Source organism: Sus scrofa, chromosome X (genome assembly GCF_054392235.1).
Source record: "Sus scrofa isolate SSC_HxYL_T2T_F1_AM1 chromosome X, Sscrofa_HxYL_maternal_Yorkshire_Landrace_v2.0, whole genome shotgun sequence".
Taxonomy (NCBI): domain Eukaryota; kingdom Metazoa; phylum Chordata; class Mammalia; order Artiodactyla; family Suidae; genus Sus; species Sus scrofa.
The window spans coordinates 71802766-72083634 of record NC_139401.1 but is presented as its reverse complement, the minus strand read 5'-3'; the positions used below and the strand labels follow the sequence as shown (position 1 = coordinate 72083634).

The 280869-nt window shown below is 39.8% G+C and overlaps 3 protein-coding genes, 1 long non-coding RNA gene and 2 pseudogenes across 14 annotated transcripts; 2 read left to right on the top strand and 4 right to left on the bottom strand.

Moving 5' to 3' along the window:
* Positions 1 to 34690: 34690 nt before the first annotated feature.
* Positions 34691 to 46629, bottom strand: LOC100517923 (large ribosomal subunit protein P1 pseudogene; annotated as a pseudogene).
* Positions 46630 to 51833: 5204 nt separating this feature from the next.
* On the top strand, positions 51834 to 52147 carry LOC100517742 (cytochrome c pseudogene; annotated as a pseudogene).
* A 12310-nt stretch (positions 52148 to 64457) lies between these two features.
* Positions 64458 to 201608, bottom strand: ATP7A (ATPase copper transporting alpha). 2 transcript variants are annotated; one of them, XM_003135200.5, is made up of 23 exons: positions 201344 to 201608; positions 150041 to 150181; positions 122422 to 122911; positions 120847 to 121572; positions 116798 to 117004; positions 112116 to 112279; positions 101765 to 101926; positions 98529 to 98605; positions 98122 to 98347; positions 96573 to 96806; positions 94291 to 94382; positions 91854 to 91981; positions 90065 to 90219; positions 89721 to 89855; positions 87236 to 87430; positions 84842 to 85024; positions 81413 to 81629; positions 74895 to 75041; positions 73535 to 73677; positions 71081 to 71284; positions 70456 to 70573; positions 68435 to 68537; positions 64458 to 68068 (listed from the first exon to the last, which is right to left on the bottom strand). In XM_003135200.5, exons 2-23 carry the CDS (start codon positions 150158 to 150160, stop codon positions 67792 to 67794), a joined length of 4503 nt encoding a protein of 1500 aa, XP_003135248.1. In that variant the 5' UTR covers positions 150161 to 150181; positions 201344 to 201608; the 3' UTR covers positions 64458 to 67791. The 2 variants fall into 2 exon arrangements, with proteins under 2 accessions (XP_003135248.1, XP_013846391.1); XM_013990937.3 differs by lacking the exon at positions 150041 to 150181.
* Positions 201609 to 205486: 3878 nt separating this feature from the next.
* Positions 205487 to 212084, bottom strand: COX7B (cytochrome c oxidase subunit 7B). The gene is made up of 3 exons (XM_003135201.4): positions 211962 to 212084; positions 209720 to 209844; positions 205487 to 205688 (listed from the first exon to the last, which is right to left on the bottom strand). The coding sequence occupies exons 1-3, from the start codon at positions 211999 to 212001 to the stop codon at positions 205611 to 205613; spliced, it is 243 nt and encodes an 80-aa protein (XP_003135249.1). The 5' UTR covers positions 212002 to 212084; the 3' UTR covers positions 205487 to 205610.
* Positions 212085 to 216087: 4003 nt separating this feature from the next.
* On the top strand, positions 216088 to 280313 carry MAGT1 (magnesium transporter 1). 10 transcript variants are annotated; one of them, XR_014835624.1, is made up of 10 exons: positions 216088 to 216218; positions 238527 to 238696; positions 244315 to 244432; positions 257650 to 257790; positions 258411 to 258551; positions 259288 to 259377; positions 260193 to 260256; positions 270843 to 270917; positions 274382 to 274766; positions 276888 to 280313. XR_014835624.1 is itself a non-coding variant. In XM_003135205.7 (10 exons), the coding sequence occupies exons 1-10, from the start codon at positions 216117 to 216119 to the stop codon at positions 278467 to 278469; spliced, it is 1008 nt and encodes a 335-aa protein (XP_003135253.5). In that variant the 5' UTR covers positions 216088 to 216116; the 3' UTR covers positions 278470 to 280313. The 10 variants fall into 10 exon arrangements, 4 of the variants coding, with proteins under 4 accessions (XP_003135253.5, XP_084864581.1, XP_084864580.1 ...); XR_014835623.1 differs by having other exon boundaries at positions 274382 to 275093; positions 277020 to 280313; XR_014835622.1 differs by having other exon boundaries at positions 274382 to 275093; positions 276753 to 280313.
* Positions 249400 to 253283, bottom strand: LOC146394669 (uncharacterized). The gene is made up of 2 exons (XR_014835657.1): positions 251286 to 253283; positions 249400 to 250976 (listed from the first exon to the last, which is right to left on the bottom strand). It is a non-coding gene; the product is annotated as an uncharacterized LOC146394669 (long non-coding RNA).
* Positions 280314 to 280869: the final 556 nt, after the last annotated feature.

Here is a 280869-nt window from a genome sequence, read left to right as displayed (position 1 = left end):
AGAGAGTGGGGGCTGTTTAATTTAGAATCTCCTCTAAGCAAGGAGAAAAGATTTGACAATTCATATGTAGGAATCCCCAAATAAGGTCGGAGCCAATTAATGTCTCCTAACAATTTTTGTAAATCATTTAATGTAGAAATTTGATCTCTTCTCAATTCTACCTTTTGAGGGTGAACAGTGGTACGTTCAACCACAGTTCCCAAATATTGATACGGACTTTTCATTTGAATCTTTTCAGGAGCAATAACCAATCCTGCTCCTTTTAGACAGGTTTGTAAACATTGGAAAACCTCAGTCAGCTGCTCCTGAGAGGGTGCAGCACAAAGTATATCATCCATATAGTGAACAATATAGCATTTAGGAAATTGTCTTCCGACTGGCTCAACAACTGAAGCCACATAATACTGACACAAGGTAGGGCTGTTTAACATACCTTGAGGAAGGACCTTCCATTGATAACGCTTTCTAGGGGCTATATTGTTTACCACTGGGACTGAAAAAGCAAATTTTTCCTTATCTTCTGGGTGTAAAGGAATTGTGAAAAAGCAGTCTTTTAGGTCCAAGATAATTAACAACCAGTTAGCTGGTATCATACTAGGAGATGGGAGGCCTGGTTGAAGGGCACCCATAGGCTGAATTACAGCATTTACTCCTCTTAAGTCTGTTAACAATCTCCATTTTCCTGATTTTTTCTGTATAACAAACACTGGTGAATTCCAGGGACTAAAGGATTCTTCTATATGGCCCTTCTCTGATTGTTCTTGGACCAGATCACTTAAAACCTTTAATTTTTCTGAAGAAAGAGGCCACTGCTCAACCCAAACTGGTTTTTCTGTAGTCCATTTCAGTCGAATAGGTTCAGGAGAAACATAATTATTTTTACAAGCAGTGGCCGCTAATGAAAAGGCCGATATCCCAAACCAGATTTGTCCATTTTAATCTCAGATTCAATAGGTTCCACTCTCCCCTGATGATGTCTTCCTAATCCCAATCCGGGAATGTAACCCTGTTTCTGCAACATTTTTTGGCTTTGATGACTATATTGATCTACTGGTGGTAAGTAAATTTCTGCATGCCACTGTTGTAATAAATCACTCCCCCATAGATTGATAGGGAGTTGAGCAACATAAGATTTCAATCTAGCTGGCTGCCCATCTGGTCCTTCACAATTAAGCCATTGGGCACTCTTTTTGAGACCCTCTGCTTTTCCTAACCCAGTGACTTCAATATCAGCTGGCTGAAGAGGCCAGGTGTCTGGCCAATGTAAATGGCTAATGATTGAAACATCAGCACCAGTATCAATCAATCCTCTAAAAGACTTCCCATTTATGATAACTTGACAAGTGGGTCGTTCCTCTAGGACTTTTTCTGATAAAAACACTCCTGCCCCTCCTGTGGTATTGAATCTCTTCTGTCTAAAATTATTCCTGTCTTTTTTCTTCTGGACTCTAGGTAAAATTAAGATTTGAGCAATCCGATCCCCTTTTTTAATTTTCCAAGGAATCGCAGTGGAAACCATCACTTGTACTTTATTATCCCCGTTACTATCCAATATCCTGGTATGAACTCGAATTCCTTGTTCTGTTAGCTCTGCCCTTCCTATTATCAATCCTATTGTATCTGATGGTAATGGATTTTCCAATTTGGTTGTAATAGAAGTAGGAGTTTCGCTAGGAAGGAGAATTAAATCCTGTAAACTAGGGAGATCTACTGTGATGTCGAACTCTGGTGCAGAGCATAGTTCCAGGGAGTCTGGCTCTTGTTCTGAATGGGGAATGCTTCCTTGGTTGATGGGGCTGGAAGCTTGCCCCGAGGGTAGTTTCCCAACAAGGGGGTTCCATCTTTATGAAAGATGGACCGGCACTGGTTAGCCCAGTGATTTCCTTTATTACATCTTGGACATAGTCGGGGCTGTTTATTATTGTTACTAGAAGGTGCTGAAGCTCCGTGAAAGAAAGGTTGGGCTCGTGGAAGAGCGCGACATTGTTTTTTAATATGTCCTGTCTTACCACAATTAAAACATTTTTCTGAAAATTTGTCTTTAACTTTTAAATTAGCCATTGCTTGGGCTAGCATTGAGGATTTAAAGGACTCCGTCCCCACTCCCTGACATGCTTTAATATATTCAGCTACGTTAGCTTTTCCTTTTAAAAATCCTATGGCCTTTTTGCAATCAGTGTTTGCGTTTTCATATGCTAACAATTGAAAAATAGTATCAGACACCTCAGAGTTAGTAACTTGCCGTTTTAATGCCTCTTGTAAACAAGCTAGAAATTCAGTATAAGGTTCCTTAGGGCCTTGTAGGATCTTTTGAAAAGAAATATTTATTTGACCCGTAGATTCAATTTTATCCCATGCCGTTAAGCAACATTGTCTAATCTGTTCAATAGCCAAATCATTCATTCTTAATTGATCTTGAAGATTACTCCAAGGACCAATCCCTAACAATTGTTCCATTGTAATTGGAAGATTTCGAACCTGATTACGATTAGCAGTAATTTGGGCATGATCTTGCCACCAAGACTTAAATTGTAAATATTCACTAGGTGATAGCACAGCACGGGTTAAGCTATGCCAATCAGCAGGAATCATACGATTTCCTTTAGCTACTCCCTGCACGATTCCTTTTGTAAAGGGAGAATTAACACCATAGTTTTGAACGGCCTGTTTTAATTCTTTAAGAATTTTAAAAGGAAAGGGCTCATGAATGAACTCATAAACTCCATCAGGGTTGGCGGGATCAATGCCTGGAGCCACTGTCTCCCTGACAGTTACTGGAAAGGCTAAGTGTATGGCATCCAAATCGCCTTCCCTTTGAGCCTGTAAAATTCCCTGTTGAATGGATGATAGGTGGTGTTCAGGGATAGCGCTCACTTTCTTTACAACCCTGGAAGTAGAGGCTTGACGAGTCCGCGTCACCTTACTCCTAATAGGAGGCGATTGAGGAATATCAGAATCAACAATTGGAGCCGAAGGCTCAGGAGCCAGATATTCTCTATGATAATTTTGTTCAGGGACAGCATATTTAGATTCTTCCAACAAAGGTGTAAACTCCCCTTCTTCCTCTAAGTCCTCTGTGGTCTCTGGAAGTTCCAAAACTGATTTAATTAAGTTCCAAGTACTCCAAATGGACTCAGGAATTCGAATGCCCTCATCCTGCAATATCCTAAGTTCCATTCCTACCATTTCCCATATCTTTAAATATAATGTTTCTGATGTAAAAAGCCAATCACAATGTCTCTCAATAGTCTGAAAAAGTTTCAAAAGCTTACTTTCACTTGTTTTTGCACCCCCCTTTTTAAGGAGTTGTCCAAACACACAAATGTAAGGATTATAGTTTCCCATTTTACCCCGTAAATACCTGAGAGAGGGAACTTATCTGCAGGATTTCTTTAGCTTGGCCACACAAAATTCCTCCCTTCTTCTCAGGGCTCCACAGCACTTCCAGAGAATAAAATTTCTGCTGTAGTCGTGGTCCTTCGTTCCTCGTGCCTGCCTGTTTGTGAGCCTGCCCCACGTTGGGCGCCACTTGCCGGGGCCAGCTCAGCAGGATGGGGAAGAACGGGTGCTGTGGAACTTAAGGAAAAATAGTTAACATAAAACAAGACACAGAGACATTTATCTTAAGTAAAGGTGGGAGCCGGGGGACTCAAGGTCTCAGGGACCAAGAGCACTGCCTCAAGAAACCACACTGCTTTTATTGTGAGATTAAGTGAGGAGTGGCTATGGGTGGATGATACAGGGTTTGTTTAGAAAGCCACTTAGGTGGTAAAGGGTTAAGCTCTTACTCTGACCTCTAGGCACATAACAGTTCTTAAGCTTAAGTCACTTATGCCTTTAGGTCTTTGCTCTTAAACTTAAGTCATTTACCAGCACTGTGACTGTTTCTCCAAGAAGGAAGATGGGATAAAGTAAGACAAGAAGATGGGATAAAGTAAAGAAGGACAAGATGGAGTTTTCAAGGAAACATGTCTTGCAACAGTTAACGAATCCGACTAGGAACCATGAGGTTGCGGGTTCGGTCCCTGCCCTTGCTCAGTGGGTAAACGATCCGGCGTTGCCGTGAGCTGTGGTGGAGGTTGCAGACGCGGCTCGGATCCTGCGTTGCCGTACCTCTGGCATAGGCCGGTGGCTACAGCTCCGATTCAACCCCTAGCCTGGGAACCTCCATATGCCGCGGGATCGGCCCAAGAAATAGCAACAACAACAACAACAACAACAACAAAAAAGACAAAAAGACAAAAGACAAAAAAAAAAAATAAAAAAAAGAACTTCCATATGACCCCACAATCCCACTCCTGGGCATCTATCCGGACAAAACTCTACCTAAAAGAGGCACATGCACCCGCATGTTCATTGCAGCACTATTCACAATAGCCAGGACATGGAAACAACCCAAATGTCCATCAACAGAGGATGGGATTCAGAAGATGTGGTATATATACACAATGGAATACTACTCACCCATAAAAAAGAATGACATAATGCCATTTGCAGCAACATGGATGGAACTAGAGACTCTCATACTGAGTGAAATGAGCCAGAAAGACAAAGACAAATACCATATGATATCACTTATAACTGGAATCTAATATCCAGCACAAATGAACATCTCCACAGAAAAGAAAATCATGGACTTGGAAAACAGACTTGTGGCTGCCTGATGGGAGAGGGAGGGAGTGGGAGGGATTGGGAGCTTGGGCTTATCAGACACAACTTAGAATAGATTTACAAGGAGATCCTGCTGAGTAGCATTGAGAACTATGTCTAGATACTCATATTGCAACAGAACAAAGGGGGGGGGGGAATGTATACATGTAAGGATAACTTGATCCCTTTGCTGTACAGTGGGAAAAAATATAATAAATAAATAAATAAATAAATAATTTTAAAAAAAGAATCAAATACATACAGAAAATTAATACAAAGTAGAATCCTGGCGATAAGAATGGACTTTAGTTTTTATTTTTTTAATTTTATTTTATTTTTTGCCTTTTTTTTTTTTTTAGGGCTGCACCCCCAACATATTGAAGGTTCTCAGGCTAGGGGTATAATCGGAGCTGCAGTTGCCAGCCTACACCACAGGCGCAGCAACGCCAGATCTGAATGGCGTCTGTGACCTACACCAGAGCTCACATCAATTCTGGAAACTTAACCCACTGAGCGAGGCCAGGGATTGAACCCACAACCTCATAGTTCCTAGTTGGATTTGTTTCTGCTGTGCCACAATGGGCACTGCTGGGCTTTATTTCTTTTTTTAATTACTCAATGAATTTATTGCATTTATACTTGTACAATGTTCATCACAATCCAATTTTACAGGATTTCCATCCCACAACCCCAGCACATCCCCCCACCCCACGAACTGTCTCCTCTGGAGACCATAAGTTTTTCAATGTCTGTGAGTCAGCATCTGTTCTGCAAAGAAGTTCAGTCTGTCCTTTTTTCAGATTCCACATGCCAGTGAAAGCATTTCATGTTGGTGTCTCATTGTCTGACTGACTTCACTTAGTCTGATAACTTCTAGGTCCATCCATGTTGCTAAAAATGCTGGTATTTCGTTCCTTTTAATGGCTGAGTCATATTCCATTGTGTGCATGTACCACATCTTCTTGATCCACTCCTCTGTCCATGGACATTTAGGTTGTTTCCATGCCTTGGCTATTGTAAATAGTGCTGCAATGAACATCAGAGTACATGTGTCTTTGCAAGTCGTGGCTTTCTCTGGATAGATGCCCAGGAGTGGGATTGCTGGATCAAATGGTAGTTCTATGTTTAGTTTTCTGAGGAATCTCCATGCTGTTTTCCACAGTGGTTGCACCCATTTACAATCCCACCAACAGTGTACTAGTGTTCCTTTTTCTCCACACCCTCTCCAGCACTTATTGTTTGTAGACTTTTGGATGATGGCCATTCTGGCTGGTGTAAGGTGGTACCTCATCGTGGTTTTGATTTGCATTTCTCTAATGATGAGTAATGTTGAACATCTTTTCATGTGTTTTGTGGCCATCTGCATGTCTTCTTTGGAGAACTGTCTGTTTAGATCTTCTGCCCATTTTTTGATGGGGTTGTTTGTTTTTTTGGTATGGAGCTGCAGAAGGTGTTTATAAATTTTGGAGATGAATCCCGTGTCAGTTGATTCACTTGCAAAGATTTTCCTTCATTCTGTGGGTTGTCTTTTTGTGTTGTTTAGGGTTTCCTTTGCTGTGCAGAAACTTTGAAGTTTGATTAGATCCCAATTGTTTATTTTTGTTTTTACTGTCATCATTCTAAGAGGTGGATCTGAGAAGACGTTGCTGTGGTTTATGTCAGCGAGTGTTTGGCCCAGTTTTCCTCCAAGAGTAAAGTGTCTGGTCTTCTGTCGAGGTCGTTAACCCATTTTGAGTATTTCTTTGTTTTTTTTTGGTTTTTTTTGTTTTGTTTTGTTTTTTGCCTTTTCTTGAGCTGCTCCCAGGGCATATGGAGGTTCCCAGGCTAGGGGTCTAATCAGTGCTGTAGCCACCGGCCTATGCCAGAGCCACAACAATGCAGGATCTGAGCCACATCTGCAACCCACACCACAGCTCACAGCAACAATGGATCAATAACCCACTGAGCAAGGCCAGGGATGGAAACCACAACCTCATGGCTCCTAGTCAGATTCGTTAACCACTGCGCCACGATAGGAACTCCGAGTTTATTTTTGTGTATGGTGTTAGGGAGTGTTCTCATTTCATTCTTTGACATGTGGCTGTCCAGTTTTCCCAGCACCATTTATTGACCATGCTGTCTTTTCTCCATTGTATAGTCTTGCCACCTTTGGCATAGATGGGTTGGCTGTAGGTGTGTGGGTTGAATTCTGGGCTTTCTATCCAGTTCCACTGATCCATATTTTGGTCTTTGCACCAGTACCACATGGTTTTGATGACTGTTGCTTTGTGGTATAGTCTGAAGTCCGGGAGCCTGATTCCTCCAGCTCCATTTTTCTTTCTCAGGATGTCTTTGGCTTTTCTGGGTCTTTTGTGCTTCCAAACAAACTTTAAAATATTTTGTTCGAGTTCTGTGAAAAATGTCCTTGGTAATTTGCTAGGGATTGCATTGACTCTGTAGATTGCCTTGGGTAGTATAGTCCTTTTGATAATTTTTTTTTTTTCCCACTGTACAGCAAGGGGGTCAGGTTATCCTTACATGTATACGTTACAATTACATTTTTCCCCCAGCCTTTCTTCTGTTGCAACATGAGTATCTAGACAAAGTTCTCAATGCTATTCAGCAGGATCTCCTTGTAAATATATTCTAAGTTGTGTCTGATAAGCCCAAGCTTTTGATAATATTGACTCTTCCAGTCCAAGAGCATGGTATGTCTTTCCATCTGTTTGTGTCATCTTTGATTTCTTTCATCAGTGTCTTATAGTTTTCAGAGTACAGGTCTTTTGTCTCTTTAGGTAGGTTTACTCCTAGGTATTTTGTTCTTTTGGATTCAATTGTAAACGATATTGCTTCCCTAATTTCTCCCTCTGATCTTTCATTGTTAGTATATAGAAATGCCATTGATTTTTGTGTATTAATTTTGTATCCTGCTAAATAATGTTGAGACTACCAGGTGGCTATACTATAGAAAGAGATAAAAGTTCAATCTCTTTCTCACATAGTATGATAGGTTAAACTTTACATGGAATGCAGATTTAATTAATTTACCATTTGAGCCAACAGTTCTATTTCTGCAAATTTATTCACAAGAAGGGCTTTATGGGTAATGTATGTACACTTTCTCAGTGTTTGCAATAGCAAAGGACAGGAAAAAAATTTAAGTTTCTCTCAATAGGGAATAAGATTTTAAAAATTATAGTCAAAATTGAATGTTGTACTACATGAAGTTGTAAGAAAAATGAGGGACCTCTTTAAGCACTAATATATTTTCAGGATATACTTAGGTGAAGAAAGCAAGATGCAGAATAGTGTATAGTAATATGTACCTTTTGTATATGTAAGGGGAGAAATGAAAATTCATATTTTTGCTAGTGTCTACACAAAGAAACACTGAAAGGATATATAAGAAACTAATAAAATGGTTATCTATGTGGTAGCAAAGAGTGTGGTGGATGAGGACAGGAATGGGTATGGGAGTTTTAAATGCAGCCTTGTTTTTGTTCTCATTTTGGAGATATGTTAATATATTACCTATTCTAAACAAACAAATAAATACAAATTTAAAAGAAAAAAAATCATGATGGAGGAAACAAGGTCATCCATCAACTACATCAGAAAAGCTCAATATTTTCATTTACTCAAAGGCCAAGGCCAGAGCTAAATCTTGCTACCTATACACTCAATACCAGCATACCACCTGTGAACCTCTGGAAAAGAAAATCAAGAAAACTAGTATGTCTCTGGGCTGCAAATTTGCTGGAGAATCTAGATATCATGAAACCACAGTAGGAGTTCCCATCGTGGCTCAGCAGAGACGAATCTGACTGGCATCCATGAGGACACAGGTTCAATCCCTTGCCTTGCTCAGTGGGTTAAGGATCCCACGTTGCCATGAGCTGTGGTGTAGGTCGCAGATGTGGCTGTGGCTGTGGCTGTAGTCAGTGGCTACAACTCCGATTCGACCCCTAGTCTGGGAAGCTCCATATCCCGTGGGTTTGGCCCTTAAAAAAAAAAACGCAGTGGAAGTCACAGAGAAGGTGATGTGTTTGGCATTCTGTATGGTAGTGAGACTTCTTCCTGTCCCTCTTCTGAGTCATCACATGTGATTTCACAGCAGTCACGTTAGGCCACATAGGAAAGTGGCAGAGATGATCATTAGCAATGAGATGACAGCATGCAAGGAATTTTTACTGAATCATTTAGCAACATGTTCATGCACAAAGACAGCTGTATGAATAGAGAGAATTAATAAGTATATTCAAATGGCTTCAGGCTGGGCTAAGTGGCTACCTTGCTCAGATTTCCCTCAAGCATTGAACCTACCAAGTACTTAAACGTTACCATTTAAGGCAATGCTTGGGTAAAAGTTTGGAAAGCCTTGGCTGAATAGGGAGTTAGAGGGTTATCATATCAAGCAATTACTACACAGTAACACCTCACAGTGAATTAGCCAGTCATCTAAGGTTCTGAAAAATGAGAATAAGAAATTACATTTTCATTCTGAAAAAAAAAAAAAAAATGCTAAAAAGAATGGTGCAATGAACACTACCAGAAGAGGGCAGGCTTGAATAAGCCTCAATAATTTGGGTTGAGAAGGGGAAAAAAAAACAGGAGAGCTTAGGAAATATCAGGGTAGACAGGGAAATGGATGAGCCATGACAAAACCCCAGTCTAGTTCTATGGAGCTTGCCAAACATAGATGTCTGAGCCCCACTGAGCTTTACTAGATTATATAGTAAATGAAACTCCATATGATACAGAAATGTAATGCAAATGAAAGAGGAGCTATAAAATTTTATCAAGCACCTCAGGTGAATCCAATGCACAATAAGTTTTGAGAATTGCCGTTTTCTACAAAAGGTCAAACCTGAGACATGCCTAAGGCACCAGTGACAGTACAGTACCCAAATAGCTCATGATCAAAGACTGGAATTAAAGCAAGTGAGAAAAGAGAGAGGGCAAAGGAAACATTTTAAGAAAAGTTTGAAGCAAGGCAAATTTGAGCAGATATTGGCCTAGTCATAAAATGAAGCAACAAACTCTCAAGTTACAGCGTGTTCTCCTATTATAGTTACAAACTGAAGGATAATGTTCACATATGCATAGCATTAAAATAATGATCAGTCATACAATGATCATCAACTATATTTCCCTCACTATTGGCCATGTTATCATTAAACACAAAACAATGCATTATACATACAGAGATAATTTACTTTCACCAATGAAGGTGAACAGCATCACAGATAATTCGAGCTACCAAATAATTCAAAAGTAATACCAGTTTGCCTGTAGAATATATTTTAAAATGTGCTCAGATTTAACAAGAAAAAATATATATCAAAGTTTAGATAATAACATAACAAATGATTACTTTCATAAAGAAAGGTTATTTGCTTTATAACAAGTATGGTCAGAGTAGGATTCTGTTTACAGTAATTCAGCTTACAAGCAGCATTTTTTTTTTTTTAGTCTCTTTAGGGCCACACCCACAGTACATGGAATTTACCAGGTTAGGGGTCAAATTGGAGCTGTAGCTGCAGCCTACACCACAGCCACAGCAACACCAGATCTGAGCCCCAGCTTTGACCTATATCACAGCTTGCGACAACGCCAGATCCTTAATCCACTGAGCAAGGCCAGGGATCGAACTCGTGTCCTCATGGATCCTAGTCAGTTTTATATTACACTGAGCTACCACAGGAACTCCCTAGGCAGCACTTTAAATCTGTTGTTAAATTTGTTCTAATTATTTGGGAGGCAAGAGGTGAGTAGTGACACCTTCGAGAGGTGAGAAGGGGACACGAGGGAGCTTTGGGGTGCTAACAATGTTTTCTTTGCTAATTGACTGCTCATTACTTGAGTATGTTCAGTTTATGAAATGTCATCAGGCTTATACACTTTTCTGTATATATACTTCAATCAAACAGGAAAAAAATAGACAATGGGAAATAAACAATGCTAGCACATTACCTCTAAGCAGATACTGTTTCTCATTTTCCTGTAAGTCCAGAACCATATAACCTTGATGACTCATCAATCTACAGAGAACTGTAAACTACACATGGAGAAAGATTTAGATGTGGATGTGAAGGATTGAACAAATGTGAATTAAATTTTTGTGATTACTTGACAAAAAACAACAACAATAAGACAAAGTTTTGGCTATATGTATCCTCAGAGATTTTCTAGAAGAAAATCATATTGTCTGCAAACAACGACTGTTTTGTCTCTTAAATTTACATATTTTTCTTTCTCTTTCTTATTGACTGCGACCTCCAGGAAAGTGTTGACAAGAAACAGTGCTATTGAACAAGAGCTATTGCCTTTTTTTTTTTTTTTTTTGTCTTTTTTTGGTATTTCTTTGGGCCACTCCTGCGGCATATGGAGATTCCCAGGCTAGGGGTCGAATCGGAGCTGTAGCTGCTGGTCTACACCAGGGCCACAGTAACGCGGGATCCAAGCCATGTCTGCAACCTACACCACAGCTCACTGCAATGCCAGATGCTTAACCCACTGAGCAAGGGCAGGGACCGAACCTGCAACCTCATGGTTCCTAGTTGGATTTGTTAACCGCTGCGCCACGACGGGAACTCTGAGCTATTGCTTTTGTTTCAGACTTTATCAATACTTTCACCTGTGACATCGAAGCTCTTAAATTTTTTTGACCATGTCTTGTGGTAAAAAAGAAAAAAAAAATTCTACAATCCAGTACACACACACACACACACACACATAAATTTTCAAGAAACAATGCTCACCTTTTCTATATGCAACACACTAACAGTTTATGTCCTAGTATATGTTTTTTAACCATTTTTAATTTACAACATTGCGTTAGCTTCAGCGATATAGCAAAGTGATCCAGTTTTATATATATATTCTTTTTCAGATTGTTTTCCATTCTAGGTTATTACAAGACATTGTGTTCTAGTTTATGTTTCCATGCTGAATGCATTTAGTGACAACTGAGGAGATTTGAATATGACTGGATTTTAGATGATATTAAGGAATTATTGCTATTCTTTGTTAGGTGTAGTAATGACATTGTGGATAACAAACATTTAAGTTTTTAAAGGTGGGGGGTGACATACTAATTTAAAATACTTCAAATGTTTAACATGACAGAATATTAACCATTGTTAAATCTAGATAACGGACACACCTATTACATGGCTTTTTAAAAAGCTGGCAATATTGAAAACTGAGGAGGATCCAGAGTAATTGAAATTCTCATATATCGATGGTAGGAATACCAAATGGCACAGCCACTCTGGAAAACACTTTGGTGGTTTCTCATACAAGTAAGCATACACTTAACCATATGACCCAACAGTCTCACCCCTAGGTATATACTCAAGATAAATGAGACTACACATCCACATAAAGACTTGCACATGAATGTTCATAGCAAATATATTCATAAGAGCCAGGAACTAGAAATATACTAAATGTCTGTGAACTGGTAAGTAGATTTTAAAAAGTAGGGTACAATGGATTTCCCTGGTGGCTCAGTAGGTTAAGGTTCCGGTGTTGTCACTGCTGTGGCTCAAGTCGATGCTGTGGTGCAGGTTCAGTCCCTGGCCAGGGAACTTCTACACCCTGAGGGTTCAGGCAAAAAGACAAAACAAAGTAGGTAAAAAAAAAGGTATAAACCAGGGAGTCCCCCCTTGTGAATCAGCAGGTTCAGGACCCAATGTTGTCTCTGTGAGGATGCAGGTTTAATCCCTGGCCTCGCTCAGTGGGTTAAGGATCCAGAGTTGCCACAAACTGAGGCATAGGTTGCAGATGTTCTGATCATGCATTGCTGTGGCTGTGGCATAGGCTGGCATTTGCAGCTCCAATTAGACCCCTGGCCTGGGAACTTCCAAATGCCACAAGTGTAGCTATAAAAGGGGAAAAAAGGAATAAACCATTATTAAATGCAACAGCATGGGTGACTCTCTAATGCATTATGTTATATTCAAAATGCTATATACTTACTATCCAATTACCAGGGCAAGGAGTAGAATGAAGCAAGGTTGGAGCTCGGGGTTGTGTAGCTTCAGAGTCAGAACCTGAGCATGGGTGGCTCTTTTCATTTTGCTCCACAGGAACATCATTTGCTTCACCCTAGTCCTGACTGTGATGATTCCATGTATATGACATTCTGGAAAAGGCCAGGAAAAAAAGAATAAAATACAGATGAGTACTTGCCTGGGAACTTCCATATGCCTCAAGGGCAGCTTTAAAAAAAGAAAATAATATACTCATGGAAAAATACATGAAAAAGGGTAAATTTTAGTCCACCTCATTTTTTCTTTTTTTATCTTTTTAGGGCCACACCAGCAGCATATGGAAGTTCCCAGGCTAGGGATCAAATTGGAGCTACAGCTGCCAGCCGATGCCACAGCCACAGCAATGTTAGACCAGAGCTGTGTCTGTGACTACACCACAGCTCTCGGCAATGCCAGATCCTTAACCCACTGAACGAGGCCACAGATCAAACCCACGTCCTCATGGATGCTAGTCAGGTTCGTTTCCATTGTGCCAAAACAGGAACTCTCTCTATTTTTCTGGATGTTAGGTATTTTTCATAATAAAAACATCAAAATGCCAGTTGCTTCCAAGCATATTTATTTCCCAACCCATTGTTTCAAAAACACTGTACTAAATTATGCATTTCTGTAGTGTTTGAATATTTTACAATAAGCATATAGAAAACATAAAAAGAAACAGGTGAAGTGTTTTCACAAAGATGTTCATCATAGCTCTATTTATAATAGACAAATAAAGTAAATGCTTAAGATTAAAGAGATTAAATAAATTATGGTATAGCCATGTTGAGGCAGGAGATAAATGGGTCCCAGGCTGAGCAACTGGAATCTGTACCCTGTGGACAGATACTTCAAGATAAAGATTATGGCAGGAGCAAGGATGAGCTGTGCTCTGCTTGGATAAAAGATAAGAAGAACATATATTTTCCATTCTTGAGGTCAAGGAGACCTCCAGAACTACACATGCCCAGAAAATTTTCTCAGGGATCAGAGAAGGGAGTGGCACCAGACCATAGCACATCCTGTCAATTTCTTTTGAACTAAAATCCATCATGGCTAAAAGATGTGCATATACACACTGAGGAGGGACCTGAGTCAGGCCAAATATGGACTCAAGGAGTTCCCGTCCTGGCGCAGTGGTTAACGAATCCGACTAGAAACCATGAGGTTGCGGGTTCGGTCCCTGCCCCTGCTCAGTGGGTTAACGATCCGGCGTTGCCGTGAGCTGTGGTGGAGGTTGCAGACGTGGCTCGGATCCCGTGTTGCTGTGGCTCTGGCGTAGGCCGGTGGCTACAGCTCCGATTCGACCCCTAGCCTGGGAACCTCCATATGCCGCGGGAGCGGCCCAAGAAACAGCAAAAAGACAAAAACAAAACAAAACAAAACAAAACAAAACAAAACAAATATGGACTCAAGGCCAGACAAAGCAAGATGATTGGCCAGTGGAAGCCCAGAGAGACTGACCCCATACAAATGATTTAAACCACCACCAAAGTACATGATTCTCTCTCTTTCTCTCTGTCTCTCTTTGACACCCCCACCAGAGTCCATCTGTGCGTTCTCTGCACGTAGCTTCTCTCTTAATAAATACTTTATTTACCTTACTATTCTCTTTGCTGAATTTTTTCTCCAAAGGGACAAGTACTGGGGACCTACATCAAGCCTGCTGGCTCTTGTGGTCCAGTAGTTAGGGTTCAGCACTCTCACACCACAGCCACCTGAGAACAATGTGATGGAAACTTATACCAATGAAAATTATTTTTACATAGCAATTGTACAATACAAGGAAATGCTTATAATACAAAATTAAGTGTAAAAAGAAGCATGCATGATTATATGGTTTTAACTAGTTAAAATTTGTGCACAGGAAAAGAGCAGAAGGAAATAAATCAAAATGTTAAGTGCAACTGTTTGAGTATTTCCATTATTAATTATTTTTATTATTTTGATTATTTTCCAAATTTTCTACAGTTAGCAAATGTTTTTAATTGTCAGAGACAGTGCATAAGGCAAAATATGTTGGAAAAGACCAAAACAGAAGTAACATTCCCAAGTGAGGGGAAAAGAGCATCAGTTTTATAAACTATGCTTCTGACAGTCCACTATGCCAGGTCAGTTCTTTCTAGATAAGAAATTAAAATCATGCCTCTGTTCAGTAACTGAAAGCATACTTGGAGTTCAAAAACTTGTAAATTTTTTTTTATTCAATGAATTTATCACATCTGTAGTTGTATAATGATCATAACAATCAGATTTCACAGGATTTCCATCCCACTACCCAAGCACATCCTCCCACCCCCCAAACTGTGTCCTCCGGAGACCATAAGTTTTTCAATGTCTGTGAGTCAGCATCTGTTCTGCAAAGAAGTTCATCGTGTCCATTTTTCAGATTCCACATGTCAGTGAAAGCATTTGATGTTGGTGTCTCATTGTATGGCTGACTTCACTTAGCATGATAATTTCTAGGTCCATCCATGTTGCTAAAAATGCTGGTATTTCGTTCCTTTTAATGGCTGAGTCATATTCCATTGTGTGCATGTACCACATCTTCTTGATCCACTCCTCTGTCCATGGACATTTAGGTTGTTTCCATGCCTTGGCTATTGCAAAGAGTGCTGCAATGAACATCGGAGTACATGTGTCTTTGCGAGTCATGGTTTTCTCTAGATAGATGCCCAGGAGTGGGATTGCTGGATCAAATGGTAGTTCTATGTTTAGTTTTCTGAGGAATCTCCATGCTGTTTTCCACAGTGGTTGCACCAATTTACAATCCCACCAACAAAAAACTTGTAAATTTTAACGAGACTTGCATCTCATATGAAGGAGCCAGACTGGCAAGGATAATTTTCCACATCAGGAGACAATTAGTGAGACAGACATCATGCTAAATGTTTTACACATTGTATGTATTAATTTGCTAGGGCTACCATAAGAAAATATTACAGACTGTATGGCTTAAACAACAGAGATTTATTGCCTCAGAGTTGTAGTGGCTAGAAGTTTGAGATCAAGGTTTCTTCTGAGGCCTTTCTCCTTGGCTTGTAGGCCACTGTCTTCTCACTGTGTTCTCACAAGGTCTTTCCTCTGTGCACATGCATTCTGAGGTACTGGGGGTTAGGATTTCAATGCATGAATTTTGAAGGAACACATTTCAGCCTATTACACATGTATTATCTGATTTATCCAGTAATATTATGAGGTACATTCATTCCCCATTTTACAAATGCAGAGGTGCCTAGAAAGAAGTCTAAATATAAATGCAGTCAATTAACTTGAAAAAGTTTCAAACCAAACTATTTATAAAAATCTATTTTTTCAAAAGTTTCACTTTTAATTAAAATATAAAAAGATGGAGACAACAAAAGCAGTATTGACTTTTATTTGAGAATAAAGTGATTTGGCTTTTTCAATTTATCTGCTAAGACAAATACTATTTCATTCCTTTGCAATCTTTGCTCTCACCCTGACTGAGCCATATGTGACCCTCTGCCCTGTGGGGATTTCTGCCTCCCTTCTACTCCTTCTCTTGTTGCTAAAACCCATAAGTCACAGCAGGAGAGCTAGGTTCCAAGAAGCATTCCAGCTATATCCAAGTCACTGTCATAGAATTCTCTCCCTCTCTCATCTGAAATAAAGAATCTAGAGAGATTTGTTGTATTCCAGTTTGGCCAAACTCCAGACTCTGAAAAAGAATCACACAAATTTTTCCTTACCAGTAGGAAGTCAGCAGAAATTGACTATATTACAGCTTCCTTCAACTGATGGTTCAGAACCAATGCTTTTGTAATTTAAATCCATTCATTTACTTTGAAAACATTCAGTAATCAGATTTGTAGAATATATCTGGGAAAAATGCAACTTTATTATGAAAATTAAAATGGGAGTTCCCTCTTAGGAAAAATTATTTTGAACAAACCTGTATTATTACTAATCTTTTATAAAATATTATCATTATGTGAATAAAACAAATAGTTTGAAAATGGAGCACTTTTGAAAAGCTTTGTAGTACCTGTAATACAGTTTTCAAATTAGTTGTCAATAGTACACATTTGGTACAAAGGTGTGTATTTTAGTCCAAAATTTAAAATAAAGTGTATTTTTAATAAAATTTTTTTAAAAATGGGAGTTCCCGTCATGGCTCAGTGGTTAACGAATCCGATTAGGAACCATGAGGTTGCGGGTTCGATCCCTGGCCTTGCTCAGTGGGTTAAGGATCTGGTGTTGCTGTGAGCTGTGGTGTAGGTTGCAGACGCAGCTCAGATCCCGAGTTGCTGTGGCTGTGGCATAGGCCGGCGGCTACAGCTCCAATTAGACCCCTAGCCTGGGAACCTCCATATGCTGCGGGAATGGCCCCAGAAAAGGCAAAAAGACAAAAAAAAGAAAAAAAGAAAATTAAAATGGTCACCCATTGGAGTTCCCATCATGGCTCAGTGGTTAATGAATTAGACTAGTATTCATGAGGACATGGGTTCAATACCTGGCTGTTCTCAGTGGGTTAAAGATCCAGCATTCCCCAAGACAAGGATGTCCTCTCCAACCACTACAATTAAACATAGTTTTAGAAGTCCTAGTCATGGCAATCAGAGAAGAAAAACAAATAAAAGGAATCCAAATTGGAAAGGAAGAAGCAAAAACATCACTATTTGCAGATGACATGATATTATACCTAGAAAATCCAAAAGACGCTACCAGAAAACTGTTAGAGCTCATCAATGAATTTGGCAAAGTCACAGGATAAAAAATTAACACACAGAAATGGACTGCATTTCTATATACTAACAATGAAAGATCAGAAAGAGAAATTAGGGAAACAATCTCATTTACCATCTCATCAAAAAGAGTAAAATACTTAGGGAGTTCCCGTTGTGGCACAGTGGTTAACAAATCCGACTAAGAACCATGAGGTTGTAGGTTCGATCCCTGGCCTTGCTCAGTGGGTTAAGGATCCAGCATTGACAGGAGCTGTGGTGTAGGTCACAGACATGGCTTGGATCCCACATTGCTGTGGCTCTGGTGTAGGCCGACAGCTGCAGCTCCAATTGTTCCCCTAGCCTGGGAACCTCCATATGCTGTGGGTGCAGCCCTAGAAAAGACAAAAAGACTAAAAAAAAAAAAAAAGAATAAAGTACCTAGGAGTAAACCTACCTAAAGAGACAAAAGACCTGTACTCTGAAAACTATAAGACACTGATGAAAGAAATCAAAGATGACACAAACAGATGGAAAGACATACCATGCTCTTGGACTGGAAGAGTTAATATTACCAAAAGGACTATACTACCCAAGGCAATCTACAGAGTCAATGCAATCCCTAGCAAATTACCAAGGACATTTTTCACAGAACTCGAACAAAATATTTTAAAGTTTGTTTGGAAGCACAAAAGACCCAGAAAAGCCAAAGACATCCTGAGAAAGAAAAATGGAGCTGGAGGAATCAGGCTCCCGGACTTCAGACTATACCACAAAGCAACAGTCATCAAAACCATGTGGTACTGGCACAAAGACAGAAATATGGATCAGTGGAACAGGATAGAAAGCCCAGAATTCAACCCACACACCTACAGCCAACTCATCTATGCCAAAGGTGGTAAGACTATACAATGGAGAAAAGACAGCATGGTCAATAAATGGTGCTGGGAAAACTGGACAGCCACATGTCAAAGAATGAAATGAGAACACTCCCCAACACCATACATAAAAATAAACTCCAAATGGATTAAAGACCTAGACAGAAGACCAGACACTCTAAAACTCTTGGAGGAAAACTGGGCCAAACACTCGCTGACATAAACCACAGCAACGTCTTCTCAGATCCACCTCTTAGAATGATGACAGTAAAAACAAAAATAAACAAATGGAACTTAATCAAACGTCAAAGTTTCTACACAGCAAAGGAAACCCTAAACAAAATGAAAAGACAACTCACAGAATGAAGGAAAATCTTTGCAAGTGAATCAACTGACACGGGATTCATCTCCAAAATTTATAAACACCTCCTACCACTCAATACCAAAAAAACAAACAACCCCATCAAAAAATGGGCAGAAGATCTGAACAGACAGTTCTCCAAAGAAGACATGCAGATGGCCACAAAACACATGAAAAGATATTTAACATCACTCATCATTAGAGAAATGCAAATCAAAACCACGATGAGGTACCACCTTACACTGGCCAGAATGGCTATCATCCAAAAGTCTACAAACAATAAGTGCTGGAGAGGGTGTGGAGAAAAAGGAACACTAGTACACTGTTGGTGGGATTGTAAATGGGTGCAACCACTGTGGAAAACAGCATGGAGATTCCTCAGAAAACTAAACGTAGAACTACCATTTGATCCAGCAATCCCACTCCTGGGCATCTATCCAGAGAAAGCCATGACTTGAAAAGACACAAGCACTCCAGTGTTCATTGCAGCACTCTTTGCAATAGCCAAGGCATGGAAACAGCCTAAATGTCCATGGACAGAGGAGTGGATCAAGAAGATGTGGTACATGCACACAATGGAATATGACTCAGCCATTAAAAGGAACGAAATACCAGCATTTTTAGCAACATGGATGGACCTAGAAGTTATCAGACTAAGTGAAGTCAGTCAGACAATGAGACACCAACATGAAATGCTTTCACTGGCATGTGGAATCTGAAAAAAGGACACGATGAACTTCTTTGCAAAATAGATACTGACTCAGACTTTGAAAAACTTATGGTTTCCAAATGAGACAGGTTGCAGGGTCGGGGGATGAGCTTGGGGTTTGGGATGGAAATGCTATAATTTGGATGTGATGATTGTTGTACAGCTATAAATGTAATAAAATTCATTGAGTAATAAAAAAAAAGAAAAGGATCCAGCGTTCCCCTGAGCTGTGGTGACGGTGGGAGACAAAGCTTGTATCTTGATTTTCTGTGGCTATGGTATAAATTGGCAGCTCTAGCTCCAATTCGACCCCCAGTCTGGGAACTTCCATATGCCTCAGCTGAGGCCATAAAAAGACAAAAGACCAAAAAAATTATGGTCACCCGTATGTAAGCAGTTAAGTTAATCATTTGTCTGACTGAGGCAGCACCCAAACAGTAAACAAGCAAGTGTTTTTTACATTTGTTGTGGGCACTCATTGAAGTATAGCCAAGTGGACAGAATCTGTTCACTTTAGCAACTAAGAGGTTCACCACCAGGTTTCCAACCATACTAGTTTTGTCATCCCTTAGGTACCCACTTCTCAGCAAATAAGCCTTAAAGTTTAATCTGAAAATATTTTTGTTTATGTTGGAAATATACAGGCACTAGTCTCCATTCAGACTTGTGACAATGCTCCAAATCAGGGTAGAATTTAATGACAGCCTCACTGTACAATTCCCTCCTTCTTTAAACTAGAAATCATCTAAAGGTGTCTTCCCTTTACCCATGGCTTTCCTATCACACCCCTTTCCTTTATTTTCAAGCACATTTTTTTTTTTTTTGCTGTTTAAGGCCACACCCACAGCATATGGAGGTTCCCAGGCTAGGGTTCAAATCGGATCTACAGCTGCTGGCCTACACCACAGCCACAGCAGTCCAGGATTCTTAATCCACTGAGCGAGGCCAGGGATCAAGCCGGCAACCTCACAGTTCCTAGTCAGATTGTTTCCACTGGGCCGTGACGGGAACTCCGAAACACTTTTGAAATTCCCTGTTTTCCACCAACCTTCCCTAACCTCCTACCACTTCTTCATTTCCTCCTTATACTCCCATCATTTTACAGTAACCTGTTTATAAACAATGTTAATTTTACAATTATTTATTTCACATATTTGTAATTGTTTAATATCTGGAACTGCTTGATTAACTCTATCACCATTGCTTATTCTGAGGAATTTCCATATTTGCCTGGGTACAAAACCTACTGAAATTGAAGCGAGGCCATCTGCCTAAACTGTGGAGGTCACTGTGCACCACAGGTGACAATAAATGCCTGTGGATGGCACTGGACATGGGCATTGCACCTGGAGCTCCACAGACCTGACATTTTTCCAGTTCAATAAATATATAAATGTATACTGTTATTTATGAGACTTGCATAGCATTCCATTTTATGGACATATCATTTATTCTATCAGTGTCCTATCAGTAAACATTATTATGGTTTCCCAGTTTCCACCATTACATATAATGCTTCAATAAGTAGTTTTGATTATCTATAAGAATTTTCCCAGTTATTTCCTATAAATTTCTGGCAGTCAAAATGCTAGGTCAAAGAGTATGGGTACTGAAAAATATTTAATGGGAAATATATATATACATACATTGATCAAAATTCAGACCATACAAAAGGATATGAAATGAAAAATGTCTTTTACTCTATACCTTCAAAGTCCCTCTTTTTTTCATATAAATGATAGCATAACATGTACATGGCTTCACTCTTCGTTCAAAATGTCTTAGATTTGCATGTCTTATTTTTCTTTCATTTTCCATACTAAAAATAAATAATGAACTTTGAAGACATTATGCTAAGTGAAATAAACCAGACACAAAATGACAAATATTATATGATTCTATTTTCATGAAGTACTGAAGTAGGAGGTTGATGGGCCCCTGGGCTGAGAACAGTTGGGACTTGTTAGGCTGAGGCCTTGCTTCTCTGAAACCTCAAGGAGAAAGTTAATGGCAGGAGCCAAGCTCTGCTGAAATAAAAAAAAAAAATAAGATGACCACTTCAATCAGTCCTGGGATCAAGGAGATCTCCCCAATTAAACATGCACAGTAAGACTCCCAGGGGTAAAAAAGGCAGGGGTTGCCAGGCCATAATAAGTCCTGATACCTTCCCAGCAAACATTGCTTTGGAATCCATCTTTGCCAAAAGATGTGCATATATATTGGGGAGGGCCCTGGTTCTGGTCATGTGTGAGAAATAAAACAAGATAATTTGACAAAGGAAAACAAAGACTGAAGAATATCCTATATAAGTGATTTAAATCACCTCTCCGGTGTGCTCCTCACTCAGGGGACGCTCACATATGCACTCCTCTTTAGGATGTGTACTTCTTTGCTTCTGACTTAAATAAATAAACTATTCCTCTGTGTGCTCTCCTACATGTTGTACTGTGTCTCTAACAATAAGTTTTGTACCTGTTTTTACAGTCTTTGCCTCCTTGAGACATTCTTTCTTTCAATAGGGAGCAAGAATCAGGACAATTTTGCTTGCAGCCTCTAGCTAGTCTAGTGGCTAGGATCACTGGTTTTTTCATGCAAGCTGCCCAGGTTCAATTCCTGAAAAGAGAACTGAGATCTCACTTCAAGCCATCACTCACTGCTGTCTCTCTGAATTTAGTACCTAGAGTAGTCAGAATCACAGGATGGAAATTAAAACAGTGGTGGAGTTCCCATTGTGGTGCAGCGGAAACAAATCTAACTAGTATCCATGAGGTTGCAGGTTCGATCCCTGGCCTCACTCAGTGGGTTAAGGATCCGGCGTTGCCATGAGCTGTGGTGTAGGTCACAGATGGGGCTCGGATCTGGTGTTGCTATGGCTGTGGCATAGGCCAGCAGCTATAGCTCTAATTTGACCACTAGCCTGGGAACACCCATATGCTGTGGGTGAAGCCCTAAAAAGCAATAAAATAAAATAAAATAAAATAAAATAAAATAAAATAAAATAAAATAAAATAAAATAAAATAAAATAAAATAAAATAAAATAAAATAATTTAAATGGGAGTTCCCTTCATGACACAGCAGAAACAAAACCAACTAGAATCCATGAGGATTCAGTTTCAATCCCTGGTCTCGCTCAGTGGGTCAGGAATCCAGCATTACTGTGAGGTGTAGTGTAGGTTGCAGACAAGGCTTGGATCCAACGTTGCTGTGGCTGTGGTGTAGGCCAGTGGTACAGCTCCTATTCGTCCCCTAGCCTGGGAAATTCCATATGCTGTGAGTGTGGCCCTAAAAAGCAAAAAATAAAAATAAAAAATAAATTAAAAAATAAAAAAATTAAATGGTATATTTTATGTTTTGTATATTTTATCACAATAAAATAAAATAAAAAGAACTAGAAGCATATCTCCATCTTTGTAGAAAAGTTAATTGCAAGGGGTCATAATTTTTCATTTTCAAAAAGTTAAATTACCCAACATTTTATATATATATAAAACATATATATATGTTTGTGTGTGTAAATGAAATTATTTGTATAAGATGGACAGTATTAAGTTCAGTCTTTCACATTTGAGAGGAAAGTCAGAAAAGAGGCTGTATCAGAAATCCACAAACTTGTTCTCTTGGGAATCCACAAAGCTGGGTTAATGGTATAGCCTCATTTTTTTCAAAGACTGTATTATCTGAATGTATCCAAACACTCTCCTACTGAAGGACATTTGTTTCTAATATTCTGCTACCAAAAAATGATACTGTAATAAATAATACCCTTATATAAATGTTACAGCAGGAAAGAGGGAGTGGATCTGTAGAATAAGTTCTTACTTCTTCTGAGTCAAAGCATTTGGGTTTAAATTATGAACATGTATTGCAAATCACCCTCCAAAGAAGTTCAACCAATTTACACTGTAAATCAACAATGTATGAGTGTTCATTTCCTCAGCAACACAATATATTATCACACTTCTTAAAAATATTTGTGCACCAGCAAGGTTAAAATATTATCTCATTGTATTTTTAATTTTTTTATTTATTTTTTTATAATTTTTTTTATTTTCTCATTGTACAGCAAGGGGGTCAGGTTATCCTTACATGTATACATTACAATTACATTTTTCCCCCACCCTTTCTTCTGTTGCAACATGAGTATCTAGACAAAGTTCTCAATGCTATTCAGCAGGATCGCCTTGTAAATCTATTCTAAGTTGTGTCTGATAAGCCCAAGCTCCCAATCCCTCCCACTCCCTCCCCCTCCCATCAGGCAGCCACAAGTCTCTTCTCCAAGTCCATGATTTTCTTTTCTGAGGAGATGTTCATTTGTGCTGGATATTAGATTCCAGTTGTGAGTGATATCATATGGTATTTGTCTTTGTCTTTCTGACTCATTTCACTCAGTATGAGAGTCTCTAGTTCCATCCATGTTGCTGCAAATGGCATTATGTCATTCTCTTTTATGGCTGAGTAGTATTCCATTGTGTATATATACCACCTCTTCCGAATCCAATCATCTGTCGATGGACATTTGGGTTGTTTCCATGTCCTGGCTATTGTGAATAGTGCTGCAATGAACATGCGGGTGCATGTGCCTCTTTTAGGTAGAGTTTTGTCCGGATAGATGCCCAAGAGTGGGATTGCGGGGTCATATGGAAGTTCTATGTATAGATTTCTAAGGTATCTCCAAACTGTTCTCCATAGTGGCTGTACCAGTTTACATTCCCACCAACAGTGCAGGAGGGTTCCCTTTTCTCCACAGCCCCTCCAGCACTTGTGATTTGTGGATTTATTAATGATGGCCATTCTGACTGGTGTGAGGTGGTGTCTCATGGTGGTTTTGATTTGCATTTCTCTTATAATCAGCGATGTTGAGCATTTTTTCATGTGTTTGTTGGCCATCTGTATATCTTCTTTGGAGAAATGTCTATTCAGGTCTTTTGCCCATTTTTCCATTGATTTTTTTGCTGTTGGGTTGTATAAGTTGTTTATATATTCTAGAGATTAAGCCCTTGTCAGTTGCATCATTTGAAACTATTTTCTCCCATTCTGTAAGTTGTCTTTTTGTTTTCTTTTGGGTTTCCTTGACTGTGCAAAAGCTTTTCAGTTTGATGAGGTCCCATGGGTTTATTTTTGCTCTAATTTCTATTGCTTTGGGAGACTGACCTGAGGAAATATTCATGATGTTGATGTCAGAGAGTGTTTTGCCTGTGTTTTCTCCTAGGAGTTTGATGGTGTCCTGTCATATATTTAAGTCTTTCAGCCATTTGGAGTTTATTTTTGTGCATGGTGTGAGGGTATGTTCTAGTTTCATTGCTTTGCATGCAGCTGTCAAGGTTTCTCAGGAATGCTTGCTGAATAGACTTTATTTTTCCCATTTGATGTTCTTGCCTCCCTTGTCAAAGTTTAATTGACCATAGGTGTCAGGGTTTATTTCCGGATTCTCTATTCTGTTCCATTGGTCTGTGTGTCTGTTGTGGTACCAGTACCACACTGTTTTGATGACTGTGGCTTTGTAATATTTCTTGAAGTCTGGGAGGGTGATGCCTCCTGCTTGGTTTTTGTTTCTCAGGATTGCTTTGGCGATTCTGGGTCTTTTGTGGTTCCATATAAATGTTTGGATTGTTTGTTCTAGTTCTGTGAAAAATATCATGGGTAATTTGGTAGGGATTGCATTGAATCTGTAGATGGCTTTGGGTAGTATGGCCATTTTTACAATATTGATTTTCCCAATCCAGGAACATGGAATATCTTTCCATTTCTTTACATCTTCTTTGATTTCTTTGATTAAAGTTTTATAGTTCTCGGCATATAGGTCCTTTACCTCTTTGGTCAGGTGTATTCCGAGGTATTTGATTTTGTGAGGTACAATTTTAAAAGGTATCGTGTCTTTGTATTCCTTTTCTAATATTTCATTGCTGGTATACAGAAATGCAACTGACTTCTGAATGTTAATATTATATCCTGCTACTTTGCTGAATTTATTAATCAGTTCAAGTGGTCCTGGGGTTGAGTCCTTAGGGTTTTCTATGTATAGTATCATGTCATCTGCATACAGTGACAGTTTGATCTCTTCTCTTCCTATATGGATGCCTTTTATTTCTTTTGTTTGTCTAATTGCTGTGGCTAGGACTTCCAAAACTATGTTGAAGAGCAGTGGTGAGAGTGGGCATCCCTGTCTTGTTCCAGATTTGAGTGAGAAGGCTTTCAGTTTTTCCCCATTGAGTATTATATTTGCTGTGGGTTTCTCATAAATGGCTTTGATTATATTCAGAAATGTTCCCTCTATACCCACTTTGGCGAGGGTCTTGATCTTGAAGGGATTTTGGACTTTATCAAATGCTTTTTCTGCATCCATTGAGATGATCATATGATTTTTGACTTTTTTTTTGTTAATGTGGTGTATGATGCTGATTGATTTGCGTATGTTGAACCACCCTTGTGAACCTGGGATGAACCCAACCTGGTCATGGTGTATAATTTTCTTGATATGTTGTTGGATTCGGTTGGCTAAGATTTTGTTGAGAATTTTTGCATCTATATTCATCAAAGATATTGGCCAATAGTTTTCTATTTTGGTGGTATCTCTGTCTGGTTTTGGAATTAGGGTGATGGTGGCATCATAGAATGTCTTTGGGAGTATTCCTTCTTCTTCAACCTTTTGAAAGAGTTTAAGGAGGATGGGCACCAATTCCTCTTTATATGTTTGATAAAATTCACCTGTGAAGCCATCTGGTCCTGGACTTTTATTTGTAGGGAGTGATTTTATGACCTCTTCAATTTCGTTTGTAGTGATGGGTCTGTTCAGTTGGTCTGTTTCTACTTGATTCAGTTTTGGCAGGCTGTAAGATTCTAGAAAATTGTCCATTTCTTCCAGATTGTCAAACTTGTTGCCATACAGTTGTTCATAGTATTCTCTTATGGTTTTTTGTATTTCTGCTGTATCCGTTGTGATTTCTCCTTTTTCATTTCTAATTTTGGTGATTTGGGTTCTTTCTCTCCTCTTTTTAGTGAGTCTGGCCAGGGGTTTGTCAATTTTGTTCACCTTTTCAAAGAACCAGCTCTTGGTTTTATTAATTTTCTCTATTGTTTTTTGAGTCTCTATTTTATTCATTTCTTCCTTGATCTTTATAATTTCCTTCCTTCTGCTGACTTTAGGACTTTCTTGTTCTTCTTTTTCTAATTCATTTAGGTGGAGGGTTAAGTTGTCAATTTGGGATCTTTCTTCTTTTTTGAGAAAGGCCTGTATTGCTATAAATTTCCCTCTGAGCACTGCTTTCGCAGCATCCCATAGATTTTGAGCGGTTGTGTCTTCATTATCATTTGTTTCAAGGTAGTTTTTAATTTCCTTCTTGATTTCCTCATTGACCCATTGGTTTTTTAGTAGCATGTTGTTGAGTCTCCATGGAGTAGGTTTTTTCTCTCTGCTTTTCCCATGGTTGGTTTCTAATTTCATGGCGTTGTGGTCAGAGAAGATACTTGAGATAATTTCTATGCTCCTAAATTTATTGAGATTTGCTTTGTGTCCCAATATGTGGTCGATTCTTGAGAATGTTCCATGAGCATTTGAGAAGAATGTGTATTCTGATTTTTTTGGATGTAGTGTCCTGAAGATATCAATGAAGTCTAACTTTTCCATTGTTTCCTTTAGGATCTCTGTTGCTTTATTGGTTTTCTGTCTAGAGGATCTGTCCATTGATATGAGGGGGGTATTTAGGTCTCCTACTATGATTGTATTCTCATCAATATCTCCCTTTATGTCTGTTAATATTTGTTGTATGTATCTGGGTGCTCCTGTATTTAGGACATATATGTTGACGATAGCAACATCCTCTCCTTGGATGGATCCCTTAATCATTAAGTAGTGTCCTTCTTTGTCTTTCTTTATGTCTTTTGTTTTAAAGTCTATTTTGTCTGATATGAGTGTTGCAACTCCTGCTTTTCTGTCATGTCTATTGGCATGAAATATTTTTCCCCACCCTATCACTTTCAATCTATATGTATCTTTTGTCCTAAGGTGAGTTTCTTGTAGGCAGCATATTGAAGGTTTTTGCCTTTTTAGCCACTCAGCCACTCTGTGTCTTTTGATTGGGGCATTCAGTCCATTGACATTTAAGGTGAGAATTGATAGATGATTATTTATTGCCATTTGAACCTTGTGTTCCATTTGATTCTGTGGTTCTCCATTCTTCCTTTCTTTCTTTCTTTTTTTTTTTTTTTTTGTTTATTTTTTTTTGTTTGTTTTTGTTTGGATGGTCTCCTGTTATTATCTGCTTGAGTGTTGTTGTTTTGTTTTTGTTTTTTTTTTCATTTTTTTCAAATGCAATATTTGGTTTTGGCTTGTGGTTGCCCTGTTTTTTAAGTATGCTAACCCCTTCCCATAATTGTGTGTTTTAGCCTGATGGTCCTGTAAGTTCAAACACTTCATTACTATGTTAAAATTAAGAAGAGAAACATACAAACAAACAAACAAAAAGGGTTATTTACTTCCTAACATCCCTTGCCCACATTTTATGGTTTTGATGACTCTTTTTTATTTTTTTCTTTTTAATTTTATTTTGTTTGAAGCATGTTCATGATTAAATCTGTATGCTGGCTTATTTGAGTGACTGCTCTCTGATTGCAGTTTCTTCAGTCCTAGTTCTTCCTCTTCTTCTTCCTTTTTTTTTCTTTTCTTTTTTCTTCCCTTTCCTTCCTTTCTTTTTGGTTTAGAGAAGCCCTTTCAATATTTCCTTTAACCTGGGTTTTGTGTTGCTGTATTCTTTAAGTTTTTGTTTGTTGGGAAAAATTTTTATTTCCCCTTCTATTTTAAATGATATTCTTGCTGGATAGAGTATTCTAGGTTGCATATTGTTTCCTTTGAGCACTTTAAATATCTCTTGCCATTCCCTCCTGGCCTGTAGTGTTTCTGTAGAGAAATCAGCTGATAACCTTATGGGGGTTCCCTTGTAGGTAACATTCTGTTTTTCTCTTGCTGCCTTTAGGATCCTCTCTTTATCACTAACTTTTGCCATTTTTATTATGATGTGTCTTGGTGTGGGTCTGTTTGGGTTCAGTTTGTTTGGGGCCCTCTGTGCTTCTTGTATCTTGAACCCAGTATCCTTTAGATTTGGGAAGTTTCCAGCGATAATTTCTTCAAATATATTTTCCATTCCCTTATCTTTTTCTACTCCTTCTGGAATTCCTATTATGCGTAGATTGGCCTGCTTTATATTATCCCATAGGTCTCTTATATTGCTTTCCTGTTTTTTGATTCGGTTTTCTGTCTGTTGACTGGATCGAGTGATTCCCATTATTCTGTCTTCCATATCACTGATTCGTTCTTCTGCATTATTCATTCTGGTTTTTACTGCCCCTAGTTCAGTTTGCATCTCTGCAAATGAATGTTCTAGTTTTTCTTGGCTCCTCCTTATATTTTCTAGTTCCTTTCTGAGGGTATCTGCATTACTGTTCCTATCTTCTCTTCATTCCTTTAGTATTTTCACTATTTCTCTTTTGAACTCCAGGTCTGTCAGACTGCAGAGATCTGTTTCATTGTTGACTGTTTTAGGTGAGTTCTCCTGTTGGTTTGACTGGGGGTGGTTTCTCAGCTTCTTCATCTTGCTTGTTGTTTTCTTTCTCCTGAGGGAGTTGTACTCTCTGTTATCGGGCAGTGTTTGCCTTGTCACTGCCATGGAATATTTCCTGAGGGCTGGCGTTGTTGGTCAATCTTTTTTGAGGCAGTGTGGCTTTTCTGGAGTGTTGATGGGGCTAACAGTGTTTCTTTGAAGCAAAGGAGGACTTCCTGAGGGCAGACAGGACTGGGAGGTCCACACCACGATGGTAGCAGATTTCACATGGTCATGCAGAGCTTGCTCTGGTGTTTTTAGGCTGTGGGGTTCTTGCAGGGGGTTGGCGGTGTTGGGCAGCTGTTCCTCAGGAATGCAGCACCCCCTGGGTGCTGGTGCAGATATATGGGTCACTGAGAACCTAAGAGTCTCTTCCCTAGGGCAGCCCAACTCAGAAGGACGGCCTACGAATGTAGGCGGATCTTTCCACAGTCTGGCCAAGCTTGTTATAGCTTTTCTGGGCTGCAGCGGCTCCTCCAGGGGGCTGGTGGTGCTGAGCAGCTATTTTGCGGGAGTGGGGCACCGCTTGAGGGCTTGGGCGGGTAGCAGGGCCACTGGAAACCCAGGAGGCTCCTCCCCAGGGCAGCCCAACTCAGAAAGACCGTCTGACATCTTTTCCTGGCTCGGCCAAGCTTGTTGCAGCTTTTCTGGGCTGCAGGGGGTCCTGCCTGGAGCTGGCAGTCCTATGCAGCTGATCCACTAGGTCTCGGAACCCCCTTGGGGCTTGGGTGGGTAGCAGGGCCACTGGAAATCCAAGAGGCTCCTCCCCAGGGCAGCCCGACTCAGAAAAACCGTCCGAGAATTAGGCGGATCTATTCACGGCCTGGCTAGGCTTGTTCTAGCTTTTCTGGGCTGCAGGCCTTTTCTCGGGGGCTGGTGGTGTTTGGTGCTGCTCTGCGGAAGTGTAGCCCCTCCAAAGGGAAAGCAGGCCTGTGCAGGGACAGACCCTGCGGTGGTAGGCTTCAGGCAATTGTTGAGGCCAGCCCTCCTGGATGGCAGGCAGCCCCAGGTCCATGAGAGCATAGGGCGTGGCGGGGGTGGGGGGAGGGGATGCACTGGGAAGCACAGCTTTCAGCTAGCTAGCGGGCCTGTAAGCTTGCTGTGGCATGGGGGGTATTCTATGGGGACCCACCCCTTCTTCTCTCCCCTCCCCAGCACAGGCACAGACCAGGCTCTTCTCCCAGGTTCCCTCTGATGCGGCTTTCCACTTCCCCGCCCCTAGAGTATTGCTCCCTTTCTCTGGGACAGCTTTGTTTTCTAGACTCCCAGGCAGTCTCTGCCCCTCAAATGGTTTCTAGACCTCCCAAGCAGTTTCCGCTCCACCCCGCCCCCCCCCCCAGCCCGTTCTGGGGGACTAACCTCTGGAGCCGAGGTCTCGGTGCCCAGCCCCCACCCAGGCGTCCCCCATCCCTTTCCCAGGGACTAACCTCTGGAGCCAAAGTCTCGGTGCCCAGCCCCCACCCAGGCATCCCCCGACCCTTTCTCGGGGACTAACCTTCAGAGGCGAGGTCTCAGTGCCCAGCGCCCACCCAGGCGTCTCAATTTTTGGTGACTGTGCCCGTAGTTCAGATGGTCCGTTGGGTTCTTGCTCGTCTTTTCCATACTCCAACTTACTGCTACACTCTTCTCTGCATCTGGAGATTCCTCCGGTTCGTTTGATCTTTCCCCCGTGTAGGTGACTTTCCAGTGTGTGGGATCCCTTTCTCCTCCGCAGTTCCCTTTCGGGAGCGCCCGTCCCGCTTGGATTCACCTTCTCTCACTCTCCTCTTTTCTCCCGTTCTGCCCAGTAATGTCATGAACTTCTTGCCATTATTGGAGTTTAGGTTCCTCTGCCAGCGATTGGTTGCTGTTCTGTGCGAGTCATTTATTCTGTAGATGTGCTTTTTTTGTTGTGTTTGTGGGAGAGGGCAAGCGTGTCCCCCTACTCCTCTGCCATCTTGTCCTCTCTCTCATTGTATTTTTAACTTGTACTTCTCTTATGAATAAAATGGAAGGGTAGGTGTAATGTTAAGGCTTTTATTATTGTCAAACTGCCTTCTAGAAAGGGAAGGTTTATCACTAACACCTCCTAGAGGAATGCATAAGAATAACAGTTTTATCAAATACTCACCACCAATTGGTAATTATTCTTTTCATCTTTACCAATCTGTTTAGAAGGGAAAAAAAAGGAATTTTTTCTTTCTTTTTTGTTTTTGTTTTTTGTTTTTTTAGTGCCAAACCTGCAGCATATGGACGTTCCCAGGCTAGTGGTTGAATCGGAACTGCATCTGCTGCCCTAAACCACAGCCACAGCAAGTCAGGATCTGAATCATATCTATGACCTACACCACAGCTCATGGCAATACCAGATCCTTAACCCACTGAGCAAGGCCAGGGATCAAACCCCCATCCTCATGGATACCCACTGAGACACAACGAGAACTCCTCATTATTAAATTTAATTTATAGTTAAAAGAGTTGTACATCTTTTAGCATGTTTATTAACCAATTGTATTTCTGGTTTTGTCACTAGTCTTTTCACACCTTCTGCCCAATTTTTCTACTACGGTACTTGTATTTTTCTTTCTAATTAAAAAACATATTTATTTACTGTCTGCCTCCAATCCAGAGACAGCAGAGTTATATCTTTCAGAAAGTACATTGTGTGTGGATGAATGGTGAGCATATAATTGTCTTCCTAGCAACTAATGAGTAATGTTTCTTCCTTCTCTTCAGCTCCTGTTTTTCAATGAGCACATACTGATCTATCAGGAAGAGGTGGTAGAACAATGTACTTTCCATTACGCTTTCTCGGCATCCCATTTTCAATCATTTTCCCCCTTAGCATTGTGAAGTGAGTGAGTGTGGGTGGGTGGTGGGGTGTATTTTGTCCTTTGTAAAAGGAGGCAGGGAGATGGTCTTGCACTGGCTGGTGGCCTCTGTTCTAATCACACATATGGAACCACAACCAGTGTACTCCTTGTTGAAACAAAAAAGGCTTAAGGATTTGTCTTCTGAGATTTCATCCTGGTGTAGCTAAGCTTCTCAAGCTATATGAATTTAACAAAGGCAGCAAAAGCTAGGTCAAGTGGTAATCCTTCATTTTTGCATCTTGTTTGAACAAACACACTTATTGAACACAGTGCAGAGCTGGGGAAGATACCAAGATAATTTAATATTGTCCATGCCTTTAAAGGAGCTCACAGTCTGTCAAAGGTTGGGTAGTACTTATGCCTTCTCTGAGATTTACTGGCATAAATACATAGAAGACCCAGAAGAACTTACCAAGATTTCAGAGAAATTTTTCACTGTTCTCCAGGTCAGAGTAGCTTCTTGGTTGGTTCATTCAACAAATACTTATTGAGAAAAATCATACACACTAGAGGAGGGGCAATAAAGGAGGGGCAACTACCTCCTCTGTTTTAAGAAGACAAAGGGATGTAATAATGGGGGTAGATTTCTATGTGTCATAGCAGAAAAAAAAGTTGAGAGAATGCCCATTTGATATATATTATGTGAAACAAGAAGTAAGGTCATCTGCCCAGAGCAACCTGTTGTTGGGGGAAATAGCAGGATTAGAGATTGAGAAAAGTAAAAAAGGTTTGTAGGGTATTAAAGCATGAGTTGACCAAAGAAATGGGGTAAGATTGCTGAGAAAAGTTAAAGGCCAATTGAGATTAGAGACCAAGAATTTATATTTGTGCCGTATTGCCCCAGGGAGAGACTTTCCCAGCAGTATCTAGCTATTACCGTGAAGTCACTGCAATAGCAGCAGGGCCCGTGAAAAGAACCAGGTCACCACATAATGTCCAAGGGCTCAAGCCCTTGCTTCTCTTTCATTGGTTTTGTTATGTTTTGTATATATCTTAATATATTCTCACGTTCTGATAATAGAAGCAATATTTGCTAACGTGGAAGATTAATCTATGGAGACACTAGTTTATGCTTTCTGGTTTTCAAGGACAGTTAAAGGATTTTAAGGTTAATTTTTCCCTTCTCTCTTGTGGAAGGACAGCTAAGCCTTTGTATATGAAAGTCTTGGCTCTTTGTGTTTCAAGAGCCATCCTTGAAGAAAACCCTCCAAGAATTGAGTCTCAAAAATAAGGAGTACTAAGTAAATCACTTTGTCCCTTTGTCTGTTGTGGCATTCATCTTTTTATTGTTGGTTGATAAGAGGTCCTTATTTATTAAATGTTTTAGTCATACATTGCACATGTTTTTCCTTATTCATTTTTGTCTTTTAATTTGGTTTTATGATGGGTTGTAATTTTGACATATAGAAATTTTATATTTTATGTCTTTTCTCTTAGGATTTCTCTCTTTTTCTTTTTTCTTTCTTTTTTTTTTTCTTTTGTGTCTTTTTAGGGCCATACCTGCAGCATATGGAAGTTCCCAAGTTAGGGGTCGAGTCAAAGCCACAGCTGCCAGCCACAGACACAGCCACAGCCATAGCCATGCCAGATCTGAACCAAGTCTGTGTCCTACACCGCAGCTCACGGCAATGCCAGATCCTCAACCCATTGAGCAGGGCCAGGGATTGAACCTGCATCCTCATGGATTCTAGTTGGATTCATTACCACTGAGCCACAAAAGGAACTCCTCTTTTAGGGTTTCTGATTTGTGTTATGCTAGCCAACCCCCTCCAAGAAAACTTAGATATCTGGCTATATTTTCTGCTAATACTTTTATTTGTTTTACATTTAAATCTTTAGTTAATTTTTATAGTTACTTCTGAAAATGTTTCAAGCATTTTTAAATAGCTTTAATAAGGTGCTTTCCTGGACTTATTTTCATCTGAAAGTCACAAAAAACATAGACAAAAATCCAGCAACTATGCAACACAATGTTGCAGTATGTGCAAAACAAAAGAAATAATCTCATTTTTTGGCCACACCCACAGCATATGGAAGTTCCCAGGCCAAGGATCAAACCCATGCCACAGCAGCAACCTGAACCGCTGCAGTGACAAAGCCAGATCCTTAGCCTACTGAGCCACAAGAGAACTCCTCATATATATTTTTAAATGTCAGTATAGGAACATTTTTCTACATTGAATTTTAATGAGATTTCCACCATAAATTGACTTTAAGCACTTAGATTAATGAACAAAATGTTCTGTTAAGAAGTCTCATCTTGGAGTTCCCGTAGTGGCCCAGTGGTTAATGAATCCGACTAGGAACCATGAGGTTTCGGGTTCGGTCCCTGCCCTTGCTCAGTGGATTAAGGATCTGGCGTTGCTGTGAGCTGTGGTGTAGGTTGCAGACACGGCTCAGATCCGGCTTTGCTGTGGCTATGGTGATTCGACCCCTAGCCTGGGAACCTCCATATGCCACAGGTGCGACCCTAAAAAGACAAAAGAAAAAAAGTTTCATCTGTATCAGAACTAAAACCCAAGTCTCATCTGTATCAGAACTAAAATCCAGTAGAGTGGTAGCCCTCTACTGGATTCTTTCAAAGTTCCTTACAGCTTTTAGGGCTAAGGATTCTACTGGATTCTTTCAAAGTTCCTTACAGCTTTTAGGGCTAAGGCTGTTCACTCGCACTTGTTCAATTTATAACTTAAGTTCCTGTAGTAATTCAGCACATAACTTGGATTCATTGTATACTTACAAATCTTTAAACAGAACTGCTTGGAAACAAAAGTTGAAACTAAACATAGAGGGAAAAAAGTTGAACTAAACATAGAGGGAAAAATATTTAGCTTCAGGAGGCAAAATTTTACTGAGCTAGGTGAATACAAACGTAAAAAATAATATGATGTTTGCACTTTTTTTCTTAAGAGCTCAGCTTTTTATTATTAAATGTGTTATAGAAGTTTAGTCATAAAGACCAAAGCCCATATCATCATCAGACTCCTCAGATTCTTCTTTCTTCTACTTTCTTCTCCTCAGCTGGGGCAGCAGGGGTGGCTGGGGCAGGACCTCCTGCTGGTACAGCACCAGCTGCTGGGACAGGTCCACCAGCCCCCAAATTGCAGATGAGGCTCCTGATGTTGACATTGGCCAGAGCTTTTGCAAACAAACCTGGCCAGAATGGCTCAACATTTACACCTGCTGCTTTTGAGGGCATTGATTTTATCCTCTGTGACCATCACCTCATAGTCATGCAGGATGAGGGCAGAGTAGATGCAGGCAAGCTCTGAGGAGGCCGTGGTGCGAACAAATACTAGGTGGGGGCTGCCGGGCACGGTGCTAGTCTCCGGATGATGTGGGGGCCTCACCCCAACGCAGCCTTAGCTTTCTCGGAAGGACTGAGCACCTTAGTGGCAGCTGAGGGGAAAAAAAAATGATGTTTGCACTTTTTAAGAAGTTGTTATGCCACTCAAATATTTATGCACAATGTCTGAGAGTTCAGTATGTAGTTATGCACATAAAGAGGACTTATACACCTACATTTTAAAATCTTGAATCAATTTAGAATTAATATGTGTGTGAAGTATTCATTTACTTATAATTTCTAATTATTTTACTTAACATCTCACATAAAAGCATTTTTCATGTTATGGTACACTTTTCAGAAACATACTTTTTATGAATATAAAATATTCCATCATATAGAACACGGAGGAGTTCCCGTTATAGCTCAATGGGTTAAGAACCTGACTATGGAGTTCCCGTTGTGGCTCAGTGGTTAACGAAACCGACTAGGAACCAAGAGGTTGTGGGTTCGATCCCTGGCCTTGCTCAGTGGGTTAAGGATCCGGCGTTGCCATGAGCTGTAGTGTAGGTCGCAAATGCAGCTCAGATCCCACGTTGCTGTGGCTCTAGCATAGGCCGGCAGCTACAGCTCCGATTAGACCCCTAGCCTGGGAAGCTCCATGTGCCATGGGAGCGGCCCAAGAAATGGTAAAAAGACAAAAAAAAAAAAAAAAAAAAAAAAAGAACCTGACTAGCATCCATGAGGATGCAGATTCAATCCCTGGCCTTGTTCAGTGGGTTAAGGGTTAAGGATCTGGCATTGCCACAAGCTGCAGTGTAGGTCGTAGATGCAGCTCAGATCTGGCATTGCTGTGACCATGGCGTAGGCCAGTAGCTGCAGGTCCAATTTGATCCCTAGCTTGGGAAATTCTATATGCCAAGGGTGCAGCCCTAAAATAAAATAAATAAAATTAAAAAGCCATCATACAGATGAACCATAATTCACTCACTATGATTCTCTAAAGGTAGACATTTGAATCTTTTTCAACACTGAAGAGTACTACTGGAGTTCCCTAGTGACTTAGCAGTTAAGGATCCAGCATTGTCACCTCTGTGGCTCAGATCATTGTTGTGGTTTGGGTTTGATCCATGGCCTGGGAACATCTGCATGTCCTGGGCATGGCCAAAAAAAGGGGGAAGGGAAAAAAAAGAGATAAAATTTTTATCCTCTATTTCCATATAAATTAAAAAATTTTTTTGTTCTAGTTCTGTGAAAAATGCCATTGGTAGTCTGATAGGGATTGCACTGAATCTATAGATTGTCTTCGGTAATACAGTCATTTTGACAATGTTGATTCTCCTGATCTAAGAATATAGTATATATTTCCATCTGTTTGTGTCGTCTTCACTTTCCTTCAACAGTGTCTTATAGTTTTCAGAGTACAGGTCTTTTGTCAATTTAGGTAGGTTTATTCTTAGGCATTTTATTCTTTTTGACATGATGGTACAATGGGATGGTTTCCCTAATTTCTCTTTCTGATTTTTCATTGTTAGTGTATAGGAATGCAAGAGATTTCCATATATTAATTTTGTATCCTGGAACTTTGCCAGATTCATTGGTGAGCTCTAACCGTTTTCTGGTATCATCTTTAGGATTTTCTATGTATAGTACCATGTCATCTACAAACAGTGCCAGTTTTACTTCTTTTCCAATTTGAATTCCTTGTATTCTTCTCCTTTGATTGCCCTGGCTAGGATTTGCAAAACTACTTTGAACAACAGTGGTGAAAGTGGACATCCTTATCTTCTTCCTGATCTTAGCGGAAATGGTTTCAGGTTTTCACTGTTGAGAATAATGTTAGCTGTGTGTTTGTCATATATGGCCGTTATTATGTTGAGGAAGATTCCATACATGCGCACTTTCTGGAGTGTTTTTTTAATCAAAAATAGTTATTGAATTTTGTCAGAAGCCTTTTCTACATCGATTGAGATGGTTATATGGTTTTTATTCTTCAGTTCGTTGATGTGGTATATCACACTGATTGATTTGTGACTTGTGAATGTTGAAGAATCCTTGCATCCCTGGGATAAATCCCACTTGATCATGTTGTATGCTTTTAATATATTGTTGGATTCAGTTTGGTACTATTTTTTGAGGACTTTTGCATCTGTGTTCATCTGTGATATTGACCAGTAATTTTCTTTTTATGTGGTATTCTTGTCTGGTTTTGGCATCGGTGTGATGGTAGCCTCATAGAATGAGCTTACGAGTGTTCCTTCCTCTGCAATTTTTTGGAAGAGTTTCAGAAGAATAAATGTTACCTCTTCTCTGAATGTTTATAGAATTCACCTGTGAAGCCATCTGGTCCTGGACTTTTGTTTTTTGGAAGTTTTTAAATCACAGTTTCAATTTCAGTACTTGCGAATAGACATTCATATTTTTTATCTCTTCCTGGTTCAGTCTTGGTAGGTTGTACCTTTGTAAGAGTTTGTCAGTTTCCTCTAGGTTTTCGACATTATTGGCATATAGTTGCTTCTAGTAGTCTCTTATGATCCTTTGTATCTCTGTGGTGTCATTTGAAATTTCCCCTTTTTCATTTCTAATTTTATTGATTTGAGACCTGTCCCTTTTTTCTTGATGGTCTAAGGGTTTATCAATTTTGTTGATTGTTTCAAAAATGGGCTTTTAGTTTTACTGATATTTATTGTTTCTTTCATCTCTATTTCATTTTCTCCTCTGATCTGTATGATTTCTTACCTTCTACCAACTTTGGGTTTTGTTTGTTCTTTTTCTAGTTGTTTTAGGTGTAAGTTTGGGTTGTTTATTTGAAAATTTTCGTAGTTCCCGTTGTGGCTCAGTGGTTAACGAATCCAACTAGGAACCATGAGGTTGCAGGTTTGATCCCTGGCCTTGCTCAGTGGGTTAAGGATCCGGCGTTGCCGTTAGCTGTGGTGTAGGTTGCAGATGCGGCTCAGATCCTGTGTTGCTGTGGCTCTGGCACAGGCCGACAGCTGCTGCTCAGATTAGACCCCTAGCCTGGGAACCTCCATGTGCTACAGGAGCAGCCCTAGAAAAAGGCAAAAAGACAAAAAAAAATAATCTTGTTTCCTAAGATTCTATTCAATGGTAACTTAAATGACAATTGGAAAAAGCTATACTTGATTTTTAAAATACATGTTTTTAAAAATCTGAGCTCAGAGTTCCCATTGTGGCTCAGTGGGAACAAATCTGACTAGTATCCATGAGGATCCCTGGCCTCACTCAGTGGGTTAAGGATCCAGCATTGCTGTGAGCTGTGGTGTAGATTGCAGACCTTGTGTTGGACCTGGTGTTGCTGTAGCTGTGGTGTAGGCCAGCAACTGTAGCTCCGATTTGGCCCTCTAGCCTGGGAACTTCCAAATGCCATGGGTGTGGCTGTAAAAAGCAAAAAATTAAAATTAAAATTAAAAAAACTTAAAAATTAAAATCTGAGCTCAAGGCAAAAAAGAAAAAAAAAAAGGAAAACAGGAACAGGAAAGCTGTGTCCATTTGCCCCACTAAATGGATCAAATTGATTTCTGGCAAATGTTTCATCACAAAACATGACGAAGGCCAGAGCTATTGTCAGGCCTATTAGGACGCTATTATGCATTTTTACAAATAATAAGAAAGCTATAGAAGAGTTCCTGCTGTAACACCATGGGTTAAGAATCTGACTGCCGGAGTTCCCACTGTGGTACAGCGGAAATGAATCCGACTAGTATCCATGAGGACATAGGTTTAATTCCTGCCCTCAATCAGTGGGTTAAGGACCTGGCAGACGTGGCTAGGATCCTGCGTTGCTGTGACTGTGGCTGTGGCCAGCAGCTGCATCTCTGACTCAACCCCTAGCCTGGGAACTTCCATATGCCACTGGTACGGCCCTAAAAAGCAAAAAATAAAATAAAATATAAAAAAAGAATCTGACTGCTAGTGACTCGGGTTGCTATGGAGGTTCAGGTTTGATCCCTGGCCTGGCACAGTAGGTTAAATGATTCAAGCGTTGCCACAGCTGTGACATAGGTTGAAGCTGCAGCTGGGATTCAACCCCTGGCTGGGGAACTTCCATATGCCATGGGTGTGGCCATAAAAAATTTTTTTAAAGAAAACAATAGAAAGAATTTGGAAATGTTCTATCTGTGTGCCCCATCTCTGTCTCAGTCTAAGAAAAACTAAAAAATAATAAAAAATAAAAAAATAAAAGAGTACCATAAAAAAGTATGTAAGGAATGTCTTTGTGCACAAATCTTCCTGTGTTCTGATTATTTCCTTAAAATGGATTCTTAAAGGTAAATAACTGGATAGAAGTGTATGATGTATATGTAGAATTATCCTCCAAAAGTATTTTACAAACTCCACCAGTCTTACCAGCAATGTTTGAGAGTGCCCATTTCCTTATACATATAGAGAGTTTGAAGGGTGAGGACCATTCACATTCAGTGTACTAAAAACAAACAGAAGTTAAATCTTGGCTCATCACCCCTTTCTTGCCCTTTCTATATTCTCTCCTCCACATCATGTGCCCAGAGTCTTGTGTGCTGCTTCCTGACCATCCAGGGTCTCTCACTGAGCTGCCCCACCCAAACCAGCCTTCCCTAAAAAAGTTGACACTCTAGACCTTTTGCTCCCTACCCCATCCCCACACCTAAATTCAAAGTTCAGTATCCTGAATCCTATCCTCTCAGCCTGCCCTGGCCAGCAGATTGATCTTATATATTAATTACCAATAATGAATTAAAATACAATAAAGAATAAACATGTTAGGCCAAAAAATGGTGCACAAAAGATATCCACAGCAAATCCCTGAAATTGGTGTAAGTTGCCCTATTCAGAAGAGTCTTTGCAGATATCTATTGAATAAAGCATTTTATTTATTTTTTTAATATTTTTGGGGGGCTGCACCTGAAGCATATGTAACTTCCCAGGCTAGAGGTTAAATCAGAGCTGCCATCTGCTAGCCTATGCCACAGCCACGGCACCACAAGATTCAAGCCAAGTCTGCGACCTACACCACATCTCAGAGCAACGCTGGATCCTTAATGCACTGATAGAGGCCAGGGATCGAACCTGCACCCTCATGGATACTAGTCAGGTTCTTCAACCCTGAGCCACAACAGGAACTCCCTAAAGCATTTTAAAATGAAGAGAAAATCCTTCATTTTCCGAGTGGTCCTTAAATGCCATTACAAGTGTCCCTGTAAGAGAGAGGCAAATGAAGATCAGACATACAGAAAAAGAGATGACCATGTGAAGAGGCAGGCAGAGATTTGAGCCATACAGTCACAAGCTTAGAAACAGTGTCCAGCGACCACCAGAAACCAGAAAAGGCAAAAAACAGATTCTCCCTTAGAGCTTCCAGAGGGATCATGGCCTTGCCCACACCTTGATTTTGGATTTCTGACCTTCAGAGATGTGAGAGAAAAAAACAGTCACCATCTTTGTAGTAAGTTGTTACACCAGTCACAGGAAACGAATATAAAATTTCACCCTGTTCTCTCAGTTAACATTAACATAGTTAATAAAGTTAAGGCTTCACATCAGGACAAGACTACGGTAGGGGGAAATATAGCATGGTTCATTAAATAATCACCAGATGGCAATGTTGTACAGGAGATAGCAAGGAAAACAGTTCTGCTACTTTTGGTTCTCTCCCCACTTTCCTTTCCTCACTCCAACTCACTGACCCCACTCTTCTTCCTATGCCCTAACAAGCCACAGGCTTGTGCCTTGGACATCCACAGGTAGTTTAGATTATAGAGATTAGGTGGGCATGTCAGAAGATGGTAAGCAATGAAATGAAATCTGTCTTTTAGTACTCTACAAAGCTTGAAGTGCCATCACAGCTGAGCTGTAACTCTGAAAAAAACCTAGGTCTCCCTTTAGGGAAGACCTTTAGCAAATAGAGTGAACAAAGCTGGTAGCCTCTATATTTCTAGCTGTTCCTCTTCAGTAAGCCCATCCCCAGACATCCATTGCTCTTTCTGCCCCAGGTATTCCAATCATGAGGAAAGTGAATTTCTTAGCTAACATCTATGGGCTACGCATCCTCATAAGACCACCTATTCATTATTTCATGTGGCATGTAAAATAGCCTAGAAAAAGCTGTTATAATTACCCTGATTTTACAGAATGGAAACTGAGGTTCAGAGAGGTCAGGTAATAGGGTTACAGTTCCTAAGAGGTTGAGACAAGCTTCAAATCTTGGTCATCTCTTTTTTTTATTTTAATGATTTTTATTTTTTCCATTATAATTGGTTTACAGTGTTCTGTCAATTTCTACTATATAACAAAGTGACCCAGTCACACATATATATGCATTTTTTTCTCACATTATCATAAGTGACTAGATATAGTCCCCTGTGCTATATACATGGGATCTCATTGCTTATCCACTCCAAATGCATTAGTTTTCATCAATTAACCCCAGACTCCCAGTCCATCCCACTCCCCCCCCACAACCCTTGGCAACCACAAGTCTGTTCTCCAAGTCCATGCATTTCTTTTCTCTGGAAAGGTTCATCTGATATTGATATTGGTCATCTGATATTAATTGCCATACCTTAGCACTGCTCGGCTTTTGGCCATCTTTCTCTTCTCTAAGTAATAGCATTTACTGTCTGTATCACTTATTTAATTAGCATTTTAATTATCTGTTACACAATTATTTTTGTCTTTTTAGGGCTGCACTTGTAGTGAATGGAACTTCCCAGACTAGGGGAGAAATCAGAGCTGCAGCTGCCAGCCTATGCCACAGTCACAGCAACACCAGATCTGCACTGCATCTGTGACCTACACTGCAGCTTGCAGCAATACCAGATCATTAACCCACTGAGCGAGGCCAGGGATTGAACTTACATCTTGTATACTAGTTGGGCTCTTAACCCGCTGAGCCACAACAAGAACTGTTATACAAATATATGCTATTTCCTAATTAGATTGCAAAATCCATTAAGCTAAGGACTACATCTTAAGCTGTGTTTGCAGTCTGCGCAGCCCCTATGGCAGTGAGTCACAAAGTTGTAGCTTTTTGCTAAATGTTTAACATCGCTTACCTGGGTGAACACTTCCTCTAGTTAGAACTCCTATCTGTTTCACTTTATTTAATGATCTTCAACTTAGAAAGATTCCATTTAGAACACTATCTGGAAACTACAAAATTGTTAGGACTGGACTTAGAGCCACCATATTCCACAATAGCTTTATCCCATTTCCTCCTAAATGTTTTAGGATGCAATAGGCCACTTATATCAGGCTTATATTACTCTTGGAGGTACCATACAAAAATCAAAGATTTTGTCTTGGACTACAAAAATGATTGTAATAAGTGGCATTTTTGGGTCACTCACAATGTTACCTTCTTAATCTGCAAACAAACCCTTAGAGCAGTCTATGAACAGGCACATCTACAAACCTGTTTTTATAGTTCCCAAATTATAGATCCTCTACAAAGTTCTCATTTTTGCACTGTGTATCTACAAAATTTCTTAGGCTAATTCTAACTCAGGTTGTTTACTGTTAAACACATATGCAGTTTCCAGAGTTGCTTTTTTTTAACTTCAACAATTCAAATGAATGTTATTTTAGACATAATAATTAAATATACCTCTTTTTATGGGATTCTATGCACCATTCTATATTTTCATACTTAGAAATATATCGGAGTTCCCGTCGTGGCACAGTGGTTAACGAATCCAACTAGGAACCATGAGGTTGCAGGTTCGGTCCCTGCCCTTGCCCAGTGGGTTAACGATCTGGCGTTGCCGTGAGCTGTGGTGTAGGTTGCAGACGCGGCTCGGGTCCCCCATTGCTGTGGCTCTGGTGTAGGCCGGTGGCTACAGCTCTGATTGGACCCCTAGCCTGGGAACCTCCATATGCCGCGGGAGTGGCCCAAGAAATAGCAAAAAAAAAAAAGAAAGAAAGAAATATATCCTTACGATATTACCATTTATCTCAAAAGCATATCTTATGTTGGAGTTCCTGTCGTGGCTCAGTGGTTAACGAATCTGACTAGGAACCATGAGGTTGCAGTTTCGATCCCTGGCCTTGCTTAGTGGATTAAGGATCCGGCATTGCCGTGAGCTGTGGTGTAGGTTGCAGATGTGGCTACAGCTCTGATTTGACTCCTAGCCTGGGAACCTCCATATGCCGCGGGAACAGCCCAAGAAATGGCAAAAAGACAAAAAAAAAAAAAAAAAAAAAAAAAAAAAAAAAAAAAAAAAGCATACCTTATGTCTATTTTGCACTCATAATTTATTTGGATTTCATTGTGCCTATATATTACTCTTGGAGTTTTTTCCCAGTTTTGCTGAGATATAACTGGTAAGTTTAAGGTACAATGTGTTGATTTGATACACTTACATATTGCAAAATAATTGCCACCATAGTATTCTTTGAGTTTATAAAAAAGCAATACAGTATTGACCTACCTTCATATGTATTGGTAGAATGATTAAGATGCATGGGTTTAAAGGGTTACCCATAATAAAGTTATCAAGGGAGATCACAGGTATGAAAGTGCTTTGGAAATAGTAATCAAAAACACACATAAAATTATAGTATTCTTTTTAAAAACAGGGTCCTAAACAAGTACTTTTTTTTTTTCCTTTTTAGGGCTGCACCCATGGTATATGGAGGTTCCTAGGCTAGGGGTCATTTCAGAGCTACAGCTGCTGACCTACACCACAGCCACAGAAAAGCAAGATCTGAGCCACATCTTCAACCTACACCACAGCTCACAGCCATTCCGTATCCTTAACCCACTGAGCGAGGTCAGGGATTGAACCAGCAACATCATGGTTCCCAGTCAGAATCATTTCCGCTGCGCCACTATGGGAACTCCAACATACTTTATTTTTTTAAGATTTTTTTATTATAGTTGATTTTCAATGTTCTGTCAATTTCTGAGGTACAGCAAAGTGACTCAGTCAAATATCAGTATACTTTTTCAAATATATGTATATACTTTTTCTCACATTATCCTCCATAAGTTTCCATTATGAGTGGCTAAATATAGTTCCCTGTGCTATACAGCAGGATCTCATTGCTTATCCATTCTCTAAATGCAATAGTTTGCATCCACTAACCCCAAACTTTCAGTCCATCCCACTCCCTCCCCCACCCTTGGCAACCACAAGTCTGTTCCCCAAGTCCATGAGTTGTTTCTGTTCTGTAGAAAGGTTCATTTGTACCACATATTATATTCCAAATATAAGTGATATCATATGGTATTTGTCTTTTTCTGACTACCTTCACTCAGGATGAGAGTCTCTAGTTCCATCCATGTTGCTGCAAATAGCATGATTTTGTTCCTTCTTATGGCTGAGTAGTATTCCATTGTGTATATACACCACATCTTCTTAATCCATTCATCAGTCCATGGACATTTATGTGGCTTCCATGTCTTGGCTGTTGTGAATACTGTTGCAATGAACATAGGGGCGCATGTATCTTTTTAAATGTAAGTTTTGTCCTGATAAATGCCCATGAGTGGTACTGCCAGGTCATATGGTAGTTCTATAGTTTTCTGAGGCACCTCCATCTATTTTCCACAGTGGTTGTACCAATTTAAATTCCCACCAACAGTGTAGGAGGGTACTGTTTTCTCCACATCCTCTCCAGCATTTGTTATTTGTTGACTTGTTAATGATGGCCATTCTGACTGGTGTGAGAACCACATTGTAGTTCTGATTTGCATTTCTCTAATAATTAGAGACGTTGACCATTTTTTCGTGTATCTGTTGGCCATTTGTATACCTTCTTTGGAAAAATGTCTGTGAAGGTCTTCTGCCCATTTTTCAATTGGGTTGTTTGGGTTTTTTGCTATTGAGTTGTATAGGTTGTTTGTATATTTTGGAGATTAAGCCCTTGTCAATTGTGTCTAGTATTGTTACTCTTATTCTTTTTTTTATTTTTATAATTTTTTTATTTTGCCACTGTACAGCAAGGAGGTCAGGTTATCCTTACATGTATACATTACAATTACATTTTTCCCCCACCCTTTGTTCTATTGCAACATGAGTATCTAGACAAAGTTCTCAATGCTATTCAGCAGGATCTCCTTGTAAATCTATTCTAAGTTGTGTCTGATAAGCCCAAGCTCCTGATCCCTCCCACTCTACTGTTATTCTTTTGAGAAATATCGGCTTCAGGAACCCGGGACAAAGGCTTGCACAGGAGACCCCATGGGGCTGCCAGGGAAGCCAGTCCTGAGAGGTCACACGGCGCCAGTGCCTGCGGGTGCCCACTGCCGACACCACTGCCAAGTTTGCAGATGGAAACAGAGGGGAAATCAGAGTCAAGCTGCACAATGATTTCAATAGAATAAGAAAATGGGTTAAAATTACCAAGAAGTTTAGGAGATGGGATTAAGATGGCAGAATAGAAGGACTAGAGCTCAGCTTCTCTCCTAAAAACAACAAAATTACAACCAAATGCTAAGCAATCTTCAACCAAATGGACTGGAAACTTTCAAAAAGATATCCTACTCCAGAAGACAAAGAGGAGGCCACATCAAGAGGTAGGAGGGGTGATTCTGTGATATAAGCAACCCCATACCTCCTGGGTGGGAAGCCCCACAGACTGGAAAGTAACTGCATCACAGAGACTCACCTACAGGAGTGAGAATTCTGAGCCCCACATCAAGACCCCATGCCTGGGGATCCGGTATGGGATAAAGAGCCCCCAGAGCAAATGGCATTAAAGGCCAGTGGGGCTTGCATGCAGGAGCTCCACGGGACTGGGGGAAATGGAGATCCCATTCTTCATTTTTTTCTTTTTTTTTTTAATGGTTATTTCCCCAATACAATTTTTTTTCTACTCTACAGCATGGTCACCCAGTTACACACACATGTACACATTCTATTTTCTCACATTATCATGTTCCATCATAAGTGACTAGACATTAGTTCCCAGTGCTACACAGCAGGATCTCATTGTTAATCCATTACAAAGGCAATAGTTTGTATCTATTAACCCCAAGCTCCCCAACCACCCCACTCCCTCCCCCTCCCCCTTGGCAACAAGTCTATTCTCCACTTCCATGATTTTCTTTTCTGCGGAAAGTTTCATTTCTGTCTTATATTAGATTCCAGATAGAAGTGATATGATATATGTATTCTCTTTCTGACTTACTTCACTCAGTATGAGAGTCTCTAGTTCCATCCATGTTACTGCAAATGGCACAGAGACCCCATTCTTAAAAGGCGCACACAGACTTTCACATGCACTGGGTCCCAGGACAATGCAAAGTCTCCATAGGAATCTGGGTCAGAACTGACTGAAGTTCTTGAAGAACCTCCTGAGAAAACAAGGGATAAATGTGGCTTTTTGTGGGGGAAGGACATTGGAGGTGAAGCTCTTGGGAATATTCATCAGTGTGCCTTTCTCTGGAGGTGGCTATTTTGGGAAAATCCAGCCCCACCCATCAGCGCTGAGAAGCCCCAGGCCAAACAACAAATCAGGTGGGATCACAGCCATACCCATCAGTAAACAGGCTACCTAAAGTCCCCCCAGGCACACAGCCACCTCTAATCTCACAGAGAGACAAAGCCCCACCCATCAGAGGGATAGGAATCAGATCTACCTACCTGTGGGCAGGCATCAGTCCCTCCCATCAGGAAGACTACAGCAAGCCCTGGACCAACTTCAGCCACAGGGGGGCCGACACCAGAAGCAAGAGAGACTACAACTCTATTATCTGTAAAAGGGTCACCATACCAAAAACCTGAAAAATTGAAAAGACATAGAACTATAACTCAGATGAGGGAGAAAGGAAAAACCCCAGAAAATCAGCTAAGCAATGAGGAGATTCTCAGCCTCCAGGAAAAAGACTTTAGACTGTTGATGCTGAAGATGATGCAAGACATTGGAAATAAACTGGAGGGAAAGATGGATAATTTACAGGAAACACTGAGCAAAGAGATACAAGATATAAAACTTAAACAAGAACAGATGCAAAATACAATAACTGAAATAAAAAATTCACTAGAAGCAGCCAACGGCAGAATACAGGAGGCAGAAGAATGAATAAGCGAGGTGGAGGACAGACCAGTGGAAATTATTTTTTTTTTTTTTATTTTATTTTCCCACTGTACAGCAAGGGGGTCAGGTTATCCTTACATGTATACATTACAATTACAGTTTTTCCCCCACCATTTCTTCTGTTGCAACATGAGTATCTAGACATAGTTCTCAATGCTATTCAGCGGGATCTCCTTGTAAATCTATTGATATAGAACAGAGAAAAGAAAAAAGATTGAAAACAAATGAAGAGAGTCTCAGAGAAATCTGGGACAATGTTAAATGCATCAACGTCCATATTATGGGGTGCCAGAAGGAGAAGAGAGAGAGAAGGGGACAGAAAAAATATTCCAAGAGATAATAGCCAAAAACTTCCCTAATGTGGGAAAGGAACCACTCACTCAAATCCAGGAAGCACAACAAGTACCATATAAAATAAACCCAAGGAGGAACACCCCGAAACTCATTTAATCAAACTGACCAAAATTAAAGACAAAGAGAACATATTGAAAGTAGCTAGGGAAAAGAAACAAATAACATACAAGGGGACACTGATAAGGTTATCAGCAGATTTTTCAGCAGAAACTCTGCAGGCCAGAAGGGAGTGGCATGATATACTTAACATGATGAAAGGAAAAAACCTCCAACCAAGATTCCTTTATCCAGCAAGGCTCTCCTTCACATTCAAGGAGAAATCAAAACCTTCCCAGATAAGCAAAAGGTGAGAGAATTCAGCAACACTAAACCAGCCTTACAACAAATACTAAAGGAACTTCTCTAGGCAGAAAAGACAAGACAGCAACAGGAAACAAAAATTCCACAAATGACAAGGCTCACCAGTAAAGGTATATATACAGTAAAGATACAAAATCATCCATGCACAATTATACCATCAAAATCAGAAATCATGAGAAGAGGTGGATACAAATGCAAGACACTGGAGATGAACTTGCAATTAAGAGAACAACTTAAAACAATCTCATATACATATAGACACTTATATCAAAACTTCAGAATAACTGCAAACCAAAAATCTACAATTGATACATAAACAAGGAATCTCTGGAGAAGAAATATATCTCATAGTTAATAAGTGCATAATCCACCATGAAGGGGGTCATTCAACATCATTATTGGAAAGCTGAAGTCTTCTTAGATCTGATTCTGATTTCCTCTCCATCAAAGAATTTATGATAATTATAATTAAATAATGCAACTGTACAATTAAATAATACAGTTCTACAATTGTATTATTAATAACCATTTCTCTCCATGGTACAATGTAAGGTCTATAATGTCTTGTTTATCACATCACCTAGAATGGTGTAATGCCTATACTGAAGAATCAATAAGATGTAACAAATTGTGAGGACATATTTATACAGTTACACTGTTTTTTAACCAATTTATGCATTTTATATTTTACTTATTTTCAGAGGGTATAATATTTTTATTAGTCTTACCAGTTAAGTTATTCTTTTTATTATGCTATATAAAATATTTAATGGTATATAAGGCTTTCTTCTTTATAAATTTTAGTTGCATAATATACACAATTTTAATATAAAGCTAATTGTTAAAGAAAAATTGAAATGTAATAGATAATACTAAATAGTAAGGATGAAAGCCATACGAAATGGGATAAAGAATAGAATAAATTTCCTATTTGTCTCAGCATATTTTCCATTCCACTTCTCCAGAGGGAGTCACATAATCTGTTTCTTAAGATCCCTGATATAAAAATCTGTGTGAGGAGTTCCCATCGTGGCGCAGTGGTTAATGAATCCGACTGGGAACCATGAGGTTGCAGGTTCGGTCCCTGCCCTTGCTCAGTGGGTTAACGATCCGGCGTTGCCATGAGCTGTGGTGTAGGTTGCAGACATGGCTCGGATCCTGCGTTGCTGTGGCTCTGGCGGAGGCCAGTGGCTACAGCTCCGATTCAACCCCTAGCCTGGGAACCTCCATATGCCGCGGGAGCAGCCCAAAGAAATAGCAAAAAAAAAGACAAAAAAAAAAAAAATCTGTGTGAATGTAATTGTGCTTAAATGCATGTATTTTATTCTGTAAAAAAAAATAAAAATAAAATTTCAAAAAAAAGAAAAAGAAGAATAGGTGAGTGGTTGCTAGAAGATAGGAATGAAGGGAAGATATGACAAAGGGATAAGAGGGATAACAAGCAATGATCCTACTGTATAGTACAGGGAACTATATCCACTCTCTTGGGATAGACCATAATGGAAGATAATATAAGAAAGGGAATGCATATGTATGTATGACTGGGTCACTTTGCTGTACAGCAGAAACTGACACAACAATGTAAATCAACTATACTTTAATAAAGAATTTTAAAAACAAATTTGGACTCTACAATTTATTTCATTTTATTTTATTGGCTGCAACTGTGGCATGTGGAAATTCCCAGGCCAGGGATCAAACACATGGCACAGCAGTGACAATGCCAGATCCTTAACCCACTGCACCACCAGGGAACTCCTCAGCTGACTTTAAACTAGGGACATTATCCCGGATTATCTTTGTGGGCCCATTGTAATCACATGAGTCCTTAGAGGCTGGAAAACCTTTCCACCCTCCAGAGGAAAAGAGATAGGTGTCATAAGAGGCAGGAGAGGAGTTCATGCTGTGGTGCAACAGGATCAGAGGCATCTCCATAGCACCAGGACTCAGGTTTGATCCCCGGCCCAGCACGGTGGGTTAAAGGATCCTGCGTTGCAGCAACTGTGGCATAGGTCAAATCTGTGGCTCAGATCTGATCCCTGGCCCGGAACTCAATATGCCATGGGGAGGCCAAAAATGAAAGAGAGAGAAAGAGAAAAAGAGAAAGAAAGAGGGAAGGAGGGAGGGAAGGAAGGAAGAGGCAGGAGAGTTTTTAAGCATAAGTGGGGCTTGACAAACATTGCAGGCTTTGAAGATGGAGAAAGGGAGACATGATCCAAGGAATATGGCCGATCTTTAGAAGCTAGAGTGACCATCAACTGACAAGCAGCAAGGAAATGAGACCTTAGACCTACAACAAAAAGGAATTGAGGAATTCCCATTGGCTCAGTGGAAACGAACCCACCTAGTATCCTTGAGGATGCAGGTTCAATCCCTGGCTTTGCTCAGTGGGTTAAGGATCTGGCGTTGCTGTGAGTTGTGCTGTAGGTCACAGACGCAGCTCAGATCCCGCGTTGCTGTGGTTGTGGTATTGGCTGGCAGCTGCAGCTCCGATTCGACCCCTAGCCTGGGAACTTCCACATGCTGTGGGTGCAGCCCTAAAATGCAAAAAAAAAAAAAAAAAAAAAAAGGAATTTAATTCTGACAATAACTAAAATAAGCAAGGGAATGGATTCTCCCCTACAGCCTCTAAAAGGAAAGGCAGCCCTGTGGACACTTTGAGCTTAGCCTGGGAGATCTGTGTTGGACTTCTGACCTACTTATCTGTGAGATAATAAACTGCGTTGACTTAAGCCAAGCAATTATAGTGATTTATTACAGCAACCGTAGAAAACAATATAGTTGGCATGAATCTTGACCTCAAGAAGGCATCTGATAAGTCCTGTGGCCAAGCTAGTGAGATATTTGGTATAGGATAGGGGATTCAAATGCACAAACATTTCATTAAGTTACATAGCAGTCTCAGTCTGGAAAAGGTCTTTAGTGGCTTCATTGTCAGGTCCTTCTTAAATCAACATTTAAAAAAAAAAATTGAGGGCAATGCCCATGGCACACAGAAGTTCCCAGGCCAGGGGTCAAACCCACACCACAGCAGTGACCCAAGGCACTGCAGTGACAATACAGGATCCTTAACTGCTAGGTCATCAGGGAACTCCACAATATTTTTCTCAGGAAGTTTGAAGGCTGAAAGTTTGCTCATCAATTTGCTGATGACACAAGACTGGAAAATACGGTAAATAAAATTCAAGATTCAAAAACAGTCAAACTGAAATTATGCAATTGAATTCAAATAAATTCATTAACCACTGAGCCAACTCCCCAGAGCTGCTTTTCTAATGCAAAATGCTACAGCTACCTAAGCCAATGAATTTCAGAGGGTAAAGTTCTTTGGGTAGAATGACTGCTTTCAGAGAGTTAAAAATTAGTTACTGTTCAGGAGTAGAACGCTGGTTACCAGGGGTGGGGAGGTGGAGGGAATGGTGCCTGTTAGTCAAAGGGTCCAGAATTGCTCTTATGTAGGATAAATTTAGAGATCTAATGCACAGCATGATGACTATAGTTAATACTATATTAAATACTGAAAATATGCTGAATGGATTTCAGGTGCTCTCATTACATACACACACCAATGGTAACTGTGAGGAGAAGGTATGTTAATTAGCTGGACTGCAGTAATCATCACACTGTGTAAATGTATATCAAATCATCATGTCATATATCTTACTTACAACTCTTATTTTAAAAAATTTTTACAAGAAAGCAAAATCAGGAGTTCCCTTCATGGATCAGTAGTTAACGAACCTGACTAGGATTCATGGGGATGTGGGTTTGATCCCTGGCCTCACTCAGTGTGTTAAGGATCTGGAGTTGCCCTGAGTTGTGGTTTAGGTTGAAGACGTGACTAGGATCCCGGCATTGCTGTGGCTGTGGTGTAGGTGGGCAGCTGCAGCTCCGATATGACCCTAGCCTGGGAACTTCCATATGCCATGGGTGCGGTCCTAAAAAGAAAAAACAAACAAACAAACAAAAAAAAAGTAAAATCAGAGAGCGGGATGTCCAGCTTGCGAGTGGCCACTTGTCTGTTGTGCTCAGCAAAAGAACGATTTTAAAATGGATGATGTTGAGAAGGGTAAGAAGATTTTTATTCAGAAGTGTGCCCAGTGCCATACTGTAGAAAAGGGAGGCAAGCACAAGACTGGTCCAAACCTCCATGGTCTGTTCGGGCAGAAGACAGGTCAGGCTCCTGGATTCACTTACACTGATGCCAACAAGAACAAAGGTATCACCTGGGGAGAGAAGCTGATGGAGTACCTGGAGAAACACAAGAAGTACATCCCTGGAACAAAAATGATCTTCGCTGGCATTAAGAAGGCAGGAGAAAGGGAAGACTTGGTAGCTTATCTCAAAAATCTACTAATGAGTAAAAGTTGACCACCACCTTATTTATTACAAGACCAAAATGTTTCATGACTTTTATATGTGTACCATATTTAAATTTATCTCATACACTGGAATTCAGATCATGTATGGCTGATGGAATGTTTCTGTTAGAGGGCTGTGATTTAAATAAGACTTGTTGGTGGCTAAATGAATTCGGTCAGCTTTTTGAATTTTAGTAGTAATTCCAGTTCAACAAGTACTATCACTGTTTTCCCCTTCTACAGAGATGATTAAATTTGAATATGGAGTGTTAAGTTTTCAGGAAGATGGTGAATACCTTCTCAGAACCTATAGGAGATTGGTTTTATATTTAGATTTCTGTAACTGGTTATATTAATGTAATGTAAATACTGAGAAGATCCCTTCACTATCTCATAGAATAGAGCAAGGTTCACCTTTGCTTCAAATTGTGTTCACTAGCCTGTTAAGGCATGAGCTGAAGATAAACTGACAATGCCCACTTTATCTTTTTGGTCTTAACTATGCCAATTTCGTTAAAATTATCATATCTCAAATACTGCCTTTTACTTATTGAAAGGCATTTTAGTGAGGTTTATGTACAGCATCAAGTAAAGAATATCTAGCATTTCTCACATTTTATAGATGATCTTTAAGATCAGGTGCTTTTAAAATTGAGCGTGTCAAGATATGTTAGCAAACTTTGCTTGGAATTCAGGAGTTTCTTTTAAATTGGTATTTAAAAACACAACTGTAGAACTACTGGATATGTGTGATTGATAATGGTGCTTTTGTCAACTCATGGAAGGTGTAAAGTACAGGAGCTATACCATCAGCACAGATGTGTAAATTATCTGATCATAACGCTTAAGAATTAAAAACAAAATCAGATTAAAAAAAGATATTGCATTTGGAGTGTATAAGCAATGAGATCCTGCTGTATAGCATAAGGAACTCTATCTAGTCACTTGTGATGGAACATGATGGAGGATAATGTGAGAAAAAGAATGTATGTGTATGCGTGTGTGTGTGTGTGTGTGTGTGTGTGTGTGTGTGTGTGTGTGTGTGACTGGGTCACTTTGTTGTACAGCAGAAAATTGACAGAATGCTGTAAACCAACTATAATGGAAAAAATAAAAATTATTTAAAAAAAGAAAGCAGGAGTTCCCGTCGTGGCGCAGTGGTTAACGAATCCAACTAGGAACCATGAGGTTGCAGGTTCGGTCCCTGCCCTTGCTCAGTGGGTTAAGAATCTGGCGTTGCCGTGAGCTGTGGTGTAGGTTGCAGACGCGGCTCAGATCCCGCGTTGCTGTGGCTCTGGTGTAGGCCTGTGGATACAGTTCCAATTCGACCCCTAGCCTGGGAACCTCCATATGCCACGGGAGTGGCCCAAGAAATAGCAAATAGACAAAAAAAAAAAAAAAAGAAAGCAAAATCAGTTTTTCATTTTTATTTCCATCATCACTCAGCCATTTCTGTTTAGCTTTATATATACCCATAGGAAAAAAACTGCAAGGATATGTACCACAATGTAACTATGGTTATCTCTAAGTGGCAAATTAAGAGTGGCTTCATTTGAAAAAAATAAAAAACGCATGAAAAAATGCTCAACATCACTAATCATTAGAGAAATGCAAATCAAAACTACAATGAGTTACCACCTTGCACCAGTCAGAATGGCCATCTTTAACAAGTCAACAAATAACAAAGGCTGGAGAGGATGTGGAGAAAACGGCACCCTCCTACACTGTTGGTGGAAATGTAAATTGGTACAACCACTATGGAAAACAGTAAAGAGGTACCCCAGAAAACTAAATATAGAACTACTATATGACCCAGCAATCTTACTCTTGGGCATAAAATCAGGCAAAACATTCATTCAAAAAGATACATGCACTCGTATGTTAATTGCAGCACTATTCTCAATAGCCAAGACATGGAAACAACCTAAAAGTCCATGGACAGACTAATGGATTAAGAAGATGTGGTATAAGTCAGAACAGCCCTCATTAGTAAGTCCACAAATAACAAGTGCTGGAGGGGCTGTGGAGAAAAGGGAACCCTCCTGCACTGTTGGTGGGAATGTAAACTGGTACAGCCACTATGGAGAACAGTTTGGAGATACCTTAGAAATCTATACATAGAACTTCCATATGACCCCGCAATCCCACTCTTGGGCATATATCTGGACAAGACTCTACTTTAAAAAGACACATGCACCGGCATGTTCGTTGCAGCACTATTCACAATAGCCAGGACATGGAAACAACCCAAATGTCCATCAACAGATGGTTGGATTAGGAAGATGTGGTATATATACACAATGGAATACTACTCATCCATAAAAAATAATGACATCATGCCATTTGCAGCAACATGGATGAAACTAGAGACTCTCATACTGAGTGAAATGAGTCAGAAAGACAAAGACAAATACCATATGATATCACTTGTAACTGGAATCTTTTTTTTTTTTTTTGTCTTTTGTCTTTTTGTCTTTTGTTGTTGTTGTTGTTGCTATTTCTTGGGCCGCTCCCGCGGCATATGGAGGTTCCCAGGCTAGGGGTTGAATCGGAGCTGTAGCCACCGGCCTACACCAGAGCCACAGCAACGCAGGATCCGAGCCGCGTCTGCAACCTACACCACAGCTCACGGCAACGCCGGATCATTAACCCACTGAGCAAGGGCAGGGACCGAACCCGCAACCTCATGGTTCCTAGTCGGATTCGTTAACCACTGCGCCACGACGGGAACTCCTGTAACTGGAATCTAATATCCAGCACAAATGAACATTTACACAGAAAAGAAAATCATGGACTTGGAGAATAGACTTGTGGCTGCCTGATATGAGAGGGAGGGAATGAGAGGGATTGGGAGATTGGGGTTATCAGATACAACTTGGAATGGATTTACATGGAGATCCTGCTGAGTAGCATCAAGAACTATGTCTAGATAGTTATATTGCAACAGAACAAAGGGTGGGAAAAAATGTATACATGTAAGGACAACTTGATCCCCATGCTGTACAGTGGGAAAAAAAAAACTGGTAGAACTACAGGAAGAAATAGACTCATTCACAAATTTACTCAGAAGTTTCAACATTCCTCTCTGTTTCGTTGGAATTTTTAAAAACTATTTCATGGACAAAAGAGAAATGAAATTATCTTTTAGAAATTATCTGTATGTTTACATAAATAAAATTTGATGTTTATATTATGAAAAAAAAAGAAGAGTGGTATATATACACAATGGAATACTACTCGGCCAAAAAAAAGAACAAAATAATGCCATTTGTAGAAACACGGATGGATCTAGAGACTCTCATACTAAGTGAAGTTAGTCAGAAAGAGAAAGACAAATACCAAATGATATCACACATCTGGAATCTAATATATGGCACAAATGAACCTATCTATAAAACAGAAACAGACTCACAGATATGGAAAACAGACTTGTGCTTGCCAAGGGGGAGGTGGGAAGAAGTGGGATGGGTGGGGAGTTTGTGGTTAGTAGATGATAACTGTTAACATTTGGAATGGATAAGCTGTGGAGTCCCCACAGTACAGCACAGGGAACTATGTCCAATCTTTTGGGGAAGGACATGATGGAAGATATTATGAAAAAAAAAAGAATGTACATATATGTATGACTGGGTCATTTTGCTGTACAACAGAAATTTAAAGAACACTTTTTTTTTTTTTTTTTTTGTATTTTGTCTTTTTGTCTTTTGTTGTTGTTGTTGTTGTTATTTCTTGGGCCGCTCCCGCGGCATATGGAGGTTCCCAGGCTAGGGGTTGAATCGGAGCTGTAGCCACCGGCCTACACCAGAGCCACAGCAACGCAGGATCCGAGCCGCGTCTGCAACCTACACCACAGCTCACGGCAACGCCGGATCGTTAACCCACTGAGCAAGGGCAGGGACCGAACCCGCAACCTCATGGTTCCTAGTCGGATTCGTTAACCACTGCGCCACGACAGGAACTCCTAAAGAACACTTTAAGTCAACTATACTTTAATAAATTTTTTTTAAAAAGCATCTATGTGCTTACTTAAATGTTATATACAAATATTGAAATCTTCGAATGGTATGATCCTTGAAATCTTTGTTCTCCCAGTTATTAGCTTCTTTATTTACACCAACTTTCACAAGCTTTACCTACAGCTGAAAAACTACTGCCCACAAGCTGTTTTGGAGCCCACAGTGCTTGTACAAGACATGACTACACCCACAGGCTGTAAGAGCTGCTTATGAATGGCAACAGTCTGAGCCCTGTGGAATAGGAGTGAGCAGCAGCCTTGGGTGAACATATCCTTTAGCATTATTGCTATTTATATCCACCAGACCCTGAGTTTTTTCCTTTTTCTTTTTGGCTGCACTTATAGCATGTGGAAGTTCCCAAGCCAGGGATCGAACCCACACCACAGCAGAGACATGAACCACAGCAGAGACAATGCCAGATCCTTAACCCACTGCACCATCAGGGAACTCCTCTTCTAAAAAGTTTTATATCAGTTCATTTTAGTTGAGCACTGTTGATTTAAAATATTATATTATTTTCAGGTGTACAGTAAGGTGATTCAGTATTTTTTCAGATTAAACCCCATTACGGGTTATTAAGAGATAATAGCTATAATTTCCATGCTATACAATATATCCTAGTCGCTTATCTACTTTATACATAATAATTTGTATCTTCTAATCCTAGACCTTAATTTGTCCCTACTCCTTCTCCTTTCCCCTTTGGTAACAACAAGGTTGTTTTCTCTTTTCTTAAGATTTTTATTTTTTTATTATAGTTAACTTACAATGTTCTGTCAATTTCTGCTGTACAGCAAATTGATGCAGGCATGCATGTATATATGTATACACACACACACACACACACACACACACACACACTCATTCTTTTTCTCACATCCCCCATCATGTTCCAGCACAAGTTACTAGATATAGTTCCCTGTGTTATACAGCATGATGTCATTGCTTATCCACACCAAATGCAATAGTTGCACCTACTAACACCCAAACTCCCAGTACATCCCATCCCCTTCCCCTCCCCCTTGGCAACCACAATCTCTTCTCCAAGTTCATGAGTTTGTTTCCTTTCTGTAGATAGGTTCATTTGTGCCATATATTAGATTCCAGATATGTTATATCATATCGTATTTGTCTTTCTCTTTCTTACTTCACTTAGTATGAAAGTCTATAATTCCATTCTTGTTGCTTCAAATGGCATTATTTTGTTCATTTTTATGGCTGAGTAGTATTCCATTGTGCATATATACATCTTCTTAATCCATTCATCTGTCCACAGACATTTAGGTCATTTTCATGTATTGGTTATTGCAAATAGTGCTGCAATGAACATATGGGTGCATGTATCTTTTTCAATGAAAGTTTTGTTTGGATATATGCCCAAGAGTGGGATTGCTGCAACCCAGATGGGATCACAGCCCCACCCCTCAGTAAACAGGCTACCTAAAGACCCCTCAGGCACACAGCTGCCTCTAATCCCATCCAGACACAAAGCCCAACACACCAGAGGGATTACAATTGTCTCCACCTACCAGGGGGCAGGCATCAGTCCCTCCCATCAGGAAGCCTACACCAAGCCCCCATACTGACTTCAGCCACAGGGGGGCAGACATCAGAAGTAAGAGAGGCTACAACTCTATTATCTGTAAGAAGGTCACCACACCAAAAACCTATAAAAATGAAAAGACAGAGAACTATAACTCAGATGAGGGAGAAAGACAAAACCCCAGAATATCAGCTAAGTGATCAGGAGATTCTTGGCCTCCAGGAAAGAGATTTTAGACCATTGATGCTGAAGATGATGCAAGACATTGGAAATAAACTGGAGGCAAAGATGCATAACTTACAGGAAACACTGACCAAAGAGATACAAGATATAAAACTTAAACAAGAAGAGATGCAAAATACAATAACTGAAATAAAAAATTCACTAGAAGCAGCCAATGGCAGAATACAGGAGGCAGAAGAACGAATAAGCAAGGTGGAGGACAGATTAGTGGAAATTACGGATGCAGAACAGAAAAGAGAAAAAAGATTGAAAACAAATGAAGAGAGTCTCAGAGAACTCTGGGACAACGTTAAACGCACCAACATCCGTATTATAGGGGTGCCAGAAGGAGAAGAGAGAGAGAAGGAGACAGAAAAACTATTCCAAGAGATAATAGCCAAAAACTTCCCTAACATGGGAAAGGAACCACTCACTCAAATCCAGGAAGCACAATGAGTACCATATAAAATAAACCCAAGGAGGAATACACTGAGACACATATTAATCAAACTGACCAAAATTAAAGACAAAGAGAAAATCTTGAAAGCAGCTAGGGAAAAGAAACAAATCACATGCGAGGGAACCCCGATAAGGTTATCGGCATATTTTTCAACAGAAACCCTGCAAGCCAGAATGGAGTGGCATGATATAGTTAACGTGATGAAAGGAAAAACCTCCAACCAAGATTACTCTACCCAGCAAGGCTCTCATTCAGATTTGAAGGAGAAACCAAGAGTGGGATTGCTGGATCATATGGTAGTTCTACCGAGTTTTCTGAGGTACCTGCATACTGTTTTCCATAGTGGTTGTACCAATCACATTCCCATCAGCAGTGTAGGAGGGTACCGTTTCTCCACATCCTCTCCAGCATTTGTTATTTGTTGACTTGTCAATGATGGCCATTCTGACTGGTGCAAGATGGTACCTCATTGTAGTTTTGATTTGCATTTCTCTAATGATTAGTGATGTTAAGCATTTTTTCATGCATCTGTTGGCCATCTACATATCTTCTTTAGAGAAGATATTCAGGTCTTCTGCCCAGTTTTCAACTGGATTGTTGGTTTTTTTGCTGTTGAGTTGTAGAAGTTGTTCATATATTTTACAGATTAAGCCCTTTTCAGTTTCATCATTTGAAACTATTTTCTCCCATTCTGTAGGTTGTCTTTTGGGTTTTTTTAAATGGTTTCCTTTGCTGTGCAAAAGCCTGTAAGTTTAAGTCCCATTGGTTTATTTTTGTTTTTATTTCTGTGGCCTTGGGATACTGACCTAAGAAAATATTTGTACAGATGTTGTCAGAGAATTTTTGCCTATGTTCTCTTCTAGAAGTTTGATGGTGTCTTGTCTATGTTCAAGTCTTTAAGCCATTTTGAGTTGGTATGAGGTTGCGTTCTGGTTTCATTGATGTACATGCAGCTGTCCAGTTTTCCCAGCACCACTTGCTGAAGAGACTGTCTTTTTCCCATTTTATATTCTTGCCTCTTTTGTGGAAGAAGAATTGACCATAAGTGTCTGGGTCACAAGGTTGTTTTCTATCTGTGAGTCTGTGTCTGCTTTGCATTCATATATATATATATATATATATATTTTTTTTTTTTTTTTGGTCATGCCCATGGCAATCAGAGGTCCCTGGGCAAGGGATCAAATCTAAGCCACAGATATAACCTGAGCATGGGATTCTTTAACCCACTGTGCCCAGCCAAGGATCAAACCCACTCCTCTGTAGCGACCTGAGGTGCTGCAGTTGGATTCTTAATCCACTGTGCCATGGTGGGAACTCCTATCCAATCCTCTGTTGAACATTTTAGTTGCCTCCATGTCTTGGCTATTGTAAAAATAGTGATGCTATGAACATTGATGATCATGGATCTTTTCAAATTATGGTTTTCTCCAAATATATGCAAGGAGAGGGATTGATGGATCATACTATAGTTTTTAGTTTTTTAAGAAATCTCCATACTGTTCTCCATAGGGTTTGCAGCAGCTTACGTTTCCCACCAAAAGGAGTGTTCCCTTTTCTCCACACTCTCCAGCATTTATTATTTGTAGACTTTTTTTTTTTTTTTTTTTTTTGTCTTTTAAGGGATGCACCCTTTGCATATGGAAGTTCCCAGGCTAGGGGTTTAATCAGAGCTGCAGCTGCATGCCTATGCCACAGCCACAGCCACACGGAATCTGAGCCATGTCTGTGACCTACAATACAACTCAGAGTGATGCCAGATCCTTAACCCACTAAGCAAGGCCAGGGATTGAACCTGCATCCTCACGGATACTGGTCAGGTTCCTTACCACCGAGCCACATCAGGATTTCCCTATTTGTAGACTTTTTGATGATGGCCATTCTGACTGGTGTGAGATGATACCTCATTGTAGTCTTGATTTGCATTTCTCTAATAATTAGTGATATTTAACATATTTTCACATGCTTTTTGGCCATCCATATGTCTTCTTTGGAGAAATGTCTATTCAGGTCTTCTGCCCATTTTTCAATTGGGTTGTCTAGGTTTTTTTGGTATACAGTTGTATGAGATGTTTTTAATTTGGGGAGATTAATTCTTTGTTGTTTTGTTTGCAAAGATTTTCTCCCATTCTTTAGGTGACAACTTTATTTTAAATTGCAGGTCCCCTCCCCAATACCCACTTATCTCCCCTTCTCTGTTTTTTTCATAGTGATCATTATGACCAAATATGTTAAATATTTTGTTTGCCATCTGTTTTCTCACATCAGAATCTAAGTTCCCTGGGGGAAGTTTTTGCTTGTGGTTTCTGGTCTTTATGTTTTATTCATCATTGTCACCATCAGCATTTACAACAGTGCCTCATCCACAGCAACAGTCAATAAATATTTGTTGAATGTATGAATGCATGGATGAATGAATGAGTAAAGAAACTTTTATTTAAACAGGTGTCTGGGCAAAATTTAAATTTAAGTTTATTGGAGGAAGAGTTTATTGGAGAAAGAGGAAAAAAGGTGAGTAGCTATTAAGTGTGAGTCCTTGATAGATTCATACTCATTTCCAACTCATTCCAAAGAAGATTGAAAATAAACATTTTTAAGGCAGTGCTTTTCATATTTTAATGTACATACAAATCACCTGTGGATCCTGTTAAAATGCAGATTCTGATTCAGCAGGTCTGGGATGGTCCAGATAGTTGCCATTTCTCATAAGCTCCTAGGTGATGCTGATGCTTGTTTTCTGGGGACCACACTTTGAGTAAAGCCTAGTTTTAAGGTATTACTGAAGCCTGGTCTCAGACAATATAGCCAAAATATACTCAGCCAGTAAACTATTACTGCCAGTGGCTCAACCTAATAAAGAACAGAGTAATTAATTTTGAACTCAGGCAGCTAGTTCACTGTGACTCTTTGAAACAAGAACTTTGCCTAACTTTGCCATGGTCCTAAATGTAAGGACTATGCCTCAATATGGGAGTGTCATTTTAGCTGAACTGGCACAAACGTGAAAAGTAACAATTACAGAGGAAGTGGTAAGGCTAACATTGCTAAATTTAAGGACACAAAGGACTGTGATTGGTATAAGGATTATTTGAGGGCAAACAGGCTGCTATTTTGGTGTTCCTTAAATCATACCATATAGAGCATTCCTATAGGCAAAAGCAGCTCTCGTCAAAATAGAAAATTAAAACAACTCAGGCAGCTCCAGACCAATAGCTGACCTACATACCCAAGTGGCTGTGGTGAGTCTGTCCTTCTATCCCTATGCTTAGCCCAAAGAAATAACAATAGCAACCATGCATCACTCTGTTTTTGTTTTAGAAATATTACCTCCATTACCACTGTCTCACAATTCTTCAAGGTATTATCCTCATTTTGTACTTGGAGAAACTAAGCTTTGATCGGGTTAAGCAACTTGCCCATGGACACTGTAGTGGCCCCTCAATGATGCTCATGTCCTAATTCCCAGAACCAGTGAATATGTTACTTTACATGGCAAACAGGACTTTGCAGGTATGATTAAGTTAAGGATCTTGAAATGGTGAAGTTACTCGGAATTATCTGAGTGGACTCAATGTAATCATATGGGTCATTATAAGAGGAAGGCAGAAGAGTCACAGGTAAAAGTAGAAAATGTGATGATAGAAACAGAGGTTGGAGTGATATGAAAAAGAGGCCATAAGCCAAGGAATGTAGGCAGCATCTAGAAGCTGAAATTGGCAAGGAACTAGATTCCCCCTAGAGCCTACAGAAGGAATACAGCCCTGCTGACAATCCCAATTTCAGCCCTGAGACACATTTCAAACTTCTGATCTCCAGCACTGTAAGATAATAAATTCATTCTAAGATGCAGTTTGTTGTAATCTGTTACAGCAGCAATGGGGAACTAAGAAAGTTACCTAGCTAATACATGGCAGAGCTGGGATTTTGCAAATAGGTCTGGTGGGCTCCAAAATCAATGCTCTTTCCATCACTATGGAGATGTGGTGCTTTTAAAGAAATGGTGGATGCAAAAGTGAAAGGTAAAAAACTGCAAGGAAGCAGAAGAGCTTAGGAGAGCTGATCCTGGGTTGTACTTGCCCCAAAATAACTTATTCCACATGGCCTGTTTTTTTTTTTTTTTTTTTTTTTTTTGCTTTTTAGGGCCACACTCATGGCATATGGAGGTTCCTTGGCTAGGGGTCGAATCGGAGCTACAGCTGCTGGCCTATACCACAGCCACAGCAACATGGGATCCGAGCTGCATCTGCAACCTATACCACAGCTCACGGCAACACTGGATCCTTAACCCACTGAGCGAGGCCAGGGATCAAACCTGCAACCTCATGGTTCCTAGTTGGATTCACTTCCGCTACGCCACGATGGGAACTCCCATGTGGCCTGTTTTTCATTTCAATAAAGTTATTTGGATTTAAAAATATTCTTTGCAAGATCTAAGGTCACTGGCACTTTAGGATGGACTAAATTAATCTCAATTTTTTTCTTACTGGTGATAATAACTGGAAAGAGATTGAAATTTTGACTGGGTGAGGGTGAAGCAAATAATATTGAAGTAATGGCAGCACTTCAGTTTACAGACAGGACTGGGGGCTGGGGGAAGGGTGCTGACAATGAAAAGCTGGGGGTCATTTGAGGCCAATAGGTACAATATGCCAAAGATGACTCAGCCTATTTCTCATCTTTCCAGAGGGAAAACTGCCTGTACGGATATTTTCAGATTTCTTAAACTGTACACGATCCTATTTATGCTAGCAATTTGATTTAAACCTTGTCCTCAAGCGCCTTGCCTTTCATGCCTTACTCATAATTCATTTCCACAACTAGTGGTCACATTTATGAAAAGGAAGCTTTTAAACAAGTAGGGCTGGCTGGTCCTAGCCAAATTTGTTAAAGAGGCAGCTCTCTCATCCGTTTTTGAAACTTAGCAGGGCCTTTAAAGCCTTAACCCGGCAAGCATTCTCCAACAGGAAGGTTTTCAGGTATCTTGTTTTGTTTTGGTTTTGTCTTGAAGGTTTTGAAACCTCACCTGAGATGTTGCTATCACTGCTCATCCTTCTCCTGACGTTAGTCAAGGCGCAAATGGAAAAGGGAGGCTGGCCAGCTAAGTGGCTACCTCAGTGATTTTACTCTTATGTTTCCATTTCTAATCCTATCTCATCACCCTGAATAATCCCAAAAACTGGGGAGGGAAATAAAAGTTAGTTTTTCCTTATAAATTAGTTTAACACTCTTTCCTTAATTTGAAGAAGTATTTGGTATGGGAATTTATTTTGCGTGGGATCCTAATACACACCATATATATAGGGCTCCCTAAATGTAAAAAAAGATCTAGTCTTCATTTAGCTCATTTAGGGTAGACAATTTATAAACAATGTATTATAGACTATAAAGGAAAGGAGGACAATTACATTCCTTTCTTTGTTTCTCATCCTCACTAAGAGGTACAGCAAGTGTTGTGAAGTCTGAAGGAAAATTGATTTCTTCCCTCCTACACTTAGTGAATGTGTGGTGCTGTCTCCAATCCTGCTCCATCATTAATTAAAAAAAAAAAAAACAACCTAAAAACACAGGGTAGTTTGGAACTGCTGGTAGAGGAGTTGGGTAATTTAACAAAAGACACTGACAAAAAAAACAAACCCTTTTTTTTAAAAACAATACTATAATTATAAAGTTGAAGGCACATCCTTGGCAGAAATATGATCAATTACATGCTTATGGAAAAACAAACTAGTGAATATCTTGACTACAATAGGTGATTATTGCACAACATTGTCCACTGCTGTTTTGGGTATCAAACAATGTTTAACAATGGTTAAACATTTAACTAAAAGCATAAGGTTGAGACGCCTGGTTTTGGCTACAAAAGGCATTTATTATTAATGCCATTACAGAAGCTCTTTTAATTGAAGATTTCATGCTTTTGTGCTTTATCTGGTTACCCACACTGGATAAAACACTCAGAAGGACTACAGGAAGTTAGTGTAAAAATAGCTAATAATTTTGCATGAATCTATATTTTTATATTTTGTAAAATAATATTTTCTAAATATAGAAAAGAAACAAAAAATCTAAAAGGAGTGATTCCAGGAATGTTTTTATTCTTATTAAAATAACCAGTAACCAGATGCCTCACCCAAAGAAAATAACAAAATAGAGTAAAATAAATAGTAAGAAAAATAATTTTAAAGCAAAATTCACAAGTAATGGAAAAAAAATTTCTAAGAACATACATTCTTGATTTTTAAGCTGTGTACATAAAAGATACGCACACTTAAATTTTTGGAAACATCTTGTTTACAATGCTATTTTAAGCATTCTGAACAAGGAATACATCCAATAAAATAATACTTTCGCAGTTAAAGCACAATATAAAATTATTTGTTCACAAGGCATCAAATCTAACACTCTAAAATGTTGATACTAAACTAGGAAAAATAACATTTCTATGTTCACAACTGACAACCATACTTCTTCAGACAACAACGCTAAAGAGCTGTATTTTAATCTTTGAAATTTAAAAGGCATCTTTGGATATTTAAGATAAAAGGTACCCTTTAGCTGAGTCTGAACCAGCACTGGATAGCAAAACATCCTTGTTCTCTTCAGACTGAGGGTATGGTTGCTGAGTGACAAAAGAACAACAAATAAAGAACTTCAAATATTCTATTATCAAATTCAAATATAAATCCATTTTCCTTCTATATGGTAATATGTGCATATATTTATGATATGAATAAATATAGACACATACATACACATTTAGAAAATTTGTTCTCACTAGTAACTACTTAAAGGTAGGTACTAACTGGAAGCAGTTCTTGAGCTCCTCCATATGTCACCTCTCTCTCGTGAATACAACTGCTCTATGAAGCTAATGGGAGTTCAGAATTACAAGAGACTTGTGGTAGAGAAATCAAAGATGGCTGCACATATTTTAAGCAGAACTCTTTCTAAACAGCATCTTTTCTGTTCTGGTAGTAAGGGCTGAAATTATATCCTTGGCTTTTCCCAGATTTTACAGGCTGCTCTTTTCATTGCCCTGTGACATGTAGGTCCCTTGGCATGTGGGGCAACTTAACACACACATAGTAATAAAAGGAGTAACTGGCTGTGTTCAAATGCTTCAGAGAGACAGGAAGAGTGAGAGTGAGGGGGAGGGGGAGAGATAGGAAGGGAGGGAGAGAAAAAGGTGCTTCTTTTTCCAAAGTTTCTATTATACATTTGTCATATTAGCTATTTCTTCTTGAAGAAATAAGCTGTGGTGTATGATGGGCAACTGGAATTAAAATAAAAAACAAATATTAAAATTCAAATTGAAAGCACTGGTCTAAAAACCAGCCTAGATATACAAAGTCATTCATATTTCCTTAAAATAGGTTTGCTTTTCTAGATTAATAGCACCTTCAGCAAGTTTCAGTTCTCTCTTTTAGACAGTTGAGATAAAAACGAGATCTTTTCCAAATCTGAAAAGTCAGCATGGAATTATGTTGTAAACGTTTTTTTAGTGTGTGTGAAAGGAAAAGAGAAGAGTTCCCATCGTGGATCAGTGGTAACAAACCCGACTTGTATCCATTAGGACCTGGGTTCGAGCCCTAGCTTCACTCAGTGGGTTAAGGATCCATCATTGCTAGCCTGAAAACTTTTATATGCTGTACATACAGCCCTAAAAAGACACAAAAAGAAAAAAAGCAAAAGAGAAAAAGGAAGTAGGAGAGGAACCCATCTCCCACTACCACCTGATTTCAGACTCTGCTCTGTAAAAAACAATTTTTAGTATTTATTACTGACCTCATGGGGAAATAAGAACTAACATTTACTGAGTACAAATCCTATGTGCTAGGCATTGTGCTAGCAGCTTTACATATGGCAACAGGAACAATTACTAGACATTTATTTATGAGTTTTCTTCATTTCCATAATCTACTTCTGAAATCCATCTTGCAGTTAACAAGGAAATTTAAATAGTGATTCAAATACCAGATCTCTGACCAATGTATTAACTCCCAAAAACTCACAGCAGAACTTTTAAATTTAGATGGCAATGAGAACAAGCCTATGAATTTGACAACCATACTAAATAGTAAGTGCAAATGTTTTAAACTAGAGAAAAGCACAAAATTGGCTAAAAAGTATGGCAACATGCAGAAATTCTCATTTCTGTATTATATATTTTTTTGGACATGTCTATGGCATGTAGAAGTTCCTGGGCCAGGGATCAAACCTGCTCCATGGCAGCTACCCAAGCCACAGCAGTGACAATGCCAGATCCTTAACCTGCTGAGCCATCAGGGAACTGCTATATTACAATTTATTGTAATTTTTGGTAAAAGCAGCTTTGTGCAACAGCATTATTTTAAAGTAATTTTAAGATTATCTAGAACACTAAAAGAAAATCTATTAAATTATAAATATTAGTTAATGTCTTGCATTCTCTCCTTGAAAAAGGACAAATTTAGTGAATCCAGGTAATTTTATATAACCTGTATATGCTAAAGATGGTAGTGTCAATCTGTGAAAAAAATCAGTTGTAAAAGAGGCTCAAAATCTTAAGTTTCTGGACTGAGGCTGTTGGACAAAACTAAGAACAATACAGAGCTGAACTCAGCAGGAGTGAACTAAAAGCTTACACAGAGCTAAGTAGTCATTGAAGAATCTGATGTATTTTTTACAATAATGGAAAGATGGGAAGCAGGGAACTCTATGGGCCTTTAAGGTTTTTTGACCTATAGGATAAAGAAACAAACAAGATACTGGAAAAGTTGTCAGTTATCTTTGTCAATAAGAATCCACCTACCCTTAGCTCACTCGAAAGAAGATAACAAAACTCACTGGGACATCTAATAAAGCAACTGCAAAGACAAAGATGCAGGGAGAATAAGGGGCGGGGGGGGAGGGAGAAAGCCTGTAATAAACAAGGCACATCTATTTTTAAACAGTTTCTACTATTTTTCCATCTTTCCTTCTAGATGCTTTATACAGTGCTTTGAAAGCCACTGCTCTCCAATCTGGCAGGGAGGAGAGCTCAAAAAATCTCCTCAAGATTATGTACCCAAATCTTCAGATTTTTAGTTATCCTTTCTTTGAAATTTTTTTGGTCAAATAAAAAATTATCTATCACTTCAGCAGCAATTTGGCAATCTTCCATTGTAGGACTTGTAAACCGTATTGGTCTACGTTATCTGTTGCTAGTGAAAACAAAAGACTCTGGAAAATAATTTTCAGTGAAGCTAGGTTCCAAGGTGATATCCTGAAAAAGATATTTTTGCCATTAGACAAATGCAACTCAAATAGATTCCCTAACATAAGAGCATGAGACCAACATAAAATCCTGCAATCTATTAAAAAGCTAATGTAACCATGAATGCTGTGTCAGTGCAGAACATCATCACCTAGCAGCACTCTCTGTGGCTTGTTACAATGCACTATCATCATCTTCCCTGCAGTCTCCCACCAGGAGTGAGTGCTTATCAGGCTCACTGGTACCAACACTGTTTATGGATCGTTTATCAGACAGTAGTGAGTTTATGGAGGCTCTGCTGTAATTAACAATCCGGTCCAGCAAACCCAGTTTAGGAGAATTTCTTGAGGTATCATCTATTCCAACATGAACACTTATTTCTGAAGGAGTTTTCTGTCCCATCTGGCTTCGGGCATGCAGTTCATAATTCTCATAAGTTGGTTTCCTGTAACTGGAAAGATGCAAAAGTATACTAGTTTGAAATAACCAAATGTGAACTAGGCACTCATTACATTCAAAAATGAAGAGATTTTGCCTGGTATGAAATGCATAAAAGTGGTCTCTGCTAGAAAAGCAGCTTAAAAGGAGTTGCACAAGGTCATATGATCAGAAATCCTACTTCTCAGAGCCAGTGTACTAGTTTTTACCCCATTCAGTGCTTATGGTTGCTAGGTACAGACTACAAAAGACGATAATTACATAGCTTGACACTTATTATTAAAAACAGTTTATGTGTATTGATCAATACAAAAAAACCTGGCAAGAATATGGATAAAAGGAATACAAAAGAGAAGTGTAAGCAAGCCTTCATACTTACAGTTTAAGGAAGAGAGAAGAAAGTACTACTGAAACAGATGAAGCAGCCATTGCAGCAGATCCCATCCAGGGCTGCAAAACCAAACCAATGGGCAAAAAAACTCCTAGGAAACAAGTCTGGATTAGTTAGAGCAGACAGACAGTACTAGATGGATTACCAATGTGTTCCTAATATATACATACAAATCATTTCCTTGTTTGAGATTTATTTAGCAATTTATCCTCCTGTAGGTAGAGATTTATGCTGTTGTCAATTTTTCACTTAATGGAGTGTTGCTATGAACATTCTTGTACATGTCTCCCTATGAACGTGTTTGAGAACCTCTCCAAGGTACATACCTAGAGGTGAAACAGCTAGGTTATAACACATGTAGACCTTCAACTTCAGGTAGATAGGCCTCAGTTGTCCTCCAAAGTGGCTATACCAGATCATAATCCCCCCAATAGTGTATGAGAGTTCATGTTCTACAAACTCATCCACCCTTGGCTTGGACAGACATTTAAAAATTTGTTCATACGATGAGGATGAGACAGACTTACTGTAATTTTAATTTTTTATGTGCTTACCTGTATTTTTCTACTTTTTCTACAGTGATCATATATTACTTGTATAATTTTAAAAAATAACTTGCTCCATGAATCAATTTCTCCGGGCTCTGACTATTCTTTTACTCTTTGTCCTCTCAGCATCTGTGTGTCCCTGTTGGAGACACACAGATCCTCTTGATAAACAGCTTTGTAATTGTTCTCATGTCATTTCATGTCCTCCTTTGGTTTTCAAACCAGAGAGAACAAGAAGAAAGTGGTAACTTTTTCTTATGTAATTACTAATGCCTTCCAAGACCCTAAGTAACAGGGATGATCAGATGCTTATCAAACAATTCTAACCTGCTTTTTCTTGGTTAAATTCCTTTGTTCAATCTCTCTCTCTCTCTCTCATCTGGTTCCAAACTTAAAAAAAAAAAAAACTGCTGGCTATTAGAAGGCTAAGAAAATTCTCTATGCTATAATTACAAATGTAACAAAACTGTTGCAAGACATGTTTCCTTGAAAACTCCATCTTGTCCTTCTTTACTTTATCCCATCTTCTTGTCTTATTTTATCCCATCTTCCTTCTTTGGAAAAACAAGTCACAGTGCTGGTAAATGACTTAAGTTTAAGAGCAAAGACCTAAAGGCATAAGTGACTTAAGCTTAAGAACTGTTATGTGCCTAGAGGTCAGAGTAAGAGCTTAACCCTTTACCACCTAAGTGGCTTTCTAAACAAACCCTGTATCATCCACCCATAGCCACTCCTCACTTAATCTCACAATAAAAGCAGTGTGGTTTCTTGAGGCAGTGCTCTTGGTCCCTGAGATCTGGAGTTCCCCGGTGCTCTTGGTCCCTGAGACCTTGAGTCCCCCGGCTCCCACCTTTACTTAAGATAAATGTCTCTGTGTCTTGTTTTATGTTAACTATTTTTCCTTAAGTTCCACAGCACCCGTTCTTCAGCCCCATCCTGCTGAGCTGGCCCCGGCACAAAACCAAAAGGGATACAGAGTAAAAAAAAGACCAGAAAGAAATGTACTAAAATATCAAAAGTAGTTGTGCTTGGGTGGTGGTATTAAAGGTAAATTTATTCTCTTCAGCAAAAAATAAGTGAAAAGGTATATAGTACATATGTGTGTATGAGTATATAGAGAAAGAGAAGAAGCAATGTTGCAAAATACTATTAACTGGTGAATTTAGGTGAAGGGTATACAGGTTTCTATTGTATCATTTTTTCTTGTTTATGTAGGTTTGAAATTTTTGAAAATACATAGTTGGAGGAAAAATAAGGTAAAATAAAATAAACCTGCAGACTGCTTATATGTTCCAGGCCATAATGAACATGCTGAAAATTAAAATTATTGATTTTAATATTATATCTCACCATACCAGGGCTACATAAAAAACTGACAAAACTAATAAGACAAAAACTTCCAATATGATAGGACTCTTATGACCTCAGAAAAAAAAGCAATACAAGTCAACTATTACATACCAGCAGCTATGGGAATTCCAATCAGATTATAAATTAGAGCAAAGACAAAATTTATCCGAATCCTCTTGACTGTCTTCCTTGATAAGTCAATACTTGCCACTACGTCCAGAAGATCATTCTGAGAATAGAAATATTTGTGGTATTAGTGAGGGACTCTAACATAACTAGTAACTTGTATTTGATACCATATATACTGAAGACAATGTGTACTTTAGGGTAATATGTGAATTAACTACAAATTTCAGATATTGCTAAAAATTGGACTCAATCTTGCAAGATGTTTTTCAGGAAATTTTTCTCAGGGTTCTGAAAACACTTCTAGGGTTGTATGCTGGTACAGGAACTAAATCCCACTAAAATAACCTCAGCAAGTATTTGTTGATGATAATCTTAAAAGTATATTCCTGAGTCTTATTCTTCACTTTAGAAGCTTGCTTTGCTGAATTGAAAAAGTTTGGAAGCAATAAGTAAGACTTTTCATATTATTACCATCTTGAATTCTCCTTGTCTCAATGACTGGGAGCATGGGAATTAGAAGGACAGAATAGCTGTGTTCAATATATGATACTATGCCTGACCATAAGAGCATTCTCACACTCCTCAAAGGTCAGGCTACAGGACTTACCCTTATCAAAACCACATCAGCTGCTTCAATGGCTACATCAGTGCCTGTGCCAATGGCAATTCCAACATTAGCCATTGCCAGAGCTGGGGAGTCATTGATTCCGTCTCCTACCATTGCTACCCGTTTCCCCTCCTCTTGAAGTTGCTTCACCTTAGCAACTTTGTGGGAAGGTAGAACTTCAGCAAACACCTTAGTAATGCCAACCTGTTTTAGGGAAAATAAATTCCACTCATTTCAAGAAATACTACTGAGTACCTGAAATATAACTCAGCAATAATGAGCATATCATTTTCTACCCACCCAGATGCCCAAATTTTAAAATACTAACATTCAGTGATAGTAAAGGATATGGGGAAATTAGCTCCCTTATACACTGCTGGTGGGTGTGTAAATTGGTACTGTCATTTTGGAGGGCATTTGGCAGTAGCTATCAAACTGCACACATCAATTGGTTCAGTAGTTCTACTTCTAGCTATATTGTTGCCATACTTGCAAATGCATAAAAAGATGTATGCCCAAGGATGTCTATTACTGCTTTATTTATAACAATGAAATTTTCAAAACCATATAAATGCCCATTATTAGAGTAGTAATTAAGTAAATTATGATATATCCATACCATGGAATTCAATGTAACAATGTAGAAAGAATGAAATAACTTTATATGTTCAAACTTGGACAAAAGTTCCAAAACATATATATTGTTATCTAAAAAAAAAAGCAAATTGCGTGAGTTCCCTTCCTGGCTCAGTGGTGACCAATCCGACTAGTATACATGAGGATGTGGGTTCGATCCCTGGCCTCTCTCAGTGGGTTGAGGATCCATCATTGCAGTGAGGTGTGGAGTAGGTTGCAGATGTGGCTCAGATCTCGAGTTGCTGTGACTGTGGTGTAGGCCAGCAGCTGTAGCTCTAACTTGACCCCTAGCCTGGGAACTTCCATATGCCACACCTGTGGCCCTAAAAGGCAAAAAAAAAAAAAAGAAAACTGGAAGTTCCCTTGCAGCACAGCAGTTTAAGGATCCAGTGTCGCTGCAGCAGTGATGCAGGTAGTAACTGTGGCTTGGGTTCAGTCCTTGGCCTGGGAACTTCCACATGCCACAGGAGCAGCCAAAAAAAAGAAAGAAAAGAAAAAGAAAAAGAAAAAGAAAAAAATTTAAGGCATTCTCGGGGCTCATCAGTAATGAACCCAACTAGTATCCATGAGGATGTGGGTTCAATCCCTAGCCTCGCTCAGTGGGTTAAGGATCCAGCATTGCTGTGAGCTGCTGTTTATGTTGCAGAAGTGGCTCAGGTCCTGCGTTGCTATGGCTGTGGTGTAGGCCTGCAGCTCAAACTCTGATTTGACCCCTAGCCTGGGAACTTCCATATGCCATGGATGTAGCTCTAAAAAGAAAAAAAAAATGATCCAATTTATCTTGAAAATACCAGAATTGGGGAGTTCCCACTGTAGTGAATCCAACTAGTATCCATGAGGATGCAGGTTTGATCGCTGGCCTCGCTCAGTGGATTGAGGATCCGGTGTTGCTGCAAGCTGCAGTGTAGGTCACAGATGCAACTTGGATCCCATGTTGCTGCTGCTGTGGCGTAGGCAGGTAGCTACAATGCTGATTCAACCCCAAGCCCAGGAATTTCCATATGCTGTGGGTGCTGTGGATGTGGCCCTAAAAAGCAAAAAAAGGAAAGACAGAAAGAAGGAAGGGAGGGAAGGAAGGAGGAAAATACCAGAACTGTACATCTGTATATGAACATATATGCATATGAAAAATTGTAGGGGGTAGGGCTGCACAGGGAGCATGGGTAAAGAGTGACTTAGGCTTTTTACTTTACAGCCTTCTGTATTTTTTATACAAGACTGTATTTATATATTACTTGTGTTATTTAATAGAAGAGGGGATAAGGCATTCCAAAGTAGAAAAGACTAATGGGAGAAGTTTTAGAGATAAGGCAAATGTAGAGGTCAGTTGTAGAAAAATGCTATGTCAAAGTGGTACCTTAAGAAGATGGCTCCATCAGTGGTATCCAGGATGGACTAGAGAGGGATGTCCATGGAGCTACTGCTGTATTTTAGGCATGAAAATATCAGAGCCTGGTTTAGGCTGGCAGCACTGGTGAAGACTATGGGTAACATTTCAAACTATGTACAGTCACACTCAAGCATCTCATGAAAGCAAATTGCTTTTTGCCTATAACAGTTACAGGCAAAACTCTAGGCAGAAGTTCCTTGGTGGCTCAGTGGGTTAAGGATCTGACGTTTTCACTGCTCGGGTTGCTGCTGTGTCGAGGTTCAATCCCTGGCCCAGGAACTTCCAAATGCAATGGATGTGGCCAAAAAACAAAAAAAAAAAAAACTATAGGTAATATGAACTTTTAGCACCTGAAGGCAAGAAAGAAAATGTACATAAAGAATTAGAAGTTACCACCTACTCCCATCCCAACTAAATAAACCCATTACCTGAGAAGCAATAGATCTAGCTGTTTTACTGTTGTCTCCAGTCATCAGAACTACTTCTAAGCCCATAGATTTCAGAATATGAACAGCCAATTCTGCTTCAGGCTTCACTGTATCAGCAATAGCTATCAAGCCACACAGTTCATCTAATATAGGAGCACCAGAGAACAGAATTTAGAATATGGTGAATGCAGAATAATATTCTGACAACATTTCAGAAAGAAATTAATTTTGTTAAATAAAGTTTTTCAGGGCTTGGCTTAACTCAAAATAGACCACACAGACCTTATACCACAAACCCTCCATACTTGGTTATGAAAATTTCATAGAATGAGGTAGGGGTTACTAATGAAGGTAATGATAGGAAAATGAAAAGAGACTTTACTGGATACGGAAAGATTGATTTTCCTTCTTTAGAGAAGTATTGGCCAATAGCCCCAAACACTTTAGCTAACTGAAAGGCAAATGAAACTGAAAACTAACATTTTTTTTCAAGATGAAGGAGTGAACGGAAACTAAACTGGCAATTTATATTGGAGAAAAAAATTACTGCAAGTAGTTATTTTATTTTAAAAACAGAAGTAAAAACAAAAGTAAATGGTATTTTCTGCTTCTTTCTGGGCCATATAGTAAGATACTATCTTCATACTAGGCAAGGATTAAATCTCACAGCTAGAAACTTACCCTAAAGAAATAAGTTAACAAAAGAAAACACCTAAAACCTCAGAGATGTGGTATTATTTACAATAATAAAATACTAGGAATGGGTTAAATTTCCAACAGGAGAATGATTAAGTTAATTATAGCATATAAGTTTGATAAATTGGGCCACATTGAAATAAGACTGGAAAATATTTATTATTAAATAAAATAAGGCAAAATAAAACAGTATGTATACAAAGATTTTACATTTTTATTCAAATTTATTGAGGAAAAATTTATACACAATAAAACACACTCACTTAAAAATAGTTTATGTACTAATACTGTAAATCAGTGTGTGATGTGTATGTATATATATATATATATCCAGAAATGGAATATATGCAATTAAAAGTGACACTGTGTTAGGATGATGAGATTATGAGCATTATTTTACTTTGCTATAATCTTAATATTATGTTATTTTTAGGTTTAAAAAATCCTTGATTAGCTTTTTAAAAATAGGCTACAGAGGAAAATAACAAACCTGGACAAATGCAAAGGAATTTTAAATTAGTTAACAATTATGTATTGCTAACATTTCTACTTTGCATTCAGACTGCCTCTGAATAACCTTCATAGTTCAGACAGCTCTCAAAAATGCACATAAAACAATAACTGAGATCACATTGAGTCATAGTGTTCTTAAGGAAAACCTTACCATCAACCACCACTAATACAGCAGTCCGACCTTTTCTCTCATGTTCAGTCATGGAATCATCTATATCGTTATTAATGACAAGACCATTTCTAATCATCCACTCCCGGTTACCAATGAGAACTTTGTACTGCTGAGCATTAAGACCATCTGAAAAAAAGTACAGAAATAACACTTAGTGAGCTTGTTTAATATTTATAACAATGCTGCAAGGGACATTCTTCCTGTCTAAACTTGCACAGTCACTACATTGATTGTGGGGTTTTTTTGGTAGAAATCAGCCTACAACAATGATTTCCAAATGTTCAAGAAACATACTCTGCTCTTCCATGCCTCTGGGTCCTTGCACATGTTGCTGCCTCCACCTGGAATGTCCTCACCTCTCCTCTCCAAATACAACTCCATCATATTCTTCTAGAGCCAGTTCAAATGTTACTTTCTTGGTGACGCTTTCCATCTGACCTTTCCCTATCATCTTTCCACAGCAATTGAATTAAATTCAAAATATTTCTTGTGCATCATTACAACCATGAGTAGTTGGATAAGAACACAGAATCACATAGATGTCTCATCTTAAATGTGTGACCACTAACTTTAAGTGGACCCTTAGTGCTGTCTGGCAATTCTACATTTCCCTAGTCCATTCATTCTCCATTCCTTCTAGAGGTTATTGTATACCTTCTCTTCTCTCATTCTCTTACCAGATGATGACTCTACTTCCTACTTCAGGAAGAAAAGAAAAGCAATCAGAAGAGAACTTCCACAAGCTTGCATTGCCACATCTACCCAACTACCTGGGCCTGTGTATCAACTGATCTAGCTTCCCTTCTGGTATTATAAATGGCCCCTAGTCCTATTTAAACACAACTTCTCCATTTGTGCACTAGATTCCCCCTCTTTTGTCTATTTGAGAACATCTCTCAACAATTCTCCCCTGTCTCTCATGCATAACCATATTTTATATTTCTGCTATACATAGTCCTATCTTTAAAAAAAGAAAATGAAACAACCCTCTCTTGATCTCATTTACCACTCTAGCTACTGACTCATTTCTCTGGTTCTGTTTATAGCAAAAATTTTTTTTTGTTATTTCCCCAACACAATTTTTTTCCACTGTACAGCATGGGAACCCAGTTATACATACATGTATACATACTTTTTTCTCCCATTATCATGCTCCATCTTAAGTATCTAGACATAGTTCTCAGTGCTACACAGCAGAATCTCATTGCTAATCCATTCCAAAAGCAATAGTTTGCATCCGTTAAGCAAAATTTCTTAAAAGTATTGTCTCTGTTGGCTGCCTCTAATTCATATCCTCCCATTCTCTCACTCCACTCCAATAAAACCCACTCCAATAAAATTTTTGTCTCTGTTATTCCAAGGAATTGTTCATAGAGTACACCAGTGAACTTTAATAAATCCAATGGCTAACTCTTAATCCTCATATTACTTGTTATATTAGCAGCATTTAACACAGTTGATCCCTCCTTGAAATACTTTCTTCACTTGGCTGATCATCACATTCATATGAGTTACCTCCTCACTCACCACTTCTTCTCAGTCTTCTTTGCTCTTCCTTCCTCATATTCCTGACCTCCTAATTAGTAGTACTGCAGGACTTAATCCTTAAACCTCTTCCCCTTCCCCCATGTACTCTCACTCCTTGGTGATCTTATCCAGTCTTATGGCTTGAAATACCATCTACATGTCAGTGCTATTCAACAGAACTTTCTGTGATGTTGGGTATGTTCTACCTCGTCTCTGTTTAATACAGTCACCACTAACAACATGAAGCTATTGAGCACTGAAATGTGGCTAGTATCATCAAAAGGTTGAATTTTAAAATGAATTAAATTTTAATTAATTAAAAAATTTTAACCTATTAACAGTGATTGTTTTTATTTGTTCTTTTTTTTAATTACTTAATGAATTTTATTACATTTATAGACGTACAACAATTTTCACAACCAAATTTTACAGAATTCTATCCCAAACCCTCAGTTAATTAACTTAAATTTAAAATAGTCACATGTGAAAAAAAAAAAAAAAAAAAAAAAAAGAAAGGAGTTCCCGTCGTGGCGCAGTGGTTAACGAATCCGACTAGGAACCATGAGGTTGCGGGTTCGGTCCCTGCCCTTGCTCAGTGGGTTAACGATCCGGCGTTGCCGTGAGCTGTGGTGTAGGTTGCAGACGCGGCTCGGATCCCGCGTTGCTGTGGCTCTGGCGTAGGCCAGTGGCTACAGCTCCGATTGGACCCCTAGCCTGGGAACCTCCATATGCCGCGGGAGCGGCCCAAGAAATAGCAACAATAACAACAACAACAACCAAAAAGACAAAAAAAAAAAAAAAAAAAAAAAAAAAAAAAAAAAAATAAAATAGTCACATGTGGACTTCCTGTCTTGGCACAGCGGAAAGGAATTTGACTAGGAACCATGAGGTTATGGGTTCGATCCCTGGCCTCACTCAGTGGGTTAAAGATCTGGCGTTGCCATGAGCTGTGGTGTAGGTCACAGACTCGGCTAGGATCCAGCATTGCTGTGGCTGTGGTGTCGGCCAGCGGCTGTAGCTCCAATTAGACCCCTAGCCTGGGAACCTCCATATACGGCGGGGGCGGCCCTAAAAAGCAAAAAAATAAAAATAAAAAAATAAAATAAAATAAAACAAAATAGTCACATGTAACCAGTAGCTACAATATTGGACAGTACAGATCATTAAGTGGATGACTCCCAAGTCTGTATCTCCAACCCAGTTTGATTCCTTTGAAGTTTAGGCCTGTGCAGCCAGCTGCCTACTGGATATTTCCATTTATACAACATCTCCACTTGAATATCTAACAGGCAATCAAACCTAACATGGCAAAAAGTGAACTCCTGATCAGTTTTACTCAATACTGCCCCTCTTGTGATCTTCCCCATCTTGTTTAAATGGTACCTCCATCCTTCTAGGCTGCTTAGGCCACAAAGTTTGGCCTAATTCTTAACTCCTGTTTCTCTCATACCCCAATTCCAATCTGTGAGAAAATCCGACCACTTCTTATGAACTCTGTTGTTATTACCATATTGGTCCAAGCCACCATTATCTTTCACCTACAATATGACAAGACCCCATCAACTCATTTCCCTGCCTCTGCCCTTGCCCTAACCCCCTTGCAACAGTATATTTTTTTTAACCAAAGCAGCTGGAGTAATACTTTTTAAATGTTAGGTTCTTTCACTCCTATACTCAAAACTCTCCAATGAAGGAGTTCCCACTGTGGAACAGTGGGTTAAGAATCCAACTGCAGCAGCTCAGGTCGCTGCAGAGGTGTGGGTTTAATCCCTGGCCCAGAACAGATGCAGCTCAGATTCAATCACTGGCAATGGGAACTCCATATGCTGCAGGTGGCAGCCATTAAAAAAAAAAAAAAAAAAAAAAAAAAAAAACCAAAAAACCCTCTCCAATGGCTTTCCATTTTAGGGTAAAACCCAAAGTCCTTTCAATGTCCTTACATGATTTAGTCCTATAGTACCTCTCTACCTCTCTGACCTCATCTCTTATCCTTTTCCTTCTCATTTATTCTCTTCTAGATACACTATTCTCCTAACTGTTCCTCAAACTAGTCAAGCACACTCCGACTCAAGGCTTTTGTACTTAACATTCCTCCTGTGTGGAAGGCTCTTGTCACAGATATTTACATAGCTTTCTCCCTTCCCCTCCTCAGGTTCTTGCTCAAACATCACCTTCTCAATGAGACCTACCCTGATCAGCCCATATAAAACAGGACCTGCTACTCCCAACATTCCCTATTATCTCTTGCCCTTCATTTTTCTTCATAGCACTAGTTTCAACAGACAGACTATATTTTCTTATTTATTCTCTCACTATCTTGCGTTCTTTCATCAGGAATATAAATTCCATGAGACAGGGAAGTCATCTATTCTGCCCATTACTGATTCTTTAGTGTTTTGACCAATGCTTAATAAAAGCTGTGATGTGAATGAAATTACTATGTATCAGTATGCTTGATACTAGGAGTTCAAAGACAAATAATAAAGATATCAGCTAAGTAGAAATCAGACAGGTAAATAAAGAATTATCACGCAATGTACCTAGTACATTAAGGACCGCTATGACTAAAAGAGCAAATATCTCTGCCTATATAGGTCAGTCAGTGAAGGTTTCAATGAAGAGAGATGTGAGCTGAGTCTTCAAAGATGAGAAAATAGTAAATGAAATTATCTATTAAGTGTGAAATGACATGATGTAAGGAGAAACTCTAAGGAATTCCATATGAGATGGAACACAAAGTACATGGGTTGCAGTGGAAAAAGACAAGATGAATCATTCCAGGAGACAGGAGACATAGTATGGGAAAAAGATCTTGAACAAAGTCCAGAGAGAATGGACTTTGTCCTGTAGGAGATGGAGAGCCTGTAAAGTCAGGATTCTTAATAAATTTCTGTGGAGAGGCTTTAGGATATATACAAACCGCAAACACAGAAATTTTCTGAGGGGCGGGCATAGCTTTTATCACATTCCTCCAAAGATCCATGACTCAAAAATAGGTTATAAACCACTGCAATAAAAGGTACTAGTAAAAAAAATGATATAATCAGACTTCCATGTTAGCAAAATAAATTAATCACCCCACAAATGGCTGGGGAGGTGGGTACACTTAGGTGTGTATATCATGTTTTTAGTCAAATGGACAGACCAACAATAAACTGCAACTTTAGCTGCAGACATGGATTTTAGAGGAGCAGTAGAAACATACAGGTGGTAGAATAAGCAATAAGCATGAGTGAGATTGTACAGAGAGAGTATGCAAAATGAGAAAAATATAAAGAACAAAACTCTGAAGACACCAACATTTAAAAGCAGGCACAAATGAACCTTTCCATAAAAAAGAAAAGAATAGACCTGTGGTTGCCTGGGGGAGGGGGAAGGAGTGGGAGGGATTGGGAGCTTGGGGTTAAGGGATGCAAACTATTGCTTTTGGAATGGATTTACAATGAGATCCTGCTGTGTAGCACTGAGAACTATGTCTAGATACTTATGATGCAGCACAACAATGGGAGAAAAAATTATGTATACATGTATGTGTAACTGGGTCCCCATGCTGTACAATGGGGGAAAAAAAGTGTTGGAAATAACAATAAAAAATAAAGTAAAAAAAAAAAAAGGTAACACTGCTCAAATGTCATATTGTAGAGAAAAATCAACTGAAAACAAGCATGCAAAAGTATTTTGTAACTTTTCGACTATAAAATAAAGGGATTTTTATTACCACTATAAAATTTTTTTAAATAAATAAATAAAAGGAGAAAAGAAGAATCAGAGGAAGATTAGAAGGAACAGTCACAGGAGTTTCTGTCGTGGCTCAGTGGTAATGAACCCAATTAGTATCCATGAGGATGCAGTTTGATTCCTGTCCTTGCTCAGTGGGTTAAAGGATCCAGCGTTACTGTGAGTTGCAGTGTAGGTTGCAGATACAGCTCGGATCTGGCATTGCTGAAGCTGTGGCAATAGGCCAGCAGCTGTGGCTCTGATTAGACCCCTAGCCTGGGAACTTCCATATGCCATGGGTGTGGCCCTAAAAAGACGAAAAAAAAAAAGAGGAAGGAAAGGAAGGAACAGCCATGTAGGTGAAAGGGGAATCTCGAGAAAGCAGAAGCATGGAATCAAGAGAGAAAAAAATTTTAGGAGAGAAGAAACAAATGGTCAACATTGTCAAATGCCTTAGTGAGGTCATACAGCAATGAAGGCTGAAAAGTGACCACTGATTAGGGGAATAAATGAGCTCATCAGTGGACTTAGAATAATTTCACCAGTATGGATGAGACAGAAGTCAGATTGTACAGTGAAGAAGTGAATTCAGCAAGCCTGGACTACTCTTTCTAGAAGCTTGGATATTAAGGAAAAGAAAGATAAGACAAAATCTAGATGCGAAAACAGAGACTTTGATGGAGGAATGTTTATATGTTTAGGAAAAGGAGCTACTACAGAAAGTTAGAAAATAAGGAAGCAAGGAGACATTACGGAGCATGAAGTTCCTGAGGAATCAAGAGAAGGTGGGATCTAGTACAAAGATAAGGGGATTCATTAGGCAAGAAGAAGGATACTTCTTCCCCTGAAAAAGGGAAACATTCCAGGCAGAAAACCTGAAAGAACACATCAGAGAACCTTAAATTTCTGTGTGAAAAATAAGCCAGATAATGTGCTTAGGGAACTAGGGGAAAGGCCATAGGATACAAAAGGTTTGGAGCAGCTGTGGTGAGAAATAAAAGAAAGATAGCTGAACTAAGATGGAATATCAACTAAAGCTAGACTTCATCAACCTCTACTGTAATCAAGGAGCACAGTGGGAAAATGTTCTTGAGTAATTTGAGTGAAATAATTATAAGTCCTATGGTAAAATTGATTTGAGAGAATGAAACCATGATGCTGTTCTTTGTTTCTTATATAACAGTTTGGATTATAAAGTTAGGTATCTGTTCATAACTGTCCCATAATTGGTACTACAAAGAAAATTAGCTTACTTGAGAGGTGAGCATCAATAATCATGGAAGACGAAGTTGATGACTGTTCATTACTTGCATCTATTTGAAGCAGGGATGAATTTTTAATATTATTTTCCTCTATTTTCCAGTTATTCTTACGTAGCAAGCCTTCAATATTGGTGACTTTACAGCTAATACCACAGCCTGGCACAACCTGGAAATCTATGCAGGTACCCAAGGTTTCAGTGTCCAGTTCCTAACAAATAGAAACAGAAGGATTTCCTCTGCTGTTCTAATAATCCAAGGTCATCATTAGCAAGAAAAAGATTAATGCTGGTTAATTCTCAATGTTTAGACACATGCTATATGCCTAGTTAATTCTAAATGTTTAGAATTGTCACTTATCACTGCCTATTTGACAGTGGATTTTCATAAGGATGAAGGAATAGACCATTGAGTATAATGTTCAAAGTCACAGGAGAACCTCAGAATCCTTTTTTTTAAATCCCACTCTGTAAGCTTTAAATTAGATTTAGGGAAATAAAATGTGGAAGGTCTATCAGTATTATCTGTCCCTTCCAGTAGAGAATTACAATTTAAATACGTATGCATGTATTTATTTATTCTTTTTGGCTGCACCCATGGCATATGGAAGTTCCCGGGCCAGGCATCAAACCTGTGCCACAGTAGTGACCTGAACCACTGCAGTGACACCAGATCCTTAACCTGTTGCATCACAAGGGAACACCACAAGTTAAATATTTAATTCTATTGTCAAGTCAGATTTTTCTATTCAGTACAGGGAAAAAGGTAACAAAGAACAGGGCCTTTAGTTACCAGAGGGCCTCTCTAATATGTTTCTGTGTCCTAAGTAGGCCAAAGAGTTCTGGTGGCCATCATTATTTGCTGGCTCTTTATATCTTCATCCTTTCTGTTACTTAATTTGGGTGTAAAAAAAGCCAGGTCAGTAATAACTAAAGGTTAAAAAGGAAAGAACAGGAGTTCCCGTCGTGGCTCAGTGGGAAAGAATCTGACTAGCATCCATGAGGACACAGGTTCAATCCCTGGCTTCGTTCAGTGGGTTAAAGGATCTGGCATTGCTGTGAGCTGTGGTGTAGGTCACAGACCCGGATCAGATCCCATGCTGCTGTGGCTGTGGTGTAGGCTGGCAGCTGTAGCTCTGATTCAATCCCTAGCCTGGGAACTTCCATATGTCTCGGGTGTGGCCATAAAAATACAAAAAAAAAAATTTAAAAGGAAAGAAGAAATAAAGAAATGGCAACACCAATGGTAGAAATTGCCACATTTTAACTGTGAAATTATGTGAGATAATTTACAAACAACTTGTGCAAATCAATAAGAAAAAGGTAATCTTGAGAAAAAAATAGGCCAAGGAGTTCCCATTGTGGCTCAGTGGTTAATGAATCCGACTAGGAACCATGAGATTGTGGGTTCCACCCCTGGCCTTGTTCAGTGGGTTAAGGATTTGGCATTGCCATGAGCTGTGGTGTAGGTCACAGATGCGGCTTGGATCCCGCATTGCTGTGGCTCCGGCATAGGCCAGCGGCTATAGCTCCAATTCGACCCCTAGTCTGGGAACCTCCAAATGCCGCGGGAGTGGCCCTAGAAAAGACAAAAAAAAAAAGAAAAAGAAAATAGGCAAGTACACAAACATATAGGGTATAGAAAAAAATCAAATGGCCAATACACATGCAAAAAGGTGCTCAACATTATTCAGAATTAAGAAAATGCAAAGTAAACCATCAATGAATAAATATATTTTACTTAGCGAATTGGAAAAAATAAAGCATTGGCAAGAATGTGGGGAAATAGGCATTCAAATTCTGGTGAAAGTTGCAAGTTCCCTCATGAGTCAATAGGTCAAGAATCCAGCATTGTCACTGCTGTGGCTCTGGTTACAGCAGTGGTACAAGTTGGATCTCTGGCTTGGTAACTTGCATGCCCCAGGTGTAGCCAAAAAAAAATTTATGGTAAAGGTATAAACTGGTACACCCTTTCATGTGGATATTGGTAATATTTGTCATTGGTGATACTCATCACAATTTAGCTGCATGTATCCTTTGATCTAGCAATTGCACTGATAATCATTTAACATAGAGATAAACTTGCAAAAGCTGACAGTGTACATTGTACACTGTAACTGTACACTGAAAGAGTCAAAAACCCCAATTATACAATAGAATATAATATAGTCATTATAAAACAATGAGGCTGATCTTTACATCTTGATATGGAAAAATCACTTAAACAAATTTTATAAGGTACCAAAGATTGGTCATTGTATGACCTTTCTGTAAAGTTTAAAAAATAATAAATGGTTAACATATGCACAATTTTATGAATATACTAAAAATTATTGAACTGCATTCTTTTACAAGAGTGAACTTTACAGTATGTGAATTTTATCTCAATAAAGCTGTTATTTAAAAAGATTGTTGGAGTTCCCGTCGTGGCGCAGTGGTTAACGAATCCGACTAGGAACCATGAGGTTAAGGGTTCGATCCCTGGCCTTGCTCAGTGGGTTAAGGATCCGGTGTTGCCGTGAGCTGTGGTGTAGGTTGCAGACGCAGCTCAGATCCTGCGTTGCTGTGGCTGTGGCGTAGGCCGGTGGCTACAGCTCCGATTCAACTCCTAGCCTGGGAACCTCCATATGCCATGGGAGTGGCCCAAGAAATGGCAAAAAGACCAAAAAAAAAAAAAAAAAAAAAAGAATCCCACTGCAGGAGTTCCTGTCGTGGCTCAGTGGAAATGAACGTGACTAGGATCCATGAGGATGCAGGTTGGATCCCTAGCCTCACTCAGTGGGTTAAGGATCCGGCATTGCTGTGAGCGGTGGTGTAGGTCGCAGACTTGGCTCAGATTCTGCATTGCTGTGGTTGTGGTGTAGGTGGGCAACTGTAGCTCCAACTCTAGGAACTTTCAAATGCCGCAGGTGCAGCCCTAAAAAGCCAAAAAAAAAAAAAAAAAAAAAAAAAGAATACCACTGCAACGGCTCAGGTTGCTGTGGAGCAGAGGGTTTGATCCCCAGCCTGGAACAGTGGGTTAAAGGATTCAGCGTTGCCACAGCTGTGGCTAGGCTGCAACTGTACCTTGGATTCAGTCCCTGTCTAGAGAATTTCCATATGCCCCAGATGTGGCCAATAAAAAAAGATTGTGAACAAGTTAACACAAACTTTGGAAAGAGGAATTACGGAAGGGGGCAGGGAATGAGGCTTTACTTTTTTATTACATAACTCTGAACTATCTGAATTTTCCTACCATAAATATGTATTACTTCTATTTAAATTTTTAGTTGACAGGTTGATTACAGTTAATTTCTCTTGTCATCTTTACACTTTTCTGTATGAAGAAATTAAGACAACATACCAAAAAAATGAGAAAACACAAACCTCTCTAGCTCCATACCAACTATATGTGTAAATCATATAAACAAGGGAAAAATTGTACCTGCTTGCAATATTTGGTTATGGCTGCTCCTAGAGGGTGTTCACTGTTACTTTCAGCAGTTCCCACAATGGCCAGGATCTTACTGCGTGATATTCTGTTACTTTCCACTAGAACTTTTACTTGATTCACTACTGGGGTTCCATGGGTAATGGTTCCAGTCTTATCAAATACCACTACCTTTACCTGTAAGAAATTAAAATACAATGTACCTATATGATTTGATAATTCTTAACATCAGCTTTCCAGAAATGAGAAATAGGTTTACTTTAATATACATTACTACTTTGCTTCTTAATAAACTGACCTTTGATTTAATTGGAATTTGAGAGAATAAACTATCTTTGGGAGAATAAAAGGAAGGGAGAATAAGGGAAGAAATACCCTTAGTTATGCCTAATAGCCCTCTGTTGCAAATGTTCAACATACTGTAGATATATGCTAACTAACTAAAACTAATTGCCAAGGGTTGGCTGTTAATGGGTAATTAAGAGGTTCCTCTAGTCCCTATAGGGAAGGAAAAAGGCTTTCAATAGTAATGAATTATAGACCTATAGGGGAAATCTGGGCAGCAGTCAGATGGTAGAAGAGAAAGGTAAGTAATTAAGTTGAAGTGTGCACTAGGTAAGACCTTCCGGGTTGCTTTGACTTTATTGTATCTAAATGAGAAGCTTGGTCTGAGAAAAAACAGCTCATGGAAACAATGAGTGCAACTCACCCCAGACTGGAAAAAGGAAGAGTCTAGAATTAGAGAATATAGTCACCTCACAGTAAACTCAGAAAACAAACCTTGAGAAATGAATATCTTGAGGAATTGAGATGAAAAGAGGTCTGACAACTAAAAACAAAGCATGATTATGGACAAGAGAAAAAATAGCTATAAAGGATATTAGGGACTTAGGAAACTAGAATATAGCCAATAGATTAGATAATAATACTCTATCACTATCAATTTCTTGGTTTTCATCTTTGTACAGTGGTTATATATGAGATCGCCCTGGTTCTTAGGAAAGGAGCCTCATATATCTGCAGTGAAGAGTATATGGGAGGTCTCTGTGCTACTCTTGCAACTTTTATTTAAGTTTGAAATTATATTGAACTTTAAAATTACTATAAAAATTAGTAGCCTGTATTTACTGGCTACATGAGGTTCCAAATCTGTCCTAAGCTGTGTTCTCTGTTTACTACGTGCATCTGTATATAGTTTATATTCTTATAATAAGAATATACTAGAAGGAATATGGTTTTAGTTGAAGTCAAATAGCCTTATTTGAGACTATAATGGAAATTTTAATATGAGACAGATAAAGGATATTAGGACAAGATTATACTCCTGAAGTCACAGTTACAAATTGTCAGCTGGTGGCAGCAAAGGCAGAGAAACTGCAATGCAACTACAGAGCACTATCTAAGGTTGAAGAGCACAAACATGGAGTCACACACAAATAGGTTAGAAGCCTGATAGGCTTGGGCAAATTTTCCTGAGCAAATACTTATTGTGTCTTGCCCTAAAGAATGGTCTAATATGAGCTGGGATAGGACCCCAGGTTTTCCACATCAAAGTCTACTCTAAAGAAAGTTGGTCTTGGGGGAGGAGGGGCAGAGAGAAGGACTGGCAGTTTGGGATTGGCTATGCACACTGTGGTATATGGAATGGTTGGCCAACAGGAACCTGCTGTATAGCATAGGGAAATCTGCTCAATGCTCTGATATCTATATGGGAATGGATATGTGTATATGTATGGCTGAATCATTTTGCTGTATAGCAGAAATTACCACAACATTGTAAACCAACTATACTTCAATAAAATTAAATTTTTATAAATTCTAGCTGCCTTCACTCCTGTCACATATCCCAAACTGAACTTAGAATTTAAGTCAGCCTTCATAATTGCCTATATTAATATTGATTGTATACATAACAATTGTATATATTTTCATAATTGTATATGGCATCTTTATGATTTTATTTAACAAGCTTATGATTCTCATTCACACTTTCCTGAGTTTTAACTCCATTTTTTCTCTACCCAATATCCTGTGATAATCTATATGGGAAAAGAATCTGAAAAAGAATGGATGTGTGTACATGTATAACTGAATCACTTTGTTGTACAGTAGAAATGACCACAACATTGTAAATCAACTATACTTCAATAAAACTTTTAGAAATGATAACAAATGAGAGTTGGTCTGGAGTAGTTTTAAAGATCTTAGATAACAAAGACCAACCCAGGGCAGAACGAAAATGACAGCTTTCCTATCTCAACTCTCAGGAGTAGTGCCAGAAGAGGTTCAATTTATGGACCATGTGGAAATAATTTAAGACTTTGTTTTTCAATAGAGGTGTAATTGCTGGTTTAGATGAGACAACTCTCAGTTCTGGGAGTATCTTACCTTATGAGCCATCTCCAGTGGCTCACCACCTTTGATTAGTATGCCATTTTGAGCACCTACTCCTGTACCCACCATCACAGCAGTTGGAGTGGCCAGTCCCAGTGAACATGGGCATGCAATGCACAGAACTGTGATAGAGGCTTGGAAAGCAAAGCGTATTATTGTTTCTGTTTGGGAGATACTTCTGTTGTAGCCCTTGAGAAGAAAGGCATGAATTTTGATTATTGATTTGTAGCTATATAATACAAAATAAGCAAAGTTCAACTCTATTTAATTAAAACCACAATTGTGGAGTCACACATAATCCTACCTAGCTACCAATATATGTTTTAATTACTAATGAGAACAGGAGTTTTTCCTTTTATGAATAAATTGTTGACATAACTGGTAAACAAGTCACAGTCCTAAAATCAAGATTTCAATGTTGCTGATTCCAAAATTTTTCTGATTTTGGAATAAATATAAGGAACATAAAAGTCAGCTTCCTCTCCCTCATTTTGAGAATAAGTATTTTATTAGGGACTTTCAAAAACAGCTGCAAACATGGGACCTAATTCACAACAAATTTGATCCTGAACAAAAAGAATTCTTTATTTCTGTATACTAAGACCATAAATCTATTTTTCACACTAAATAAAGACAATGGAAAAATTGCCCAGTTTGCAAAGGTTGCTTAATCACAATAAATTTCAATACAACTCTTTTGACAAAATGATGTGAACCAAGTATATCTGGTAGTACAGCTCTTAGTGACATTGAATATTTGCTTGTGTGGGTAAATATGACTGAAAGTATTAGGGGAAATCCCATAAGAACCCCTGAACTCAGGAGAAGAATTCCTGAAGGACACACATTTCAAAATACTTCCCAGCAATCCTATTATTCAATGAAGGCACAGCCAATGGGAATTAATTAGAAACTTTTTTATATTGTACTAATGACCCCATCACGGAGTAGATACATAATTGTTATGATTCTACCTTTCTTTAGTTGAAGGACAAACAGCATGAAACAGTGTACAACATGGTATTTTTAAAAGAAACACAACAACGTAAGACTTTCTTAGTAATAATGGTTTTTTAGCGCTGTGTTCTTACTAAGTTCTCCAACACTTAAACTAAGTGATCACCTAGAGTTATACACACACACACACACACACACACACACACACACAGAGTTTTCAGGGATTTTCATAGACATCTAAACTTATACTTTTATATATGTCATAAGTGTATGTTTTCATCTACACTAATTCCAATCCTAAAATTTAGGTACTGTTATCACTATATTACAGATGACAAAACTGAGGATAAGAGAAATTAAGTGGCTTAAAGGTCATATCGCTAATATGAGGCACAGTCTAGGACTACACTTTATGACACCATACTTAGGAGACTATCATAGAACTAGAGAGAAGCAGACAATAACATTATATTTATAAATCATTCAATAAATAGAGCTGAGATCCCAATGTTTTCCTCAATATATGTATAGTCGTTTGCCAAAGCAAAGTCATACTAGGATTGAAACTAAAAATGTGAAGGTTCAGTACAGGCATAGCTTGGATTTATTGTCAGTTCCAGACCACTGAAATAAAGTGAGTCACATGAATTTTTTGGTTTCCTAGTAAATGTAGAAGTTATGTTTATACTATACTCGAGTCTATTAAGTGTGCAATAGCATTGTATCTTTAAAAAAAAAACATGTACAGGAGTTCCCACTGTGGGGCAATGGAATTGTGGCCACGCAAGGATGCAGGTTCAACCCCCTACCTGATACAGTGGGTTAAGATCCAGCTTTGCCTCAGCTGCATCATGGGTCGCCAACTATGGCTCAGATCTGATCCCCGGCCTAGTAACTCCATATGCTACAAGGCGGCTTTAAAAAGAAAAAAAAAATGTACATACTTTAATTTAAAAATATGGCATTGATAGACTTGCTCAACACAGGGTTGCTACAAACCTTCAATTTGTAGAAAACACAATATCTGCAAAGCGTAATAAAATGCAATAAAACAAGGCAGAAGTTCCCATCATAGCTCAGTGGTTAACGAATCCGACTAGGAACCATAAGGTTGCGGGTTTGATCCCTAGCCTTGCTCAGTGGGTTAAGGATCCAGTGTTGCCGTGAGCTGTGGTGTAGGTCACAGACTCGGCTTGGATCCCGCGTTGCTGTGGCTCTGGCATAGGTCAGTGGCTACAACTCTGATTAAACCCCTAGCCTGGGAACCTCCATATGCCGCAGAAGTGGTCCTAGAAAAGGCAAAAAGACAAAACAAAAAAAAAATCACAAGGCATAATGAAAAAAATATTTACAAAATGAAATCTTTTATATTTACAGAAATGCAAATGTTATTCTTATTATCCTCTCACTCCAGTCTGTTAAAGATACCAGTAATTATTAAAGTTCTTTTCTAATTAATTACTTAGTGCAAAAATTCACAAACTGTTTTTTATATGATAAAGAGGTGTTATAAGTCACTCACAGGAAAGTAGGTTTCCATGATTTCAAAATTCGCAAATCCAATTATAATCCAAACCAAAAGGGTAGCAATGGAAATAATAACGATAAAAGGAACAAAGTAGCCACTGAGTTTGTCTGCAAACTGCTGGATAGGAGCCTAGAATTTAAAAACAGTAATAATGATGCATCAAAGTCTTCTTTTGATAATGAATACAGAGTATAGTTGGTATTGAACACGAATATTTTAATAAACTCCATATTAATACAACTAAAATTAATCAAAGGAAATATAAAAACTAGATCAAGATTTATGCTGAGAGGGCTTTAAAGAAAATATTTTCTGTTTTTCCTAGGGAGTTAAGTTACCTTTGATGTTTGTGCCTCCTCCACAAGTTTGACAATTTGAGAAAGAGTTGTGTCTGCTCCAACATGAGTTGCGCGTATAAGGAGTGACCCATTCTGGTTAATAGAACCTGCAATAACAGTGCTGCCAGATTTCTTAGCCACAGGCATTGCCTCCCCTATATAAGGAGTAAAGATAGATTTAAGGAGCATAAATAAATGCTATCTTGAAATGTACCATTATTTGTTAATTGTCAAAAAATATCTAGAAAGGAAATTCTTATTTCACAAAATAGAATCTGGACAAATGCCTACGTGAAAGTTGCCCTCTCTTTTTCCTTATGTAGTTTCTGGGCCAAACCCAGGAATACATATTTTAAACTGGAAAAATCTAATGTCGTAGCACTTATTGGCAGGTACTTTTGGAGCTCCACTCTAGTCTTAGATCACTGGTTCTCAATCTGTTCCCAAGGAGCATTTAAGAATGTAGGAGAGAGTTCTTGTTTGTAATAACTACTGATGGGGCATGGGGTGCTGCTATTCCAATTTAGAGGGTCGAGGTCAGGGATATTAAATGTGCCATAACATATAGGACAGTTCCCTAGAACTAAGAACTGTCCCATCCAAACTAGCAACAGCAGGAGTTCCCATCGTGGCTCAGTGGAAACGAATCTGACTAGTATCCATGAGGACCCAGGTTCAATCCCCTGACCTTGCTCAGTGGATTAAGGATCTGGCATTGCTGTGAGCTGTGGCATAGGCTGGCAGCTACAGCTCCAATTTGACCCCTAGCCTGGGAACCTCCATATGCTGCAGGTGCAGCCCTAAAAAGACCAAAAACAAACAAACAAACTAGCAACAGCATACCTACTGAGAAACAGAGAATCCTAAATTATTTCCATAGAGTTTATAAGCTGAGCCTCTTCTGGCACTATCTTCTTTTTTTTTCTTTTTCTTCTTTTTGCCTTTTCTAGGGCCGCTCCCACGGCATTTGGAGGTTCCCAAGCTAGGGGTGGAATCAAAGCTGCAGCCACCAGCCTAAGCCAGAGCCACAGCAACGAGGGATCCGAGCCGAGTCTGTGACCTACACCACAGCTCACGGCAACGCCAGATCCTTAACCCACTGAGCAAGGCCAGGGATCGAACCCGAACCTCATGGTTCCTAGTTGGATTCGTTAACCACTGCGCCACGATGGGAACTCCGGCACTATCTTAAATGAGACAGGAAAGGCATCATTTTGGTTCTGCTATGGATTTGCCTCAGTTATAATAAGATCTCTAAAACTACTCAAGACCAACTGTCTTTAGAGTAGTTTCTGATGTGAAAAACCTGGAGTCCTATCCCAGCCCAGACTAGACCAGTCGTTAGAACATGAAGATACCTAGACATAGATATTTGCTCAGGAAAAATTGCAAAAATCTATTGGGCTCTACAGAGGAATGAGACAACTTACTCTGGTTATATATTCTAGTAATTAACAATCCTCAGTAAAAAAAGCATTCAGCAGCATGATTAAAGTAAATCTGTAGAAGCTGGCTGAATACCATTCTAAAAAGAACTCATTCTCTTTGCTCATTATTTACTCACTCCACAGTTTCTACAAAAAGCTCTTCAATTTCCATGCAAATTTTTTTTTGGATGTGCCTCCGACATGTGGAAGTTTCCAGGCCAGGGATCAAACCTGAGCCACAGTGGTAACAGTGCCAGATCCTTAACCCACCTAGCCACCAGGAAACTCTCATGCTTATTTTTAATTAACACTTTAGATTCACTTCACTTTTATATCATGATCCTCTCTCTGAAAGAACATACCTGTGATGAGGGACTCATCTACCATAGAATGTCCTTCAATAACACGCCCATCCACTGGAAACTTGCCTCCTGGAACCACTTTAATGATGTCTCCACGTTGTACAAGTTCCACATCCACTTGTTCTTCACTGGATATAAGTTAAAATAAAAAGCATCATGACAATATGTGTCTCCCCCTGACCTTTCCATGCAAGTTTTTTAGTTTATATCATGTTTGTGGCCCCATAATTGCTACCAATGGAAGTTAATACCAACATTTAGATAGGAACTACAATGTTAATCCTTTTCAGTGTTGGGGAATAACTCAGTACCTAGCACAAAGTGGCACTCTAAATATTTGTAGAATAGTCATTGAACAAATAAATGAAAGCTTTAGAAATTTAGAAAAATTATTTAAGTAATTTATTGTGTAAATTTGCCTAAAACATTTTATAAGGAAAGAAATTAGAAATGCTAAAGAATGAAATCTAATCAATCTGTTAGCTCTATCTTCTAGTTTACAGATAATATAGACATTATAGAACAAGTTAAATGATTCCAGAAGGAAGTAGAGACAAATTCAGACTATGGGATATTCTACAGGACAACCGATAGATGTTTTCTTTAATAAGTCAATTGTATGGATAGGGAGGAGTGGGTAAGAAGGAGTGAAAGAGAACCAGCTGGAGGAGCTATTCTAGGTTAAAACAAACATGTCAGGAAAAAGACAAATACTGTATGATATTCACTTATATGTGGAATCTAAAAAATACAACAGGAGTTCCCATTGTGGCACAGCAGAAATGAATCCAACTAGTAACCACTGAGGATGCAGGTTCGATCCCTGGCCCTGCTCAGTAGGTTAAAGGCTGGCATTGCCATGAGTTGTGGTGTAGGTCACAGATACAGCTCAGATTCAGCGTTGCTGTGGCTGTGGCGGAGGCTGGCAGTTGTAGCTCTGATTTGACCCTTAGCCTGGGAACCTCCATATGCCGTGGGTATGGCCCTAAAAAGAAAAAAGAATACAACAAACTAGTGAATATAACAAAAAACAGATTCACAGATACAGAAAATAATCTAGTGGTTACTAGTGGGGAAAGGGACAATATAAGGGTAGAGGATTAAGAGGTACAAACTACCATGTATAAGCTACAAGGATATATTATATAACATAGGAATTAAGCCAATTATTTATAATAACTATAAATGGAGTATAACCTTTAAAATTGTGAATCACTATTGTACACCTGTAACTTACATAATATTGTACTTCAAATATAACTCCATAAAATAGTCAAAAACCAAATATGTCAGTCAAATGCAATGATTCATGGACCTTGACTGAATTTCATTTCAAACAAAGAAACTTAAAACATTTTGGCAACAACAGGAGAAATGTGAATATGGACTGCGTATTAGCTTTATTAAAGAATTACTGTTCATTTTGTTAGATGCAAAATGGTATTATACACAAATATGCCCTTTTTTAGAGAAACTACAGGAACACTGGCAGTAATACTAGATGACTGGGATTTACTTTATTTATTTATTTATTTATTGTCTTTTTGCAATTTCTTGGGCTGCTCCCGCAGCATATGGAGGTTCCCAGGCTAGGGGTCTAATCGGAGCTGTAGCCACAGGCCTACACCAGAGCCACGGCAACACGTGATCCGAGCCGCATCTGCGACCTACACCACAGCTCACCGCAACGCCGGGTCCTTAACCCACTGAGCAAGGCCAGGGACCGAACCTGAAACCTCATGGTTCCTAGTCGGATTTGTTAACCACTGAGCCATGACGGGAGCTCCAGGGATTTACTTTAAAATACTACTGCAACAACAGAAAGAAAGCTAAAATGTACAGATGAAGTAAAGTGTAGCAAAAAGTGAACAGTTGTTAAATCTGGGAGATAGGAATTCCCGCTGTGGCACAGTGGGTTAATGATCCAGCTTATCTGTGTGGTGGTACTGGTATGATCCTTGGCCTGGTGGGTTAAAGATCTGGTATTGCTGTGGCTGTGGCATAGGTCGCAGCTGTGGCTCAGATTTAATCCCTGCCTCAGGAACTTCCATATGCTGCAAGGGTGGTTGAAAAAGAAAAAAAAAAACTGGGGAGATAGATCATGTGGATTATACCAATCTCTCTACTTCTGTGTATATTTTTCATGAGAATTTAAAAAAGAGGAGGAGGGGAATTCCGGTCGTGGCACTGTGGAAACGAATCCGACTAGGAACCATGAGGTTGCAGGTTCGACCCTGGCATCGCTCAGTAGGTTAAGGATCCAGTGTTGCTGTGAGCTGTGGTGTAGGTCGCAGACTTGACTCGGATCCTCTGTGGCTGCAGCTGTGGCTGTGACCGGCAGCTGTACCTCCAATTCGACCCCTAGCCTGGGAACCTCCATATGCCATAGGTATGGCCTAAAAAAAACAACAGGAAGAGGAATAATGAAGATAAATACCTCAGGAGGATATTATCAGAGTCGAGAGTTACAATTGTTGCTTCTGTAGCTTGTAGTGATATTAGTTTGGCAAGAGCCTCTGAAGTTTTGCCCTATAAATTAAAACACATATGTTAACAATACTAAGAAAGAAAAAGTCTTATGTAAAATAAAGACACAATCTTTAAAATTTACCTAACAGCTTTTAATTAGCTCAAATGAGAAAATGTTAATTAGTTCAAATGAGAAAATGTTTAACTTTGACAATATGAAGTACATACAATATAAAATGTATTATTAAGTATGATTTATAAATAAATAGTGTAAATTAATAAGAAAACATCAGCTGAATAGCATTGAGAACTTTGTCTAGATACTCATGTTGCAACAGAAGAAAGGGTGGAGGAAAAATGTAATTGTAATGTATACATGTAAGGATAACCTGACCCCCTTGCTGTACAGCGGGAAAATAAAAAAAAATTATAGGAGTTCCCGTCGTGGCGCAGTGGTTATCGAATCCAACTAGGAACCATGGGGTTGAGGGTTCAATCCCTGGTCTTGCTCAGTGGGTTAACGATCCGGCGTTGCCGTGAGCTGTGGTGTAGGTTGCAGACGCGGCTCGGATCCCGCGTTGCTGTGGCTCTGGCGTAGGCTGGTGGCTACAGCTCCGATTCGACCCCTAGCCTGGGAACCTCCATATGCCGCGGGAGCGGCCCAAAGAAATAGCAAAAAGACAATAAATAAATAAATAAATAAATAAATAAAATTATTTTTAAAAATAAAAATAAAAAAATTATAAAAAAAATTTAAAAAGTCAGAAGCAGAAAAAAAAAAAAAAAGAAAACATCAGAACCCATGGGCAAAGGACATAAATCGGCAATTCATTTAAGAAGAGATATAATACCTGATGTGTGGAAAAATGCTAATCCCTACTACTAATGGAAGAAATGCAAACAAAACCAACTCTATGATACTCTATGCCCACTAATTTAGCAAGAATTTAGATAGGACCTGGTGCCCTTGAAGGCAAAAATTGTTAAGATTAGTGGCATGAGCCATAGAAAGATTTATGCCCTTTAATCATATCCTTTGTAACTTATTCTAAGATTCTAATAGAAATAACTATTAAATATGAATATGTTTAATGCAGGATTAGCTAAAATTAAACACTGAAAACAATTTGAGAACAAAACCAGTATGGTTTAGTAAATCACAGCACAATGATTTGAGAGAATTTTGTTCAGAAATACAGAATAATTGTCTAGACTGCAAAAATGGGGGGAAAACTTTCTAGTATTAAGGGCACAAAGTTGTATGTATGTATGTATGTATACTGTGTTTGCCACTCTGTAAAATATAAAGGTATGTGGAATACGATTAGAAAGCGATTTCCAGGAGTTCCCTTCGTGGCTCAGTGGTTAACAAATCCAACTAGGTTTTGGGTTCGATCCCTGGCTTTGCTCAGGGGGTTAAGGATCAGGTGTTGCTGTGAGCTGTGGTATAGGTTGCAGATGTGGCTCGGATCTGGCGTTGCTGTGGCTCTGGTGTAGGCTGGCAGCAACAGCTCCAATTAGACCCCTAGCCTGGGAACCGCCATATGCCATGGATGAGGCCCTAAAAGGACAAAAGACAAAAAAAAAAAAAAAAAAAAAAAAGAAGAAGAAAGTGATTTCCATTACAGCATGGGATTTTGGGTAAACTATTTCCATCATTATTTTATTTTATTTTATTTTATTTTATTTTATTTTTGTCTTTTTGCTATTTCTTGGGCCGCTGCCGCGGCATATGGAGGTTCCCAGGCTAGGGGTCCAATCGGAGCTGTAGCCACTGGCCTACACCAGAGCCACAGCAACGCAGGATCCGAGCCGCGTCTGCAACCTACACCACAGCTCACGGCAACGCCGGATCGTTAACCCACTGAGCAAGGGCAGGGACCGAACCCGCAACCTCATGGTTCCTAGTCGGATTTGTTAACCACTGCGCCACGACGGGAACTCCTCCATCATTATTTTAAATCTTGTGGTTATATCAATTTTTCCATTAAAATGTGAGATAAGTAAAATAACTACTTCTCAGATAACTCTCTCTTAAACATGGACATACGGTACTATTTACAGCATTAATTCCACAAATTTAGTAAATCTGCAAAGGAATATTTAATCTAAAATACTGCCAAAACAATATACTTCTTTCAGTACATGGTTAACTACATAAATCAATGTATATTTCTAATAATTGGTCTAGAAAATACTATAGTCATTTATCCACCCAAGATTTTAACACATCACCCTTTCTTACATTACCTTTGCTATATGTTCCAGCCACCGGCCTAGTGCAATAAACACAAATAACATAGGAGGCGTGTCAAAGAAAGTAACAGGGTTCACTTTGGCTCTCTCATACATTGCAACCAGAAGAATAACCAAAGAGTAAGCAAATGCAATTGTGGTTGCCAGCACAATCAATACATCCATATTTGCAGTTTTATGCTTCAGTGCTTTGTAGGCCTGAATGTAGAAGTGCCAGCCTCCAAAAAACTATAATATAGAAACAGTAATTAGTGCTTTTCTAAAAAAGCTGAAATTCACATATATACCTCACTAAGATAGAGCATTAATGTTAATTTCCTTTGGCTTTTATCTAATCCATAAACACTAAGAAGAGATTTTAAGCTGAAATAATAGTGTGTATTTTAGCAGATACATGTCTATAGGCTTCAAATTGCTGTACAAGCACTTGGCAGCCATCCTCTATGATCCAATGGATATTCCATAATAAAAAAAAAAAGTCAAATTGTTCTTGGATTTTTCTTTTTGAAGCTAGCCAAAGCAAGAACTAGGAAAAGAATTATATTCTTTTGATAATGATTTTTTTCTTTATATTAGCTTCCACCTCCCTCTTTGCAAAATTCGACCTAAATGGTCTATTATAAGCTACTGGATCTGTTCACTGTTTTCATTGGGAAGTATAAGTGAAAAGTTTATTTTTTCAATAAATAGAGAAACATGCTAAGATTTTTTAAAATTATTACTGCTTTTAATAGGTATAAGAAGAAGGAATAGATCTATTAGATGGAAGTATTCCACAGTAAAAGTTTACCTCAAAAGAGGAGCTGAGGAGTTTCCGTTGTGGCTCAGTGGTAACGAACCCAACTAGTATCCATAAGGATGCAGCTTCAATCCCTGGCCCAGCTCATTAGGTTAAGAATCCGGCATTGCTGTGAGCTGTGGTGTATAGGTCACAGATGCAACTCAGAACCCACGTTGCTGCGGCTGTGGCTGTGGCTGTGGCTGGCAGCTGCACCTCCAATTCAACCCCCGGCCTGAGAACGTCCATGTGCCGTGGATGTGGCCCTAAAAAAAAAAAAAAAAGAAAGAAAAAAAAAAGAGGAGCTGAAAACATACGTAGAATAATAAACTTAAGTGCCATGGAGAAATAATTAAAATAAATAACATAATTATTATGGTTTTTATTTTATATAATAAATCAATAAATACATTAAAATAAAATATAATAAATATAAGTACAATGCATTTAATATAAAATATAAAGAAATTAAATAATATATTTATTATAACTTTAAAGTTACATACAATAGCAGATATGAATACCAAATTCATATCTGAATATGAATTGAACTCATTCTCTGCTTTATCATTAAACAACATCTTTAGGAGTTAAAATGGAATTTATTATCCACTTTATCAGTTTAAGATTATTTTTTATAAAGCATTCAGCACAAAATGACTATACATCTGGCTAATATTTATTCTATGACTGAAAATAGCCTCACATGTCACGTTTTAGCTATTTTCTATTATTAACACATATATTTGCTAACATTCTACTTGCCTGTACAGGTATACACAATAAAAAAGATAGCAAATTCATAATGGACAATCCTGGCAGGATCTGACGCTCCAGGAACATAGAAGAATGACTGTTGATCATTTCTTCTTGGCTCATGTTCTGATTAGGGTGAAGAGTTGCAAGGTGGTGGTCCATAACCATCATATATATCATCAGCCCCATTACAGGAATACAGAAAAACAGGCTCACAAGAAAGGCCCGTCGCCATCTTATACAGAAAAGAAAAATCATTTGAGTAAGTAGCTAATGCTTAAAGACTCTAAGTAATATAGAGAAATATAACTTATAGCCGAATGGATGATACTGAAAAAACTGACATGCTAACAGGATGTTAAATTTGTAATGAAGAATCAAAATCTGTTTTTCACTGACACTATAAAAGTACTTACTGTCTGATTTCTCGTTTATGGTCTAGGTGACTTGCTGACCGATCCTTCTTGACCAAAGAAGCTTCAAAACCTAAGCTCTAAGGAAATTCATGAGAAAACAATTATTTCACTGAATGTATAAATATTATGTACAGAAATTAAGCTGTGGCACTGTCATTAAGAACAATTCAGGGAGTTTCTGTCATGGCTCAGTGGCAATGAACTGAACCAGTATCCATGAGGACGCAGGTTTGATCCCTGGCCTTACTTAATGGGTTAAGGATCTGGCATTGCCATGAACTGTGGTGTAGGTTGCAGACATGGCTTGGATCCTGTGTTGCTGTGGCTGTGGCTTGGGCTGGCAGCTGTAGCTTCGATTTGACCCCTGGTGATTTGACCCCTGGCCTGGGAACTTCCATATGTTTTTTTTCTTCCATAAAAGAACAATTCAACTCAATTACTGAGTGCAAGTCACTCTGTGGAATACAAAGATGATTTGCTTCCTTCTCTTAATTACTTTTGTTTCTAATTTTTCACCAAAGAAATGAAAATTTCCTCAACTCTAGTTAATGTCTGTTCTACTGTTCTCAAACTATTGATTTAACTCAAGTACACTTGTCCTGAGTAGAGGTTCTTATTATATCAAGAAATAAACTAAAGCCTCCAATAAGTTATTTTGGAAAAAAACAGAATCTATTTCTTGGTCAGGCTGACAGAGTGTTTGATGCCCTAATAAAGACAGAATTCAGGAGTTCCTATCATGGTGCAGCAGAAATGAATCCGACTAGGAACCATGAGGTTGCAGGTTCTATCCCTTCCCTTGCTCAGTGGGTTAAGGATCCGGCATTGCCACGAGCTGTGGTGTAGGTTCCAGATGTGGCTCAGATCTGGCATTGCTGTGGCTCTGGTGTAGGCCGGCAGCCACAGCTCCGATTAGACCTCTAGCCTGGAAACCTCCATACGCCGCAGGTGCAGCCCTCAAAAGACAAAAGACAAAAGACAAAAAAAAAAAAAAGAATTCAGCAGGAAAATCATAAATCTTACTCTTAGATAAGCACCTCCTAGTATTGATAGATATTACTCACTTTATTTTTAAGTTTAGCTTTGTCATCTATCTATCCATTTATTTATCCATCCTTTGCCTGAAGAAGCACAGAAAATGGAATAGGCCACAAAAGCTAGCACTATACTAAATATATTATTCAAGGTTTTACATACGCACTCTTTACTATTGTTCTGCCAGGAAAAAGAACATTAACAAAAATCTTCCTCAATAAAAAAAAGTATTGAAAGAAAATTACCACCTAAGACTCTTATGAGCACAGATAGTAACATACACTACATTTTGAACTGTTAGGGAAAATGCTGCCATCTTACTTTTGTTGGCAATAAAGCACAGTGAAAAGAGCAAGCATGAACACTGGATTCAGAAACATTAGGCTTGAATCCCAGCTATGACACTAGCTATGTGACTTTGGACAACTAACTTAACATCTCACAACCTGAGTCTCCTCACCTCCAAAACAAAGATGATAGCACTGTGGTGAGAATTAAATCAAGAGCTGAAGCTTTGCAATTTTGCTAACTGGCACATAGTTGATACTCGATAATGCTAGCTTCACAAAGATGTTGATGGTATTATTATCTACATTAACAGGATCTTATCTGAAAGATTAATATGCTTTTCAGATCATTAGAACACCAATGCTATACCATATTAGCACTTTTAAAGCACTCTCACATGTAATACCACTTAAGATTACAGGATGAATTTGTCACAAAGAAAAAAGGTTTGGTCACCTAATTTCCCAAAACCACAGCCCAGACTTATGGGGCCACCAGAGATGACTGTGGTATTCAAGACGTACTGGAATTCTCGCTCCTCAGTCCCCTAACTTCACCCCTTACCCCAGGTTGACTTTAGCTCCTCCCTTTTCCCATTTAGGCCCATCTCAGTGGGCAGGACCAGGCCAAATTAAGAGGAGAGTGTGGCCTTGGCCCCAGCTGGGATGGCCTTGTTACAGTGGAGCTAAGGAGATCAGAAGGACTAACTGGTACATTTAGCTAAGGAGCCATCTCTTTCTTCCTTCTTGAAGCTGTTTCTCCAAAACATCAAATCTAGAACTATTTCCCCAAATTACAATAACCTAGAGACAGTTCTGACTCCCATGTGAACCCCTAAAGCAGTTTAACTCGTCACTGCTAAGTGTGTGTTGTTAACTGTGAGACAGGATTTCCTTTATACAGTGTGAATCTGCCTAACTCTGACCCAGAAACCAACCACTTAAACAGAAATTCAGAAGATATTAATGAAAATGAATATTGAAAGTGGGCATGTCTCTTGCTTAGAATTAATTTTAAATCTAAAATTGTTTAAAGAACAATAGACCCAAGTGTAAATATTCAGAAAGAGCTCCCCAGAAGAATGGAGGAAGAATTTTTATTATAATGTTTCCCATCTCCACACCATATAAAAGACAGGAGTGTTTCTGATGCTTTTTTCCTTCCATGGTGCCTTTTTTTAAGAAATGCTCTTCTGTCAGGTTTAAACATTTTGAAGTGTCCCATTGACAAGAACATATTGTAAAACAAAAATCTAAAGAGTAATATATGGTATGTTTGTGTTCCCGTTGTAATAAGTTGATTATAAGAATTTATGAGGGCTAATTAATTTATGAGGGCTAAATTACACTGTCACTTTTAAAACTCGAGTGTTTGACATAACTTCTAAGACCCATGTAATTTTCTGTGTCCCTCTTGAATTTTTAAACTTAATTAACAGTTAGTGAATATGAAAGTACTTCTGAATTAAAATAAATCTACATGCCTGGAAAAAGAAAAAGAAAAACGTCTAGTCCTTTAAATTTCTTACTTTAACTTAAAAAGATATCATTTGCTTTGACCTAACAAGCAATACAGTATCTAACAAGATGCTTCACTTTCATAATGATTAACATGAATTCTATTCATACAAAACTGTACTTTATTTACATTTTCTAAATAAATATTTTATATGATTTCTCATTCTATCTTAAGTCTGCTCCTGATTAATAGTGAAAATGCGACTTTGTCTAACTCTTCCTAACAAGGTCAAAGGCAGATATATTTACATTAAATTTTAAGATAGATGTTGTCTACAGAGTAAACAAAGGAATCATATATTTTCCACTATCTTTATCTGATACAAAACATAAGTGATTCAAGGGAATACTTACTGGATAGGTAAGAACAGAGAAATGCACAGTTTTGGCACTTACTTCAATTACATGAATAATATCTCTGGGACCAATAATTTCTGGATCATATTTAATATGTGCCTTGTTGGTTGCCAGGGCTACAGAGCAGTAGAAGATTCCTCTGTGTTTTGTGAGAGTAGACTCTATTTTATGTACACAGGAGGCACACGTCATTCCTCTCACCTGTTAAAGACAAAGGCTTGTTACTGAGAAATATACTTTTTTTCTCCATCAAATGAGTTATTACTTTAAACTACAAAAGCTCTTATAACACAGGAATAACATACAAGATTTTATCTGAATTATTAATATACTTTATACTTTAGATGTGATCATTAGATCACTGTTTTTATATCACAGTGAGCAAAGATATGGTCCCAGCTGCCAACAGATAAAACAGAAGAGAATCTCATTAAAAGTCTTCCTCTTCCTGTTACCACTCAGTATTAGAGGATTTGATACCTATCATTGTTTCTTGCATTCAGTGCAGATAAATATTGTGTCTTATATGTGAAATCTAAAAAATAAAATGAATGGCATTCCCCTTATGGCTCAGAGGTTAAGAATCCAACTAGTATCCATGAGGATGCGGGTTTGATCCCTGACATTGCTCAGTGGGTTAAGGATCCAGTATTTGCCATGAGCTGTGGTGTAGGTTGCAGACACGGCTCAGATCCTACGTTCCTGTGGCTGTGGCATACCAGCAGCTGTAGCTCCGATTCCACCCCTCGCCCAGGAACTTCCATATGTTGAAGATGTGGCCCTAAAAAAATAAATAAATAAAAAATAAAACAAACAAATGAATACAGTAAATAGAAACCGACTCACAGAAAACAAACTAGTGATTACCAATGGGAAGAAGAGGAGTTCCCGTCGTGGCGCAGTAGTTAACGAATTCGACTAGGAACCATGAGGTTGCCAGTTCGATCCCTGGCCTCGCTCAGTGGGTCAAGGATCCGGCATTGCCGTGAGCTGTGGTATAGGTCACAGATGTGGCTCGGATCCTAAGTTGCAGTGGCTGTGGTGTAGGCCAGCGGCTACAGCTCTGATTGGACCCCTAACCTGTGAACTTCCATATGCCGTGGGTGTGGCCCTAGAAAAGACAAAAAATAACAAATAAAAAACCAATGGGAAGAAGAAATGAGAGGAGCAAGATAGAGGTGGGGATTAAAAAGTACAAACTACTTCTCCAGAAATAAACCCAGATACCTACAATCAATTAATCTTCATAGAGTCAAGAAGAACAGAGGCAAGAATATAAAATGGGAAAAAGTGTCCAGCAAGTGGTGCTGGGAAAACTGGACAGCTGCATGTGAATCAATGAAACTAGAACACACTCTCACACCATGCATAAAAATAAACTAAAAATGGCTTAAAGACTTAAATGTAAGACAAGATACCATAAAACTTCTAGAAAAGAACATAGGAAAACATTCTCTGACATCAACCATACAAATGCTTTCTTAGGTCTGACTCCCAAGGCAATAGAAATAAAAACAAAAATAAACCAATGGGGCCTAATCAAACTTACAGGCTTTTGCACAGCAAAGGAAACCATAAAAAAATGAAAAGACAACCCACAGAATGGGAGAAAATAGTTGCAAATGATGCAACCAACAGGCCTTAATCCCCGAAATATATAAACAGCTCATACAACTCAACAAGAAAAAAACAAACAACCCAATCAAAAAATGAGCAGAAGACCTAAACAGACATTTCTCCGAAGAAGACATATGGGTGGCCAGTAGGCACATGAGAAAATGCTCAATATCACTATTGGAGAAATGCAAATCAAAACTACAACAAAGTACCACCTCACACTGGTCAGAATGGCCATCATTAATAAGTCTTTAAATAACAAATACTAGAGAGGATGTGGAGAAAAAGGAACCTTCCTACACTGTTGGTGGGAATGTAAATTGGTACAACCACTATGGAAAACAGTATGGAGGTTCCTCAGAAAACTAAATATAGAACTACTACATGATCTAGCAATCCCACTCCTGGGCACATACCTGGAAAAAACAATTCAAAAAGATACATGCACTCCTATGTTCACTGTAGCACTATTCACAATAGCCAAAACATGGAAAAAACCTAAATGACCATGGACAGATGAATGGATTAAGAAGATGTGGCATAAGGAGTTCCCGTCGTGGTTCAGTGGCTGGCGAATCCGACTAGGAATCATGAGGTTTTGGGTTTGATCCCTGGCCTTGCTCAGTGGGTTAAGTATCCGGCGTTGCTGTGAGCTGTAGTGTGGGTTGCAGACGCAGCTTGGACGCTGCGTTGCTGTGGCTGTGGCTGGTGGCTACAGCTGACTAGACCCCTAGCCTGGGAACCTCCATATGCTGTGGGTGCAGCCCTAGAAAAGACGAAAAGACAAAAAAAAAATGTGGCACATACACACGATGGAATACTACTCAGCCATACAAAGAACAAAATAATGCCATTTGCAGCAATATGGATGCAACTAGTGATTCTCATACTTAGTGAAGTAAGTAAGAAAGAGAAAAACAAATATCATATGATATCACTTGTACCTGGAATCTAAAATATGGCACAGAAGTTCCTGTTGTGCATGGATGGACCTAGAAATTATCACGCTAAGCGATGTCAGTCAGACAATGAGACACCAACATCAAATACTATCACTTACATGTGGAATCTGAAAAAAGGACAGAATGAACTTCTTTGCAGAACAGATACTGACTCACAGACTTTGAAAAACTTATGGTTTCCAAATGAGACAGGTTGGGGGGTGGGGGGATGCACTGAGGCTTTGCGATGAAAATGCTATAAAATTTGGTTGTGATGATTGTTGTACAACTATAAATGTAATAAAATTCATTGAGTAATAAAAAAATTAAAAATAAGAAAAAGAAGTTCCTGTTGTGGCTGAGTGGTAATGAACCCAACTAGTATCCATGAGGATGTGGCTTTGATCCCTGGCCTTTTCAATAAATGGTGCTGAAGGAATTCCTGTTGTGGCTCAGTAGATTATGAACCTGACTAGTATCCATGATGTACGTTCGATCCCTGGCCTCGCCCAGTGGGTTAAGGATCCAGCATTGCCATGAGCTGTGGTATAGGTTGCAGACATAACTTGGATCTGGCATTGCTGTGGCTGTGGTGTAGGCCTGTAGCTGCAGCTCTGATCTGACCCCTAGGCTGGGAACTCCCATATGCCATGGGTGCAGCCCTAAAAAGCAAAAATAAAATAAAATATGGCACAAATGAACCTATCTATGGAACAGAAATAGACTCACAGACATGGAAAATAGACTTGTGGTTGCCAAGTGGAAGGAGGGGAAGAAGTGGGATGGGTGGGGAGTTTGGGGTTATTAGATGAAAACTACTACATTTAGAATAGATGGGCAATGAGGTCCTACTGTAACAGCACAGGGAACTATATCCAATCTCTTATAACAGAACATGATAGAAGATAATATGAGAAAAGGTATATATGTGTGTGTGTGTGTGTGTGACTGGGTGACTGCTGTACAGCAGAAATTAACACAACACTGAATCAACTATACTTTAAAAAGTTTAAGACAAAAAAGTACAAACTATGTACAAAATAATCTACAAGTATATATTGCGTGGCATAGAATATATAGCCAATATTTTGTAGTAACTTTTTTTTACTTTTTGCCATTTCTTGGGCTGCTCCCGCAGCATGTGGAGGTTCCCAGGCTAGGGGTCTAATCAGAGCTGTAGCCACCAGCCTACGCCACAGCCACAGCAACTCGGGATCCAAGCCGAGTCTGCAACCTACACCACAGCTTATGGCAACGCCAGATCCTTAACCCACTGAGCAAGGCCAGGGATGGAACCCGCAACCTCATGGCTCCTAGTCAGATTTGTTAACCACTGAGCCACAACAGGAACTCCAATTTTGTACTAACTTTAAATGGAGTATATTCTATAAGAATTTCAAATCACTATTGTACACCTGAAACACATAATATTATAAATCAATTATACATCAATTAAAAAAACTGATTATGGGAGTTCCCGTCGTGGCGCAATGGTTAACGAGTCCGACTAGGAACCATTAGGTTGCGGGTTCAATCCCTGGCCTTGCTCAGTGGGTTAAGGATCCCGTGTTGCTGTGAGCTGTGGTGTAGGTCGCAGGCGAGGCTCTGATCCCGAGTTGCTGTGGCTCTGGTGTAGGCCGGTGGCTACAGCTCTGATTAGACCCCTAGCCTGGGAACCTCCATATGCCGTGGGAGCGGCCCCAGAAAAGGAAAAAAAAAAAAAAGAAAAAAAACTGATTATGGAGTTCCTGTTGTGGTGCAGTGGAAATGAGTCCGACTAGTATCCATGAGATTGTGGGTTCTATCCCTGGCCTCGCCCAGTGGGTTAAGGATCCAGCATTGCTGTGAGCTGTGGTGTAAGCCGGCAGCTACAGCTTCAATTCAATCCCTAGCCTGGGAACCTCCATATGCCACACATGTGGCCCTAAAAAGCAAAAAAACAAACAAACAAAAACTGATTATGCCAATCCCTGAGGTATATGGAATGACTGGCCAACTGTATGCAACCTGCTGTACAGTACAGAAAACTCTTCCTAATATCCTGTGATAATCTATGTGGGAAAAGAATCTGAAAGTGAATGGATATATACATGTATAACTGAATCTCTTTGTTGTACAGCAGAAATTACCACAACACTGTAAATCAACTATACTTCAGTAAAACTTTTAAAAAGGAAAAAAACAAAAGAAAACAAAAACAGGAGTTCTCCTTGTGGTTCAGAGGGTTAAGGACGCAGTGTTGTCTCTGTGAAGATACAGCGACCTGGCCTCACTCAGTGGGTTACAGATCTAGCATTGCTGCAAGCTGTGGTGTAAGTCACAGATGCGGCTTGGATCTGGTGTTGCCATGGTTGCGGTATAGGCGGCAGCTGCAGCTCTGATTTGTGGGAACCTCCATACGCTGTAGGTGTGGCTGTAAAAAGAAAAAACAAACAAAACAGAAAACTAATTTAAAACAAAATTTGGAAATTAAACAAAAGCTTGCAGCAATGTAGGAAGCATTTATTCAAGAAAATTAGACGAATCCAAATAAAACAGCAAGATATTTGGCTTTATAATTTGACTTATTCCCATCCCCTCTCCTCTAGCTCTGTGGTAGCTATGAAGACCAACAGGCCATAACCATGGTGAAAAATAGCATCAGGGAAGCCACCAGAGAGGACAGAAAAGGAGTGGAATGCCTTCAGAGCCTCATTCCCAGAGAAATGTCATTATTTGACCTGTCTGATGGTTTTCTATAATATTCCACTTGCAAAGATGTGTTTGTCCTAACTGGAGCTCAGTGAATACAAAAAGCCTTTTCCCCAGGAGAATTTGTCACAAACAACTGTAGGAAATTATTTAACCTTGTGGCTGCCTGAGCCAATGGATAACAGGTGGGGCAAAGAATAGGCTAATAAAAAAGCCTAAAAAGGAAAACTAGGAAGTGAAATATCAGTAAGAGCCTCAACATAATCCTAGGAATCTAAAAGGCCATGCATATGCAATAGGATTGTGCACACGTCCAGGGCTGTGTGCATATTCAGAAAATAACTGAAAAGGCCAAAACCTCTCACCTCAGGCTGACCTTTAGGCTCTGTAGAAGCAGAAATTGAAGGGTAAGGCAAAAGTGACAACTGCGTGGCTGAGTGTTCAAGGCATGCCCTAACATTTACAGAGAGCTCTTTAGCAAAGACTGGGAAACTTACGGGTTCAAGATATTTAAGGAAATCACTGTCCAATCATTAGCTGACCACCAAGCTAACCAAGCAAGAGTTCAGTGGCCACACACAACAAAGAACTTTACAAAATTAGTTCAAAAGTCACTAAACAAACAATAACAATGACAAACAGCAACAAAAAAACAAACCCCAAGGAGTTCCTGCTGAGGTGCAGTGGGTTAAGAATCAGACTGCAGCCGCTCAGGTCACTGCAGCGGTGTGGATTTGATCCCCAGCTGGTGCAGTGGGTTAAAGGATCCATTAGCGTTGCCATGAGCTGTGGTGTAGGTTGCAGACATGGCTCAGATCTGGCATTGCTGTGGCTGTGGCGTAGGCCAGCAGCTGTAGCTCCGATTCAACCCCTAGCCTGGGAACTTCCATATGCCGAGGGTGCAGTCCTAAAAAGATGAAAAAAAAAAAAAAAGTATCCAGAATTGCCATATGGGTGTAGCCATAAAATTTAAAAAATCTCTGAGGCGAGGGAAGAATCTTATTTACAGAGTTAGCACATCACACTTTCAACAAAAAACTGTCAGACATGCAATAAAATAAGAAAGTATGTTCCATACACAGGGAAAAAAAAGTAATCAATAGAAATGTTACTAAGGAAGCCCAAACATTGGATTTACTAGAAAAAGATGTTAAATCAGCTGTTTTAAATATATGCAATGAATTAAAAGAAACCATGTCTAAAGAATTAAAGGAAAGTATGAGGCCAATATCTCACCAAACAGAGAGTATCAGTAAAGAGAGAGGGATTATTAGAAAGGCCCAATGGAAAGTCTGGAGTTGAGAAGTACTAAACTGGAATGAAATCAGTGCCTAGAGGAAAACTTATAAATGCCAATATTTAAAAATAAGAAAGGAGTTCCTCTCATGGCCCAGCAGTTAGCAATCCTGACTAGGTTCCATGAGGATGCGGGTTCAATCCCTGGCCTCGATCAGTGGGTTAAGGATCCAGCATTGCCGTGAGCTATGGTGTAGGCCAGCGGCTACAGCCCCGATTTGACCCCTAGCCTGGGAACTTCCATATGTTGTGGGTGCAGCCCTAAAAAGACCAAAAAAAAAAGACCAAAAAATAAAAAATAAAAAAATTTAAAACAATAAAAATAAAAAAGATCTTGGAATTGCCTGGTGGCTCAGTGGATTAGGGATCTCACATTGTTACTGCTACGGTTCAGATGGCTGCTGTGGACTTGAGTTCGATCCCTAGCCCTGGAACTTCCACATGCCACAAGCGTGACCAAAAAATAAATAAAATTTAAAAATAAGATCTCAAATAACCTATGCTTCTACCTCAAAACACTAGAAAAAGTGAAATTAAATTCAAGATTAGAGTGAAAATAAACAAGAGAGAAAATAGAGAAAATCAGAAGTTGAATACTTGAAAAGATTAACAAAATTGACAAACTTTTGGCTAGAATGATGAAGAAAAGAAAAAAGATTTAAATGATTGAGTTCAAGAATGAGGAATGACTACTAATAGGTATGGGGTTTGTTTTTGGGGTGATGTAAGTGTTTTGAAATTAGATAATGGAGATCAGTTGTACAACCCTGAGAACATACTAAAAATCACTGAATAGTACATATTAGAAGAGATGTTTTTTATGGTATGCAAATTATATTTCAATAAAGCTATTACTTTCTAGAAGTATTTAAAAAGTAAAAACCAACCCATTCTTCTTAATAACTGCTCAGTATCCCACAGTATGGATATATCATTATCTATCCAGTTTCTAATAATTGACATTTAGTTATTTAGTTTGTTTCCTATCTTTTGCTACTATAAAAATACTATAATGAACATCTTTGTACACATATCATTTCATACAAATGCAAATATATCTGTTGGATAATTTCCTACTAGTGGAACTTCTGAGGCAAAGACTACTTACTACAATTTTACTTTTGATAGATATTGCCGAATTCTTCTGTTGAGAGCTTCTATCAACAGACATTCCACTGACGATATACAAGAGATCAGTGTTAACAAAACTGCTTATCTTTACCAACCTAATAGGTGAAAAATGGCATTTCAGGGCAGTTGTAATTTGCTTTACTCTTATTTTAACTGAGATTGAATATTTTTCATATATTTTTTGGCCATGTCCCTGGCCTGTAGAAGTTTCCAGGCCAGGGATCAAACCAAGTCACTGCAGTAGCAATGCCAGATCCTCAACCTCCTGTGCCATAAGAGAACTCCCTCATATGCTTAAAAAAGTACTGTTTTGGCTTTTTTAACTGTCAGTTCATATCAGCTTTTCTATGAACTATCACTTTATAACCTTTACTATTTTTCCTTGGGGTTGCTGGCTCCTATTGATTCACAACAGTTTATATATTTAGAAAATTAACTTTCATCTATGATATTAATTATAATTATTTTACTCGCTTTATGACTTTTTATGATGTTTTTCTTCCAAGAAAAAATTTTTATGTACCCAAATTTATAAATCTTGTCTTTTATGGGTTTTGTATGATATTTAGAAATTCTCTTCCTACTCTTATTTGTAAATGATAGATTAGATGTTATCCTTGGGAAAAGCTGGGTAGAGACTACGTGAAAATTCTCTACACTATTTTTCCAACTTCTTTGTGAGTTTAAAATTATTTCCACAATGCACTGATGTATGATAAAATATGTTAATTGTAGAATCTAGACAGTGTGTATAAGAGTGTTCAACTGGGAGTTCCCATTGGGCTCAGCAGTAATGAACCCAACTAGTATCCATGAAGATGTGGGTTCAAACCCTGGCCTCACTCAGCGGGTTAAGGATCTGGCATTGCCGTGAGCTGCGGAGTAGGTTGCAGACTTGGCTTGGATCTGGCATGGCTGTGGCTGTGGCTGTGGCCGGCAGCTAAAGCTCTGATTCTACCCCTAGCCTGGGACTTCCAGGTACCACAGGTGCAGCCCTAAAAAGAAAAAAAAAGAATGTTCAACTGTACAATTTTTTTTGTTTTTTTCTGATGTGTAAAACTTTTATAATAAACTAAAATGAAAAATTTTTTCAAATATTTCTTCTGGTAGCTTCATGATTTCATTTTTTATATTCAAATTTTTGTCTGAGCTCAAATTTATTTTGACACAGGATTAAATTTTTTGTCTTTTTTTGTCTTTTTTTTTTTTTTTTTTTTTTTTTTTTGTCTTTTCTAGGGCCGCACCCATGGCATATGGAGGTTCCCAGGCTAGGGGTCGAATCAGAGCTGCAGCTTCTGGCCTAAACCAGAGCCACAGAAATGCCAGATCCAAGCTGCGTCTGTGACCTACACCACAGCTCACAGCAACACCAGATCCTTAACCCACTGACAAAGGCCAGGGATCGAACCCACAACTTCATGTTGCCTAGTTGAATTCATTAACCACTGAGCCATGACAGGAACTCCTAAATTTCTTAATTATTTAGATTATATAAATAAAACGATTTGCTGGATTGGAGAAAATAACCATTTTATTTATTTCAGTTATATTTTGAAAATGACCATTTTAAACCAATTTGCCTTACATCTGGTTTTATGACTTTATAAAATTTAAGTCTTTAATGCATCTAGAATTTATTCTTTTACATGCTACTATGTAGGAATCATAATATATGTTTTTTTTTTTTTGTTTTTAGGGCCACACCTGCAGCACATGGAAGTTTCCAGGCTAGGGATCAAACTGGAGTGGCAGCTGCCAACCTACAATACAGCCACAGCAATACAGGATCCAAGCCACGTGTGTGACCTACACTACAGTTCACCACAACACCAGATCCTTAACACAATGATCCTCATGGATGCTAGTCAGATTCATTTCCACTGAGCCATGACAGGAACTCCACATACTTTTTTTTTTTTTTTGTCTTTTTGCCTTTGCTAGGGCCGCTCCCTCTGCATATGGAGGTTCCCAGGCTAGGGGTCTAATCGTAGCTGTAGCCACTGGCCTACACCAGAGCCACAGCAACGTAGGATCTGAGCCACATCTGCAACCTATACCACAGCTCACGGCAACGCTGGATCCTTAACCCACTGAGCAAGGCCAGGGATCGAACCCGCAACCTCATGATTCCTAGTCAGATTCGTTAACCACTGAGCCATGACGGGAACTCCTCCGCATACTATACTTTAAAAGCTGATTTTTATTTATTCATTTAAACTGAATTCCTGTTTTTCGATTTACAATAGAAGTATGATGATCTTTTAAATTCCATGCTCGAAGGCCACCATTGTCATATATTGTCCTTCCATTTTTCAAGTTCCTTAATTTTCATTTTATGTCTTATTTTCCAAACATTTAATTATATATGGAATTCTACTCTGAATTCTCACCAAGTTTTTTCCTTCAGGGAGTTCCTATTGTGGCGCAGTGGAAACAAATCCTAGTGTCCATGAGGACAGGTTCGATCCCTGGACTCGCTCAGTGGGTTAAAGGATCCACTGTTGCCGTAAGCTGTGGAGTAGGTCACACACACAGCTCGGATCTGGCATTGCTGTGGATGTGGCTGGCAGCTGCAGCTCTGATTGGATCCCTAGCCTGGAAACTTACATATGCCACAGGTGTGGCCCTAAAAAGCAAAAAAAAAAAAAAAAAAAAAAAAAAAAAAAAAAGGTTTTCCTGGAAATTTCATTAATTACACAAAAATTCTTACTTACAACAAGTTCCAAAACACCGTCTCCTTCATCAGTATTTTCCATCACAGTGGTTCCAAATCCAAGCTCTCGGATTAACTCTGCTATCATCAAGGGTTGTATAACAGCAGGGTTATATCTTACTTCCGCCTTACCAGCCATCAGAGCGACAAGTACAGAATATATTCCTAGTATCATTGATAAGAAAAACAATTCAGATAACATTCCTCATAAAAAGAGTAATCTTATAATAGTTTTTTTTATTTAACTGAAAGAATTAAGTAAATCTGGAGAAATTTATTTAATTTTTATACAGTCTTGAACCAAACCCAAATAAAACTATTTGAAAAAGAAGGCTTCATTTTATTTTATTCTTTTTTGTCTTTTTAGGGCCACACCCACGGCATATGGAGGTTCCCAGGCTAGGGATCCAATCAGAGCTACAGCTGCCAGCCTTTCACCAGAGAGGAAGCAGTGCCAGATTGGAGCCAGATTGGAGCCGTGTCTGCGACCTATAGCATAGCTCACGGCAATGCTGGATCCCCAACCAACTGAGCAAGGCCAGAGATGGAACCTGAAACCTCATGGTTCCTAGTCAGATTTGTTTCCACTGTGCCACGACGGGAACTCCTAAGAAGGCTTCATTTTAAAAAACTTTTTATTATGAAAATTTTCAAATACACATAAACAAGAAAACAACGAAATAACCTTTTTAAATCTAATTCTTATTTTATATTGGAGTATAGTTGATTTACAATGTTGTGTTAGTTTCAGGTATACAGCAAAGTGATTCAGTTACATATACACTGATATATATGTCTACCTGATGTACCCATCTCTCAGCTTTAGCAATTATCAATAATACTTGTTTGATCTTGTTTCATCTATATTCCTACCCACTCACTCCCTGCACTCTACCGATTATTTTGAACCAGACACCATATCCTTTCATATGTAAATATTTATTAAATACATATCTCTAAAAGGTAAAGATTCTTTTCTTTTAAAAAATAACCATAATACCATTGTCAAATTCCTCAAATATCCAGGTAATATTCAGATTTCCACAATTGTCTTACAACAGTTTAACACTGTTTGAATTGGGATCCAAATAAGGCCCGTGAATTGCAATTTTATTGTGTAAATATAAAGCATTTTTAGAAACTTAGAGCCCTAGAGAAAGGAACTGATGCACTTAGTAAATCACTGCAGTTGTAGCAAAGAAAACAAGAATGTACCAACATACACATTATAATATTATCAAATAATAGTCATTTCTTTCTCAAGTTTTACTGACACATTAATCTAAAATGCTCTTGTTCCTAGGGGAAAAATGTGACACACAACTTAACAAAGGAGTTCATTTTATGGCAGTCATGCTGTTCTCTGGTGTAAGCATCTTGTTAACAACCATCTACTTCTCTGGGCCAGCGACTGCTGTCATTGCCAGGAAGAAAATTAATTCTGCACAGCAAAAATGGCAGTGCTTTCTAGCAATCTGTGGCACTTGGTGGCTACCTGAGAGGGAATTGGGATCTATAGTCCGTAAGTCAGCTCTGGGGTTTGATCAAAAGAAAAAATATAAAAACATTAATTTAATAATAGTTTTTAATAAGAAAACAAAGTACCTAATATAATCTAAGCTTTTTTTTTTTTTTTTTTTTGTCTTTTGTTGTTGTTGTTGTTGCTATTTCTTGGGCCGCACCCGCGGCATATGGAGGGTCCCAGGCTAGGGGTTGAATCGGAGCTGTAGCCACCGGCCTACGCCAGAGCCACAGCAACGCGGGATCCGAGCCGCGTCTGCAACCTACACCACAGCTCACGGCAACGCCGGATCGTTAACCCACTGAGCAAGGGCAGGGACCGAACCCGCAACCTCATGGTTCCTAGTCGGATTCGCTAACCACTGCGCCACGACGGGAACTCCTAATCTAAGCTTTTTATATAGAGTGGTTATACTCTGGGCTTTGTGGGTACCAAATAATTCAGATGACTGCATCATGGGAAAGTCTCAGTAATGAGGGAAGGGTATAGAGCAACTAGGAAAAATCTTTTTGCTTCAGCTAAATGTAATCTATTGCCAAAGAGAAATAGAAAATCTGGTTTGTTGGGGGAGGGGAAAATTGGAAAGGTTGGAATAACATATACACACTACTGTATAAAACAGATGATTACGAGAACCTACTGTAGAGCACAGGAAAATCTACTCTATAGTTTATAATAACCTGTATGGAAGAAAAAAAAGAATGGATATATTTATATGTACGACTGATTCACTTTGCTGTACACATGAAACTAATACAACATTGTAAGTCAACTATACTCCGACAAAATTAAATTTAAAAAAAGAAACAGGGAGTTCCCGTGGTGGCTCAGCAGGCTACAAACCTGACTAGTATACATGAGGATGTGGGTTCAATCCCTGACCTTGCTCAGTGGGTTAAGGACCCAGCGTTGCCACAAGCTGTTAATGAAGGTTGCAAACATGGCTCAGATCCCGTGTGCTGTAGCTGTGGCATAGACCGGCAGCTGCAGGTCTGATTCCACCCCTAGCCTGGGAACTTCCATATGCCACACGTGTGGCACCCCCTCCAAAAAAGAAACAAAAAAGAGGGAAAAATTTGGCTTCTCAAGTTTCAAAAAATGTTTCATACTTATATAAATTACAGATAATTTTTAAAATTCTTCAAACCATAGTCAGAACTCTTTCTATTCATTTTTAGAAATATAATGCAGACAAAACTGAGGGAACACCAGTGACTCCAACAAGGCTAATGGTATTCCTAATGAGGTTAAGAGGTGGTAAAGGGGTAGTATAAAGTAATTGGAAGAATCAGCCTAATGGGTTAAAAAAAAAAAGATTGGTAATTGTAATTTGTAATAGATGTTGCTTGTCTCATGAGAAAGGCTATTTGTGAAATACCCAAAAATAGTTGGTTCTAAAATTAAACAGTCCCATTTCGGAGTTCCCGTCATGGCTCAGTGGTTAACAAATCCTACTAGGAACCATGAGGTTGCGGATTCGATCCCTGGACTCACTCAATGGGTTAAGGATCCAGTGTTGCCATGAGCTGTGGTGTAGGTCGCAGACGTGGCTCGGATCCTGTGTGGCTGTGGTTGTGGTGTGGGCTGGCAGCTGTAACTCCAATTAGACCTCTAGCCTGGAAACTTCCATATGCCTCAGGTGTGGCCCTAGAAAAGACAAAAAAAAAAAAAAAATTAAACAGTCCCATTGCAAACTTCTTTTTGCAGAGTTCCCATGGTGGCGCAGTGGTTAACGAATCCCACTAGGAACCATAGAGTTGCAGGTTTGATCCCTGGCCTTGCTCAGTGGGCCAAGGATCCGGCGTTGCCGTGACCTGTGGTATAGGTCACAGATGTGGCTCAGATCCCGTGTTGCTGTGGCTGTGGTGTAGGCTGGTGGCTACAGCTATGATTAGATCCCTAGCCTGGGAACCTCCATATGCCATGGGAGTGGCCCTAGAAAAGGCAAAAAGCCAAAAAAAAAAAAAAAAAAAAGCTTCTTTTTGCTTTAATTTTCTTGCAACCTCCCTCCTGTCCCTTTTTAATCACTCAAGTAAAGTGTAATATAAGCTTTGGCCTTAACTGCATTCTAGTTAGATTATAACAGAGGCTGAAATGACAGAATGCAGACGAGATAACATTGAACTGAACATAGCTCTAATATGTAACACACATCGTGTTACAATGTTCTGGCCTTTATGTATAAGATGACTGTACTGGTCACAGGCCTTCATTGTTATCTACATACTTTGAACTGATTCCCCAATAGTGAGGGTAAGATTATACTAATAGTATTTATTTGGCCCTTGTGACTAACAGCATGTCTCATTAAGATAACTGGGGCTAGGGCTACCTAAGCACCAAATCTATGACTTCAGACTCATTAAACATAATCACTTATCTCTAAGGTTAACAAATCAACTATGCCATACTGCAAAGTCCATTAATGTGAGTGCCAAATTATAAGTTAAAATATCTGAGTATTACTGAATAAAAAATATATACTGCAAGAGGTCCCTTGCAGCACAGCAGGTTAAGGATCTGGTATCATCAAAGCAGTGGCTCAGGTCACTGCTACGGCACAAGTTCAATCCCCGGCCTGGGAACTTCCACACGCCATGGGTGTGGCTGGGAAAAAGACAGAAAAAAAAACATATATATATATATATATATTGATTTTGATTTCCTAACCTAAAATGAAAAGTGCTAACTTTTGAACATTTTTACTACAGGCAAAGATCAGTGATCGATCTGTTGTAAGAGAGTAATTTTAAACAAACTTGGTTTTGGTCCAGTGCTTGGTCTGGGTATGGAAATACTGAAACTTATGGGTTCTACTATTAATTTTAAAAGCATAGCTTTATCAAAAAGTTCATACTTCTTAAAATCCATTGCATCCAAGGTCCATAAATAATCTTATGTACTTCCTCTTGCTATCTGACTACAAATTTCATTGATATTAAACTGTGATCATGAGGTAAACAAGACAGGAACTACATCTAAGGGAACAAAACAATTAAAAAAACTGGCTGTCAGGAAGTGAAGGTTGTCCTGCACATCACTGATAGTCTTCATGAGGCCTTGGCAAGAACCATAAACATGGTTATAAAACACATAAGAGGACAAAAAGGACAGAGTCCTCAAATCAGTACATAAAATAACAGGCTTTAAGAGTGTCTTACCTTCTTCTCGTCTCAAATTCCGTTCAATATTTGCTACACAGGAAGCACAGGTCATCCCAGTGACCTGTATGTAACACTTAGATGAAGTCTTTGTCTCCTCCTTGTCATGAACTGGTGTCATCATTTTGGAATTAAATTCATTAGTTGAGGTCAAAAGTGGCATTTCCGATGAGGACTGAGCTATTACTACCAATGGCTCATTTGTATCTGGTGGACAGGGAAAGATTCTTTTCATTTGAGGTATTCTCCAGCTGCATCCTTGTCATTCATCACAATCTACACTACCAGGCACTATCAATCCATTCATTTAAAACCAGCACGGACTTAGAGCCCTGAGCAATGTTATTTTTACACTTGCCACGACGTGACTTTCAAGTTCAATACTGCCCATTCCAATTGTTGGGAAAATCTGAATTAACTGAATAAACAAAACTTTACATCAAGATCTTCCAGCCATTATCTCCACCCCAAACCCCATGTAGTTTATTAATAATTAGCTCTTATTTTTTTCTAATGAATTTATCATTATGTTAGCAATTTGCATACCGGCATTAAAGCAATTTGTGATATAGTAAGTGAAACAAATTTACAAAACAGCACTACAGTGTAATATAATTTTAAAAATTGTTGGAGTCAGAGTTCTCATTGTGGCACAGTGGAAACAAATCTGACTAGGAACCATGAGGTTGTGGGTTTGATCCCTGCCATGGGTTAAGGATCTGGCATTGTCGTGAGCTCTGGTGTAGCTCGCAGACAAGACTCAAATCCCAAGTTGCTGTGGCTGTGGTGTAGGCCGGCATCTGCAGCTCCAATTTGACCCCTAACCTGGGAACCTCCAAATGCCAAGGATGCAGCCTTAAAAAGACAAAAAAAATTTTAAAAAAATTGTTAGAGTGCATATATGACAACATGTGTAAAAAAGCCAGGAAGCATACATACCAAACTATTCTTTTTTTCCCTTTTTAGGGCTGCAACCGCAGCACATGAAAGTTCCCCGACTAGGGGTCCAATCGGAGCTACAGATGAAGGCCTACACCACAGCCACAGCAACACGGGATCTGAGCCGCATCTGCAACCTACACCACAGCCCACAGCAAAGCCGGATACCCAACCCACTGGGTGAGGCCAGGGATCGAACCTGCAACCTCATGTCTCCTAGTCGGATTTGTTAACCACTGAGCCATGACGACACGAACTCTTATTTTTATTTTATAAATGAGTTCATTTGTGTCATTTCTTTTTAGATTCCACATACAAGTAATAACATATGACATGTGTCTTTTTCTGACTTAGATAATCTCTATGTCCATCCATGTTGCTACAAATAGTTTTATTTCATTCTTAATATGGCTGAGTAATATTCCATATCTGTGTGTGATCTCTGCATGTGTATGTATGTGTGTGTGTGTGTGTCCCCCCCCTTTTTTTTTGGCCATGCCTATGGAATATGGAAGTTACCAGGCCAGGGATTGGACCCATGCCACAGCAGCAACCTAAGCCACAGCAGTAACAACACCAAATCCCTAATTTCCTGAGCCATCATGGGACTCCTGCATAACATTTTTAAAGTACAGAATCTTGGTTTTGGAGTTCCCTCATAGTGTAATGAGTTAAGGATCCAGCGTTGTCACAGCTGTGACTCTGGTTGCTACTGTGGCATGGGTTCAATCCTTGACCTGGGAAATTCCACATACCATGATCATGGCCAAAAAAAAAAAAAAAAAAAGAATCTTGGTCTTCTGAGATTTTCTTTATTAAAGTGAGACTTTCAGGTAGGAATAGAAAATGGTGTAGCCATTTTGGAAAACAGTTTGGTAGTTACTGAAAAAGTTAAACATATCCATCATAGGACCTAGAAATTACATGCCTAGGTATATACCCAGAATTAAAAACAAAACTTGTAAAAAAATGTTCATCTCACCCATTATTCATAATAGCCAAGGAGTGGAAACAGCTCAAATATCCATCAACTGATGAATGGAGAAACAAAATGAGGTACATACATACAATAGACTACTACTATGCAGCAATAAAAAGGAATAAGTACTGACATACATCACAAACCTCGATGAACATTTATTACCTTGAAAATATCATGCTAAGTATAAGACATTAGATACAAAAGGACAAATATTCTGGCTCCACTTAGAGTTGCCAAATTCATAAAAACAGAAAATTGAATAGTAGATAACAGGGCCTGGGAGACGGGGGTGGGGGATAGGAAATGGGGAGTGACTGCTAACCAGTATGGGGTTTCTTTGGGTGGGGGGGTGTGATAAAAAATGTTCTAAAATTACATAGTGGTAATGGCTGCAAAACTCTGTAAATATATACATCAGAATTATGTACTTTAAAAGGGCGAAATTTATGGTATGTGAACTACACCTTGACTTTAAGAAATGAGAATTCTATAATTTCTACCATTTGTCATGAAAACAAAAATTTAGAATGTTTACATCGCTGAATCCTTTTCCACCGACACTTACCACCATAATAATTTCAGCATGTTTTTTATATGCTTATAAGTTTTAGTGAGCTTGAAAAGAGAATAATTGCTATTTGATATTCTTCATTCTGATCAGACAATGACATTGTCTAGAAATTAATTCTGGATATTGAAATTAATTCTAGAAATTAATTAATTCTAGAAATTAATTCTAGACACTGTCTAGAAATTAATTCTTCAACTTTTCACTTGCTATTTTCAGCAAAAAATTTCACTTAGGGAATTTCTAGTTTAATTTAAGGCTAGATTCAATTCTAGTTCACAACAAGTTAACATGGGCAAATTTCACTGGATATGCATTTTTGGATTCAGTTCAAGGTAAGAGCTGCCAAGAAGCAGGAAGACTTTGGGACAGTTCTAGATCAGGTTATTGAATGCCTGAATTAAAAAACAAGGTTAAAATTCTATTATTTAATTCTATTTTTTTCTTTTTAAAATAACATTTGCTTCTCCCATTTTATGTACACATACAAACATACATACATCCTTGTCACAAAAAAAAAAAAAAACTTAAAATACATAGGAAAGCACAATGAAAACAAATTATCACCTTTATCCTACCACTCACAAATAACTACTGTTTGGAGTTCCCATTGTGGCTTAGTGGTAACAAACCTGACTAGTATCCATGAAGATGAGGATTTGATCCCTGGCCCTGCTCAGTGGGTTAAGGATCCGGTGTTGCCATGAGCTGCAGTGTAGGTCACAGACACGTCTTGGATATGGTGCTGCTATGGATGTGGCGTAGGCCAGCAGCTACAGCTCTGATTCAACCCCTAGTATGGGAACTTTCATATGCCATATGTGCGGCCCTAAAAAGAAAAAAAAAACAAAAAAAGAAGTAACTACTGCTAAAATTTAGTTCACATACTACCAGAAATCTTACTCATTCATATACATAAATAGCATATACATGGTATAAATCCTTATACATGTGTTTAATATTGATCATACTAAGTATATAGCTTTTTAGCTTGATTTTTTTTTCATTTAACAAAATACCTCAATTTCCTGTTGCATTAAGTATCTTTAATACCATAATTTTTATGGCTTCAAAGCATTTCATCATGCTTTAACATTTCTAGTTTTTAATATTTTAAATAATTATGCAAAAATCTTTATGCCTCTTTGTATATACTGCTGACTACTTCCATATGCCTTAATTTCAAAAAGTGGAATTGCAGTGCCTATTACTCATTTTTCATTAATAAAAACCAAAAGAATTAGCATAGTGTAGATAAAAAAATATTAGAGAGGGAGTTCCCATCATGGTGCAGTGGAAACGAATCCAACTAGGAACCATGAGGTTGTGGGTTTGATCCCTGGCCTCGCTCAGTGGGTTAAGGATTCAGCATTGCCATGAGCTGTGGTGTAGATCACATATGAGGCTCAGATATGGTGTTACTGTGGCTGTGGCAGAGGCTGGCAGCTGTAGCTCCAATACAACCCCTAGCCTGGGAACCTCCATATGCCATGGGTATGGCCCTAAAAAAGAAAAATAAAAAAAGACTATTAGAGAAGTCAAAGAAAAAATGATAATTACCTGACAAGGAAGCATCAAATCCCAAGTCTTCTATTGCTTCTCTCAAGGTTTCTGGAGAGGTTAGTAAAGGATCATACTCAACAGTCCCTTTGCCATTTGCAAGGGATATCCGTATGTATTTTACACCAGGCTTTTTTGATATGACGCCCTCAATAGACTGCACACAAGAGTTACAAGTCATGCCATCTATGTTTATTACTGCTTCTTGAGTCAGAGGCTGGCTCACTATGTTCAAAGGACTCTTTTGAAGAGATGAGCTGGAGGGAGAGTTTGAGGTACACTCAATGTCACTTGTACTAGTAACTCTATATTGCCCTGGTGATATGTCCTCTATTGCTTTTCTCAGAGTTTCTGGAGTGACTAAACTTGCATTGTACTTTACTATGGCAGTTCTATTCTCTAAAGAAACTACTATGCTGCTTACATACTGGAGTGTAGATAAAGCACTTTCAATATTTGACACACATGATTTACAATGCATGCCATCTATGATGAAAATGACTGTTGAATTATTGGTATATGATGTACTCCTTTGTGGTGATCCTTCCAAGGATTTGACTGGTGTATTCTTTAGACGTTCTATATCAATAGCTCCCAACTTGAGGTACTTAGGCTGTTTTTTGATGAATACTGGAAAGCCCACAGCTTCAATCTGCTTTTTTATTTCCTCTACTGTGATAAGATGAGGTTGATAAATGATAGTAGCTTCTTGGTTGTCCAGAGAAACTAGATAAAAAGAAAAATAATTATTTAATTCAGTTACTCCTGGACCACTTCAGAAAACATTCTGTAGACCAAATCAATACCTCACATAGTTTTTTTTCTCTCATTGTGTAATTATCCTTTCTTAAGATAATTCTGTTCTTTTCAAAAAAATGCTATTGCCACAGACTGGAAAAAAGTAAAAGTTGTGACCTCTATATCTAAGATCTCTAAGTTTCTACATGCATGAATAGAAATATATTAAAGGTAAAGAGGACAAGAGGACCCCAGGCATGTTGTGTTAAGAACCCTAAACTCAAAAAAATAAAATAAATAAAAGGAAAAAAGGAGTTCCCGTTGTGGCGCAGCAGAAACGAATCCAACTAGTATCCATGAGGATGCAGGTTCGATCCCTGGCCTTGCTCAGTGGGTCAGCGATCCAGCGTTGCCTTGAGTTGTGGTATAGGTCACAGGCTCGGCTTGGATCTGGCGTTGCTGTGGCTGTGGTATAGGCCGGCAGCTGTAGCTCCAATTGGACCCCTAGCCTAGGAACTTCCATATGCCATGGGTGTGGCCCCCCCAAAACAAAAAATAAATAAAAAATAAAATAAAAAAATAGAACCCTAAACTCCATGACTTGCTACCCTGGCTGCTTTTTCTGCTAGTTCAAGATTCATGTAACTTTTAATTATAATCATTAACTTTACAGACATTAATCCTGGGAATACACTGTACCTCAGACTTCAATGAAGCAATAACATTTTAGTCCCAGGGATTCAAAATTCATGCTTAAGAAAAATGCAAAAGTTAAAACGTCAAACCAGAAAACTAATCCTTACAAAACAATTAAACAAATAACATCAGACATACTACCTTTAATTCGTTGAACACCTTGCAGTTTTCCAATTTTTCCTTCAATGGTGCTAGTACATGAGTGGCAGGTCATCCCTTCCACCTTCATCTTAAGCATGACTTCACCTGCTTGAGCCATACTGTAATCTTCATAAGTTCCTGACTTTTTCTCCAGAGTTCCAGTATCTAAACTGAGATCTGGAACCAGCTCTATTATCTGATTGGCATTCACTACAGAAGGGATTATTGTCACCACTGCAGTTCTCTGCTGAGGGGAAATTTTAATGTCTGTCACACCTTTGGTCTTGAGCAATGTGCCCTGGATATGGTCCCACGGTGGAGCCAGTGAAGCAGCAACCGTCAGAAACACAGTCTCAGTTAAAATAGGGAGAGGCTTAGGATTGTGGAGAATAGCATCAAAGCCCATGTCATCAATAGCATCCTGTAGGGTCTTTGGAGTATGTAGTTTAGGGTCATAAATAATAGTTGCATTTTTTTCTTCCAGTGAAACCTTGTGGGAGGAAATTTCAGAAGTCAGTTTAATTAAACTACATAACTTGGAACTTAGAAGTAGCAATCATCACACCACCTTCAAGAATGAAACAAATAATTCAATCAAAAGAGTTTCTGTGTTGGTTTTAACCTTTATTATTCTCTTTAGAAAGAAACACAAAATGTCTTGTGTACCTACAGTAATGGTAAAGCTCTATGTAGCTGTATGTGACTCAGGTACTGATCAGGAAATTGAAACATGCATTGACAAACACACCCTAGAATTCCACAAAAGGCAACAAACTACTCTTTCCTACCTTCTCCTTTCACAAATTATTCTAAAATTTCACACTCTACCAATTCAAAAAGTAATAGAGAAAACAGGATCAGCTACAGAAAAGGTGATATGAAGTTCAAACTTACTTTTTTTTTTTTTTTTTTTTTTTTTTTTTTTTTTTTTTTTTGCTTTTTAGGGCCACACCTGCAGCATATGGATATGGAAGTTCCCAGGGTAAGGGCCCAATAGGAGCTACAGCTGCTGGCTGGCCACAGCCATAGCCACAGCCACAGCAACACAGGATCCAAGCCGTGTCTGCCACCTACGCCACAGCTCACAGCAATGCTGGATCCTTAACCCACTGAGTAAGGCCAGGGATCAAACCCGCAACCTCATGGTTCCTAGTCGGATTCGTTCTGCTGCACCACGACGGGAACTCCTTAAGTTTAGGAACTCCTTAAGTTTAAACTTTTAAAATGTTCAATTAAGATAACTTTGTTGACAAGAAAAGGTATAAACATTCTAGGTTATGAATGAAGGCGGTATTCATAAGGATTTTGTAGCAAATATTCCTATATCCTTCTAAGTCACTCAAGTTAATACAGTCTAATATATTACATCTTTCTTTTGCCTGTTTTGACTATAAAAACAATGATTTTTTTTTCTTCTTGGCTTTTTAGGGCCACACCTATGACATATAGGAGTTCCCAGGCTAAGGGTCAAATCAGAGTTATAGCTGCTGGCCTATGCCACTGGCATAGCAATGCCAGATCTGAGCTGCGTCTGTGACCTACACTGCAGCTCGCAGTAATGCCATATCCTTAACCCACTGAGCAGGGCCAGGGCTCAAACCTGTATCCTCACGGGTACTAGTCAGGTTCGTTTCTACTAAACCACAACAGAAACTCCCAATGATTGTATTCTTAAAGCTTAGCAACTGTATATAATTTAACTACTACCAGGACATCTTAACCTGCTTCTGTTGGCTAACATGTTACCTAGATTTATGATGAAGTCATTCACACAAACACACACACACACACACACACACACACACACACACACAAAACTAAGTTGGGAGTCAGATTTGAGTTCCAGTATCCATTCTCCACTTACCAGTCAACCACACTCTGAATGTTTTACCATCTGAAAAATGGAGAAATTTACCCTATTATCTTCCAGGGTTGTTATAAGGATCATATGAGTAAATAGAAAAGCAGTTCTTTGCAACAGTGAATCATATAAAAGTAAACATTTAACATCTAATATTTATCAAGGACCTATTATATGTGCCAGGAACTGGGATTCTCAGGATACCAAACTAATCACGACACAGTCACAGGGAAGAATACTACAATAGAGGATAGAGAAAATGAATACCATTCAACACTAGGAATGTGTGTCCAAAAAGGCTTCTTAGGGAAGGTAACACTTGAATGTTAAAGGAAAAACAGAAATAAGCAAGGATATATGAGGCAGGGAATTCCTGACAATGGGAAACATTAAAGTAGAGAAAAATGATGGGCTGGAGAATTAAGCACCTGCTTCATCACGGAGCCTCTTTATGTCAATAATGGTCAGTAGTTTATCCTAGAGGTAACAGAGAGCCATGGAAGCTCAGCAGGGGAATGACATGTTTATGTTTGCATTGAGAGAAGAATCATTTTGGGGGTACTAAGGAGTAGGTGGGTTATGGGACTGTGCTGTCCTGGCTGTGGAGGTAGCTAAATGAATCAATACATGTGTTAAAATTCACCCAAACTTAAAAACAAACTAACACCTCATATAACTTTACACCAAAGGAAGTCAATTTTACTCTACAATTTTTAAAAACAAAAAATGAAAAGATTAAAAGTTCATTTCCTCAGAGTTCCCACTGTGGCTCAGCAGGTTTTCAAACCCAACTAGTATCCATGAGGATGTGGGTTCAATCTGTGGCCTCACTCAGTGGGTTAAGGATCTGGTGTTGCCATGAGCTGTGGCATAGGCCAGCAGCCGCCGCTCCGATTCTAACCCTAGCCTGGGAACTTCCATATTGTACGGGTGCAGCCCTGAAAAGCCAAAAAAAAAAAAAAAAAAAAATCAGTTCCTCAGTTGTATTAGCCACATTTCAAGAGTTTGACGGCCAATGCGGCTGCCATATGGGACAGAGTAGATACAGAACATTTCCATCATTACAGAATGTTCCATTGGACAGAACTGCTCTATGTACTACAACACTTTTTCTGGTAAAGTGTCAAACTTTTTTAAAAGGGAAGGGAAATTTTTTCCCTTTAGGTTTAAATACACTGCATCTGGTATCTCTTAAATAAGACCTGGTTTTGAGCTAATTTCCCTCTCCTCCAAAAAAATTTTCAATTTACCAATATATCCAATTTCGAGAAACTGTTCTTTTTTTTTTTTTTTTTTTTTTGGTCTTTTTGCCTTTTTAGGGCTGCGCCCACTGCATATGGAGTTCCCAGACTAGGGGTCCAATTGGAGCTACACCTGCTGGCCTAAACTACAGCCACAGCAACATGGGATCTGAGCCGCATTTGCAACCTACACCACAGCTCATGGCAATCCCGGATCCTTAACCCACTGAGCAAGGCCAGGGATCAAACCCACAACCTCATGGTTACTATAGTCAGGTTCATTAACCACTGTGCCACTGCGGGAACTCCCGAGAAACTGTTCTTAAAACTGATTTTTGGGAGTTGCCATTGTGGCGCAGCAGAAATGAACCGACTAGTATCTATGAGGATGTGGGTTTGATCCCTGGCCTCACTCAGTGGGTTAAGGATCTGGCATTGCCATGAGCAGAGGGGTAAGCTGCAGACGTGGCTTAGATTCCACATTGTGGTAACTGTGGTATAGGGTGGCAGCCGTAGCTCTGATTTGACCCCTTGCCTGGGAACTTCCATATGCTGCAGATGCAGCCCTAAAAAGTAAAAAAAAAAAAAAAAAAAAAAAAAAAAAAAAAAAAAAAAACCTGATTTTCAAGGTAAAAATCACTTTGTCACTAGATGGTTTGCTACACTTTCTACTGCTTTAGCCTGTCTTCTGTTTATAAAAGACATAAGGAAATAAGGAAACTATGTATGTAAAATACTATACAAAAAAAAGTATTATCCTATGTTGTTTTCATGCTGCATACCAGAAAGTACTTCCTTATTTAGTAACTTCTATTTGTGTGTTTTAAAGCTGGGCCAACCCCACCTAGCACAAAAATGTTCCCCTTTGGAATAACAGCACTCAACTTTTCCTCTGAATATTAGAGACCAAAGAGACTTCTCAAGCCCAAGGTCTCAAAAGAAAAACAGGCAGCACCTTTATTTTTTTTAAGAGGAAATTCACTTAGTGATTATCACAATACTGTTCTGTATGCCAAATCCTTGGGCAAGAAATATTTAACAGATATTTACTGAGTACCTATTATGTGCCTGGCACTGTGCTAGTTGCTAGAGATACAATGGTTAGCAAAAACAGGTACAGACTCCATAGAGCCAGAAATTGCTGGTAGCAGTCTGATTCTGGGTCTGTGCACTCTTCTTTCACATGATCCCCATCAATGTAAACCACCTTCACCTATTCCCCATGTAACTAAAGTTTCAACAGCTTGTTTTTTCTTCTCAGAATTTTTCATTAGGAATCAATGTTCCCACTCCTGGGCATCTATCCAGAGAAAACCACGACTCGCAAAGACACATGTACTCCGATGTTCATTGCAGCATCACTTACAATAGCCAAGACATGGAAACAACCTAAATGTCCATCGACAGAGGAGAGGATCAAGAAGATGTGGTACTTATACACAATGGAATATTACTCGGCCATTAAAAGGAACGAAATGCCAGCATTTTTAGCAACATGGATGGACCTAGAAATTATCATGCTAAGTGAAGTCAGCCATACAATGAGACACCAACATCAAATGCTTTCACTGACATGTGGAATCTGAAAAAAGGACAGACTGAATTTCTTTGCAGAACAGATGCTGACTCACAGACTTTGAAAAACGTATGGTCTCCAGAGGAGACAGTTTGGGGGGTGGGGGGATGTGCTTGGGTTGTAGGACGGAAATCCTGTGAAATTGTATTGTGATGATCATTTTACAGCTACAGATGTGATAAATTCATTGAATAATAAAAAAATAAAAAATAAAAAAAATTTAAAAAGGAATCAATGTTGTTTCCAGAGCAATTATTCTTCTATTATATCAAGAGTGCCTCTGAAAATAAGCATCTAATAGTCTACCAAATTATGAATGTGACCACTATGAAGGACTCAAGATAGAGGGACTATTTACTATACTTAAATGAAAGTAGGAGAGGAAGAGAAGAAAAGAAATCACATGTATTCTGTGGCCTCAATAGCACTAACAGAGGTGTAGAGAAAAAAATAAATAAAATAAAATAATAAAAAATATAAAAATTTAAAAAAGAGGTGTAGAGGGTGTTGATTGTTCATAGGGATTCTAAAGATCCATTATTTTAATGCATATGGAGTTGTTTACTGAAATGTACAAAACATGAAATTCAAGAACAATGTAATTTATCTGCATGTAATTTCTGTATAATTTGCATAAATATACAAAGGCTGCATCGTCTATTCTCAAACAAGAACCCTGAACAAATCACCCTAATCAAAGGGCTTCAGTTTCTTGAGAGACTGGACTACACAGTCCTTTTGACTTAGAGAACTTTCTATAAGAGCTAAAACTGTGTTACCACCACTTCTTGGGTTTGTCATTAGTACTTTTTTTTATATTCATTCTCATCTGAGAATAAAACGTGATCCAATTTCTTACCAGAAGGCTAGAAAATTGAACAAATTGCCCAAGAAACCCAATATGAAAATGAAAGAGCTAGGATTCAAATGTAGGTCCTGGTAACTCCAAAGTCCATGCTCTTTTCATCTATCAATGATAAGGCAGGAGCTTCAATTTCCTTGAAAAACTAAAATTCCATGCCTGTGTTTAGAGCCATGTGAGGCTTATAAATAAAAACACCTGAAAATGGGGAAGGATCAAGATGGCAGAGGAATAAGATGGCACACTCACCTTCAAACACATCCAAAAAAAACAAAAAAACAAAAACTACGTATAGAATGATTAACACAGAACATCTGCTGAAGGATGGCAGAAGACCTTAAACCTCCAAAAAGGGCAAGAAACCCTCCACATAACTCGGTAGAACAAAAGAAGAAAAGAGAGAGAGAAAAGGAATGAGGAAAGGACTAGCCCTCCTGAGAGGGAGCTGTTAAAGTAAAAAGGAACCCACAACCTAGGAAGCTACCTAACCGACAGGGAGATCAGCTGAGACAGAGAGACCTCAAAGTCGCCAAGAAAAGCTCAGCAGCTGGACTAAGGAGGGCAAAGCAAAGTGAGAGCTGCACAGATTATCTGCACCACTGCCCTGGACACCACAGCCTGAGATGCTTGAGTGGGGGCTGGGTGCTGAGATTCAGGCTCCGGAGGTCAATTCTGGGGAGAGGACTAGGGTTGGCTGTGTGGGGACAGCCTAAGGGGTAAGGAGCGGTGTGCCACAGGCTGGGCAACAGAACAACACAGCTGAGGGAACCTGGGAGGAGGTCTAGGCCTGCAGAAGCAAGCAGCCATTGTTGGGGAAGGCAAGAGCAGGAGGGGTAAACCACCATAGAAATCTCTCTCCCTTTGCACACTTGGACTCTAAGAGGGCGGGGTGCCTCTGGCACAGGTTACAGGTGGCAAGAGGCCACTTGCTTGGCTACAGGAGACTGGGCACCTCTTGTGCAGGCTATGGGGTGGCCAGGCACCTCTTGTGTGGTCTGGGGGCGCTAAGTGAAATGTGGTGCCTCTTGCATGACCTACAGGCAGTGAGGACAAACCACAGCAGTCATGTCAGAAACCAGAGGGAGGCATGGCCCACTTGGGGTCTGTGAACAGTCTCCACCTGTGGCCCCAGTCACCTCAGAAGTCAGCAAAAAAGAGGGCACTGCAACTGAGCACCACCCATTGTTACTCTCACTCCCATGGGAACACATCCGCCTTGCTGCTACCACTGCCAAATGCTCCAGGCAGCACCTACACATGCCTGGTCACTGTTACTTCCCAGGACGCTGCAACTACAAACAGCCTGTGCAGCACCTCCTGCGTGGGCTAAATGGGATGAGGTGCCTCATGCAAGGGTCTACAGGTGGTGGGGGCAAACCACTGCAGTTATCTCTGAATCCAGAAGTGGGCGTAGCTGCCACCACTAGGGATCCATGAACAGGAACCCTTGCAGCCCCAATCACCTCAGAAGGAACCGCAGAGGAAGGCGTTGTGAATGACCACCACCCATTGTTGCTCTCACTCCCCTGGGAACTCACACACCCAGCCACTGCCACTGCCAAATGCACCAGGCACCATCAAAATCTGCCTGAGGCTCATTACCACTTCCCACAGCCCTGCAACTAGGAGTAGCCTGCATAACCTTCCTGCACTTCCTTGCTACTATCAAGAGCCCAGCAACCAGGCAATGACTACTAGCCCTGCCCACTGCCTCCTCCCTGGAAACACACTCAGGGACATAACAGCCTGCTCACACTGAAGAAAGAGACAGCAAATATCCAAACTCCCATGCCAAAAATAAATAGTAACCCCCCACAAAATACAAAGGGGGCACTCTTGCATTAGAAATAGCCATCCAAGACCACAGTAACTGGTTTCCCTAAACTCACAGAAAATGAAAAATATAAGTGAAATGAAGCAGCTCAGGAACCATTCCCAGTAAAAAGAACAGAAGAATTCACCTGAAGCAGCAAACAATGAAATAGACCTCTGCAGACTAATAGACACAAAGTTCAAAAGGGAGATGGTAAAAATACTGAAGGAATTAAGGGTGAATATGAAGGAATTAAGAGCGGATATAAACAGTACAGCAGATTACTTTAGAAAGGAGCCAGAAAATATGAGGAGGAGACAAGAAAAATTACAAAATTCATTTGCAGAGACACAAACTGAACTAAAGGCACTAAAGAGCAGAATGAATAATTCAGAGGAACGAATTAGTGACTTGGAAGATTGAATAATGGAAATCACCCAATCAGGACAGCAGACAGAAAACCAAATGAAAAAACATGAAAGCAATATAAGAGATCTATGGGCTAATGTAAAGCAGGCCAATGTACACATAATAGGGATTCCAGAAGGGGAAGAAAAAGAAAAGGGGATTGAATATATATTTGAAGAAATTATGGCTGAAAACTTTCCAAATCTAAAGGAAACAGATATCAAGATACAGGAAGCACAGAGAGCCCCAAACAAGTTGAACCCAAACAGGCCCACACCAAGACATATTATAATAAAAATGGCAAATGTACAAGATAAAGAGAGGATTCTAAAGGCAGCAAGAGAAAAACAAAGTGTTAATTATAAGGGAACCCCCATAAGGATATCAGCTTATGTCTCCACAGAAATACTACAGGCCAAAAGGGAGTGGAAAGATATACTCAAAGTTCTGAAAGGGAAAAACTGGCAGCCTAGAATACTCTACCCAGAAAGAATATCATTTAAAATAGGAGGAAAAATAAAGAATTTCACCAACAAAGAAAAGCTAAAAGAGTACAGCAATACTGAACCCATTCTAAAAGAAATACTGAAAGGGCTCCTCTAAATAAAAAAGAAGTAAGAAGAAATAGGATGGAGGAAATCACAATTGGAAAGCAATCACTTAAATAAACCGGTATAGAGATGTAAAAGGAAAAAAAAACCAGGAGGTTGCAGGTTCGATCCCGGGCCTTGCTCAGTGGGTTAAGGATCTGGCGTTGCTGTTAGCTGTGGTGTAGGTTGCAGACGCAGCTCAGACCCCGCATTGCTGTGGCTCTGGCGTAGGACAGTGGCTACAGCTCCGATTAGACCCCCAGCCTAGGAACCTCCATATGCCACGGGAGCAGCCCTCAAAAGGCAAAAAGACAAAAAGACAAAAAAAAAGACTAAGACTATAGCCCAAAATCAATACAAAAATTCAAAAGCCAAATGTTTTAAATGAAAAGGATGCAGGGATTTTTTTTAGTTTAAGTTGTAACTTTGTTTTTCTGCAAACTGAGTATTTTGTAAGAACTTTTATTGCTAATATAATTTCATTTTGCTTCAAAAATTATACAACCAATGCATAATTATTCACTAATACAAAGAAAGAAAATAGTGAAATTCCCTCTTCACATCATCTGTCCACTGCTAGTTTTTACCTTGGATTTGACATTTCTTTATTCCTTGCAATAAAGTTCAGGTAAATCAGAAAATTAGGCCTTTTTAAATAACTGATTCTACATCTTCATGGATGGATAATTGTTATGTAAGTATTTATATAAAGCAAATGTCTATGTTACTCTAATATAGCATTTGAAAAAATAAATTTACCATAGCAAAAGTTAGGAGGGGAAAAAAAGTTCCAACTAGGAATAAAAATATTGATTTCTATATTCTGATAAGAAACAATATTTAAGATATATTTGCTAAGTGAAGGGAGGTATAAAACAACATGTATGGTATGCTTCCAGTTATATAAAACACACACATGCACATATATATGTATGTGATATTTAACACGCAGGTGGGGGGCATTAGGGGCACCCACCCCTGGGGTAGATGAAAATCTTCACAGTTGGTTCTCCATATCCTCAGTTCCATGGATTCAACCAACCACAGATCATGTAGTACCACAGTACATATTTATTGGAAAAAAAAAAATCCATGTATAAGTGGACCTGCACGGTTCAAACCCATGTTGTTCAAGGGTCAACTGTATACATAAATGGATACAGATATACTCATGTAAATTATTTTATATTCAAAGTCTATTTCTGGAAGAATCCATAAATAGAAACTGATAACTAGTTTTTTTTGAAGAGGGGGATTTTTTTGTGTTACTTTTCCAATAATAATTTTTTTTAAAAACAGTTAATTTTAAGAGAAGCAAGGAATGTATTGATCCACAGGATGAATTCAGCAACTGCTAGCATCTAGGTGGTCATTTTTTTAAAAGATAGTCTGCATTATGCGCTGAAGCCCTCATCTGAGGAAAGGGAAATAGAATTCAAAAAAAAGTATAAGTTTCAAGGACAAAGTAATTTAATAAAGGCATTAACATTTAGAGTTACTCAATACTTTTATTTAATTAAATTTGTTTTTACATTTCCACCTCCAAAAAGGCCAGATAATCCCAGAGAAAGACCTTCACATTATCCGTCCATTTTATTTTTCCCCTGAACAGAACACTGGGGTGATTAAATAAAGCTTCAGGTTAATCCCTTTAAAGTCTACAGCCTTGACACCAGCAGAACGAGAGTATTACACTCATTTATAAACCTCACAATTTAAGACACAATTCTCAGAATTTTAAATACATACATTCAGCTTTTGCTGAAGCTGCAAAGAGATAAAATCATATTCATTCTACTTATTCCAAAATTGGGGACTTCCTGACTATTCACTCTCCCTGAATTCTGTTAAAGCTCTAATCTGTTTCACTGTAATATTTGCAGTAAAGCAACCCCACCCAATTTAACATCAAAATTGCCTTACTTCATAGCAGAGTTGTATCCCAAACACCACAAGAGCTCCTGGATTTAGTCAAAACAACGTCTTCTTCAAATATGGTTTCTAAATTGACTGCACATTAGCCTTTTTTTTTTTCATGTCATATCTGTACAATACGTCTTAACTGTAATCTCAGAAACTATGATCCAGAAATTTTAAACCTCAACATTCTTTAAAAAGTAACCAGTATTGGAGTTCCCGTCGTGGCGCAGTGGTTAACGAATCCGACTAGGAACCATGAGGTTGCGGGTTCGGTCCCTGCCCTTGCTCAATGGGTTAGCAATCCGGCGTTGCCGTGAGCTGTGGTGTAGGTTGCAGACGTGGCTCGGATCCCGCGTTGCTGTGGCTCTGGCGTGGGCCGGTGGCTACAGCTCCGATTTAACCCCTAGCCTGGGAACCTCCATATGCCGCGGGAGCGGCCCAAGAAATAGCAACAACAACAACAAAAGACAAAAAAAAAAAAAAAAAAAAAAAAAAAAAGTAACCAGTATTTATGGGAGTTCCTATCGTGGCTCAGCGGAAACAAATCCACCTAGGAACCATGAGGTTGTGGGTTCGATCCCTGGCCTCACTAAGTGGGTTAAGGATCCGGTGTTGCCATGAGATGTGATGTAGGTCTCAGGTCTCTGGCGTTGTGTGGCTCTGGCATAAGCCGGCAACAACGGCGCCAATTGACCCCTAGCCTGGGAACCTCCATATGCCGCAGGTGTGGCCCTAAAAAAAAAAGTAACCAATATTTATGTATTAACATGTTGAGCTGCATTTTGACTATAAATTATGTTTGGACAAGGACAAATTTTATATATGGTGCCTAAAAAGAGGTGAATCCCTCTTTTGTGGCCTCTGAAACATAAACATTTTGAGGGCCTTCTTTAATAAAAATAACACAAGTATAAATAACAAAATTCTGCACAAATGTAAATATTCTAACTGGGTAACAAAATCACAAGTTACAAATTTTTAAAAGCTACCAAATGCCATAAAATCCATTAAAATAATGTTTTTATTGGAGTTCCCGTCATAGAGCAGCAGAAACGAATCTGATTAGGAACCTGGCCTCACTCAGTGGGTTAAGGATCTGGCATTGCATGAACTGTGGTGTAGGTCAAGATGCACCTCAGATCCTGAGTTGTTGTGGCTGTGGTGTAGGCCGGCGGCTATAGCTCTGATTCAACCCCTAGCCTGGGAACCTCCATATGCCGCAGCTGCGGCCCTAAAAAGAAAAGAAGAAAAAACATTTTTATTAATAACACTTGATACACCTGAATAATGTCTTCTTTTTCTACCTTTTTGGCTATATAAGTACTCTGATTGCTGCCTCATTTAACGATGATTTTGTAAAATCATTTTCTATATAGAAAAAAAAAAACCACTACTTCAGTCTTTCCTGTAGGTCAAAATATTTTTTATTAATGATAGTTTAGAAAAGTTGTTTTCAATGTCACAACTAGATATTCATATATTTTTAGTGCTATTGTCAAATTTGGGAAAACTATTCAGATTCTTTTATATACAAGTTACAAGATGTCAGGGCATTTCAGAAAAGTTAACTTGTACAGTGACTAGTCTTAAATACTCTTTGAATTGCTAACACTCATTTACCACTTTTACACTGGGCTATACACCTTTATGTCATCACAGTGGGTGAGTTAACACCATGAGTGGTAAGGGTATTACTAGAAGCCATTCTTACACCAGAATTTGCAGCAAAAATTTCACTATACACAGAAGTGACTAAGAACCACATATAGTCAAGTATCTTACTATCCCCCCAAACCAAGCATACCGCCAATTCAACCTCCCATTAGCCAGATCCCCAAAATGCCCATGGCACGCACATCCAATACTGCCAACACAAAGGGAAGTCTAGCAGCAGAGGAGTCGAAGTGGAAATAGAAAAAGGACTTAAAGGGTTGTGGGTAAAATATTTTACTTTTGCAAAAACACATAACCATGTGAACACACTGCTAAGATTCCTCCTTCCCGGGTCTCAGACGGGGTCAGCGCAAGTGAGGGGTTCTGAAACTTAAGCTTCATTATCTGCACCATCAATTTGTCTCTAGACCTAGAAGACAACCTTAGTAAAATATTTTTTTTTCTTTTTGCCTTTTCTAGGGCCACTCCCGTGGCATATGGAGGTTCCCAGGCTAGGGGTCTAATCAGAGCTGTAGCCGCCAGCCTATGCCAGAGCCACAGCAATGCAGGATCCGAGCCGCATCTGCGACCTACACCACAGCTCACAATAATGCCAGATCCTTAACCCACCGAGCAAGGCCAGGGATCAAACCCGCAACCTTGTGGTTCCTGGTCAGATTCGTTAACCACTGAGCCATGATGGGAACTCCCAGTAAAAATTTTTTTTTCCAGTAAAATATTTTTTAAAGGAAGGAAAAAAGAAGAAAGATCACTAGTATACACTATATCACATGGGCTTTTGACTGAAGAAGGAGAGACAGAGCTGGAAAAGGCAGAAAAAGAGTGTTTACTTTTATTTTCAGCAAACTAATTATGAATGTGCCCTGGAAAGCAAAGCCCTAAGTATCTGTCACTGGGAGCCGTATAAATCAGCTGATAACACAAAGTGCTTTCATATTACATTTCTGCTTTTACTGTACAACTTAATCCAATTTAATTGCATTCTTCTGACCTTATTAAATAGGCTTTATTAAGCAGAGGTGAATTCTGGGAAGATGCAGTAGAAATAGCAGTCTTACATATGAGTGGGGTGCAACAGGCCTTGGGGGAAAATTCATACAAGAATATATTTGCAAATGTCAAAGCAGAATCTAGTCCTTTAGTTATGCATAGATATGTTGGCAAAGAATAATATAAAATAGTTTGTCAGAGACTTGAGAGTTATGGAAAATGCATTAGTCATCACTAGACAGTAAGTACCTAAGTCACTTGGGAAAAAATTATATGAACTAGTTTCTAGAACGTTAAAACAGTTTTACTGAAATTAGCATAGACACTTAATTAGTAAGATTTAGCTTCCATCCTGGCCCCCAGCACCAGCCGCCTTACATCAAGTGAGGGAGGTTTAATTGACTTCATTTGAGGATAAATCAAGTGCAGGTGTCATGCTTATTCACTGAAGTTAAATGACTTACTTTTAAAGCTTTGGCACTGAAGGTTGCAGAGCTACTTCTGTCATCCTCTTTTCTAACTAGCAATCTGTGGATATCCATCTGATTTTTTGATAGTTAGGATTAGTGAAAAAAATCACAAAATGTTTTTATAAATTTGAGTATTTTGAATATAAACACATTTGAGAAAACTGGCAGTATAGTAAAGAAAAGTTACCTGTCACCTCTCAGCTTTTCCAACCTGGCTCTCTCTCCAAAGCAAATTAAAGGCAGCAGTGTCCTTGGGGAGGGGAGGAAGCAATAAGGAAGCCTCTATGACTAGAGTTATGCCAAGGTACATGGTTAATACAAAGGGAAATCCTACTTTTGGAGCATGGGAAAATGGAAAATTCATAACTAAGCATTCACATGGATAGGTAGAGGACAGAAAACTTAGCAGAAGGCGTATTACACAATGTAAATAGTGTACAGTTTAGTTAACAAATGAGAAACACTGATTGCCTCCCATACAAATAGTAAAATGGATACAAAGTGTACTATGTCCTCTTCAGCCAAGATGAATATGAAACTCAGACATGGAAAAAATCAGCTGCAGATTTTCAGATTAGAAAAGAATTGCCTGCATATTGAAACCACACTTCACATGACTCTGGAATTAAGAATATTTCGTAGCAAACTTCATAAATAATTACTATGTGCCAATTAACCAATTTTTGGCAATAAAAACAAGTCAAACTGAAGCCGATTTGCTAAAGATCTTATGAAAAGTCAAAATCACAGACAAGAATACTGTAGCTATTGTATAGCACAAGAAAATCCACTCAATAATCTATAATTACCAGAGTTCCCTCTGCAGTGCAATGAATTAATGATCTGGCTTGTCTCTACAGAGGCCCTGGTTAGATTCTCCCCCACCTGGCACAGTGGGTTCAAGATCCAGTGTCCTGTAGCTGTGGTGTAGGTTGCTCTGGCTCAGATTCAATCACGGGCCTGGGAACTTCAACATGCCGTGGGGGCAGCCAAAAAAGAAAATAAATACATAAATAAAAAAATTTTTTAAAAATCTTTAAAAAATAATAATCCATAATAAACTATATGGGAAAAGAATCTGAAAAAGAATAGATATGTGTGTATGTATAATTGATTCACTTTGCTGTATACCTGAAAGTAACACGATGCTGTAACTCAACTGTACTCCAATATAAAATAAAAATTAAATTAAAAAAAGAATATCGTAGGGACAAGAAAGCATGAATCCTGTACTTCACTGAAAAGCTAAAACCCATTTTTAAATCTCTGAATAATAAATGGGTAAAAATTAATGTTTACATTAAGAATATTTTTTTTTAATTTAAGAACTTCAGCTTCCATAAGTATTTGATCTGGAGATATACAAAATGTTCTAGTTCCAATTTAATGATTCATGTACTAAAATAAATATACTGAACTTATTACTAGAAAGAATCCATCAGACCCCAAATTTTAAATCTTGCACTAAATCTGATGTGCAGTTGGACAAAGCTCCCTTTAGAATATTAAAATCTACTCTGGGCAGCATGTCTACAATGTATCTTTTGCATGTGAATCTGAACTAGTCATAGGAAACCCATTTTAGGATTGAGGCAAACTGATCAAATTCCAAAGTTACATTAATTTTCCACCATCAGCATAATGAATATTGTACAAAATCCAAATTACAGAAAACTTTTGGTAAACAGAACCACCACCAATATAAAGTTGTTTAATGATGCTGAAAACTTAAATAATATATTAAAATAATAAGTACATTATACGAATGAGGACACAACTCAGTTAAAATGACACCTTGACTCTGGCAGTGAAAATAACACACTGAAGAGTCAGAAATTCACAGTATAATATTTAAGAAAAGCATCCATAAGAACAGTACAGAGGTTCCTTCAAAAACTAAATATACCCAGACAATTACGGTCAATTAATCCTTGACAAAGGAGGCAAGAACATAAAATGGGGGAAAGACAGTCTTTTCAGCAAGTATTGCTGGAAAACCTGGACAGCTGCATACAAATCAATGACACTAGAACACACCCTCACACCACGCATAAAAATAAACTCAAAATGGCTTAAAGACAACTATAAGGAGTTCCCGTCGTGGCGCAGTGGTTGACGAATCCGACTAGGAACCATGAGGTTGCGGGTACGGTCCCTGCCCTCGCTCAGTGGGTTAACGATCCGGCGTTGCCATGAGCTGTGGTGTAGGTTGCAGACGCGGCTCGGATCCCACGTTGCTGTGGCTCTGGCGTGGGCCGGTGGCTACAGCTCCGATTCAACCCCTAGCCTGGGAACCTCCATATGCCACGGGAGCGGCCCAAGAAATAGCAACAACAACAACAACAACAAAAAGACCAAAAGACAAAAAAAAAAAAAAAAAAAAAAGACAACTATAAGACATCATCAAACTCCTGGAAGAGAACATAGGCAAAATATTCTCTGACATCAACCTTACAGATGTTTTCTCAGGTCAGTCTCCCAAAGCAACAGAAATAAAAGCAAAAATAAACCAATGGGACCTAGTCACACTGACAAACTTTTGCACAGCAAAGGAAACCATTAAAAAAAACAAAAAGACAACTTACAGAATGGGAGAAAACAGTTTCAAATGATGCAACTGACAAGGGCTTAAACTCCAAAATATACAAGCAACTTATACAACTCAACTGGAAAAAAGCCAACAATCCAATTGAAAAATGGGCAAAAGACCTGAATAGACATTTCTCCAAGGAAGAGATACAGATAGCTAACAAGCACATAAAAAAATGCTCAACATCCTTGATTATTAGAGAAATGCAAATCAAAGCTACCACGAGATACCACCTCACCAGTCAGAATGTCCAACATTAATGAGTCCACAAATAACAAATGCTGGAGAGGGTGTGGAGAAAAGGGAACCCTCTTGCACTGTTGGTGGGAATGTAAGCTGGTACAACCACTATGGAGAACAGTATGGAGGTACCTTAGAAAACTATACATAGAACTACCACATGACCCAGCAATCCCACTCTTGGGCATATATCCGGACAAAACTTTCCTTGAGGAGTTCCTGTTGTGGCTCAGTGGTTAATGAATACGACTAGGAACAATGAGGTTGTGCGTTTGATTCCTGACCTCACTCAGTGGGTTAAGGATCCGGCATTGCCACGAGATGTGGCATAGGTCGCAGACATGGCTTGGATCCTTTGTTGCTTTGGCTCCAGCATAGGCCTGTGGCTACAGCTCTGATTCGACCCCTAGCCTGGGAACCTCCATGTGCCGAGGGTGCAGCCCTAGAAAAGACAAAAAGACAAAAACAAAACAAACAACAACAAAAAAAACTTTCCTTGGAGTTCCCATCATGGCTCAGTGGAACCATGAGGTTGCAGGTTTGATCCCTGGCCTTGCTCAGTGGGTTAAGGATCCGGCGTTGCCGTGAACTGTGGTGTAGGTCCCAGATGCGGCTCGGAGCCCATGTTGCTGTGGCTGTGGCGTAGGCCAGCAGCTGTAGCTCCGATTGGACCCCTAGCCTGGAAACCTCCATATGCTGCAGGTGCGGCTCTAGAAAAAGGCAAAAAGACCAAAAACAAACAAACAAACAAACAAAAAAAAACCACAACTTTCCTTGAAAAAGACATATTCACCCACATATTCATTGCAGCACTATTCACAATAGCCAAGACATGGAAACAACCCAAATGTCCATCGACAGATGATTGGATTAGGAAGATGTGGTATATATACACAATGGAATCCTACTCAGCCATAAAAAAGAACAAAATCATGCCATTTTCAGCAACATGGATGTAACTAGAGACTCTCATACCAAGTGAAGTAAGTCAGAAAGACAAGAACCATATGATAGCGCTTATATTTGGAATCTAATATATGGCACAAATGAACCTTTCTACAGAAAATAAAATCATGGACTTGAAGAATAGACTTGTGGTTGCCAAGGAGGAGGGGGAACAGGACAGAGTGGGATGGATGGGGTGCTTGGGGTTAACAGATGCAGACTACTGCCTTAGGAATGGATTAGCAATGATATCCCGCTGTGTAGCACTGGGAGCTATGTCTGTTCACTTATGATGGAGCATGATAATGTGAGAAGAAAGAATGTATACACATATGTGTAACTGGGTCACCATGCTGTACAGTGGAAAATTGACAGAACACTGTAAACCAGATATAATGGAAAAAAATTAAAATCATTATATATAAAAAAACAAAAAATTTTAATTAAAAAAAACTAAATATAGAACTACCATATAATCCAGCAATCCCACTCCTGGGCATATATCTGAAAAAAAAAGCATAATTTGAAAAGATACATGCACCCCAATGTTCACTGCAGCACTATTTACAACGGCCAAGACACGGAAGCAACCTATATATGTCCATCAACAGAGGACAGGATCAAGAAGATTTGGTAAAGGAGTTTCCACTGTAGCTCAGCTAAAAATAATCTGACTAGTATTCATGAGGACACAGGTTTAATCCCTGGCCTCGCTCAGTGGGTTAAGGATCCAGTGTTACTGTGAGCGTGGGGTAGGTAGCAGATGAGTCTTGGATCCCATGTTGCTGTGGCTGAGGAGTAGGCTGTCAGCTACAGCTCCAATCGGACCCCTAGCCTGGAAACCTCCATATGCCACTAGTGCGGCCATAAAAAGAAAAAAAAAATTGGTAGATATATACAATGTAATATTACCCAGCCAGAAAAAAGAATGAAATAATGCCATTGGCAGTAACATGGATAAACCTAGAAACTATCATACTAAGTGAAGTAAGTCAGAGAAAGACAAATATCATGAGATCACAAATACGTGGAATCTAATAAAAAATGATATAAAAGATCTTACAAAACAGAAACAGACTCAAAGACTTTGAAACCAAATTTATGGTTACCAAAGGGGAAACAGGTAGGGGGATAAATCAGAGGGTTGGGATTGACATATGCGCACTACTATATATAAAATGGACAGGTAACAAGGACCTACTGTATAGCACAAGGTAACCTGCTCAATACTGTGTAATAACATACATGGGAAAATAATTTGAAAAGAAATGGATATATGTATATTTGTATCTGATTGACTTTGCTGTACACCTGAGAGTAACACAAGTTTGAAAGTCAACTATACTCCAACAAAATTTATTTAAAAGTAAAGAAAAAGCAGGAGTTCCTGTCGTAGCTCAGCGGAAATGAATCTGACTAAGAATCATGAGGTTGCGGGTTCGATCCCTGGCCTCGCTCGGTGGGTTAAGGATCCAACATTGCCATGATCTGTGGTGTAGGTTGCAGACTCGGCTCAGATCTGGCATTGCTGTGGCTGTGGCATAGGCCAGTGGCTACAGCTCTGATTAGACCCCAGCCTAGGAACCTCCATATGTGTGGGTGCGGCCCTAAAAAGACAAAATAAAATAAAATTGTAATGGAGGGAGTAAGCATCATGGCTCAGCGGTAATGAACCTGACTGGTATCCATGGCGATGCAGGTTCAATCTCTGACCTTGCTAAGTGGGTTAAGGATCCACCATTGCCGTGAGCTGTGGTGTAGGCCAGCAGCTGTAGCTCTGATTGGACCCCTAGCCTGGGAACTTCCATAGACCGTGAGTGTGGCCCTAAAAAAGATAAAATTGTAATGGAGCTTCTAGTCAGAAAAACAAATAAAAGACATGTACTAGAAAAAAAGGAAATAAAACTGTATTTATGACCTGATAACATAAATACTTATGTAGAATATCACAAGGAGTCTACAAAAAAAAGCTAATAGACTTAATAAATCAGTTTAGCAAAATTCAGGATACAAAGTAAACATAAAAATGAACTACATTTCTCTATGTTTTTAATGAACAACTGAAGTTGAAATTTTAAAAACAGTACAATTTAGACATCATCTGGGAGGTGCGGTCAACATGGAGGAGGAGTAGGATATGGTCCTTCTCTCACAAACATCAAAAAAACCTGCATGTAGATAAACTGGCACAGAACATCTACTGAATGCTGGCAGAAGACCTTTGACCTCCAAAAAGGTCAAGAAACCCTCCACATAACTGGGTAGAACAAAGGGGGGAAAAGAAGAGAGAAAAGAGAAAAAAAGAAATCAGGATGGGACCAGCACTCCTGAGAGGGAGTTGTTAAAGAAAAAAGGAATCCACACCCTAGGAGGCCACCTAGTTGACAGGGAGATCAGTTGGGATGGAGAGAAAGCCTCAAAGCCTTGGAGAAAAGCACAGCAGCCGGTCACAAGAGGACAAAAAAGAGAGAGAGAGCTGTACAGACCATAAGTACCACTACATGGGAAACAACAGCCTGAGACACTCAGGTAGGGGCTAGGCACTAAGACTCAGGCTTCAGAGAATAAGAAAAGTATAGGCCAAATAAAGAAGCACAGGAACCATTCCCAGTTAAAAGAACAGGAGAATTCCCCCGAAGGATCAAACAACAAAACAGACCTCTGCAGTCTAACAGAGTTCAAAAAGGAGGCAATATTTATATCTGACTTATAACAGGAGTTCCCATCGCAGCACAGGGGCAGCAGAACCAAATCTGACTAGGAACCATGAGGATGTGGGTTTGATCCCCGGCCTCGCTCAGTAGGTTAAGGTTCTGGCAGTTCGAATCTGATGTTGCTGTGGCTGTGATGTACGGCTGTAGCTCTGATTGGACCCCTAGCCTGGGAACCTCCATATGCCGTGGGTGTGGCCCTAAAAAGAAAAAAAAAATGTAGGTAATGAAAATACTGAAGGAGTTAAGAATGGATATCGGAGTTCCCGTCGTGGCGCAGTGGTTAACGAATCTGACTAGGAACCATGAGGTTGTGGGTTCGATCCCTGCCCTTGCTCAGTGGGTTAACGATCCGGCGTTGCCATGAGCTGTGGTGTAGGTTGCAGACGCGGCTCGGATCCCGCGTTGCTGTGGCTCTGGCGTAGGCTGGCAGCTACAGCTCCGATTAGACCCCTAGCCTGGGAAACTCCATATGCCGTGGGAGCGGCCCAAGAAATAGCAAAAAGACAAAAAAAAAAAAAAAAAAAGAATGGATATCAACAATAACATAGATTACTTTAAAAAGGAATCAGAAACTATAAGGGGGAGCGAAAAATGTTAGAAAATTCATTTGCAGAGATGAAAGCTGAGTTAAGTCATTGAACATCAGAATGAATAATGCAGAGGAATGAATAAGTGATTTGCACTCAGCTTTGTGCACGAGTGTTTAATTCAACTCAACATGGAAAGGGCTTTTCCAGTTCCATCTGATAGTACCCTAGGAAAGTCTGACAAACTGAATGACCTATAGATATGGGCCCATGACAACTGTTATTTATAAACCAGTGAGTTGTATATGTTGATATGTGATTTATAAATAAGCTTAGAAAATGAAGCTATGAGATCTCTGGTTAGGTCTGTCTGTATGTTTATGTGTGCATTCTCTTTGTCTTTATCTTTGCATGGTATTATAAAAATTAATTTGTAAGTGAGCTCTACTTAATTGGCTTAAAAATATTAAGTGCTCACATAAATTCTCAAAAATACAGAAAGTAAATGGCCAGAATCAATTCCAAGTTCATGTGATCCAGAATCCAGAAAGTGATGGAAGGCTTACAGATGGTCAAGATTGGCTAGATTTAGATTAGAGTTAAGAAAATTTTACTGTCAAAAGCAAGCTGCTACAAGACTTGAATTTGGTTACTCTCTGTTAAGAGAACAGATTTCTTGGAATGCTACTTTTAATAAGAGATTGCGTGAGGTCTTTGACTTTAAGTGATCTGTGATTGCTTTTGAGATCTCTAGTAACTTTGGTGAAGGAATATATATTGTCTCACAGTGACCTATGATATATGACCAAGTATTTCAAAACTTTGACAAACTTCCCAGACATCAATTTTTTTTTTTTGTCTTTTGTCTTTTTGTTGTTGTTGTTGTTTTTGTTGTTGTTGTTGCTATTTCTTGAGCCGCTCCTTCGGCATATGGAGGTTCCCAGGCTAGGGATCGAATCGGAGCTGTAGCCACTGGCCTACACCAGAGCCACAGCAACGCGGGATCCGAGCCGCGTCTTCGACCTACACCACAGCTCACGGCAACGCCGGATCGTTAACCCACTGAGCAAGGGCAGGGACCGAACCCGCGACCTCATGGTTCCTAGTCGGATTCGTTAACCACTGCGCCACGACGGGAACTCCCCAGATATCAATTTTTAATTAAAGTTTTTTGACTTCCAGCTAACTCTGGGATGCTCCAGGGAAACCCCAAAGCATCTCAGAATACTAAATTAATCAGCATTATTTGGTACATTAAAATACATGGAGAGCATTTTCACAGGAGCCACAAACCTACTTAGATTATACTGTGGATAAATATTATTAATATAGACACTCTACAAATTTTATTACATTTCTAAAATTTGGATATATCCTAGTATATGAGGTTATCAGTCATAATTCTGGTTATTGTAACCAAATTTCTTTATATTGATTACATTTTTTAAATGACTTATTTTTTCCATTATAGCTGATTTAAAGTGTTCTGTCAATTTTCTACTGTATAGCAAAATGACCCAGTCACACATACATATATACATTATCCTTCATCATGCTCCATGAGTAGATATAGTTCCCAGTGCTATACAGCAGGAGTATACTGATTATATTTTAATATGTTTAACCATGCCTTTTACGTCTTTCTGTCATTGTTGTACTCTGATGCTTTTGCAAAAGTGCTTCATTTTCAAGAAGGTTTACAAGTACAGGTCTTAGATAAATTTCAAATAATACCGCTGAATTAGGTTAAAATCCTAATGGAAAATCTGATGGCTTCATAAAGCAGGTAACAATGGATTAGTTACTGAATGAACTGGTAAATACTGTTCATAAAGTCTATGGTTTATTTCATCAGGGATATTAACTGGTTTTGATTTGTGTTTTCCAGACATAGGGAAGACCTTCCCCTCAAGCTACCTATGACTTAGAGAAATTTAGCAAATTACACCTCTGTGGATTAAATTGAAATAATTTTCTTTTCTCTCTTCCTGGTCCCTCCAGAAATCAGAAACTTTTGGGTTCTGAGCAGACTTATATGGTGCTCAGAAAGGAACAGGAAAGACTGCCTCCAGGTATGTGCAGGAATCTTGATATTTTGGGGACTTCTAGAAAAAAAAAATCCAAGGCAGAATCTGGTGGCAAGCCTTTGGCATGGCTTTCCTGGCCTTGAGAGATCTTTCAGAAAGTTAGTCTGAGACTCCTGAGGAATTATACCACAGCCAATGTGAAGGAGCAGACTTATTTTGTAGTCAATGGAGCAGACTTATTTTGGAAACAAATTAGACTTGATTTGTCTGCGTTCAACGGAGATGAGGCTATTTTAGAGAAAAAGATTATGTTTCAATAGATGTGAAATTCTAGTTCTGTTAACTGTATATTGTATTTATGAAAGATATTGTGTTAGCCATAATTTTGCCTTGATGTTCAGAAAAAAAAGAAAATTATCTAGTGGAATTATGACATAATAACTACTCATGATATACCACTGCTTGCTTTGGGTCTACTGTTAAAGCACACATATAATGCTTGTATGACAATTGAGTTTAAGTGATAAAATGTATGACCTATAAAGCATTTCCTCATTAACATACCTTCGAGTTTGTTCATGATACCTGACCAGTTTTTCCCCAATGTGGACTAACTAGGAAAATATGAAAGAGGTCTAGCACCAAGGGACATGATCTACACCTGAGCAAGCAGCTGAATCACTCTGGCATGAGGGATAGATATTTTGATCACCAATGTTTTCTATTGAAGGATCTACAATTGAAAGGGGAAATGATGGGAAAAAATCTGCACTTACTGAGGTATGAGAAAGTCACTGGCTTATTATACGTGGCATTATCTTAAACTTTACTAACCAAATTGGCCTGCTTTGTGGCCTTTCAGACATGCATTGCACATCTGCTCTGGCTGTTACATATTTCAGACACATTCCTATATTCCTAAGAACTGGAGTTTTCTGAGCTGTGTCAGAATTAGGATGCTAGCAGCCATTCTCAAAGCAATGTCTGCTGGCAACTGTTAGCTGCAACCTGAAGGTTTCAAGGTATCCTCTGATAACTATTCTATTTTTAGATAATGAAATTGCTTTAGGTCAACTATCAACAAAAAGAGTTAACACGTGTAGTGGGCACTAGCTTCTGTTATGTATATATTAATGCTGCATCCAAAGTTAAAAGCTTCTTAGGTAGAATAAGAAAACTGACTGTAGCAAGTCTTCCCAAAGTGCCAGTTCCAGACTAAGTTTCAGTCTTATTTTCCTGAATTCCTCAGGGAATGAGATCTATTTTGTCTATTAAAGTTCCAGTTGTCTCTCCTTCTCCTAACTAGGTCTGTTGTACCAAAATGGCAGATCAAGGGATTGAGATCTTAATCATATAGGCCTTGGAACTCAGGAGTGTTTCTAATTTGGTATCCATTCACCAAACTGAGGCAGGACTATGCCCCTTTTCATCAGGAAGTAGCCAGAGTGGTCACTGCCCAGTTCCCTAAAAAGACTTGGGGAAGATAAAACAGAAAAGAGAATTTAAAACCAAATACCCCTAAAACTGAGTTCCTGTGCGATTTTATGATTAACATCTCTATCCAAAATAAGCATTCCCTTTCTTGTCTAACATCTGTTCTCCTCAAGATTGAGGAGTATCAAAGAAAAGGGGGGAATGGAACCAAGCAGGGCCCTGTGGGGCTCCTGGGCACAAGCCTTTCTGTGTCCCCCACTTCTTATTCTTAGGGAAGAAGTTTCAGCCTCCATGACATTCCCAGAGTTCCAAAGTGCAGGTCAAAGAGTTGCTAATCAGGGAAGGGAACTGATGCAGAGACAAGGGAGGAGCAGTCAAGAAACAATAGTGCAGCCTTTGGGCAGAGTCCTGGTTCCTTTTCAAGGAATGTACATAACAATATCTTTGAGCTTTTATGCAAAACTAAAACCCCCAACAAATGAAAACCAGAGAGGAGGACCACCAGAGCCAGACCTGGGGCCACTAAACATGAACTTTGAAGAAGAATGAAAGCTTGCATCTACCCTGATCCTTATCTGTGGCCCTATTCTCTACCCTGAAACTATAAAACTACTTTTTTTCTTTTCAGGGCCTCACCTGTGGCATATGGAAACTCCCAGGCTAGGGGTCAAATCAGAGCTGCAGCTGCCAGTCTTCACCACAGCCACAGCAACGCCAGATCCAAGCCACATCTGTGACCTATACTGCAGCTTGAAACAATGCTGGATCCTTCAACCCATTGAGTGAGGCCAGGGGTCGAACCTGCATCCTCATGGCTACTAGCTGGATTCTTAATTCCCTGAGCCACAATGGAAACTCCTATAAAACCACTTCTTAATCCCTCCCAAGGAAAGACACAGTCTTTAGGGCATTAGCCTGCTGCTCCATTGCCTGCAAAACAATAAAGCTATTTTTTTCTCCTTTGCAAAAAAAAAAATCAATGTCCATTCATGATAAAAACTCTTACTTAAGTAGGTACAGAGGGAACATATCTCAACATAATAAATGCCATTTATGACAAACCCACAGCCAACATTATACTCAACAGAGAAAAGCTGAAAGCCTTTCTGCTAAAATCTGGAATAGACAAGGATGCCCACTCTCACCACTTTTATTCAACATGGTATTAGAAGTCCTAGCCACAGCAATCAGACAAACAAAAGAAATAAAAGGTATCCAAATTGGAAGGGAAGAGGTAAAATATCACATATGCTGATGACATGATACTACATACAGAAAGACTCCACACAAAAACTACTAGATCTGATCACCAAATTCAGCAAAGTAGCAAGATAAAAGATTAACATTCAGAGTTTGAATTGTGGCTTAGTAGGTGAAGAACCCGATATAGTGTCTGTGAGGACAGAGTTTCAACCCCAGGCCTCACTCAGTGGGTTAAGGATATGGCATTTCCACAAGCTGTGGTGTAGGTAGCAGGTGAAGCTCAGATCTAAAGTTGCTGTGGCTGTGGCACAGGCCAGCACCTGCAGCTCCAGTTTCACCCCCAGCCCTGGGAACTCCCACATGCCACAGGTGCCGCAGCAGGATACAAGATTAACATTCAAAAATCAGTTGCATTTCTGTATACTAACAATGAAATATTAGAAAAAGAATTTAAAAAATACCTTTAAAAGTCACACCCCCCAAAATTAAATACCTAGGAATAAACTTGACCAAGGAGGTGAAAGACTTATACACTCAGAACTATACATCTTTAATCAAGGAAGTTAAAGAGGATTCAAAGAAATGGAAAGATATTCCATGCTCCTGGATTGGAAGAATATTGTTAAAATGGCCATACTACCAAAGCAATGTACAGATTCAATGCAATCCCTATCAAACTACCTATGATATTTTTCACAGCACTAGAACAAATAACCCAAAAATTTATATGGAACCATAAAAGACTAAGAATTGCCAAAGCAATCCTGGGGGGGGGGGGACAAGCAGGAGGCATAACTCTCCCAGATTTCATACAATATTATAAACCTACAGTAATCAAGATGGTGTGGTACAGACATACGGATCAGCAGTAGTACAGAATAGAGAGCCCAGAAAAAAACCCAGACACCTATCAACAATTAATTCTCAACAAAGGAAGTAAGAATATTTTTTAAAATGGGAAAAAGGGAGTTCCCATCATGGTGCAGTGGTTAATGAATCCGACTAGGAACCATGAGGTTTTGGGTTCCATCCCTGGCCTTGTTCAGTGGGTTAAGGATCTAGCATTGCCGTGAGCTGTGGTGTAGGTTGCAGACGCAGCTCGGATCCCGTGTTGCTGTGGCTGTGGCATAGGCCAGCGGCTACAGCTCCGATTGGACCCCTAGCCTGGGAACCTCCACATGCCATAGGAACGGCCCTAGAAAAGGCAAAAAAACCAAAAAAAAAAAAAAAAAAGGGAAAAAGTCTCTTCAGCAAGTGGTACTGGGAAAACTGGACAGCTGCATGCAAATCAATCGATCTAGAACAAACTCTCACGCCATGTACAATAATAAACTCAAAATGGCTTAAAGACTAAAATGTAAGACAGGAAACCATAAAACTCCTAGAAGAGAACATAAGCAAAACAGTCTCTGATATAAACTGTTACAAATGTTGTCTTAGGTCAGACTCCCAAAGCAATAGAAATAAAAAGAAAAAGAAACCAATGAGACCTAATCAAACTTAGAAGCTTTTGCCCAGCAAACCATTAAAAAAAAAAAGACACAACCCACAGAATAAGAGAAAATAGTTGCAAACGATGCAGCTAACAAGGGCTTAATCTCCAAAATATACAAACAGCTCATATAACTCAACAACAACAAAAAACCAAACAACCCAATTGAAAAATGGGCAGAAGACCTGGATAGACATGTCTCCAAAGAAGACATACAGATGGCCAACAGGCACATGAAAAAGTGCTCAACATCACTAATTATTAGAGAAATACAAATGAAAACTACAATAAGGTACCACCTCACACCAGTCAGAATGACCACCATTAACAAGTCTACAAATAACAAATGCTGGAGAGGATGTGGAGAAAAGGGAACCCTCCCACACTGTTGGTGGGAATGTAATTGGTACAACCACTGTGGAAAACATATGGGGGTTCCTCAGAAAACTAAATATATAACTACCATATGATTCAGCAATCCCAATATGAGATTAAGAGTAATAAAAAGTCTATCAGCATCTATATGCTTATAAAGTATAAAGCAATAAATACATAACCATAATGTCAAGATTCCATCTTCGGATGTTTTAAAAAAATTTTTTTGTCTTTTTAGGGCTGCACCCATGGCACATGGACATTCACAGGCTAGGGGTTGAACTGGAGCTGCAGCTGCCAGCCTACACAACCATAGCAACACCAGATCCAAGCCGCAACTTCGACCTACACCACAGCTCATGGCAACACGGGATTCTTAACCCACTGAGCAAGACCAGGGATTGAACCCGCATCCTCATGGATACTAGTCGGGTTCTTTACCACTGAGGCATAACGGGAACTCCCTTAAATTTTAAAAATATATAATTTCTTACTTTTAAAATAAAAGATAATAAGCCAAAGAAAATTTATTTTTAGCTTCAAGTTTAGAAGTATGATAGTCTTTATGCCAAACATGTCATTGTGTCTGGTTCTGTGTTATAGTAATTTCCCAGAAGAGTTCCAGTCAACGTCATTTGACTTTACTAATTTCCAAAGAGTAACTTACTTTAATGTGATGTACACCATTCAGTTTTCCAATGTGCTGTTCAATGGTCCAAACACAGGAACTACATGTCATCCCCTCAACACAGATGGTGACAGAATTCACACTCATATTTAGGTCCATTTCGTTTACTTCTTTACTTTCCTATTAGAAACAATGAATTCATGAATTTCAGCCATGGAAGTAATCCTTCCCCAACATTCCCACCTCCCTGACTAAAAATACACTACTAATAAAATATGGTCAGCATTCCTTTCTCTCACCTCATTTTACCCCCCACCTCAGGGCCTTTGTGTTAGGCTATTCCCTTGGTTTAGGACTTTTTTCTCTTAGATATCTGCTTATCTAACTTCTCTTTACTCAGATCTAATCTTCCTAATGATTCTTCCACTAACCACCTCATCCTCTCTCTTGAATCACTTCACCTGGGGGAAGCCACCTGCCATGTAACAAGCACACTCAAGCAGCTTCACAGAGAGGTTCACATAGTGAGAAATTGAGGTCTTCTGTCAATAACCAGCAAAGGTACGAGGCCTCCTGACAATAACCAGGTGAGTGAACTGTTTTGGAAGTTGATCCTTCAGACTCAGTTAAGCCTCAGCTGACATAAACTTAAAACCTCAGGAGAGAACTTTGAGCCAAAACCACCCAGCTAAACCACTCCCATAATTACCCACAGAAACTGTGATATGATAGTAAACCAGCTATAATGGAAAAAATAAAAATCATTATAAAATAAAAGAAAGAAACTATGATATAATAATTGTTCTAAGCCACTGAAGTTTGGAATATTTTGTTACACTGCAATAACTAACTAATATACTTCCCACTAAAATGAAAATTCCATGAAGGCAGGAATCTGTATTTTCGTTGATATCAGTTTGAATCACATCAAATTGCCATTTTATTAAGTTATAATCAACATATTATCTTGCATTAGCTTCTGTGTTCAATATGACTTGATATATATATGTATATACTGCAAAATACTTACCACTATAATCCATCACCATAAATAGTTACAGTGTTATTTCTTATGATGAGAACTTTCAAGATTCACTCTCTTAGCAATCTTCAAATATACAATATTGTTAAAACTGGAAGTTTATACCATTTAACCACCTTCATCCATTTTGCCTGCTCCCCACCCTCAACCTCCGGTTAACACGTTCACCTGTTCTCTTTGTCTATCAGCTCAGGTTTTTTTAGATTCCACATAAAAGTGAATGCATTTTATTTTATTTGTCTTTCTCATTCAGATTTATTTCACTTAGCATAATGCCTTCGGAGTCCATGCATGTTGTTGTCACAAGTGGCAGGAATTTCTTCTTTTTTATGGCTAAATAATGTGTATATATATATATATATATATATCACATTTTCTTTATTCATAATTTCTTTTTCTTTTTTTTGCTATTTCTTGGGCCACTCCCATGGTATATGGAGGTTCCCAGGCTAGGGGTCGAATCGGAGCTGCAGCCACTGGCCAACGCCAGAGCCACAGCAACGCAGGATCCGAGCCGCGTCTGCAACCCACACCACAGCTCACGGCAACACCGGATCGTCAACCCACTGAGCAAGGGCAGGGATCAAACCCACAACCTCATGGTTCCTAGTCGGATTCGTCAACCACTGCGCCACGACGGGAACTCCCTCAGTCTTAGTTTCAATGAGCACTAACTATAGAACAACTGTAGGTTTTTCGGGTTTTTTTTTTTTTTTTTTTTTGCTTTTTAGGGCCACACCCTCAGCATATGGAAGTTCCCAGGCTAGGGGTCAAATCAGAGCTGCAGCTACTGGCCTACACCACAGCCAAGGCAATGTGGGATGCAAGCTGCATCTTCGAACTACACCACAGCTCACAGTGACACCGGATCCCTGATCCACTGAACAAGGCCAGGGATGACCCCGCATCTTCATGGATACTTGTCAAATTCATTTCCACTAGTGCAGACCACAATGGGAACTCCAGAATGACTGTAATTTATAGCACAATATGATCTGAAATAGATTCATAATTATTAGTCTATGTTTTGTTATTTACTTTTTTTTTTGTCTTTTTGCCATTTCTTGGGCCGCTCCTGCGGCATATGGAGGTTCCCAGGCTAGGGGTCTAATGGGAGCTGTAGCCGCCTGCCACAGCCACAGCAACACGCCAGATCCTAGCCGATTCTTCAACCTACACCACAGCTCATGGCAACGCGGGATCCTTAGCCCACTGAGCAAGGCCAGGGATGGAACGGGCAACCTCATGGTTCCTAGTTGGATTCATTGACCACTGAGCTACAACAGGAACTCCTTGTTATTTACTTTTAAAACTAGAGCTAAAGCTATTTCAAATGCACTACTGAACAATTCAGTTATGTAAACTGATTCTTATGAAATGAGTATTAAATTTCCACCTTTTCACATGAAGAGACTTAGAATATCTATTCAATATAAAAGAATACAGTTTGTCTGATTTTTTTTCTTAATGACTTGAAACAGTCTTTAGTCAAAGTCAAAAAATAAGGATCTCTAATGAACCATGCTGCCAAAGATTTTCACATTCTGGTAATCTATGGCTAACAATCTATATGTAAAATAAGATGACATTGCCATGAGAAACTCTATCTTCCTTCCTCTAGCCAGAGGATCTGCTGCTAATAGGACAAAATGTGAATCTCTGAATGAATGACAAGTGGAACAGGGAGGAAGTAGTAGAATTGAATTAGTTTAGAGGAGCCAGAACTAGCTACTCCAGCTCAAAAAGATGTTCTCCATATTGCCTGAATTCTCCATTGCATGAAATTTTACAATTTAAAGGGTATTATACCAATGAATACCTTCCCTTTTCAATCACACATAAAAGCTAAATAGTACAATGAAGATCTATCTGTATATCCTCTGCATGAATTCAACAACTGTTGACATTTTGCTAAATCTCCTCTATTATATTTTTCTAAACTATTTGTAAGTTTAAGAGATCCTAATTTTTCAGCATACATTTCCAAAGAATAACAACTCCTGCAGAGCCACAATACTATTATCACGGCTAAGAAAATTAATCATTCTATATCCTCTAATACAAATTCTTTTTTTCTTTTGTCATGTGTCTTTTTAGGACCATACTCATGGCATATGGAGGTTCCCAGGCTAGGGGTCTAATCGGAGCTGCAGCTGCTGGCCTACACCACAGCCACACCAACACCAGATCCCAGCCGCATCTGCAACCTACACCACAGCTCACAGCAACTCCAGATCCTTAACCCACTGAGCGAGGCCAGGGATTGAACCTTCAACCTCATGATTCCTAGTTGGATTCATTTCCGCTGCACCACAATGGGAACTCCCTTTAATACAAATTCTCTATTTAAATTTTCCCAAATGTTCCAAGAACACCCTTTACAGCTTTCATTTTTTCCAAATCAGAATCTAGACAAGATTCACACTCTGCTTTTGGTTGTATCTCTTTTGTCTCACTTCATCTAGAACAGCCTTTCCCCCATATCTCTTTACTCCCATGAAGTAATCTTTTAAAGAATCTAGGTCAGTTGTCTTAGTAGACATTCTATCCACACTTTATTGAATTTATTTTTTGGCCCACGCCCCATGGCATGCAGAAGCTCCCCAGCCAGGGACTGAACCAGAGACACAGCAGTGACCCGAATCACTACAGTGACAATGCTAGATCTGAGCACTGTCCGAGCAATACCTGCTAAGCCACATAGGAACTCCTGTATCCACTTTTTAAAATACAAACTCCTTTTTGATAGTTTAAGGCACTGATAGCTGGATTAAGATTTCCTACTATGTAAAATTATTTACTACAATAGAACAGAAGCCCAGATGGGACAGGAAAAGCAGGTAATTGTGAGCAAAGGATCCTTGGGATGTAGGGAACTCAAGGGGCCCAGGTGAACTCCAAGGTGGGGTACTTATGGCAAGCATGAAGGCTTTAGGGACCAGGGAAAGGGTCACTGGAAAGTAGTAAAAGGCATGAAAAGGGAGGAGAATAATGTCTAAAACAAAAAGATCCTGGGAGTTCTCTGGTGGCACAGTGGGTTAAGGTTTCAGCACTTTCACTGCTGCAACTTGGATCACAGCCGTGGCGCAGGCTCAATCCCTGGCCTAGGAACTTTTACACGCTGCACGCGCAGCCTAAAAAAAAAAAAAAAAATCCTGTATATGTACAACTGATTCACTTTGCTCTACACCTGAAACTTAATACAATATTGTAAGTCAACTATACTTCAGTAATATCTAAAAAAACCCCAAGCAAAACAAAAACAGCTCCTATCAAAATTTTGCCTACCATTAGCCCTGTGCCAAAAAAAGGAGATGCTTCCTCTTTCCTTTTCAATACATGGCTGCCTGCCTCCAGGTCAGAACACAGATTTAGTACCTACATGGCTCAGATATGTTGTGGGTCAAAATGAGGCTTTTGGAGTTCCCGTGGTGGCACAGTGGTTAACGAATCCAACTAGGAACCATGAGGTTTCGGGTTCCATCCCTGACCTTGCTCAGTGGGTTAAGGATCCCGCATTGCCGTAAGCTGTGGTGTAGGTCGAAGAATCGGCTAGGATCTGGCGTGCTGCTGTGGCTCTGGCGTAGGCCAGTGGCTACAGCTGATTACTGATTAGACCCCTAGCCTGGGAACCTCCATATGCTGTGGGAGCGACCCAAGAAATGGCAAAAAAGACAAAAAAAAAAAAAAAAATGGGGCTTTTGAGGGCCGATCTAGGTACATTACCAAAACTGACCAAATTGTTCTATAAGAAACTGTCAAGTTCAAAAAACAGAACTGGTAATAAACTTTTGGAATAGAATACACTCAGTAGATAAAAGCTAGTTTACCTGGTTAGTTAGGAATGTTAAACTTAACTACAGTTTTATTATGGAGCATGCCCCAGACCAAAATGTTGGCGCATCTCTCAGGCTTATTGAGGAACTGAGAGACTAGTTAAGGAGAAAGGCACTTCTAAAGTGACTGGATAATTCACCCTGGAAATATGTACTGGGGAAGAAAGAAATGCTGAGCACAAATGAAAATTATATTAATATAGCTACTTTTCCCACTACATTCTAATTTAAGGATGTCAAGTCAGGGGTTCCGTCGTGGCTCGGTGGAAACGAATTTGATTAGCAGCCATGAGATTGCAGGTTTGATCCCTGGCCTTGATCACTGGGTTAAGGATCTGGCGTTGCCATGAGCTGTGGTGTAAGTCACAGATGAGGCTCAGATCTGGCATGTGGCTGTGGCATAGGCCAGCGGCCACAGCTCTGATTCAGCCCTAGCCTGGGAATCTTCATATGCCACAGGTGTGGCCCTAAAAAAAAGAGGAGGTCAAATCATCTATGACTAATATGTATTTCTTCTGCCTTCATAATTCACCTGCATCTTTTTCTTCAAAACTAAACTCAAATTGGACCTTACACTCAAAACCGCAGGGGATTTCCATCTCCCTCATACTACTTTTTTTTTTTTCTTTTTGGTCTTTTCTAGGGCCACACCCACAGCATATGGAGGTTCACAGGCTAGGGGTCTAATCGGAGCTGTAGCCACTGGCCTATGCCACAGCCACAGCAACTCAGGATCTGAGCCGAGTCTGTGACAGCGCCAAATCCTCAACCCACTGAGCAAGGCCAGGGATCGAACCTGCAACCTCATGGTTCCTAGTGAGATTCGTTAACCACTGAGCCACAATGGGAACTCCTCATGCTACTCTTTTAAATAAACATTTTATATATAAACTTTTTTATTTTTTATTTTTTTAGGGCTGCACCCGAGGCTAGGGATCTAATCGGAGCTATTGCTGCCAGCCTACACCACAGTCACAGCAATGTGGGATCTGAGCTGCATCTGTGACCTACACCACAGCTCATGGCAATGCCAGATCTTTAACCCACTGAGCAAGGCCAGGCATCGAACCTGAGTTCTCATGGACACTAGTCAGATTCATTTCCACTGCGCCACGACGGGAACTCCTATATAAACATATTTTATATATAAAATATAACACACAAACTATATCCAATCTCCTGGGATAGACCGTGATGGAAATTTATTCTTTTTTTAATATTAGTTTAATTTTAATTTAAATTTTAGTATTATTTTAATATTACATATATGACCGAGTCACTTTGTTATATAGCAGAAACTGACGCAACATTGTAAATCAACTATACTTTAATAAAAAATAAAAATAAAGTATAAGACACACAGGAGTTCCCGTCGTGGCTCAGTGGTTAATGAATCCGACTAGGAACCATGAGGTTGTGGGTTTGATCCCTGGCCTCATTCAGTGGGTTAAGGATCCGGCATTGCTGTGAGCTGTGGTGTCGGTTGCAGATGTGGCTCGAATCCCATGTTGCTGTGGCTCTGGCATAGGCTGGCAGCTGTAGCTCCGATTAGACCCCCAGCCTGGGAACCTCCATATGTCGCCGGTGCAGCACTAAAAAGACAAAAGACAAAAAAACTAAAAAATAAAATAAATAAAAGACACACACAACTCTGATTTTGTGATATGTGTTATTTATGTTATTTCCATCTTTTGAATTTTAAATGTCTCAAAGATAAGTAAAAGCAACATCTTTTGTAACCTCCCACTGCATTTAGCAGAATGACTGAGAAAACAGAGTTTTCTCATTACAATTTCATATGGTACAGAAAAAATGTAGGCTTAAGGAAGATAACAAAATCAAACAAATCTGGCAGGCAGCTATTAGTAATGAGGTGACTCTGAGAAAATGAGCATCCAATAATACTGAGGGAAATAACTTCCAGTTATTAAAGTATTTTCAGCCACTCCCTAGATACAGATGGCAATCACCATCAGTAATAACATTTTCTAAGAGGAAGAACAGTATTATGACTAGATCACCAGCTCTGGTTTGGAAACAAACTGCAGAAGTTGAGTACAAACAAACATGACATGTATGAAGTCTGACTATTCCAAACCACTTCTTAAAGCTGATCACGAAGCTCAAACATTATTTTTAAATCCCTCCTAAATAATTAGTCCTCATAATTTGAGAAAGGTTTCTGGATTCTTAATAAATTACATAGTAAATTTTAATTCTTTTTAAAATTCTTTTTTGGATATAGCTCTATCTGGATAATTTTTTAAAGCTTTATTTACTTACTTACTTATTTATTTATTTCTCTCTTTAGGGCCACACCTGCAGCATATGGAAGTTCCCAGACTAGGGGTTGAATCAGAGCTGCAGCTGCCAGCCTATACCACAGCCACAACAACACCAGATCCAAGCCACATCTGCAACCTACACCACAGCTCATGGCAATGCCAGAGCCTTAACCCACTCAGGAGTGCCAGGAATCGAACCCACATCTTCATGGATACTAGTCAGGTTCATTATCACCAAGCCACAACAGGAACTCCTACCTGGTTAATTTGTGATCACTACATTAATCGAGGAAATGCAAATTAAAATCACAATGAATGTCATTTACACTCATCAGGTAGGCAAAAATGTCAAAATGTGACAATTTGCCAAGTATTAAAGAGAATGCGAAACAATAGAATCTCTCTTAATTCAGCAGATTAGAGTGCAAATTAGTATAACCATTATGGAACCTGGTTGGCTATATCTGATAGAGTTGGAGATACCCATATGCTAGAAGGCATAGTACCCTAAAGAAAGTCTCACTTGTGTACAAGGAACAATAAATAAGAATACTCACTGCAAAAAGAAACTCTGGAATAACCTTAATGTCTATCAACTGGAAAATGGAAAAATAGATGGTGGTATATATACAGTGGAGCACGACCTTGTAGTTAAAATGAACTAAACTAGTGGTTCTCACTGGGAAGAGGGGAGATTTCCCCACCAAAGAGACTTCTGGCAATATCTGGAGACATTTTTGGTTATCACCACTGGGCACGGGGGAGGGGGAATGTGCAATGGGCATCTAGTGGGTAGAAGCCAGGTATATCGCCAAACATCTTATAATGGATAAAAAAGGTCCTCACAACAAAGAATTATTCAGCCCCAAATGTCAAAAGAACAGAGGCTGAGAAACTCTGAACTAAAACTACAAGTAGCAAAGTGGCTAAATATCATAAACATAGTCAAGGAAATAAAAAGTTTCAGAAAGATACAAAAGTCTAAAAATGTAAAACAGGAGTTCTCTTGTGGCTCAATGGGTTAAGGAGCCAGCATTGTCACTGCAGCAGCTCGGGTCACTGACATGGTGCAGGTTCCATCCCTGGCCCAGGAACTTCCACATGCCACAGGCACGGCTCCCCAAAAAACTGTAAAACAATACCATATGTTGGTTTTGTATGCACACATATATAGTAGTGTTAGTTTAAAAGGCTGAGTAGTGGATACACACATATGCTACAGGGCTCCCTATACCCTGTAGGCCTAGGTTATTTCATTACAAGAATTTTTAAGCGGATAAGCAATGAGATCCTGCTGTATAGCACAGCAACTATATCTAGTCACTTGTGATGGAACATGATGGAGCATATGAGAAAAAGAATATATTATATATATATATCAATGCATATATGACTAGGTCACTCTGCTATACAGCAGAAATTGACAGAACAATGTAAATCAACTATAATAGAAAAAATTAAAACCTAAAAAAAAATATTTAAAAAGAAAATGAATGAATGAGCCCAGAGCACATTATGCTAAGTGAAATAAGCCAGACAAAGAAAGACAAAAACTTCATGATCTCACTTACATGTGCAATCTAAAAAGTCAAACCCTTAAAAGCAGAGACTAGAATGCTGGTTATCAGAGGCTGAGGAGTGGGGGAAATAAGGAAATGTTGGTCGAAGGGTACAGAGTTTCAGTCATGCAAGATGAATAAACTCTGGAGATCTAATGTACAGCATGATGACTAGAGTTATTAATACTGTATTGTATACTTGAAACTTGCTAAAAGAAATCTTCATTGTTCTCAACAACAACAAAAAATGGTAACTATGAGGTGATATATTAATGAGCTTCATTGCAGTAATCATATCACACTATATATGTATATCAAAGTATCTCATTGTACACTTTAAATATATACAATTTCTATTTGTCAGTTATATCCCAGAAAAGATGTAGAAGAAATATTTAAAAAAAAAAACAGCCTACTTCAAGAGGAAATAAAGAAGAAAAAAATATAGTGAATGTGCAGAAATTGAGAAAAATTGCCAAAATTGAAATAATTGAGACCAATGATAAACATATAAACATATAAAAAATCACTCAGTCTTTTATACCAGAACTAAAAAAGCACCCCTGTTTTATTAACAAATTGGTGATTTCTAGCTATGCAAACAACATTGAACTAGTTGCCTTCAGGGTAGATATAGCCTGGGTAGATATCCAGGGCAAATATCAATTTAATTTTTTTCTTTTTTTTTTTTTTTGTCTTTTTGCGGCATATGGAGGTTCCCAGGCTAGGGGTCCAATCGGAGCTGTAGCTGGCAGCCTACACCACAGCCACAGCAACACAGGATCCGAGCCGTGTCTGCGACTTACACCACAGCTCATGGCAACGCCGGATCGTTAACCCACTGAGCAAGGGCAGGGATCGAACCCGCAACCTCATGGTTCCTAGTCGGATTCGTTAACCATTGCGCCATGACGGGAACTCCAATTTAATTTTTTTTATTTTTAAATTTTATACTTAGTTTTTTCCTACTCATTTGCTTTTATTTCAAATCTACCACCTGGGGAGTTCCCATTGTGGCACAGAGGAAGTGTATCGGACTAGGAACCATGAGGTGGTGGGTTCACTCACTGGCCTTGCTCAGTGGGTTAACGATCCGGTGTTGCCATGAGCTGTGGTGTAGGTCGCAAATGCAGCTCAGATCTGGCATTGCTGTGGCTATGGCGCAGGCTGGCAGCCTAGCCTGGGAATATCCATATGCAGAGGGTGCGGCCCTAAAAAGCAAAAAAAGTAAAAACAAAATAAAATAAAATCTACCACCTAATAAATTGAAAACAAAAAGGGAAAGCATCAGCTTCTTTATTATGTTATATAATACATCTTGCTTAAATTGTGTAAACTTTTAAAATGAAGATTGATCTTATTCTTTAACTTGTTTTCAAAATACTGAGTGTCTAATCTCTTTCATCAGACAACTGTCATTATACAAACAGAGGACTAAGATTTCAGATGAAACAGCTGTAGTAGACAAGTATGTTTCAAAACATAATTGTTCTTTCCATTTGACCATTCCCAAAAGATTAGGAGTCAATACTTAAGACAAACTAGTAAGGTCAAAAGAGGACAAAACATTCAAATTAGGAAAAGGTAATGTGCTTTGCTGGCCATTTTTGTGACTTTAGGACTAATCATCACCTCTTACAAAAGAGCTGTCCTAGTGACAACAATAAGATCATATAGTAACTCTATTATTTTAGGTGTGTTTTTTTTTTATTTGCACCCACGGCATACGTAAGTTCCCAGGCCAGCTGTGGTAATACCAGATCCTTAACCTACTGCACAGGGCTCAGAATCAAAACCATGACTCAGCAGCAGCCCAAGCTACTGTAGAGACAATGCTGGATCCTTAACCCACTGGGTGAGGCCAGGGATTGAACCAACATCTTCATAGGTACTTTGTCAGGTTCTTAACCTGCTGAGCCACACAGGAACCCCTGTTCGTAGACTTTTTAATGACTGCCATCCTGACTAGTGTGAAGTGGTACGTCATTGTAGTTTTGATTTGCATTTCTCTAATAATTACTGATATTGAGCATCTTTTCATGTGCCTAAAGGCCATCTGGGCAACAGAAGGCCTAAAGACCTAAAGGGTAACAATATTTTTCAAGCATCTTCCTTACCCTACTCCTACTCCTTAAGCTCTGGACTCCAGCTTGAATCAGCTGTATGAGCATTGGTAAGTCTGAGTGTTAGTTTCCTTAATTTAATTTAATTTTTTTTTCTTTTTAGGGCCACACCCAGAGCATATGGCGTTTCCCAGGCTAGGGGTCGAATCGGAGCTGTAGCTGATGGCCTATGACACAGCCACAGCAACTCAGGATCCAACAGCGACTTGGAATCTGAGCTGCATCTGCGACCTACCCCACAGCTCTCAGCAACTCGGGATCCTTAACCCACTAAGCAAGGCCATGGGATTGAACTCAAATCCTCATAGATACTAGTCAGGTTTGTAATCACTGAGCCACAACAGGAACTCCTAGTTTCCTTAATTATATTTATTTATTTATTTTTAGTTTCCTTAATTTTAAAAGGAGGCTACTACCTTATTTACATTGCAGGATTGTTGTAAAATTGATGTATATAGAAGTTTTGTCAACTCTGCAATGCTATAGGAATCTGAAATATCTATATTGTTGTCACTGGGACAGCTCTTTTGTAAGAGGTGATGCTTAGTCCTAAAGTCACGAAAATGGCCAGCAAAGCACAATCCCACTCATAGGCATATATGTGAAGAAAACTCTAATTTGAAAAGATATATAGCAGCACTATTTACAATAGCCAAGACTTGGAGCAACCTAAATGTTTATCAACAGATGACTGAATAAAGAAGATCTGATATATGTACAAGGGAATATTTGTCAATTAAAAGTATGATGTACAGGGAGTTCCCGTCGTGGCTCAGTGGTTAACGAATCCGACTAGGAACCATGAAGTTGCTGGTTCAATCCCTGGCCTTGCTCAGTGGATTAAGGATCCAGCGTTGCCATGAGCTGTGGTGTAGGTTGCAGACGCAGCTCGGATCCCACGTTACTGTGGCTCTGGCGTAGGCCAGTGGCTACAGCTCTGATTAGACCCCTATCCTGGGAACCTTCATATGCCGTGGGTGCAGCCCTAGAAAAGACCAAAAAAAAGGTATGATGTACAATGGAATATTACTCAGTCATAAAAAAGTATGAAATAAAACCATTTGCAGCAATATGGATGGACCTAGAGATTATCATATTAAGTGCAGTAAGTCAGAGAAAGACAAATATCATGTATCACTTGCATGTGGAATCTAAAAAAATGATACAAGAGTTCCCGTCGTGGCACAGTGGTTAACGAATCCGACTGGGAACCATGAGGTTGCGGGTTCGGTCCCTGCCCTTGCTCAGTGGGTTAAGGATCCGGCGTTGCCGTGAGCTGTGGTGGAGGTTGCAGACGCGGCTCGGATCCCGCGTTGCTGTGGCTCTGGCGTAGGCCAGTGGCTGCAGCTCCGATTCGACCCCTAGCCTGGGAACCTCCATATGCCGCGGGAACAGCCCAAGAAATAGCAAAAAGACAAAAAAAAATTTAAAAATTAAAAAATGATACAAAAGAACTTATTTACAAAACAGAAGCAGACTCACAGACACAGAAAACAAACTTACGGTTACCAAAGGAGAAGGGGGGAGGGATAAATCATGAGTTTTGGATTAACATATAGACACAATCATAAATAAAACAGAAAACAGGTAAACAATAGGACCTATTATATAACACAGGAAACTATACTCAATATCTTAAAATAACCTATAATGGAAAAAAATCTGAAAAAGAATATATACATATTCAATTAGATATACATATAACTGGAGAGTTCCCATCATGGCTCAGTGGAAACGAATCTGACTAGCAACCATGTGGTCGCAGGTCCGAGCCCTGGCCTCACTCAGTGGGTTAAGGATCTAGCATTGCCGTGAGCTGTGGTGTAGGTCAAGATGTGCTCAGATCTGGCGTTGCTGTGGCTGTGGTGTAGACCAGCAGCTACAGCTCTGATTTGACCCCTAGCCTTGGAACCTCCATATGCCGTAGGTGCAGCCCTAAAAAGACAAAAGAAAAAAAAGACCAAAAAAAATGGTAAGGCATTCCCTGGTGGCTCAGAGGGTTAAGGATATGACTTTAGTTAGTGCTATGGCTCAGGTTGCTGCTGTGGCGCAGGTTCCATCCCTGTCACAGGAACTTCCTCATAATGCACGTATTGCCAAAAAATTAAAATCAAAAAATAAAAAATACTTTAAATGTTGATTAGACCACATTTTTTTAAAAAAAGAAAAATGTTGTTACCCTGCAATGCACACAGGTGGGAAGACAAGTTAAACAAAAAACTAAGAAACAGACCTCAAAGTTCCCACTGTGGTGCAGCAGAAACGAATCCGACTAGTAACCATGAGGTTTCAGGTTCGATCCCTGGCCTTGTTCAGTGGGTTAAGGATCCAGCATTGCTGTGAGCTGTGGTGTAGTTCACAGACACGGTTAGGATCTGACATTGCTGTGGCTGTGGCGTAGGCCAGCAGCCGTAGCTCCAATTGGACCCCTAGCCTGGGAACCTCCATATGCCACGGTGCAGCCCTAAAAAGGAAAAAAAAAAAAAAAAGACCTCAAGTAACGAGGTGCTTTTCCACCAAGGTCTGAACATTTGCTGCCCTGTCAGTAATATACTAAAGGGAGAAAAATGTTTTTATATGGGTGAAACTCCTCTTGCCTCAGACAAGGCCATTTTTATCTCTGGAAAGAAGAGGGAAGTGGGACTCAACTATTTGACATTAAAATGTGTCAGCTACTTTTCAACCATATTATGAGTTAAATACAGTCTTGGTGGAGTTCCCATCGTGGCGCAGTGGTTAACAAATCTGACTGGTAACCATGAGGTTGCAGGTTTGATCCCTGGCCTTCCTCGTCGGGTTAAGGATCCGGCGTTGCCGTGAGCTGTGGTGTAGGTCGCAGATGCTGCTCGGATCCCGCGTTGCTGTGGCTCTGGTATAGGCTGGCGGCTATAGCTCCGATTCAATCCCTAGCCTGGGAACCACCACATGCCACGGGTGCCGCCCTAGAAAAGGCAAAAAGACAAAAAGAAAAAAAAATATGCTCTTGGTGCAATAGTCTATCTTAGATTCTAAGATTGCTTGGTAGTTGGAATGCTCCTTATCCTCTATCAAAACAATCATCTGTTTCAAGAGTATCAGATATAATCTGTAGGTAAATCTTGCCACTTGCAATGCTATAGCTCTCTTCATAAGGAAAAATCCATATTGCAATTTTAGTTCTAAGACAAAATAGTGCCCCAAACCACTGATGAGAAAACATTAAATACCTATGAAAACTAAAAACAGTTGACAGTATCTAACTACACAATTTTAAAAAGCTCATTTTATATTTGCTAAACTGATAATAACAAGCTATAAAATAAATGGCAAAAGTTTGATGAGGCTGAAAATGAAAAATCAGCTTCACTAAACTTTTCAAGTAATTACTAATTTTATAAAAACCCTCACTAAAAAGGATAATAATGGTTACTACCTTACCAGAGAGTAAAATGTCTTTACAAGTTTTATTTATTTTTTTTTGTTTCTGAATGAAATTTTATTTTTATACTGATTTTTATTTTTTCCATTGTAGCTGGTTTACAGTGTTCTGTCAATTTTCTACTGTACAGCAAGGTGACCCAGTTACATGTACATGTATACATTCTTTTTCTCACATTATCATGCTCCATCATAAGTAGTTAGACATATAGTTCCCAGTGCTATACAAAGGATAAAAGTATTATTTTTTAAAGTTGGTTTATAACTTTAAATTAGTTTTATGTGTACAATATTACTAACATCAGAATAGACAGATCCTTTGCAATGGGAGAGAAAGTCTCAGAAACAGACATGTGTATACATAAGAATATAATATATAATAGGGAAATATTTCAAATTGATGAGGAAATCAAAGTGGTGTTGCCATAATGTGCTAACCATGTGAGGTAAACACATTTAGATCCCATCTTACACCAAAATTAATTCCAAATGATTCAAAGACTGAAATGGAAAAAAAATTAATGTTACAAAGATATAACAGAAATTAACAAGAGCAACAACAAAACCTGGGCTGGGGAAGGCCTTTCTAAGCCTAAGCCAAAACCATAAATTGTGAAAGAAAAGATTTTTAAATTTTTTTTTTTTGGTCTTTTTTTTTTGCTATTTCTTGGGCCGCTCCCGCGGCATATAGGGGTTCCCAGGCTAGGGGTTGAATCGGAGCTGCAGCCACCGGCCTACGCCAGAGCCACAGCAACGCGGGATCCGAGCCGCGTCTGCAACCTACACCACAGCTCACGGCAACGCCGGATCGTTAACCCACTGAGCAAGGGCAGGGACCGAACCCGCAACCTCATGGTTCCTAGTCGGATTCGTTAACCACTGCGCCACGACGGGAACTCCCAGATTTTTAAATTTAATTCGTATAAAGTTTTTAAATGTCATGTGGCAAAATATATATATAAACAAATTACAAAAACATATATTCCCCAATGTTGATTGCAGCACTATTCACAATAGCCAAGACATGGAAACAACCTAAATGTCCACCAACAGGTGAATGATTAAGAAGATGTGGTACATATACACAAGGGAATACTTACTCAGCCATAAAAAAGTACCAAATAATACCATTTGTAGCAAAATGGATGGAACTAGAGATTCTCATATTAAGTGAAGGAAGTCAGAAAGAGAAAGACAAATACCATATGATATCAGTTACATCTGGAATCTAATATATGGTTCAAATGAACCTATCTATAGAACAGAAACAGACTCACATACCTGGAGACCAGATTGTCTCCAAAGAAGAGAGGGGAGGGGATGGGATGGCCTGCAAGTTTGGGGATAGTAGATGCAAACTATTACGTTTAGAATGGATAAGCAATGAGATCCTACTGCATAGCACAGGGAACTATATCCAATTTTTTGGGATAGAACATGATGGAAGATAATATGAGAAAAAAAATGTATTTATATGTATGACTGGGTTTACTTTGCTGTAAGGTAGAAATTGGCACAATATTGTAAATCAACTATCATTTGTGTTTTTAGTGCCACACCTGCAGCATATGGAGGTTCCCAGGCTAAGAGTCAAATCAGAGCTGTAGCGGCCAGCCTACACCACAGCCACAGCCACAGACACACAGGATCCGAGCTGCGTCTGCAACCTACTCCACAGGTCATGGCAACGCCCGATCCTTAACTCACTGAGTGAGGCCAGGGATCAAACCTGCATCCTCATGGATACTAGTCAGGTTCGTTAACCGCTGAGCCACAACAGGAACTCCCTCAACTATCATTTTTAAAGTGCATGAGGAGTTCCCGTCGTGGCGCAGTGGTTAACGAATCCGACTAGGAACCATGAGGTTGCGGGTTCGATCCCTGCCCTCGCTCAGTGGGTTAACGATCCGGCGTTGCCGTGAGCTGTGGTGTAGGTTGCAGACGCGGCTCGGATCCCGCGTTGCTGTGGCTCTGGCGTAGGCCGGTGGCTACAGCTCCGATTCAACCCCTAGCCTGGGAACCTCCATATGCCGCGGGAGCGGCCCAAGAAATAGCAACAACAACAACGAAAAAGACAAAAAAAAAAAAAAAAAGTGCATGAGGAGTTCCTGTCGTGGCTCAGTGGTTAACGAATCTGACTAGGAACCATGAGGTTGCAGGTTCCGTCCCCGGCCTTGCTCAGTGGGTTAAGGACCAGCGGTTGCCGTGAGCTATGGTGTAGGTCGCAGACTCGGCTTGGATCCTGCGTGGCTGCGGCTCTGGCGTAGGCTGGCAGCTACAGCTCCGATTGGACCCCTAGCCTGGGAACCTACATATGCCGCGGGAGTGGCTCTCAAAAGGCAAAAAGACAAAAAAATTTTTTTAATTTAAAAAATAAAAAAAGTGTATGAAATATATAGTCACTTATTCTTTACCTTGCAAACACAGACAATTATTTGTACATCTCTGGGTATAAAACATTTAAAAAATACATATGCATGGGGTCTCCTTATATCTTGAAATAGATTGTACTAATTGTTATACAAGTCTGTGAATACACTAAAAACCACTGAGTTACACACATAAAATGGTATCTCAAAAAAGCCCATATATGTATTTGGCTTTTTTGAAAAAATTCCGAAATTCCAACAAATACATAAAAATTCACATTTAAATTCTGAAATTCCAATAAACACATGCAAATTTACATTTAAATTTATCAATTAAAATGACAATGGAGTTCCTAATGTGGTGCAATGGGATCGGTGGCATCTTGGGAGCACTGGGATGCAGGTTCAATCCCCAGCCTGGCACAGTGGATTAAGGATCTGGAGTTGCCACAGCTGTGGTCTAGATCCCATCCGCAGCTCAGATCTGATCCCTGGCCTGGGAACTTCATATGCAGCAGTGCAGCCAAAAAGAAAATGAATAAATAAAATAACTAAGATACAATGTTTTTTACCTATTAGATTAGTAAAATGTGTCTATTACCATATACCCTAAAAACAACAAAATAAGGAACAACCTAAATTTTTTAATAGTAGGGCATTGGTTAAATAAACTCTAGTATATCCACTATCTATCTAGTAGATAGTTGTCATATTTTTGGCTACCGGCATCCAAACACACAAGGTAGGTTAAGGAAATCTGCTCCTATGAGTGTCTCGGTAATACTTGACCCAACTATTGCCAAAGTGGGAGGAGGAGATATTCTCTTTCCCTTTGTCTTTGAAGCTAAGTGATTCTAGGCCTGGCTGGACAGATGCTTCTGTCCAAGGTTTTGAATTCTAAGGAGGTGACACAAATACATATCGACAGTTAAAGAGAATTCCCGGTAGCTGCGGCAACAGAGCAAGGATGCCAGCAGTAGTAGTGACAAAAGTCCTGAGAAAGCCAGTGCCACTGGAGAAGTCCTCATATACTGTTTGTGGAAGCATGATCTTGGGCTATTTTAGCCTCCCTCAGTTCCTGCCCATTTTTCCAAGCTTGGATGACCATCCTACCACTGAGCCACGGCAGGAACTCCAACAATATAGAATCTTAATTTAAGTCTTAATTAAGGTCAGCAAATAAAATCTCCATGAGAAGGCAGTGCTATAGTGTAACCACCAGAGAAAGAAGAATCTGCCCAGTTTTTGAAGTTTCACTGAAGATAACATATCCTAGTGACTCACAACTTATCATTTCAGTGTTGACCTACTGAGATAATTTGGCAAATTACACTTCTATTTTTATTTGGCTCTGTGAATTTATTATGTAATTCTGGTCAATTTAGTGTATATGCCTATAGGGACTCTGGCCTATAAACACAAAATAAATAAAGAGTTCTCATGGCAGGTTGATTAAATAGTAGTGAGCTAATCAGTCATCAGTTTAAAAAAGATTTATAAAAAAGATTTATAAAGTCAAAAAAATGAGCCCACTGGTGTTGCTGGATCCCTGGGTGGGCGTAAAGCCTGGTCTCTTGTGAGCGCATTTCTTTGGCCGTGGCAACGGCCGGGGCCTTCAAAATGAAAAATGCCGACCGAGGACCAAGGACCATGGATCTTTGATCAAGGATCCCAGCATTATTTATTTTTTTCTAATGCCAGTGCATATATTTTCGCTGCAGTGAAGAGATATCCACAAAAGGGACAGATGAGAGAATACAGTAATGTAGTATACTTACATTTTTTTTAAAAAAAAGGTAGTATTTATCGAGTTCTCATCATGGTGCAGCAGAAACGAATCCAACTAGGAACCATGAGGATGTGGGTTCAATCCCTGGCCTTGCTCAGTGGGTTAAGGATCTGGTGTTGCCGTGAGACATGGTGGCAGACGCAGCTTGAATCTGGCGTTGCTGTGGCTCTGGTATAGGCCGGTGGCTACAGCTCCGATTCAACCCCTAGCCTGGGAACCTCCATATGCCGCAGAAGCGTCCCAAGAAATGGCAAAAAAAATAAAATAAAATAAAACAAGACATATATAAATTACTTATAAAACCCTATGAACGAGCAATTACAGAGGGTTGCATGTTAAATGCAGGTTTTTCAACATAAGAAGATAATATGGTGGTTTGGTTTTGAGAGAATCTTTGTTTTAGGCTCAATAACAACAAATAACACCAAAATCTGCCTTGAGCAAATAACTTTAGAGGTTACACTGCCTTGATAATTAAACATTATAGTCATTTCAACTTACCTAAAAATGGTAAAACTGATAAATCACTTTTCTGACCATTCTTTCTACTCAAAAGACTCAAAAACCTGGACACCTACCCTGCCATATATTTTCATTCTGAGACTAACTGGTTCACCTTGTTCCCAGAGAAACAAATTCTCTTAATGCAATACACTTAATTAATAAGCAAAGAATATAATAATTTATTCTTATACTCTCACACCCTTTAAGGTATCTAAGATAAAGACATTTCATATTTAGATTATATAGCATGTGATATTAGCTCTCATATCTACTCAACAGGATTTAACACAATTGGAAAGAATTGAAAATGACTGGTTCCTAAATCATATTCTAATGATACAAATGCAAACTTTTTTATTATTTTAGGAATCACTCAGAACAGACAGACATGTGGTTAGCACTAGACCTGGAGTGAGGAAACCTGGGTCATGAATAAATTACCTGGAGTTCCCATCATGGCGCAGCGGTAACAATTCCGACTAGGAACCATGAGGTTGTGCGGTTTGATCCTTGGCCTCACTCAGTGGGTTAAGGATCCAGCATTGCGGTGAGCTGTGGTGTGGGTCGCAAATGTGGCTCGGATCTAATGTTGCTGTGGCTGTGGCTGTGGCCGGCAGCAACAGCTCCAATTCGACCCCTAGCCTGGGAACCTCCATACACTGCAGGTGTGGCCATAAAAAGACAAAAAAAAAAAAAAGAATAAATTACCTAAGAGAATTTGGGGAAGTCACTTAATTGCTCTCAGAGCCTCAGTTTTTGTTCTAATAGGTCTCAAACTTCAATGTACCTAAGAATTATCTAAGGGAGAATTTTTAAACTCCTGATTCATAGGCTCTGCACCCAAAGATCTCATTCATTTGAAGAGGTGATACAAAGGAATCTGCATTTTTAATAAACATCTCTGAAGTTTCCTATGCAGTAAAGACAGAGGCTATACAGTGACAAACATAGTCCTAAATAATATGGGAATGAATAGCTACTTAACCTACATCATAAAGTTATTATATGGATCTAATAAAAGCAATGAAAAAAAGCAGACACATGTTTATATAAACTTATACATTTTTTATAAATGAGATGTATTAGATGATATGTTTATTTTCCTGAAATACCCACTCTAACTACAGAGTTTACTAAGGCTGAGTTAATACAGAGAGGTAATAAAAGAAATTTTTATAGGAGATCCCACCATGGCTCAGTGGTAATAAACCTGACTATTATCCATGAGGACACAGGTTTGATGCCAGGCCTAGCTCAGTGGGTTAAGGATCTGGTGTTGCCGGGAGCTGTGGCATAGGTCACAGATGCGTCTCAGATCCTGCGTTGCTATGGCTGTGGCGTAGGCTGGCAGCTGTAGCTCTGATTGGACCCCTGGCCTGGGAACTTCCATATGCTGCACATGTGGCCCTAAAAAGCAATAAAAAAAAAAGGAAAAGAAAAAATGAAAATTTTATATATTGAGATATAGGTTAGTCATTCTGGCTTATACATAAGTTAACCTTTTTTTTTTTTTTTTTTTTTGCCTTTTTGCCTTTTTGCCTTTTCTAGGGCCACTCCCGCAGCATATGGAGGTTCCCAGGCTAGGGACCGAATCGGAGCTGTAGCTACCGGCCTACGCCAGAGCCACAGCAACACGGGATCCAAGCCGCATATGCAACCTACACCATAGCTCACAGCAAACGCCAGATCCTTAACCCAATAAGCAAGGCCAGGGATCGAACTCACAACCTCATGGTTCCTAGTCGGATTAGTTAACCACTGCACCGCAACTGGAACTCCGAGTTAACCTGAATTTTATGCTAACTAAAATAACCTGTTTGTGGCCTATCAAATGTACATTGCACAACTGTTTTAATTATGAAAGGGGACACGGACCAGAAGTAAAGATTATCCATGTTAAAATTTAAGTGCCCCTGTTACTGGGACACCAATGCTGGTATTCCCTTGATGATAAGACTCTCTTCCCAGGTGCTAAGGCCCTACTGACTTGCTGTGTACATGCCTAGTCTTTTCTTCTTTTTGAAACCCTGAAGAAATGTAACCCTGACTTGTTTCATGTTCTTTGTTCTGACAAGTTTAAAACTATGCTGAAAACCCTGCTTCTCTGGAGCAGTTTCTCAGAGTATTATGAGAAGTGGGCTTCCAGGCTAGCCCTCAGTTTGGCTCAAATAAAACTCTTTTATATTCTTATTATTGATTATTTTTGTTGACAGAGGTATTAGTGAGGTTAATAAGACTGGCAGTTAAATACATAAAAATCAATTGCTTATACACCGACAATAATCAACTAGTAAATATAATGATAAAAAATCCCATTCATATAGCACTCTACATTTCCCTGAAAGAAAACTATTTTAAGCACTCAGTAATAAACTTACTAAGAAAGATACTGTTAAAAGAGATTAATTCTACCCAAATTAGTCTATAAATTTAAGAGATTAGTTGGAATTTTTAGGTATTCAGAACCTGACACAATGATCCTAAGGTTCATATGAAAAAATAAATATTTGAGAACACACAAATATTTTGAAAGAGTGATAAGAAGAATGTCATATATATCTCACCATATATAAAACAGTGACAGCATTTCAATATGTGAGGAAACAGTGGCTCACTTAACAAATGGCTTTGACACAACCAGTTACTCATTTTGAAAAAAAATAATAAAGTTGGTTCCTTATATTATACACTTAAAATAAATTCTAAATGAATTAAGGATTTAAATGTAAAGTACAGGAGTTCCCGTCGTGGCGCAGTGGTTAACGAATCCGACTAGGAACCATGAGGTTGCGGGTTCGGTCCCTGCCCTTGCTCAGTGGGTTAACGATCCGGCGTTGCCATGAGCTGTGGTGTAGGTTGCAGGCGCGGCTCGGATCCCGCGTTGCTGTGGCTCTGGCGTAGGCCGGTGGCTACAGCTCCGATTCAACCCCTAGCCTGGGAACCTCCATATGCCGCGGGAGCGGCCCAAGAAATATCAACAACCACAACAACAAAAAAGACAAAAGACAAAAATAAATAAATAAATAAATAAATGTAAAGTACAAAAGGTACTGGAAGAAAGTATAAGCAATAATGAAGACAATTTGGGGACAGGGAAGACCTAAGCATCATACCAAAGGCATGATGCATAATAATTAAAAGCTTCTGCATAGGAAAAAAAATACAAACAGATAAAAGATAAAAAACAAACTATGAGGAGTTCCCATCATGGCTCAGCAGAAACGATTCTTACTAGCATCCAAGAGGACACAGGTTCAATCCCTAGCCTTGCTCAGTGAGTTAAGGAGCCAGCATTGCCGTGAGCTGTGGTGGAGGTCACAGACTGGGCTCGGATCCCGAGTTGCTGTAGCTGTGGTGTAGGCCAGTGGCTACAGCTTCGATTAGACCCCTAGCCTGGGAACCCCCATATGCCACGGGTGGGGCCCTAAAAAGACCAAAAAAAAAAATTATGAAAGAGGACTGGCAATATCTATGATAGGCAAATGACGAATATCTTTAATAGACAAAGATCTATTACATATCTGTAATAAAAAGGTGAATACGCAAAAGAAAAGCGCACAATGGAAATAAATAGACAACTCATGAAGGAAGAAATAGAAATGATCAAAAAGTCTCACTAGTCAGGGGAGATATAAAAAGGCATTCATTTTTCATATAACAGACTGACAAAGCTTAAAAAGAATTTTAATATCTGTTCTAAGTGTGATTAGACAGACACTCCTACACTGCTAGTGAAAACATAAAATGTTACTTTTCTGGAGGACAATTGAGTGGTATGGATCAAAAGTCTTTAAAAGTAGTAATCACTTTCATATGCTATTATTGGGAGTACAAATGTGTACAACTTTTCCACAGTGTAGTTTGGCACTACTTACCAAAATTTAGAATACACATGTCCTTTAATCTATCAATTCAACTTACAGGAATTTTATCTAAAAGATAGGCTCATAAAGATACATAGACAAGAATATTCATTGAAGTACTGTTTATTATAGCAAAGAACTTAAAACAACCCAAATGTTAATAGAAAAGGAACTAATTAAATAAAATACAGCATACCCACACTACAAACATCATACAACCATTTTATAAAATGAGTAGGTCTACGTTTCTTCATACAAGATGTACAAGATATGTTAAATGAAAAACGCAAGGTGCAAAATGTGTGTGTAAAGAGAAAAAAAGAGAGGATATAGGTATTACATAGGCTTGGAAATGCACTGAAAATTTCTAGAAGAATATACAAAAACCTACTAATACTTTCTCTGAAGAGGGGCTGGGACTTGAGGACATTTTAATTTTTGTACCTTGTAACTTTATTACTATGAATATGTATTACTTTTGCTACAAAAAATAAGGTTAAAAAAACTACCACTCCCTGATCTAGCAGCACTGCTTTTTTAGGAATATACTGTAAAGAAATAAATGAAGAGAGATATAAACATAGGAACAAATATGATAAAGATATGTCTTTTTTGTTTTCAAAAAAAGACAGACATAAGTATTTATGTTTACACAGGAAAAAGTTTGGAAAACTACATAAAGTTATTTTGGAGAGTAATAATTCTGGTAGTACTGTTATGATCTTTTGCTGTACTTCATGAAGTTTTCTACAGTAAACATAATGTTTACTGAAAGAGAGTAACTGACAACACATGTGGGGTTAAACCCATAAATCCTAGGAATTAAACAATTCAGCTTGCTGCCCACTTTATTCCTCAGAGAAGTTCAAATCCCACTTTGGTTAATCCAATCCATTAAGAATCCTAGGTTATATCTAGTTCTAACAAGCTGTTTTACAAGGGTCGTATGAAACCTGATGTTTATGAGAAGATTTAAACTTATTAGAAAAAGAGACACTGAGTGATTAAGCCTGCTGAAAATGAATATTAAAATCTTATTCCCCATAACATTTAAAAATTCAAGATACTTGTGAAAGGAAAGTATTTATCCTCTGTTAACACCTTCCATCCTGGGCTGCCTGGATTGCAAGATAAATGCTTTTCTGTAAGTCCAAGTAGCAGAAGTTCAAGTAGATATGCTCCCAAAACTTATCATTAACTTACACAAATGGTCTACTGAACAATCTAGCAGTAGTATAAGTTTTTCTGGTATGACCAGCAAATTTCAATGCAGTGAGGTGTTTGTTTTGTTTTTTAATATATTAGTCCCTATTTTTTAAATGAAAAGGGCATTTCTATGACTTTCCATATGACATAAGAGTTAACAAAGTTGCATTTACTTTCATTAATTGAATTGCACTTTATATACTACCAAGTTGATAGGTCCTAAGGGGATAATTAGTTGCCTTTATTTCTACCTATGAGAGTTGACAGACCAGAACAAATATTAACACTAACCAACAGCATGCCTATTAATTTGGTGAGTGCAAGAATGGTGTGAGGGAAGGGTGGGAAAGAGAGAGAACCATCCTATGGCTTCCAAACTTCCCTCATGCTACTACTTTATAACTAACATTTCCCTACACTCTAAAACCCTGGGACCCACTGATCTGTATTCCTTCCTACAGTTCTGCTTTTTCAGATTGTCATATAAATGGAACCATACATTACGTAGCCCTTTAAGTCTGGCTTCTTTCACTTATCAAAACATATTTTAAGATTCACCTACGTTATTGCATGAATCAACAGGTAATTCCTTTTTTGTCACAGAGTAGTACTCAACAGTGTGGATATACAACAATCTATTTATCCATCAGCTGAAATAACTGGGTTTTTTCCAATTTTTGGTGATTAATATTCATGTACAGGTTTTGTATGAACATAAGTTTTCATTTCTCTTGGATAGATACGTAGAAGTAGGATTGCTGAGTCATATGGTAAAAATGTTTAATTTCATAGGAAACTAACAAACTGTTTCCAAAGTAGCTATACCATTTTTCATTCCTACCAGCAAAGTATGAAAAGTTTCAGCTACTCTGCCTTGTTAACCTTTGGTATTGCCAGTTATGCTTTTTGTTTTCTAATAGGTATATACGGTAACTCACTGTGATTTTTTTTTTTTTTTACTTTATTTCTCAGAGCATTTTATTTATTTATTTATTTATTTATTTATTTATTTTGCTTTTTAGGGCCACATCCACGGCATATGGAAGTTCACAGGCTAGGGGTCTAATCAGAGCTACAGCTGCCCACCTACACCACAGCAACGCCAGATCCTTAACTCACTGAGCAAGGCCAGGGATTGAACCCACAAGCTCATGGTTCCTAGTCAGATTTGTTTCCACTGCGCCATGATGGGAACTCCTCAGAGCATTTTTAGGTTCAGAAGAAAACTGAAAAAAAAAGTACAGAAATTTCCCATTTGTTCCTTGTACCCCCAACATACAACCTCCCCAACTATCACCATACTGAATCAGATTGCTACATCCGTTACATTCACCATTGTAGGTTTTTTTTTTTTTTTTTTGGCCCCATATGGAGGTTCCCAGGCTAGAGGTGGAATCAGAGCTGTAGCCACAGCAATGCCAGATCCAAGCCATGTCTGCAACCTACACCACAGCTCACAGCAACGCCAGATCCTTAACCCACTGAGTGAGGCAAGGGATCAAACCCACAAGTCCTCATGGATACTAGTCAGGATCCTTACCAAAGCACCACCAAAGGAACTCCCACCATTGTGGTATTAATTTGCATTTCTCTACAGGTTTTAATTTGCACTTGCCTGATCTGCATTTTCTTTATTTGCTATTTGCGTATCTTCTAGGTGAAGTGTCTATTCAGACCTTTTGCCCATTTCCCCATTTCCTTACCGGATTATTTATTTTATCACTGCTGAAATTTGAGGGGATTAAAATTTTTCTTTTCTCTTCTGTCTTTTTAGGGCCACACCCGTGGCATATGTAAGTTCCCAGGCTAGGAGCTGAATCTGAGCTACAGCTGCCAGCCTATGCCACAGCCACAGCAAAGCAAGATTCAAGCCACATCTGTGACCTACAACCACAGCTCATGGCAACACTGGATCCTTAACCCAGTAAGCAAGGCCAGGGATTGAACCTGCAACCTCATGGTTCCTAGTCGGATTCATTTCCACTGCGCCACGACAGGAACTCCTTGAGGGGTTTAAAATTTGATTTTGGGAGTTCCCGTTGTGGCGCAGTGGTTAGCGAATCCGACTAGGAACCATGAGGTTGCGGGTTCGGTCCCTGCCCTTGCTCAGTGGGTTAACGATCCGGCGTTGCCGTAAGCTGTGGTGGAGGTTGCAGGCGCGACTCGGATCCGGCATTGCTGTGGCTCTGGCGTAGGCTGGTGGCTACAGCTCCGATTCAACCCCTAGCCTGGGAACCTCCATATGCCGTGGGAGCGGCCCAAGAAATAGCAACGACAACAACAACAACAGCAACAACAACAACAAAAAAAAAAAAGACAAAAGACAAAAAAAAATTTTTTTAAAAATTTGATTTTGGATATAACTTTTTGTCAGAAATGTGATTTCCAAATAAACATTTTATCCCAGTCTGTGATGACTTCATTTTCATTCACAGAACAAAAGCTTTTGATTTTAATAAAGGCTATGTAATAAAATGTAATCCATTTTACATTTATAGATTATGCTTTTGGGGTAATATAGACTTCTAATCACATTTTTTGCTCATGTCTTTCTTTATATAGGATAGTATTTCTCCTAACTAGCAGCTATGGTCACAAAGCTGAGAACAAATAACTTCCAAGTTCCCGTTGTGGCCCAATGGGTTATGAACCCAACTAGTATTCATGAGGGTACAGGTTCAATACCTGGCCTTGCTCAGGTTAAGGATCCAGTGTTGTCATAAGCTGTGGTGTAGGTGGCAGACATGGCTTGAGTCTTGCTTTGCTGTGGCTGTGGCATGGGCCAGCAGCTGTAGCTCCGATTCAACCCCTAGCCTGGGAACTTCCATATGCCACAAGTGAGGCCCTAAAAAAGCAAAAAGAAAAAATTTCCATTAATTTATAAAATGGGTATGGAGTTTCAGTTCAGGAAGATAAAAAAATTTCCAAACATGGTGGTGATGGTTGTATAACAGTGTGAATATACTTTTGCCACTAAACTATACACTTAAAAACGGTAAGTTCGGTTACATTATATTACCGTAATAAAAAGAAAACATTGCCACCAAACAACAGTACGTCAGGCTCAAGCACACTATTTGTTAGAACACTTCAGGCAATGATGAAACTAAGGCAATGGAGCCAAAGCTTCACTTTGGACTTGTGGATAATAAGGATCCATTACCAAGATGAGCATTAGCTAGTCAAACGGACATTGCCCAGCACAAGTTCCCTTGTGGCTCAGTAGGTTAAGGATTTGACATTGTCACTGCAGCTTGGGTCACTGCTGTTGTGCACATTCAATCTCTGGCCTGGGAACTTTCACATGCTGTGGGCACAATCAAAAAAAAAAAAAAAAAAAGCCACCAAAAAATATGATGCCGGAGCTCTCACTTCAGACCTTCCCTTATACTGTTTCCAAATCCATGAGGAAAAACTCTCCCTTTATTCACCTTTTACTTCGAGAAATATAAAAGTTTTAAGAAATTAGAAATAAATTAATAAACATACCTTGGGGACTGTTAGCTATCATTTATTTTACATTGGAATGGGTAACTGATCTATATCTGAAGTCAAATGGCCTGGTGTCAAACCACACCTCTGGGTTTGTGTTGAAATAACTTATGCATATTAGTTCAGGTGAATAAAATTTCCAAATTTATGTTGATAAAATCATATAGCATTAGAAGCTTAATCACTCGAAATGTGTTACTTATGCGATCTTGAAGTTCAAAAATATGCATAAGCTTCCGTGATATTATGAAGGCTCAGTAATGCTTAGAATGGTATCTGAATCTCTATATAAAGTTAGCTATTACTGTTTATAAAAGAGCTACCTGTGAAAAAAGTCACTTCATCTATAAAATGGTATTTAGGAACAATGGCTCTGGGGAGATGGGATTAAGATGGCTGAATAGAAGGACTGGAGCTCAACTTCTCTCCTAAAAACAACAAAATTCACAACTACAGACTGAGCAATCTCCACCCAAATGGACCGGAAACCTTAAAAAAGATACCCTACTCCAGAAGAAAAAGAGGAGACCACATCAAGAGGTAGGAGGGGCAATTTCGCAACATAAACAACCCCATACCTCTGGGGTGAGAAGCTTCACAGACTGGAAATTAACTGGAGCACAGAGAGTCACCTACAGGAGTGAGAGTTCTGAGCCCCGCATCAAACCCTCACCTGTGGGGATCTGGCAATGGGAGAAAGAGACCCTGGAGCATCTGGCATTGAAGGCCAGTGGGGCTTGTGTGCAGGAGCTCCATGGGACTGGGGGAAATGGAGACCCCATTCTTAAAAGGCGCACACAGACTTTCACGTGTACTGGGTCCCAGGGCAGAGCGAGGTCTCCATAGGAATGTGGGTCAAACCTAACTGCAGTTCTTGGAGGACATCCTGGGAAAACAGGGGTGAAGGTGGCTTGTTGTGAGGAAAAGACACTGGAAGCAAAGCTCTCAGGAATATTCAGCAGCCTGCCTGTATCTGGAGGTGGCCATTTTGGGAAAATCTGGCCCCATCCATCAGTCAGCACTGAGAAGCCCCAGGGCAAACAACAATCCAGGTGGGATCACAGCCCCACCCCTCAATAAACGGGATACCTAAAGACCCCTCAGGCACACAGCTGCCTCTAATCCCATCGAGAGACTAAGTCCCACCCACCAGAGGGATAGGAATCAGATCCACCTACCAGTGGGCAGACATCAGCCCCTCCCATCCGGAAGCCTACAGCAAGCCCCCATACTGACTTCAGCCACAAGGGGGGCAGACACCAGAAGTAAGAGAGGCTACAATGCTAGTATCTGTAAAAAGGTCACCACACCAAAAACCTATGAAAATGAAAAGACAGAACTATAACTCAGATGAGGGAGAAAAAAAACCCAGAAAATGAGCTAAGCAATGAGGAGATTCTCAGCCTCCAGGAAAAAGACTTTAGATTGTTGATGCTGAAGATGATGCAAAACATTGGAAATAAACTGGAGGCAAAGATGCATAACTTACAGGAAACACTGAGCAAAGAGATACAAGATATAAAACTTAAACAAGAAGAGATGCAAAATACAATAACTGAAATAAAAAATTCACTAGAAGCAGCTAAAAGCAGAATACAGGTGGCAGAAGAATGAATAAGCGAGGTGGAGGACAGATTAGAAGAAATTATGAATGGAGAACAGAAAAGAGAAAAAAGACTGAAAACAAATGAAGAGAGTCTCAGAGAACTCTGGGACAACATGAAACACACCAACATCCGTATTATAGGGGGACCAGAAGGAGAAGAGAGAAAAAAAAAAAAAGAAAAAATATTCCAAGAGATAATAGCCAAAAACTTCCCTAACATGGAAAAGGAACCACCCACTCAAATCCAGGAGGCACAACGAGGACCACATAAAATAAACCCAAGGAGGAATACACCAAGACACATGTTAATCAAACTCACCAAAATTAAAGACAAAGAGAACATCTTGAAAGCAGCTAGGGAAAAGAAACAAATAATATACAAGAGAACCGTGATAAGATTACTTGCAGATTTTTCAGCAGAAACTCTGCAGGCCAGAAGGGAGTGGCATGATATACTTAACATGATGAAAGGAAAAAACCTCCAACCAAGATTCCTTTACCCAGGAAGGCTCTCATTCAGATTTGAAGGAGAAATCAAAACCTTCCCAGATAAGCAAAAGGTGAGAGAATTCAGCAACACTAAACCAGCCTTACATCAAATACTAAAGGAACTTCTCTAGGCAGAAAAGAAAAGACAGCAACAGGAAACAAAAATACCACAAATGACAAGGCACACCAGTAAAGGCATATATATACAGTAAAGATATGAAATCATCCATGCACAATTACACCACCAAAATCAGAAATCATGAGAAGAGGAGGGTACAAATGCAGGACACTGGAGATGAACTTGAAATTAAGAGACCAACAACTTAAAACAATCTTATATACATATAGACTCTTATATCAAAACTTCAGAATAACTGCAAACCAAAAATCTACAATTGATACACAAGCAAATAAGAAACATCAACTCAAATACAACACTAAAGATAGTCATCAAACCACAAGAGGAGAAAACAAGAAAAGAAGGGAAGAAAAAAGAGCAACAAAAACAAATCCAAAGCAATTAATAAAGTGGCAATAAGAACATACATATCAATAATTACCTTAAATGTTAATGGACTAAACGCCCCAACCAAAAGACATAGACTGGCTCAATGGATACAAAAACAAGAGCCATATATATGCTGTCTTCAAGAGACCCACTTCACGTCTAGGGACACATACAAACTGAAAGTGAGAGAATGGAAGAAAATATTTCATGCAAACAGGATCAAAAGAAAACTAGAGTAGCAATACCCATATCAGACAAAATAGACTTTAAAATGAAGAATATTTTAAGGGGGAGTTTCCGTCAGGGCGCAGTGGTCAATGAATCCGACTAGGAACCATGAGGTTGTGGATTCGGTCCCTGCCCTTGTGCAGTAGGTTCAGGATCTGGCGTTGCCATGACCTTTGGTGTAGGTTGCAGAGGCAGCTTGGATCTGGTGTAGGCAAGCGGCTACAGCTCCAATTCGAGTCCTAGCCTGGGAATCTCCATATGCCATGGGAGCGGCCCATAGAAATAGCAGAAAATATATATACATTTTTTTTAAGGGACAAAGAAGGTCATTACATAATGATCAAAGGATCAATCCAAGAAGAAAATATAACAATATCAAATATCAACATACCCAACATAAGTTCACCATACTATATAAGGCACCTGCTAACAATCTTAAAAGGACAAATTGACAATTACACAATCATAGTGGGAGACTTGAACACCCCACTTACAGCAATGGAAAGATCATCCAGGCAGAAAATCAATAAGAAGACACAGGCCCTGAATGAAGCATTAGACCAGATGGACTTAATAGATATTTATAGGACATTCCATCCAAAAGCAACAGAACACACATTTTTCTCAAGTGCACATGGAACATTCTCTAAGATTGATCACATCCTGGTCTACAAGTCCAACCTCAGTAACTTTAAGAAGATTGAAATCATATCAAACATCTTTTCCGACCACAATGCTATAGGACTGGACATCAACAACAAGAAAAAATCTGCAAAAAACACAAACACGTGGAGACTAAACAACATGCTACTAAACAACCAATGGATCACTGAAGAAATCAAAGAGGAAATTAAAAAATACCTAGAAGCAAATGACAACAAAGATACAACCCTCCAAAACCTATGGGATGCAGCAAAAGCTGTTCTAAGAGGAGAGTTTATAGCAATAGAAGCCCACCCCAGGAAACAAGAAAAAGCTCAGATAAGCAAGCTAACTTTACATCTAAAGCAGCTTGAGAGAACAGACAAGACCTAAAGTTAGTAGAAGGAAAGAAATCATAAAGATCAGAGCAGAAATCAATGAAATAGAAACATAGAAAACCATAGAAAAGAATCAATGAAAGAAAAAGCTGGTTCTTTGAAAAGATCAACAAAACTGACAAACCCTTAGCCAGACTTAACAAGAAAAAAAGAGAGAGGACTCAAATTAATAAAATTAGAAATGAAAAAGGAGAAGTAACAACAGACATCACAGAAATACAAAGGATCCTAAGAGACTACTATATGCAACTATATACCAATAAAACAGAAAACCTAGAAGAAATGGACAAATTCTTAGAAAAATACAATCTTCCAAGATGAAACCAAGAAGAAATAGAAAAGATGAACCGACCAACAAGAAGTAATGAAATTGAAGCTATGATTGAAAAACGTCCAACAAACAAAAGTCCAGGACAAAATGGCTTTACAGGCGAATTCTTGTTGTTGTTTTTTTTTTTGTCTTTTGTCTTTTGTCTTTTTTTGTCTTTTGTTGTTGTTGTTGTTGTTGTTGCTATTTCTTGGGCCGCTCCTGCGGCATATGGAGGTTCCCAGGCTAGGGGTTGAATCGGAGCTGTAGCCACCGGCCTACGCCAGAGCCACAGCAACGCAGGATCCGAGCCGCGTCTGCAACCTACACCACAGCTCACGGCAACGTACAGGCGAATTCTATCAAACATTTAGAGAAGAGCTAACACCTCTCCTTCTGAAACTATTCCAAAAAATCAAAGAGGAAGGGATACTCCCAAACTCATTCTATGAGGCCACCATCACCCTCATACCAAAATAAGACAAAGAAAGATACCACAAAAAATGAAAACTACAGGCCAATTTCACTGATGAACATCGATGCAAAAATCCTCAACAAAATACTAGCAAACTGAATCCAACTATACATTAAAAGGACTGTACATCATGATCAAATGGGATTTATCCCAGGGATGCAAGGGTTCTTCAGTATCCACAAATCCATCAGTGTGATATACCACTTTAACAAACTGAAGAATAAAAACCATATGATCCTCTCAATACATACAGAAAAAAGCCTTTGACAAAATCTAATAGCCATTTCTGATAAAAACCCTGCAGAAAGTGGGCAGGGAGAGAACCTACCTCAACATCATGAAGGTCATATATGACAAACCCACAGCAAATAACATCATTCTCAACGGTGAAAAGCTGAAAGAATTCCCGCTGAGATCAGGAACAAGACAAGGATGTCCCCTCTCGCCACTACTCTTCAACATAGTTTTGGAAGTCCTAGCCACAGCAATCAGAGAAGTAAAAAAGAGAAAAGGAGTCCAAATCAGAAAGGAAGAAGTAAAACTATCACTATATGCAGATGACATCATACTATTCCTAGAGAATCCTAAACACTCTACCAGAAAACTGTTAGAGCTCATCCATGAATTTGGCAAAGTCACAGGATACAAAATCGATACACAGGAGTTCCCGTCGTGGCGCAGTGGTTAACGAATCCGACTGGGAACCATGAGGTTGCGGGTTCGGTCCCTGCCCTTGCTCAGTGGGTTAACGATCCGGCGTTGCCGTGAGCTGTGGTGTAGGTTGCAGACGCAGCTCAGATCCCGCATTGCTGTGGCTCTGGCGTAGGCTGGTGGCTACAGCTCCGATTAGACCCCTAGCCTGGGAACCTCCATATGCCGCGGGAGCGGCCCAAGAAATAACAACAACAACAACAAAAAGACAAAAGACAAAAAAAAAAAAATCGATACACAGAAATCGATGTCATTTCTATACACTAACAATGAAACAGCAGAAACTGAAATTAGGGAAGCAATCCCGTTTACCATCACATCCAAAAGAATAAAATACCTAAGAGTAGGAGTTCCCGTCGTGGCGCAGTGGTTAACGAATCCGACTAGGAACCATGAGGTTGCGGGTTCGGTCCCTGCCCTTGCTCAATGGGTTAACGATCCGGTGCTGCCGTGAGCTGTGGTGTAGGTTGCAGACGCGGCTCGGATCCCAGGTTGCTGTGGCTCTAGTGTAGGCCAGCGGCTACAGCTCTGATTAGACCCCTAGCCTGGGAACCTCCATATGCCACAGGAGCGGCCCAAGAAATAGCAAAAAAAATAAATAAATAAAATAAAATAAAATACCTAAGAGTAAACCTACCTAAAGAAACAAAAGACCTATACTCTGAAAACTACAAGCCACTGATGAACAAAATCAAAGATGACACAAATAAAATGGAAAGATATACCATGCTCATGGATTCGAAGAGTTAATATTATCAAAAGGACTATACTACCCAAGGCAATCTACAAAGTCAATGCAATCCCTAGCAAATTACCAAGGACATTTTTCACAGAACTCGAACAAAATATTTTAAAGTTTGTTTGGAAGCACAAAAGACCCAGAAGAGCCAAAGACATCCTGCAAAAGAAAAATGGAGCTGGAGGAATCAGGCTCCCGGACTTCAGACTATACCGCAAAGCAACAGTCATCAAAACCATGTGGTACTGGCACAAAGACAGAAATATAGATCAGTGGAACAGGATATAAAGCCCAGAATTAAACCCACACACCTACAGGAAACTCATCTATGACAAAGGAGGCATGAATATACAATGGAGAAAAGACAGCTTGTTCAATAAGTGGTGCTGGGAAAACTGGACAGCCACATGGAAAAGAAGGAAATTAGAACACTCCCTAACACCATACATAAAAATAAACTCCAAATGGATTAAAGTCCTAGATATAAGACCAGACACTATAAAACTCCTAGAGGAAAACATAGGCCAAACACTCTCTGACATAAATGACAGCAACATCTTCTCAGATCCACCTATCAGAGTATTGACAATAAAAACAAAAATAAACAAATGGGATCTAATCAAAGTTTCTGCACAGCAAAGGAAACCCTAAACAACACAAAAAGACAATCCACAGAATGGGAGAAAATCTTTGCAAATGAATCCACTGACAAGGGATTAATCTCCAAAATTTATAAACACCTTCTGCAGCTCCATACCAAAAAAACAAACAGCCCCATCAAAAAATGGGCAGAAGATCTAAACAGACAATTTTCCAAAGAAGACATACAGATGGCCAAGAAACACATGAAAAGATGTTCAATATCACTCATTATTAGAGAGATGCAAATCAAAACCACTCTGAGGTACCACCTTACACCAGCCAGAATGGCCATCATCCAAAAGTCTACAAACAAGAAGTGCTAGAGAGGGTGTGGAGAAAAAGGAACCCTAGTACACTGTTGGTGGGATTGTATATTGGTGAAACCACTGTGGAAAGCAGTATGGAGATTCCTCAGAAAACTAAACATAGAACTCCCATTTGATCCAGCAATCCCACTCCTGGGCATCTATCCAGAGAAAACCATGACTCACAAAGACACATGCACTCCAATGTTCATTGCAGCACTATTTACAATAGCCAAGACATGGAAACAACCTAAATGTCCATGGACAGAGGAGTGGATCAAGAAGAAATGATACATATACACAATGGGATATGACTCAGCCATTAAAAAGAACAAAATACCAGCATTTTTTGCAACATGGATGGACCTAGAAATTATCATGCTAAGTGAATTCAGCCATACAATGAGACACCAACATCCAATGCTTTCACTGACATGTGGAATCTGAAAAAGGGACAGACTGAACTTCTTTGCAGAACAGATGCTGACTCACAGACATTGAAAAACTTAAGGTCTCTGGAGGAGACAGTTTTGGGGGTGGGGGAATATGCCTGGGCTGTGGGATGGAAATCCTGTGAAATCAGATTGTTATGATCATTATACAACTACAGATGTGATAAATTCATTTGAGTAATAAAAAAATAAAATAAATAAAAATAATTTTTAAAAATAATGTCTATTTTTCTAAATATTTTGACTTTTCCTAATGTCCGTATTTCTCATAAATTTTCTTTTTACCAAAACATGATCCAGGATCTATTACTTTTCAGCATGAAATAATCAAACATTCCATAAATATAGTCCAGATCTATATCCCCACCCACACCTAATCCCTCAATTCCTTTAACATCCTGTTTTATAGACTTTGGTAAATAAAGGTGAAAATACGATAACATTCTTTCTTGTTCAAAGTTGAACCACTATCAGAACAGATAAGGATGAAAATTTATGTATAGAAATGTGTGGAAGTTCAGTTAATAAAAAAGGAAATAGGGAGTTCCTGTCGTGGTGCAGTGGTTAACAAATCCGACTAGGAACCATGAGGTTGCAGGTTCGGTCCCTGCCCTTGCTCAATGGGTTAACGATCCGGCGTTGCCGTGAGCTGTGGTGGAGGTTGCAGACGCGGCTTGGATCCCACGTTGCTGTGGCTCTGGCGTAGGCTGGTGGCTACAGCTCTGATTGGACCCCTAGCCTGGGAACCTCCATATGCCGCGGGAGCGGCCCAAGAAATGGCAAAAAGACAAAAATAAATAAATAAATGAATAAATAAATAAATAATAAAAAAGGGAACTATTCTCAACTCTTAAGGACACCTTACTGTACAGCACAGGGAACTCTATCACATCTCTTAAGACAGAACATGATGGAATATAGTATGAGAAAAAGAGTGCATATATATATATGTCTACGTCACTGCTGTACAGCAGAAATTGGCACAACATTGTAAATTAACTGTACTTCAATAAATAAAATAGAACTGTCAAGGACAACTGTTTAATCAGGTATTTTTATATAGATGAATGAGAATGAATTCAGATAAGGCCTACATCATTCCATATCCTTGAGAATTTTTAATTGGCAAGTTTCCAGTGCTCTGTTATCACAAGCAAGCAGAAGTCCTAATACTGATAGCTATATCAAATCCACTGAATTGCTGAGAAAAAATATTTTAAATTCAAGGTACATTTGTTGAACAGAAATCAAGAAACATAGCCACCAACAATATTTACTATTTTTAAAATTTAAAGTACCAATCTCTCTGATGCTCAGTTTCCTCATCTGAAAAATACAGATAACTCTTACTCATGGGACTGTTGAGCGGAGTGTATCAGATAACATATGTAAAATGCTTGGTTCATAATTCCATCTCTTCAACTTACTAATATTGCTAAGTGCCTGGTATCTTTTTAGCTTCTGTGCTAGGTCCATCTGGGGATACTAAGGTGAATGAATATGATTTTGGCTCTGCTTCCAAAGGGCTCAGGGATGAAGAAAGGGAGTTCAGTGATGACTTCACAGAAGAGATAATTTAAATGTGTCTTTTTTTCCCTTTGAAATATTAGGAATAAATATCAATCGGACAAAAAGTGAAGATATAGGAGTTCCCATCATGGTGCAGCAGAAACAAACCCGACTAGGAACCATGAGGTTTTGGGTTTGATCCCTTGTCTTGCTCAGTGCATTAAGGATCCGGCATTGATTGCTGTGAGCTGTGGTGTAGGCTGCAGACACGGCTCGGATCCCAAGTTGCTGTGGCTCTGGCATAGGCCAGTGGCTACAGTTCCGTTTAGACCCTTAGCCTGGGAACCTCCATGTGCCTCGGGTGCGGCCCTAGAAAGTGACAAAAGACAAAAAAAAAAAGTGAAGATTTAAATAAGCAAATGTAAAAATAAACAACAAATCGTACAACACCAAGAGACAAATGATGTTAAAATGTTGAACTAGGGATGTATATGCGTGTGTATGTACGTAAGGGTAAGTTTAAGGAGGTTATTTTATGCGTCTACATGTACAAATACATATTTCAAATAAAAACGATATGCTACTCTGTTTTATAACATGCTTCTTTACATTCAAAACTGATGTGGGAGTTCCACTGTGGCTCAGCAGAAATGAATCTGACTAGTATCCATGAGGATGCAGGTTCAATCCCTGGCCTTGCTCAGTGGGTTAAGGATCCGGCATTGCTGTTGAGCTATGGTGTAGGCTGCAGACACAGCTTGGATATGGCGTTGCTGTGGCTGTGGCATAGGCCAGCAGCTACAGCTCCAATTCAACCTCTATCCTGGGAATCTCCATATGCCGCAGTCCTGAAAAGACCAAAAAAAAAAAAAAAAGTTCTTTGAGTTCCCGCTGTGGCTCAGTAGTAACGAGCCTGACTAGTATCCATGAGGATTCGGGTTTGATCCCTGGCCTCACTCAGTTGGGTAAGGATCCCGAATTTCCAAGTTTGCCGTGGATGTGGTATAGGCCAGCAACTACAGCTCCAATTCAATCCCCTAGACTGGGTACTTCCATATGCTGCAGATGTGGCCCAAAAAGACAAAAAACATTTTTTTTTGGAGTTCCCTGGCAAGGGATCAGATCCAAGCCACAGTTGCAACCAATGCTGCAGCTGTGGCAATGCCAGATGCTTTAACCCTCTGCGCCAAGCCGAGGATTGAACATGTGTCCTGGCACTGCAGAGACACAGCAGATCATGTTGCACTATAGGGGGAACTCCAAGGTCATGTAAAATTGAAAGGGACAAAATTAGAGTTAGGATGACAAGTTAAAAGCCTATTGTCCAACAATGGAATATTATTCATCCATAAAAAGGAATTAAATTCTCACATATACTATATCATGGATAAAGCCAAAAGAGATTTTTTTTTTTTGTCTTTTTGCCATTTCTTGGGCCACTCCCGCGGCATATGGAGGTTCCCAGGCTAGGGGTCGAATCGGAGCTGTGGCTGCCAGCCTACGCCAGAGCCACAGCAACGCGGGATCCGAGCCGCGTCTGCAACCTCCACCACAGCTCACGGCAATGCCGGATCGTTAACCCACTGAGCAAGGGCAGGGACCGAACCCGAAACCTCATGGTTCCTAGTCGGATTCGTTAACCACCGCACCACAGGAACTCCCAAAAGAGATTATGCTAAGTAAATAAGCCAGATACAAAAGGAAAAATCTTGTATGATTCCACTTACAAGAGGTACCTAGAAAAGGTAAATTCATAGAGACAGAAAATAGAACAGAGGTTTAAAAGGGGTAGGAGAAGAGGGAATGAGAAAACATTGTTTAATGGGTACAGAGTTTCTGCTTGGTATAATGAAAAAGTTGAGGAAATGGATAGTGGTAATAGTTACACAACATTGTGAGTGACTTTAATGCCACTGAATTGTATACTTAAAATGCTAAATATTACGTATGTTTTACCTTTTTTTTTTTTTTTTTTGTCTTTTTAGGGCCGCACACAAAGCATACGGATGTTCCCAGGCTAGGGGTCTAATCAGAGCTGTAGCTGCCAGCCTATGCCACAACCATAGCCACACCAGATGTGAGCTGCGTCTTCAACCTACACCACAGCTCACGGCAACGCCAGATCTCTAACCCACTAAGTGAGGCCAAGGATCAAACTCAAACCTCATGGTTCCCAGTCAGATTTGCTTCTGCTGCACCAAAACGGCAACTCCAACCATATTTTTATTTTTTATTTTTTGTCTTTTTAGGGCTGCACTCTCAGCATATGGAAGTTCCCAGGCTAGGGGCTTAATTGGAGCTACAGCTGCCGGCCTATATCACAGCCACAGCAATGCAGGATCCAAGCCTCATCTGTGACCTACACCACAGCTCATGGCAACGCTGGATCCTTAACCCACTTAGCGAGGCCAGGGATCGAACCTGAGTCCTCATGGATGCTAGTCAGATTCGTTTCCACTGAGCCATGACAGGAACTCCCATATTTTTTTTTTAAGGATTTTTGCCCAGAAGGGAAATGATTGGAAACTGAATGGAGAAAGAAAGGAGGGGAAAATTTTAAGAACTACAGAGAACTAGACAACAGGCTTCGTGATTGCCCAAATGAAGGGGTGAGGAAAAAAATAACTCTCAGGTTGCTGGTTGGAAAGGAGTGATAATTATTAGTTTCCTTTTACAGAAAAGGACACAAAGGCCTGGAAACACAAAATAAGTTGTCCAAAGTCATAGTTTGTTAAAAGCAGAATTAGAACTTAAACGCCAGACTCATGACTCAAATTCTGTACTCTTTCAACTACATCAAGAAAAAATATTATCTTACATTTATATAGCACTCCATAATTTACAGAGTGTTTTTGCATACATTATTTCACTTGATACTCATAACAATCTATGCATTAAACAGGAAGATATCATTTTACTGATGAGTACACTTAAGGAGAGTGAGAAAAATGATGCAACTTCTTAAAATCTTCAGATAAAGAACTGCTGGATTTTAGAAGACACTTATGGTGGGAAGTGAGATTCGAATGATGAACTTGGAATTACCACTACTGTTGCATGAAGTAAATACTGAGAGAAGAAAGGAAGTAAAAGAAGTAATTTGGGCAGGTTTGGGACCACCATATTGCATAACTCCATGTCATCATAATTTCTAAGATAACAATATGACTACTGACCCCTGGGTTGTGTAAGACAGCTGTCCTAGATGAAATAAAGTAGGAGTCTCTAACCTGCTGATCAGGATCTACTGGTAGATCTAGAAGCCTTGCCTCATGGAGCTGCACCCTGACTCCTAATGATATCTTTTCTCTGTTGCATCCCCTTTCTGCCACATGTCCCAGCAACATCCCCAGAATGAAGGGGAGAACAGCACTACTCAGGGACTACATTATCTATATCTGCCCTGATTGCACAACTCAGATTAAAAGAAGCTCTTCCATATAATAAGGTTGGAGATCACCATAATAAACGATTGGGAGGAGAGAAAGATGGTCCCGTGTGATCATTTTTATTTGGCTGGTGGGGGAAAAAATTCTAGAAAGTGCCAGGATAATACTGTTAAACCTTCTGAGAACATGATCATACTTACCTTAAATCTAAAGGTAACAAGATAGAAAAGACAGGTCATAACAGGAATTCATTTGGTAATCCACTCACACCTTGAACCATGTTATGATAATACTAATCTAGATTACAAACAAAACTTACTATGTAAGCTTTTGACTGGAGTTCCCATCATGGCTCAGTAGTGGCTCAGTAGTTAATGAATCTAGCTAGGAACCATGAGGTCGCAGGTTAGATCCCTGGCCTCGCTCAGTGGGTTAAGGATCTGGCATTGCCATGAGCTGTGGTGTAGATCTCAGACACAGCTTGGATCTGGCATTGCTGTGGCTGTGGCTGGCAGCTGTAGCTCGCATTTGAGCCCTAGCCTGGGAACATCCATGTGCCGTGGATGTGGCCCTAAAAAGAAAAAATAATAATAATAAGCTTTTGACCAAGTTGTGTTTAAATACAACACAAAACTAGAAACACGAATGGTCTAGCCAGATGCTTCAGTAGAAGATAATTGAAAACTGACCAGATGCTTCCAATGTAGAATAGAACCTAAAACAAACCACTGGTAGCCCTCAAACGGCCAAGTCAAGTAACTACAGTTAAGTTTCTCTTCCTCATGTTTGGACAAAGGAAACACACTATTCTTTTTTTTTTTTTTTTGGTCTTTTTGCCTTTTTAGGGCCGCTCCTGCGGCATATGGATGTTCCCAGGCTAGGGAGCTGTAGCCACCGGCCTACGCCAGAGCCACAGCAACGCGGGATCCGAGCCGCGTCTGCAACCTACACCACAGCTCACGGCAACGCCGGTTCGTTAACCCACTGAGCAAGGGCAGGGACCAAACCCGCAACCTCATGGTTCCTAGTCGGATTCGTTAACCACTGCGCCACGACGGGAACTCCTCACAACACTTCTGACACCAGATATGTGGAGGTTTTCCACCATCAAACAATTCTCTGAAACCAGCTAGATGTCCTACAATTTAACTAAATTCTGACGCTATCTTCATGGAGGTAGGGTCAGAGCCCAGAGGTTAAGGACTCAGTCCCATAAGACTCTTCACTTCCCACAGACTTAAACAGTTGTTCAAAGCATTACAAAAAACAGCCCATATCTATCACTTCCAATACCCCTCTGCTACCAGCAAGCAAGTACCCTCACTGCCAGTCCATAATTGCCATTCCTTTCTAACAGTCCCCTCACCTAAAAAGCTCTCTTCCAGATATTTAAATCCTATTATTTCACTCGTCTGTAAACTCCATAAAAGCAGGACTTTATCTCTTGTGTTCACTATCATATCCCCAGCACCCTGCACATGGTAGCTACTCAAAATAATTGTTAAGTAAATGCACAGTGAACAGACTTGTGGTTGTCAAGGGGGAGTGGAGGGAGTGGAATGGACTAGGAGTTTGGGGTTAGTAGATGCAAACTATTACATTTAGAATGGATAAGCAGGACGTTCCCTTGTGGTGCAATGGGTTAATGATCCCATGTTGCCATAGCTGTGGTGCAGGTTCAATCCCTGGACCAGGACTTCCACATCCCACGGGTACAGCCAAAAAGAAAAAAAAAAAAGTTTAAATAAATTAATTAATAAAATAAAATTGGAAAAAAAACTTTAAAAAAAAAAGAATGGATAAGCAATGAGGTACTACTGTACAGCACAGGGAACTATATCCAATCTCTTGGGATAGACCATGAAGGAAGATAATATAAGAAAAGGAATATATATATATGTGTTTGTGTGACTGCGTGACTTTGCTGTACAGCAGAAATTTGCACAACACTGTAAATCTATTATACTTTAATTTAAAAAAATTAAAAAGGAGTTCCCGTCGTGGCGCAGTGGTTAACAAATCCAACTAGGAACCATGAGGTTGCGGGTTCGGTCCCTGCCCTTGCTCAGTGGGTTAACGATCCGGCGTTGCCGTGAGCTGTGGTGTAGGTTGCAGACGCGGCTCGGATCCCGCGTTGCTGTGGCTCTGGCATAGGCCGGTGGCTACAGCTCTGATTCAACCCCTAGCCTGGGAACCTCCATATGCCGAGGGAGCGGCCCAAGAAATAGCAACAATAACAACAACAACAACAACAACAACAAAAAAAATTAAAAAGAACTTCCAGAGACGCGTCTGCGACCTACACCTACAGCTCGCGGCAGTGAGCCAGGTCCTTAACCCGCTGAGTGAGGCCAGGGATCAAACCTGCAACCTCATGGTTCCTAGTCAAATTCGTTTCCACTGAGCCGCGACAGGAAGTCTTTTTTTTTTTCTTTTTTGGTCTTTTTGCCATTTCTTGGGCCGCTCCAGTGGCATATGGAGGTTCCCAGGCTAGGGGTCCAATCGGAGCTGCAGCTGCCAGCCTACACCAGAGCCACAGCAATTCGGGATCCGAGCCGAGTCTGCGACCTACATCATAGCTCACGGCAACGCGGGATCCTTAACCCACTGAGCAAGGCCAGGGATCGAACCTGCAACCTCATGGTTCCTAGTCGGATTCGTTAACCACTGAGCCATCACCGGAACTCCCACGACGGGAAGTCTTAATTAAATTTTAAAAAAAGAAAATCCCAATGGCTCAAAGTCTGTGGCTCATTAATGTATAAAACAGACTGCTATGAGTTTTTCTTGATGGAGAAGTAGAATGAGAACATTAGGGCGATTTGACTTGCTCACTGTCATAATGAGTTTAAGAAGCCATGTTAGCATACTACAGGTATACTGTAGGCTACTGTGCCCTCCCAGTATGAATTTCCCATTTTTGTGGTATAATTTTAAAATTAAATAATGGAGTTCTCTTCTTCACAGCAGGTTAAGGATCCAGCGTTGTCACTACAGCAGCCTGCTGTGGCACAGGTTCAATCTGTGGCCCAGGAACTTCCACATGGCAAGGATGCAGCCAAAAGAAAAATTGAACATTGCTTGCAAGTACTAACTGATTAATATGGTGCTCCTGTAGTCTATTAAATTTATAGTACGCTAAAACCATAATTTACAATTTTAATATATAGGTTGCTAAAAACACTTTTACGGTAAATATATTAAGACAATAATAGTAACTAAACTTTATTGTGTGTTGATTACCTGCTCTTAAGGATTTACAAGTATTTTTTTTTCTTTTTGACCACAACCATAGCACATGGAATTTCCCGGGCCAGGGACTGAACCCACGCTGCAGTTGCAACCTGCACCATAGCTGCGGCAATGCCGGATCCTTAACCCACTCCATCACACAGAAACTTCTCAGGCTTTATGTGTATTAATTCATTGACAATCCTACCATTATTGCTGCCATTTTAGAAACTTGAAGGAACTGAGGCACAAAAAATAAGAGACCGTCCCAGGGTCATACAAGCAGTGACAGAGGAGCTAAGATCCCAACCCAGGCAGCCTGAGACAGAGGCCCCACTCTTAACCCTATATTATACTGCATCCCAAAACAGGAGACCACAATACAATGATGAAGTTAAAAATGCCTTGAAATTATCAAGAGAATAATATCTAACAGCCCAGAAAACGTAACCAGCAATGTCCTAATTTATGCTTGCCTATTAACTTTTATTATATGTTCTTTTAGTACAGTTTAAATTCTGAACATGTTATAAATATCAAAGTCTGGCCAAGTTCAAAGATGTGTTTACTGTAAGGATGAAAAAAACACATAGACCATTTCTTTTCTCTTCCTGGGAGACTCAGAATACAAAAAAAGTTTATTGTAAACCTTAAGTCATTTAGCATATATATATATATTTTTTTCTTTTTTGGCCACAGTCAAATCCAAGATCTGACCCAAATCACAGTCGTGACCTAACCGCAGCTGAGGCAATGTTGGATCCTTAACCCACTGTGCAGGGCTGAGGATCGAATCTGTGTCCTAACACTCTCAAGATGCTGTCAATCCCATTGTGCCACAGCAGGGACTCCTAGCATATATTTAAATAATGTAATTAGCTAAAAACAAAACTATTAGTCTCTACTTTCGAATTTTGATTGAAAGTACCAAGGAAATTTTGGATTACCAATACTTTAATTTTTAATAATCAATTTGTTCATTCATACTTTCAAGTAAGATAAACCAGTGTTTTTTTCCTCCCTCTTTAGGACAAACAAGAAACTTAATTCCAACAGACCTAATTTTGTTCAAATGTAAATTACAGTTTTTGCAATCAATGGAAACGAATCTGACTAGTATCCATGAGGACACAGGTTCAATCCCTGGCTTTGCTCAGTGGGTTAAGGATCCAGCATTGCTATGAACTGTGGTATAGGTCACAGATGCAGCTTGGATCTGGCATTGCTGTGGCTGTGGCATAGGCCCGCAGCTACAGCTCCGATTTGACCACTAGCCTGGGAACCTCCATATACTGCAGGTATGGCCCTAAAAAGACAAAAAATAAATAAATAAATAGAAATACAGTTCCTTTATGTTAGTTAAGAACATAGGTTCTGGAGCCAGACTGACTGGCTTTAAATCTCCGTTTAGTCACTTACTAGGTCTAGGAATAAAATTTGGCCCTATGAAAGTATATATCAACTCTTACCAAAGTGCAAACAATAGACAAAGTACAAGATTTATTTTTTTACACCAGACAGAGGAATGTTCTGATATCCTTTACTTATGTACACACCCCCAAAAAGTAAAAGATTCAAAATTTCATGACTTACCACTTGCCCTAAAGTTAAGAGATAGGAATTCACCGGTTACTTTTGTAATAAACACAGTGGACAAACTCTTAGGCAATTTTTTTTAATTGAGGTATAGTCAATGTACAACAGTATATACGTATCAAGTGTTACAACATAATAATTCACAATTTTTAAAAGTTATATTCCCTTATAGTTATTATAAAATACTGGATATATTCCCTGAGTTCTACAATATATCCTTGTAGCTTATTTATTTCATACATAGTAGTTAGTACCCCTTAATCTCACCCCCTAACCTGTCCCTCCCCCTTCCCTCTCCTCACTGGTTATCACTAGTTTTTTCTCTATAGCTGTGAGTCTATTTGGGTTTTGTGATATTCACTAGTTTCTTGTATTTTTTAGATTCTATATATAAGTGACATCATACAGTATTTGTCTTTCTCTGTCTGATTTACTTCACTTAGCACAATACCCTCCAAGTCTATCCATGCTGTTGCAAATGGTAAAATTTCATTCTTTTTTATGGCTGAATAGCATTCCATTGCCTTATCCATTCATCTGTTGATGGACACAGGTTTCCTCTAGATCTTGGCAATTGTAAATAGTGCTGTTATGAATATTGGGGTGCATGTGTATTTTTGAATTAGTGTTCCTGTTTTTTCAGATATACACCCAGGAATGGAAGTGCTGGGTCATATGGTAGTCCTATTTTTAGTTTTTTGAGACACCTCCATACTGTTCTCCAGAGTGACTGCACAAATTTACATTCCCACCAAAAGAACCCTCCTACAGAGGGTTCCCTTTTCTCCACATCTTCATTATGCAATCTTTTTCTTTCTTTTTTTTTGTTGTTGTTGTTGTTGTTGTTCTTGTTGTAGTTGCTATTTCTTGGGCCACTCCCGCGGCATATGGAGGGTCCCAGGCTAGGGGTTTAATCGGAGCTGTAGCCACCGGCCTATGCCAGAGCCACAGCAACTCGGGATCCGAGCCGCGTCTGCAACCTCCACCACAGCTCACGGCAACGCCGGATCCTTAACCCACTGAGCAAGGGCAGGGACCGAGCCTGCAACCTCATGGTTCCTAGTCGGATTCGTTAACCACTGCGCCACGACGGGAACTCCTCTTTCTTTCTTTCTTTTTTTTTTTTTTTGTCTTTTTGCCTTTTCTAGGGCCGCTCCCACGGCATATGGAGGTTCCCAGGCTAGGGGTCGAATCGAAGCTGTAGCCACACTGGCCTACACCAGAGCCACAGCAACGCAGGATCCGAGCCAAGTCTGCAACCTACACCACAGCTCACAGCAACGTGAGATCCTTAACCCACTGTGCCGAGGCCAGGGATTGAACCCACAACCTCATGGTTCCTAGTCAGATTTGTTAACCACTGTGCCAAGATGGCAACTCCTCATTATGCAATCTTAATCATATCCTGATACTCAAGGTCAAATAATAATGTATTCCTTTATCCATCATCATACAATGAATTTAAGGCTTTAAAACCATCTAAAGGCTAAGGTTTTTATGACTAAAATTAATCCTGCGCTGCTGTGACTGTGGCTTAGGCCGGCGGCTACAGTTCCGATTGGACCCCTAGCCTGGGAACCTCCATATGCCGTAGGTGTGGGCCTAGAAAAGACAAAAAAAAAATCCTGTTATCACTTAACTAAGAAACAGATGAGCAAAATACTTTGCTTTAGATGGACAATACTTAAGGACTCATGACACCAATCTGATTGCCAATACATAAAAATGTACTTATAGTTGTCATTAGAAATTAATACCAAGATATGGTGGCTATAAATCCAAACTAAAAGTGATACTTAGAATTATCAGTGAAATGGTATAGTAAAATAAGAGAAAACATTTTTTTGGCCAAAATGAAATTAACTGTATACATGTAACTTAATATTAATAATATATATTAATAATATATTAATAATCAACACAGTATACTTTATGTTTTAATTCACCACTATTAGATCAATGATTAACTCAATAATTCAACTAGAATACTTAGAGCAAATAATTTTATCATCACCAAAAAATTAGACACCTTTTTTCCCAACCATTTTAAGTGCAAGCATCAAGAAAGGAAATTATACTTGGAACTCTTGAACAACTAAGCTCTCTAAGCTTTGTTAGCTCAAGGATCAACTCTTAAGTATTCTCATGACCCAAGATATGAGCCACAAATTTATCCTAAATGGTCCTGAGAACTTTGTTTAGCAGGTTCTCCACTGTGGAATTCTTCCTCTCTGTTCTTCTATCTTTGTTGACAGTTTTTCAGGTATTAATAGAAGCCATCTTAATGCCCTCCTCTCCTGAATGATAGGTAGCACATTTCAAATGAGCACTCAAGAGATCAGAAATCATTATCTCCACAATTCCAAGAAATATACAATGCTCTACAAATTCAGATGGGAATACGGGAAGGAAGTAATTCCAGCATTATTCCCTCCCTATCTACTTCAGTTGGGGTACAACCAGGAGCAATTACAACAGCATAAAACAAAACACTTTAATATTTTACAAACAAACCAACTAAGGTAAATGGTCAGGCTAGAACAAACTCCCTAAGATACAGAATAACCCATTTATTCCAATTGGTAAATTGTTAAAATGCACTCCTGATTATACATCTGGAAAACTGGCTTTCTAGACTAGAGAATTATAAAGTAAAAGTAAGTAAAAATAAAATTAAATCCTTCAATCATAGCTGTATAATTATAAATATGGACAGAAAATATGGGACAAAATGTAGCTAATCAGCTCATTTTACCCTCATTTCCGTCAAGGACTAAAGTGTGTGTGAAAACTGTTGTAATTGACCAATATCTCAAACATATGGGTCCACAAAGATACAGAAATCAATTTTCTAATAGTGCTGGAGAAACTAGAAATGTAGTTTATGAAACCCGAAACATCATGCCTTTTCACTTTAATGAAACACATTTTAAAAGTACTGTGACACTATTCTTGCTATACTAACTCAGCAAGGAAGTTATACCATGTTAAACCAACCGAGATTTTTTTTTTTTTGTCTCTTTATGGCCCCTCCTGCAGCATATGGAGGTTCCTAGGCTAGGGGTCAAATCAGAGCTGTAGCCACTGGCCTACACCACAACCACAGCAACACAGGATCTGAGCTTCATCTGGGACCTACACCACAGCTCACTGCAATGTCAGATCCTTAACCCAATGAGCAAGGCCAGGGATTGAACCCACATCCTCATGGATACTAGTCAGGTTTATTAACCTCTGAGCCTTGAAGGGAACTCCCAAGCCACGAAGGGAACTCCCTCATGGTGATTTATGTCCTAAGAAAGATTTCTGTTTAAAAACAAAACTCTATAAAACCTTTCATAGCTGTACTTCCCTTTAACAAAGATGAGTAGAAGGAATTTTGAGACAAAACTCCCAAATATTATTCTCATGTAGGCCAGTACCTGTATTACCTCAGAAAAATCTCTTCCCACAATTTTCTTTCCCAACTGGCAAAAGAAAGTTATTTTCACTCATTGGGATGTCAAAAGTCTTGATTAAAGTTTGCCAAGTAGTAGCAAAAAAAGAAAAAAAAAATTGGAGTTCCCATTTTGCCTCTGCAGCAACGAGCCTGACTAGCCTCACTCAGTGGGTTAAGAATCTGGCATTGCTATGAGCTGCTGTGTAGGCTGCAGATGCAGCTCCAATCTGGCATTGCTGTGGCTGTGGTGTAGGCTGGCAACTGCAGCTCCAACTCCACCCCTGGCCTGGGAACTCCCATTGGCTGAGGGTGCAGCCCTCAGAAGAAAATAAAAAAATTAAAAAAATAAAGTTGGCCAAGTATTTTTAAATATATAGATAAAAGCAGTTATAATGAAGAATTTATAAAAAGGATTGTGTTGTCTTAGACCCCTCAAAGAAGTAAAGGTTGTGGTATGTAAGTTGGGGTTATTTTTGCTTGCTCGCTCTCATTTTCAAGCAATTTTTACTGCTCCTGCATTTTTCAAAGAAAAACAGCATTCTGCATTAGAGACCAGAGGTGTTAACCTATCCTTTGGAGGGGTTAGTGTTTAATCTAGCCCTAACTAAAGGCCAAGAATCAAGATCTAAGACTATGATTGAAAAAGGTAGTTTCGAAGTTCCCGTCGTGGCACAGTGGTTAACGAATCCGACTAGGAACCATGAGGTTGCGGATTCGGTCCCTGCCCTTGCTCAGTGGGTTAACCATCCGACGTTGTCGTGAGCTGTGGTGTAGATCGCAGACGCTGCTCGGATCCCACGTTGCTGTGGCTCTGGCGTATGCTGGTGGCTACAGCTCCGATTCGACCCCTAGCCTGGGAACCTCCATATGCCGCGGGAGCGGCCCAAGAAATGGCAAAAGACAAAAAAAAAAAAAGAAAAAAAGAAAAAGTAGTTTCATTGCCTTTGGAATGGATAAGCAATGAGACCTTGCAGTATAGGGAACTATGTCTAGTCACTTATGATGGAGCATGATAACGTGAGAAAAAAGAATGTATACATGTACATGTATACATGGGTCACCTTGCTGTACAGTAGAAAATTGACAAAACACTGTAAACCAGCTATAATGGAAAAAATAAAAATCATTACAAATGGAAAAAAAAAATAGTTTCCATCAGGTTAAGAACACCAGTAGAGCAGTGGTTAGCAAATCCAACTAGGAACCATAAGGTTGTGGGTTCGATCCCTGCCCTCACCCAGTGGGTTAAGGATCCAGTGTTGCCATGGGCTGTGGTGTAGGTCACAGATGCAGCTCGGATCCCACATTGCTGTGCCTCTGGCTTAGGCTGGCCACTACAGCTCTAATTCGACTCCTAGCCTGGGAACCTCCATATGCCGCAGGTACGGCCCAAGAAAAGACAAAAAAAAAAAAAAAAAAAGGACCAAATCTCATACAGTGTTTTTGTCCCTTCATTTTTTTAAATATATATAAGCTGGAGTTCCCGTCGTGGCGCAGTGGTTAACGAATCCGACTAGGAACCATGAGGTTGCAGGTTCGGTCCCTGCCCTTGCTCAGTGGGTTGACGATCCGGCGTTGCCGTGAGCTGTGGTGTAGGTTGCAGACGCGGCTCGGATCCCGAGTTGCTGTGGCTCTGGCGTAGGCCGGTGGCTACAGCTCCGATTAAACCCCTAGCCTGGGACCCTCCATGTGCCGTGGGAGCGGCCCAAAGAAATAGCAAAAAGACAAAAAAAAAATAAAAAATAAAAATAAAAAAATAAATATATATAAGCTGTAAGCTTACTAGTTTTGATTTCTCTATTTTTTTCTTTTAATCGGTGACATCTTGGAAGATGTGGCTGTGTTAGAGGGTGTATCTGTCTTTCCTACCAAGTTATGAGACCCTCCAGGGCAAAAAAGAAAAAATCCTCTCGCGGCATGGCTGTAGAAACAAGGAAGTTTGAAATATTAAAAAAAAAAAAAAAACTGGGGAGTTCCCATTGTGGCGCAGCAGAAACTAATCTGACTAGGAACCATGAAGATGCGGGTTCAACCTCTGGCCTCGCTCGGTGGGTTAAAGGATCTGGTGTTGTTATGAGCTGTGGTGTAGGCTGCAGATGTGGCTCAGATCCCGAGTTGCTGTGGCTGTGATGTAGGCTGGCAGCTGTAGCTCTGATTGGACCCCTAGCCTGGGAACTTCCATATGCCGTGGATTCGGCCCTAAAAAGCAACAAAACAAAACAAAAACAAAAACATCTGGAGTTCCCGGTGCAGATTAAGGATCCAGAATTGTCTATGAGGTGGAATAGGTTCGATCCCCAACCAGGAACTTCCGCATGCCAGGTGCAGTCAAAAATAAAATAAAATAAAATCTCAGTTCAAAATATCCCTTCCAAAGGATGCGATTAAGCAATCTAGCTATTCAGTCAGTGGCGCTGCTAGAATCCTTTGTCTTCATAACTGAACTCGACTGCAACCTCTTTTTTTAGGCCAGGGACTCTTTCTATTTCTTCTGTATACCAACTAACACCCCCCACACCTCAGTATCATCTAACTCAATGTTCTGCACACATTGAGTCTCAACACAAAGCCATACTGCTGTAGATAAAGAGAATGTAACTAAAATAAAGATCAGATGCTGAATAATATTGTCTTGTGAAATGATAAGCATTGCCAGTGCTTAGGATAACCTCAATATCTACAATAAAAAGTTTCAAAGATAAAGATGCCACAGGGTGCAACAAAGATGGAGAGTAACTTTAGAGGGAAGGGGACAGAATGAACAAAATGAAATGGAACCCAAAGTGTTCTCTCAGTTTGATTTATGCTCTAGGAGCGAGATAAGAAGCAAAGTACATAATTTCTTTGCATTATTTCACTAAGAACGGTGATCAGCACATGCGACATCCAATCCCAGGCACAGAGATTCTTTTATCTTCAATTTAATTGGGTAACATGAGCTATGGATGATCAGGACACTTCCTCAGGAGGATACAAGAAAGTGACAGGGATCACGACCTAATCTCCCCATCTCTATCCTCTGTTAAGGGAACTAAAACGTGAATGTAGTCAATACCTGAGTTGTGAAGCAGTGCGAGTTTGGAGACTCCCCGAGATTAAAATGACCTCGCTATACACTCGATAGCACAGACTGACAGTACAAAGCACCTCTCCAGTAGAAGGCGACGAAGGGAAGCTGATATAGAACTTACCTGTTTTTTCTGTCCTAGGGTTAAATCTCCGAAGCTACGCAGCCGAGGGGAGAGTCAAATCCAAGAGCGCAGGATCCGACCTCACGCACCGGGAAAAGTCAGAGTAGCCGCGGCGGCGATGGCGACGACGACGGCGGCGGCGTTGACCGCGACCGCGACGGCGTTGGCGCCAACCCCGCCCTCTGCTTCTTCTCTTGCTCCACCCCCGGCCGGTGCCGGGGAGCAGCCTTACCTCACCTTCCCTCTCCCCGCCCCACTTCCGGGTGAAGCCCTGGCCGGAAGCAGCCGGTGAGGTCGGGAGAGACGCGTCACGTGAAGGGGAAACGCCTAGACTAGATTCGAGATTCTCCCGCCCCCTGCTGCCCCTAGACTGACATACAGCCTCGGGCGGAAGTGGTGTTTTTTTGGGGTTTTTTTTTGGCGCCGGCAGTCCTTTTCCCCCCAACGAGAGACAAAACGGAGAAACTCCCACCGAAACCTGTCATCTGTAGTTTCCTAACTTCAAGCCAAAGAAGTACCTTAGAACTCCTTATAAATCGGAGTTCCCGTCGTGGCTCAGTGGTTAACGAATCTGACTAGGAACCATGAGAGGTTTACGGGTTCCACCCCTGGCCTTGCTCAGTGGGTTAAGGATCCGGCGTTGCCATGAGCTGTGGTGTAGGTCCCAGACGCGGCTCAGATCCAGCGTTGCTGTGGCTCTGGTGTAGGCCAGTGGCTACAGCTCCGATTCGACCCCTAGCCTGGGGACCTCCATATGCCGCGGGAGCGGCCCAAGAAATGGCAAAAAAAAAAAAAACTCTTAATAATTCTTATACATAGCTCAGCTCTTCACAGCATGAAAGTAAACGTGCTTTTGGTTGTGTAGCCTAACTCCAGATGTAAATGCCAGAACTATGAACTTGCCCTCACCCCTCCATTTACTTACTACTTTACGTAGTAAGTAAACTTTTTTTAAATGTTTGATCAAATATAAATCCTTATCTATATCAGGTAAATTCAGAGCTTTTTAAATTCATAAATGGTTTTTAATTCGTTAAATTCATAATCTTTTCTTTAAAACTTTTTTTTTTTTTTTTGTCTTTTCAAGGGCCGCGCCCGACGCAGATGGAGGTTCCCAGGCTAGGGGTTGAACTGGAGCTATAGCCGCCAGCTTATGCCACAGCCACGCCAGGTCTGAGACGTATCTGCAACCTACACCACAGCTCACTGCAACGCCAGGTCCTTAACCCACTGAGCGAAGCCAGGGATCGAACCATTAACCTCATGGTTCCTAGTCAAATTCGTTTCTGCTGTGTCACGACAGGAACTCCTTAAATTCATAATCTTTATGTGTGTATTGGAGTTGGGGCAAGGATCTCACCTCACCCTACTTTCACATCGCCATTCCAAGCTCTCAACCACTTCCCCATTTATTCACTCATTTGTCCATGATCTTCAAAAGGTAAAGGACTCCAAAGATGCAAAGAATATTAGAATATCTTATCACTCTGAGTTTAGAATTGAGATGCCTAAAAATATAGCAATATAGTGCAATAAATAAGTGGTATTGAAAGCATGTCAGAGAAAAAAATTTTTATTTGTCCCAATTTTTTTGGCCATTCCCAGGGGCATGTTCCCCAGCCAGGGACTGAACCCCTGCCACAGCAGCAATCCAGTTGCAGTGACAAGGCAAGATCCTTCTTTAAACTGCTGCTCCCCAAGAGAACTCTCCAGTTCGTCATTTTTGGGGTCTTTCTAGGGCCACACCTGCAGCATGTGGGGTTCCCAGGCTACGGGTCTTATCAGAGCTGTAGCCACTGGCCTAAGCCATAGCCACAGCAACACCAGATCCAAGCCAAGTCTGCGACCTAGACCACAGCTTGTGGCAACACCAGATCCTTAACCCACTGAGCAAGGCCAGGGATTGAACCTGAATCCTCACTGATACCAGTCAAAACTCATTTCTGCTGAGGCACGACGGGAACCCCGCCCTTCTATTTGAAAGCACTGTTAATACAGTAATTTTTTTTTTGTCTTTGTCTTTTTTGTTGTTGTTGTTGTTGCTATTTCTTGGGCCGCTCCTGCAGCATATAATACAGTAATTTTAAAAGTGCTGGTATGCACTGATAGGGAGAATGATTCATGTAGAAATATAAAGTGTCTTAAAGTGAAAGGCTCAGCGACTAAGGGTGTAGAGGATGTTGAAGTTTTTAAACTTTACATAAAAACTAGAGGGCTAGGAGTTCTAGTTGTGGCTCAAAAGTTATGAACCCAACTAGTACCTTCGATACCTGGCCTCGCTCAGTGGGAACTTCCATATGCAGGTGTGGCCCTAAAAAAGCAAAAAAGAATGGCATTTATGGAGTTCCCTTGTGATGCAGCGGGTCAAGGATCTGGCTTTCCCTGCAGTGGCTGAGGTCACTGCTCTGAGACCTGGGAACTTCCATATGCCACAGGGGCAGCCAAAAAAAAAAGGCTTTTTTTTTTTTTTCTGGCTGCGCCCTCAGCATATGACAATTTCTGGGCCAGGGATCAAACCCAGGTCACAGCAGTGACCCAAGTCATAGCAGTGACAACACCAGATCCTTAAACCAATGCACCACAAGAGATCCCCATCATACATACAGATTTTTGATAAGGAGACAGCTAATTTGATAAACTTCGCACTCTCAAAAGTGGTGTTACTGGATGAGTACGTCTGTGAGGATAAAACTGAGCAAAAAAGCTGCAAGATCAAAATATTGTGATGGCACAAAATAATTTAGACTTAACTACATCTTCATTACCTCCAGTCATTAGAAATTCTCAGTGCCAACTCAGTAACAAAAAGGGAAAGTTGAAACTTCCTTAAAGACATGTTAATCGCTGTGGTGTAGGTTGCAGACGCAGCTCGGATCCCGAGTTGCTGTGGCTCTGGCGTAGGCCAGTGGCTACAGCTCCGATTCGACCCCTAGCCTGGGAATCTCTATATGCTGCGGGAGCGGCCCAAGAAATAGCAAAAAGACAAAAAAAAAAAAAAGAAGACATGTTAATTTTGCTTAATCATTCCACAGGATTACAAGCATTTGAATACTTTAGTTCTATTTTAACATTCTTTCTAAATATATCAAGTGTTCAAATTTTTTCAAATAGTGGCACTACTATGGTTACTAATCTTGTAATCTACTTAGATTGCAATGACATTCAAACCACTTTTCCTACTTAAACCATGAAATTGTCTTTGGCACATTTAATGAGAAAACAAATCAGAGCATTCTAGTATTTCATGTAATAAGTAAACTTTTTAAATGTTTGATCAAGTATAAATCCTTATCTACATCATACATCAGGTAAATGTAGAGATTCCTAAAAGCTACTTACCTGATAACTTACAATATCAGGTTAAGTGAATTTTAGAAATCTCTTTGTCAATATAGACAGGTTACACAACTGAAATTCCATTTTCTGCTTGCTTGACTACTATAACAAACCACTACATAAGGCTTACTTCCCAGCCTTTGGCCAAGGAAGTAATGAAACACATGGTATAGATACTGTATTTTCTTCTGTTAGCCTTACACATAAATCCAATGTCAATGAATTCAGGTTAATCCAAAATCCAAAAGTTGGCATGACTACAGAAACCAACAGCAGAGGTCCAAGTAGTTAGATAAGTGAAAGTACACTATACTTGACAGATACTTTAATAACATCATAAAATTTTCAAATAAATATGCTGAAAAATCTAAAGCTATAATCAAGATAAATGTCCCAAGGGAGCCAAGAAGCTTACTGGTGTGTAGACTTCCTGGAAGTTCATTTGATAGGACCATTCTTCCCATGGGTCTGATGACACCTTAAGTTCTCTTGGTAGGAATAAAAAGGAGTAAATGACTAGCCCAAATATACACATAAATGAGAGGCTGAAAGAAGTAGGTATAACCAAGATACGGACACCAAATTTTAATCTCAAAGATGACCTAAAGCAACTCTGATCAGTTATTCATGAACTGTAATTTCGGCCTAGTATAAAGCCTACTTCCAGGTGACAGCCAAAGTGTCCTTTCATACTACTTAATAGAGAAAAGCTATTCAAGAAATTGTACAGTGTTTTGACTTAACACAAGTTACATAAATGAAAAGTAAAACCTTGGTTTTATTAACAGAAGAAAATAAAACCTACAATGAAGGTTTCAAATATACTTTATTTCTTCAATCATGCCATATTTTAATGGGTACACAGTGCTTTTACTTGGCATCAATTATGAGGTGGTTTTGAAACAATTCAGTATTAAACCAGATGGGATGATTATTCTTCTCTCCATTCCTTTGGGGTGACTCTGCCAACAGGGGACAGGTTCCATTCTATTCCAATCTGTGTTGCTGTCTGTAAGAATTAAAATCTGTCAATTTTATGTTTCAACCAGAGTCCACTCTCCTTTAGAGACTATTTCTTAAAAAGTGACAGAGGGGAGTTCCTGTCGTGGCACAGTGGTTAATGAATCCAACTAGGAACCATGAGGTTGCGGATTTGATCCCTGGCCTTGCTCAGTGGGTTGACGATCCGGCGTTGCCGTGAGCTGTGGTGTAGGTTGCAGACGCGGCTCGGATCCCGCATTGCTGTGGCTCTGGCGTAGGCCGGTGGCTACAGCTCCGATTCGACCCCTAGCCTGGGAACCTCCATATGCCGCGGGAGCGGCCCAAGAAATGGCAAAAAGACAAAAAAAATAATAATAAATAAAATTTAAAAAAAAAAGTTGAGTAGATTAAAAAAAAAAAAAGAAAAAAAAAGTGACAGAGGTATTCTGCTTTATAGGTTAAAAACACACAGAAAGTCACCCGGGATAAGTGTCCTCCATGTAGGCCAAACCTAATTGCTGTTCTTATTCTCTAGGTCAGGGCTGTTCAATAGAACTTCCAGGAGTTCCCGTTGTGGCACAGCGAATAAGACTAGTATCCATGAGGATGAGGGTTCAATCCCCGGCCTTCCTCAGTGGGTTGGGGATCCGGCATTGCTGTGAGCTGTGGTGTAGGCTGACAGCTGTAGCTCCAATTCTACCTGTCAGCCTGGGAACATACATATACTATGGGTGCGGCCCTAAAAAGCAAAAATAAATAAATAAATAAATAAGCAAGCTATTTCCACTGTGTCTTCAAAAAAAAAAAAAGGCAGTTCCCGTCATGGCGCAGCAGAAATGAATCTGTGTAGGAACCATGACCCGTGGTATAGGTTGCAGACACTATTCGGATCTGATATGGCTGTGGTGTAAGGCCAGCAGCTGTAGCTCTGATTAGACCCCTAGCCTGGGAACCTCCATGTGCCACAGGTGTGGCCCTAGAAAAAGAAACAAAAAAATTCCAGAAAGGAAATTTTTTTTTTCTTTTTTGGCTGCACCTGCCAAAAAAGATCCCAGGCCAGGATCAAACCAACACACCCACAGTGATAACATGGGATCCTTAACCCACTGTGCAACAAGAGAACCCCTAAGGAAATGTTTTACATCTGCACTGTACAATACAATTGCCACTAGTCACATACAGCTATTGAGCAACCAAAATGAAGCTAGTATGGCTGAACTAAATTTTAAATTTTACTTAATGAGGGAGTTCCTGTCATGGTGCAGTGGTTGACGAATCCAACTAGGAACCATGAGGTTGCGGGTTCGGTCCCTGGCCTTGCTCAGTGGATTAAGGATCTGGCATTGCTGTGGCTGTGGTGTAGGCCAGCAGCAACAGCTCTGATTAGACCCCTAGCCTGGGAACCTCCATATGCTACAGAAGCGGCCCTAGAAAAGGCAAAAAAAGACAAAGAAAAATAAATAAATAAATAAATAAATTTTACTTAATGAATTCAAATTTTTACTTCTATACTACCTCCTCAAAACACTGTTGCACTCAACCATAGCTACCCAAATACTTCCAAAGAGTGATTCTCTAATGTTCTTTCATCAAAGAGCTCTTCACCTCCCAAAACTGCTCCTGATCACACATCTGTTCATCTGTTTACTCTTCTAATTAAGAACATGCATTTATTTCAATCATATATCTGATTTCAGGAAGATCAAAACAAATAGGAAAGGCCTATTTATAAAGTATTTTTGATTAACAAGGCAAGGGTTGACTCATACCTTTTATTTATTTATTATTGTCTTTTCAGGGCTGCACCAGAGGCATATGGAGATTCACAGGCTAGGGTAGAATCAGAGCTACAGCTGCTGGCCTACACCACAGCCACAGCAACTCGGGATCCAAGCCTCATCAGCAAACCATACCACAGCTCACGGCAACACGGGTCCCCAACCCACTGAGCGAGGCCAGGGACCAAACCCGCATCCTCATGGACACTAGTCGGATTCATTTCCACTATGCCACAACCGGAACCCCTGATTCATATCTTTTTAGGGCTACACCTGCGGCATATGGAGGTTCCCAGGCTAGGGGTCCAATCTGAGCTGTAGCCGCTGGCCTACGCCAGAGAAACAGCAACAAGGGATCCGAGTCGAGTCTTCGATCTACATACACCACAGCTCATGGCAACGATGGATCCTTAACCCGCTGAGCAAGGCCAGGGATCGAACCCGAATCGTTATGGATGCTATTCAGGTACATTAACCACTGAGCCATGACAAGAACTCCTGTTTCGTATAACTTCAACACTCCTATTTTTAACCAGCAAGTACAGTGACTGGTGAGTTAAATGTAAGATGTAAAAAACTAAAATATTAAAAGCAAATCACTTTTTTATCTCATCCATCAGAAATACTGTACTCAGTTCTGAGGGTGGAATTTTTTTTTTTTTTTCAGAGCTGCACCCACAGCATATGAGGCTAGGAGTCGAATCAGAGCTACAGCCTCCAGCCTACACCACAGCTCACAGCAACACCAGATCTAAGCCACCTCTGCGACCTACACCGCAGCTCACAGCAATGCCGGGTTACTGACCCACTGAGGGAGGTCAGGGATCGAACCCACATCTTCATGGATACTAGTCAGATTTGTTTCTGCTGCACAACGGAAACTCCATGAGAGTGGAATTTGAAAAGACTGATTCAGGGGAGTTCCCACTGCGGCTCAGTGGGCTGAAACAGTATCCATGAGGATGTGGGTTCGATCCCTGGACTAACTCAGTGGGTTAAAGTATCTGGTGTTGCCATAAGCTGTGGTGTAGGCTGCAGACACAACTCCGATCTGGCATTGCTGTGGCTTTGGAATAGGCCAGCAGCTGCAGCTCTGATTTGACCCCTAGCCCAAAAACTTCCATGTGCACTGGATGCCGCCCTAAAAAAAAAAAAAAAAAAAAAGAAAGAAAGAAAAGATTGACAGAACTGAGAATATTTAAGATTCAAGTGACATGATAGAATTTTCTAATATCTTTAAGTTCCCTGTTGGCTCAACAAGTTAAGGATCCAGCATTGTTACTGATGTGGCACAAATTCGATCTCTGGCCAGGGAACTTCCACATGCCACAGGTGCAGTACAGCCAATCAATAAGTAAATAAATAATTTTTTAAAATTTAAAATACCTAATAGTTGATACATGGAAATGATATCAGGATTTCTATGTTGCAATGGAATGATGGGTAATTTTACCTTTATATTATAAAAGAGGCAGATTTTAACAAACTTTAAAATCGTTTTAACAGCTACACATCTATAGAAAGGATCACTACCTTGTGATCCACCAAGTAACTTCCTATTGGAAATGTTAAGAACAGATAACAAGGAGTTCCTGCCATGGCTCACTGGAAACAAATCTGACTAGCATCCACGAGGACTCAGGTTTGATCCCTGGCCTCGATCAGTGGGTTAAAGATTCGGTACTGCCATGAGCTGTGGTATAGGTCGCAGATTCGGCTCAGATCTGGTGCTGCTGTGACTGTGATACAGCTGTAGCTCGATTCAATCCCGAGCCTGGGCACCTCCATATGCTGTGGGTGCGGCCCTTAAAAAAAAAAAAAAAGCAGGAGTTCCCATCGTGGCGCAGTGGTTAACAAATCCGACTAGGAACCATGAGGTTGTGGGTTCGATCCCTGCCCTTGCTCAGTGGGTTAAGGATCTGACGTTGCCGTGAGCTGTGGTGTAGGTTGCAGACGTGGCTCGGATCCCGCATTGCTGTGGCTCTGGCGTAGGCTGGCGGCTACAGCTCCAATTAGACCCCTAGCCTGGGAATCTCCATATGCCGCGGAAGCGGCCCAAGAAATAGCAAAAAGACAAAAAAAAAAGCAAAAAGAAAAAAGAACAGATAATGAATGAATGCTCAATGTTGAGCAAGAAATTTCTGCAGATGAGTAATTACATTAGAAAATCTCTAAAGCCCTCCAACTAGAAATGTAAACTACCGAGTAAAAACATTTTCAGTATATGAGCTAAATGGGAATAAAAAACATCTAAAACAGATTACCAATCAATAGTACTTACATATGCCCATACAGCAACACAGAAAGTGGCTCCACTAGCTAATATAGCATTACCATATTTGTCATGGAAATCAGGTGCCCGCTTCTGGTGGTTCTGCCTTGCCATTGTTTGCTGAATGTTTCGAACTTAAAGGGGGGAAAAAAAAACACAGGAGCATATCTATCAATTATCAGGAAAAGAGAACATGTGTAACTGATACTGCCACTCAGGAAAGCCAAGAAATAAACTCTACAGTATTATGCAGTATAATATGTTAAAACATGTTGCAGCTAAGAGCAAAGTAGCATACTTTGAAATGCTTCAAAATAAAATGAATGGAAAGATGGAATGATAAGGCATAAACAAATACAGCAAAATATTAAAAAATCTATGTGGTGGGTATGTTGGTGTTCATTATACAATTCTTCTGGAATTTTTTTTTTGTCTGTTTGCCTTTTCTAGGGCCCTTCCTGTGGTATATGGAGGTTCCCAGGCTAGGGGTCTAATCAGAGCTGTAGCTGGCAGCCTACACCACAGCCACAGCAATGTGGGATCCGAGCCTCGTGTGCAACCTACACCACAGGTCACGGTAATGCCAGGTCCTTAACCCACTGAGCAAAGCCAGGGATCGAACCCACAACCTCATGGTTCCTAGTCGGATTCGCTAACCACTGCCCCAGGATGGGAACTACTAGCTAAGCACTTTGAATAGCAGGTAGGATTTGAGATGTGAGAAAGGGGAATTTGAAAAAAGGCAAACATAGAAAATCCAGAGTACTAGAAAGCCACTTATGTTTGAATGACAAGGTGTACTGACTAGTAAACAGAATTTAAAACAAGAAAGGTTCATGGGGGGCTACTTTTTTGTTAGAGGTAAAAGTTTTTGAGCAGAATGACAACATTAAAAGTGCCTCTAGAGGCACTTAGAAAGGCCTGGGAAAAAGCCAAGACTGGAAAATGCTATTTACAGCTGTATTTTTTTTTTCTTCCCCCAATCTAAGTAGCAAATCCTTATTGTTTTAGAGTCTCAAAAGGTACTTAAGTATAATGAAAAATGTATTAAAGCAACAGCCAATGTTTGACCATTAATGGTTTCTCCTAAGTGCCTTATAGTTTTTTTTCACCTTTAGCCACATTTAGGATGAGCAAATTTACAAAAATTTCACAATATATTCTGCTCTAGAGAAGTTAAAAACTAAGTATGTGAACTTCATTGAAAAAAACAACCCCCAAACCCCATATCGTGAGGTACGAGGCCCTACCTGCTCAAAGAGTAAAGAAAATAACATTACCAAGCAATTCCACACCACCTCATGACCTCAACATTCAGGTCACCTAAATGGACTTTAGACCGCTTCTCTGTGAGAAGAAATGGTTGTTACCATCTATTGGTAATCTCACATAATCCTCAACAACTCCGAGGTAGGTATTATTTACTAAGCCTCTATTTTACAAAGGAGGAAAATGAAGTTTAGAGAGATTAAATGCCCAAAGTGAAAGAGACAATACTCATGGCCTTTGGAAAATGAAAAGCCATTCAGGTAATTATTTTTTGCTTATTCTCAAAGGTATTTTTATGTTTAGAACACAAATCTAGTAATACTTCCAATGACTCCAACTAAAAACAAAAAGATGGCTGAAGAAGCTAAATGGTAATTGCTTATGGTCATTTTCATTGTAGAACTACTCACGTATTCAAGGTCACCTTCAGAGCAAATCATGTATGAAAAATACTTTTCTATTTCCTTCCAGTGCCTTCTCAATACATAATGCTAGTCTCAAAATTCCCCTGTACCTGCCTAACTTCTAGATAAGGAAAAAAAAATGACCACAATTACTTAGCTAATAACCCACAAATAACATAAGAGCTGCAAGGCTACCATTTACCTCCCTGCAATGAAACCAGGATTTGGAGAAAAGGCTCTATTTGCAGGTATATGTATCCCCAAAAGTAAAATTTAGGAAATGACTTAACGAACATGAAGTGTTCACCAAACGTGTCCCCTGAAATTGTAGGTTACTGAATAACAAAAAAGCAGTTAGATTACGACGCCAGTAAGAAAAAGCTAGGAACCGAAACAGAAACGCTGAATGATTAGGATAATGTTGAGGACAACCTCCCAATTACTGGGAACGAGGTAAGAGATTGCCATTTAGAATTATAAGGTCGGGATGAAGGTGGAAGGAAAGGGAGCGCGGAAGACCCACGAGGACAAATGGATAAAAGGCCATTGGAAATGATTAGCTCACAATTCTTTCTCACCTCTGAGACGACTTAGTGCGTTTTTGGCCAAGGGAAACATCGTGAAGCTTTAGACAAAACTGCTGCAACCGTTAGCTTCTTGCAACTACGCGTCCGGTACCCTTGCAAAGAACCCTGAAAAACAAAATGGCTTTCGGCTGCACTCAAAAAAAAATTTGACCCAATCTCGCGAGACCTATTAAGAGCCTATAGAAATTGTCCTCTTTACAACACCGAAAGATAAAGGCCTTTTGGGAAATGTAGTTTCGCCTTTATAAATGACGTTTCTGAGTATTAACTGAAGAATGAAAGAACCCATTGCCTTGAAGTCAGGTTTAGGGATGTATTCCAGGAGAGCGGAGACACTAATCTTAGACTGAAGTCTTCAAAAGCACCAACTTTAAGACAGTGTTTCAGAGGCTTGAGCATGTATCTCTCTCCCCACTAGCTGTGCGTTCCATTTCCTCCAAACTTCCTTCTCGTTTAATTTTTTTTGTTTCCTGTTACTATGTACTAATTTGTTTAGCTTTTAACTTTGAGAAAATTTCAAGTTGAGCCACAACAGGAACTCCGGATTTGTCTTCTTAGGGCATCTTATCAGAAAGCCTATAAAATTAAATTGTTTCAGGGTTCCCATCCTGGCTTAGTGGAAACAAACCTGACTAGTAACCATGAGGACACAGGTTCAGTTCCTGGCATGGCTCAGTGAGTTAAGGATCTAGCGTTGCCATGAGCTCTGCTGTAGGTGACAGATGTGGCTTGGATCTGGTGTTGCTAAAGCTGTGGTGTAGGCCATCAGCTACAGCTCTGTTTCGACCCCTAGCCTGGGAACCGCCCTGTGCCTCGGATGTGGCTCTTAAAAAAAAAAATTAGATGGTCTCATTATTTTTTTTGATAGGCAAGAAATAGATTTATTAAGATAGGACGCTTGTGAGAGTTGCCAGAGGGCAGGCACAAAAGCTCTTGTCTCATTATTTATAATGCCAACGTTAATCATTTGGTCCAGGAGTTCCCGTTGTGGTACAGTGGTTACTGAATCCGACTAGGAACCATGAGGTTGCGGGTTCGACCCCTGGCCTTGCTCAGCTCAGTGGGTTAAGGATCCAGCATTGCAGTGAGCTGTGGTGTAGGTCGAAGATGCGGTTCAGATCCTGAGTTGCTGTGGCTCTGGCGTAGGCCGGTGGCTACAGCTCCGATTGGACCCCTAGCCTGGGAACCTCCATATGCCACAGGTGTAGCCCTAAAAAGATATGAATCAGGGGTTCCGGTTGTGGCATAGTGGAATTTTATCTTTTCCTCTGCTTATTTGTTCGTTATCAGTGTGGATTCATGTATTCTATAAGTTATAATCCATTGCTATAATGATTTATTTGAATGCTCTATAGTCTGAGATGTGATCACTACGATCATCTTCAAGCTGGCTTACATGACTTTTTTTTTTTTTTTGACATATCACCGACATTTATTTTGAGCACATCTTTATTTTCTGACACAAGATATTGCAGGCTCATCTTGTTTTGTTTTGTCTTTTTTTTTCTTAGGGCTGCACCTGTGGCATGTGGAGGCTCCCAGGCTAGGGGTCAAATCAGAGCTATAGCTGCTGGCCTATGCCACAGCCACAGCAACGCCAGATCTGAGCTGTGTCTGTGACCTACACCACAGCTCAGGGCAACGCCGGATCCTTAAACTACTGAGCAAGGCCAGGGATAGAACCCACGTCCTCATGGATACTAGTTAGGCTCATTAACCACTGAGCCACAACAGGAACTCCCAGGCTCACCTTGTATTTTCCCTACCCAGCACTGGAATCAGCCATTTGCCTAAGGAGCCCTAATATCTTTTAGGGTTGGCATTTAGCAACCTAGATTTGGCTCTAGATTTGTTCTTTGATTTTGGAGTGTCATTGCTTCTAGTCCTTTCAGTGAGTAGAACTAGAAATATATGCTATAAAAGACAAATTTATGCTAATACCTTCAATCTAGTCCAACCCCCAAAATTGCTTTTATATCTTCCCTCATTTAATATTTGTATCTTCCCCCCCCCTTTTCTTTTTTTTGGCATTGTCCATGACATATGGAAGTTCCCAGGCCAGGGATTAAAACGGTGAACCAGCAGTGACCTGAACCATAGCAGTGACACCACTGGATCTTTAACCTGATGCACCAGCAGGGAACTCCTGTATCTCCCTTCTTCCACAGTGAGAATCCTGGCTCTTGATATCAATATTTTTACATATTACATTACAAACAGTATATTTTCAGAATTGCTATATTCATATTACTATGAAAAACCTACTTAGAGTTTAAAATTTGCTTGTAGTTTTTTTTTCCTTTAGACTAATGGTATATAATCAAAGTAGGGTGTTCCGCTACACAAGCCCCTGCAGTGACAACACTGGATCTTTAACCCACTGTGCCACAAGAACTCCATATTTAATCTTAAAAATATTAACAATGGAGTTCCCATTGGCTCATCGGTTATCGAACCTGACTAGTATCCATGAGGACTTGGGTTCGATCCCTGGCCTCGCTCAGTGGGTAAAGGATCTGGCGTTCCCCTGAGTTGTGGTGCTTCGGTGCGGGCTGGCGGCTACAGCCCCAATTGGACCACTAACCTGGGAACCTCCATATGCTACTGGTTCATCACTAAAAAGGCAAAAAAAAAAAAAAAAAAAAAAAAAAAAATTTTAACTTCATTCCAAAAGGCAAAACTATACAAACTGGTGTTTTTTTGTTTGTTTGTTTTGCTTTTTAAGGCAGCACTGGAGGAGGCATATGGATGTTCCCAGGCTATGGGTCTAATTGGAGCTACAGCCGCCCACTTACACCACAGCCACAGCAACACCAGATTTAAGACTCGCCTGCGACCTACACCACAGGTTATCAGATCCTTAACCCACTGAGCAAGGCCAGGGATCGAACCCTCAACCTCATGGCTTCTAGTCAGATTCGTTAACCACTGAGCCAGAACAGGAACTCCAAAGTCATCCTAGTTTTACATATGATAAACAGAACTGGGCCAGACAGGAAACTTCTACTATATAGGACTTTTATTATTTTTTTAGATAAGGTAACTGGATGTTTAACAAAAATCAATTATGAAACAAAACTTTAAAAAGACATAAGTGCTTTCTTACAACTTTAGTTTTGCATCCATCCCCTGAACAAAATGACAATTCTTTTTAAAAAAGCATTTGCTCTCTATAATGAAATTTAAATCCCTTCGTGCCCAATAAATCTAAATGTGTGCATGAGTAAACACTTCAGAAAATAACTTTTGACGTCTGCTCTGTTCCGCTGACAAAGTATTCCACAAACTCTCGTTCATTCACTTCTAAAAATCTCCCTCAGTAATATTATTTCTGCTTTCCTGCTTCCCCCCCACACACCTTTTTTTTATGTCTTTTTGCCATTTCTTGGGCCGCTCCCACGGCATATGGAGGTTCCTAGGCTAGGGGTCGAATGGGAGCTGTAGACACCAGCCTACACCAGAGCCACAGCAACGCGGGATCCGAGCCGCGTCTGCAACCTACACCACAGCTCATGGCAACGCCGGATCCTTAACCCACTGAGCAAGGGAAGGGATCGAACCTGCAACCTCATTGTTCCTAGTCAGATTCGTTAACCACTGCGCCACGACGGGAACTCCTGCTTTTCCCGTTTTAAAAAATATTTTGGAGGCCGAATGAGGGACTTAAATAGCTCTGTCACATGGCTAGATCCAATTTTATTGAATACTGGGCAAAAGAGGTGTATTCCAAAGAATTCTAAATGAGTCTCTGGGGAAGATTATGTTTCAGCAACCTTTAGCCATCTTGAACTCGGAAAAGCCTCAACGCTTCACAACTGCGCACGCGCGTTTGAAAAGCCGCTAAGCGCGCCATTTTTACGTCTAAGGCAAGGGGCGGTCCATCATCCTTACCGGACCAATGAAAAACCTCCAGATTATCCTTTTTCTACTGGCCAACGGAGACCAATTAGAAGTGAACCTTTTTTTAGTGGGCGTCTAGCTGTAAAGTTCTGTGACGTAATATGAGGGGACTAGGGGCGGGGCTGAGCTGGACCAATGAGGAGGGCCAAAGGCGGTTTGCCTGTTCTCACGCCCAACCCTCAGACCCAGCCTCGGGAAAGTTTCCCCTCTAGGAGGCAGAGAAGCGAACGAGGCGGAAAAGAGAACATGGCAGCGCGTAGGTGGATGTGGTGTGTTTCTGCGACCATGGCGATGGCACTGCTGCTCGTTTACCAGGTTCCCTCAGCCTCTGCCCAGAGGAAGAAGGAGGTGAGGACGCTATTTCCTGCAACACGGGCTTTTCCCAACGAGTGGGGCTTGAGATGGTCTGTTTTTTCCTTTCCGATCCCTTTTTTCTGCTGGTTCTGTGTCTTTGGTAGCTCCACTTCCGCCGTTTTTGGAGTTGTGGGGTTCGCGAGAAAAGAAACTGTAACACCTTGTCTTCTGGGATTGAAGAGTCTGAGAGTAGGGTGGAGAAGGTGATAGCCCGGCTTCTTTAGGCCTGTGGATGTACATAGCTGCGAGTTTTGCCACTCATTTGAGTATGGGCCCCGTCAGGTGGTGGAGGGAAGTTCGATGTTAGGGCCATGGGGTAGAATATCTGAGTCTTTCTGCTGTCAGTAGATGTAACTCCCTTTTAGACGTGTAAGAGCTATATAGTTTTGAGCGTTTTCACTTCAGGAATGAGAGGATTAAACTGAAGAGCAAAGATAATGCTAATTTTTTTACCAAATAATTGATTCGAAGCAATTTACCAGAGTGAAACTCAAACCATTTTCATTTGCTAAATATCAGGCGTGCCAGGCACTGTTCTAGGAGCTTAGTGTACATAAATTAACCAAACTAAGATCCCGTCTTGTGGAATTTACTGGCTTTGGCAAGTAGAGGAGACAATATTCTTTAGTCACCATTAAGCAATCCTAACTGGGAAATTTTAACATTGTTTTGAAACGTTTGTTACTTAGAGCCGTATGCTCTTAGAGCTTTAAAGATTACTAGCAATTATTTATGCTCTATAATTTTATGAATGAGGAAACCCAAGTCCTAAGCTTACACAGTTAACAGTTGCAGAAAAAGGACTAAAATCCTAGGTCGGTCAGTGTTATGCTATTTCCTGTCATCCCGTGCTTCTTTAGTACACAATACCTGTACACACACTTTAAAAAGATACCATTTAAACATCTCAGATACTTGTCAAGTTGTGCTGAATTTTAAAAGAACCTACCTTCTCTGTTTCTGAATATTTGTACTATTCCACAAGAAAAAAAAATAAGCTAGCAAGTTAAAATGAGTTACTTATTAGATTGGCAAAAGTAAAATTAAAAATATCAATTTTAGAAGATATGGTGAAATGAGCAGGCTCATACATTTGAACTAGAAATTCATGTACTTTTTAAGGAGGATTCAAAGCCACTTTTAATGTAGAAAACAAGAGGTAGAGCAATACACAATTTTATATTCTAGAAACCTTTTATGTTAAAAAAAAACCTATATGTGAGTGTATATATATATACAGAGAGAAACCTTTGTAAGGATATAGAACAGTGTCTGTCTCTAGGTAGTTGAGATTGTTTATTAGGGGAACACTTTAACTTTTTTTTTTTTTTTTTTGGTCTTTTTGCCATTTCTCGGGCCGCTCCCATGACATATGGAGGTTCCCAGGCTAGGGGTCTAATCAGAGCTGTAGCCGCCAGCCTACACCAGAGCCACAGCAACTCAGGATCCGAACTGCATCTGCGACCTACACCACAGCTCACGGCAATGCCAGATCCTTAACCCACTGTGCAAGGCCAGGGATGGAACCCGCAACCTCATGGTTCCTAGTCAGATTCATTATCCACTGCGCCACGACGGGAACTCCAGAACACTTTAACTTTTTATCTTACATGCTGCTATTGTCTAAATTTCTACAATGACTACTTACTCTTTTTTAATTAAATGAAGATTTTTGAAAACTAGTATTTCTTTTTTTTTCTTTTTTTTTAATTTTATTTTTCAATCAATGGAAAAATGGGCAAAAGACCTGAATAGACATTTCTCCAAAGAAGATACACAGATGGCCAGCAAACACATGAAAAAATGCTCAACATCGCTGGTTATAAGAGAAATGCAAATCGAAAACTAGTATTTCTACAACTTAAAATATTTATTCATTTATAGTCTTACTAAACTAGAAGCAAAAGAGCTTAGCAGGGGATAGATTACTTTTAAAAGGAATCAGCAATGAATTTTGTATTTTAAAGTTGTTAACATAGTGGATTTTATGTTATGTAAATTATATCTCAAAAAAAAAATTAAGGAGTCAGAATCTTAACTCCCTTCCTATCATGCCCACTGTTCAAGACCCTTATCACTCTCACAAATCTATTGCCATAACTGCCTAACTGGTCATCCTTGAACTCATCCTTCCTAGTGTTGCCAGAGATGCTAATGTGAAAAACTGAAAACCAAAAGGCTAAAAAAAAAAAAACTTGGTTTTGGAGTTCCCATTGTGGTTTGGGGGTAATGAACCCGACTAGTATCCATGAGGATGTGGTTTCCTTCCTTGGCCTTGCTCAGTGAGCTAAGGATCCTGTGTTGCTGTGAGCTGTGGCGTAGGTTGGCAGCTGCAGCTCCAATCTGATCATTATCCTGGGAACTTCCATATTCCCCATGTGTGGCCCTAAAAAAAGAAAAAAAAAACTGTTGCAAAGTATTAAAGGGCTACTATAGCCTGTCTCTGGTCTGCTTCTTCCAGTTTCATCTCAATTCAAGCTCCTTGTTGTACTATTCATACTGAATTACCTGCCTGCCTTGATATTTCTATACTCTCTTGCAAGTGTCCAACTTAGTGGTATCCCTCTTCTCTCTCACCCTACGCTCTTAGTCACCTGAGGGTTCCTGCTCTTTAAGTCTTAGCTCATACATTACCTTCTTCCTCAACTAAGCATTTCCTGGTTCCCTCAGGTAAGTGGAGATGAATTGAGCACATTGTGTTGTCATTGTTTAGGTACCAGTCTTTCCCATTAGATTGTGAGCATCTTGAATACAGAGATTTTTTTCCACTGAGGTATAGCTGACTTACAATATTATGTGAAACACTATGTTCAACATAGTGTTTCACAATTTTTAAAGATTATACCCCATTTGGTTATGAATACACTTTTTTGGCTTTTCTTAGGTTCGCACCTATGGCACATGGAAGTTCCCAGGCTAGGGGCGGATTAGGAGCTACAGCTACAGGCCTGCTCCACAGCCACAGCAATGCAAGATCCAAGCTGTGTCTGCGACGTATACCATAGCTCATGGCAAACGCCATATCCCCGACCCACTGAGTGAAGCTAGGGATCAACCTTGAATCCTCATGGATACTGGTCAGATTCGTTTCCACTGCACCACAGTGGGAACTCAACACTTTTATTTTTTTTATTTTTTTGTCTTTTGTTTTTTTAGGGCTGTACCCGCAGCATATGGAGGTTCCCAGGCTGGAGGTCTAATCAGAACTGTTCCTGCTGGCCTGCGCCAGACCCACAGCAATGCCGGATCTGAGCCATGTCTGGGACCTACACCACAGCTCACAGCAATGCTGGATCCTTAACCCACTGAGCAAGGCCAGGGATCAGACCCTCAACCTCATGGTTCCTAGTTGGATTTGTTTCCGCTGCGCCAAGATGGAAACTCCCACAGACACTTTTAAATTATTTATTTTCATACCAGCAGTGTCTGACAATAAACATCTAATTAATTAATTAATTGTGTGCATGTAGACTCAGGAATCTGTTCTTTCACATGCAGGTTTGTTTAGGGCACACAATCTAAAACTGGATTTTCTCATCAGTAAATAAGGAATAATATAGGCTGGTAGAGATATTTTATTTTATTTTGTTTTTTGCCATTTCTTGGGCCGCTCCCGTGGCATATGGAGGTTCCCAGGCTAGGGGTCTAATCGGAGCTGCAGCCTCTGGCCTACACCACAACCACAGCAACGCAAGGTCCGAGCCACGTCTGCGACCTACACCACAGCTCATGGCAATGCCAGATCCTCAACCCACTGAACAAGGCCAGGGATGGAACCCACAACCCCATGGTTCCTAGTCAGATTCGTTAACCACTGAGCCACAACGGGAACTCTATGCTGGTAGAGTTATTTTAGTTTTTACCCCTTTCCCCTCTAAATGAGCATGTTTTGGCCCATTTTATTAAAAAAAAAGATCACCGTGGTACTACTTAGAGACACTTAAAAATATTGCAGAACATTTCCCTTTTTTGTTGTTAATTTTTTTTTTTTTTGTCTTTTTGCTATTTCTTTGGGCCGCTCCCGTGGCATATGGAGGTTCCCAGGCTAGGGGTTGAATCGGAGCTGTAGCCACCGGCCTGCGCCAGAGCCACAGCAACGCGGGATCCGAGCCGAGTCAGCAACCTACACCACAGCTCATGGCAACGCCGGATCCTTAACCCACTGAGCAAGGGCAGGGACTGAACCCGCAACTTCATGGTTCCTAGTCAGATTCGTTAACCATTGCGCCACGACGGGAACTCCTGTTGTTAATTTTTGAAAAGATCATTTTAAAAAAATCCCAGGTCTATCCACCATAGTAGATTTGGCTTTATTTTTATTTTTTATTTTTTTGTCTTTTGTCTTTTTAGGGCCACACCCATGGCAAATCGAGGTTCCCAGGCTAGGGATCTAATCAGAGCTACAGCTGCCGGCCTACACCACAGCCACAGCAATGCCAGATCCGAGCCATGTCTGCAACCTACACCACAACTCCCAGCAACACCAGATCCTTAACCCACTGATTGAGGCCAGGGATTGAACCTGCAACCTCATGTTTCCTAGTCGGATTCGTTTCTGCTGCACCATGACACGAACTCCAGATTTGGCTTTAAATAGTAGGGTAATGTCTGATCTTATAATCTAAGTATTCTTTTTAAAAAGACAAGTATCCTAAATGAATGTTAAAATCACTCAAGCTCCTCATAATTGTCTGTTGTTAAATGGAATGCTACCCTACTTATCTGATTATTTAAACTTCTAACTGTTTTCACTGGTACTCATTCTCTAATATTTATTCAATGCCTTCTACATGCCAGGTATTGTGGTTTACATGTATTATCTCTAAGGCTCACAATAACCCTACAGTATAAGTATTAGCCCCATTTGAAAGATGAGGGAACTGATACTGAACAAGAGACACATTAGGAGTTTGCCTAAGGAAGCACCATTCTGAAGGCTGATCTGGGGTTCCACCCCTTTTCTGACTCTAAAACCTATGCTAGGCCACAAAGGCTTGCTTTGCAGTGACTTCTTTTATCTTTTTTTTTTTTTTTTTTTTGCTTTTTAGGGCCATTCTCGTGGCATATGGAGGTTCCCAGGATAGGAGTCTAATTGGAGCTACAGCAACTGTGGGATCCAAGCTGCGTCTGTGACCTACACCACAGTTCACGATGACGCCGTATCCTTAACCCACTGAGTGAGGCCAGGGATCAAACCCACAGCCTCATGGTTCCTAGTCGGATTCACTGCACCACGATGGGCAGTCTGGCTTCTTTTATATTTATGGCAAATTATTTCCCCCTGTGGTAGAAGGGATGTTGCTTATCCTTGCAACTGGTGTCATTTTATAGAGGCAACGTGATAATATGAAAAGTCATGGTCTTTGACAAAATTATCCATAATTCTTGATCAACTTCTGGGAATCAGTAATAGAGAAATAATATGAAATATGGAAAAGAGTGAATGCACAAAGCATACTGAAGCATAATAAAAAGGATCTCAATAATGCTATCTGATAGTTTCCCCCTGCCATTTTCTCAGTTTTCAAAAAAAAATGTAAAATATTAAAGAGTATGTATGATCATTAGCAAATTATTCTGAGTCTTATTTTCCTTAGCAGTAGAATAAGAAAATGCCTATTTCTTTTCATATTGTGAAAATTAAAAGAAGTGAGGGCTGTAAAGTGCCTAATGTAGTAGAAGACATTAGATGAATATTAGAAAATAAAATAAGATTGTGTTGGAGTTCCCACTGTGGCATAGTGGGTTAAGGATCTAGCATTGCCACAGCTGTGGCATAGGTCGAAGCTGCAGCTTGGATTCGATCCCTGGCTTGGGGTCTTCCAGATGCCACAGTGTGGCCAAAAAATAAAAAATAAATAAGATTGTATTTCCTTGCAGTATAAAATATTTTTTCAACTGATCTTTTTGTATTGTTTTTATGAAGAATTTCAGAAAATATAATTACCTGCGTACTTTGACAAGGCAGGCAGTTATTGGAAAAACTTCTATATTCTCTGGCATTGCTTTGAGAACTGACACATGAAAATGTCACATGTGCAAAACCCCTGCAAATCATTTTTATTTTTCTTCTTAGGGCCACACTGGTGACATATGAGGTTCCCAGGCTAGGCTAGGGATAGAAGTGGAGCTGCAGGAGTTCCCGTCGTGGCGCAGTGGTTAACGAATCCGACTAGGAACCATGAGGTTGCGGGTTTGGTCCCTGCCCTTGCTCAGTGGGTTAACCATCCGACGTTGTCGTGAGCTGTGGTGTAGATCGCAGACGCTGCTCGCTGCTCGGATCCCACGTTGCTGTGGCTCTGGCGTAGGCTTGTGGCTACAGCTCCGATTCGACCCCTAGCCTGGGAACCTCCATATGCCGCGGGAGCGGCTCAAGAAATAGCAAAAAGACAAAAAAATAAAAAAATAAAAAAAAAGAAGAATTGGAGCTGCAGCTGCTGGCCTACGCCAGAGCCACAGCAACGTTGAATCTGAGCTGAGTCTGTGACCTACACCACAGCTCATGGCAACGCCAGATCCTTAACCCACTGAGCAAGGCCAGAGATCAAATTCGAGTCCTCATGGAGACTAGTCGGGTTCATTACTGCTGAACCACAGTGGGAACTCTACCCCTGCAAATCTTTAGCAAAAACCTTATCACCAAGAACCAAAGGCTAAATAGCATTGCAAAAGAAACAAATTGAGACATTTTCCAAAAATAAAACATCAAGGAGAGGGGACAGGAAGCTCTGTCCAGGAAGTACAGGAACCAAGAATGGTGCAGGTGGCATTTAAGGATACAAATACTTTGTTTACTGTCTTTCTCCTTCAGTCATTATCTACCAGTTATATTTCCAGATCTGTTCAATCTCACTCTTTTTTATAATGATTTTTATTTTTTCCGTTATAGCTGGTTTACAGTGTTCCATCAATTTTCTACTGTACAGCAAGGTGACCCATTCACACATACATGTATACATTCTTTTTTCTCACATTATCATACTCCATCATTCATGACTAGATATAGTTCCCAGTGCTATACAGCAGGATCTCATTGCTTATCCATTCGAAAGGCAATAGCTTACATCTGTTAATCCCAAATTCCCAATCCATCCCACTCCCTCCCCCATAACAACTGCAAGTCTGTTCTCAAAGTCCATGAATTTCTGTGGAAAGGTTCATTTGTGTCATATATTAGATTCCAGATATAAATGATAGACGGTATTTGTCTTTCTGTTTCTGACTTAACTTCACATAGTATGAGAGTCTCTAGTTCCACAGTCTAACTCTTTTTTTTTTTTTTTTTTGTCTTTTTGCCTTTTCTAGGGCCGCTTCTCACAGCATGTGGAAGTTCCCAGGCTAGGGGTCAAATCGGAGCTGTAGCCACCGGCCTACACCACAGCCACAGCAACTCAGGATCCGAGCCATGTCTGCAACCTGCACCATAGCTCACGGCAATGTCGGATCCTTAACCCACTGAGCAAGGCCAGGGATCGAACCCGCAACCTCATGGTTCCTAGTTGGATTCGTTAACCACTGCGCCATGACGGAAACTCCAATCTCACTCTTAGTTTAAGGATAGAATTAGAAATTTATTACTTAACCAGGAATTTTTTTTAAACTAATATTTGTAAACTAGTAGATTATTAGGAAAGCTATCAAAAATGTTTATTAAGGTACAGTTAATTTAGTGTGCCAGTTTCTGCTATACAGCATAATGACACATACATATATATGTGTATATATATATATATGTGTATATATATATGTATATATATGTGCGTGTACACATTCTTTTTTTTATACTATTTTCCATTATGGTCAGGAGATTGGATATAGTTCCCTGTGCTATGTAGTAGGACTTTATTGTCTATCCCTTCTAAGTATAAAAATATCAGTAATTTCTTTGAATAAATCCTGAACCCAGGTACAGCAAATTAAGTTTTGGGGGAAAGGGAGGTGTATTAGAGGAATCAGGCTGGTGATATTTAGCTTTATTACTTTGGAAATTCAAAAGAGATTTTTTTTTAGGGTCTCACTTGAAGCGTGGAAGTTCTCAGGCTAGGGGTTGAATTTGAGCTACGACTGCCGGCCTACACCATAGCCACTGCAAATCAGGATCTGAGCCATGTCTATGACCTATACCACAGCTCACAACAACATGGGATCCTTAACCCACTGCGCAAGGCCAGGGATCAAACCTGCATCCTCATGGTTACTAGTTGGGTTTATTACTGCTGAGCCACAAGAGGAACTCCTCAAGAGAAGTATTGACAGGAGTTCCAGTCGTGGCGCAGCAGAAACGAATCCGACTAGGAAACATGAGGTTGTGGGTTTGATCCCTGGCCTCACTCAGTGCGTTAAGGATCTGATGTTGCCGTGAGCAGTGGTGTAAGTCGCAGACACAGCTCAGATCTGGCATTGCTATAGCTTTGGTGTAGGCCGGCAGCTGTATCTCTGATTAGACCCCTAGCCTGGGAACCTCCATATGCCGCGGGTATGGCCCTAAAAAAAGGAAAAAAGAAAAAAGAAATTTTGACAGGATCAGAATGTAGCTTTAAATGATAGCAGATTCCTATATGCTATTTTTATTGAGCGATATTCAGTGATTGTAGGAAAGCTTATAGTTGTTAAGGGTTAATCTACTTTGCTAGAGCTAATTGTGATACATATTATACAAGCAGGTAGAATAAAATTAAACTGTTGTCTCACTGTACTTTCTTTGTCCTCTTAATCACTTACAGTCCTAAAATTTTCATCATACTTGATAATTACTTACAGAATTAGAGATATTGACTTCTTGTTAGTGAGATTCTTTTGTAGCCATATTAATTTAGATGTTTTGAGAGAAGAAAAAAACTTTAAGCTTACTTACTTAACTTTTTTTTTTTTTTTTTTCTTTTTAGGGCTGCACCGGAGGCATATGGAGGTTCCCAGGCTAGGGGTCGAATCCGAGCTACAGCTGCTGGCCTACGCCACAGCCAACACAATGCCAGACCCAAGCCTCATCTGCGACCTACACCACAGCTCACAGCAACACGGGATCCTTAACCCACTGAGTGAGGCCAGGTGTCCAACCCACAGCCTCATGTTTCCTAGTTGGATTCGTTTCTGCTGTGCCACTACGGGAACTCCAACTTTGTTGGTATTATGTTTTAATTGTGAATGTTAGTGGTCTGCATTTTGTTTTTGAATAGTTGAAAGTTATGTACTCCAAGAAGGGGAGAAATCAATTGATTATGAGTCTTTGCTTATAAATTTAACGTTTTCTTCATACTAAGTTTGTTTTTTTGTTTTCTTTTTAGGGTCACAGCTGAGGCATGTGGAAGTTCCTGGCTAAGGGTTGAATCAGAGCTGCAGCTGCCGGCCTAAACCACAGCCACAGCCACACCAGATTCAAGCCGTGTTGCTGTGGCTGTTGCGTAGGCTGGCAGCTGCAGCTCTGATGCAACCACACCTCACAGCAAGCCCAGATCCTTAAGCCACTAACTGAAGCCAGGGATCGAACCCCCCTTCTCATGGGTATTAATCAGATTCTTAAACCATTTAAACTGAACAGGAACTCCTATATTTTTTTTTAATTTAAAAAATTTTTTATTTATGTATTTTTTGTCTTTTGTCTTTTTAGGGCCACACCCATAGCATATGGAGGTTCCCAGGCTAGAGGTCTATTCGGAGCTACAGCTGTCGGCCTATGCCACAGCCACAGCAACGCTAGATCTGAGCTGCATCTGCAACCTACACCACAGCTCACTGCAACGCCGGATCCTTAATGCACTGAGCAAGGCCAGGGATCGAACCCGCAACCTCATGGTTCCTAGTCGGATTCATTTCCGCTGCACCAGATGGGAACTCCAGGAACTCCTGTATTTTGTTTTGAATAAATACCTTCAATGCCAATATAGAAATTTGATGTATATATTTTCTTTCAATTCTTTTTTTTAATTTATTTTTTATTGTTATTTCCCAAACACACTTTTTTTTTTCCCACTGCATAGTCTGGGGACCCAGTTACACATACATGTATACGTAATTTTTTCTCCCATTATCATGCTGCGTTGTAAGTATCTAGACATATTTCTCAGTGCTACACAGCAGGATCTTATTGTAAATCTATTCCAAGAGCAATAGTTTTCATCCATTAACCCCAAGCTCCCAATCCCTCCCACTCCCTCCCCCTCCCACCAGGCAACCACAAATCTATTCTCCAAGACCATGATTTTCTTTTCTGTGGAAAGGTTCATTTGTGCTGTATATTAGATACCAGATATGAGTGATATCCTATGGTATTTGTCTTTCTCTTTCTGACTTATTTCACTTAGTATGAGAGTCTCTAGTTCCATCCATGTTGCTGCAAATGGCGTTATCTGGTTCTTTTTATGGCTGAGTAGTATTCCATTGTGTATATATACGACATCTTCCTAATCCAGTCATCTGTGAATGGAAATTTGGGTTGTTTCCATGTCTTCGCTATTGTGAATAGTGCTGCAATGAACATGTGGGTGCATGTGTCATTTTCAAGAAAAGTTTTGTCCAGATATATGCCCAAGAGTGGGATTGCTGGGTCATATGGTAGTTCTATGTATAGATTTCTAAGGTACCTTCATACTGTTCTCCATAGTGGCTGTACCAGCTTACATTCTCACCAACAGTACAGGAGGGTTCCCTGTTCTCCACAGCCCCTCCTGCATTTGTTATTTGTGGACTGATTAATGATGGCCATTCTGAGTGGTGTGAGGTGGTATCTCATGGTAGTTTTGATTTGCATTTCTCTAATAATCAAGGATGTTGAGCATTTTTTCATGTACTTGTTGGCCATCTGTGTATCTTCCTTGGAGAAATGTCTATTCAGTTCTTTTGCCCATTTTTCCATTGGGTTGTTGGCTTTATTTGCTGTTGAGTTGTATAAGTTGTTTGTATATTCTAGAGATTAAGCCCTTGTCTGTTGCATTGTTTGAAACTATTTTCTTCCATTCTGTAAGTTGTCTTTTTGTTTTCTTTTGCTGTGCAAAAGCTTGTCCATTTGATTAGGTCCCATTGGTTTATTTTTGCCTTTATTTGTGTTGCTTTGGTAGTATATTTTCTTGAATGTTTTTTAAAAGTGTTAATAGAAAAAGTATTTGCAATAAGAGTTGTTTACAAACCAATTGCTTTTTATTCTTTTTATTTTAATTTTTTTTAGGGCCGCTCCTGTGGCATATGGAAGTTCCCAAGCTAGGGGTCCAACTGGAGCTGCAGCTGCTAGCCTACACCATAGCCATAGCAATGCGGGATCCAAGCACACCTGCTGCCTACACCACAGCTCATGGCAATGCTGGATCCTTAACCCAGTGAGGGCAGCCAGGAATGGAACCTGTATCCTCATGAATACTAGTTAGGTTCATTACCCCTGAGCCACAATGGGAACTCCATCAATTGCTTTGTTCAGTTGCTGAGTTCACTTGATAAACCTCTTACCTTTATGTACATAGTCCTTGGAAAATATGTTTCTTACTAAAAACTTTAAAGTATTTAAATAGTAAATAGAAGGACCTGAATAGCACAGGTGACATTTTAACCCTTTACTTTTGAAGGTTGTGACTTTGGAAGATAAAGGAATACCTAGAGAATGAATGGTGGAATGGTGGGTCTTGGTGTAGAGGCTGTAGAAAAAAAAATTATTTCTTTTTTCTTTTCTTTTTTTTTTTGTTTTTTTTTTTTTTGTCTTTTTAGGGCTGCACCTGTGGCATGTGAAAGTTCCCAGGCTCCAGGTTGAATCAGAGCTGTAGCCGTCAGCCTACACCACAGCCACATCAATGCCAGATCAAGCCATGTCTGTGACCTACACCACAGCTCACAGCAATGCCAGATCCTTAACCCACTGAGCAAGGCCAAGGATCAGACCTTCATCCTCATGAATACTAGTAAGGTTTGTTACTTCTGAGCCACAGAGGGAACTCCAAAATTTTTATTTCTGAGCCGTGGCTTTCAGTACCCAAACAGTGGACTCTTGATAATGGATGAGGAATAAGGAGTAATCTACAGAATAAGATTCTTCAGTACTAGAGATTTACTCCAATCAAAAAACTTTTAACTTGGAGTTCCTGTCATGGAGCAGCAGAAACAAATCTGACCAGTATCCATGAGGACGTGGGTTCGATCCCCAACTCACTCACTCAGTGGGTTGGGGATCCAGCCTTGCCATGAGCTATGGTGTAGGTTGCAGACATGGCTCAGATCCCGCATTGCTGTGGCTGTGGTGTACCTAGGCTGGCAGTTGTAGCTCTGATTTGACCCCTAGTCTGGGAACCTCCATATGCCATGGGTGTGGCCCTAAAAAGCAAACAAACAAACAAAAAACCTTTTAACTCAAATGTGAAGAAAAGGGAAATTCCTTCATAAAATCCTATTATAGAAAAGAGGCGTCTAGGAGTTAGGCATTACATATGAGTTATCTACAATGTACCACATTCTTCAACCATTTCAGGAAGATCAGGTGGTAGTTTATTTTTAGGAATGCTATATCTATCTATATATATATATACACACACACACACACACACACACATATATACATATATATACACACACATACATATACATACACATATACATATATATACACACACATATATACATATATATTCACACACATATATATATACATATATATATATATTTTTTTTTTTTCCCCCTACGGCTATACCTACATCATATGGAAGTTCCTGGGCTGGTGATCAAAGCAGAGCTGCAGCTGCAGGCCTACACCACAGCTTGAAGCAACATCAGATCCTTAACCCACTGAGTGAGGCCAGGGATCAAACTCACATTCTCAGAGAACACGTTGTGTCCTTAACCTGCTGAGCCACAACGGGAACTCCAGGTATGGCGTATTTTTTTCCTATTGTTCATAATTTGAATTGCTTTATGTTTCTTCATTTCCCATGTTTTACATAGAAATTATATAACATGTAGTCCTTGAACATGGAATTAAAGTGTAGCAGTTCTGGAGTTCCTGTTGTGGCTCAGTAGGTTAAGAACCTGGCTAGTATCCATGAGGATGTGGGTTCAACCCCTGGCCTTGCTTCAGTGGGTTACAGATCCAGCACCGCCACAGGCTGCAGCGTAGGTCCCAGATGTGGCTTTGATCCTGTGTGGCTGTGGCATAGGCTGTCGGCTCTGGCACTGATTCAGTGCCTAGCCTGCGAACTTCCATATGACGCAGGTGTTGCCCTGAAAAGCAAAAAAAAAAAAAAAAAAAAAGTCGTTTCCATCGGGCGCAGTGGAAATGAATCCGACTAGGAATGATGAGGTTTCGGGTTCAATCCCTGGCCTTGCTCAGTGGGTTGGGGATCCAGTGTTGCTGTGAGCTATGGTGTAGGTCACAGACAGGCTCGGATCTGGCATTGCCGTGGCTGTGGCGTAGGCCAGCAGCAACAGCTCCTATTGGACCCCTAGCCTGGGAATCTCCATATGCCGTGGGTGTGGCCCTAAAAGGACAAAAAGGCAAAAAAAAAAAAAAAATAGCAGCTCTCTTGTGTCACAGCAGGTTAAGGATCTGGCACTGTCACTATGGCAGCTCAGGTCACTGCTCTGGTGCAGATTCTGTCCTGGCCCAGGAACTTGCACATGATGTGGGCAAGTCCAAAAAAAAAAAAATTAAATATAGAGCAGTAGTACTCAAACTACAGTGTATAAAGAATCACTTGGAGTTCCCGTCATGGCTCATTGGTTAACGAATCTGACTAGCATCCATAAGGACACAGGTTCGATCTTTGGTCTTGCTCAGTGGGTTAAGGATCTGGTGTTGCCATGAGCTATGGTGTAGGTCACAGATGCAGGTCAGATCTGGCATTGCTGTGGCTGTGGCATAGGCTAGCAGCTACAGCTCCAATTGGACCCCTAGCCTGGGATCCTCCATGTGCCACGAGCGGGAACTCCGAAAGTCTGCACTTTTAACGGGCTCCTTTATACTAGCCACACTTTGAGAAATGCAGCCATAGGAAATTTATTATCCATTATGCTAAGAGCTTGCTCTGAGAAGTTTTGATTTACTTTATCACCAGATCTTTCTTTTACATTGTGTTCTCATTGGTAATGAATAAAAGTATTTTTTGAATATGTAATAAGATTATAAAAGCTTAAATTGGACTGTGAAAATCCTTTTCAGTTTAGAACAGTTGTTCTGGGAAGTTCCCTTGTGGTGCAGTAGGTTAAGGATCCAGCAATTGCTGCAGCTGTGGCACAGGTTGCAACTGTGGTGCAGGTTTGATTCTTGGCTCAGGAACTTTACATGCTGTGGGTATGGCCTCTCTCCCCCCGCCCCGCCCCTGCAAAAAACACCCAAAACTGTGATTCTCAGTGAGGGAGTGGTGGGGTTATCTGGCAATGTCTGGAGACATTTTTGGTTTTGCAGCTGGGAGTAGTAATGCTACTGGCATCTAATGGGTAGAGGTCTGGGATGCTTCTCAACATTCTGTAACGTGCAGGACAGCCCCCCACGATAACGAATTATCTGGCCCAAGATGTTACTAATGCTGCTGTTGAGAAACCCTGGTTTAGAATGATCTGTTTGAATCCTAGCTCTGTGTCTTAATAACTCTCACCTAACCTCTCTGATCTTGTTTACTCACTGGGTTGTTTTTTCCTTTTTCTTTTCTTTCTTTTTTTTTTTTTTCTTTTTAGGGCTGCACCGGCAGCATATGGAGGTTCCCAGGCTAGGGGTCCAGTTGGAGCTACAGCTGCCATACTACACCACAGCCACAGCAAGCCACATCTTCGACCTACACCACAGCTCATGGCAATTCTGGATCCTCAACCCACTGAGCAAGGCCAGGGATCGAACCTGCAATCTCATGGTTCCTAGTCGGATTTGTTTCCACTGTGCCACGATGCAAACTCCATACTCACTGGTTAAATGAACTAAAAATAGAGTATTTTAATCTCATAGTGTTATCTTGTGTATTGAATGAAATACTCTCCATAAGGAGAGGAGTTGTTGCCTGATACGTATCTACTAGGCATTCTAAATAGTAGCTTCTATTTTCTCCATAAAACTAGTTCAAGAGAGCCTTACTTTAAGGTATATTAAAATGTTAAAAGATTAGGTCATTGTGAATAAGGATTATAACTTCTAATTATCATGTCCTAGGCTATGTTCATGTACTTTTATTGTAAAAGTTTAAAACTAGTTCATCTTTAGTTATGCTCTGTCTTCAGTTCATTTTAAAGAAAATGAACTCAGAAAGTAAATGTTTGCCTCTATATTAAGCAGTCTTTTGAGGTGATAATCCCATTTTATAAGAGCTTTAAGAGAATTTGTAATTCCTTTAAACTGATTTCTTCTAATTGATAAGTTATTTGGGGATTGAATAGCCAGAAATCTGGTCTTTCCAGTCTGTTAATAAACAGAAAGAGGGATATTGTAAATTTTTTACCTAGCTCTATTCCAGACTTTTTGTTTAAGATGACTCCATAGGAGTTCCCATGTGGCATAGCAGGTTAAGGGTCTGGCATTGTCACTTCAGTGGCTCCCGTCACTGCTGTGCACAGCTTTGATCCCTTCCTGAGAGCTTCTATATGCCATGGGCACAGCCAAAAATAAGAGAAAACTCCACATGTTTATCATTAATTCAAAACACATATATTTGTTTTATTGGAATGATCATTGAATAGGGATAAACTATATAAACTATATGAAACCATACCTGTTACTGCTTTACATTTATTTTTTTCTAAAATAGCCCCAAATAGGAGTTCCCGTCGTGGCTCAGTGGTTAACAAATCCGACTAGGAACCATGAGGTTGCAGGTTCCATCCCTGGCCTTGCTCAGTGGGTTAAGGATCTGGCGTTGCCGTGAGCTGTGGTGTAGGTTGCAGATGCAGCTCAGATCCCGTGTTGCTGTGGCTGTGGCGTAGGCCAGTGGCTGCAGCTCCGATTAGACCCGTAGCCTGGGATCCTCCATATGCTGTAGGAGCGGCCCTAGGAAAGGCAAAAAGACAAACATAAATAAATAAATAAATAAAAATAAAATAGCCCCAAATAAAATCTGTAACCATAGGAGTTCCCGCTGCGGTGCAGTGGGTTAAGGATATGTCATTGTCTCTGCAGTGGCTTGGGTTGCCTCAGAGACATGGTTTTGATCCCTGGCCTGGTGAAGTGGGTTAGGGATCCAGCATTGCTGAAGCTGTGGCATAAGTTGAAGCTGTGGCTTGGATTAAATTCCTGGCCCATGCCATGGGTACAGTCAAAAAAAAAAATCTGTTGCCATGCTGAATAAAATAGCCAGATTATGTTTGAATATGCTGGTAACTGTCAAATTTAATTTAAAAATATAAAAAATTAATGACTATTTCAGAATATAGAATGGTATATTTAAAACATGAACTGGAGTTCCCGTCGTGGCACAGAAGAAACGAATCTAACTAGGAACCATGAGGTTGCAGGTTCGATCCCTGGCCTTGCTCAGTGGGTTGAGGATCCAGCGTTGCTGTGAGCTGTGGTGTAGGTTACAGACTTGGCTCAGATCCCGAGTTGCTGGAGCTGTGACTCTGGTTCTGGCTTAGGCCGGCAGCAACAGCTCCAATTAGACCCCTAGCGCTTGGGAACCTCCATCTGACATAGGTGCGGCCCTAAAAGAGACAAAAGACAAAAAAATTAAAAATAAAACCTGAGAACCAATATTGTTCTCCGAGCTATGATGATCATTAAGGCTGTCTGAAATAATAAGAGCATTTTTTTGGAAAATTGAGTTTAATCTATGCAGCATTATTATTATTATTATTATTTTGTCTTTTTAGGGCTGCTCCTGCGGCATGTGGAGGTTCCCAGGCTAGGGGTCTAATTGGAGCTGTAACCACCGGCCTGCACCACAGCCACAGTCACATGGGATCCGAGCTGCGTTTGCAACCTACACCACAGCTCACGGCAACACTGGATCCTTAACCCACTGAGCGAGGCCAGGGACTGAACCCACAACGTCATGGTTCCTAGTCAGATTCGTTAACCACTGAGCCAGACAGGAACTCTCTATGCAGCATTATTTTAAATCAAATATTCCGTGCTCTTGACAATTGTTGGTAATTAATTCCACTGTTAAAAATGAACTAGCCAGGAGTTCCCATCGTGGCGCAGTGGTTAACGAATCCGACTAGGAACCATGAGGTTGCGGGTTCGGTCCCTGCCCTTGCTCAGTGGGTTAACGATCCGGCGTTGCCGTGAGCTGTGGTGTAGGTTGCAGACGCGGCTCGGATCCCGCGTTGCTGTGGCTCTGGCGTAGGCCGGTGGCTACAGCTCCGATTAGACCCCTAGCCTGGGAACCTCCATATGCCGCGGGAGCGGCCCAAGAAATAGCAACAACAACAACAAAAAGACAAAAAAAAAAAAAAATGAACTAGCCAGAGTTCCCTTTGTGGCTCAGCAGAAATGAAACCGCTAGCATCCATGGGGATGCAGATTCCATCCCTAGCCCTGTTCAGTGGGTTAAGGATATGGCATTGCCAAAAGCTGTGGTGTAGTTCGCAGACAAGGCTCGGATCTGGTGTTGCTGTGGCTCTGGTGTAGGCTGGCAACTGCAGCTCTGATTCGACCCCTAGCCTGGGAACTTCCATGTGCTGCAAGTATGGCCCTTAAAAAAAAAAAAAAAGGATGAACTAGTCTCCACTTTCAGGTTCGCTCTCTTCCACTGCCTTTACCAAAAGCCTGTTTCCTTCATATCATTCATTGTTCCACAAGTCTTGTTAATTATTTCTTATACCAGTTTTTTGAGAGTGTATATATTTCTCTATAGGCTTATTATAAAACTATATTCATTTTTATGTGTGGCATATTCTTTTTTTTGTCTCTTACCCTAATTATTTTATATCTGCTACAAAACTTTTTTTTTTGTCTTTTTGCCATTTCTTGGGCCGCTCCTGCGGCATATGGAGGTTCCCAGGCTAGGGGTCCAGTCGGAGCTGCAGCCCGCCAGCCTACTCCAGAGCCACAGCAACACGAGATCCGAGGTGCGTCTGCAACCTACACCACAGCTCATGGCAACGCCGGATCCTTAACCCACTGAGCAAGGCCAGGGATCGAACCCGCAACCTCATGGTTTCTAGTCAGATTCGTTAACCACTGAGCCACGATGGAAACTCCTACAAAACTTTTTTAATGCCATTTTCTCTATTGTTCATAGAAGTGTACTTAGGAAACAAAATTTATTTCAGTATCGGCTGAATTTAGGCATGCTTTAAAGGTGAATAATGCATTTTCAGAATCCATACTATTGTTACCTTCCTGAAGTTAACAAATCCCATTTCTATTAAGTGTTTACATGTGCATCATCTTTTCCTTATATGTTAGTAATACAAGTGAGTCCATTCCCAGCTGGGTTCTGTTAAATAGAAATTCAGAACATACTAATTGAATGCCTACTCTATAGTAAAATACCTTGTGTGTCTGCTCTCTAGTAGTTAACAATCTAGAGAAGGGAATATCAAAGTGTCTTAGAATGATAAGTGCTAGATAAGTGTTAGAATGATAAGTGCTAGAAAGTGTTATGAAACATTTGGCAGGGGCGGAGGGATTAATATACTTGTGTCCTTGGTCCTTAACCACCTAGGAAAACCATGTAGGGTCACTCATTACAAATCACTAAACTCAGTAGACACTCATTCTCTGAGAATTTTGTTGCAATAACTAAAGCCACAGAAGCTCTTCTTATTGGGTCTAGGGATTTTTTTTTTTTTTAGCCTAGGTCAGAGGCAACTTATTTGCATTACTGACACCTAACTTTCAAAGAGTGTCATCTTCCTAGTAGGTTCCCGATCTACTTCCAAAACGAAAAGTCACATCGTAACATCTGTTCTCTGATGATTGAACTTAATGGAGGGAACTATTTTTAGAGTTCCCTGGCCAGACTTCAGTGTTAGTAATGGAAGATGTTACTGGTCAAATGCTTCTGAATAATGAACCACTCCATGATTTCCCAGCCTTTTACAAACATATCCGTGTAAAAAAGAACAAAATTATAAATTAGCATTATTAATTCTGCATTGAGATTCTTGTCTCCTGCACTTCAAAAAAAAAATAGTTTCCCATCTTCTTACTATTATTGCAAAGTTTGAACATAAGGATGGAGGTAAAGGGAAGTATAAATTAATATGATTGCATTTATTTCAAACTGAAATTTTCATTGGCTAACCATGCGTTTCTTCCATTGCCTCATAATGACTGGCTTTTTTTTTTTTTTTTTTTTTTTTTTGGTCTTTTTAGGGCCGCACCCACGGCATATGGAGGGGTCCTATGGGAGCTTTAGCTGTTGGCCTACACCACAGCCACAGCTACAGCAACTCAGTATCTGAGCCAAGTCTGCGACCTACACCACAGCTCACAGCAATGCTGGATCCTTAACTCACTGAGTGAGGCCAGGAATCAAACCTGTGTCCCCATGGATACTAGTCAGGTTTGTTAACCGCTGAGCCACAATGGGAACTCCATGACTGGCTTTTTAATGGAAACAAAATGTAGCTCTTTCTTTATGTAGACATAAATTATCATTTATCTAAGGTAAATGTTTAGGGATGCAATTGCTGGGTTGTATGGTTAGTATGTGATAGTTGCTTACTTTTTTTAAGAAACTGCTAAACTGTTTTCCAGAGTGGCTTGTATGATGGTACAGTCTCACCAGCAATGTATGAGAAATCCGGTTTCTATGCATCCTTGACAGCATTTGGTATTATTACTGTATTTTATTTTAGTGATAGGTGTGTAGTGATAGCTCATTGTGCTCTTGTCTTTTTTTTTTTTTGGTCTTTTTTTAGGCCCACACCCCTGGCACATGGAGGTTCCCAGGCTAGGGGTCTAATCAAAGCTGTTGCTGCTGGCCTACACCACAGCTTACGGCAACACCAGATCCTTAACCCACTGAGAAAGGGCAGGGATCAAACCCAAAACCTCATGGTTCCTAGTCGGATTCGTTTCTGCTGTGCCACAAGGGGAACTCCTCATTGTGCTCTTAATTTGCCTTGCTGTAATGACCATTGATGTTGAACACCCTTTTATGTGTTTATTTGATTTCTGTAGATCATCTTCAATGAAATGTCTCTTCATGTCTTTGCTCATTTTGTTTGTGATTTTAACTGTTGAGTTTTGATAGTTTAAAAAAATATATTTGAGTTTCTAATCCTTTTGAGATGTGTGTTTGAAAATGTTTTCTCCCACTCCATAGCATGTCTTTATATCCTCTAAAGAGGGTCTTTCATACAGTAAAACTTTTTAATTTTGATGTGGTCCAGTTTATATATTTTTTTCTCTTTATGAGCTGTACTCTTTGTGTCAGGTCTGAGAACTCTTTGCCTACTCTTTTATCCTGAACGTTTTCTCCTATATTTTTTCCTAATTTTAAAATAGTTCTCATTTTTACATTTAAGTATGTGATCCATTTTGAGTTAATTTTTGTATAAAGTGTGAAGTTTAGTTTGAGGTTCATATTTTTGGCTATGGATGTCCAGCTGCTTCAGCATCATTTACTTGTTTTCTTTTCTTTTTAGGGCTGCACCTGCAGCATATGGAAGTTCCCAGACTAGGGGTCGAATTGGAGCTGCAGCTGCTGGCCTAGGCCATAGCCACAGCAATGTCAGATCCGAGCCTCATCTGCAACCTACACCATAGCCGGCAACAATGCCAGATCCTTAACTCACTGAGCAGGGTCAGGGACTGAACCCAAATTCTCATGGATACTAGTTGGGTTTGTAACCCGCTGAGCCATAGCATGAACTGGCCAGCTCTTCTCTACTAAGTTGGTTTTACACCTTTGTGAAAGATCAGTTGGCTATACTTGTGTAGGTCTATTTCTGAGTTCTTATTTCTGTTCCATTGATCTATGTATCTACCCTTTATCAGTATCACCCTGCCTTGCTTACTGTAGCTTTATAGTAAGCACCTTAAAATCAGGTAGAATGGCTCTTATCACTTTGGAATTCGGCAAGTAAAAGGTTTTATGATTTTATTTTATTTTTAGGGAGCAATATATAATTCATATAAAAATGTTGTGTATGTTTAAATCTCATCATGAAATAATGTAATCTTTTTTTTTTTCTGTCTTTTCTCGGGCCATACCCACAGCATATGGAGGTTCCCAGGCTAGGGGTCTAATCGGAGCTGTAGCAGCCAGCCTACACCAGAGCCACAGCAACACCAGATCTGAGCCATGTCTGCGACCTTCACCACAGCTTTTGGCAATGCCAGATCCTTAACCCACTGAGCAAGGCCAGGGATGGAACCCTCAACCTCATGGTTCCTAGTCGGATTCGTTAACCACTGAGCCACGATGGGAACTCCCCTAATGGAATTTTTTTGACCCCCTACCCTGGGAACCTCCATGTGCCATGGGTGTGGCACTAAAAAGCAAAAAACAGAAAGAAAATGAAATTCCCAGGCTAGGAGTAGAATTGGAGCTGCAGCTGCCAAGCTACGCTACAGCCACAGCAATGTAGGATCTGAGTCCCTCTGCAGCCTGCACCACAGCTCATGGCAATACCGATCCTTAACCAACTGAGTGAGGCCAGGGATCGAACCCACATCCTCATGGATACTAATTGGGTTCATAACCTGCTGAGCTACAACGGGAACTAATGTAATTTTCAGAATAATTTTTTAATGCAATAATTTTTAAAAACCACACCAAAAATGAAGTTCCCATTGTGGCTTTGCAGTAACAAACCTGGCTAGCTAGCATCCATGAGGATGCAGGCTTGATCCTTGGCCTCGCTTAGTTGGTTAAGGATCCAGTGTTGCCATAAGCTGTCGTGCAGGTCACAGACAAGCCTCGTTCCAACTGTTGCTGTGGCTGTGGTTGCAGCATAGTCCGACAGCTGTAACTCCAATTTGACTCCTGGCCTGGGAAATTCCATAGGCCGCGCATGAGACCCTAAAAAAGTAAAGTGCAAAAAAAAAAAAAAAAAAAGAATAATTATCATCATCAGGCCCAACTACCAAAATTTTTAGGTCTCATTTTTTATGTACCTCTGCTTATTAGTCTTGGTTTTAAGCAACTTGTTTAGTTTAACTTTTTTTTAATGGCTATTCCCACAGCATATGGAGGTTCCCAGGCTAGGGGACCTGTAGCCGCCGACCTATACCACAGCCACAACAATGCCAGATCCAAGCCATGTCTGCAACCTACACCACAGCTCACAGCAACACTGGATTCTTAACTCACTGAGCAAGGTCAGGAGTCAAACCTGCATCCTCATGGATGCTAGTCAGATTCGTTTCCACTAAGCCACAATGGGAACCCCCAAAAGAAACTTTAAATGCCAAGTTGAGAGTATTAATGGCAAGTTCCTTTTCTCTTTTTTTAGATGGTGTTATCCGAAAAGGTTAGTCAACTGATGGAATGGACCAATAAAAGACCTGTAATAAGAATGAATGGAGACAAGTTCCGTCGCCTTGTTAAAGCCCCGCCAAGAAACTACTCCGTTATTGTCATGTTCACTGCTCTCCAACTTCATAGACAATGTGTCGTGTGCAAGTATGAACTTTCAACTACACTTTAAAAATTAAATAACTCATAAGATTTTAACCATTTCTTAATCCCAGAAGAACCAAATTAGTTTAGTGGGTAAATAAACAATTAATGGGTTTACCTTACTTAGAATGTCTATAGTAACACATATTAGTACTGATCTTTTAGTCTTTTCTTGATTGTCCATATTAATGGGGGAGGGACAAAGAGCAAGGATAAAGTATCATGTTAACCATCATAGGAATAACAAAAGTCTAACAATCATAAGTTGGTATTAGCTTATATAAATGTTTGTCAGTAGCATTGATATAGTGTTTTATTATTTGTGTGTGCTTTCAACTTCATATTCTTGTTTTATCACAACATCCCAAAAAGGCACTTAAAGCAAATATTCTTTCATTTTTAGAAGAAACAGATTCTTTTTTTTTTTTTGGCTTTTTTAGGGCTGCACCTGCGGCATATGGAGGTTCCCAGTCTAGGAGTCCAATCGGAGCTGTTGCTGCTGGCCTACACCACAGCCACAGCAACGCAGATCTGAGCTGCGTCTGCGACCTACACCACAGCTCATGGCACTGCCAGATCCTTAACCCACTGAGTGAGGCCGGGGATCAAACCCGCAACCTCATGTTTCCTAGTCAGATTTGTTTCTGCTGCGCCACAACGGGAACTTCCAGGAAGAAACAGGTTCTAAAATTTTTCTGCTCTACCCAAAGCTAAAGATATTTATTACTGTAATAACATGGGCTACATCCAAATTTGGAATCATAAGAGAACTTTTTTTTTTTTTGCTTTTTAGGGCTGTACCCACAGCATACGGAAACTCCCAGGCTAGGGGTCGATTCAGAGCTACAGCTGCTGGCCTACACCACAGCCACAGCAACGTGGGATCCGAGCCAAGTCTGCGACCCACACCACAGCTCATGGTGACACTGAGTCCTTAACCCACTGTGCAAGGCTGGCAATCAAACCCGAATCCTCATTGATCCTAGTCAGGTTCATTAACTGCTGAGCCACAAAGGGAACTCCCTATAAGAGAACTTTTTTAGACAACAAAAATGCATGATTCAGAAGTGTTTCTTTTTTATAGATTCTGTAGTAGTTGTGAACCTTAGAAATGGGAACTAATATTAAAATTTTATCAAACAGTATTGATTTTATTTTACTGTTTCTGAATGATCTTAGGAAAAAAAGATACTTCTTTAAACAAAAGCACTATGGATAATTAAAAATAGTGGATAAAAGGAGATCCCTTTGTGGCGCAGTGGTTAACGACTCCAACTAGGAACCATGAGGTTTTAGGTTCCATCCCTGGCCTTGCTCAGTGGGTTAAGGATCTGGCGTTGCCATGATCTGTGGTGTAGGTTGCAGACGCGGCTCGGATCCCGCGTTGCTGTGGCTCTGGCGTAGGGCCGTGGCTACAGCTACAATTAGACCCCTAGTCTGTGAACCTCCATATGCCGTGGGAGTGGCCCTAGAAAAGACAAAAAGGCAAAAAAAAAAAAAGTGGATAAAAATTAAAATAGCTTTGCTTTTTAGTGTTTTTTAACTTTAAATTTTCCATCTGTATGTGTAATCTGGAAATTCACTTTAAATGAAATTACAAAGCTACCCTTTGAAAAGCTAGTTCTGTAAAATCTTGGAGGCTCTGCAAATTCTAGTAGCCTGAGCCCATGTGAAGGAATAGAGAGGCTTCTTTCAGAATAGTGTGTTATGTTACCATAAGCTTTTCTAACGTTTCTTAAAGGATTTTTACCCCAGAGGTAGGATATAGTCAAAGTATTTAGTCCCTGAGTACCTTTTCTTTTTTTTAAGGGATGGGGTTTTTGTTTGTTTTTGTCTTTTTACCGTTTCTAGGGCTGCTCCCGCGGCATATGGAGGTTCCCAGGCTAGGGGTCTAATGGGAGCTGTAGCCACCGGCCTATGCCAGAGGCACAGCAACGCGGGATTTGAGCCGCGTCTGCAACCATAGCTAACGGCAATGCCGGATCCTTAACCCACTGAGCAAGGCCAGGGATGGAACCCGCAACCTCATGGTTCCCGGTAGGATTCATTAACCACTGTGCCATGACAGGAACTCCTAAGGGATGGGGTTTATGCTGAACATAAGTTAAAAGAAGAAGAGAAAAGGTATAGTAGGTATTAACTATGAATAAATTTAAACTCTGGAATTACTCATAATTAAGTCACTTTACTCACTAGCAACCATGAATATACAAAAATGTCAGGGAGTTCCTGTGTGGCACAGTGGATTTAGTGTCCTGTGTTGACACTGCAGTGGCTCGGGTCACTGCTGTGGCTCAGGTTCAATCCCTGCCAAGGAACATGCCATGGGTGTGGCCAAAAAAAATATATCAGGGAAAAAAACCACAAGCTCCTTCATAATTCTGGATTAAATGCAAATTAATGGGATTCTTAAGAACTAAAGTTTTAAATAGTATCTTACCTTTTTTCTTTTGCTTTTTAGGGCCGCACCCACCGCATATGGAAGTTCCCAGGCTAGGGGTCAAATTGGAGCTGTAGCCTCCGGCCTACACCACAGCCACAGAAATCCCAGATCCGAGCCATGTCTGCGATCTACACCACAGCTCACGGCAACGCTGGATCCTTAACCCACTGACGAAGGCCGGGGATTGGTTTCTGCTATGCCACAATGGGAACTCCATAAATAGTACCTTACTTCCAACAAGTCCAAATTTTAAGATAGCTCACACTTTCCTAAACTTATTCAAATAATTAAAATTTAGTAACAGCAGAGTTCCCTTGTGGCACAGTGGGTTAAGTATCTGACGTTTTCACTGCAGTGGCCCAGGTTGTTGCTGTGGCACTGGTTTGATCCCTGGCCTGGGATGCCACAAGGGTGGCCAAAAAAATAATGATAATACAAGAAAATTAATTAAGAGCCATATATATAATACTATATATTTGGTTCTATTAGGATGAGAAGTGTGAGAAAGATATGCTACCCTTATCATCTGGCTAGAGAAATGAGTTCCATATATGAAAATTTAGGGTCGATATAAGACAATTAATGATTAAGTACCAAATGAATTGTGTACATAATAAATGCTATAAAGTTTCAGGAAGGGGATATATCAGGAATGGTTATAGTTGGCCTAATAGAGAAAATAACACTTGTGCTAGGGCTAGACAGATGGATCAGATTTAGATAGCAGTAGGATATTCTGATTAGAGAAGCAATGATATGTGCAAGGGTACAGAGATAGGAGCAAAATGAAGTGCTGGAAGTAAGAGAGCCTGTTTGAGATTGAATAGTTGTAAGACTATGTTAATGTATTATTTGGTAATAGATGATAAAGAACCTTGAATAACCAGTGAAAGAGCTTGGAGACTGTATTCTGAAGGTAGTAGAAAAGTGACAGTGGTTTTTGAGAAGAGAAAGAGTATCAGGAAAATAGTCAATTAGGAAGACTGATGTATATTGCCATGTAAGAAGGATCGGAGGAAGAGAAAGTAGACTTAGGGTTTTAATATTTTAATGTCAGCTAGTAGGAATCTGACTTTAAATGACAGCAATGAAAATAAATGGGGGGAGTTCCCGTCGTGGCGCAGTGGTTAACGAATCCGACTAGGAACCATGAGGTTGCGGGTTCGGTCCCTGCCCTTGCTCAGTGGGTTAACGATCCGGCGTTGCAGTGAGCTGTGGTGTAGGTTGCAGACGCGGCTCGGATCCCGAGTTGCTGTGGCTCTGGCGTAGGCCGGTGGCTACAGCTCCGATCAGACCCCTAGCCTGGGAACCTCCATATGCCGCGGGAGCGGCCCAAGAGATAGCAACAACAACAACAACAAAAGACAAAAAAAAGACAAAAAATAAATAAATAAAAAAAAAAAGAAAATAAATGGGGAGGAATAGATTTAAAAGATAATCACAAGTGAGGAATTGTCAGATTGTGGAAACTGAAAGCATATAGGAGATCAGGGAAAAGTCAAATATGGCTTGAGGTTTCAGATAATCTCAAATCCTTAGATTCTTTCATCCAAAAATTTTATCTGACTGTATTCTTACTAAGTAGCATTTTATACTTTAGATTTTAGTAGTAGATTGATATTATAGTCTTCATTTCTCTGGGAAGGTACTTCAGGCTTGTCTTTGATTTCTTAGAAGTAATTTAGGGTGTTAAAAATTGTTATAGAGGAGTTCCCGTTGTGGTGCAGTGGTTAATGAATCCGATGAGGAACCATGAGGTTGCGGGTTCGGTCCCTGCCCTTGCTCAGTGGGTTAACGATCCAGCGTTGCAGTGAGCTGTGGTGTAGGTTGCAGACGCGGCTCGGATCCCGTGTTGCTGTGGCTCTGGCGTAGGCTGACAGCTACAGCTCCGATTCGACCCCTAGCCTTGGAACCTCCATATGCCTCGAGAGTGGCCCAAGAAATAGCAAAAAGACAAAAAACAAAACAAAACAAAAAAAAAATTGTTATAGAGGAGTTCCCGTTGTGGTGCAGTGGTTAACAAATCAGATGAGGAACCATGAGGTTGCGGGTTCGATCCCTGCCCTTGCTCAATGGGTTAAGGATCCAGCATTGCCATTAGCTGTGGTGTAGGTTGCAGACGCGGCTCAAATCCCACATTGCTGTGCCTCTGGCATAGGCCGGCAGCTACAGCTCCGATTCGACCTCTAGCCTGGGAACCTCCATATGCCTCGAGAGTGGCCCAAGAAGTGGCAAAAAGACAAAAAAAAAAAACTGTTATAGAAACAGCTAGATTTTTCCAGTGACCATTGAAGGAGCTTTATGTTTTTTATTGTTCTTTCTCCAATGCGATTTTTTTTTCTACTGTACAGCATGGTGAAGGAGCTTTGAGATAAGAAACAGGCACAGGAGTTCCATTGTGGCTCAACAATAATGAACCCAACTAGTATCCAGTGAGAACACAGTTCGATCCCTGGCCTTGCTTAGTGGGTTAAGGATCTGGGGTTTCTGTGAACTGTGGTATAGGTTGCATTAGCGGATCAGATCTGGTGTTGCTATGGCTGCGGTATAGGCTGGCGACCACAGCTCCAATTCAGCCCCTAGCCTGGGAACTTCCATATGCTGTGGGTGTGGCCCTAAAAAAATTTTTAAAAAAAGCAAGAAAGAGAGAGAGAGTAATAGGCACAAAGTATGAAGCAGGATCAGGTAATCATGATTTCCTATTATAACCTTCAACACTTGGTATAAGGCTTTTCTTATGCCAAACAGTGGCAGTGTTTTCCAAGGTTTGTGCTAAACCTATCAGCAGAGCCTGACTTACACTAGATTGTTTTTAAAAGTGTTTTTTGTGTGTGTGTGTGTGTGTGTGTGTGGTCTTTTTGCCATTTCTTGGGCCCTTCCAGCGGCATATGGAGGTTCCCAGGCTAGGGGTCTGATCGGAGCTGTAGCCGCCAGTCTACACCACAGCAACACAGGATCCGAGCCTCGTCTTCGACCTACCCCACAGCTCATGGCAACGCCGGATCCTTAACCCGCTGAGCAAGGCCAGGGATCGAACTCGCAACCTCATGGTTCCTAGTTGGATTCATTAACCACTGAGCCATGACGGGAACTCCATTTTTTGTTTTTTTTTGGGGGGGTTGTCTTAAAAGTATTTTATATGTTATCTTGGTATCTTCACAAATCCAATTGCATCCAGGCAAGCTGATGAAGAATTCCAGATCCTGGCAAACTCCTGGCGATACTCCAGTGCATTTACCAACAGGATATTTTTTGCTATGGTGGATTTTGATGAAGGCTCTGATGTATTTCAGATGGTAAGATACTTGGTTTGTTCTATAAAGTTAGAATAGGTTAACTATGGATAACGTGGAATGACTTTTTTTCCAATGATCTCAAGAAGTTAAACGCAACTTGTCTTATGTAAGGTCTAGAAAGTGAAATAAAAGCTAAACATGAAACATAGTGGTCAATACTGACCTAACAGAATGTGGAAGTTGGGTCGAAATCAAGTAACTTGCATATGTATTTTTATTGTGGTAAAATGTATATAATACAAACTTAGAGTAATGGTAGCAGTGCAACAGGATCAGTGGTGTGTCTACAGGTTCAATCCCCGGCCCAGCACAGTGGTTTAAAGGATCTGGCAATACCACATCTGAAGTGTAGGTTGCAACTGTGGCTTGGATCTGATCCCTGGCCTGGGAACTCGCAAGGCAACCAAAAAAGAAAAAAAAAATTACCACTTTAATTTTAATTGTACAATTTATCAAGTAACTTTTAAAATCATAGCAAGAATCACACCACACTGTGTAATATTGAAGTTCTTGGTAGTGATAGGTACCTGTCTTTACATCTTTGCTTCTTGTCTTTGTGGATAATCTCCTTTTTGTTCACAGCTTAACCCTTTTCCTATACCCTGTATCCCATACCTATTGGCTCTATCAGTCATGACCTTTTTCTTTTTTTTTAGGGCCACACTTGAGGCATATGGAAGTTCCCAGGCTAGGGGTCGAATTGGAGCTGCTGCTGCTGTCCTATGCCACAGCCATACCAAGATCCAAGCTGTGAATCTTGACCTCTTTCATCTGTATTTTAAAATTAAAACTATTTTTTTGAGGAGCTTAAGGTTCACATCAAAATTGAGAGGCAGATACAGAGATTTCCCATATACCCCGTGCCCCTACACATAGATTGCTTCCTCCATTATCACCATCCCCCACCAGAGTGATATATTTGTTACAGTTGATGAACCTTCATTGAAACACCATAATCACTTAAAGTGCATAGTTTACATTATAGTTCACTCTTGGTCTTGTAGATTCTACTGGTAAGGACAAATGTATAATGACATGTATCCATCAATATGATGTCAAAAAGAGTATTTTCACTGCCCTAAAATTCTCTTACTCTACTAATTCCTCCCTCCATTGTAAGTAACTCTTGGTAACCACTGATTTTTTTTTTAAGGGCTGCACCTGTGGCATATGGAAATTCCCAGGCTAGGGGTCGAATTGGAGGTGCAGCTGCCAGCCTACACCATAACTATAGAAACGCCAGATCCGAGCTGTGTCTGCAGCAGTGCGGGATTCTTATCCCACTGAGCAAGGCCAGGGATCAAACCCATATCCTTATGGTCACTAGTTGGGTTCTTAATCTGCTGAGCCACAACAGGAACTCCACTCATCTTTTTACTGTCTCCCCAGTTTTGCCTTTTCCAGAATGTCATATACTTGGAATCATAATAGTATGTAGACTTTTCAGGTTGTCTTCTTTCACTTAGTAATATGAATTTAAAGTTCCTCCGGGTCTTTTTGTGGTTTGGTAGCTCATTTCTTTTTAGTGCTGAATAATATCCCATTGTCTGAATACACTAAAATTTGTTTATCCATTCACATACTGAAGGACATCTTAGTTGCTTTCAAGTTTTGGCAGTTATGATTAAAGCTGCTGTAAGCATCTGTATGTGGGTGTTTTTGTTGTTGTTGTTGTTGTTTTCAGCATATGGAGATTCCTAGGCTAGGAATCAAATGCGATCCGGAGCTGTGACTTATGCCACAGCTACAGCAATACTGGATCCTTTTTCTTTTTTTTTTTTTTTTTGTCTTTTTGCCTTTTCTAGGGCCACTCCCTCGGCATATGGAGGTTCCCAAGCTAGGGGTCTAATCGGAGCTATAGCCACCGGCCTACGCCAGAGCCACAGCAATGAGGGATCCAAGCCGCGTCTGCAACCTACACCACAGCTCACGGCAACGCCAGATCCTTAACCCACTGAGCAAGGCCAGGGATCGAACCTGCAACCTCATGGTTCCTAGTCAGATTCGTTAACCTCCACACCACGACGGGAACTCCAGCAATGCTGGATCCTTAACCCACTGTGCCAAGCTAGGGATCGAACAAGTGCCTCCACAGAGACAAGCTGGATCGTTAACCTGCTGTTCCACAGACACAAGTTTTAACTCATTTGGGTAAATACGAAAGAGCGCAATTGCTGGCTCAAATGGTAACAGTATCTTAAGTTTTATAAGAAACTGCCAGAGTTTCCAAAGCAGCTGTACTATTTTGCATTCCCAGTACCTGTGAATGAGAGTTCCTATTGCACCACTTCCTCATCAGCACTTGTTGCTGTCAGTAGTCTAAATTTTCACCATTCTTTATTGTGTAGCAGTATCTAATTGTTTTAATTTGCATTTTCTTGATGACATATGATGTGGAGCATCTTCTCAAATGCTTATTTGCCATCTCTGTATCTTTGGTGAAATGTCTCTTAAGGTCTTGGGCCTATTTTTTAAATTGGGTTATTTGTTCTCCTTGTTGAGTTTTAAGAGTTCTTTGTATATTTTCGAAAAGTCATTTATCACATATGTCTTTGGGAATTTTTTTCTCCCAATTTATGCCTTGTCATCTCACTCTCTTGATTTTGTCTTTTGCAGAACAAAAGTTTTCAGTTTAATGAAGTACATCTTATCAGTGATTTCTATTATGGATTGTGTCTTTGGTGTTGTATCTCAAAAGTCATCACTATAACATAGGAGAAAACCTAGATGACTAAACCTAGATTTATTCTAGGTTTTCTCTTATGTTATCTTCTAGCAGTTTTGTGTTTTTGCTTTTTACTTCAGTCTGTGGTCCATTTTGGGTTGATTTTCTTTAGTGGTGTAAGGTCTGCGTCTAGCTTAGACGGTTTGTCTGTGTTTGTTCATGGATATCCAGTTGTTTTAACACCAATTGTTGAAAAAAATTATACTTTCTCCATTTAATTGACTTTTTTTTCTCTTAAGTCAAAGGTCATATGACTATATGTGGGTCTATTTCTGGGCTCTCTATTGTGTTACATTTAATATCATGCTGTTTCAATTACTGTAGCTTGTAGTTGGGTATTGTCATTCCTCTAACTTTATTTTTCAGTATTGTGGTAGCTATTTAGGTCTTTTGGCTCTCCCTACAAACCTTAGAATCACTTTGTGGAGTTCTCCTTTTGGCTCAGCAGTAGTGAACCCAGCTAGTAACCATGAGGATGCAGGTTTGATCCCTGGCCTCACTCAGTGGATTAAGGATCCAGCATTGCCGTGAGCTGGGGTGTAGGTCGCAGATGTGGCTCTCATCCCACACTGCTGTGGCTGTGGTACAGGCTGACAGCTGCAGCTCTGATTCAACCCCTAGCCTGGGAACTTCCATATTCAGGTGCAGCCCTAAAAAGCATATGCAGGTGCAGCCCTAAAAAGCAAAAAAAAAAAAGAGTCACTTTGTCAGTATGCACAAAATTACTTGCAGGAATTTTGATTGGAATTCCATTGAATTATAGTTGAAGTTGGGAAGAACATGGAATGAACATATTCCATGTTCATTGAGTCTTCCTACCCATGAACATGGAATAAATATATTTCCATTTCTGTAGTTTTTTGATTTCTTTCATTAGGGTTTTGTCATTTTCCTCATATAGGTTTTATACATATTTTTTTAGATTTATATTTAGGGACATTATTTGGATAGATGATATGTATATGTGTTGTTTGTTAATTTGCTTTTTAGGGCTGCACCCACAGCAAATGGAAGTTCCCAGGCTAGGGGTCAAATCAGAGCTATAGCTGCTGGCGTATGCCACAGCCACAGCAATGCAGGATCCAGCCCCATCTGAGACCTACATCTCAGCTCACAGCAACGCTGGATCCTTAACCCACTGAGTGAGGCCGGGGATCAAACCTGAATCCTCAGAACACTAGTCAGATTTATTTTCACTGCGCCACAAGGGAAGCTTAACTTCTGTTTTTTAAACTTATTTTTATTTTTATCTAAGTTATGTGCAGTTGCTTGATGAGTCAGATAGTTCTGCAAGTTTAAGAAGCTTGACCCCCTCTTCATTTCCATCCCTTAAGACCTCTATTTCCTTCTTCTCTCTGTTTTTTTTTCTTTTCGCCTACACCTACAGCATGTGGAAGTTCCCAGTACAGGGATTGAACCTATGCCACAGCAGCAACTCGAGTTGCTGCAGTGACAATGGTGGGTCTTTAACCTGCTTCTCCACAAGGAACTCCCAATTTACTGATTTTTAACTTCAAATTCTTCTTGTTCATTGCTGTTTTATAGGGAACAATTGATTTTTGTATATCAACCTTGTATCCTGCAACCTTACTCTCATTACTTATAAATAACAAGGAGTTATTTTGGTCAGTTCTTTCAGACCTTCTACATAGATGATTGTGTTATCTGTGAACAAAGACAGCTTTATTTCTTCCTATCAGATCTATGTGCTTTTTATTCCCTTTTCTTTTCTTTTCTTTTTCTTTTTTTTTTTTTTTTTTTTTTTTTTTTTTTTTTTTTTTTGCTTTTTAGGGCTGCATCTGAGACACATGGAAGTTCCCAGGCCAGGGGTCAAATCAGAGCTACAGCTGCTGGCCTACACCACAGCCACAGCAACACAAGATCTGAGTGACCTCTTCGACCTATACCACAGCTCACAGCAATGTAAGATCCTTAATCCACTGATCAAGGCCAGGGATTAAACCTGCAACCTCATGGTTCCTGGTCGGATTCATTTTCACTGTGCCATGACGGGAACTCCTTAATCCCTTTTCTTGTCTTACTGAATTAGCTGGAACTTTCAGTAGGGTGTTAAGAAGGAATGATGAGGAGTTCCCATCGTGGCGCAGTGGTTAACGAATCCGACTAGGAACCATGAGGTTGCGGGTTCGGTCCCTGCACTTGCTCGGTGGGTTAAGGATCCGGCGTTGCCGTGAGCTGTGGTGTAGGTTGCAGACGCGGCTCGGATCCCGCGTTGCTGTGGCTCTGGCGTAGGCCAGAGACTACAGCTCCGATTAGACCCCTAGCCTGGGAACCTCCATATGCCGCGGGAGCGGCCCAAGAAATAGCAAAAAAAAAAAATAAAGAAGGAATGATGAGAGGAGACATCCTTGTACCTGATCTTAGTGGGAAAGCTTCAGGTTTTTCAGCATTAGGTATAATGTTGGCTGTAGGAATTTCATAAATATTCTTTATCAAGTTGAGGAAGTTCTCCTAGTTTACTGAGAGATTTTATGATGAATAGATTTGGATTTTGTCAGATGCTTTTCTTGTATCTATTAATATGATTATGTGAGGTTTTTTTAGCCTATTGATGTGATAGATTACATTAATTGATTTTTGAATGTTGAACCAGTATTAAATACTTGGGATAAATCCTACTTGGTCATGGTATTTAATTCTTTTTATATATTGTTGATTTGGTCTGCTAATATTCTTGGATCTTTTGTTTTGTTTTGTTTTTAGGGCTGTACCTGCAGCATATGGAAATTCCCAGGCTAGTGGCTGAATCGGAGCTACAACTGCTAGCCTGCACCAGAGCCGCAGCAACATCTGACCTGTATCTGCGACCTATGCTGCAGCTCTCAGCAGTGCTGGATCCTTAACCCATTGAGCAAGGCCAGGGATTGAACCTTCATCCTCATCGATACTAGTTAAGTTCTTTTTTTTTTAATTTATTTTTTATTGTTATTTCCCCCAATATACTAGTTAAGTTCTTAACCTACTGAGCCACAGCAGGAACTCCCTATTCTGGATTCGTGCATCTATGTTCTTGAGAGATACTGATCTGTGGTTTTCTTTTCTTGTAGTGTTTTTGTCTTTTTTTTTTTTCCTGGCTGCCCCACAGCATATGAAGCTCCCGGACCAGGGATCAGATCCAAACCACAGTTGTGACCTACACCACAGCTGTGGCATTGCTGGATCCTTTAAGCCACTGTGCCAGGCCAGAGATCAAACCTGCATCCTGGCACTGCAGAGACACCAAGAATCCCATTGTGCCACAGCAAGAACTCGTCTTTATCTGTTTTTGATGTTAGGGTAATTGAGGGCCTCGTAGGTTGAGTAGGAAATGTCCCCTCTGCTTTATCCTCTGAAAGAGATTATAAAGATTGGTATGATTTCTTCCATATATATCAGGTAGAATTCACCATTGAATTAATTTGAACCTAATGTTTTCTGTTTTGGAAGGTTATTATTATTATTGATTCAATTTTTTAATAGATTATAAGTCTATTCAGATTGTCTATTTCTATACATGTGAGGTTTTTTTCTTCTTAGGGCTTATACCTGCAGAATATGGAAGTTCCTGGGTTGGAGGTCAAATCATAGCTACAACTGCTGGCCTCTACACTGCAGCCACAGTGACAACAGATCTGAGCTGCATCTGCTACCTGCACCACAGCTTGAAGCAATGCCAGATCCTTTAACCACTGACGAAGCCCTGGGATTGAACTCGCATCCTTATTGATACTAGTTGGGTTCTTAACTTGCTGAGCCACAATGGAAACTACTCTTGTGTGAGTTTTGGCAAATTATATCTTTCTTATTAAGAAAAAAAAACTAAGGAGTTCCCGTCGTGGCGCAGTGGTTAACGAATCCGACTAGGAACCATGAGGTTGCGGGTTCGGTCCCTGCCCTTGCTCAGTGGGTTAAGGATCCGGCGTTGCCGTGAGCTGTGGTGTAGGTTGCAGACGCGGCTCGGATCCCGTGTTGCTGTGGCTCTGGCGTAGGCCTGTGGCTACAGCTCCGATTAGACCCCTAGCCTGGGAACCTCCATATGCCGCGGGAGCGGCCCAAGAAATAGCAACAACAACAACTACAACAACAACAACAAAAAAAAAGACAAAAAAAAAAAAAAAAGAAAAAAACTATTGACCTTTTTCTGTCCATAGGATCTGTAGTGATATTCCTTCTTTCATTTCTGATATTAGTAATTTGTGTCTTTTTTTCTTAGCTTGGCTAGATGATTTTTATTTTATTCATCTTTTTTCTTTATTTTTCTTTTTTGTCTTTTTAGGACTGCACCAACAGCATATGGAAGTTCCCAGGCTAGAGGTCAAATCAGAGCTATAGCCGCTGGCCTACGCCACAGCCGCAGCAACTCAGGATCCGAGCTGCGTCTGTACCTACACCAGAGCTTACGGCAACACCGGATCTTTAATCCACTGAGCAGGGCCAGGGATCAAACATGCATCCTCATAGATACTAGTCAGATTCGTTTCTGCTGAGCCATGACGGGAGCTCCTGATTTTATTGATCTTTTCAAAGAACAAGCTTTTGATTTTGTTGATTTTTCTGTGTTGCTTCTGTTTTCAGTTTCATTGATTTCTGCTCTAATTTTTATTATCTCTCCTCTACTAACTTTGGATTTAATTTGCTCTATTGTTGTTTTCCTAAGATGAAAACTTAGATTATTGAGTTTAACTCTTTTTTTCTCATACATGCATTCAGTGTTATGAATTGCCCTGCAACCATTGCTTTTGCTGTATCCTACAGATTTTGATAAGTTCTGTTTCCATTTCCATTTAGTTCAGGATATTTTTATTTAATATTTATTTATTTATTTTGTCTTTTTAGGGCTACATCAGTGGCATATGGAGGTTCCCAGATTAGGGATCAAATCAGAGTTTATAGCTGCTGGCCTACATCAGATCTGAGCAATGTCTGTGAGCTACACCACAGCTCACAGCAACACCTGATCCTTAACCCACTGAGTGAGGCCAGGGATTGAACCTGCATCCTCATGGATGCTAGTCAGATTCGTTTCTGCTGAGCCACAACAGGAGCACCACATTTTAAAATTTTTCTTGAGGTTTCTTCTTTAATGCATGTGTTAATTAGAATTGTGGTGCTAACTGTCCATGTCTTTTGGAATTTTTCAGTAATTGATGTCCAGTTTAATTACATTTTGGTCTGAGGGCAAACATTCTATAATTTATGTTCTTTAAATTTGTTATGGTGTGTTTTATGGCCCAGAATGTGGTCTTTCTTGGTAAATGTTTAGTCTGCTATTTTGGATGAAGTTTCTATAGATGTCAATTATAGCCAGTTGATTGATGGTGTTATTTAGTTGAACCAAGTTCTTTTTTTTTATTACTCAATGAATTTATCACATCCGTAGTTGTATATTGATCATCACAATCCAATTTCACAGGATTTCCATCCCACAACCCAAGCACATCCCCCACCCCCCAAACTGTCTCCTCTGGAGACCATAAGTTTTTCAATGTCTGTGAGTCAGCATCTGTTCTGCAAAGAAGTTCAGTCTGATTTTTTTGCCTGCTAGATCTAAGTGTTGGGTTTTTTTGTTTTTCATTTTTTGGGGGTTTTTTAGGCCGTGCCTGCAGTATGTGGAAGTTCCTGGGGTAGGGCTTGAACCCCCACACCATAGAAACAACCTAAGCTGCTACAGTATCAATACTGGATCCTTAACCTGCTGCACCACAAGGGAACTCCTGTCCATTAGGCAGTGGAGAGGGGTGTTGAAGTCTCCAATTATGATAGTAGCTTCATCTGTTTTTTTTTTTTTTCCTCTCAATTCTATTAGTTTTTGCCCCACATAGTTTGACACATACATGTTAAAGATTGTTATGTCTTCTTAAAGAATTGACCTTTTTATCTTCACATATGCCCTCCCCCTGTCTTTTTGCCTTTTCTAGGGCCGCTCCCACAGCACATGGAGGTTCCCAGGCTAGGGATCCAACTACAGCTGTAGCTGCCAGCCTATGCCAGAGTCACAGCAACGCCGGATCCAAGCTGCACCTGCGAGCTACTGCACAGCTCACAGCAACACCAGATCCTTAACCCACTGAGCAAGGCCAGGATCAAACCCGCAACTTCATGGTTCCTAGTTGGATTCATTAACCACTGAGCCATGATGGGAACTCCTGATGCCCCTTTTTTTTAATCCCTGATAACTTTTCTTGTTTTGAAGTTCACTCTATCTGAAATTAATAGGACTACTTCAGCTTTCTTTTTATTAGTGTTAGCATGGCATGTTTTTCTCTATTTACTTTTTTTTCTCTTTCGGCTGTGCCTGTAGCATGCTGAAGTCCCCAGGCCAAGGATGTAACCCATGCCACAACAATAACAATGCAGAGTCCTTAACCAGTAGGCCACCAGGGAACTCCCCATCTATTTTTAATCTGTATGTGTATGTGTCTTTATACTTAATATAGGTGTCTTAAAGACAATGTATACTTGGGTCTTATTTTTTGAACCACTCTAACAATTTCTTTTTTTCTTTTTTTTTTTTCTTTTTGCTTTTTAGGGCTGCACCTGTGGCATTTGCAAGTTCCTGGGCTAGGGGTTGAATTGGAGCTACAGCTGCCAGCCTACACCAGAGCACAGAAATGCCACATCCGAGCCATGTCTATGATCTACACCACAGCTCAGGGCAATGCAGGATCCTTAACCCTCTGAGTGAGGCTGGGAATCAAGCCTGAATCCTCATGGATACTTGTCAGGTTCATTACTGCTGACTCACACCAGGAAGGACACAGTTTCTGTCTTTTAATTGGTGCATTTAGACCATTGACAGTCAACTTGATTATTGATATAGTTGGATTACCATCTGCCATATTCATGACTTTTTTTCTATTTGTTGCCTATATCCTTTTTCCTTTTTTTTTTTTTTTTTTTTTGCATTTTAGGGCCATATCCTCAGCATGTGGAGATTGCCAGCCTAGGAGTTGAATTGAAGCTACAGCTGCTGGTCTACACCACAGCAGGATCCGAGCTGAGTCTGCAACTTACACCACAGCTCCCAGCAATGCCAGATCCTTAACCCACTGAGCGAGGCCAGGGATCGAACCTGCCATCTCATGATTACTAGTCGAACTCTGCTGAGCCATCATGGGAACTCCTCTTTGTTCCTATTTTTGTCCTCCAATTGTGGTTTTATTTATTTATTTATTTTTTTGTCTTTTGTCATTTTAGGGCCACCCTAGCAGCATATGGAGTTTCCCAGGCTAGGGATCCAACTGCAGCTGTAGCTGCCAGCCTATGCCAGAGCCACAGCAACTGCCAGATCCAAGCCACGTCTGTGACCTACACCACGTCTCATGGCAACACTGGATCCTTAACCCACTGAGCAAGGCCAGGAATCAAATCTGCAACCTCATGGTTCCTAGTCAAATTCATTTCCACTGCGCCCTGACGGGAACTCCCTTTTGTGGTTTCAACTGATCATTTTATATGACTCCATTTTCTCTCTTTCTTAGCATATTGGTTATACATTTATTTGCTTTTTTTAGTTATTGCCCTAGAGTTGGCAATATACATTTATCACTAATCAAAGTCTACTTTCAAATAACACCATACCACTTCACAGGTAGTATGAATACCTTATCAAAATAATCCTAATTCTCCCTTCTGTCCCTTGTATCATTTCTGTCATTCATTTCACTTATATATAGGCACATACACACATTTGAGTAGATTACTAATTTTTTTTTTTTAGGGCGGTACCCACAACATCTGGAGGTTCCCAGGCTAGGGGAACCGGAGGTACAGCTGCTGGCCTATGCCACAGCCATAGCAACACAGGATCCAAGCTGAGTCTGCAACGTACACCACAGCTCATAGCAACACTGGATCCTTAACACACTGAGCAAGGCCAGGGATTGAATCTGCAACCTCATGGTTCCTAGTTGGATTGGTTTCTGCTGCACCACAATGGGACATCTGATTATTGACATTATTTTGAACAAACTGTTATCTGTTAGGTAAATTAAGAATAAGAAAAACAGGAGTTCCCATCATGGTGCAGCAGAAACAATCTGACTAGGAACCATGAGGTTGTGGGTTTGATCCCTGGCCTTGCTCAGTAGGTTAAGGATCCAGCGTGGCTGTGAGCTGTGGTGTAGGCTGCAGCTGTGGCTGTGGCATAGGCTGGCAGCTATAGCTCTGATTGGACCTCTAGCCTAGGAACCTCTATATGCCTTGCATGCGGCCCTAAAAAGCAAGACAAACAAAGAATAAGATAAACAAAAAGTTTTTATTTTACCTTCCCTTATTCCCTCTTCAATTCCTCTCTATATGTAGATTCAAGCTTCTCTTCTGACTTACCTTATTTTCCTTCTCTCTAAAGAATTTCTTTTAACAATTCTTGCAAGAAATTCCCTCTCCATTTTTTTTTTTTTTTTTTGTCTTTTCTAGGGCTGCACCTGTGGCGTATGGAGGTTTCCAGGCTAGAGGTCTAATCAGAGCTGTAGCCGCTGGCCTATGCCAGAGCCACAGCAACGCAGGATCCGAGCCACGTCTGCAACCTACACCACAGCTCACGGCAACGCCGGATCCTTAACCCACTGAGCAAGGGCAGGGACCGAACCCGCAACCTCATGGTTCCTAGTCGGATTTGTTAACCACTGCGCCACGACAGGAACTCCTTCTCCATCACTTCTGAAGAATAATTTTACAGGGTACAGAATTCTCTAATTTGGTGGGGTTTTTTTTTTCTCTCTCAATACTTTAGATATTTCACTCCACTCTCTTTTTAAATTTTTGATAATTTAATGGGTAGAATGTATATTTTTAAATGATTTTTTTCCATTATATTTGATTTACAGTATTCTGTCAATTTCTACTGTTTCCACTCTCATTTGCATGGAAACGTTTCCTCTCGTTTCCTCTCATTGCTGAAAGGAAATTGGATGTAATTCTTTTGTTTCTTCCTTTGTGGATAAGGTGTTTTATTCCTCTGACTTCTTTCAGCATTTTTTTCTTTATCTTGGATTTATCTTTGAGTTACAAAAATTATTTGCCTGGACATAGTTTTACTGTCATTTATCCTCTTTGATGTTCTTAGTGCTTCCTGGATCTTTGATTTGGAGTCTGATGTAACTTTGGGAAAATTCTCAGTCATTACTGTTTCAAATATTTCTTCTGGTTCTTTCTCTTTCTTCTGATAACCCATTATATGTATGTTACACCTTTTATAATTGGCCCATGGTCCTTGAATATTGTTCTCTTTTGTCTTTGTTCTCTTTGCTTTTCAGTTTTTGAGGATTCTATTGATAGACCCTCTAGCTCAGAGATTCCTCAACCCAAATCTTCTATAAAAGATAGTAAGCATACATACCCTTTGCTTTGGAGGGAGACTCTATTGCTGCCTTGAGGCTATACAGACATCCTTGAGAAGATCATGCAGAACAAAGGCAGTAAGTGCCTCCACTCACAAGACATGCCTAAACATTGAGAAACCCATGGAGAATTGTCTCCTAACACAAGACTTGTCATAGACTTTAAAATGTTGTGGGTATTATACCTTCCATTCTAATAGTAAGCTGTAATATTCAGAATTTCCCAAATTTTTGGACCACTTAATGGAGCATTTTAGTTAAGATTCTATGTAACACACTTTCAGAAATAGTGGCTTATAGACTCAAGCCAAAATTCCTTAGTCCTCACTTCATGCTCTCTTTACTCCAAACACATAACCACCTTTCCCATAATTATATTATGTAATGCACTGTTTTATATCAACATTGTTGTTTGTTTTCTACAGCATGAAGTATCTTTTCTCCCTGTTCCCTTTCTCTCCACTTTCAAAGTTCCATTTACCCTTTAAGATTCATTTCTGATACTCTCCTGAAGCCTTTTCAAATCTTCCAGGTGAAATGTGAGTCACCTCTTTTCTTGTGTTGTCACACTACTTTCCTTATATTTCTATTATAGGTGAATTCACATTCTGTCTTATAGTAGAATTAGCCCTAGGCTTGTTTGACAGTCACTCTTAGAATATACTTATGGGCGGAGTCAACATCCTGTAGCTATTAGTGCTAAAGTACATAATAGATTTTCAGTAAATGTCAAACACATGGCTTAATGTTCCCATTTTATGTATGTCGTTATGCTAGTCATGAATTCCAGTCTCACACAGCTCCATAAATCAAAATAAGTGTATTCATAAATATAATTCTAATTCAGTAGGCAAAGAAATTGTATGAATATAACTTGGACAGTAATAGTCAAGGTAACCTAAATATTTTTCCACAATTCTAAAATTATGCTTTATTTCATGCAGAGGTCTTTGCCTTCATCATATATAATGTACTTTATTCTTGGGTTTGAATCCTGGCTCCATCACTTACCACTTTACTTAGGCAAATCACTTAACCTACTTAAACCTGGGCTTCCTCATCCTTGTAAAATGCCTAAATTTCAAGATAGTATTTGCTGTTAAGATTGTTTTGTTGTTAATTTATGTTTTCATGGACTACTTTTTATTCAGCTAAACATGAATTCAGCTCCAACTTTCATCAACTTTCCTGCAAAAGGAAAACCCAAACGAGGTGATACATATGAGTTGCAGGTGCGTGGTTTTTCAGCTGAGCAAATTGCCCGGTGGATTGCTGACAGAACTGATGTCAATGTAAGTTTCTTCACTTTGTCATTTGTACTTTGCCATTATCTACTTTGAATCTTTCTGAGAGGTCCTAATTGGTCTTGTCCCCATTTCACTGAGGTGGTGATAGTTTTGTCAGGCCCTTCATAAGTAGCATTTAACAGAATCATCCTAATGAAAGAGTGAAATTACAAAACATCCTCTATTACTTAGTCAATTTAGCATGGAAAGCACCCTTTTGTTCTTACTAAATCCATGAACTATCTAGTTGTACTTGGTAAATACTTCTTAATCTAAGAGATGTTATGTTGGAGTTCCCTTGTGATTCAGCAGGTTAAGGATCCAACATTATCACTGCTGTGGCTTGGGTTGCTGCTGTGGCATGGGTTCAGCCCTGCCAGGGAACTTCTACATGCCGTGGGTCTGGCCAACAAAAAAAGATGCTATGTTGTGGTTAAAGAGAATATTATATCCATCCCATTTTAGGATACATTATTGACTATTTTCATTACAATGGAAAGGAAAAGTATAATTTTTCTTGAAAGTGACTGTACTAATTTTGATTGCTTTCATTTCAAATTATTTTGACCTATGTAATGAATGAATGAGTTTCATACTTTAAAATGTTTTTCTCTCATTTCCATTAGATTAGAGTAATTAGACCCCCAAATTATGCTGGTCCACTTATGTTGGGATTGCTTTTGGCTGTTATTGGTGGACTTGTGTATCTTCGAAGAAGCAATATGGAATTTCTCTTTAATAAAACTGGATGGGCTTTTGCAGCTCTGGTGAGTGAATTTTAGAGGAAAATTTGTTTGAATGAAACTTCTAATATTATATTGTTAGGCGGCATTTTGTTTATTTCTTGCCTGTGGAAAAAGCATTTATATATTCTCATTGTATGCCTTAAAATCAGTTTGTTACCTCAGTTATCTCCCTAGGATGGCCAGAGCCTGAAGGAGCTGATTGTACCCAGGTTTTATTCAACCTGAAAGACTGTTAGCTCATGAAAATCTCTAGTTCGTTTGAAAATATTCTTCGTAAAGGCTTTTCAGGGAGTTCCCATCATGGCGCAGTAGAAATGAATCCTACTAGGAACCATGAGGTTCGATCCCTGACCTCACTCAGTGGGTTAAAAATCCGGCGTTGCCGTGGCTGTGGTATAGGCCGGCAGCTGTAGCTCCAATTAGACCCCTAGCCTGGGAACCTCCATATACTGTGGGTGTGGCACTATAAAAAGCAAAAAGACCAAAAAAAAAAAAAAGAAGAAGAAGAAGAAGAAAAGGCTTTTCAATATTCAGTTTTAAACCTCTATCAGCTTATTTATGATTTTAAAATAGTGTTTTCCTTTCACAGTAAATATTATTGACTTGTGATCTTTGTGATGAAATATAAACCTTAATCAAGAAATCATCTGAAAAAAATTAATAGGTGTGATGCACTTTTAATACACCTATTAATCTATTCATACTGGGGACAGCTACATCATGTTATATGAGTATTTCATTGGTTTTTGTTTCCTAGTGTTTTGTGCTTGCTATGACATCTGGTCAAATGTGGAACCATATAAGAGGACCACCGTATGCTCATAAGAATCCCCACACAGGACATGTGGTAATGGAAGTCTTTTCATTGTGTACCAAAGTTAACCTTAATGATTATTATCCTGTGAGATTACTACCAGTGTATGGAGGGATTAGATTTAGTTTTGACTTTTCAATTTCTTTTTGTTAATGAGCTTCAATTGCTGAAAAGACTGTGCAGTAGTCCTAGGAATTCCTGCTATGGCACAGTGGATTAAGGATCCAGTGTTTTATCCACAGCAGTGCAGGTTCAATCCCTGACCTGGCACAGTGGGTTAAGGATATGGTGTTGGTCACAGCTGTGGCTCAGATTCGATCCCTGGCCTGGGAACTTGCATATGCCACAGGTGCAGCTGAAAAAGAGGGAAAAAAAAAAAGACTGTGCAGTATTCTTAAAAATGGGAATTATCCCATTTGGTCAGTTCTTTTGAATAAGCTGGCTAAGTGTGAAAGTCAGCCTTTAAGTATAATAATTGATCAAGTACTTGAGTGTACTTTTTCTAAGCATTGTGCTAGGTATTACTATATAGTGATAAGAAAAACATAGTCCCTGTTTTCATGGAGTTTTTATTGTTGGATGTCATGATGTTATACACTGAAATACTAGTTTTCTTATATATTCTATTGTTAAAAACATAAGTACAGTGAATAAATACAAAGAAAAAATAACACAGAAATAGCTTTTATTTTAGTCAAACTCTTGTACTGATGAATGCCACGGATCCAGTGCTTACATACAACAGGTGAATTAATAATTTCATAGTGTTTGAAAATAGCGCATTTTAGGATTAAAATGCCGAAATTTAATGTATATTTAAAGATTAAATTTGTCTTTTTTCCCCCCAGAATTATATCCATGGGAGCAGCCAGGCCCAGTTTGTAGCTGAAACACATATTGTTCTTCTGTTTAGTATCCTATTTTAATAAGTTCTTGGTGCTGTGTCCTAATTTGTCTGTTTTTTCATATTCTAGTATTCTCTCTAAGCATTTGGTTGAGGCTGCATGCTCTTTTATTAATGAAAGTCATAATATCTTTGAAATCATATTACTGTGTCATCTGTCTTAACCCAATCAGCCTAAAGACCTCCAGGGACAAACCCATAGTCTAATAAAGCCAAGTTTACTGGATCATTCCTATAAGGGATACTGTACATCAGAGGAAACATGCTTATAATACATTAAGAAACCAAACTACATGCAAAGGAAACTATACCTAAGGAAAGATAGAGCTGTTGTAGGATTTGAGGAAAGGTGGAGCTCAGATGAAATGTAAATGAAACGATGTTTTAATGAGCTCAAAGCAAAGCCAGGCTAACGAAAGCATTAGGTCTAGACTGTGAAATAGACCTAGGGTTCTGTTTCCTGGAAAACACAAAGTTCAGATAAATGGGGGATTTTTGTCTTTGGAAACTTCTTTTTTTTTTCTTTTTTTTTTTTTTTGTCTTTTTGCTATTTCTTGGGCCGCTCCCACGGCATATGGAGGTTCCCAGGCTAGGGGTCGAATCGGAGCTGTAGCCATCGGCCCACGCCAGAGCCACAGCAATGCAGGATCCGAGCCGCGTCTGCATCCTACACCACAGCTCACGGCAACGCCAGATCATTAACCCACTGAGCAAGGGCAGGGACCGAACCCGTAACCTCATGGTTCCTAGTCGGTTTCGTTAACCACTGCGCCATGACGGGAACTCCGGAAACTTCTTTTTTTTAATATGACTTTATTTTTTAGAGCAGTTTTAAGTTCACAGCAAATTAGCAGAAGGTACAAAGACTTCCCGTATACCACCTGTCCGCACACGTGCATACCTTCTCCCATTATCAACATCCCTTACCAGAGTGGTGCATTTGTTTGTCAGTGGACCTGTATTGACACATCATTATCATCCAAAGTTCAGAATTTACGTTAGTGGTCTGTATTAGTGTTGTACATTCTATGGGTTTGGATAAATGTATAATGACAAGTATCCATCACTATGATATACAGAGTAGTTTCACTGCCCTAAAAATCTTCTGTGCTTTGCCTATTCATCCCTCCCTCCACAGTGATATCAAGTAGGTAAGAGTCTAAATTTCTTAGTATCACTGAACACAGTTTACCCACCCAAATACATAAGCAGTGACTCTGGAACAAATCAACAAGGTGAACAACTGTAATGTGCCTAGAGTTGTGCTTCTCAGCCAAGGGATCCAGACATTGAAATACTGGAATCAGTTGTAGCCCAGACTGTTAGAGAATCTTCCCAGTGACTTGATTGTAATGTTATTTGTCTTGCCTTCTCATTCCATGATCTAGATTGCTTAGAGGAGTTCCATTTTTTGGTAGTTTCAGATATACTTTGCATATAGTTTGGTTTCTTAATGTATTATAAGCATGTATAATGTGTTATATATGGCCTTCATAGTTACAAAAATGTATGAGAATTACAGAGAAATAAGAAAATACAGGCAAGAAGAAAAATAGTCATCATTATCAATGTTTCTATAATGATATATCATAATTCAAGTATTCTTTTATTGGCGAATATTACAAAGGATATTTTCTTGGATATAAAAATAATTGACATACCTCTGAATTCCCAGAAGTAAGATTTGAACAAAGTGTACAAATGAGTCTATTGCTCTTCATGTTTTCTCTAGATTTTCTTCCAAAAGGCTTTTGCTTAAACAGGGGTAGGGATGGAGTTCCCGTCGTGACTCAGTGGTTAACGAATCTGACTAGGAACCATGAGGTTGCAGGTTTGATCCCTGGCTTTGCTCAGTGTGTTAAGGATCCAGCGTTGCCGTGAGCTGTGGTGTAGGTCACAGATGCGGCTCGGATCCCGCGTTGCTGTGGCTGTGGTGCAGGCTGGCAGCTACAGATCTGATTGGACCCCTAGCCTGAGAACCTCCATATGCTGCAGGAGTGGCCCTAGAAAAGGCAAAAAGACAAAAAAAAAAAAAAAAAAGGTAGGGAGTTTTGCTGCCAGAAATGTACATATGCCCTAATATCCTTGGCAAGTCCTAATCATTATGTATTCTCATTTTTAAAAAACTGTTAATTCAATAGGCAAAGAAATTGCATAAGTATAGCTTGGACAATAATAGTGAAGGTAACTTAAATATTTTTCCATAATTCTGCACTTATTCTTCATTTTATGCAAATGTCTGCCTTCGTCATGTATAATTTTTTTTTTTGGTCTTTTGTCTTTTGTCTTTTTAGGGCCGCACCTGCGGCATATGGAAGTTCCCAGGCTAGGGGTCTAATTGGAGCTGTAGCTGCCGGCCTATGCCAGAGCCACAGCAACACCAGATCCAAGCTGTGTCTGCGACCTACACCACAGCTCACAGCAACACCGGATCCTTAACCCCCTGAATGAGGCCAGAGATCAAACCTGCAACCTCATGGTTCCTAGTCAGATTAGTTTCTGCTGCACCATGATGAGAACTCCAACTCTTTTTTTTTTCTCTTTTTTCATTCCTTTTCTTTTTTGCTTTTTAGGGTCATATATATGGCATATGGAAGTTCCCAGGCCAGGAGTCGAATCAGAGCTGCAACTGCCAGCATACACCAGGGCTCATAGCAACACCAGATCCCCAACCCACTGAGCAAGGCCAGGGAACGAACCCACATCCTCATGGTTATTAGTTGAATTTGTTACCACTGAGTCACAATGGCAGCTCCTATTTTTTTCATTTTTTTCTAAGTATAATTGATTTACAATATTTGTGTTAGTTTCAGGTATACAGCATAGTGATCCAGTTTTTTTCAGGTTTTATTCCACTATAGGTTATTATATGATAGTGAATATATGATATCACTTATTTGTGCAATCTAAAATGTGGCACAAATGAACCTATCTATAAAACCAAAATAGGAGTTCCCGTCGTGGCGCAGTGGTTAACGAATCCGACTAGGAACCATGAGGTTGTGGGTTCGGTCCCTGCCCTTGCTCAGTGGGTTAACGATCCGGCGTTGCCGTGAGCTGTGGTGTAGGTTGCAGATGCAGCTCGGATCCCGCGTTGCTGTGGCTCTGGCGTAGGCCAGTGGCTACAGCTCCGATTCAACCCCTAGCCTGGGAACCTCCATATGCCGCGGGAGCGGCCCAAAGAAATAGCAAAAAGACAAAAAAAAAAACAAAATAGACTCACAGACATAGAGAACAGACTTGTAGTTTCCAAGGGGGAGGGAGGAAGAAGCGGGATAGACTGGGAGTTTGGGGTTAGTAGATGTAAACTATTACATTTAGAATGGATAAACAATTAGGTCCTACTGTATAGCACAGGGAACTATATCCAGTCTCTTAATATCTTTGGATAGACCATGATGGAAGACAATATAAGAAAAGGAATATATATATACATACACACACACACACACATATACACACATGTAAGACTGTGTCTTTTTAATCTACATACAGACTTAAGTGATCTTTTTTAAAATTACATTTTATTTATTTTTTAATTATTATTTTTTAATAGTTATTTCCCCAATACAATTTTTTTTCTACTCTACAGCATGGTGACCCAGTTACACATACATGTACACATTCTATTTTCTCACATTATCAGGCTCCATCCTAAGTGACTAGACATAGTTCCCAGTGCTACACAGCAGGATCTCATTGCTAATCCATTCCAAAGACAATAGTTTGTATCTGTTAACCCCAAGTTCCCAAATCACCGTACTCCCTCCCCCAAGTGATGTTAAATCCTTTTTTATATTTGCCTTTTCTATTGTGATTTTTGTGTTCCTATAGATGTTCGCTTCTTTTTAAAATATTTCTTTTAGACTAGGTTTAGTATTGCTGAATTGTTTTAGTTTTGTGAGAAAGTCTTCATCTCTCCTTCTATTCTAAATAAATCTTCTATCCTCAATAAATCTTGGAGTTCCCGTCGTGGCGCAGTGGTTAACGAATCCGACTAGGAACCATGAGGTTGTGGGTTCGATCCCTGGCCTTGCTCAGTGGGTTAAAGATCCAGCGTTACCGTGAGCTGTGGTGTAGGTTGCAGATACAGCTTGGATCCCGCATTGCTGTGGCTCTGGCGTAGGCCGGTGGCTACAGCTCCGATTCGACCCCTAGCCTGGGAACCTCCATATGCTGCAGAAGCGGCCCAAGAAATGGCAAAAAGACCCCAAAAAAATAATAAAAAATAAATAAATCTTGCTGGGTATAGTATCCTAGGTTGCAGGTTTTTCCTTTATAGGACTTTGAATATATCATGTCACTCCCTTCTGGCCTGCAAAGTTTCTGCAGAGAAATCAGCTGATAGCACTATGGGGATTCCCTTGTAACTGACTCTTTTTCTCATGATGCTTTTAGAACCCTCTCTTTCTCTAGTTCCTTGTTATAGTAATCTGCATTTCCATCAATAATCTTTCTTTTTTTGGCTGCGCCCTTGGCATGCAGAAGTTCTTGGCCAGGGATTGAGCCTGCGTCACACCAGCATTCTGAGCCGCAGAAGTGACAATGCAAGATCAAACTTGGTGAGCCACCAGGGAACTCCCTTAATAATCGTTCTTTTATTTATTTATTTTTTGTCTTTTTGCCATTTCTTGGGCCACTCCTGCAGCATATGGAGGTTCCCAGTCTAGGGGTCTAATCGGAGCTGTAGCCGCCAGCCTACGCCAGAGCCACAGCAACACGGCATCCAAGCTGCGTCTGCAACCTACACCACAGCTCACGGCAACACTGGATCCTTAACCCACTGAGCAAGGGCAGGGATCAAACCCGCAACCTCATGGTTCCTAGTCGGATTCGTTAACCACTGCGCCACGACGGGAACTCCAATAATCGTTCTTAATTCAGTTATCTTTTTTTGTTTTTTGCTTTTTAGAGGTGCACCTGCTGCATATGGCAGTTCCCAAGCTAGGTGTCAAATGAGAGCTGCAGCTACAGGCCTGCACCACAGCCACAGAAAAACGGGATCCAAGTGGCATCTGCAACCTATACCACACCTCATGGCAGCACCAGATCCTTAACCCACTGAGTGAGACCAGGGATTGAACCCGCATCCTCATGGATACTAGTTGGGTTATAACTCATTGACTCACAGTGGGAACTCCCCAGTTATCATTTCTATCACCACCTTTTTTTTTTTTCTTTTTAGGGCCACATCTGCAGCATGTGGAAGGCCTCAGGCTAGAGGCTGAATTGGAGTTGCAGCTTCTGGCCTACACCACAGCCACAGCAACATCAGACCTGCATCTGCTACCTATGCCGTAGCTTGCAGCAGCGCAGGATCCTTAACCCACTCAGTGAGGCCAGGGATTGAACTCTCATCCTCATGGATGCTAGTCAGGTTCTTAACCCTCTGAGTCACAACAGAAAATCCTATTACCACCTTTTTAAACTAGTAGACTGGTGACCTCTGTTTCATTATTTGTTCTTTCAGGGAATTTCTTTTGTCCTTTTAATTGAGATTAGTTCCTCTGCCTTTTAAAAAAATTTTTCACTTAATTTTCTCTGTCTCTATGAATTGAGGAGAAGAGACTGTGGTCTTAAAGGGATGTTTTTATATGGGAGCATTCCTGTGTAGACTGTGTGTCTAGTGTTTTTGTTGCCAGGGTGGTTTTGTTATAGGTGTCAGCTTTGTCTTTCCTCAGGGTGGTGCTGGCCATTATCCCCTTGATAAGGGGGTGTGGTTGGTGTTGGAGTATCTAGAGTCTGTGTAGGATGTGAGGTAGGGCTTCCTCTCTGCTCCATGGTTGTCACTGCTCTTAGGGGCAGAGTCTGCTGCCCAGATTTTGAAGATCGGGCTGAGTCAGTTTCTTTTGTCCTTGGGTGTGTTCCCTGCTCCAAAAGTGATTGCTGAAGCAAGTCAGGTCTGTGTGGTCGCAGGCCCTATCTGCCACCTGTGTAGGTGTCCACACTTCTGCTCTGAAACAGCACAAGGTCACATGCCTTTGTTGTGTTTGTCCCAGATCTAGTGCAAGGCTGTGGTGTGCAGTAGGCTGGGGCTGGGGACTGGGAATTGAGGTGGTTGTGCTGCTGCCTGAGTTCTGGGCCACCTCTGTGGCAGTCTTTTCCCAGGACCTGACTGCCTCAAATCTAGGGCTAAGCTGTGGAGTTTAGTGGGAGGAGCTTGGCTCTTCTGCTGGGAAAGGAACCACTATATCCACCCAGACCGTACCCTAGGCCCTCTAGGTTCTCTCTAGGTAGCTAGATGATGCCTCTCCCAGGGCCTGCCTGCCTGAGATTCAGCATTTAAGCAAGCACTGCATGTTCTTGCAATGCCACCCCAGGTGCCCCAGGCTGTCTCTGCATAGCTAGACTGAGTCTTTGCCCAGATCTTGTGCCAGACTGTGGTGTGAAGTGAGCATGGCCAGAGTTTTCACCTTTTCAGATTGGGAGTTGTGGCAAAGCAGAAGTCACCAGTGTAAGGCTTTCTCCACTCTGATTGTTAGCAAACCATCACTCATATGCTCCTTGCAAGTAGAGTGTAGGCTTCAGCTCTTCACTCTGTACCAGCATATTTCTTAGCATGCAAGGAAGCGTATCTCCTCCACTCAGCACCCCAGGACTGGGATGCCCAGATAATGGCTTGATCTACTCACTCCCCAGGGTGAGGGTCCACCCATGCAGACCTCTTCCTTACAGATGCCACCCAGGGGCTCAGATCCCAACGCTATGCCTTTTTTCCCTTGTCTTACCTTATTACGTGGAGATATTTCCTGCAGTTTTGGTTGTATAGGAGTGCTTCTGCCAGTTTCCAGTTGGTTTCCTATGAGAATTGTTCCACCTGTAGATGTATTTTTGATGTGTTTTGCAAGGAGGTGAGCTCCACGTTCTGCTACTCCACCATCTTGAACCCCAAACCTACTAGCTCATTTAATAGACTAGTTCCTGAATGTTATGGAATACCATCTCCTCTATTTTCTATTCTTTCTCTCAGGGTAACATGTCATTATGATTATGAAATTATTTTTTATTTATTTCATTGTTTGTATCCCTTCTAGAGTGTAAACTTGTCCAAGGAATGGTCTGTATTTTCTTTAACTTTGTAACTCCAACTAATAATGCCTACCTATAAAAGGCAGTGTTGGAGTTCCCGTCGTGGCGCAGTGGTTGACAAATCAAGACTAGGAGGAGTTCCCGTTATGGTGCAGTGGTTGACGAATCCCACTAGGAACCATGAGGTTGCGGGTTCGGTCCCTGCCCTTGCTCAGTGGGTTAACTATACGACGTTGATGTGAGCTGTGGTGTAGGTTGCAGACGCGGCTCGGATCCAGCGTTGCTGTGGCTCTGGCATAGGCCAGCGGCTACAGCTCCGATTCGACCCCTAGCCTGGGAACCTCCATATGCCGCGGGAGCGGCTCAAGAAATAGCTAAAAAGACCAAAAAAAAAAAAAAAAAAAAAAAAAGACTAGGAACCATGAGGTTACGGGTTCAATCTCTGGCCTTGCTCAGTGGGTTAAGGATCTGGCGTTGCCATGAGCTGTGGTGTAGGTTGCAGACGCGGCTCAGATCCCGTGTTGCTGTGGCTCTGGCGTAGGCCGGTGGCTACAGCTCCGATTAGACCCCTAGCCGGGGAAACTCCATATGCTGCAGGAGCAGCCCTAGAAAAGGCAAAAAGACAAAAAAATAAAAATTAAAAAAAAGGCAGTGTTGGTAAAAGTCTATAAATGAGTTCTCTTATGGCACAGCAGGTTTAAGGATCTGGCATTGTTAACTACAACAGCTCAGGTTGCTGTGGTGATGCAGGTTCAATCCCTGGACCAGAAACTTCTGCATGCTGCAGGTACAGCCAAAAAAATTTCTATAAATGAAATGAAACAGTACATATAGAATTGCACCATAGCTTTTAATATCTGAGAACAAGAGCACACAAATACCTTGGTGGTATACTGTAAGTTGGAATGCTCATTCAAAGAAAAAGCATACAGATAGTGATACAAAAACAAACTTTTCCAAAAACAAAAGTCTCGGAGTTCCTGTTGTGGCGCAATGGGAATGAATCCAATTAGTAACCATGAGGTTGCAGGTTCAATCCCTGGCCTTATTCAGTGGGTTAAGGATCCGGCATTGCTGTGAGCTGTGGTGTAGGTCGAAGACTCAGCTGAGATCCTGCATTTCTGTGGCTGAGGCGTAAGCCAGCGGCTACAGCTCTGATTTGACCCTTAGCCTGGGAACCTTCATATGCTGCTAAAAAGCAAAAAAAAAAAAACAAAACAAAAAACAAGTCTCAACCAAAATCAAAGTACCCTATAATGAAAATCTATAGGAAATTCACTTGTGGCACAACAGGTTAAGGATCTGGCTTGCTGTAGCTGTGGCATGGGTTCAGTCCCTGGCCTGGGAACTTCTACACGCCATGCGTGTGGCAAAAAAAATGAAAAAGCCTGTAGAAATTATCAATCTTGGGTGTTCCTGCTGAGCCACAGTGGGTTAAGAATTCAACTGCAATGGCTCAGGTCACTACAGAGGTACGGTTTCAATCCCTGGCCTGGCAGAGTAGATTAAAAGATCCAGTGTTGGAGTTCCCATTGTGGCTCAGCAGTAATGAACCCGACTAGTGTCCGTGATGATGGGGGTTCGATTCCTGGCCTTGCTCAATGTATTGAGGATCCAGCGATGCAGTGAGCTGTGGTGTAAGTCGCAGACATGACTCTGGATCTGGCGTTGCTGTAGTATAGGCCAGCAGCTGTAGCTCTGATTTGAGCACTAGCCTGGGAACATGCTGCCATAAAAACAACTTTTAAATAAAATTTTAAAAAAAAGATCAGCGGTTGCTGTAGCTGCGTCTCAGATTTGATCCCTGGCCTGGGATTTTCCATATGCCATGGATGTGGCCATAAAAAAAAATGATCATTCTTTATGTATACCTGCATATAAAGAGCCCTAGTAAGAAAAAAAAAATCACTGGAGAAGACAACTTGGCTAAACAACAAAAAACATGAATGGGTATCAACCCTAATAAGAGGCTATTGAAGTGAGAGTGTGAAATAATAATGAAGGGATGAATAGACAAATTTAGAGCCAATTATAAATTCAGACCTTATCTGAACACCTATTTTTCCTTTTCTCCTAAATTATACCCACATGAGGGAACATACAATGTGCATGTGTATAGGCATAATTAATATGAGGGTTTTTTTTTGTCTTTTTTAGGGCTGAACCCTCGGCATATGGAATTTCCCAGGCTAGGGGTTGAATCAGAGCTGCAGCTGCCAGTCTACACCACAGCCACAGTAATGCAGGATCCTAGCCATGTCTGAAAACTATACCACAACTCATGGAAACGCCAGATCCTTAACCCACCTGGTGAGGTCAGGGATAGAACCCACATCCTCATGGATACTAGTAGGGTTCATTACCGCTGAGCCACGAGAGGAACTCCCTAATATGAGCCTTTTAAACTGCTGTTTGTGTTCACCAAACTACAAATTGAATCTCTCTTTTCTATTAGAACACATTCTGTTTGCTTTAGAATTTGATTTTTCTGGGAGTTCCCGCCGTGGCGCAGTGGTTAATGAATCCGACTAGGAACCATGAGGTTTCGGGTTCGGTCCCTGCACTTGCTCAGTGGGTTAACGATCCGGCGTTGCCGTGAGCTGTGGTGGAGGTTGCAGACGCGGCTCGGATCACACGTTGCTGTGGCTCTGGCGTAGGCCGGTGGCTACAGCTCCGATTCGACCCCTAGCCTGGGAACCTCCATATACCGCAGGAGCGGCCCAAGAAATAGCAACAACAACAACAACAACAACAAAAAAAAATTGATTTTTCTTTTTTGTTTTTTGGCCACACCCACAGCATGTGGAAGTTCCCGGGCCAGGGATTGAACCCATGCCACAGCAGTGACCTGAGCCACAGTAGTGACAATGCTGGGTCCTTAACTGCTGGGTCACTAGGGAACTCCTTATTTTTCTTATTTTACTGTTCAATCATGTAATGTGTTACCTCTGTGCATGAGTAGATCTATTTTGTATTTATATAGTTTCTATATTACACTGAATGAAAGTGAGGTCATGGAATGTAGGATTTTCTTTTTTTCTAAGAATAGTGCAGTTTAGGTAGTTGAGTGGTAATTTATGCTTTAAAAATTAATTGTTGAAATTCTGGAAAATATTTGAGAAGTTATTTCTTAAATAAAAATTAGTTATTCTTTCTAAATGGTATACATTCCAAGTGTGTTCTTTTTTGGAGGGTGGTTGAAGTAGAATAGCTGTTAATTTTTTTAAATGTGTACAAGATTGGAACAATAGTTGGAAAAAAGTTCTAGGTTATTTCAAAATACAGTTTAAGAGGAAAATGCATATTTCATTTATAAGTTATAGTGGGACAATTTGTTTAAAATATCAGTCCTTATTTGTGCAAATAAAGTAATTTTCCAACCTTAATATTTTTTATATCTTCATAGTAAATGTTGTACTGTATAGACACAAAATTATTTAATTACAATTTTTTGGAATTAAAAGTTGAGGGTTTATATATTTATTCATTCTATATTATTCTAAGAATGTTAAATTTGTATGTCCTTTTTGTCTGTGTGAATTTCTCCTTAAACAATTTTTCCAAGATGGTGGGGTTACCCTAGGGATGGTGCTTTTATGTGAAGCTGCTACATCTGATATGGATATTGGAAAGCGAAAGAGTAAGTTATATCATATGTCAAAATATAGCAGTTCTGCCTTTAATACAGAAAAAACAATATCCTCTTAATCATGTCCCCCTTAGTTATATTATTTTACTTCTTAACTATTACAAAAGTAATACATGCTCATTGGAGAAAATGTGTGAGAAAATAGGAAAATGAAACATTTGAGGGGAGAATCATCCATTATTCTGCCTTTGAAAAGGTAATATTAAATATAATATAGTTCTTTCCATTTGTAAAAATATCTTTTCAACTGTATATATAATACTTTGAATCTTATACTCCCTTTTTTTTTTTTTTTTTTTTTTTTTGCCTTTTCTAGGGCCGTTCCCATGGCATATGGTGGTTCCCAGGCTAGGGGTTCAATTGGAGCTACAGCCGCCGGCCTACACCAGAGCCACAGCAACGCTGAATCCGAGCGGCATCTGCGACCTACACCACAGCTCACGGCAACGCCGGATCGTTAACCCACTGAGCAAGGGCAGGGATCGAACACGCAACCTCATGGTTCCTAGTTGGATTTGTTAACCACTGAGCCACGATGGGAACTACAGGATTTATTAACCACTGAGCCATGACGGAAACTCCTCCCTTTTTTAACTGGGGGTAAAATATTTCACTAATACTTTCCTATACATAATTTTTTCATTTGTATTCTATACTGAAATTTACTTAACCATTTTGATTTTGTTTAATTTTCCCTAATTTTTATTATAATAAATACTTATTTAGTGACTATTATAATATATATTAAACTTTATCCTCATTTCATATTAATTCCTTAAAGTAGAATGACTGTGTGGTCCTGTGTATGAGTATTTTCAATTAATCTTGATGTTTTAAGCTAATGATGCCAAATTCTTTTCTCAAATGTTTTAATAATTTAGATTACTACCAATGGTATTTCACTGTAACTTTATTGATATTAGATAACCTTGTTAAAAATGTGTGTGTAGTGCTAATCAGATAAGGGGTAGATGTTTTTTGTACTTCTTTGGTTATTTGTTTTTGTTTTTTTTAAACATTTTATTTATTTTTTTGTTGTTGTTGTTGTTGCTGTTGTTGTTGTTGTTGTTGCTATTTCTTGGGCCGCTCCCACGGCATATGGAGGTTCCCAGGCTAGGGGTCGAATCGGAGCTGTAGCCACCGGCCTACGCCAGAGCCACAGCAATGCGGGATCCGAGCCACGTCTGCAACCTCCACCACAGCTCACGGCAACGCCGGATCGTTAACCCACTGAGCAAGTGCAGGGACCGAACCCGAAACCTCATGGTTCCTAGTCGGATTCGTTAACCACTGCGCCAGGACGGGAACTCCTTCTTTGGTTATTTGTGAAGTCAAATATTTTCTTAGATGTCTATTAGCTGTTTATGTTTTCCCTTCTGTAAAATGTCTTCTTGTCTCTTGCCATTTATATATTAAAGTCTTATTCCTTTTCCTACTGGTTTCCATGAACTTTCTATATGTAAGAATATTCACACACTGATTTTTGTAGCAAAGAAATGCTAACAATGTAATTTAATTTACTTAGCATGAAATCAGTTTAAGTCAGAGTTTTCTGAGTTAAATATCATCAAAATTAACCTAGCTTAATAGGCGTTCCCATCATGGCACAGTGGTTAACGAATCCGACTAGGAACCATGAGGTTGCAGGTTCGGTCCCTGCCCTTGCTCAGTGGGTTAACGATCCGGCGTTGCCATGAGCTGTGGTGGAGGTTGCAGACGCGGCTCAGATTCCGAGTTGCTGTGGCTCTGGCGCAGGCTGGCGGCTACAGCTCCGATTCGACCCCTAGCCTGGGAACCTCCATATGCCATGGGAGCGGCCCAAAGAAATAGCCAAAAAAAAAAAAAAATTAACCTAGCTTAATAAATCTGTTTACTTTTTCTTTTAGAAAAAAGATGATGTCATTGGATTTTAAATTTGGGAGATATTTACTTTGCTGAGTTTAAATGAATTTTTACAAATAGAAAAATAGAACTAATGTATCATTTTTTTGTATCTGAAAAAATTGCCTATGTCAGTATTCATTATTGGGGAAAGGCCATCTGGGTACTACACTGCTGGCATGAATTTAAATTTTAAAATAGGAATTCCCATCGTGGCTCATTGGAATCGAATCTGACTAGTATCCATAAGGATGCAGGTTTGATTCCTGGTCTTGCTTAGTGGGTTAAGGATCCGGTGTTGCCGTGAGCTGTGGTGTAGTTCACAGACTCGGCTTGGATCTGGCATTGCTGTGGCTGTGGCATAGGCCAATGGCTACAGTTCCATTTCGACCCCCTAGCCTGGGAACCTCCGTATGCCAAGGGTGTGGCCCTATAAAGACAAAAAAATTGTAAAACATTTTGTTAATGTATATTAAAATAGTCAGAATTTTATCTACTTCTAGGATTTCTAACCTGAAGAAATAATCACAAATAATAATAAATATTTATTTAGCATTTATTATGTACCAAGAACTCCCCTAAGCACGCTTAGATATTTGGCAAAAAGTAGCGTACAAACATATATTCAGAGTGAAACTGTGTATATACATGTATGTGTGCATTTGATTAGGAAAACAAAAAGACTTCTACAATGAGCATGTGTTAATACTCAGAAAAAAAAGTTTCATTTACGTTTTAGCCCCTAATCATATTGTGTGAAATTTTAAAAAGGAAAAAGTTATTCTCTAAGTATGACAAAACTAAAAATTGTTTTTAGTATTGATCATTAAATATGTTTCCCTGGAATTTCCATTGCTGTAGCTCACATGCTTCCCACCCCTACCTCCATCCTTCTTAGACAGTCTTAGTCCAGGGACTCAAACAAAGAGCCTCAAGTTATGGGAATCATACTTAAGCATTGTAGGGTCAGCATATAGAGTTAAGGTTGGTAACTGCCATGGTAAACCAGAGCATATAGGGTTAATGGAAATAGCTATAAATTTAGGACTAGGATTCAAGGGATTTTTCCCCAACATTACTCAACATTATTCAACATTATTATTATTATTAATCCATGTTAAAAAGAGTTCCTCGTACAAGCAGTGTAGTTACCCATGCATGAATAAAGTACTTTCAGGTAAGGCTGTCACAGTGATATTACCAGATGTCTTTAAGTCAGTAATACAATAAGGTCGTATTAAGGATTTAAAAGTTTAAAAAGTGAGTGATTTTCTTGTCAGGAGTAAGACAGTGTTTCTAACACTAAATTCTTGACTGTGATGGCTTTCACGAAATTCATTATTTCGTGCAATTAAATTGCACAAATATAAATGGAACTATTACATTGTATTGGAGAAAACTAAAGAAGGCAAACTCCTAAAGATGAATGAGGATGAAATTTGTTGTAAAGTTGAGATTTACCAGTAAATTATAGCGCTTGCTTTTCATTCTTGGAAATGTAGCCTAAAATTTATGCTCTGGCTCTTTATTATGTTTAACATGCTCATTTTACTCTCCTTTTATTTTTTTTGCAGTAATGTGTATGGCTGGTATTGGACTTGTTGTATTATTCTTCAGTTGGATGCTTTCTATTTTCAGATCTAAATACCATGGATATCCATATAGGTATGATTATTATTATTGTTTATTTTTTGGCTGTACCCACAGCATGTGGAAGTTCCCAGGCCAGGGATTGAACCCATGCCATTGCAGTGACAATACTAGATCCTCAACCCACTACACCACAAGAGAAGTGATTACCTATATTTATAATGATTAGAGTTGATGTAGTTTTATAAAAAAAATTATATTTTTTGGTTTTTACCTCCAAACTATTCTAGCTTCTAAAGCAAAGAGATAGGCTTTAATTTAGGTATACTGCATAAAGAAATTAAGACAATTATGATACAGTGAGCAATAGTATGTGATTTATCTTCTCAGGAACATCATTCAGGGTTATTCTGATATCACCTAATTTATCCTATAAATCTATCAAACAATAATGATTAGAACTTTTTTTTTTTATCATTTTAGGTCTGCCCCTGCAGCATATGGAAGTTACCAGGCTAGGGGTCAAATCAGAGCTTTGGCTGCTGGCCTACAGTACAGCCACAGCAACACCAGATCCGAGCTGTATCTGCAACCTACAACACAGCTCATGGCGATGATGGATCCTTAACCCACAGAGAGAGGCCAGGAATTGAACCCACGTCCTCATGGCTACTAGTTGGGTTCGTTAACCACCAAGCCATGACGGGAACTCCCCATTAGAACATTTTATACCCTATCTTCTCACACAGTTCCTTGTCTGCATAATTTACATCTTCTTTTTTGGTTTTTTTTGTTTGTTTGTTTGTTTTTTGTTTTTTTTTTTTTTTTTTGTCTTTTTGCTATTTCTTGGGCCACTCCCGTGGCATATGGAGGTTCCTAGGCTAGGGGTCCAATCGGAGCTGTAGCCACCAGCCTACGCCAGAGCCACAGCAACGCGGGATCCGAGCCGCGTCTGCAACCTACACCACAGCTCACGGCAACGCCGGGTCCTTAACCCACTGAGCAAGGGCAGGGATCGAACCCGCAACCTCATGGTTGCTAGTCGGATTTGTTAACCACTGCACCACGACGGGAACTCCTACATCTTCTTAAGGACAAAATTATTTTTAAATTTTTTTTAAACTTCTAATTTCCACTTTTCAGGCTCTTTAGGTGGCCTAAATAGAATATTTGATTAGAATCCAGTTTGTAAGTGTTCCCGTCATGGCTCAGCAGAAACAAATCTGACCGGTATCCATGAGGACACAGGTTCGATCCCTGGCCTCACTCAGTGGGTTAAGGATTCTGGGTTGCTATGAGCTGTGGTGTAGGTCACAGATGCAGCTTGGATCTGGCGTTGCTGTGGCTATGGTGTAGGCCAGCAGCTACAGCTCCGATTCAACCCTTAGTAATCCACTTCGTAGAGTGTATAATAAAAAAGTATTTAAGAAGGTCTAACCGGCTTGAAATGTTCATAGAGATCTCTAAGGCTCAGGGAAGAAATTATTCTTCTGATTATAAGTTCTTGATTTTACTCTTTTAATAACCAAGAGAAATGTACCTGTATATAACAGGGAATGTTATGACTTAGTTTTACAATCTGAGTGCCATTTACTACAATTGCTATTCTTTTAATACAACATTGTCCTGGTGTTCCCGTCATGGCTCAGTGGTTAACAAATCCTACTAGGAACCATGAGATTGCAGGTTCGATCCCTGGCCTTGCTCAGTGGGTTGAGGATCTGGCGTTGCCAAGAGCTGCGGTGTAGGTCACGCGTGTGGCTTGGATCCCTCATTGCTGTGGCTCTGGCGTAGGCCGGTGGCTACATCTCCAATTGGACCCTTAGCTTGGAACCCTCCTTGTGCCGTGGGTGTGGCCCTAGAAAAGACAAAAACACACACAAAAAAAGCAAAACATTGTCCTGTTGTATAAAGGACTATGAACACTAAAGGTAAAGTATGTCAAGTGATATTTTTGAGACACAAATTCTTTCTTCATATTAATTTTGACTACCCACAACGTGAAGAAGTTCCTGTGGCAGAGATCAAACCATGCTATAGTAGTGACCCAAGACACAGAAGTGACAATGCTAGATACTTAACCCACTGAGCCACCACGGAACTCCCTTCTCATTCTTTTTTTTTGGGGGGGGTCTTTTTGGGGCCACACCCTCGGCATATGGAGGATCCCAGACCAGGGGTTGAATTGGAACTGTAGCCGTTGGCATATACCACAGCCACAGCAACACCAGGCCTGAGCTGTATCTGCGACCTACACCACAGCTCATGGCAACACCGAATCCTTAACCCACTGAGGTGAGGCCAGGGATTGAACCTGCATCCTCATGGATACTGGTCAGATTCATTTCCACTGAGCCATGACGGGAACTCCCTCATATTATTATTATTATTATTATTTTGTCTTTTGGGGGCCACACCCATGGCATATGGAAGTTCCCAGGCTAGGGGTCGAATCAGAGCTGTAGCTGCTGGCCTAAACCACAGCCACAGCAATGCCAGATCTGAGCCATGTCTGTGACCTACACCACAGCTCACAGCAATGCTGGATCCTTAACCCATTGAGCAAGGCCAGGGATCGAACCTGCATCCTCATGGATGCTAGTCAGATTCATTTCTGCTGAGCCATGATGGGAACTCCTTCCTCATATTTTTTTTTGTGTGTGTGTGTCTTTTTTGGCATTTCTTGGGCCACTCCCGCAGCATATGGAGGTTTCCGGGTTAGGGGTCAAATGGGAGCTGTAGCCACTGGCCTACACCAGAGCCACAGCAACTTGGGATCCCAGCCGCGTCTGCAACCTACACCACAGCTCATGGCAATGCCGGATCCTTAACCCACTGAGCAAGGCCAGGGATCAAACCCGCAACCTCATGGTTCCTAGTCAGATTCGTTAACCACTGTGCCACGACGGGAACTCCACTCCCTCATATTATTTTTAACACAAGTTTTTAGTAGATGATTTCGAACTCTCTGGTCAGTTTATTATATTGTGACATTCTTAAATGCATTTTGAGTGATGAACAACTTAAATTATTTTTTTGCATTCTTTTGGCAAATTTATTTATTTTATTTTATTTTTGCTTTTTAGGGCTGCACCCATTGCATAGGGAGGCTCCCAGGCTAGGGGTCAAATCGGAGCTACATCTGCCGGCCTATAGCACAGCCACAGCAATGTCGGATCTGAGCCACATCTAGCGACCTAAACCACAATTCATGGCAATGCTAGATCCTTAACCCACTGAGCGAGGCCAGGGATTGAACGCACAACCTCATGGTTCCTAGTCAGATTTGTTTCCACTGCGCCACGACAGGAACTCCGCAAATTTATTAAATTTTAATACTAAAGCTTATTAGTCTATCTTTTTTTCTTTCTTTTTCTTTTTCTTTTTTTTTTTTTTTTTAGGACCACACCCGCAGCACAGCATATGGAAATTCCCAGGATAAGGGTTGAATTGGAGCTACTGCAGCTGGCCTATACCACAGCCATAGCAATGTGGGATCCAAGATGTGTCTGACCTACACCGAAGCTCACAGCAATGCTGGATCCTTAATGCACTGAGTGGGGCCAGGGATTGAACCCGCATCCTCAAGGATGCTATTGGGGTTCGTTATCCATGACTAGTAGTCATGGATTGTAGTTGGGTTGTGGCTGAGCCACGACGGGAAATCTGAGCCTATTAGATCTTTTGTGCTTGTAATCTTCCGGCTTTATACTTTTACTCTTCTGTGCATGTATATTTTAAAATAGTTTATCCTCTATAGAATACTAACTGGAATGAAAGGGTAATCTTACTGAGACTTTTATTACTTATTCAATCATCATGGTTGATTCAGTTATTAATTGGTATCTCTCTTCAGAAGGTATTTTAACTTGAGTTTATGTCTATTTCCTTTTCTCCAAAGACTAAAAACTATCTCAGTGTCTCCCTTTGCTATTGGTGCCCAAAGTTATACATGTATCCAAAAATTCTTTGATCTGACAAAATCAAGATATTTATTGGAAGTAAAGCCTACTTTTCTTTCAGAGATTAATATACTGTTGTATATATTTGTTTCAGCTTTCTGATGAATTAAAAAGGATTCCAGAGATATGTAGACACTGGAGTAATGGAAATTGAAAAATGAAAAACGTGTGTGTGAAAAGAAGAAAGCAATTTGTGTATTTTGTATTACCTCTTTTTTTCAAGTGATTAAAATAGTTAATCATTTAACCAAAGAATATATATAGTGCCTTAACAAGCAATTTTCTGTCAAAATCATGAAGTATTGGGATATGATTCTTCTCTTAACCTTTCCTTCCCAGTAAACTTTATGGAACATTTAATTTAGTAGAATTAAATATTTTATAAACATTTTAAAACTACTACATTTTATTAAAACAAGATTCAAAACTACTTTAGTTAACTTTTGGTCATTTGATTTTTATTATCGTATCCAAAGGTGGGGGGAAAATGTCCTGACCAGGTGTTCCTGCTTATGCCTGTTACTGATAACAGCAAGCTATACTTCTTGGTAGCTGTAGACATTAAGAAGTATCTCTAAATATAGGATTATGATTTCTGCATGAATGTGGTATTAACTAACTTGTATTTTGAAAGATTTCAGGTGTATTCTGTCTCCCTACTTTTTTAAAGGTGGTTCCCTCTCTAAATAAAAATGTAGATTACTAATAAAATCAGTGTAAATTTAAAATAGTCTAAAATCTTTCTAAAAATTAGACATTATCATTTATTTCATTTGTACCTAAGAGAAAAATATGGGTTTATCTGGTTAAGATGACTTCTATATTACAGCTATAACATATTTCATTAGCCCTTGTGTTTAGGAATAGGATTCCCCTAGCTTAGGAAAATAAAACCATGAAATACTCAGTTGTTGCCTGTGATTAGAAAGTAAATGTTTCTCAAAAGCTGTTCTGTTTTTTGCTCCTATTTTAGCCTTCATTTTCTCACTTTAAGAGGAGAAACAAAGTAATCATTTGAAGAGGTTTTGTTTGAGATTTTTCTTTTTTTCTGTCAGTGAAAATAACAATATATCCTAACCAAATTCTGTGAAGAATGAAAGTTGGTGGTTATCATTAGAGCTAGCTATAACTTCCCCCATAGTTGTGAACAGTATCTTGAAATGCCACTATTATGGAAATATGAGAATTCTGATAATGAAAAATTTTTAAAGAAATATTAAAAGTGTTACATTAAAGTAATGCTGTGATTGTCTGCTATTATTTACCATCTAATAACTCTCCCATGTGGTCCAGAAGTGTTAATATAATAAAGGTTTGAAGAAAGAGATAGATATAATTGCCTAAGAAGAAATGTTTTATGTAAGGTTTTTGTTTTTGTTTTTGTTTTTGTCAGTAGATTTGGTGGGTGAGGGGATATTTACTCTTTAACGGAGCCTGTTTTTGTTACGCCCCTGTAAATTGCGTGATTCTCGATTCCTTTTCTGCCGTTCTTGTACTTGCCTCAGGCCAAATAAATTTATGCTGTGATTCTTATGAGACTTGTATGAATATGCCCTCATTTGTATGGACTAACCAGGTGAATATTACTGCCATGTAATCTGTATAGCTCCAGATAATTTACAAAGAGCATTGAAAGAATGAATTTTTTTGTATTTGTTTTGTCTCCCTTAAGAGCACATTCTTATTTTGTAAGGCAAGAAGTTGAATTCTGGCTAAAATCTGTAGAAAGCAGATTTACTACACTTAGAATAGTGTTACTTTTGTGGAAATGCTAAAATTAGCTTTCATCTGAAGTGCCTTAAGTAGACTCTTCATTTACTTTTTCAGTAATGGTTTAATATTATTTGTTTTGCATTTTAAAAATACATTCAAAATGACACATTGTAGTGGTAAAGATAACCAGATGTCTGGCTGTTTGCTTTTTGATCATATCAATAAACTTTTACAATCTTAATTCTGAGTTTTTGGTTAACATCTAAAGAGGGGTGAGTTTAAAACACTAAACTAGGGTTATAATAGGATATCCCATTTTGAAATTATAATTAAATTTCTTACTGTCCTAATGACTGAATTTGATGGGCCAATTACTTAAGGATTCCATACATAATCCTTCATTAATGTTGTCACCCATTAGATTAGTCAGAACAGCCAAGTAGATGAGTGGCTATTTTCAATGGTTCATTACATTTTGTCCTAGTCAGTGAATGCTATGAGTAGGTAGTTCCCTTTTGGTACTAATTGCTTTGAAACAGTTACCAGATTATCAAGTTATATAAAACTGGGCAGCAGTACATTTGCAAACATGGAGTAGAAACAGTGGACCAGAAGTAAAAAAATCTGGCTTTTAAACAGCTTTTAGTCCTTTCTTAAGCCATGTGACTATAGGCAAGTCATATGAACCTCTCTGGACTTATTTCTTTATTCTAATGTGAGTGCATTGGATTGAATCACCTCAGTGTTCCTTCCAGCACTACTCTTCTATAATGTAAAGTATTAAAAATGTTTTTAGA

Excerpts from the sequence above, each read along its gene's own strand:
- ATP7A (XM_003135200.5), bottom strand. The coding sequence starts at position 150,160 with ATGGACCTAAATATGAGTGTGAATTCTGTCACCATCTGTGTTGAGGGG. Across the intron at positions 121,573-122,421 it reads AGGTGTTCAACGAATTAAAG|TTTCTCTGGACAACCAAGAA; the intron begins GTAGTATGTCTG and ends CTTTTTATCTAG. Across the intron at positions 70,574-71,080 it reads CTGATGTGGTTTTGATAAGG|AATGATCTTCTGGACGTAGT; the intron begins GTAAGTCCTGTA and ends TTCTATTCTCAG.
- COX7B (XM_003135201.4), bottom strand. The coding sequence starts at position 212,001 with ATGTTTCCCTTGGCCAAAAACGCACTAAGTCGTCTCAGAG. Across the intron at positions 209,845-211,961 it reads CGCACTAAGTCGTCTCAGAG|TTCGAAACATTCAGCAAACA; the intron begins GTGAGAAAGAAT and ends CCCCCCTTTAAG. Across the intron at positions 205,689-209,719 it reads GTGTTGCTGTATGGGCATAT|ACAGCAACACAGATTGGAAT; the intron begins GTAAGTACTATT and ends TAATTCTTACAG.
- MAGT1 (XM_003135205.7), top strand. The coding sequence starts at position 216,117 with ATGGCAGCGCGTAGGTGGATGTGGTGTGTTTCTGCGACCATGGCGATG. Across the intron at positions 259,378-260,192 it reads ATCCCCACACAGGACATGTG|AATTATATCCATGGGAGCAG; the intron begins GTAATGGAAGTC and ends TTTTCCCCCCAG. Across the intron at positions 260,257-270,842 it reads ACATATTGTTCTTCTGTTTA|ATGGTGGGGTTACCCTAGGG; the intron begins GTATCCTATTTT and ends AATTTTTCCAAG.